At 47.2% G+C, this 274238-nt stretch overlaps 33 protein-coding genes, 5 long non-coding RNA genes and 5 pseudogenes across 48 annotated transcripts; 24 read left to right on the plus strand and 19 right to left on the minus strand.

The window, feature by feature from the left end:
• The first annotated feature begins 1198 nt into the window (after window positions 1–1198).
• On the plus strand, window positions 1199–5588 carry LOC117852972 (uncharacterized). Its single transcript, XM_034735300.2, has 6 exons — window positions 1199–1354; window positions 2573–3932; window positions 4068–4118; window positions 4202–4300; window positions 4417–4575; window positions 5042–5588. The coding sequence occupies exons 2-6, from the start codon at window positions 2631–2633 to the stop codon at window positions 5192–5194; spliced, it is 1764 nt and encodes a 587-aa protein (XP_034591191.1). The 5' UTR covers window positions 1199–1354; window positions 2573–2630; the 3' UTR covers window positions 5195–5588.
• Window positions 5589–10092: 4504 nt separating this feature from the next.
• Window positions 10093–13831, minus strand: LOC117853029 (peroxidase 16). The gene is made up of 4 exons (XM_034735374.2): window positions 13096–13831; window positions 12810–13001; window positions 11408–11573; window positions 10093–10867 (listed from the first exon to the last, which is right to left on the minus strand). Exons 1-4 carry the CDS (start codon window positions 13336–13338, stop codon window positions 10449–10451), a joined length of 1020 nt encoding a protein of 339 aa, XP_034591265.1. The 5' UTR covers window positions 13339–13831; the 3' UTR covers window positions 10093–10448.
• Window positions 13832–19791: 5960 nt separating this feature from the next.
• On the minus strand, window positions 19792–28768 carry LOC140222666 (uncharacterized; annotated as a pseudogene).
• Window positions 28769–34777: 6009 nt separating this feature from the next.
• Window positions 34778–36647, minus strand: LOC117853182 (peroxidase 45). Its single transcript, XM_034735554.2, has 4 exons — window positions 36105–36647; window positions 35797–35994; window positions 35444–35603; window positions 34778–35350 (listed from the first exon to the last, which is right to left on the minus strand). The coding sequence occupies exons 1-4, from the start codon at window positions 36324–36326 to the stop codon at window positions 34971–34973; spliced, it is 960 nt and encodes a 319-aa protein (XP_034591445.1). The 5' UTR covers window positions 36327–36647; the 3' UTR covers window positions 34778–34970.
• Window positions 36648–43540: 6893 nt separating this feature from the next.
• On the minus strand, window positions 43541–45171 carry LOC117853763 (peroxidase 45). The gene is made up of 4 exons (XM_034736050.2): window positions 44813–45171; window positions 44514–44711; window positions 44218–44377; window positions 43541–44094 (listed from the first exon to the last, which is right to left on the minus strand). The coding sequence occupies exons 1-4, from the start codon at window positions 45029–45031 to the stop codon at window positions 43715–43717; spliced, it is 957 nt and encodes a 318-aa protein (XP_034591941.1). The 5' UTR covers window positions 45032–45171; the 3' UTR covers window positions 43541–43714.
• Window positions 45172–52472: 7301 nt separating this feature from the next.
• On the plus strand, window positions 52473–54120 carry LOC117854231 (peroxidase 45). Its single transcript, XM_034736532.2, has 4 exons — window positions 52473–52697; window positions 52813–53010; window positions 53115–53274; window positions 53436–54120. The coding sequence occupies exons 1-4, from the start codon at window positions 52473–52475 to the stop codon at window positions 53810–53812; spliced, it is 960 nt and encodes a 319-aa protein (XP_034592423.1). The 3' UTR covers window positions 53813–54120.
• A 2544-nt stretch (window positions 54121–56664) lies between these two features.
• LOC117851282 (uncharacterized) lies at window positions 56665–58000 on the plus strand. Its single transcript, XM_034733073.2, has 2 exons — window positions 56665–57198; window positions 57507–58000. Exons 1-2 carry the CDS (start codon window positions 56891–56893, stop codon window positions 57751–57753), a joined length of 555 nt encoding a protein of 184 aa, XP_034588964.1. The 5' UTR covers window positions 56665–56890; the 3' UTR covers window positions 57754–58000.
• Window positions 58001–66739: 8739 nt separating this feature from the next.
• LOC117852791 (uncharacterized) lies at window positions 66740–70100 on the plus strand. Its single transcript, XM_034735051.2, has one exon. It carries the CDS (start codon window positions 66761–66763, stop codon window positions 69776–69778), a length of 3018 nt encoding a protein of 1005 aa, XP_034590942.1. The 5' UTR covers window positions 66740–66760; the 3' UTR covers window positions 69779–70100.
• A 3381-nt stretch (window positions 70101–73481) lies between these two features.
• Window positions 73482–74939, plus strand: LOC117853689 (pentatricopeptide repeat-containing protein At3g61360). The gene has a single exon (XM_034735982.1). The coding sequence runs from the start codon at window positions 73482–73484 to the stop codon at window positions 74937–74939; it is 1458 nt and encodes a 485-aa protein (XP_034591873.1).
• Window positions 74940–76378: 1439 nt separating this feature from the next.
• Window positions 76379–77520, minus strand: LOC117852588 (nifU-like protein 3, chloroplastic). The gene is made up of 4 exons (XM_034734734.2): window positions 77360–77520; window positions 77187–77274; window positions 76786–77075; window positions 76379–76629 (listed from the first exon to the last, which is right to left on the minus strand). The coding sequence occupies exons 1-4, from the start codon at window positions 77426–77428 to the stop codon at window positions 76438–76440; spliced, it is 639 nt and encodes a 212-aa protein (XP_034590625.1). The 5' UTR covers window positions 77429–77520; the 3' UTR covers window positions 76379–76437.
• A 2609-nt stretch (window positions 77521–80129) lies between these two features.
• LOC117852587 (uncharacterized) lies at window positions 80130–82260 on the plus strand. Its single transcript, XM_034734733.2, has 3 exons — window positions 80130–80780; window positions 81000–81244; window positions 81647–82260. Exons 1-3 carry the CDS (start codon window positions 80741–80743, stop codon window positions 82112–82114), a joined length of 753 nt encoding a protein of 250 aa, XP_034590624.1. The 5' UTR covers window positions 80130–80740; the 3' UTR covers window positions 82115–82260.
• Window positions 82261–82502: 242 nt separating this feature from the next.
• On the minus strand, window positions 82503–85137 carry LOC117853690 (pentatricopeptide repeat-containing protein At5g44230). Its single transcript, XM_034735983.2, has one exon. It carries the CDS (start codon window positions 84827–84829, stop codon window positions 82865–82867), a length of 1965 nt encoding a protein of 654 aa, XP_034591874.2. The 5' UTR covers window positions 84830–85137; the 3' UTR covers window positions 82503–82864.
• An 821-nt stretch (window positions 85138–85958) lies between these two features.
• Window positions 85959–88620, plus strand: LOC117852633 (acetylajmalan esterase). Its single transcript, XM_034734814.2, has 4 exons — window positions 85959–86873; window positions 87001–87213; window positions 87371–87519; window positions 87655–88620. Exons 1-4 carry the CDS (start codon window positions 86621–86623, stop codon window positions 88174–88176), a joined length of 1137 nt encoding a protein of 378 aa, XP_034590705.1. The 5' UTR covers window positions 85959–86620; the 3' UTR covers window positions 88177–88620.
• On the minus strand, window positions 88262–91946 carry LOC117852632 (uncharacterized protein At2g39910). The gene is made up of 7 exons (XM_034734813.2): window positions 91343–91946; window positions 91022–91108; window positions 90673–90863; window positions 89777–89972; window positions 89528–89592; window positions 89290–89391; window positions 88262–88636 (listed from the first exon to the last, which is right to left on the minus strand). The coding sequence occupies exons 1-7, from the start codon at window positions 91853–91855 to the stop codon at window positions 88519–88521; spliced, it is 1272 nt and encodes a 423-aa protein (XP_034590704.1). The 5' UTR covers window positions 91856–91946; the 3' UTR covers window positions 88262–88518.
• Window positions 91947–92313: 367 nt separating this feature from the next.
• On the plus strand, window positions 92314–95804 carry LOC117852631 (cysteine desulfurase, mitochondrial). 4 transcript variants are annotated; one of them, XM_034734811.2, is made up of 2 exons: window positions 92314–93873; window positions 95541–95804. In XM_034734811.2, exon 1 carries the CDS (start codon window positions 92449–92451, stop codon window positions 93802–93804), a length of 1356 nt encoding a protein of 451 aa, XP_034590702.1. In that variant the 5' UTR covers window positions 92314–92448; the 3' UTR covers window positions 93805–93873; window positions 95541–95804. The 4 variants fall into 4 exon arrangements, with proteins under 4 accessions (XP_034590702.1, XP_034590703.1, XP_034590699.1 ...); XM_034734812.2 differs by having other exon boundaries at window positions 95553–95804; XM_034734808.2 differs by having other exon boundaries at window positions 92315–93953.
• A 1289-nt stretch (window positions 95805–97093) lies between these two features.
• LOC117853691 (uncharacterized) lies at window positions 97094–100273 on the minus strand. The gene is made up of 7 exons (XM_072293490.1): window positions 100166–100273; window positions 99581–99687; window positions 98904–98984; window positions 98334–98809; window positions 98119–98229; window positions 97629–98038; window positions 97094–97482 (listed from the first exon to the last, which is right to left on the minus strand). Exons 1-7 carry the CDS (start codon window positions 100271–100273, stop codon window positions 97381–97383), a joined length of 1395 nt encoding a protein of 464 aa, XP_072149591.1. The 3' UTR covers window positions 97094–97380.
• A 33-nt stretch (window positions 100274–100306) lies between these two features.
• Window positions 100307–105208, plus strand: LOC117852630 (adagio-like protein 1). The gene is made up of 2 exons (XM_034734807.2): window positions 100307–100818; window positions 102995–105208. The coding sequence occupies exons 1-2, from the start codon at window positions 100532–100534 to the stop codon at window positions 104601–104603; spliced, it is 1896 nt and encodes a 631-aa protein (XP_034590698.1). The 5' UTR covers window positions 100307–100531; the 3' UTR covers window positions 104604–105208.
• Window positions 105209–105353: 145 nt separating this feature from the next.
• LOC140222529 (uncharacterized) lies at window positions 105354–107158 on the plus strand. Its single transcript, XM_072293306.1, has one exon. It carries the CDS (start codon window positions 106044–106046, stop codon window positions 106968–106970), a length of 927 nt encoding a protein of 308 aa, XP_072149407.1. The 5' UTR covers window positions 105354–106043; the 3' UTR covers window positions 106971–107158.
• A 1294-nt stretch (window positions 107159–108452) lies between these two features.
• On the plus strand, window positions 108453–110963 carry LOC117852756 (uncharacterized). The gene is made up of 2 exons (XR_004639912.2): window positions 108453–110294; window positions 110420–110963. It is a non-coding gene; the product is annotated as an uncharacterized lncRNA (long non-coding RNA).
• Window positions 110964–114050: 3087 nt separating this feature from the next.
• LOC117852755 (uncharacterized) lies at window positions 114051–116888 on the minus strand. The gene is made up of 3 exons (XM_034734997.2): window positions 116595–116888; window positions 114938–115924; window positions 114051–114343 (listed from the first exon to the last, which is right to left on the minus strand). The coding sequence occupies exons 2-3, from the start codon at window positions 115867–115869 to the stop codon at window positions 114322–114324; spliced, it is 954 nt and encodes a 317-aa protein (XP_034590888.1). The 5' UTR covers window positions 115870–115924; window positions 116595–116888; the 3' UTR covers window positions 114051–114321.
• Window positions 116889–117847: 959 nt separating this feature from the next.
• On the minus strand, window positions 117848–120292 carry LOC117852754 (cytoplasmic 60S subunit biogenesis factor REI1 homolog 1). The gene is made up of 5 exons (XM_034734996.2): window positions 120014–120292; window positions 119405–119926; window positions 119128–119297; window positions 118483–118701; window positions 117848–118376 (listed from the first exon to the last, which is right to left on the minus strand). Exons 1-5 carry the CDS (start codon window positions 120116–120118, stop codon window positions 118310–118312), a joined length of 1083 nt encoding a protein of 360 aa, XP_034590887.1. The 5' UTR covers window positions 120119–120292; the 3' UTR covers window positions 117848–118309.
• Window positions 120293–121407: 1115 nt separating this feature from the next.
• Window positions 121408–124480, minus strand: LOC117853344 (cytoplasmic 60S subunit biogenesis factor REI1 homolog 1). The gene is made up of 5 exons (XM_034735733.2): window positions 124176–124480; window positions 123008–123565; window positions 122747–122916; window positions 121932–122150; window positions 121408–121815 (listed from the first exon to the last, which is right to left on the minus strand). The coding sequence occupies exons 1-5, from the start codon at window positions 124278–124280 to the stop codon at window positions 121656–121658; spliced, it is 1212 nt and encodes a 403-aa protein (XP_034591624.1). The 5' UTR covers window positions 124281–124480; the 3' UTR covers window positions 121408–121655.
• Window positions 124481–140448: 15968 nt separating this feature from the next.
• On the plus strand, window positions 140449–144846 carry LOC117853810 (replication protein A 32 kDa subunit C). Its single transcript, XM_034736098.2, has 10 exons — window positions 140449–140657; window positions 140740–140880; window positions 140994–141091; window positions 141172–141213; window positions 141366–141443; window positions 142546–142624; window positions 142713–142973; window positions 143267–143349; window positions 144316–144384; window positions 144465–144846. Exons 1-10 carry the CDS (start codon window positions 140547–140549, stop codon window positions 144547–144549), a joined length of 1047 nt encoding a protein of 348 aa, XP_034591989.1. The 5' UTR covers window positions 140449–140546; the 3' UTR covers window positions 144550–144846.
• Window positions 144847–147957: 3111 nt separating this feature from the next.
• LOC117853012 (receptor-like cytosolic serine/threonine-protein kinase RBK2) lies at window positions 147958–150627 on the minus strand. The gene is made up of 5 exons (XM_034735354.2): window positions 149557–150627; window positions 149223–149460; window positions 148976–149111; window positions 148730–148879; window positions 147958–148366 (listed from the first exon to the last, which is right to left on the minus strand). Exons 1-5 carry the CDS (start codon window positions 150389–150391, stop codon window positions 148184–148186), a joined length of 1542 nt encoding a protein of 513 aa, XP_034591245.2. The 5' UTR covers window positions 150392–150627; the 3' UTR covers window positions 147958–148183.
• Window positions 150628–153420: 2793 nt separating this feature from the next.
• On the plus strand, window positions 153421–157458 carry LOC117853692 (VIN3-like protein 2; annotated as a pseudogene).
• A 603-nt stretch (window positions 157459–158061) lies between these two features.
• LOC117853013 (uncharacterized) lies at window positions 158062–161655 on the plus strand. Its single transcript, XM_034735355.2, has 6 exons — window positions 158062–158398; window positions 158943–159065; window positions 159782–159961; window positions 160034–160115; window positions 161053–161117; window positions 161206–161655. Exons 1-6 carry the CDS (start codon window positions 158105–158107, stop codon window positions 161500–161502), a joined length of 1041 nt encoding a protein of 346 aa, XP_034591246.1. The 5' UTR covers window positions 158062–158104; the 3' UTR covers window positions 161503–161655.
• Window positions 161656–161779: 124 nt separating this feature from the next.
• LOC117853014 (PRA1 family protein H) lies at window positions 161780–165337 on the plus strand. 2 transcript variants are annotated; one of them, XM_034735357.2, is made up of 4 exons: window positions 161780–162609; window positions 162705–162835; window positions 164878–164945; window positions 165033–165337. In XM_034735357.2, the coding sequence occupies exons 1-4, from the start codon at window positions 162038–162040 to the stop codon at window positions 165033–165035; spliced, it is 774 nt and encodes a 257-aa protein (XP_034591248.2). In that variant the 5' UTR covers window positions 161780–162037; the 3' UTR covers window positions 165036–165337. The 2 variants fall into 2 exon arrangements, with proteins under 2 accessions (XP_034591248.2, XP_034591247.1); XM_034735356.2 differs by having other exon boundaries at window positions 162097–162609; window positions 164878–164949.
• Window positions 165338–166979: 1642 nt separating this feature from the next.
• LOC140222667 (uncharacterized) lies at window positions 166980–175112 on the minus strand (annotated as a pseudogene).
• Window positions 175113–175948: 836 nt separating this feature from the next.
• On the plus strand, window positions 175949–180083 carry LOC117851277 (protein TIC 21, chloroplastic). 4 transcript variants are annotated; one of them, XM_072293307.1, is made up of 5 exons: window positions 175949–176090; window positions 176281–176477; window positions 178252–178509; window positions 178898–179101; window positions 179572–180083. In XM_072293307.1, exons 2-5 carry the CDS (start codon window positions 176445–176447, stop codon window positions 179671–179673), a joined length of 597 nt encoding a protein of 198 aa, XP_072149408.1. In that variant the 5' UTR covers window positions 175949–176090; window positions 176281–176444; the 3' UTR covers window positions 179674–180083. The 4 variants fall into 4 exon arrangements, with proteins under 4 accessions (XP_072149408.1, XP_034588958.1, XP_034588957.1 ...); XM_034733067.2 differs by lacking the exon at window positions 176281–176477 and adding an exon at window positions 177130–177453 and having other exon boundaries at window positions 175951–176090; XM_034733066.2 differs by lacking the exon at window positions 176281–176477 and adding an exon at window positions 177125–177453 and having other exon boundaries at window positions 175952–176090.
• Window positions 180084–183622: 3539 nt separating this feature from the next.
• Window positions 183623–187505, minus strand: LOC117854184 (cysteine-rich receptor-like protein kinase 19). The gene is made up of 8 exons (XM_034736486.2): window positions 186980–187505; window positions 186641–186693; window positions 185952–186040; window positions 185226–185407; window positions 184870–185071; window positions 184434–184671; window positions 184196–184349; window positions 183623–184060 (listed from the first exon to the last, which is right to left on the minus strand). Exons 1-8 carry the CDS (start codon window positions 187421–187423, stop codon window positions 183713–183715), a joined length of 1710 nt encoding a protein of 569 aa, XP_034592377.1. The 5' UTR covers window positions 187424–187505; the 3' UTR covers window positions 183623–183712.
• Window positions 187506–187857: 352 nt separating this feature from the next.
• Window positions 187858–195606, minus strand: LOC117854185 (cysteine-rich receptor-like protein kinase 10). 2 transcript variants are annotated; one of them, XM_034736487.2, is made up of 8 exons: window positions 195100–195606; window positions 194671–194726; window positions 190208–190293; window positions 189492–189673; window positions 189179–189380; window positions 188730–188967; window positions 188494–188647; window positions 187858–188325 (listed from the first exon to the last, which is right to left on the minus strand). In XM_034736487.2, the coding sequence occupies exons 1-8, from the start codon at window positions 195535–195537 to the stop codon at window positions 187978–187980; spliced, it is 1704 nt and encodes a 567-aa protein (XP_034592378.1). In that variant the 5' UTR covers window positions 195538–195606; the 3' UTR covers window positions 187858–187977. The 2 variants fall into 2 exon arrangements, with proteins under 2 accessions (XP_034592378.1, XP_034592379.1); XM_034736488.2 differs by having other exon boundaries at window positions 194671–194723; window positions 195100–195605.
• Window positions 190938–192304, plus strand: LOC140222469 (uncharacterized; annotated as a pseudogene).
• A 3704-nt stretch (window positions 195607–199310) lies between the features above and the next one.
• LOC117852895 (uncharacterized) lies at window positions 199311–207341 on the plus strand. 3 transcript variants are annotated; one of them, XM_034735187.2, is made up of 13 exons: window positions 199311–199935; window positions 200054–200165; window positions 200639–200722; window positions 201232–201348; window positions 201436–201630; window positions 201719–201910; window positions 202005–202489; window positions 202675–202774; window positions 202924–202983; window positions 203061–203153; window positions 203234–203353; window positions 203688–203971; window positions 205567–207341. In XM_034735187.2, exons 1-13 carry the CDS (start codon window positions 199853–199855, stop codon window positions 205652–205654), a joined length of 2013 nt encoding a protein of 670 aa, XP_034591078.2. In that variant the 5' UTR covers window positions 199311–199852; the 3' UTR covers window positions 205655–207341. The 3 variants fall into 3 exon arrangements, with proteins under 3 accessions (XP_034591078.2, XP_072149409.1, XP_034591079.2); XM_072293308.1 differs by having other exon boundaries at window positions 199921–199935; window positions 201213–201348; XM_034735188.2 differs by lacking the exons at window positions 199311–199935; window positions 200054–200165 and having other exon boundaries at window positions 200303–200722; window positions 201213–201348.
• LOC117852896 (taxane 13-alpha-hydroxylase) lies at window positions 205420–207187 on the minus strand. Its single transcript, XM_034735190.2, has 2 exons — window positions 206236–207187; window positions 205420–206122 (listed from the first exon to the last, which is right to left on the minus strand). The coding sequence occupies exons 1-2, from the start codon at window positions 207185–207187 to the stop codon at window positions 205626–205628; spliced, it is 1449 nt and encodes a 482-aa protein (XP_034591081.1). The 3' UTR covers window positions 205420–205625.
• A 1380-nt stretch (window positions 207342–208721) lies between the features above and the next one.
• LOC117852037 (uncharacterized) lies at window positions 208722–212284 on the plus strand. The gene is made up of 3 exons (XR_011897955.1): window positions 208722–210751; window positions 211256–211561; window positions 211638–212284. It is a non-coding gene; the product is annotated as an uncharacterized lncRNA (long non-coding RNA).
• Window positions 212285–215931: 3647 nt separating this feature from the next.
• On the minus strand, window positions 215932–237717 carry LOC117851231 (uncharacterized). Its single transcript, XR_004639502.2, has 4 exons — window positions 237485–237717; window positions 237217–237393; window positions 236743–237131; window positions 215932–216885 (listed from the first exon to the last, which is right to left on the minus strand). It is a non-coding gene; the product is annotated as an uncharacterized lncRNA (long non-coding RNA).
• Window positions 233746–236454, plus strand: LOC117851230 (tyrosine-sulfated glycopeptide receptor 1). The gene has a single exon (XM_034733010.2). It carries the CDS (start codon window positions 234028–234030, stop codon window positions 236221–236223), a length of 2196 nt encoding a protein of 731 aa, XP_034588901.1. The 5' UTR covers window positions 233746–234027; the 3' UTR covers window positions 236224–236454.
• Window positions 237718–238829: 1112 nt separating the features above from the next.
• Window positions 238830–240854, plus strand: LOC117853693 (uncharacterized; annotated as a pseudogene).
• A 1345-nt stretch (window positions 240855–242199) lies between these two features.
• On the plus strand, window positions 242200–246317 carry LOC117851517 (tyrosine-sulfated glycopeptide receptor 1). Its single transcript, XM_034733343.2, has one exon. It carries the CDS (start codon window positions 242365–242367, stop codon window positions 245614–245616), a length of 3252 nt encoding a protein of 1083 aa, XP_034589234.1. The 5' UTR covers window positions 242200–242364; the 3' UTR covers window positions 245617–246317.
• Window positions 246318–246425: 108 nt separating this feature from the next.
• On the minus strand, window positions 246426–247884 carry LOC117851518 (uncharacterized). The gene is made up of 2 exons (XR_004639569.2): window positions 247092–247884; window positions 246426–246839 (listed from the first exon to the last, which is right to left on the minus strand). It is a non-coding gene; the product is annotated as an uncharacterized lncRNA (long non-coding RNA).
• Window positions 247885–250357: 2473 nt separating this feature from the next.
• Window positions 250358–256810, plus strand: LOC117852597 (uncharacterized). The gene is made up of 3 exons (XR_004639886.2): window positions 250358–250565; window positions 256102–256180; window positions 256308–256810. It is a non-coding gene; the product is annotated as an uncharacterized lncRNA (long non-coding RNA).
• On the minus strand, window positions 251925–255552 carry LOC117852596 (tyrosine-sulfated glycopeptide receptor 1). Its single transcript, XM_034734748.2, has one exon. It carries the CDS (start codon window positions 255358–255360, stop codon window positions 252181–252183), a length of 3180 nt encoding a protein of 1059 aa, XP_034590639.1. The 5' UTR covers window positions 255361–255552; the 3' UTR covers window positions 251925–252180.
• Window positions 256811–260343: 3533 nt separating the features above from the next.
• LOC117851593 (probable calcium-binding protein CML29) lies at window positions 260344–261203 on the plus strand. The gene has a single exon (XM_034733433.2). The coding sequence runs from the start codon at window positions 260534–260536 to the stop codon at window positions 261008–261010; it is 477 nt and encodes a 158-aa protein (XP_034589324.1). The 5' UTR covers window positions 260344–260533; the 3' UTR covers window positions 261011–261203.
• The last annotated feature ends 13035 nt before the right edge of the window (window positions 261204–274238 follow it).

Raw genomic sequence — 274238 nt, forward strand, 5'->3', positions numbered from 1 at the left:
TCCATGTATTCAACTTTGAGCAGGAGGATCTAAGACGGACTCTATCTACTTGCCAAGCAGTAGAAGACACATCAAATTTCCAAAAAAACAAGAGATGTGATAGATTGGGGGTGCATAAAGATAATGCAAGGTTGAAACATGGACAATGAAGAAGATTGAAGCTTAGTCTTCTAGCTTTCTTTCTTTGTTTTAAGATTTTCTTTCTTGTGTTTTGTCGCTCATTTTCGAGGATTTGAGGCTAAGAACTCTTGTAACCGTTGGCTGTATATATCCACGATGTGTGGATATAGTAGGCCGTTTTTTACCATTCAACCTTAAGCTATAGCCTTGATCTGTTTTCAACCTTAAACTAGAAAAGGGTGTTCATTTTGTACCCTCGAACTACCAATTTTTTTTTCAATTTGCAACCCTTGGATGGTTTTATGAGTAGTTTTAGCATGCTCTTCTCCATGATACCTAGTTTTGGCATACAATCTAGTAGTTGCATGCTAATGAGGAAATGTTTGCAGCATCTCTGTGAGTTTGGAACAAGTTTTTTGTTAATGCAGAGCAATCTCCAAATGGCCGACATCCTTTCCCTGCTCCTGCTTTCGAATCTTTCTGATGGAGCATTGCATTCTCTATCTAAAATTTGATCCATGGCCGATGATGGATGACAGGCCCCTTCAAAAGGACGGAAAATGATGGATGGGGCCAAGAAAGCTACTCCTACCATCTTTCAAAATTCCAATTAGAACTCAATCTTTTTCTTAAACAATTAAGTTTTCCTTTCCGACTTTACTTTAAACTGAAAGAAATTTCAAACGGATAAGTCACGGAAAAACCTTGCTCTGTCATTTTTTTTTGATAAAGGATTGCTTCGTCGATTGGTTTCTTCATCAGAGATGCAGATACTAGCAGCGCCGCTGAAATTTCCAACCGGCGGCGGCGGCCGGCGTTTAACCCGTGCTCGCGCCGACGCGGACAACCGGGTCCTCGTCCCCCCCACGAATCTCAACGGCGGCTGATCTCTACCTGACCGTGCGCGTGAGCCGCCCAGGCCCCCGGGTGAGTCACGGGCACCCACCGGCGAGTCCACGACGACGACGCGTGCGCCGGTGCGGCCCAGTCAGCGCCGCCACGTGGGGGCGAGACCGAGACGGGGCTCCGCTAACCCGCCGAGGGATCATCACGCCTCACGCGCTCACTCTGCGTGACGGCGACCCGACCCGCTAAGGCCGCTAAATAAATCCGCCTCGGATCTGACCAAATCGTCCCTCCGTTTGCTCGCCGTCTTGTCCGGCTTCCATTTCCTCCCGCGAGGGGACGAAAGGAGAAAAGGGGGAGACGCCGCCGCCGCTTCCGCTTCCGCGAGGTACGGCCATGGCTGACTTTGATTTGATGGGGGAGGGAGGAGTTCTAGAATTCGGAATCCTCTGATCGTTTCCTTGTTTGGTATGTTTGAATTTGGGGGGGTTTTTGGAATTAAGAAGTCGTACAGGCCTGCTCTCTGTCTCTTTTTTTTTCAAATGATTTGTGAATATATGTCGATTTCGATTCGAAGGTTGGGCATGGATTGGTTGATGCTCTGGTGCGGCTCGTTTCGACCTTGGATTGGTGTGCTCAGTTGTGTTCTTCCCTCTTTTTTCTTCCTAGTTTGGTATACCTGTTTGGTATGTAGGGAGGTTTTCTCTCCGAAAATCAGAACTCAGAAGTAATCTACATGTGTCTGAGTTCAGTGGTAGAGCTGCGGGATGAAATTTAGTGGGCACCATCCTCTTGAAATTATTCAGAAGCCACTGCATTCAATCCGCGATGGAGGAATTTCGATAGTGCCATGCATATTTTTCTTTGAACTGTATGGAATACGCAGTGCCATATGTTAGAATTTCTTTCCGTTGGTGGATGGATGTTCATTATAGAATATATTTTTTTAAGAACCTGAAAGGAATTGCTTAGCATGGGATGCTAGATAGGTGAATGATGTTTCCACATGCTATCATGATCAATGGCCCAAGTGTTTTATTCAGCGTGTGGTCCCAAGAAATGCCTCTCATTCGGCGTATACTGTATCACACTCTAACTGTAACTTCTATGGGTCTTTTGCGTGATATTGATGCGGTAATTTCATTCCTCTGAAAGGAAGGAGCCAGACAAGATCACAAGAGTACTATAGCACACAGATAATGTCCCCTTGTCCGTTTTGCTGTGGACAAAACTTTGTAATGTCGATTAACTTTTTGCTCTTAAAGGTGAAGAACAAATATGGTAATGATCAAAGATGCTGAGCTTGCTATATTGCTACAATGCACTAAATTTGTAGGATCGCACGATCATGGTAAATATAACTATCAAGGGGCGATGATGAATTTTGTTTTTTAAAAACTGGACTGATGGTGAATATTCTTAACTAACAGTAGGCCCAAAGTTGGCTGTTGCTATTGGAGATTGGTAACATTGCCTTCTCTACTGTTACTTTGCTGAATCGCATCGTGCTTATTCTTGTTTTTTTTCCAGTATATCTTGCACGTGTGTATTCATATCATCTTGACCCTATTGTCCATTGCTAACCATTACCAAATTTGTGTTGCAGAATTCTAGCAAAAGTCTTCTGGAGAATAATACACCTCTGCATTGTGCTGCATTTTGGTATGGACGAATCTTCCAGTAGGTCCGCTGCCCCAATTGGGTTTCTTAGAAGAGGCACTGGCATTTCCTTGAGAAATCAAAACAATGAGGATAGGCCAAGCCAATACAACAATAGGCCAGGGAAGAGTACAAATCTCAATCCTGTGAAAGCCCGATTCTCTGAAAATAAGGAGAAGCCAAGGTATTTACAAGGTCCATTCCATTCATCAGGCTCCAAGGCCTCATCTGTGAGCTCTTCAAAAGCTCCTGTTAGAAAATATCATGATGAAAGGCAAAAAAGGCCCTTTTTGGCAGAGGCAGACATTGCTGAAAGCAGCAACAGAAGAACTGAAGTCAGACGTCTACAATGTGGCAAGAAAGCTGTTGCTAATGAACATAGGCATCCATACACACAGAAGAGTACATCAGGAGGTTCGTCATCCTCAACATTTACTGAATCATCCTCAACATTTACTGAAGGAGGCTTGCCAGAAGAACATGATCTTGGAGTTTTAGACTTTTCTGTTTCTTCAAGGAGTTCTGCACGTACTATTGATTCTGGAAATACTGCATTGAGTGGTATGGAAGGTAGACAAAAGGATAGAGAAGAATTGAGTTCAGGTAGACATCAAGGTGCTTCCACTTTTGTTAATCGGCGTACTGTACCTCAAAGTTTCACCACTGGTGCCAAGTTATCAAGTGCCCCTGGTACCACCAGCACTGCACTGCAGAGACGTGGTCTAAAAAGCCTTGGTTGCACTTCAATATCTGATGTTTTGCCTTCAGGTTGTTCTTCTTCTGATTCTGTTCACAATAGGAGGGTCAAAGTTACGAAGAAGAGAACTTCAGATGCAGGAAGTTCTTCAAGATCAAGGGGAATAAATGAACAATCTAATTTAGGTCAGCCACGTGCTAGTTTGCCTAGAGCTAGAGCTGCTGAACAATCAGCAAGGACCAATAGCACAAGTGTTCAGGATTCCACAGATTCAGTAAGGACTAGACGACCTTCTACTCTGCATGCCAGGGAGAGGATGCCGGGTGAAAGAGAGGACGGTGTATTTGCTCTTCGTGAGACTGCTACGAGGGTTTGTCGTCCAGAAAGAGGTCATTTTCCCACGGATGACATTTCCCCACAGAGACTAGCAAGACCCTTTTATGGAGAATTGCCTCATGCAGTTTATTCATCTAATCGTCAAGGCTCAAGTAGTCGGACAGCAAGGAGAAGGTCTCCTTCTCATCCTGAAGAAAGGCCTCAACAAATGTTCCACGGTCTTTTTGGGGAGAGAGATGGCTACAGACACATAAACATGGAAGGAATTGCAGAGGTTGGTTTATATTACTTTTTAAATACATTTTCTGAGTTGTTAATTTTCATTTGCAATGAAATTGATTCAAGCTATGTACATTTTTTTTTGTGATGTAGTAGTAATTGTGATATCTGCAATGTTTACTCTCTGTAGGTGTTGCTAGCATTGGATAGGATTGAACATGATGATGATTTGACTTACGAGGTTCGTCCTTTACCTTGATATCCATTTCTTTCTCCTTTTACTAACTTTGCACTGAGATGTGTTCTGAACAAAAAAAATGGCAGCAATTGCTGGTGTTGGAAACTAATCTTCTTCTGAGTGGCCTTGGCTTGCATGATCAGCACCAAGATATGAGATTGGATATCGACAATATGTCGTATGAGGTATTACTTGCAACTTGTTGTCTCCATTGTTTGTCTGAATTCAATATCCCTAGGAAAAATTTAAATATTTTTGGTTCGTTGATATGTAATCTGTCTCCCTTTGTTTTCTCTTTCAGGAACTACTAGCTTTGGAAGAGCATATTGGCTCAGTGAGTACTGCCCTTACTGAAGAGCAATTTGCCAAGTGTATCAACCAAAGTGTGTATGAAGCAAGAAATTCAGATGGAGATGGGAACAACATTGAAGTAGATGATGTCAAATGTAGCATATGTCAGGTATTGCTTTGCTCAAGTATTTTTAGTGTTCAATCATGGTTCTAAATTCTGATGAAAAATTGATATTGTAACTTGAGTACTTGACGGTATACTTCTTGTGTTCAACCAATTTCCTGGGGGAAGAAATGCACTGCATTAGTGCCTTGTCTGACAAATGGCAAAGCATAGGCTAACTGGAAGGGGAACTATGTACTTATGAATTGGAATTACGTAGGTTGCACACAAAGCGAAAGAACACAAGTATCATGCTCTGGAAGTTTGTGTCTAGGACTCATGTCTCCCCCCATTCTAAAGCTTCTATGTGTTCCAATTAAGAAAACGAATACATATCTATGTACTTTGCCTTTTGACATGTAATGTTCCTTAGCCATTGCTTATTTAAGATAAACAACTATCTACCTGGACCCTAGATGATTATTGTTTTCTGCATCCTGTATTTCTGAGTGACACCGACTTAATGTTCCAGGAGGAATACGTTGAAGGTGAAGAGATTGGTAGGATGCAATGTGAACATCAGTACCATGTGTGCTGCATTCACGAATGGCTAAGGCAGAAGAACTGGTGTCCAATATGCAAAGCTTCAGCAATACCATCAGAGGTGGACAAGGGAGACGCGTGAATCTTGTCTCAAACTCGTAAATAGTGCGGATTTGTTAGTAGACACTGTAGACGCTGACGCTGTTCACTCCAATTTGTGAATATGATAGATCCTCCCTCTCCTGTACATTTTGTTACTGCATCTTTCCTCTTCATAGCACATCCTTGATAGTAGTATGGTCAGAAACTAGAAAATAATGGGAGTTCTCCCTGTTCTTAAGAAATGGTTCTCCTTGATTGAAATGTTTGGCACAAAAACATTCCTGCTGAAAGGAGATGTGTTCATGACTGTATAAGTGGCTACTGTGATGGCTGTAAAACTTGTGGGGAGTAGAACAATGGCAAAGTGCATCTCAGCCCTCAAAATAATCTGTAGATACTGGTGCAGTAGTGGTGCTGAGAAATTTTCTGTGCAACACTTCTTGTTCTCCACTTTGCTTGCACTATACTGCTGACTATGACTACAGACTAGTTTCTTCAGTCCGTCACTCGTATTCCTACTCCTCTTGTGAACCTGGATACCGTTCCTTGCTGCGCTGCCTGGATATGTGGTATTCTTTCTGGTTGATCTTCATATGTCTTATCTCCCATGATGTTCTGCGCAAACTAGTATGTTAGGTTTTTCTACTAGATGAAATTGCACCTGCTGTGTTGATCTCAAAGGAATTCGAGCACAACAGGTGGAATGGGAAAAACACTTGTAACTTCTTGAAAACCATACAGTGACCCGTGAGCCACTTTATATTCCGAAAATGTCATTTCTCATTTACTACATTACTATGAATATGCCGTACATAAAGGTCATTGGAGTAACATGTACAAATTGAATTCTCCTATGTGGTCACGCTTCTCACGCCTTCATGTAATCACGCTTGTCATGCCTTCATGTAGTCACGCTTGTCACGCCTTCATGTAGTCACACTTCTCACGCCTTTATCTTCTTTTAATCTTGGGACTTCTTCTCTGCGTTGGATTAAGCTTCGGACCGCCACCCTCGAGCTGGGAAAAACCCTTAGCCTCATGCCTTCATCCTTGGTCCAGGAGAGATGCTTAACCTCGGGACGCTTGGTCTAGTTCCTGTCCTGAGTAAAAAGTAGTCAAAAACTCGGTGTTCAAGACTAGCTTCGAACACTCGAGGGTACGTTAAATTGCAGCATAGTAATAAACCAATAGTTTTTAGCTTCGAAATCTCAAATAGCAGCTTGGATGCGAGGTTAGGTAAATTTTAGTTAGTCCATAACTGGCGAGGTTAACAAGTTTCTGCCTACTGACGGTCCTCGAGGCCCAACACGCTGATCTGCTGTTTGCTTTATCATTTCTTTTCCGATCCTGACCTGCACCATAGATGGACGCCAAGGCCTCATAGAGCTTCTCGGCGTAGTTCGCCGTACCCTTGATGTCAGTTTTGACCGAGATAACCCTGACCTCCCGGCCAGCCCCGGGATCTTCAAAGTGGAGTAGACATAATGTACGGCAGTCATTTGGAGGCTTTTCATTTGTTTGAGAATTGTTTGGGATTCAAATTTGAAATAGATTTCAAATTTGAGTAGGGTTTGAATTGTAGGTTAAAGATGAAATGTTTTTGGAGGTAGGGGTAGATGATTAGCTCAACCATATGCATACGAGGTTGAGAATTGGGAGGATTGTCCATATCATATTTCCTGATATTGATATAAATATGCTCCCATATTCCCATATCATAATAAGAAAATAAATGGATACTGTTCATAGAATATTTTCTTAGGAACCCACAGCAATTTCATGACAACTTTATGGCAGATATGCTTTGCTGCCATTCAGGTTGGCCTTATCTAGACGTGTCATTATTCAAAAGAATCCTGCACCATCATTTCAAATTATCTGAGATCTTTGTAGGGTCTTTGGTACGGAATGTTGCACATTATTTTCACATTTATCCTGGCACGTGCGATGATTCATAAGGTTCTCTGGTGTAGCAGAAATTATTTGTTGACGATTTTTTTGTCCTGAAATCCCCTTTTGCAGATCTGCCTGTAGATTTCTAGTACACAAAATGCCCCCAATTAGCCACATCCACATGACATTAGCCTATTACGGTTTCATGTGACCATGCCATGGCCCTCGCCACATTGTGAGTCATGTGCTTTGGTTTGCGAGATGTGCCCCACTAGAGATTAAGGGGATGTTTGGATCCGTAGCTAAAGTCTAGTCCATGTCACATCAAATCTTCGAAGGCTAATTAGGAGGACTAAATATGAGTTAATTATAAAATTAATTACACATATGGAGGATAATTCGCTAGATGAATTTATTAAGCCTAATTAATTCATGATTAGCACATGTTTACTGTAGCATCACATTGTCAAATCACATACTAATTAGGCTTAATAGATTCGTCTCGCAAATTAACCTCCATCTGTGCAATTGATTTTGCAATTAGTCTATGTTTAATACTTCTAATTAGTATCTAAACATTTGATGTGACATGAACTTTAGTTCGGACTAAAGAACCAAACACCGATAAGAAAGCATTTTACTTCAGCACATCAGCAGATACAGCCCAGCCGAATAAGCAGAGAGACAGGTACTTGCTTGTAGCTTTCTGCAGAAAAGAGCAGGGCATGATCAGATTGATCGTCCTGGCCCTGCATGCCACCTGTTGCAGCAACATCGTCTGGGTTGGTTCTTTGGGATGCGTTAGGAGTCCATGAGTACAAAGGGAAGTGAGAAGTCGACTTTTTTGTTGCATTTAGGTGCTAGACAGGATGTGCGCTAAGATGAGTGATTTTCAGATGAATTTTGCATTGCTAGGTGGGAAGGGATAAGGCATGAATAGGTACAGGGGCACAATTTGAGCATGGAAATAGGAGTTTGGTAGCTTCAACTTTTCAGAGCTATGGTGCATGTTGTTGGTACTTTATCTATGTCAAGTTGCCAAAGTCCCATAGATGTTCTTTTTTAAAAAAGTTATTCCTGGTTTCCCAAAATTGAAAATTTTGCTATCTTAGTAGGAACTTCTCAATTCCCTGAATTTTTTTTACAACGACATGGCTATCTTTTTTGCACAGCCTGTGTAAAACCTGTGTAGGAAATTGCTAGGTTCTGTCTTTTGTAGTCCTGTTCCCAGTTTACTAGCTGATAAACCTCAAGCTATAGGTTAAAACGATCATGATGTATGCTTTGGCAGCTTGGTATTGATTTCATAATTTACCAGCCTTGGTGGTTGGATCTATCTGGACCATAGGATTCAATTTATACATGAATTGTACTAATTCTGTAAGGTATGTTGGCCTAAATAGTTATTCAAATGCTTCCTTAAATCACTTGGCATGGTAACCAGCTTAAAGTCTTTAGTTGCGACAGCTGCTTTACCTTCAGAAAGCGACTGCACATTTTCGCCAAACAAGGAATGGAATGATAGAATGCAATCCAAAGGCATGCTACTGGCTTCAATAATGTAAACCTAGAAAAGCAGTAGTGTGTGGCAGGCAAGAGGAATTATACTCTATAGCCATATATTTGGGCACTAATACTTTTCTTGTGTGCTTGACTTGTGGATTCTAATTTACGTTATTTTGCCAAGATAGGGGACCAAACTAAGAGCATGCCTACTGTCAGTGCTTATAAAATCCTCTTCTATATTCAGTTGCTTAGAGCAGGCAGATTTAGCCAAAAAAAGAAAAAAAGAAAAAGGAAAGAAAAAAAAACAGTTTCGGACAACCTAAACTGTTTAGTTTAAATGCACTTCAAGACTGAAAATGGATGGTCAAGTATTTAAGGTGATGTGAGATTTGAGGTCCGAGGCCATCTGAAATTTCTGGCCAGATTCATAGAATTTCTGGCCGTCAGGTACACATGCTTCAGCTGGTATTAAAGAGACAATATCAATATTCAATAGCGGTGCCGAATTGCTGATCACATTCATACTGCTGTGTACTTGGTATAAGGTCTCTTGGACCATTCTGAATCTTCCTGTTCAATATTACTAGTCTTGGAGACATTTGTTCATGGAGCAAAGTTTCAAATATTACTGCCATGTTCGTCAGAAAACTATTTGTTCGACAAATATTACTTCTATAAACTGTGGTGCTTACTCTTTATTACTACAGTGGGTGTGCTTCTGTCAGATATGCAGGGGCCTGAAAACAGCCTATGATGTTTGACATATTTCGTTGAGAAACATGAATAGGATTAGCATCAGAAGATGGGCGTAAAATGCAATGTGGACATGAACAGGAAGGTGACATAGACTTGACTGTGAGCCCTGTGAGACTGTGACCCACCACCGTGCCATGTGAGGCACACTTACTGCTTAGGCTTAAATTTCACTGGTCAGATATAAGGTCAAGATTACCCATGTTGCAGATTGCAACATTCAGTTAATGTGCTCCTTGATGCTAGGCTCCAGAACATCCAAAGGGAGAACCATTTCATCAGTTGGTTGGAAAACAGCAAATTTGGCGGCGGCTCCTCTGCGATTGTGCCATACCAACGCATGAAGGTATGCATTCGGAATCCATCATGCCAATGCCTTGAAACTTCTATTAATTGACCTAGAATAGAAAAGGAGTGGCTCATTGCCGCACATTTCAGCTTTGTTGTGTCACGGAATCACATTTTCCAGTCACCTTTTCCTGTTCATCACATGAAAACAGAATCACCATTTCTTTCTCATCAAAACTAAAAGCAGAAACCATCCTCTCCATCAGAGTAGGCATCAACACACCACAGATCACTGTTCCTCCTCAGCAACCACCTTAACTACTGCTCGCTCATCCTCTGAAAGCATCACATGGTTTCCTGAACTGCATTGCATACACACACAGCTCATGCCCGGCTGTATTTATGAGGAACTTGGACCATGCATGCTCTGTCATCAGCCTGGACAGCGTACAGGCGGCTCAACCCTCATTTCTGTTTCTCGTGACTGAGAGCAGCAACTGTCAAAAAGGAAGGTGGGCATATACTTTGATCAACTGGACCAAACAGTAGCATTTACATCGATGTAGTGAGTATGGTACCTTCTTTCTCCTATCACATTCACATGGTAGGCCATGAACTGAAAATATCCTAAGACATTCTGTATGGATCTCCCTCTTCTTGTTACATGTTTTTTTACTACACAATCAAGGAAAGAATCGGCGGATTAACGAATTCATACACTGTGACTGTGAATCTGTGATCGATGGACTCCGACTTGGCATGGACATGGACATTCACATTCATCTTAACCCTCTACTACCCAGGTATAATGTACGGTGAAGGCAGATCAACCTCGGGCGAAGTGACGAGTAGTGCTAGTTGACCTTGGTGCAGACCCGGCGGATCTCGCCGTCGGATCCGGTCTTGACGCCGACGCGGCCGAGCTTGGCCATGGCGGCGACGAAGGCGTCGAAGAAGGCGGTCTGGTTTGCGGCGAAGTAGTTGACGGTGGCGCGGGAGCGGCGGTCGGCGAAGAGGACCTGGTCGGAGGCGAGCAGGCCCTTCATCTGCTGCAGCGTCTGGTAGTAGCCGTTGTCGAACTTGCGCGGCGTCACGGCGTCCAGCATCGCGAACGCCGACGGGCTGTAGTTGAGCGGGCACGTCTGCCGCATCTGCCGCAGGAAGTAGAGGTTCATCGGCGGCCCCGCACCGCCGGCGCCGCCTCGGGAGCCCTTGAACGGGTACAGCCGCCGCACGAACTTGTCGCAGTGCGTCACGCCGATCGTGTGCCCACCTGCATGAGTCGCGCATCGCAAGCACAGCACGTCAGTGACACTGTGGCGGCGTCATCGCTCGATCACCAATCGTGATGGTTGCACTGCTGTGTACAAACGCTGACACAGAACAGTTCAAAGTTTTTACTACGGCCAGGCTGACACCCAGAACGTGTAGCGAGCAGCAGCAATGGACTGACTGACTCCATGGACACGGAAGAACCAAACCAACGGGACCATGCCAAGGGAAAAGCCTGCACGCCGCAGTGAGAAGCTGGGCATGCATACCCAACGCCAGGCTGGAAAGGACATGCGCTTCTACGAGCAACAAATGCTCAGTAGCCCAGTCGCCGGGATCGGAGGCGCAGACGAGACGGAGCCAACGGAGTTATGAGGCACAGCGATCCCGACCGCAGCTGCCAACCGGCCTGCTCGCCGCCGCGTTCGTGACAGGCGACTCGCTAACCACAAGATGGCAATGGCATGGCATGTCGTGAACTCGTGATGCGGACGTGAAGAGGTATATACATATATATAAATAATGCGCGGTGGCGGCGTACCTGAGAGCGCGATCATGTCGGTCTGGGTGAGGCCGTTGGCGGCGAAGAGGGTGTTGAGCTGGTCCAGGTCGAAGCCGGCGCCGGGGAGGCTGTGCTTCACCACGGCGCGCGTGCCCACCTTGCCGTCAAGCCGCCCCAGCTCCACCTGGTAGTACGGCCCGCCCGTCTGCACATCCACCAAACAAATCCTCACCGTCAGTAGTACTCAGTAGTCTTGCAGTCAAATCTTCAGTTACTACAAAAACAAAAGGAATTCACATCCAAAGCAGCTTGCAACCTACTCCAACGCAGTACACTCGCTCCCGAATAGCATATGAACATGGGCAGAAATTTCGGCAGAGTTGCTCGGCTCAATCATAACTGACGAGCCCGTATCTCTACTCTACTCTACGAGCGCCGGCGGGCTGGCCGGCCGGCCGGTCTGTCCGTCCAGGGAGGCCGGGGAAACTGCATAGCATCGCCCGGCGGATTAGGTATCGGGTGGCCGTATCTGTCGACCCCGTACAGCCTCATTTACGGCGCCAAACCGTGTCCGGGGTTCCGTCAGGGAAGGGAATTGAAGAAAGGCCCGCCGGCACCACGAGCAGAGCAGTAACGCGCTCCCCGTCGCGCCATGCCCCGTCCCGGCCGGCTCTGGACCGGCTGGCTTCCCTGCCTGCCCCGAGCGAGTGAATGAATGAGCTGGGACAGCGGAATTCCGACAGGGCGCGGTACCAGCCTACCAGGACCACTCCCAATCCCATGTCTTAGCGCCAAATCTGAATCCAATTTTTCTTTGTTTGAACTCCTCCCCTCCTCTTTGCAGCTCCTGCTTTGTGCTAATCCTGGCTTCCTAACAAAGCATTCAGTCTGCACAGACCTAATGAGCTTCGAGGTTGCTTGGGAGAATCAGGGGAAGACGACGACAGGGGGATGGACTGGACACGGATGGTTGTTGCGGCACAGCTAAGGGTCAGCAGTGCGGACTGGCGCTGCCGCTGCGGCTGCGGAATCCGTCGGCGCCGGGCACGCGCGTGCACACGCGGGCGCAGTGGCCGCCGTACATGTCAGCCTGCCCCTTCCTCATCATGGCTGTCGCCCGGCGGGCGCGCGGCAGCCGAGAACCACTCGAGAGCAGGGGAGAAATTAATTAGCGTGGCGAGGGTGTGCGGTGCGCTAATGGCGTAGGGTTTAAGCGTGAGCTCCCTTCGCTAATCCCACACCGGCCAAAGTGGCATAACCGCCTGGAAAGCAAGCAAGCTTTGTTTGCGCAAACGGCTGGCTCGCCGGTTTCCCTCCCCGTCCCGTTCAGGCGCCGAAAGCGACGGAAAGGGAGACAGCGCCAACGAAATTTCTTTCTACGGGAGTTGGGGTTGGGGTAGAGAGTGCCGGGTGTGCAGTGGGAATTGGGATCGCTGAGTACCTGGGAGACGACGTCGCGGGCGGCGAGGGCGAGGATGTCGGCGCAGGAGACCTTGTTGGCGCACTGCGCGTCGCCGTCGACGGCGGCCTTGGCGCGGGTGATGAGGTCCAGCGCGTCCGGGGACAGCGTCGTGTCGGCGCCGGCGCTGTGCTCGTCGTCGGGGCCCGACAGCAGCACCGACGCGTCGCAGCCCTGCAATCAATCAAGATCGCCGTGCGTCAATCTCGACCGACGCAACAAGTACAGAACGTAGGAATCGACGGACGTGACAGGTGATTGAAGTTACCCTGACGAAGCAGTCGTGGAAGAAGAGGCGGAGCGTGCCCGGCGCGGCGTTGAAGGTCTCCTGCAGCTTCTGGGTGACGGCGCCGCGGACAAGGGTCTCCACGTTGGGGCACGTCGACGCGTAGTAGCTCTGGCTCAGCTGCGCCGCTTGCGCCGCCGCGCACCACGCCGTCGCGGCCATCACTACGACCACCGCAACCATGCTTTGCCGCAACGGCGACGGCGACGGCCTCCACGACCTCATTGCCTCCGAGCTATACTTGTTCCAGCTGCTGCCCTCTCCCTCAATCCGTCTCTCAGCAGCTAGCTCTCGCTAGCCTTCTTCTCCCTCTCACCTCTACCTCTAACACCTATCTGTCTGGCGTTAATGGCCTGCTCGCACAGCCGCAGCCGCTGCCCCGCCTTCTCTTTCTCTCGCTCCGTGCGTGGTGCGGAGCTAACACTGGGTGTTTGCTTTAAGTGAGGAGAGAGGCGGGCGCTTATATAGATGAGCCGAGGCTGACACGAGGCCGATAAGCTGCTGAGTGCTGAGCTCGCGCGCGGCTGGATGGCCCTGTTGCTGTTGGTCTCTTCTTGCCCTTGCCGGGGGAGCGCGCGAGCTGGCTGGCGATGAGAAAAGAAAGGAGCGCCCGGCGGCGGAGAGGTTACTTGCAATGATGGGGACGGACAAGGGAGAGAAGAGAATAAGGCCTCGGCATGGGCCTCCTGGGGACGGGACACGGCACACTCGCTGCTCTTCTCAAGCTAAACAAATGAAACGCCGAGGCGCCCAACTAGCAACGGCTGGCGGCCTCTGCTCCTCACTTTCTCACTGCTTCCTCTGCCGGAAAACTCCAGAGAGGGGTGGTAATGTGCGTGGCTGTTGTCCACGATGTACAGTACAGACATCCATATGCTCGCCCTGATCACCATTAACCTCGAAACCGGAAAACTAAACTCAGTCTCGGCAGCTTGCTTGCTCTGCAGTCCCCTAGCCTCTGCTCGGTACGAGCAGCCAGTATCTGCAGCCAGCTCATTTCCTTCGTTCTCAGCCCGTCTCGGTGTTCTGCACGTTTGTTTAGAGTACCGAAACGGGAGTCCGGCGAGGACAGCGCGAGGTGGTCGCCGAATCAGAAACCCAGGACGGGCGACGTGCGCCGAATCAGCCACGCTCAACCCATAGAGGACATGGCATGTGGGTGCACCCTGCTGGCTTTGCTGCACGTATCGGCAACGCTACAGAGACGTCGCGTCGCGCGCGTGTAGATACGGCCCATGCGCGAGGTGACTCTGGTGAGGCGCCGTGAGAGATGAAGGAACTCGTGGGCGAGCGCGAGCGCGCCGGAGGATGGCGACGGGGAGCGCCCGGGCGAGCCGCGGGAGTCAAAAGCAGGGGGCGCGCGCTCTTTTTGTTTTTTGCTTGCGCATATATTCCCGAAAGATTGCCGGGGGTTTTCTTTAACATTTCCACTAACAAAAGTGGCCGTTGTGGAGCAAATGAAGATACCTTTTTTTTTCTTTTTGCCGGGTTTCGAGGGTCTCCGATGCTAACCGCCGCCCCGGGTGAAGGCATCCGTCCGTGATCCTGCCGAAAGAAGGCACGGCACAGAAATGTTTCTGAGGCTTCAGAGTTCAGAGCATGGAGATTGCTATTTTCTCGCTTCATTGCAGAATAAACGAGCTTTCCTTCCTGAGCAAAGGCCCTACCTGCAACCCTGTTGGGGAATGGAACGCTCAACGCTGCACTGGACGCACGTAGTAATCGTATGCGATCTTGCGCAGTTAGAGCGGGCAGGCGTACGATGCCGGTGCTAGATCCAGTAACTCCGGCCACTGTTCTGTACGGCGAACTGAATTTGCGTACAGGCCGCAGTTCGCCCGTGCAGACAGAGACAACAGAACGCCATGTTAGGACGGTCCGGAAGCCACCGCAAAATGTCTCCACGTTTCCAAGTCGGCTTCGCACGTCGACGACGTGAAAGGATTGCCGTGCTCCTTCGCATGCTGTGTCCTACAAAGTCAGGCGTAGTGTAAGGTAAGGTAGGCTCCCAAGTCCTACGCGTGCCTGGACTGGATTGCGTTGCCGCGTCTGAGACTGGAACCCCTCATCACAAGTGCTTAAAGAATGCTGGTGCTTTGGTAGGAACTAGGAAAGGAGAGAGCCAGAAGGTTCCAAGTGGGGAGAAAGGAAAAGCGCGGTTCTGGTGGTACTCTCTGGCGCTAAGTAACCGGGACGGACTATAAAATTCAGCTTGATCAACCTGTCTGATTTTTTTTTTATCAAAAACAAAAACTGTCTGATTCGACGTTGCGCCTGTGGTTGGCGATTAAAGAACCGCAAGCTTTCACGCTTTAGCGGCGCACGCACGAGTGGGTGCATATGTTTTATCCTCCACGATTTGTTACTGCGCGCTTGCATTCGCGAGGAGATCGAAGAGCATAATGGTCATGTCAGAGTCAGACACGAATCAGCTTGCTTCTGCATCAAAAGACTCTGCACGCATGCGTGGACTCTAATGCACAGTACTACTGTGTTCCGCTCCAAGGTATATGTGCTTCTCCAAACCGGCCAAGGAAACCAGAGTATTCCGCTCGCCGGAAAAAAAGAGAGAAAAAAATTCATTTTACTCCCCTTACTTATCCACTTTGTCCGCTTAACCCCCGAACAAAGTTTTAGCCTGAACTATTTCATTTGCTCCAATCCACCCTTAATTAAATTTCTCTTTTTTTTCTTCGTGTATGAGTTGAATTTTGAGTTCAGATTTTGTGAGCACATATAAAACATGATGTCTTATGTTAGAAAATTATACTAAGAATTTTTCATAGTTATTTTCATAGGTTAGGAATATTTAATACGAAATTGACCTTAGATATACAAAATTGTACAAAAAGTAATCATGAAAAAATTCTAATATATTTTTTTAACATGGAGCATCATGTTATAAGTGAACTGATAAAATTTGAAATTAAAATTCAATTTTTACGTGAAGAAAAAAAAAGAGAAGGGGTAGATTGGATCAAATGAAATAGTTTGTAGGAGTAAAATGAGCCTAAATTTTACTTAGGGGATTAAGTGGATAAAATAAATATGCGAGGGAGTAAAATAGACTTTTTCAAAAAAAACAAAAATTTCGAGCTCCGGGCCGTACCTAACTGGGAATGTGCCTGATCAATTATCATTCCACAGGGCAGCTGCCTTGCTTGCTGCCCTCCAAGTCGGATAGAAGTGCGTGCCAAGCTAGGGAATGATGATGGGGAAAAAGAGCAGGTGACTCATATTCCGTAGAAGAAAAAGCGTGGCAGCAGTACGTGTGAGCTTTCGAGGCCAGTCATCACTCATCAGTGGGCAAGAAAAGAAGCAGAGGCGCAAACGCTTTAACGGCACCTGCTTTGCAAAAGTTTGACAGGAACGCAGTGCATCAGGTCGCTGCTTTGCTTAGCCGTGCTCCCGGTACAGGAGAATGCGAGGGTTATCGCCGGCAGCGGGCTCACGGTGGCGCGATTATCTTATCGGTAAGCGTGTTTGTGGTAGCTGTTAGCTACGCAAAGCGCCGCGCGAGGCGATGGTAATCGGCACACTGACGTAGCTTCAACGGCAAAGTCCGGCGAGCCATGATGAGTTACAGAACCAGACGACGACAACGATGATTGCGCTCCTCCCGGCTCCGCGCCCACTCGGCGGACGGCGACTCGTCGCGCCCGGGAAGGAAATCATGCGATCAGAAATAACCGATTTGACTCCACTCTCGTTCTCACCATCAGTGCAGCAGCCTGTGCAGGGACGGCGACGCCTGATCAGAATCCGATCCAGCCATCACGCGGCCGTAGAAAAAACGCAGCGCTCCAGGTGTGTCGAAAAGACTCTCTCTATTTTTAGGGTGGGTGTCGAAGAGACTTGCGAACAGTGCCACGTACCGAGCTGACTGGGCACGTCTGGGCGCTTCGCGGTGGCAGACAATGTCGCCATGTGAGAACGAACGAACGGTGCCGTGGACGAAACAAACCCCGTCGGCGTCACCGCGAGTCCGCGACCGAATCCCTCTCGAGCGCGCATGTGAGCATTCGCGAGCCGCAAGGCCACGCGAAAACCTTGGGGGTGTCTCGGAGAATTCCCCGGCACGTGAATTTTTCCGGTAGAGGGATGGAAGGCCGCCGTGGCGGAGCACGACGCGACAGATGCCGTTGGGCGCATGTGCGCGCGCGTATCTATCTGCTGCCCTGCCCTGGCGTGCGCTCGCGGGTTGCGGCGGTCACGTCCGGATAGGGGAGGCGCGCGGCGCGCCCAATCCGCTCGCGTTTCCCCGTGACCCCGGCGATGAATTCACGATGGATCAATCTGCCGGCTGGCGCCTGGCTGCGCGTACTATGCCGCCCGGCCGGATTGACCAGTGACGCACGCGAAATTTAATTGTCCCCTAGCAAAAGCGGCCAAGGCCGGGCCAGCCGGCGCACCACTGGCACGCACGTCGCGCCCGCAGCGGGTGGAACAGCCCCATGGTTTCGGCTCCCCGGCATGGATGGGTCATCACGGCGGGAGGCGCCGCGCCATGCGCCCACGCCGATGGCTTCGATCGCAAGGTCCTAAATAGCGGTTTGGCAGCGGGTTAGTACCGGTACAGTGGATCGCGGATGGTGGGTGCTATAGCGGACACTAAGTCCAAATAACGAAATTTAAAAATAGTCACAAATTTAGAGTATATATGAATATTAACATCTAGTTTACTTTTAAAAGAGTTAAAAGTTAAAGTATTTAAGTTAGCCATTACATTTGAACGTAAGAATCACAAATAAATAGATAGAATTAAGATGTATGAATATATATTAACATTAAATTTTCATATCAATGAATAAGAAATTCATTTGTCATCTCATAATTCTTCATCATTACCTAAATAATCATTTTAAACATTATTATTACCATTTGATTCATATTCATATATCATTTGAACCATAAATGTAGCGAATAGCGGCTTTACATTAGCAATAGCGGCCGCAATAGTAGTTAATAGCGGACGCTAAATCCAAACATATTATCTTAGATCCGCTAACCTGTAGCGGTACCGCTATCGCTATAGTGACCACTGTTGCGGGCGCTACGGATGCTAGTTAGTACCTTAGGGGGCGTTTTCTTCCACTGTCTTATTTTTAGCACGTGTCACATCGAATGTTTAGATACTAATTAGGAGTATTAAACGTAGACTATTTACAAAACAAATTATATAAGTGGAGGCTAAACGGCGAGACGAATCTATTAAGCCTAATTAATCCATCATTAGCAAATATTTATTGTAGCAACACATTGTCAAATCATGGACTAATTAGGCTTAATAGATTCGTCTCGCCGTTTAGCCTCCACTTATGTAATGGGTTTTATAAATAGTCTACGTTTAATACTCCTAATTAGTATCTAAACATTCGATGTGACGGGTGCTAAAAATAAATCAGTGGAAGAAAACGGAGCCTTAATCGATCGGTCCACCATGGCGGATGGGCGGCACGAGATCTGAAGAAACGGGCGTTGTTTTCGCGGCCACGGCCGCCGCCGGACCACGCCGGCCGTCTTTGCACTGGATTCCCTCGCGCGCACGCGCGGGTGCCTGTGCCTGCCCGCAATCGGTGTGGGTGGGTGCCTTCGTGGCGTCCGGCGTGGCCGTGTCTATCTATCCGGCCCTTTTTTCTCGGATGCGCCCACGCACTCACTAAAAGGAAAAACGCTGCCATCTCTTGAGATTTGCCATTATCCACGTACTCGATCGTGTCCACGAACGCATTCGCCTGGTTGGTTGCTGCAAGCCGGCAACAGTGCAACACCAGCACGCTGTTAGACCCGTGAACTGAAGTTGGTACTGGTGCACAGCTGATCAACAGATGACTACATAACAGAGGAACAGGAGAAGCACCCTGCAGAAAACTGTGCACATCATTTTTGTGCCATCCAATCGTCGCATCCGGCATTATGCGCCACGCACGAGCATAGCTACCCGTGAGCATTCAGCAAATAGTCAAAAAGACTATGTTACTTAACGCCGACCCTGACAACTAATCCAGCCGGTTTCAATTAAGTTGGTGTCCTGATAAGACAACGATCCTGTCACCGAACGTCTTCTTCCAGCGGCGCCGCTGCCACCTTCGTTGCTTTCCTCGCGCCGCGCCGCGCACAACGCATCGCCGGACCGCGACACGCAACGGGGCACGGGCGCTTAAGCCTACATGCTGCTGCCACCATCGCCCAATCATCCCGTCTCGGTTTCGGATTCGTGTACGGCACCTCTTCCCCAAGTCATCGCTACGTACGCCTGCAGATCCAGTTCCTTGTCCCTGTCGCGGCAGCCAAACCTACGGTCGCGCTCCCTCGTGCATGCGCATCCCCGTCGCGCCCTCTCCGTCGTCCCTTGCTTGCTTCACGGGCGGCGATCGGTGCTCTCACAAACACAAAGCCGGCGCGGACCGGACATTGCGCGGCGCGCGCACGGAAAGCCAAAGCCTCGCTGACGCGTTTTAATGCTGGGCCTCGGGCGCACGATGGGCGCGTACGTAAGGTGCATATCTTCACGGATCGACAAGGATGGAGCGGAGGGGCCTTTAGCGGCGCACGTCAAAGCTAGCTATTGCAGAAACACAAGCACGCACGCAGCGGCGAATCTAGGATATTATCACAGGGTATGCTGAAAAAAAAATTCTTATGTAACTCGATAAAACCATTTGCAATTCGATAAATTTAAAGATTAAACTAGAAACAATAACAAATCATAATATAAATAGTTCGAAATATAGCATAAAAAACTTTTTGTCTGCTTTGTTTACCCGCCGCTTTTTGAATGACATGAATGTCTTGATTATATCTTCTTCATTCACTTGGAAGAAAATATCCCTCTTAATAAATGTGACTAGACAATCATCCAAAATACTATCACCTAGCTTATTCCTTGACTTTATTTTCACTTTGACCATTGCAGAAAATACCCTTTCAACACTCACTGTTGCCACTCGTAAAAGTAATATCAATTTGAGAAGTAAGTAAACACTTTGCCTCCGTGTTTGAACAAGCTTAACTGAGAGATCAACGATGCTGTCTAGACCCTTGAAGCTATCATCTCGTCGCATGTCATCAATATAATTATCAAATTGCAATTCAAGTTTTAGCAAATCATTGTTGGAGAAGTCCTTAAGATAAAATTCAGCAAATCTGCGTACCTTCTGTGCATCAAACGAAGCAAATGAATTGGAAGGACTGAAGGTTGACATACACAAAAGTAGCTCCATATTGATCTCATCAAACCGATTATCAAGCTCTTGACTAATTTGATCAATGACACCAATATATACTTCTCTTCTAAAATGGTCATCATTTGTTTGGTTTCGGGCACGGGCATACCTTGTTGATTTTCCATACGACACATAATCACCATCCATAGTAGAAATTTTAACATCACGTTTAATGCAAAAAGAAGTGACCCTATCAAGGAAGTGGTCCCAACCATCAGACCTTAATTGTTGCATTTTGTTCTTTGCCACATTAACAAGGGAGATTGCATTAAGAATATCTTGATCCCTTCTCTGCAAACACTCGGATAACTCATTTGTGTATCCAAGAATAACAAACATTAAGTGCACAAAGAAAACGAACTCAAAAGTTTCAAATGCTCCAAGTACAAAATGTATCTTTGTCCAATCATCCTTATGTGAAATATCATCACGAAGATCAATGAGCACATCATGGATTGAGGAATACATTGTAATGATGCTGCATATAGTTTTGTAATGAGTGCCCCATCAAGTTTCACCAGGCCTAGGAAAACTCATCTCTTGATTTAATCCACTCCCTGATTCAAGCTCACCACACTCAAGTGCTTTCTTGATATTCTCAAGCCTAGCAGTTCGAACCATACCATGACGCTTGCAAGAAACTCCAATAATATTCAATAAGATAGATACTTGATCAAAAAAGCTCTTACAATCAATATTTCTCTTGGCAACAGCAACAAGAACTAGTTGGAGTTGATGTGCAAAGCAATGAATATAATACACAGAAGGTGATTCTTGCATTATCAATGTTTTTAGCCCTTTAATAACTCCTTTCATATTGCTGGCCCCATCATAACCTTGACCTCTAATTTGAGTCATAGTCAATCCATGACTAACAAGTAAACCCTCAATAGCTTCCTTAAGTGACAAAGAGGTAGTATCATCTATATGAACAACTCCAATAAAGTGTTCACAAGGCCTTCCAAGTTTATCAACATAACGCAAGCAAAGAGCTAGTTGTTCTTTATGTGATATGTCACTGGACTCATCAGCTAAAATTGCATAGGGCACATCATCAAGTTCTTCAATTATTTTCTTTCTAGTTTCTATGGTACAACAATGAATAATTTGCTTTTGTATCTCTGGGCTAGTTAAGGTGCAATTACCTGGAGCATTATTCAAGACATACTTGTTCACTTCATCACTATTTCTTGCAAGAAACTTCATAAGTTCAATGAAATTTCCTCTGTTGCTAGACTCTTCATTTTCATCATGTCCACGAAATGCCAATCCTTGATGCAAAAGAAACTTGATACATCTAAGTGAATATGTCAACCTTTTCTTATAAAGATGAAGATCCTCATCAGTCCACTTCTCAATGTGATAATCAACTGCTACCTTGGGATTTATAAAACCAATGTATTTCTTTTGACCTGCATTGTGTGCCATAGAACCACTATGTTTGAGAAGTGCTTTGTTTCCTATATTCCAATTATTCCATCCTCCAACAATAAATGTATTTGACCGAGCACCCTTCTTGAACAAGTAGCATATAAAGCAAAATACAGAATCCTTCTTGATACTATATTCAAGCCACTCATGATTATACATCCATACATAATTGGATTGGCGATCCCTACCTCCAATTTTTCTTGATGGAAAATCATGATTAATAGGTTTGAATCGGCCTTTAATAATATAATATATGCTCTTCGAATTGCATCTTGATCATTAACATGATAACTTTCAATGGGCCGCCTTTCACCTGGATCATGTGGAAGATGATTGATGTCATAAACTGGCGGTTGTGATGTGGGTGGTTGCAGTGGTGGAGGCGAGGGTACAGGATCCGCGATTTCTTCAACTACCACTCTATCCTGCTCCTGATTCTGTTCTTCCACAAAAGTTTCAACTGGAGATGGGACAGTATTTGAAGCAGCAGATGCTGCTGCCTTCTTTGTTGCGTGTTTCTGAAAAAGAGATGCAATATCTCCGCCTCTCTTCATAATCCAACCGTTCTGAAAAAACAATATCTATGTAATGTAAGTACAACAACTAACTAGACATTATAGCAAAATAAACATGTAACGATAGAATCATGTTTTAAATTTTTGGGTAGAAAACTTACAAATCACAACCTCACAAGATATTAATTTAAGAATGTTGATGGATTGATGGTCCGTTCAATAAAATCACGAACTGAAATAAAAAAAGCACTCATACATAAATAAAGAAAAATATTTAAGGATATAAGTCTTTTCAAATAAGAAAAAAATAGAAGATAGATTCATCTTAAACCTGGCCGATGACTTGTGGACGATCAGAAGTTTTCACGCAACCGCACGAAGTCCCCCACGCAGTTACGCACTTGCGCAGACGCGCTGGCCCTGGTGGCCTAGTGCGGCGGCTGGCGGCGGTCCCGCGGAGGACAGGAGGAGTCCTGCGGACTGTCAGGCGGAGGAGTTGTGGCGGCACAAATCGAGACGTGGAGTCTCACGCGTCAAATCATGGGCCAATCTTGTAACCAGAGGTAGGCAGGCACTCTGCATGCAGTCGTATCCACGCAACAAGCAACCAAGGGGGCCAAAAGCTAGGCCTGGGCATCGTCTGTTGGGCCTAGGCAAAGTGGTAGAGGACCAGGGGACCACGGGAGTACAGGTAAGGTGCTGGGCCCAGGGTATGCTAGGGCCTACCCGGCATACCCTGTAGCTCCGCTTATGCACGCACGTAACAAAAGCTAGAGGGATAGGCACGCGAGCGAGCAACACATCGGCAAAGTGCTCCGGAGAGCTGTCGCACCCGTACGTGTCTTGCAAATGATGCAGCAGAGCTGGAGATACGAATGCCATCTGCTCAAGAGTGGGATTAGCAAAGTTAACCATCTCTTTGTCTCACTGGAGGACAATGGCCACCACGAGGGGGAAACCATGGTCCGTTTTACCTCTAAGACTCAGAGCCACGGTCATGTTATCTTAAGTCATATTGATCACGACTAGGAGCATGCTTGGCAAACCTGCAAGAAGGAACTAAACGCATACTACCCACACGACGAGGTGGAGGAGTTGATCTAGGCGCATGTACACCATGAGACGGGTGGTAGATGTCTCGGTTGTCCCACGCACGCTCACGCCTCAAAGCTTTCTTCGTTCGAAAGTAAAACTCCTCAAGATGACCCTCCCTTTTGCAATACTCACAGTGGAACCGAATTGGTTGCTTTGGCTATGGGTTAGCTCTCGGCTGTGGGTTAGCTTTGGGTTGAGGGTTCACTCTTGGTTGAGGATTCACTCTTGGCTGTGGTTTGGCTTTGGGTTTTGTTGGAGGATACTTCAAAGCTATATGTAGAAGTGTATCAAGCTTGTTTCTGAGATGGTTGGGTTTTTCCACCTAGATGGTTTTCTTTGGAGTTTGTTTTGGTAGTTCAGTAAACACTCCATCTTTAGGGTTTTCCTCACATTCTGGGATGGGTTGCTCTCTACTCAGTTTAGATGGCTCACATGTGGTGGAAGTTGCTTGTTTCTCTCTCTCACCACTGCACTGACCAACCTTCTTATACAACCAATCGAAATTGCAATTCTTAATCACACTCACAATCCCAAAACCATCAGCCCTCTTAAACTCCTGAATCATGATACCCAACTGAGGTTCCCTACTCGATACCCAACTGAGAACTATGCACAAGTAGGTATTTTCATCCTCAGCTGTTCGAATAGCATGTTTGAACTCTTGATTGATAATAACATGATCGGAACACTTTGTGCATTCAGGAACTTTGGATTTAGCAATTAAATCAGATTTCTCAAAAACCTTAATCTTAGCACACACATCATCAAGTTGAATTTTTAAAGCAGGGCAAGATTTGCAAGCACCAAGTAAAACAGGTCTAGTTTTAACTTCATCTAAAGCAGCCCTACTCACATCAAGTTCATCTACTAGAGAAGCATGCATAGATTGCAAAGAAGCTAAACTAGCTATGTGAACAGCACATTAATCACACTCAACAACATCAGAAACAGTAGGAGCAGATTTAAGCATATCTAACTCAATCAAAGCACTCTCCAACTTAGCCTTAAGCTCAATTCATTCACGAGCAGCCTTTTTGATTAACTTACCTTGATTGATCAAGCAATTATTGAGTTCTTCTACTTTTAAGGCAAGTTGTTCTGGAATAGGCTTTACCTCTGTTTTTGGGTCGGAGTTGCTTTCCTCACCATCCTTCTTGTCATCGGCGTTGAGGGCCATGATGCAGTTCTTGCGGTTCTTGCCGGAGTAGAAGCAAAGGCCGTTGAAATTCTTGTTGTCCTTCTTCTTCACCTTGTGGTTGTCGTCCTCCTCACTTGAGTTTGAATCAGTGTGGTCGTCGGTGTCGGAGTCGACGTCACTGAGGGAGGCGATGAAGGCGCGCGCTTTGGCCTTATTGCAGTGCTCCTTCTTCTCGCAATCGTTGTACTTCTTCTGGTTGTTGTCCTTGTCCTTGTACTTGTTGTAGTCGTACCCGTTCTTAGACTTGTTCTTGTCGGGGTAGTTGGTGGTGAAGTGACCTGGCTTGCCACACTCGAAACAGTTGTTGTTGCTCCTTCGCCGGTTCTTGGAGTTGTCGTTGAAGCGCATGAACCGCCTCATGATAAAGGCGAGCTCCTTATCCTAAAGAACCTCCAACTGCTCCTCTGAAATAAACACAAAAGAAGACAAAGCACAAGACGTGGTGGAAGAGTTAGCCAACAACGTAACTGTGCAGAGCGTGATACGAGAGCCATACTATGAGGGTCAGTAGGGTTCCCATGTTTTGCTCGGAACCTCATATCAACCTCTGTCGACTTCAGCTTGGCGAAAAGCTCAGCAGTTGTAAGAGTCTCATAGTTTGTGGACTCAATGATAGCGTCAGTCTTTGTACCCCACACATCGTGATTCAAGGCATGTAGAAGATCTAAAGCTCTATCAGGATCAATGTAGGGCAAGTCGGTGATATTTGCTTTCATCTTGTTCACAATAGCAAGAAAGCGCTAGAAAAAAGCATCAGCAAACTCACTGGGAAAATGAACAAAATTTTCGTACTCACGCCAGTAAGTCTCAAAGAGACATGCCTTCACCTGATTTCTCCCCTCATGGAAACTCTGCAGGCAGGACCATATCTTATTAGCCAAAGATTGATCCTCTACACGATCAAACTCAGCACGGAACAAACTAGCAAGCAGAATATCCACTGCCTTGTTGTTGGTGTGATATTGATCTCTTGCTTCTTAAGTTAAGCGAGTGGCAGGTATCACATAAGTATCATCCTGAGTGATTTCCCAAACCAATGCTCCTCTACTATTGAGATGGGCTCTTATGCGAGTTTTCCAATATCGATAGTCAGACCCATTAAAGTAGGAAGGCGCGGTTGAGGAAGAACGATCAGTGGTCACCATATTGAATCTCGAAACCGATTAGGGTATTGAGAACCTTAACCGGCTCTGATACTAATTGAAGAACCGGAATGGACAACCAGAGGAGGGGTGAATGAGAGCCTTTAAAATTCTCTCCAAAAACAAGGCATATGTCCCAATTACAACCCAACAAACCTCTCTTTTAATCGCCAAGGCTACGCATCTCAACTTGTGATATGCTAGCCCCAGGAACGATTAAGGAAAACAATTCAAAGCGATGTGGATGCAATACATAAGTTAACAGCCGGGCACAAACTTGCACTAAGCTACTATACTACTATGACTAATCTAAAATTAAGAACATAGTAGCACAGTCCTAGTGATCAAGCAAAAGGAATAAGTATTACTGGAGAGTAAGCAAACTGTCAGCTAGAGAAAACTGCAAGACACACCGGCTATTTTCCTGCAAACAGATAACTCAGTTAACCACTGTCAAACTTTTTTTAGCAGATGATAAAGCCACAAGAGCTACTGAATTGCACAGCTACTAATCAAAACAAGTAAGTGATCTGACAATTAAAAGGCTCATACTTTAAGTTCACTCGACATGTAGAGAATAGCTAGTTGTTCATCTAGACATACAAGCAAATAGTTAAGACAACGAGTTATGATGCAAGAAATCCGTCGAGTAGCTAAAAGAGCACAAAGCAATGATTGCTTACTGTGTAGCTTTAAAAGGACACTAGCAACTTGATGTCCAAAGCATTGTTGGCCTGCGTCATTGAAATGCATGAATTAAACAACTAAGAAGAGCACAAGCTGCAACATGAGATCAAAACAGTGAGAATTAAATTTTCTAGCTGCAGCTAAGAGCAAAAACCAACACAAGAAGTAGTGGAGCAAATGGTTGAAAAATTAGAGTCTAGCAGACCAAGAACAGAAGCCCGAGCTCCCCTTCAGTTTCTCAGAATTCGACCTGCACAACTCCGATTCAGAAAAGCTTCAAACCACAAGCTCCTCTCCCCACAAATGAACAAATCCAAAAAGAAGCCTCCTAAAAGATCAGAAACTCTGCATTGATTTGGGGAAAAATAAAGAACCCTAAGAAAAGAACCAGACTGAACAAAACATCAAATTCGAGAGATTTAAGGGAGGAATTCGCTAGGGAATTGCCACCCTCATCCTCCCACTCTTGAGTTCACATAAAGCCCCTGTCTAGTCTAGCGAGAAGGAAAAACAAAAACTCCAAGAACTGCCTCTCTCAAGCAGCCATCCTGTTGCCAATATGGTCCATGTATAAAGACTAAAATACCCCTACCACTACAACTAGGATACATACCCTCGCAGGGGCAAAACTGTCCAGATTTTTGTAGACGCATCGGACGGACACACTGCCTTCATGACTTCACTTTGCCTCGACGCAAGTTTCGTGATGGCAACACGTGCCCTCCTTCTCGAAGCTCCAGCCACACCAGGCTCGCCCCTCAGTTTTGAGGCCCAAATTAGGAAATTTGCCTGCATGGTGGTTTTGAGGCTCAAACCACCCAAACCGTCCATCTCCTCTTAGCCGTCACGCGACCTCCTCGATGTTGACACGTGTCCGACCTCCGCCAAGCCTATGATGCCTCCATCCCACTTGACTTAACCGACACCGTCTCCATCCCGTTATGTTCTGTTGCTCTTCCGTGCGCCATGTGGATCGCCCATGACTCTGCCCTGACTCCTCAGATCCCTTGGTCCAAGCCTACTCGTGTTCACTCTTCACCACCCTTGGTCCATAAGCATGAACCTTTCGCTTGACCTACACCGCACGTTGTCGGCCGCCATGTCACATCCTACACCTGCACATCACAAGCTAAGAGCAACATCATTACACACAACATTGTCAATCACTCATCATTTAAGGGTGACCATCATTGGTCCTCAATCTCCCCCTTGATGAGTGCATTGACAACACCCAACACAAATTCATAGCTGAAAACAAGAAAAGTAAGAGAGAAAAAAGAAAGCTCATTCAAGTGATCCAAAAGCTAAGAGAAAAGGCAAACACAAAATCACTCAAAATGAGAAGTCTTAGTCCCCTAAGACTAGGGCGACGGCTCGACACAACTGAGACAAAATTACATGATCCCTCAAGAAGAGGCAGAAAGGGCTCAACACCAATCATGTGAAAATCAAAAGTTCAAACCAAACCCGTCTTCTCAAGAAGAGGTAAAAGCTCAACACAACCACCCCGGGTCTGCAAGGTGGCCCCACCTCCTAGCAGAGTTCCCGGGAGGCCTTTGCAGCCTCCCGGGCCCATGTAGTGGGCCCACCCCTCTGGTAGAGGGCACCCGGGAGCCAGGCGGGCGCTCTCGACATAAGGGCAGCGCTCGCCACCTGTTGGACGGGATGGGTGAGGCCGTCAGTCCCCGAGGCATCCAGGCGCGTCCCATCAATCGCAATAATGGTGTTTTTACGGGGATGGGGCACCTACTGATAGCCTACCTCGACTGTCGCGCCTTTCTTTCGCCAGGATGTGCCATTGCTTGCTTATCTTGGAAGCAAACTTTCCCAGGCGACTTCCAGGGAGGCCTCCTTGGCTGCGTCCCGCTCCCTTTGCGTGGGCCTTCAGTGGGTCCCATTATGTGGAGGCAGTATTTCCCGAGCCCTTCCTTGGCTTTGGATTTTTAGGGTCCATCTCCTTAATTGGGCTCTGCGCGGTGGAGACCTCTTTCTGTAGGCGGGCCCCACTTGTAAGGGCCTTCTCGGGGGACCCCCGTTCCCTTGGCGCTGACAACAGCCCCCGACCCTGGGGTGGACCACCTTAGGTCAAGTGTAGGGCCTAGAAGGAGGAAAGGGGGCCGCCTCTCATCGCTTCGTCTTCTCCTCACGCGCAAAATGCTTGGGTCTCGGTTGGGATTCCCCTAGATTCCGAGCCCCCTTCCGCGCTTATTTTTCAGCGGCCGTTTCTTGAAGTCGAAGCACCACACCTATCGCCTTATAAGGCCGCATGAGCTTTAGGGATTCCTTCTCCACTTGTCATCTTCCTCGACTCCTCACCTTCTCTGTCGCAATCCTTTCACCTGCTCCTCTGCTCACCGCCATGGCCAGGAGTGATCGCTCCAGCCACTGTGAGCCTCCACCGCAGTAGCACGACCCTTAGGTCGCCCACATCAGGTGCTCCATGCTCATGACCACGGATGCCCTGGGGAAGATCCGGGCGATGCTGCCTCCGGTCGGGTCGGATGGTGGCGCACTGATCCACGGGGTGACGGAGCCGGCGACTCCTAACGAGCCAAGGGAGGTGGTCATATTCCTCCCCTTCTTCTTCTGCGGACTCATTCCCCCGTTCTCCACCTTCTTCCTCCGCATGCTGGAGGAGTACCAGGTGCATCTGGTGCACCTCACGCCCAACACCGTCCTCATACTGGCCATCTTCGCCCATCTGTGTGAGATGTCCGTCAGTGTGTGGCCTTCCATCGAGCTCTTCCGCCACTTCTTCTACCACCAATGTCCGAGCGCATCGGCCGGTAGCGCTCCTCATGTGGTGGGGGCGTGCTTCTTCAAGCTCCGGGCCACGTGCAAGGGGGAGTACATCACCATGATCCTTCGCGACAAGTGGGGTGACTGGAACTGGTGGTGGCCGCACATGAATGTCATCGCGCCCCACCAGCGCCTCTGCCTTTCGGCCTCTCCTCCGGTCACCATCGCCGACACCTGTTCTGCCCCGTCGGTCCTTGGAGAAGGATGGTAGCTGGTGCTGGACCGAATTGCCCAGCTGCCACAGGATAGGCTTACATCAACCATGGTGGTGGCGGACTTCCCCCACCGTCGTCTTGCCCCCCTGCGCCGTGGGTCCGCCCACATGGTTCTACACCGGTGTCGATGACACGACCCGCACACGGCGGGAGGGGGCGGGCAGGCACGAACCACACCGTGGCGGAGATCTCAGAGCTATTAGTGCTAATCGTGGAAGTGCAGGATCTGGTGACGGGGATCCTGCTAGGGGGCGTTGTGCCCTTGTGTCTCACCAGGCATGCCATGCTTTCCTCGCGACGCTTCCAGAGACCAACTTGTGCGGGCTCGTCGTGCACCGCGCTTGCCCTTTTGGAGGCATCCACATCTGGGAGGAGCGAGCGGGTCGTCAGGGATAGTGGCTCCTAGAGGGGAGTAAAAGTGTTGGTGGCTCCCTTCTCCATTCCTGACAGGTTCTTCCTCATCGTTGTCGCCGCCACCACTCTCTCCTCCACACGCTCCGCCTGCCCTAGGGTAGGAGACATCGTCTGTGGCGGTGGGTAGACCAACGGGTGCGTCCGCTAGCCATTCTCCCCTGCCCAAGCATCCCAGTGCAAGGCAACCGTGACGGCCTTGGCATCTCGGTGGATCTACACGGGGCCCAGATGCATGTTTGACCTTCGGGTCCTTTCCTCCCCCTCTCTCTCTTTTCTTTTTTCTTTTTGATGGTGATCTTTCTCCAGGAGCACAAGTGGTTCGCCAAGGCAGGCCCCTCTTGGTGAGGCTGGTGGTAGGGCCCCACTGTCTTCACCTCCCTCCGCCCGGCAGATCTCTCCCACGAAGGCTCTTCTTCTCGCTCGTCCACAGTCCTCTGCGGGTGGGGCCCCTGCGATCGTGTATGACCACAGTGAGCCCCACTAGCTCTCGCTTCGCCCGCTTGTCGCCAACCCGTTGGGTTTCAAGGTTCCTGCTGGCGGGGCTCTGGATGTAGTTGGGCAATCATGCGGACCTGCCTCGGCTTCCGTCCCGCCCCCCGCCTTAGGCGGAGGCGACGCCGGAGTGGAGGTGGCAGCTACGGGAGCCCCCGACGTTCCGACGGCGGTGGCCCCGACGGGTGCTAACCCGCCTGGCGGAGGCGACGTCGGAGTGGTGGCGGAGGCGACGTCGGCCCCCGATGTACCGACAGTGGTGGTCCCGGCGGGCGCTGACCCGGCTGTTGTGGCGGCAGCGGAGGAGGCCCCGACGCTAACGGAGCTGGCCGGCGTGGCTACGCCTTTGACGGGAGCACCAGCGGCAAGGAAGACGCGGCCGCTATCCTACCTAGGGTGCGGCGTGCCTTGGAGGTGGCCTTAGGGACATCCAGCAAGTAGTAGTGGGTCCCGGCGGTGCACCCTCCGAGGAGCATGTGGTGGCGCTCCAGGAACACGAGCAGGAACTGCTCTTCCTGGTGTCCGATCTCGCTCGCCGTGAGGAACACGTCATTCTCTGGGAGGTGGACCTGGCGGTGCGCGAGGAGGCAGCTGCCACGCGTGAACGGCTCCTCGACTTGTTGGAGGCGGCGGTGCTGGCCCACAAGCTCGAGCTACAGGAGCACTCTGGTCGGTTCCGACGTTGGGAGGAGGAGCATCGCCAGGCGGTGGACGCTACCCGTGTGGCCGCCCTAGAGAGGGAGGAACAGCTGGCTCATCAGGCCCACGAACGTGACGTCCTTGCGTGAAGCCTGGAGCTCCGCGTGCAATCTTTGGACCGCCATGAGTGCGAGATGACCAAGCAGGCAGCTGAAGCAACTGCCACGCTGAGCAGGTGGTAGTGGTATGGGCGGAGGCCAACGCGGCGGTCCAGGCGGAGCACTTAACGTCGGTCGCCAGGATCCGTGCCGCCAAGGACGTCGTCAACACCCAGCTTTTCGATGCCGAGCGGCAGGTCAGGGAGGCCGAGAGCGCCCGGGAGCCACGTCCGTCCCGGCCGGTTTGGCCGTGCGAGCTTTCGCCCTGCCCGTAAGGAGCTGTGCCTTGCCCACTAGTTTGGCCAGATCTTCCAACCATCACCCCTCCGGGGTCTCAACTCCAGCCTCACCGGTGGGTGCCGGAGAAGGGCCTGGGCGGCTACCAGGGCATCTCCCGGCAGCAGGTTGTTGAAATCAAGGTAGCGGCGAGCGCGGGAGCCACGCCGTCGGGCTGCTGCCTCGGCGCGCTTATTCGCCTCCTCCCGGAAGCGAGCCACCCGACCCACGGCGGAGACCGTCCCGACGGAGACCGAGTGAGGAGTGTTGCTGAAGCCGCAACGTCCGGTCGCCGCGGAGCAGGGATGTGTCGCCGACTGTGACGCTGCCGCCCGTCGGTGGGGCGTTTCCTGCCTCCCGCTGGCTTTACCATCTGACTCGCTGTGGTGATCCCGGTGATGATCAGAACGGCTCCCTATTACCTCTGCGCGGATAGGAAGCTTCAAATCTCAACACACCACTATCCTCCTACCTAGCGCGCCAGATGACGGTGGTCAAGCGAGCAGGGGCTTGTTTTCTTTTATTTTTCTTTGCGAGAGAGAGCATCTTCACTGCTTCATCAAGTTTGAAATCTGAACTGCTGGTGCTGCTGTGCAATGCTGCCACTTGACATAACTTCGCCGCACTGACACGCCCGTGCGTGCTGGGCCACCCGTCAATCTGGGCCTGTCTGTCGGCACAACAAAACTGTTTCCGGCCCACGTAATAATCTGGGCTGGGTTCTGGAAAGCCCACGCCAGCTTGTCAGATTGATCAGCCTGTGGGCCTTTTCCGCAGGGATTCACTACGGGCCGGGCTGCTGGATGCAACAACGGCCCGCGATTGCTTCTCGCGTCCAAAACGGCACCGGATGAGGACCGGGTGGGAACACGTGCGCGCGAGCGACTGGTATGAATGATCACGCTGGTCGTGCTGTTCTGTTACGTCCGGGACGGAAATGATCAGTTAGTTGCTTAACAAGGCGTCGTCTGCTCTGATATCATGCCGTGACGGATAGGTTTGTGATGTTTGCGTGATCAGTTAATCCACTGTCTATGCACAACTAACAGCAGTGAAAGGAAGAAAGCAGCAAACGGGGTCACTTCAGTAACTGCTCCTGAGGCGACCCCGACACACTGCACTAGTAATAACTGACAATTGGCCGGTCATTATACTGGTCCACATGGAGAGGTCCGAGCTGAGCAGTAGTGGAGCGCGAACGTCGCCGTCGTTGTTTTTAGAGCAAATTCCCTCAGCACTTGCCATCCAAATTCTTGAATTCCTTTCGCTGCCGCTACTTCAATTTTCCATTCCCTTAACTGCTATTTTCATCCATGACCGTTAAAGCTACACAGGGGCCTACAATCCAGGCAGTCCTTTCTCACTGTTTTCATTCCCTAAAGGGATGTTTGAATACTAGATACTAAACTTTAGCAGTGTCACATTGGATGTTCGGATGCTAATTAGAGGACTAAACATCAGTTAATTATAAAACTAATTGCAGAACCTTGTGCTAATTCGCGAGATGAATCTATTAAGCCTAATTAATCCATCATTAGCAAATGATTACTGTAACATTATCAAATCATGGACTAATTAGACTTAATAGATTCGTCTCACGAATTAGACTCCATCTGTGCAATTAGTTTTGTAATTAACCTATATTTAATACTTCTAATTAGCATCCAAATATCCGATAGCTGCTAAACTTTATTCGAACAGGGCCTAAGTTGCCCTCTTCCAATGACAGCAGGTCACCACATCTGTCCGGCTTATCTCCTGCCCGATTCAACAGGAGTAGCATCGTCTCCTTGCCTCTTGCCTCTTGCCTCTTGCCTCTTTCCCTTTCCCCTCCCCTCCCCGGTCCTTGTCCACTCGCAGCAGGCTCCAAACATTAACTCCCCAAATCCAGCCACCGGAGGGACTTGTTCGACCTAGCCGCCGGAGGGAATCAACAAGGAGCATTCGGGCACCGCGGACGAGCAGGGCGGAGCCTCGCCGTAGAGGACGAGAGGGGCCGAGCCTATGCCGGAGCGGGTGAGCGCACCTGGGTGCCGGGCGGTGAGCCGCTGGCACGCACGGGCGAGCGACTGGCCTGGGCGTCGGGCCGACCGCTCCCTGCACGCGCGCGGGACGCGGGAGGGCGAGCGTGGCCTGGCCCCGGGCGGAGCGCAGCCGGCACACGCGTGAGAGGGCAAGCACGGCCTGGGCGTCACTGGAGGCCAGCACGCACCGCTAGCCTGTTATGTAGTGCTTGGCTACTTATTTAATGTCTCCTTTTACAACTTATATACGTTGAATTTGTATGCTCAAATAATATACATACACTGCTCGGCTGCTCGGTGGTATGTTCAACTTATACATTTCTGAGTGCTTGAGCTATGCAATGGCACCCAAGGAATTGAAGCACATTTCACCCCATTGTGTTGAGAGGGGCATAATTGTCTTTTCTACTCAACATAACAGCAAGTTAACAGCAAGGTGACAGAGTGGCAGTCAAGGGAATGGAAAATTGAAGTAGTGGCGGTGAAGGGAATTGAAGAATTTGGATGGCAACGAGGGAAGTGGTATAAAATCTAGTGGCATTGAGGGAATTTGCTCTTGTTTTCAGGCACAGTGGTGGAGCGCCCATTGTGCAGGGTGCACTAGCGAGAGGCCCGGCACCGGCAGTGACCTTTGGAAGATTGGATTTGGAGCCACCAAAGTCCAAAGAAACACTACTGCAGAGGCTGATGCCGATCGATATGGACTATGGAGCCATTATGCACGTTGATGCGACACGGTGGTGGTGGTGAAGCTAGAGATGATGGTGCATGCTAGTGCTAATGGTGCGTGGTGACAGGCGACACACATGATCAGGCGGCACCGGTGGAACGGTGTGCCGCGTCCACGTTCACCGGAGGAGCGTATCGGCATCGTCCACGATCGACGAGAAGATGGGGCTGCATTGCATGCGCTTCGGCAAGTGACTGTGACTGTGACTCCAAAGATAGATTTAGTAATTTGCAACGGTTACAGAGCACGGGCGAACATACACGTGCATGCGGTAGATTATCAATTACATGCATCGTCTGGATTGAGATAATGTTTAACCTCTCATGGATGGCAGTGAAGTGAAGTAGTGAACACCTTTATACTCTGGCCACTAAGCAGCTGACATGTGCTTGTTTGAAGAATCAAGCTTGTACCTACATGTCGATATAAAAAAAAATACTGCCCTATTATGTGAAGAGAGCTGAGCATGGTACTTTGTCATGAACACTGTGTCAGTCTCCAATACTGAAAGATCTGTTGTTCGAAAAAAAAAAGTACTGAAACATCTGTGTATTGACATTATTGACGATCACGCTGGTGCTCTAGACGATCAAAACGTAAAAGATCCAAGAAGAGATAGAAACTTTAGGCACATCACAAGGAGGTAACTGTCATAGACATCATCAGGCCCCTGAATCAAAGCCATGATCAAGCTTATTGTAATTACATCCGTCAACCGTTATAGACTAATAGTACTTTAATATATGTTATTACATGGCTTAATGGCTACATGCATGTATCAATGATGTCAACTGGTCGGCGATCGAGGTGCTCTCCCTAGTTCGGGAACCGGCAGTCACGGCGTATCTCGCCGTTGACCGCCGTCTTGACCCCGACCCTCCCGAGCTTGGTGATGGCCGCCACGAAGTCGGCGAAGAAGGCGCCCTGGTTGGACGCGTAGTTGTCGACGGCGCCGCGGGACCTCGTGTCGCTGTACAGCACCTGGTCGGAGCCCAGGAGGCCCCTGCCGCCCTGCAGGTTCCGGTAGAAGGCGTTGTCGAAGGTCACCGGCGAGGGGTCCAGGAACGCGAAGCCGTTGGTGGGGTTGGAGCCGCAGGTGCCGCGCAGCTGCGACGCCAGGCCCTGGTCCATGGTCGGGTCGCTGCCGATCCGGTACTGGAAGAAGGGGCAGTCTGCCGCGCCGAGGGTGTGGGCTCCTGGATTGTAAGATTGGCGTAAGTCTTGGTGGTCAGTCGTCGGCTGGCGATTGCGAGAGGAAGTGAGACGATTGAGACGTCGTTTGATTTTACCTAGGAGGGCGACCATCTCGGTCTGGTTGAAGCCGAGGCCGGAGAAGAAGGCGTTGAGCTGGTCGAGGTTGAAGTTGACGCGCGGGAGCACGACGCTGGCCCTGGTCGACACCCGGCCGTCGTACCTGCCCAGCTCCACTGGGTAGTACGGCCCGCCACTCTGCCATCAGTGCACGCAGAGAGTTAGTTATTAGGTAGTTACATCCTGGCAAAAAAAGTTAGATACATGTATGTAATAACTGAAAAAGATTTGAACGGAGTTTCTCGAAGCTGTACATGGATCAGAGAGTTAGTTATGTGATGATGCCGCTCGTGGCTGGTGCCTATCCGAGTGGCATGGAAGCTGTGGGTACCTGGAGGACGGATTCCCTGGCGGCGAGGGCCAGGATGTCCGCGCACGACACCTTGTTGCGGCACTGCGGGTCGCTGTCCACGGCGGCCTTGGCGCTCAGGATCGTCGTGAACCCCTCCCGCTTCAGCGACTGGTTGTCGCTGTTTCGCCACTCGTCGTCGCCGTTCGAGTTCGTGATCATGATCGACGCGTCGCAGCCCTGCAGCATCCGCATCATCAGACGCTCGATTGATCATTGGACGATGGCACACACACGGCAATCGAGCTCAGTAAGCTATTTGGAGCTTGGAAACATAAGATTTTACGCACCATGACGGCGCAGTCGTGGAAGAAGAGCCTGAGCGCGGCGGGCGCCGAGATCTGGGACTGCGCCATGGACTGCCTGACGGAGTTCCGGACGATGTTCTCGAGGTTGGGGCAGACACTGGCGTAGTAGTCCGTCCTCAGCTGCGCGACGGCGGGCGGCGGCACGAACGCCACGAACACGACGGTGGCGGCGACAAACAAGACCACCACCCGAAGGCTCGCCATCGATGATAGCTAGACTACTACTCCCCGCAGCTTGCGCTTGCTAGCTAGCTGCTGGCTGCTCGGCTGTTGCGTGCGTCTTCCAAAAGCGTGGCAGCTGGCCGTGGGTAGCTCTAGCTGGTGATTTCGCTCGATCGAGGCTGGGTTTGAAAGCGATGGCGCATTGGAACGGAGGATGCATGGGATTTATAGGCTGGCGTCCTGGCGTGTGGCTCCCCTCGTCCTTTAGAACTGCCAATGCGATCAACTCGAGGCAGAAGAAATAAGGAAAAGGCTATACTATGCCCAGGAGGAAAAAAAGACTCTCCCGCACCCGATTTTTTTTCTTCTTTGACCTTTCTTATTCTAAATAGCATTAGCTCAATCTCAATGCAAAAGTTTCATAAAAATTTCATGAGCATTAAATACTATACCACATCAGCAATTTTATTGACTTAGCATGGTCATTACAAGGAGAGAGGAGTTTCACGAGATGAAAGAGAAGTTTCATCTCCATAACACTCAACAGGCACAGTTATCAAATTTTTAGTCTCAGTAACTGCCATGAAAATGTGCAATGAGATTGACCTTAGCATGCATGGAAGAAAAAGGAAAACTAAATCCGGATGACAAAACTCCCCCTCCACCCAAGTAATACAATTCTAGGACAAATTAATACCAAAAGAAAATGACGCGTGCCCCTAACCTCTACTGACCCCATGTCCTGGATGGTTTGTTTGCCGAGATAGTTAATGTTGCAAGTGGTTCTCAAAGGAAACAAACTTAACAAGATTATTCAACAGGAGTACTCTTTTCGTGCATGAAAATTGTAAATAGCATTTGAAAAAGATCCCACAAATAATAGTACAATCTTAGAAACTGGACAACAAATTAGGCCTACTTAATTACCTTGCATACGGCCAAAACAGATTTGCTAGCCTTAAAGACCTTGCATGCCGTGGTTTACGTGAGTGAAAAAGTAAAGGCAACATACCTAATTAGGTGGACTCATCTAAACAAAGTACTAATCTTTTGAATAAACTACAATTGTACTATTCATCTTTTCATGAGATGAAGGGAGTAGTTTTCACACAGTATAGACGCAGAAGCTCACATATACGCACGTACACTCGCCCATGCGAATACACACACGCAACCCTACTCCTGTGAACACCTCCGAAAGACTGAGTCGGTAAATCCTCAAGATTGACAAAATCACCACTAGCACCTCGACAAACAGACACGTGTCGCCTACCACAGCTAAACTACACTCTGTTCACGATGGAGGGAGTATTCGATATATTAAGATGGCCCTTATATTGTTAGTCCATAGGCTAACAGTGATCCTTTTAGTACGGGAGAGTAACTTATACCACAATAATTATTTTGGTTACACTCCTATAAAATATCTGAATTTTTCTCATCGAAGTTGCATACATGTTCACAAAATTCGGGTATGGAAGGGAGCATTTTTCGTCCGGATGTGAAGTAGAAGTTTTCATTTTTCTCTCCGTTCTAAAAAAAATCAGGTGTTTTAGTTTTGTACTGAGTAAAAAAAATTGTACTTTGACTAAATTTATAAAAAATTCAATATAAAATATATATACCATCTCATTAGTTTCATTATATCGCGAGCCAATCCGATGTGGATGGGCTCTTGCACCAAGTCGTTGTTGTGCGTGACTCGTCGGCCGTCATTGTCACACTCGATTTTAAAGGCAAAATCAGATGAATAAAATTATATGTGCGACAGGATCAAGTTTCATACATGCAACGACTTTAGTAAATACTATAGATAGTACCAAAATATAAAGAGAGATTATTAAATTTATTACATGATTGAAAGTCTTTAATTCGAATAGCAAAACGAGTCTTTAGTCTAGCAGCGGAACTCCAACGAAGACGACGACTCCACAGGCAGTTGATTGGTGGTACACGTATGTCTAGAACTCCTCAAAGTTGACTTGGTCTGAGCAGCAGTTTTAGCAAGGGTGAGTACACTTATGATTGGTACTCAGCAAGTGTGGGGAATGTGTAGTGTAAGGCTATGCAAGGATAGGCTATGGTTTAATAGTATTTTAACATTTTAATTGATTGGTTAAGTTTTATTAGCAATTACTAAGTATAAGTTTATACCAACCATGTTAAGCATGAACATAAATAAAGATAACAACAATAAATAACAACAATTTAATTCAACTTCTGATAGATTAATCATGTGAGGGTCCAGGCCGCTCTTGACCGTGAGCACGGCTGTTAGAATAGTTTTACACTCTGTAGAGGTTGTACACTTTCACCACAAGTTGCGTAAAAGTTCAAAAGAACTTTAGACCCTACCATGTTGTGTGGGCTAGGTACAACACCACACTTTCGAGGTGTGATTGCATAGGGATGCTACGAGGCCTTTACAAAGATTCCCTAATAAGAAGTAGCCCGCTAAGGTTTCTGGATCAGTAGCAGAGCATAAACCTCTCTCAAGACTGCGAAGCTACCATAGAGCAGATCAGTCTAAGGGCCGGGTTATACCCCATCTGCCGTCGCCCCTCTTGCCCTTTCGGTAAGACTGCTTCAAACTAGAGCCTCTAATTAATTAGCCAAGACTAGAGCCGTGTAGTTCTTATAGTTGTACTGTTTTCCTAGATGGTTCTCCATATTTTAATTAAGCATGGTGATCTTGTATTAATGGAAGGTATAGCATAAATAAAGCAAGTTTAAGCATTGGTTCATTAATACCACCATACCCAGTTAGAGCAACTAAGCAAGAATTACCCAACATTAAAGTAAACCCGGGTTGATTAAGGTGTAAGGATAAAACTAGACACACCTTAAATAGGACCCATCATGTTTATATACTTAAAGTGCATAGCATATGTGTATTGAACATGAAAGTAAAGGTTTCATAGGATCAAATTGTGATCAAGGGCATGACTTGCCTTCCTGAACTTGCTCTTGCTGCTCAAAGTCTTCAAAACCTTGTTCTTTGAATTCCTCGAACTACGATCCTTCTATCGCATCAAACAAGTACATACAAGCAAACAAAGGACTAAAGTATAAAAACATTACATCAAACAGTAGCAACAGAGCAAAACAAGACCATAAAACTAATCTATACGTCAACATGAACTTGTAGGCGCAAGAATCGCTTAAAATGGATTTAAAACGCTAAAGGTATGAGCTAAACAAGGTTCAGGAGCTTAACTACGAGAAAACTAAACTTCCAGGGACTAAACTTAAAGAAATCAAGGGCTAAAACCTAATTAAACATATAAACAGAAGGTCTAATGCGTAAAAGAGCAGATCTAGGACGGCTGGTGGGATTTTATAAAAGAGCAGGGGCCTAAACAGAAAGAAAAGGACCAAAACCTAATTACTTTTGAACTGCGTAGGACCTCGGGTGCAAAAAACTATAAAACTCAGGGGTTCTTTAGCAAAACGAACAGATGATGGCAGGGTTGAAATATTAACCCGAGTCGGATCCGATCTGGGCCTTTGGCGCTCGATCGGACGGGTGCGGCAGGCCGGGAGGAGATGGGCAGTGCGTGAGCAACGGAGATGGTGGTGCGTGGAGGTGGAGCAGGGCTTGTTCATCGAAATCAAGCGTAGCTCGAGTGGCGGTTCACGGTTTTCGATGGGGACTACCTCGAGACGAAGCTGGGTGCACGGAGAACCGATCTAGGTCTTCAGAGCGGTGGTTGGAGCGGCGACGGTGACGTGAAGCTCGAAGAGGTTCTCTGCGGTGGACCGGCAACTCCGGCGAACTCGGGGACGTGGTAGAGGGCACGGGAGCGCACGAGAAGACCTCTAGCAGGTTCTGACCACGACGCAAACCTCCGGGCGGTGATCTTGTCGATAGGAAGACGGCGGCGGCGGAGATCGAGCGCGGAACCTGGCGGCTAAGGTTGAGCTCTAGCGACGGCGCTAGGGCTCGAAGGTGATGGCGCTAGGGTTTTGGTAGGGGCGTAAGGGTGTGGCGGCTCGGTTTTATAGCCGGGAGCTTGGCCTTGGCCTGCGGGCCCAAGGCCGGAGGCAGGTGGACACGGAGCGAGGGCGGCATGGACTCGAGCTCGAGTCCGACTCGGGCGGGCAAGAGGAGAGGGATGACGGTCGGGCCCCACGCATTAGCAAGATGGGCGAAGGAGCGGGCCGGCACTGTGCTGGGCTGCGGGAGACAGGCCGGCATGGAGGAGGCGCTGCTGGGCTGGCCTGCTGCTGCGGAGCCGGGCCGAAAGGAGAAACGGGCCAAAAGAAAACGAGGAGAAAGAAAAAGAAAGATTTTCCTATTGTTTAAAAGGGATCAAACAAATGAATTCAAATACAAATTTAAATGCAAACACTCAAAATCAATGCATCAGCATAAATGTAACAATGAACTCCTACGATTTATTAACTTATTTTAGAAAAGATTTAAATGCCTAATAAAATAAATGCATCCTTAGAAAATCTTTAGGTTCTTAAATACAAGCAATTAAATTCTAGCTAACAAATTTTATTAATTTGCAAAAATTAAAAATTAGGATGTTATAGTCGTCCGCGGGGTAAGTCGCTGCAGTTTGTTTGCGTGCTGAGCGCAAGCAGATGGATGTTACTCTCTCAGTACGCGGTGATGGCAACGTGCCACATTGTCACTGAAGTTTACTGAGTCGTTGCCGACTTCGTATGAGTCGCTACCAGTGTGAGCATCTAGATGCTGTTGCTCTCCGTATGCGGCAGTGGGGACGCGCCAAGGGTCCTCCGTTTCAGTCATCGGTCGACGCGTGTGATGGTCACCACTCAAGAGCCGCGGCAGCGTCTCCTCTTGACGACCGGCACGGCAGCTCCATCAGGTGATAAAATGGTGCAAATTTGAGACAGTGCACATTTGATTTGGGTCCATGGCCCAATAAACAGACAACAGGCCCATGTGGCTGTGTCGCACTGTTTGATGACCCATATCTTTACTCTTTTCTCTCTCTCAAAATGATGATGAATAAAACTCTAAAGATTTTTCTAAAAAAAATTGATAGTAGGTGGGCCCGTGTGAGATTGGGAGTTTCAGAATTATTCCTAGTTATGATAGATTACTTAAAGGTGTATTTTTTTAAATAAATAAAGCATACATTTTGGTCGATGCACCAACTATGTATGTAATACATGTTAGATCAAAATTGGAGAACCAAAATATGAAAAATTGGCTGCGACAAGATTTGATTTTCTCTTATCTTAAGCAAAGATTTCAATTAAACACATCACGTAATGAACACACATGGAGGTGTAATGTAAAGGGAAACAATTTGTGGATGGAATTGAAAAGGCACATAGAGTATCTGGTAATTGAAGTCTATCACTGAACAAATTCTATTTTCTACCACAATATCATGTGTTTCTCAGAGGTACTTGTATGGGTACTGTGTTCATGCGTTCCTAGGGTAGTTCATGTATAGACGTGCTCTAGTCAAGAAAAAGTGAAAGAACCAGGAGGGAGGATAGACAAATGCATGTCATCTTGAGATCGTTCCAATCATCCAATGCAAAGAACACATGGGCTATCACAAGCAGGTATTATACACATCGATCAGGCTTCTGAATCAAAGCCATGAGCTTATTATTATTACAGCCTTTATGTGCTGATGATGGCACTGTAACATATGGTACATGTACGAGTGTTCAATGATGTCAACCTGTCGGCAAAGTTGGCTAGTAAACTAGTTCGGGAACAGGCAGTCGCGGCGTATCTCGCCGGTGGCCGCCGTCTTGGCTAGTAAACTAGTTCGCCAACATGGGAAGAAGAAAGAACAAAAGGAAGAAGAAAGAGGAAATGAGGAGGAAGAACGGTAGAAAGGAGCCCTTCGGTCATTGTTTTTTTTAAGGAACAGGAGGGGCATAGCCCCTACTGACTAATATATTAATAAAAAGAAAGGAAAGGGTACAAAAAATTCTTACAAGAGCTACCAAGAAAAGAAAAGAGAAGGAGGGAAGAGAGAAAATTTTTAGGCGCTCGCGAGACACATTGTCTGATTTTAGGTGGAGTGTTTTTTTTTCTCGTGACGCTTGTTGGAGTGTCCATGGAACTACATTAGAACTACAACAGGAAGTGTAGTTTCTTCTCAATTTTTTTTGTCCTCTGATAGTCTTGTTTTCAAAACATGTCTTTAAGTTATCAAGTCCATGTTTAGCGCTTTGCACCGTCTGAAATTAGAACAGCATAGAGCTACCCATCTTAAATTATATTGTTTTTTTATGGAAAGGTAATTTGAGTCAGGCTAGATTCTATGGACGAATTTTGTTACCATTGATATGATGAGATGCAAGAATTTTGCTGTTGTACAAATGCGATATTGTGGTCGTAGGAATACCCAAGGCCAAAAAAAATGGTAGGCTCTTTTGTATGCTTGACATGCTCCTTCACACTATTAATCACATGTCATGTATTGCACAGGTGTGCAGGTAATTGCATTACTACTCGAGAATTATCCATATCAAAATTTTAATTATTACCATGTAATATATAGCCTGCGCTGGCATTTTACTAGTTTAACTTAAGCAAAGATTTGAATTAAACACACATAGAGGTGCAATATAAAGGGGAACAATTATTAATGGAATTGATAATGCATATAGAGTATCTGGTAACTAAAGTAATTCTTTGCCAGCCTAAAATCACCTCCATCCACCTCTAGACATGGCTCCAACTTCTATTTGTAGCACATCTATGGATGCACCGGTTGGGGGGATAAGACCTATATCTCTTAAATAAATTACTAGCTCGGGTTGATTGGACTAATATTGTCTCATATGAGTGACAATGGTTATTTTTTATGAAACAATTGCAACTTTACTCGTTTCATCTTTTTTAATCCGAGTCTTCCATCTGCCCCTCTTTCTATACGCCGTGACCTGAATCGATTAAAGTTGAAAAAAATCAAATGAAAAAGAGAAAAAAAAAAGTGAAATGACTTAAAATGCCCTTGCCTTATATTATCTAGTGAGCAAACATGCAAAGCCGAAAAAAGAGGAGGTAAATGTGCAATTAGCGTGGTGAAAATGAGGGCAATTATACATTTGGCCCTTTTATATCTGCAAGTAGTGATATGTACCGCAATACCATGTACCGATCTAGTCTCCTGGAGGTATTATATGGTAGGAAGTGTTCATGTGTCCATAGGGTAGTTTTGGTATGGACGTGTGCTCTAGACTGTAGGAAAAAAAAAGTGAAAGAGCCAGAAGGGAGAATAGATAATGTCATCTTGAGATCGCTCCAATGCAAAGAACACACATGGACTATCACAAAGAGGTATTATACACATCGATAAGGCTTCTGAATCAACGCCATGAGCTTATTATAATTACAGCCTTTATGTACTGATGATGATGTTGTAACATACGGTACATGTATGAGTGTTCAATGATGTCAACCGTACCTGTCTGGCTAGCAACTAGTTCGGGAACCGGCAGTCGCGGCGTATCTCGCCGGTGGCCGCCGTCTTGACGCCGACCCTGCCGAGCTTGGTGATGGCCGCCACGAAGTCGCCGAAGAAGGCGCCCTGGTTGGACGCGTAGTAGTTGACGGTGCCGCGGGACCTGGTGTCGGAGTAGAGCACCTGGTCGGAGCCCAGGAGCCCCTTGCCGCCCTGCAGGTTCCGGAAGAAGGCGTTGTCGAAGGTCACCGGCGAGGGGTCCAGGAAGGCGAAGCCATTGGTGGGGTTGGAGCTGCAGGTGGCATTCAGCTGCGACGCGAAGTTGTGGTCCATGGTCGGGTCGGTGCCGATCCGGTACTGGAAGAAGGGGCAGTCCGCGGCGCCGAGGGTGTGGCCGCCTGAATTCACGCACAAGAAAGATACTTCATGGTCAGGCTGGCATGGATGGCGACGCGACGACGTGTATCGCAAGCGGAGTGAATGGAAAGTGATTGAGCTGGTGAGTATGAGCAGGCGTTTACCTGAAAGGGCGATCATTTCAGACTGGGAGAGGCCGAGGCCGGAGAAGTAGGAGTTGAGCTGGTCGAGGTTGAAGTTGGCGTGAGGCAGCACGACGCTGGCCTTGGTCGACACCCTGCCGTCGTACCGGCCCAGCTCCACCTCATAGTACGGCCCGCCGCTCTGCGACCAATACAATGCGAATCCATGCGTGTGCAGAGTTAGTAGTACGGAGTATTATTTACATGTATCTGACAACGTGTAACTGTATCCAGAAGCTGGTGGTGATGAGTGGATGTGTGCTCGGCTCGGCAGTTACCTGGGAGATGGACTCCCTGGCGGCGAGGGCCATGATGTCCGCGCAGGAGACCTTGTACTGGCACCGCGGGTCGCTGTCCACGGCGGCCTTGGCGTTGAGGATCACCTGGAACCCCTCCGGCTTCAGCGACTGGTTGTCGGGGTTGCGCCACTCGTCGTCGCCGTTCGAGTTCACGATCATGATCGACGCGTCACACCCCTGCACGCGCATCAACAGAGACAGTTGAATGGATCACTGGGTGCTACAAAGGCGCGAGCTGGTTTGATGGGCACACTGCGTGATAAGCATACGCTACGCACCCTGACGGCGCAGTCGTGGAAGAAGAGCCTGAGCGCGGCGGGTGCGGAGATCGGGGACTGCGCCATGGACTGCTGGACGGAGCTCCGGACGATGACCTCCAGGTTGGGGCAGATGCTGGAGTAGTAGTACGGCCTCAGCTGCGCGACGGCAGACGGCGGCATGAGCGCCGCGGACACGACGGCGGCGGCGACAAAGAAGCCCAACCGAAGGCTCGCCATTGATGACAGTCAGTTCTTCCCTGCAGCTTGCTTAGCGACGGCTGTTGCGTGGGTGCTCCAAAAGTGCGTGGATTCAGAGGCTGTGTCTAGCTGGTGATCTCGTGAATCGAGGCGGGTTAGGAAGCGATGGTGCATTGGAATGGAGGCTGCATGGGATTTATATAGCAGAAGCTGGCGTGCTAGCGCTTGGCTTCCTCGTCATTTTTAACGGCCAATTGGAGCAATTTGAGGTAGAACAGTAGAACAAGTAGTAATCTGCTATGGTAATTGGAGTTTGATCGAAGTGATATGTTTGTAATAGTTTAGCAGATGATACCCGTGACCAAATGACACCTCAGTTTAATTAGCCGCCAGGAATTCTGAACCAAGGCACCGATTCTTCAGCTACAGTCACACGCTTAATAGCATTTGCTTCCTTCAAACTTCAGGTTCAGAAATCAGGGTTACGTACTAATAATCGCGTCACTAAATCTTGGACAAGAATAAATGTACCTCATTATTCCCTATCAAAAATATGTGCTACTTGACTACTTGAGGCACTGTTTCTTTATAATCTTCTTGAGTGAATTTGACACATTTTGCAATAACCTTTTTCTTTCAAAATTCAAAATTCAGATTGAGAAAAGAAATTTCAGGCTTATACATACTAATTAGCCTTGTCCTTTGGATTTGAACAAATGTTGCTGTTAGTAGTGAGCAGTAGTTAACAACGGTGTAACATATTACTCCCTCCGTCCATTTATTGGAATCGTTTTAGCTATGTGCGTAGTGACAAGGGGGGGCTGGTGGAACCCGGTTTGCCATTAAATCGGTGCTTTTCTTTAACTCCGCATGCGTCTGTTGAGTTACCGAGTAAACGCTCCTTTCAGTTTCAATCGGCAGGCCGTTACCGCGCGCTAATCCCGCTCGAAATGCCGTAAGCGCGCGCGGCAGGCTTGTTTCAGTTTCAGTCGCCAGGCTCCTTTCATTTTCAGTCGCAGAAACAACGCGCGCTTATGCCTTTCATTTTCACGCGCGCTTCTTTGCCGCGCGATGCCTTTCATTTTCACTCGCCATAAATCACACGCGTGCAGTTCTCTTCAGTTTTGGCCGCTGCATCAAAGCACCAGGCTCCTTTCCTTCCATGCTGTAGCCTTTCAGTTCTCTTCTTTCTCTCTATCTCTCATTCATTCTATAGCACACCAACGATGCCCGGGATAGAGATTGACTTGAACCAAAATCCACCAGAATCAACCTTAGATAATCCTGTAGATTGGGATGACATAGGGGAGTGGGATGGCCCTGCCAATGAACTCGATTATGCCATGATCTGGAATGATGAATATCAAGGTGATTAGTTAACCATGATCCACGATGTGTTCTGTCTTCCTTCTGCGTGTGATCTGATTTTTTTTTTGCTGCTTGTGTTCCATGTCATAGGTGATCAAGATAGAGATGGATGAACTGAAGGAGTGCAAGTACCTGATGCCGATGGCCAAGTAGCATATGGAGATCAAGATGTGCAAGCAGAGGGTCTTTCAAATGGTGATTTTCAATTTCATCTCTTAATCCTTTTAGATGAACTACCTGTGTTACAAATTTTCAGTGACATGTGCTATCTGTACCTGTGTTACATTAACATGCTTCTGTCGTACAAATTTGCTATCTGTACTAATGACATTTGCTTTTAGATCAAATTTGCTATCTGTACTAATCACATTTGCTAGCAGAGATCAAGACGTGCAAGCAGAGATCACATTTGCTATCTGTGTTACATTAACATGCTTCTGTTGTATACAAATTTGCTATCAGTGACATGTGCTATCTGTACTAATCACATTAACATGCTTCTACTGTACAGGTTCCAATAATAACAAACGAAGATTCTACTCGGATGACTTAAAGATCGTCATATACCTAGAGCTATTGGCAAAAACTGATCCTCCTATTCTGCGCCATGGGGTTTCAAAGGGAGTTGCACGAAAATTTAATGTGCCTCTAAGAGTTGTGCAGTCCATTTGGAAAAATGGACAAACTGGTGGAGTAAATGGTGTTGTGAACAAATGGTCTAAGAATTGTGGTAGGAAAAGAATAGAAATAGACTTGGAATCCATAAAAGACGTTCCTCTTAGTCAGCGCACCACTTTTCAGGATCTTGCTAATGCATTGGGTGTCAAGAAGAGCACACTTCATAACCGTTTCAAGGAAGGATATTTTCGTCGACACACTAATGACATCAAGTTTAGCTTGACTGATGAAAACAAGAAGGCCCGCGTCAAGTATTGTTTATCCATGGTGAATGATCAGTCTCTGTCTTTTAAACCAATGTACAATGTCATGTACATTGATGAAAAATGGTTCTATAGGACTCGTAGGAACCAAAAATATTACCTTGCCAATTTTATTGATGAAGAAAGACCACAACGAGCAGTTAAAAGCAAAAATTTTATTGAGAAGGTGATGTTCCTAGCTGTGGTTACGAGGCCTAGATTTGCTGACAATGATCAATGCATTTTTGATGGTAAACTAGGCATTTTTCCCTTTATGAAAGTAGAGCCAGCAAAGAGATGGAGCCCAAACAGGGACGCAGGTACTAGAAATTGCAAACTTTTTTTTCCCAATTCTCCTGAATGAATTATGAGTCTTACTAACAATGTTTACATCTGTAGGTACCCTTGTAACAAAGGTCATGACGTCGGTAACAAAAGAAGTTAGCCGAGATTTTCTTGTGAACAAGGTTCTACCCGCAATCAAAGCAAAGTGGCCAACAGAAGAGAGAGGTTTGCCTATATACATACAGCAAGACAATGCTAAAACTCACATTGATGTGAATGACCCTGCATTTGTTCATGCTGCCCAAGCAGATGGTTGGGACATTAGGCTCACATGTCAACCTCCCAATTCTCCTGACCTTAATGTATTGGATCTTGGTTTTTTTGCCGCAATTCAAGCACTGTTTGAAAAGGGAACACCAAACAACATTAACGACATTGTGGCAAAGGTTGATAAGGCATATATGGACTATCCTGTGCAAAGGGCCAACCATATTTTTCTAACCCAACAGGGTTGCATGATGGAGATCATGAATCACAATGGAGGCCAGCACTGCAACATCCCTCACATGAAGAAAAAAACTCTAGAGCTACAAGGATGTCTTCCAACTTCTCTGAGTTGCCCTATGCAACTTCACAATCAAGCCATGCAGTTCATCGGTAGTTAGAATTAGAAGTCATGGAAACTGCAAGCAATATTATCCCTTGTTTCTCAAATGCAATTCATCTTGAACATGAAAAATTTTATCCATCAGCTAACAGAGACTAGTACTGCTAAATTTTCATCTTTGTGCCCACGACCAATCCAAAGCAGGGTTGCTGCAGCATCATTGGCATCCTCCTCGTGGTGTCCATACAAGAGAGGCAATAGCACAGGGAGCATCAAAGTAGAGGCTTCATGATTCACCTTGTCGGATTGAAACTTGTTAACATCAGTTGAAGAAAACTTCACTAGGGCATACACGGCATCAGGTTCGTCGACTTCGGCATCAGGTTCGTCGACTTTGGCGATATCCATCTGGGAGTCCGGCACCTCGGTCTCACCTGCAAAAGAATCCATCACGAACTGCACCTCGCTGTCGGCCATGGGGTCTTCATCTTCTTCGGTAGAATCGGGTGCCCAATTGATGACGGCCTTGCTCTTCTACCTTTCGTCGTCCTTGGTTCTTGATGGGAGCGACGGGGAGGTGCATGCAGGCAGGCTGACGACGGCCTTGCCCTTCTGCCGCTCGTCGTCCTTGGGTGCTGATGGGAGCGTCGGCGAGGTGCACGCAGGCAGGCTGATGACGGCCTTGCCGTTCTGCCGCTCGTCATCCTTGGGTGTTGATGGGAGCGATGGCGAGGTCCGTGCAGGCAGGCTGACGACGGCCTTGCCGTTCTGCCGCTCGTCGTCCTTGGGTGTTGATGGGAGCGACGGCGAGGTGCATGCAGGCAGGCGACGGCGATCCATCGCATGCAGGCAACGACGCCCTTCTGCCTGGTACCCCTTGTGTCCCGTCCGGCCATCTTGTCCCGCTGGACGTGAATCCTAACGGATAGGAACGGAGCTGCTTTTTGAAGAATGGAAAGACTGCGCCCCTTCAATTGCCGCGTACGAAACGAGGAGCCACAAACTTAAACGACGCAGATTCTTGGAAAGGATTTTTTTGCTAAAACGATTCGGATAAATGGACGGAGGGATTCAGTAATTGGATGAGCCGCTCCGCTCGTGTCGCCCCAGAGCGGCTCGAGCGGACCGCCGCCGTGCCCCTTCAGCCCCTTCCCCTCCCACCTTTCACCTCGCCGCCGCAGGAGCGCGTCGTCGGAAGCCTGCGCGGGTACAAGGATGGCGGTGGCGAGGCCTCCCTCCCTGAGTTGTCCTTACCCAACAAAACCTGGATCTAGCGGACCGCGACGGCAGCGGCAGCGGCGGTTGCGGCAGGGCGGTGGCGGCAGCCCGCGGCGGCAGCAGCCCGCAGCAGGGCGGTGGCACGCCGAAGCCAGCACCTTCGGCTTGCGGCCGCCACCGTGGGGGGGTCCTCGCCTCCGATTGCCAGGATCTGGTGGTGCGACCAGGGGGATCTGGTGGTGCGACCAGGGGGATCTGGTGGTGCGACCAGGGGTCGGCGGTTACCATGCAGTGCTTTTTTGTGTGCAGGTTCTCGGGCGAAAGGTCCTCGACTGTTTGCCGGTGACGATGGTGTCGTGGGCATAGTTTTCCTTCTCGAAGTCGTTGCCGTGAGGACCTCAAATATTCAGGGATAGATCCATGTGAAAACCAAAGAACCGACTCGCTGGTTCGAGCGACGGCAGCATCTTGACGATGCTTTCCTCTTGAGGCGTCATCTTGGAGTCCTTGATGGCGACATCATGGTCAGCTTGGAGCGATGGCGGTGGCTGATCTATTTTCGTGGTAGAAATTGACTCAGTGCGGTTTACAGAGGATAAGGATTACCAGGCAGCACATGACCGTCGACGATCCTAACATCAAAAGTTTCTAAGAAAGCTGATGTGAGGTGTTTTGTGACTGCATAAGGATCAAAGTAAAGTTGAAGGAAGGACGTAGAAGAAGTTCGAAACTTAGTCTTTCAAGCTTTCTTTCTTATCTTTTGTGTTCCTCGGTTTGAGACTTGGAATCTAAGTACTCACGTAATTTCTGGCTATATGACCAGATTTATTTTTTTTGGTTGTAGACATTCACGTGTAAATGTTCAAGATCGGATATTTTTCTTAATTAAAAAAAGCATTCAGTAATCAGCAGCAGCCGAGTTGTCAACCAATTATGTGCTAACTACGGCAGTGTTCCCATAAGCACGAGCAAATCGCGCCAACAAAATTTGCTGCAAAACATTAGATTTCTTAGGATCATCACGTACGCTAGCACACAATGCCTCCTTAGTATAGTACATATTGATACTTGTATTTTTCCCAGAAGTCTCTTCATGACTTTGTCAATTTGCCACAACTTAAGCAAAGCGTTTCTTTATGAGAACAAGAGCTGAACTGATTTCCTTGATTGGCACAACTCTGCACATGCACAGAGCTGGATTGTTCCTTGCTGCGGAATCACACGAAGACGACGGTGTGCACAAATAAGGGTCATTTCGGCGCATGCTTGCGTATTTCGACCTGCGTCTTACGCGTAATCTTGCGAGTGCTGCAAACGACAAAGTTGACTTGACAAAGATGCACTATTATTCCATTATTTATGTGAACAACGGTTGAACTGAGTTCCTTGATTTAAATAACGACATCAGCTCTATTCCGTGTTATCCTAGACACTAAACAATCAGGACCATAGAGGGGAGGAGGGGGGAGCCTGACTAAACGAACATGCATTGTGTAGCGCGTACACGACACGTAAACAGGTTAAGGGCGTGCTTGGTTCTGAGCCACCAAAAACCACGCCACAGGCTACGGTGGCTGTGCCGCTTAGAATCGGCGTCACAGGCCATGGCGTAGCGCCGCAAGGTCGGGGACCAAGCACACCATAAGTAACCGTTTATTGAGATGAAAAACTATAATTTCGGTAAGGAATCATAAATTAATCAACAACTTCAAAGTTCAAGATTAATTCCGAGGCGTGTTTTAGAATATGGAAGGGGCATTTGCGATGTTGTTGCTGGTTTTTATTTTTCTTTTTTTGAAAAAGTCCGAAATACCTCCTTGTATATGAGCAAAGTTCAAATAACCTCCTAAACTATTTTTTTCAATTTACCTCGTAACTGTGTTAATAGTTCCAATTTACCCCTCTATAAGATTTATTTTTATTTGTTTCTCCGCACATAAGTCAAATTTAAGTTTAAATTTTGCGTAGTGATTGGGGAGTTCTCCAACTAATCGAGGCTCACCTTGTTGCGCGACAATTTTGTATTTGTTCACATCATGTGCAGTGATGTAGTGCAAGTGGGAGTGGGGGTGGGGGTGGGGGGTTGCCGGTCGGGTTGGGCTGTTGGGTATGTGTTGACTTGAGGTGCAGTGGGCTACATGTTTTTTAAGAAGATATGGGCTGTTGGACTGCATGGTCCATTTAGTTTCAGATTTTCAATATTGAATTCTCCTAATTAAATTGTGGAATTCAGAGAATTCAAATTACTCTTATATTATGCACATAAAATCGAACCATAGAATTGACCACCGTGTTCATTTAAGAAACTTGACAACGGAATTTGTAAAGCATTTTTTATCATTTCTATTAAATTTAGTTATTTTTTAGTTGCATGGACTCTTTATTTAGTTATTTTACTTCCGGCTTCTAATTTCCTTTTTTATATTTCGAATTTTTTTTATATTTATTAGTTGTATATTTCAAGATGACGCGAGTTCAAGGACACCGTGTTGGTCGTGGACCGTGCCAACAAGGAGGCTATCAGAGATGGTCGGAGCTGCAGGTACGGAGTGAACATGTATGTTGATGGGAAGCTCTGGGAGGAACAAACCAATGAGATGCCTATGACTGCGGTTCTTTGGGAGAGCTGGTCACATCCTCTCCAAGGAGGAGGAAGAGGATTTCCCAGACGATCCATCTGCTTGAATCCCCATCATCTATGAATCTGGATGGCCCCTTGAATAATCAGATCAGCCACCCTGATTTGTGTGCTCATGGTGTGCTTACTTCTGTAAGATTATGCTTCTGCAGGTCATGCATATTTGTACTAAGCTGTGAGGTGTCACTTCTGGCACCTGCAGGTCATGCGTATAGTATGTTCTAAGCAATAAGCCTTCTCAAATCTCAAATATCCAATCCAAACGAAGCTAGGTTAATGGACGAGAGAGCGCGAGGCGGCCACACGCCCCCTCTGCTCTTCTATATAAACCCACGCTGTCATCGCTTGCAAACCACCCCGAGCGCATGCAGTTTAACGGCTTTGGCTAATTTAAGAGAGATTAGTAAACAAACCGCGGCCTTAAGAGCGGAGCTCATCAGTATGATGAGGCGCCTCCAGTTCTTGGCCACCGCCTCCTTCTTCCTCCTCGCAATCGATGCCTTCCCGCCGTCAATGGCCGGGGCCCAGCAGCTGTCGCCGGACCACTACGCCGACGTCTGCCCCAACCTCGAGAGCATTGTCCGCGCCGCCGTGCGGATGTCCGTGGCGCACTCGCCGGTCGCCGCGCCCGCCACGCTCCGGCTCTTCTTCCATGACTGCGCTGTCAGGGTACGTTCGTTCGGTTTCTGACGTTATGTATGCCGATGGATCAGTTGACCTACGAATCAACTGGTGAGATTATTGGCTTGTGATTGTTTGTTGATGCCGTGCGATCCTCATTAAGGGCTGCGACGCGTCGATCATGCTCATCAACCCCGATGGCGACGACGAGTGGCGGAGCCTCGACGGCATGACGCTGAAGCTTGAGGGGTTCAACACGGTGATGAGCGCCAAGGCGGCCGTGGACAGCGACCCGCGGTGCCGGAACATGGTGTCGTGCGCCGACATCCTGGCACTCGCCGCCAGGGACTCCGTGTTCCTGGTAAGCACGACACCATCCTTGCCGCTCGCGTTCGCGCTCGAGGGCGTTCATTTGTCTCGCCGGATCGTGACCGTGTCTCGCGTGAACACACGGCGGCCGCGCAGAGCGGAGGGCCGGACTACCTGGTGGAGCTGGGCCGGTACGACGGCCGGGTGTCGACTCAAGGCAGCGTCCTGATCCCTCATGGCAACTTCAACCTCGACCAGCTCAACGCCTTCTTCTCCGGCCTCGGCCTCTCCCAAGCCGACATGATCGCGCTCTCAGGTATACCTAGAATTGCACGTGTACATATCAATATGTCACAGCTATATCTGCTAGCTAGAACACGCCAAGATCATGCACACGCAGCATTTACTTGCGAGACTGGTGGTGTCGTCGTGTCCTGTTGCTAACGGCCGTTCTTGCATGTGGGCATCGCAAAGCAGGGGCTCACACGATCGGCGCGGCGTCGTGCGGCGTCTTCGGGTACCGGCTGGGCACGGACGCGGCCATGGACCCGGCGTTCGCGGAGCAGCTCCGGGGCAGCTGCCCGGGCGCCGGCGGTTTCGCGTTCCTTGACGCCGCGACGCCGCTGCGGTTCGACAACGAGTATTACCGGAACCTGCGCGGCGGGAGGGGGCTCCTGGCGTCCGACCAGGCGCTGTACGCGGACCCGAGGTCGCGCGGCGCCGTCGACCGCTACGCCGCGGACCAGGGCGCCTTCTTCGGCGACTTCGCCGCGTCCATGACCAGGCTCGGCAGGGTCGGGGTCAGGACGGCGGACGACGGCGAGATACGCCGCGACTGCAGGTTCCCCAACTGATAGGGATTCACTTGGTTGCGCGACGGTTTTGTACTCGTGTGACGTCGTGTACGGTGTGATGTTTCAGACTTTGAGCCTTAAAGAAAAAAAAAGAGGAATTTGAGCCTGAAGTGCAGCGGGCAGCGTGTTTTTTGGGAAGATGCTAGTTGGGCCGTAGGGCCCCATTTGATTTCAGCCTTTCATCCTTAGATCCTCCTCCCCCTCAAAAAAAAAAAAACTTAGATCCTCCTGATTGAACTGTGGAATTCAGAGAATTCAGCTTTGTCTTCTATCATGCACGTAGGATTGAATCATAGAATTGACCCCCAAGTTTCAAATGAATTTGGCCATAGCTACCAAGTGACTGTCACTATTTAGAGCTAACCCCTCCGATTTGAGACTGATCCCTTTTACTTTAAGCATGACTTCTTGACCAAATATCAACTAGGGATAAATACAACTATTAAACTCCACACTAAATAGATGCACACCGAGGCCCGAGATTGAATATTCCTTCATCTAAAAATGCGCCTACAGATTCCGCCACCACACCCTAGTGATGCTTTGGCTGACCTCTGAATCTCTGATCCTTAGTAGGGTCTTTGCATTTTTTTTTTGCCAGTTGTCTCCTTTGAGGCTTTGCCTTTGGCATGCATAATGCATCGAGCAATAAGTTCTGTTGACCGTCAAGACGTCATGGTCGAGTTGGATTTGGAAATTGTACAGAGGATATCGTGTTCGTTCTTTACATCCAAAGCAATAAACACAATCAGAGTATCAATATTCCTGACCTAGGCAATTATAGTACCAATATTCCTGACCTAGATCATGCATATTAATGCTAAAGGAAAATTTGTAAAAACTCACATGCAAGCTAGGACGTTTTAAATACACTCATCTGCAATCACTTCATGTAGTCTAACACCTGCAAATTTTATGTGTTTTCAATATAGCACTTAACTAAGCGATAATATATTCATGAAAGTTGGTGGTGGTTTGGCTTATCAAAGTTTTCTTCTGGGAGTTTGGTGCATTTACATTTGAGATTGACCCATCTTACTTGTTACTAGAGTTTAGGTTGTATCATCATCCTACGTGACTCTCCTATTCTGATAAGTTTTGACATAATTATTTACAGGTATCTCTAGCGCATCCTCACCGGCATGCAGGACGAGTCATGCGAAGGAAGGTCAAACAACAACTGCATCGGCAGGTCGAAATAACTTGTAAGTGGGCCATTTGAAACTACTTAATGTGCAGGTGGGTTTCTGCAAAAATTTCCAATAATAAATACTATAGACGTCATTGGGGGATATCTGTTTGTTTTATAATATCCGTAATAATAAATGCATAGCCATCTAAATAAAATATTATTCAAAACCTGTAAGGTTGTACTATATACATGTGGCGACGTACCCCTTGCCACAATGTGGTAGGTGCTTCTCGTTTCTGGAGTGAAGGGGGAAATGGTGGATCAGCATCCCGGTAGCTTCTATAGCTTTACAATATATGCTAGGGTGTAAATTAGGCAGATTAAGTCTGAGTTTAGCGTGGAGTCATCCATGGTGAATCTATTGATGGTTAAAGCAAAAAAAACATGCATGTGATTTATGACAAACCTAAATTAACTGATGCTTCCGTTGATTCATTCCTTGATAGGTTTTGCCAGCCGTGTATGGTGATTCACGCACCTATTTCTATACCAAGTGGACCGTGAGTTCTTTGAAACTTTAGAAAATCTTTGTTTATAGTAATAATATGCATCTTTGTTTTAACAAACAGCGTTTCCTCCTGTAACCTCACTTCAGAATGATGGGTTTCAAAGCACAGGCTGCCTTAACATGCAGTGTCCTGGTTTCCAGCCTGAAAAGGGTGCAGCCATAGCTCCTGGAGGCGTCATCGACCTTGTCTCAGATCCCAAGGGAGCCAAGCCAAATCTCAACCTCAAAATTATCAAGGTTAGCTTCTAGAGTGCATGCGGTGTGGTTTTTCTTTTTACACTTAGCCTGTAGAAACTAATCGAGATTGTCTTCTTTCTCACACATTAGGATGGCACATCAGGTGACTGGCTCGTGCACGCAGGGCTCAACCGGGATCCTGAGCTCATTGGTCGTTTTCCTAGATCACTCTTCACCGGCAGCTTTGCTGACAAAGCAAATGGCGTACTGTTCGGTGGCGTTGTGGCGGGACCCATCACAAACCCACCACCAATGGGTAGCGGGTACCTTCCAACAGATGACAAGAATGCCGCGTCCATAAGCAACATTCAACTCGTCGATCGGAATGGTCATGGTTGGCCTCTGACTGGGGATCTCTCCAAGTTTGAGACGAATAGAAATGCCTATGCCGTGAGTCCCATCACTAACGGGAAATTTTTCTATGGGGGGCATGAGCAGCCGAAGCCGTGATTGTAATTGCATAGTTTACACAACGGTGAGGTTTTCAAATGTGATGGTTTTCACTTTGTGTAGACAGTTTGAGGAATCCAATTCAATGACATGGTGGGCTAGATGGTTTTCACTTTCATCACCCTCAGCTTATGATCTTAGTGAAAACATCTCATAAAGTATGTGAACTTATATTCAGTCCTGGGCACGAGTGTTTAGCTTGCACTGCATGTCATAACACGCAAGCTTCATGCGGCAAAAACGCCATGAAAACATCAATTCGAATGCTACTTCGAACATTCTGAGAAGATTTGAGATCCAGTCAAATTCTTGGTCGAATTTTTATGGCCAGAAAATAATGCAAGTGAGGAAAAAGGAGGAAAAGTACCGGACGGTGCCGTGCCATGCAGGCGTGTTCAGACTTCAGAGCAACTTGAGAGAGCTAGAGAACAAACGAGTGCTCAAAAGATCTCTCCCCTCTCCAGAAGCTTTCACCATCCAGTCATCCACTCCAATTCGGCCAAGTGGCCGCTTTGCCATCTCAAGATAAGCCCCTCCTCTCCTACCACCATCTCCTCCTCTTCTTCCTACACAGCAACCGCCGCGGCAAATCAAGAAAGAATCTAGCTGGTGTTTGAGTTCGACAAAGGAAGAAGCGCACAGAGCGAGCGAGCGTGCTGACTGCTGAGAAGAGAAGAGATCGAGTACGGCCATGGCTCTGGCACCCGCATCTCTCCAGTGCTTCCTCACGGGCAGACCGGTGTGCACGGCGACGCTGCCCAAGCTCGCGAGGAGGCCGTCGAGGATCTCGTGCAAGGCGGCCGGCGATGAGAAGGTCCCGTTGGGAGGGGATGGTCTTGGGGTGAAGCTCGGGAAGCTGGCGATGGTCACGCTGGCCGCCGGCGTGCTGGCGCTCGGGCCCGTCGACGGCGCCATGGCGGCCAAGTCCGGCGGCAGGGTCGGCGGGCAGGCGTTCCGGTCAGCGCCACGGTCGTCCGGCCCTCGGATAAACAACTCCAGGTATTTAGCGCTCTTGCTCATAACCTGTCTGCATCGGACACCAAGGTTCAGTTCGAGCCGTGTTCAGGACAGAGTTCAGACTCGATGATGTCTTCTTGCCTCTGATTACAAGCACTGAATCTCTGAATTCTTCTGAAGTTTAAAGCTTTTGAATTTTAATCGTCCTTCTTGTGCAACCTCGATCATTCAGTTCTTCTCAATCATTTGCAAGAATGTACCGTAGTAAGATAGGCAACTGAAATCATCGGTGACATGCTGCGTCTGCTAATGCAAAATGTTTGTACGGTGTACGTGGTGCATGGGCGCAGGACGAACATCTACGTCAACCCGCCGGTGGCGCCGCCGCTGGGCGGGTATGGCTACGGCGGCTACGGCAGCCCGTTCTTCGGCGGCTACGGGTGGTCGCCGTTCACCTTCTTCGCGCCCGGCCCGAGCGTCGCCGTCGGTGTCGGCGGCGGCTTCGACACGCTCGTCCTCTTCTTGGTGCTGGGCGCCGTCGTCGGAGCCATCAGGCGGTTTCTCAACAGGAACAATGATGATTACGACGACTATTGATTATTACTATACTACCTACTAGTAGTAACGTAACGAATCTCGTGCTTAATCTTCATCTGTAGTATGGCGAGATCCTTTTCTTGTTGATTTCCAGGAATAGGATATGCTGCTGCACAAGGGAATTGTACGTATGATTTTGCTTAATGCAATCAGAGTAGCAAAGAATTGTAACCCCGCTCCACGACGCGGCGCCTGTAGTGGTTTTTTTATTGTAGAAAAATAGGAATCCAGTGCCATAATTGTTGCTTGTGTTGTGTCTATGTCAATGAGCTCAAATTAGAGCACCTATACTTAAAATAGATTGCTATATCTTAAAAACAACTTGTACTTTTTTTCTCCCGCGCCGTCCGCACAGCCGGCTCGGGCAGCTTCCCTGTTCGCCGCCCAACCCTCGCCTCCTTCCCGTCCTACTCCGACCCCAGGCCAACATCCCTAGAGTTGAGGACTGATCTGCACATCTCTTCATAATTATATATTTGGCTTTCTGTTCCGTCTTACTGACAATACGAGGGAGAGAATCAGTCATGGAAGTGTCGGTGTTTATATCCGGCAACTTAGCAAGAGGGTGCCCGAGGTTTTGTTTTAGTTGGTGGGGAGGGCGCCATGCTCCCGAAGGTCCCCTACGAGCGCTTCCGCATCTGGATGGGGGTGGGAGTGAGAGGGGACGGCGATGGGGATCGAGCAGGAGGGGGAGGCCGATGAGCAAGCGCGGATCTATGGAGGGAGTTAGCGAGACGCCGGTCCGATGGTCCGTGGAGGTGAGGAAGAAGTCCGAGTAAACTGCATTTGATAGAAATTTCGGGTCCAAGGAGGGATGATCCAGGCGTTCTCCACCCTTAGATGTGAGTAAGAGAGAGAAAGAGAGTCTAAGAGAAGATCTGGACGGTTCATTCTGGGCAAGAGGGATTTTTGTGTGTACAAAACGGGGTACACAAACGAAACATGATCTCTGTGAGGGCATGAGATAGGGTAGATATAGTAAAGAAAAATTTGATGAATTTATAGGGGTAGATAGGGATGAAAGCGGTCAGGAATGGTCGGGAAAATACCCTAACCACTTTCGTTTTTGTATTTTTATACGGGAACAGGAACGAAATCGGAAAAGCTCGGTCGGGAAAGCGAAATCGGAAATTCGGGATATCGGAAACGAAATAATTCGATCGAAAACACGTCTATAACAGTCGGGAATCGATAATTGAAAGCAGAAACAACCAACCACTTCAAACGTTCGACTCAACACAAAGAGTTTAATCATGGTACTACCAATGACCAAGTACATATATTAAATATCACATTACCATTAAATGCATACATGATTACAAACATCATTTGAAACAAAATTATCCTAAAATACTTGGAGAACAATTGAGAACCAAGTAAATAATAGGTAGATACCATGAATATTTCTTTAATTATTATCATGAAATAATATTTGGGAACTTACAAAATTGAAAATAAAAGAAAAAAGGGCCAAACCACCTTTTTCCCGTGGGCAAGGAGAGGAAAAGGAAAAAGGAAATGGAATAAAAGGAGCCAGAATGGCAAAAGAGAGGTTAGATTATGTCGAGAATGGCAATTTAGCGTGTTCATTTTTTTAGAGTTGCATTCAAGCGGAATCGCAATTTCCTCCCCTCACTTTTCCCCTTCCTCTGCCTCACCTCTATTCGATCCCGATCTGAGGGGTGGTGCGATGGGGGAAAAACCAAAGGAGGCAGAAGGTTTCTTCATGGCAGTCAGCATCTGGAGGTGGTGTCGTGTTGGGGAAGAAGGATCTGCCCGCCCCGACCGTCAATGAAGCACAAGACAGCTGAGGCAGCTCAAATTGGTGATGTCGGAAGAAATTTTGTCAATGCTTCCGCTCTTTCGCGCTTCTTGCAAAGGTTAGTGCATCACATGCATTGTTAGTCGCTTCCAGTTCCAGTCCGGGTATATGATGTCGTTCTAAAGCTTTGATGTGAAAATGTCGGCTTGAGCCGTCTGTTCTTGTATGCAAGTGTTTTGAAATATCCTCACACCATGCTATCTGAATCATAATAAACAATCAAACAAAGGTAATGTTTTTCCTTGTTCATCTATCCATAGCTATTCACTGTAGATCCGGATTGCAACATGTTTGTTTGTCTAGGTAACCACTCACTTTCCGTTTTGTTGAACAACTACTGTTAATTTGCAGCCTAACTCTTGCAATGCTAGTTTTCTAGCTTTGTTCTTTTGTGAGAAGTGAGAACCACACGGCTTGGGATCAGTGTGATTTGCAGAAGCATGTGATACCCTCTTAATCAGTAATGTTCATTTATCTTTGTACCATACTGATTATGTATGGTCAAGAGTGTTTATTTGTCTCTGTACTGCATAAAATAAACCTATAGATGTTTAAACCTATAGATGTTTCGTCAAGAATATTTATGTTTTATTTGTCTCGTATACATTAAACAAATATCCATCCAATCTTTTGGCTTAGTGGCATATCTTGTATGTAGCCAAGTGTTTGAAATGCCCTAGATGCCAAACAATGTTACAATGTTTTTGTTATGCCTGACCTACATAAAACAATATAAATATATTGGTCATATAAGATGGATTCATATGTTCAGGATGTTTATAGGTCATTTTGTGAGAACTTTAGCTCTATGAATCTTTAATGTAAAAATCTTCTTTTGTGCATGTACGCATTCATTTATCTGTGGAATGTTTAGAACTCCACTGATAAGTAATTGACCTTGTTGCAACTGGATGTTTACAGAGTGGTTGTAGAATTTTTTGCAATCCTTTTCTAGTTGGAATGTACCCTAAACTTACATTTGAAGCATCCTTGTGCTGAATTGTGACCTCCTTTTTATTATATGCATTTTATTAAGGCAAGAGTATTGCTGCTGGTTTGATTGTGGCTGCAGAGATAAGGGAAATCACTATGACATGTGGTGCGCTTGCTGAAAAAAGTTTGCTGTTCTTTCAAAATCTAAAAATCGTTAACCTACTAATTGTCTGTGTAGGATGTGAAGTAGCATATATGTTGAAATACCACTAAAGACTTATATTCTTGCACTTGTTAACCTATAAGATGGATAGTAGGTTACCTATGGCTGATCTTAATGAGAATTTGCACATCCTATTCAATAACATTCTTTGTCAATAGTATCCTGTTTGTTTTTTTCCCTTTCTGTGTCATTTCCAGCCATGGATTGAACATGATGTTCCATCTCTTTTGCTGTTTGTGGGCATTTGTAAAGGGCTACCTTATGAAAACTGGAAGTTTTACCATTAGTATTGTTTATGCCATCAAGAGATTGTGGACTAATTTCGAGTTTGGACGATAGGGTGTACAAGGGCTATGAGGGCTTTTGTGTGAGACATAAGCGCAGGATGCATTTTCTCCCAGCTAGCTTTGTAGTGATTTCCAAATCAGTCTACTCTTCATGACAAGTCTAGCTCTCTAGTTATCAATTGTTTCTTTAATACATTCAGATGTAATCAAATCAAATTTCATTGGAGATTATATCAACTACAGTGTTGAAGATTATCAAATGGTAATTTGGTTTCCCCGTGACCATTGTTGCACAATTCTTTACTTTTTGACATACATTTTGTCCAGAATTCTCTTAGCTAAAAGTATAATTCCCCTTAAGTTCTTTGCTGCAAATCATGACTGCCTATGCTGTATCAGGGTAGATAGAGCTCCTACTTTTAGGATTTGAAGTTCAAGATCATAACTGCGTAGATCACTGCCTATTGCCTACATCATTAAGGTGTTCTATCTAAGCTTCACATTGCCCTGTTTGCTTGCAAGGATCACTTCTTTAGTGGCTAGCAACAACTGGACTCCTTTTCCCACTAATCTTGGCCCTAGATGCAAACTGTAAGTACCATGCGGCTTTTATTGTTGTTGTTGTTTCTTCTTTAGTTCATTGCATGCCAATTGTGACAATTTTGTGTTGATGTACAAGGACCTGCCTGCTTCCCCATGTATCTCACTCTCGCGGCAGTCAGAGGCCAAAAAGGTGAAGGCAGCAGCCAGGAGCCCAGGAGAGAGATCGCCATGCTAGCGCCACATAAGCAAATGGATGATAATTACTAAGATTTGGACCTCCAGTGATGTATTAAAGAAGTTTAAGGATCTAGATCTACCATTAGCATTGTTTATCACTTTTCTGATTTTGAGACATTACTGCTAGAAAAGTGAATTTGATATTCACAAGCACTATGCATGGTGGATCTCTAAATAAAGGCAAATGGAAATTTACTGAAACAACAGTGACAATCAGTGTGCACCTTTACTAAAACCAAGGTCAAATATTGAAGATGTGAACAGAAAAAGAGCCTTTGAACAAAACAAAAATGGTGCTCCAATTTACAATATCCGTACAACAAAGTTAATTTTTTCCAAAAAAATGAACAATGTTCTCTGAAACTAAACTATCTGGGCTCAGAGCCCAAACTCTGATAGTTAACCGACGCAGATTGTGCGTCTCATCAATTTACCACAATTCTGAACGGTTTCTCTGAAAGATTGAAACTACCAGCTGGGCTCCGAGCCCAAACTCCAACAATGAATCTAACTGATCAAATCACCATCTCTGAACTAAACACAGAGCCCAACCAAACTCCAACGACGAATCTTAACTGACGCAGATTGTGCGCCTCACGACATAAGTCATGTCATCCTCCAGAGCCCTCCTCAACCTTGCTCGATAATCAATCCTGCGATCCTCGAGCTCTATGATGCCAGCAAAATCATTACCCACCTGGACTTCCAAATTGCCTGCCGCTACATCTTGGGCAAGGTGATCCACTTTGCGGCAGGTGTCAAGGGCTTTCAGCGCCAGAGATGTGGCTTCAGCGGCCACCATAGCAAAGGGGGAGGAAGGGGACCTGATAATCTGTAGGCCGTCCATGGTCACGGCGCTGGCCGCCTGCAAGAGGACTACGAACCGCATGGCGCTGACATCCGGTAGACACGAATCGACATCAGAAGCCATGCCATCAATAGAACCTTGAAGCCTGTCGTGGGGATTCTTTCCTCCCTGACAAGATCCTCGAAGGATCTGAGGAAGACCGTTCCCGGGTCCTCCATCCTTGTGGACGATCCGAGGTGGTGATCGAGGCCGACGAAGACGGGGAAGAGGCAGAGGCGCGGCCGCAATCGGCAGACCGAAGGAGCCCTGGCCGTGGAAGTTGCTGGGGCGACGCCGAGGCCGACGGCAGCGATGCGGGGGGACAGCCTACTTCACCCGAGGTACTTGAGGGCGTGGGGCGGCGGAAGTGGTTGAGGGGGCGACGTCGGGGCCGACGGCAAGGGGGGGCGGCGGGGGCGGTCTGCTGCATCTAGGCACTTGCGCGGTGTTATGACGACGGCGTTGAGGCGAAGGCGTCACAGCCCGTGGGTGCCTCAATCGGCGAGTTGTTGAGGACAAGGGCTTTAGGCCTCGAAAGAAGCAGTTCTAAATTATATATAGACGGTGTAAGGGAGGCGCATGGGATGAGGGCAGGCAGCAGGCCGGCTTCTGCTGCGGCTCCGCCTCTTCCCCGTCTTCTCGTACCTACTTTTCTGGATAATTCTACTGGATCTTTAGCTGTAAGAAATATTGTATCTTTGAAATCTTGATCGGTCCAGGCCTGAACGCACCAATGCAGATTGCAGAGAAGCAGCTAGCTGAAAAAGCCTTATCGGCACGCTACCAATTTTCTGCTTCCTCCGCTGAAGCGCGATAGATAAGAGCAGACTGCACCTCTTGTTGCATGTCCCGTTACCTCCAGGAAACATGGATAAACGTTAACTTTGACCCAACAATCAGTCAACTCCCTGGTCAAAAATCAGTCAAATCCCAATGACGGCATGCACGGTGGTTTGGTACTAGGGTGGAAAATGTTACGCAAATATCCGAATTATCTGAATTCGCAACCGCTAAAATATGATTATACGGATATTTGTAACAAATTCTTTTATGATGTGGTACTTTGAATGGATACATTCGAATTTGATTTTTCACTATCCAAATTCATATTCATATTCGAAATAAACGTGGATATGGATGGATATCTGATATTGCCGGCATTTGTATAGCATTAGCACCTCTTTAAACTATTAAATAAATATATTATTTAAAATTATTATGAAGCCTGTATATTTATTTCCGTAAATTATTCAAATAATTTATTTTGTTATTTTGAAATGTTTTATTCTTTACTTATATTATTAATTAATTGTTATTTATTAATTATACTATTTTAAAAATATTTTCAATGAATTATTAATTGTATGTCTAATACTGATTCAGTTTCGGTGCTCAATTCAGTTCTTTGCCCTATAATGGTCCCATACAGGTATTGACAAATGTACCTGGCAGTTTCTGAAACTGCAATCGTACTGAATTTCCTGATATTCTACATAAAAAATTGAACTTCCAGAAATTCTAGAGACAAAATCCGTTCGATCCCTCAAATTGGATCATAATCTGATCATGAAAACTGAAGCAAAAGAATGTTCCAAAAAGACATCATGTATTTCTTGCCACAGCCAATCACTCCCGCATCAACACACAAAAACAATATACTACAGTACTACCAACTGTTAAGTGTTAACATCCCATGTTGGCATGTGTGGCCTAAACGCACATAAACACAAAGTAAAAGAGCAGTATTAGAATCTACTGGAAAACTGAGCATTCATCCCGAGACTAAGTACCGGTTGCATTATGACCTGGAACTAATGCTCACATTAGTACCGGATCTAGCGGCTAGTTTCCCAGGGTGGCCTTGTGAGGCCCTTTAGTATTGGTCGGGGGCACCAACCGGTCCTAAAAGGTCCACGTTAGTATCAGTTGGTATCTCCAACGGATACTAATGTGCACCACATTAGTGCACCAACTGGTACACATTAGTATCCGTTGATGTCCCAATCCGGTACTAATGTGTCATCCCCCTTTAGTACCGGTTATTTTATTTCAACCGGTACTAAAGACCTCCTTGAGTACCGCACTATCAATACTGGTTGCGAAACCGATGCTAAAAGAGGTTCCAACCAGTACTGATGGAGCTTTCCCTAGTAGTGTCTGGATATACCACAAATTAATAAGATATCATTTAGAATGTCAGGGCTTCAATCCTCATGGACATTACAGTGATTATACTGTTGAGACTGTCGATCTTTCCCATCTCGTATGTATCAGCGTAGTAGTACAACTTGATTTTATTTGACAAAGACAGTCCAGATGCCAATACAAAGGAAGATTTCGCAAGTTTAAGCCTTCAAGTTCAGAAATGTCAACGACAAATGCAGTGACATCCCCAAGTAATCTAAAGATAACACAACGGACATCTTGTTGTAGATCTGGAAAATCAAAATATAGTTTCGGATTCACTTTTGCTTCTAGTAAACGGTCCTCTACAACCAGCTTGCCAGACTCCTGTAGAAAATCACGAGCACATTAAAAGAAATTTTGTGCAGACAAATAATAGGCACCGAAACAAAATGCTATTCTAACAAAAGATAATCTGAGTAAAAGGAATCGGTAGGGTGACACAAGATGTAGTTTCTGTTGGGAGGATGAAACTGTTGAACACCTTTTTTTTTTATTGCTCTATAGCTAGATACGTGTGAAGTCTGATTGCCATGATTATAAATGTGCCCTGTAGGCCAACGTCTTTTGAACAGTTTTGGGTTTGGGTCAATAGGTACTTGCCACATGTGAAAAAGATTCATATTTGGGTTTGTCTGCAGTGTGCTGGGCTCTTTGGAAGGCCAGAAAAAAAACTCTGTAGCTTTGAAAAAAAAACATATCAAATCTCCTACAGAGATTATCTGTTTAGCAACTTTCTTTATTATGTACGGGGCAGGTTTACATAAATTGGAGGACAAGGAGATCTTGGAAGCGGGAGCGGAGGCAATGAAGGAGGCGGCGCTTCGCTTCCATCCACATGAAGAATCGGCGAATGACACAGGAATAGTTCTTCTTCAATAAAAGAGGAAAAGGAGGAAGATAGCTGTTCTACCAGAGTTAGGCTTTAGGTGCTGCCTCTGGGTCTTTTGTAACCTGTGAGCGGTCTCGGGTGTGTAGTCCCTCGGTGACATAGCTAGAATGAAAAGCTAGAAACTGTTCAGCAAAAGACATTGGGTTTATTTATCCTAAACCTCCCCAAGAGCGGTGATCTGTCTAAATAACTTTTCATTCTTGTTATTGGCCCAGTTGTGTCAGGTCCCATCTCCTTCATCAAACAACTGCCGAAAACAATAATTCTTTTTGCATGGATAAATGAATTTTGTGGATTGGTTGGTTTTAATTCATAAAATGAGCTATCACCCAATGACAGAAAGATTGAACACCTCACAAAACTTGATTGAACGAGAACCAATATGGGGAAGTGCCATTTTTATTGAAATTATACGACAGTGGATAGGATTTAGGAAGTGAAATTTAATGTGTCTTGGTTCTTCACGCAAGGTACTAGATTTTTCAAGCCCACAATAATGTGGAGATGAAGACAATCTTGTGCATATATCTTATACTATGTCGATGAGTAAAATGTTCAGCGAAATGGTCTTTAGTTTAGTTATTAGAGTACTTAGTAGCATGTAGTTCCTATGGGAGTGAATTAAATAGGTCTAGAATAAAAAATTATATAATTAAATAAGTTGGTGGCTTCCCCTTTAAAAAAATGTTAAAATGCTTAGTATCCAAATAAGTCAATATATAATCACCTATATAACTTGTGTCTTGCAAACAATAAGAGTAAACAACAATCTATCATTCACAAAAAAATATTTATCATCATCAAAAGAAATTATTTATCATACATGCGTGTGCTATATCTCTTTGTGTAATTTTTTTCGCTTATTAATATGCATACATGCCCGTTTTAAGAAAATAGCTTTTAAACGAACAACGTTAAAAATCTGTGATGTTTAATAAGGGCGCGGATTTCAGCAGGATATCCGAAAAATGAAGAGAGTGGTTAGCAGATCTGGTGTTTTAAACGTCAAACAGTCCCTCACATTCTTCATCCCCCACCAATGCTCCTCCGCGCGCGCGTGCGGCGTCCAGCCGCCGGCGCCTCGCCCCTCCGCCCGAGCCGGCCATCTCCCGCGCCCTTCACCACCACCACCACCGATGCCTCTACGTCGTCTTCCCCCGATCCCGACGGCGTGGCAGCCGAGGTGGCCACCCTCCTCTCCCGCTGCTCCGGCGACTGGAAGCTCGCCATCGCCGCCTCCGACCTCCCCTCCCGCCTCTCTCCCGCTTCCGTGTCCTCCCTCCTCCTCCGCGGCGCCTCCTCCCCGCGCCTCCACCCCAAGCTCCTGCTGGATTTCTTCTACTGGTCCCGCCCCCGCCTCGGGCCCTCAGCGCCCGCCCCCGACGCATTTGCCCACCTCGCCGTCTCCCTCTGCGCCGCCGGCCTCTTCCCCCAGGCCAACGGGCTCCTCGACCACATGATCCGCGCCTACCCCACCCCTCCCCTCGTCCTCAGCTCCGTCCACCGCGCGGTCTCCGGCTCCGGCCACGACCGCCGGCCGGTCGTCCTCGACGTCCTCGTCGACACCTACAAGAAGACCGGGAGGGTCCGGGACGGCGCCGAGGTTGTCCTGCTGATGAAGGATCTCGGCTTGGCGCCCAGCCTTCGCTGCTGCAACGCGCTGCTCAAGGACCTGCTGCGCGCGGACGCCCTGGATCTGCTCTGGAAGGTGCGCGGCTTCATGGAGGACGCCGGCGTTTCGCCGGATGTGTACACGTACTCGACATTGATCGAGGCGTATTGCAAGGTCCGGGACTTGGATGCTGCGAAGAAGGTGCTTGAGGAAATGCGTGAGACGGGATGCAGCGTGAACACAGTGACCTACAATATATTGATTGGTGGTCTGTGCAGAGCTGGAGCTGTCGAAGAGGCGTTTGGGTTCAAGAAGGAGATGGAGGATTATGGGTTGGTTCCGGATGGATTTACTTATGGTGCAATCATTAATGGACTGTGCAAGCGTGGCAGGCCGAGTCAGGCGAAGTGCTTGCTGGATGAGATGTCTTGTGCTGGGTTAAAGCCTAATGTTGTTGTTTATGCAACTCTGGTTGATGGGTTCATGAGGGAGGGCAATTCGGACGAGGCGTTTAAGATAATCAAGGACATGTCTGCTGCTGGTGTGCAGCCGAACAAGATCACCTATGACAATCTCATCCGGGGTCTATGTAAATTGGGGCAGCTGGGGAGGGCTACCGAAGTTTTGAAGGAAATGGTCAAAATTGGTCATATCGCTGACACCATCACTTTTAATCATCTCATCGAAGGGCATCTCCGACAGCATAACAAAGAAGAAGCCTTTTGGCTGCTTAATGAAATGAGAAAGGATGGTATTTCGCCTAATGTATACACTTACAGCATAATCATCAATGGACTATGCCAAATTGGTGAATCGGAAACAGCAGGTGGTCTCCTTGAGCAAATGGTTGCAGAAGGTATAAAGCCCAATGCATTTGTTTATGCGCCTCTTATCTCAGGGTATTGCAGGGAAGGCAAATTCTCATTGGCTTGTGAAGCTTTCAAAAAGATGACCAGTTCCAATGTAGTGCCTGATTTGTACTGCTACAATTCTCTTATAATTGGACTATCTAAGGTGGGAAAGATGGAGGAAGCCATAGAGTACTATGATCAGATGCTGGAGAAAGGAGTGCACCCTAATGAGTTCACGTATGATGGTCTGATTCATGGCTATAGTATGACTGGGAATGTAGAAAAGGCTGAACAGTTACTCCATCAGATGCTTAATAGACTAAAACCAAAGGACTTTATCTACGCTCACCTCCTAGAAGTTTACTTCAAGTCAGATAATCTTGAAAAGGTTTCCTCTATTCTTCAATCCATGTTAGACAGGGGAGTCATGCCAGACAACCGTTTGTATGGAATTGTGATTCACAATCTGTCAAGATCTGGACATATGGAAGCAGCTTTTAGGGTTCTCTCGGTGATGGAGAAGAATGGGTTAGTTCCTGATTTGCATATATACAGTTCGTTGATATCTGGTCTTTGCAAGACAGCTGATGTGGAGAAAGCTGTTGGCCTTCTTGATGAGATGGGTAAAAAAGGAGTGGAGCCTGGTATTGTATGCTATAATGCCCTAATCGATGGGCTTTGCAAGTCTGATAATATTTCTCATGCTCGTAATGTCTTCAGTAGCATATTAATTAAGGGATTAGTGCCAAATTGTGTGACATATACATGTTTGATAGATGGATACTGCAAAGCTGGTGATATCCATGATGCTATTGGTCTTTATAACGAAATGCTAGCAAGAGGGGTAACCCCAGATGCTTTTGTCTATAGTGTGCTTACCTCTGGCTGCTCAAATTCCGGGGACCTTCAACAGGCTCTGTTTATAACTGAAGAGATGGTTCTTAGGGGATATGCAAGTATTTCTTCTTTCAACGCCTTGGTCCATGGCTTCTGCAAACGTGGAAAATTGCAGGAAACTGTGAAGTTTCTCCACATGATGATGGACAAAGACATAGTGCCTAACATGCTGACTGTTGAAAATATCGTAAAAGGACTTGATGAGGCTGGGAAACTCAGTGAAGCACACACAATTTTTGTTGAGCTGCAACGGAAGAAAGCTTCGCAACATGATACAGATCACTTGTCCTCATTGTTTACAGGCATGATCAATCAAGGACTAGCTCCTCTAGATGTGACACATAACATGATCCAGTCTCATTGTAAAGGAGGAGATTTGGATAAGGCTTTGATGCTACATGATGCTCTTGTGGCAAAAGGTGCTCCCATGAGCTGCACATCTTATCTTGCTTTATTGGATGGCCTTTGCCGGAAGAGCAAACTGACCGAAGCTTTTAATTTGCTAAAAGAAATGGAAGAGATGGGTATTTGTCCTTCCAAGGATCAGTGCATGATACTGTTAAATGATCTTCACTCGTCAGGATTCATCCAGGAATACAATAAAGTATTTGATACTATGTTGTGTTACAAGTGGTTACAAAAGGAAAGCAAATGTAATTCGGTTGGTAATAGTCAGGAAGCTGCGAATGCAGAATAACCATATAATCCTGATGCCATTGTACTGCAAATTTATGAACTTCTTTTTGATAGATGAGAGTTTGAGTGGATTAATTTACTCCATAGAATCTGCCTGATTTCTTCTTGTTGCAAATCAGAAAACTATAAGCCTCTGCAGCTTTAGGTTAATCTGTTTGGCGGTCCAGCATTTTTTCTGGTTCAGGTATGGCAGGTTGAAGATGCAAAAAGGTTGTGTTTTAGTAATGTAAAGAGTGCAACTGCATAACAATGCTTAGCTCTGTAGAATAACATTTTTTTATTGCTTTGACTTAGCTGTGCAACTACTAAGTGGTTTGTGATTACTCCTATTTCTTATCTTCATCCTGGTCTATTCATTTCCAGGCACATCAGTAACATTGAAATGGTAGATATTCAATTTGGTTTCTGTTAACTGAGTGCACTTTCCATTCAGTTGTGGGTGCGCTTGTATTTTCTTCAAATCGATAAATTTATCCAACTTGCCTAGAGGAAATATGCTGGGGGAAACTGGAAACACTACAGATTGAAATCCAAATATTCAAGTTTGCAGGTTGGAATGAATCTGTGAATTCTTTTTGTTGATCCATCATGTCCAGGTAATATGTTAATGCCAGATTGTGATGAAGCTGGTGTTTTATCATGGATCATGATACTTCATTTTCTTTGCATTCATACTGATGTCAGTAGAGGGGAGCAGTTGGGCATTGATTCTTTACGCTTTCCACGGGATGCGCTTAAATTTGACGAACTGGCATATTTCTATAATCAAACAGTGTACCTAGCATTTAAATTTGGATTCCTCACGGCTTGTTTACAGGGCACCTAGTTTTGTTCTTGTTTATCAAATCCTCCCGGCTGATGCTTTGTTCTTCCTCGACCTTGCAAAATATAGTCATACAGCATCGTTCCCACACCCAATTTTGACAAAAATCGGTTTCTGTACTTTCTTTTTCACTCGAGGCTTGTCCGCATGATCATCGGCTTCCATTTTGAATGAAAACATGGAAACCCATGTACAACTAGGAAGGCTGGCGCGCTACGCCGCGCCCATATAACTTGCGCACTTGTTGCTGGCTTGCTGCCGTCTGGCCCGTCGGTGCTTTCATTGGTTCATTATTCTTTGGAGATCACTTGCTACTGCTAATCACAAAACGTGAGAGAAGACTGCAAGGTGCAAGCATATACTACAAAAGAGCCACAAATATACACATGTACGACTCAGAAGCATCTACTTTAGAAATAATGACCATTATTTTGAAAAAGGATATGTATTACTGACAGAATTGAAAGCAGACTATTCAGCATATGAACCATTTAAAAAGAAAACAGGAGTGCAAAGATATAGCCGTGTTGATATGGGTATCACGGAATGGCAGCACACATATCACAGTATAGTAAACCAGTTAGCTAGTTTTTTATTCCTGATTTTGCTTGGATCGGAAAAAGATTAAGTACAACCAATAAATTATTTGCAAAGCTGAGATGCTAATGCAAATAGGCAAAAAGGAAAAAAAATGGTACGAGTATACATATTGAACGCATACAAAAGGTAGACCTGATTGCATGGTGATGCATTATTTGTTCTAGCAGTTGGAGAAACCACAAAGATATGAGTCCTTTGTAGGCGTTGTGATCCATAATCCCACAAATGTAGAAAAATAGAAAACCGTATTACCAAAACAAAGCATGGCATTTCAGTATAAAAATTGCAGGTGCATGGATGTAAGGGGAACTTTTCAATTTTGAAACAAAGAAGCAACCTGATGTGGTAGAACCTAGTGTGCATAAATCCATACAATAAGATAATAACTAATCATAGTAACTTTAGAACGTCTACAGTTGTCATCCTCATCCTGGAGAATCAGAAACCCTTCATAACACAACTAAGAATATGAAAAATAGAATTCCATGATTTTAAACAATATACGCCTCATATTCTGATTTGTACAAACATTAAGAATAAAAATTACTAAAATTTGTTCTTATGTATAGATCGATCACCTACAGCAGTGACTACCAGTAAAGCAAGAAGCAATGATATCTACCAGTCCATTGAAATGTGCAAGCATAGTAACCATGGCTCTTCACTTCCTGACGAAGAGAGCAAAATGAAAGCATGAGATCTGCAGGAATACAAAGCCAGAAATATTGCCCGGTGGGAAAAGCTCATGGAAAAAATAAACCTACACATCAGCAACAAAACAGGTTCAACCTGTTTTCCTTTTATCTCTTTTTATTTATAGTCTTCTGAAGACATCAATCGATACATACCGCATCTCTGCAGTAGGTATATGATCCAACCTTGCAGAGCTCCCAAGTTTTTCAGGCGCATGAGTGCGCCTTCACTGCAGAGAAATAAGCAGAGCAGGCCAAATGCTAGTAAGCAATGCACCATTGGCTTCAGTAAGTTTCATTCACCTTGCATGTCAGCCTAGCCTCTGTGTAGAACAAGCTACAGATTCAATCACATTAGATTAACACAGTGGAGTAAGGCCAACCCAACAAAAGGGCACATCAATTGTACACGTACAATGTTTCTGTTAGAAGTACTCATGGAGTAACGGTAAGCATTACCAGTTGCAAGCTGTACACTCAAGTATTTAGTTTCACGCAATCAAGATCAGTTGCAAACTTGGAATGTGCATCAAGTATGATTTCGGAAGAATTACCGGAATTCTAAACCAAGGATCACAAGATAACTAAATCTCATACTTTTGTCACGCTTGAAATTTAGATAACCTCAACCAGTTTGCAACTTGTCAGGAGGCAGCAGATGCTTGTAAGAAAATAAACACTTTCAGATAGCAAATTAAGCATAGGCAAATTAAAAGAAAGGACGATACGTAGGTCTCTTGTCTGGGCCACCTTCCACGGCGCGTAGGATGGATGTGACCGACGAACGGCCGCCGCGCGGTGATACGCAGCACGTCGTGCTCCTGTGAGGTGCGGTAGAGGTATTGACACCAACGAAGACCGCAGACGGAGCGGCCGAGATGCACTAGCGCCCCCAAGGAGGATTTGGTGTTGGGGGCTCGCCGTGGTCGAGGTCAGTGGACGGCGAAGGACGACAGGCGCGGGTTTGAGATGGAGCGGTGCATGTCTCGGAGGAGCCCGACAACAACGTAGAACACGAGCGCGAGGAGGTGACGACCGCGGGGAGGGCGGTGCGACCGTGCGAGGCGAACCAGGATACACGTACGCCTTGTTGACGTGCTGCGTAGAGCCGACGCGACGCGTCCAGGACATCCGTTTTCTTTAGCGATAAGTAAAAAAGAAATCGGCAGTAACAGTAAAACGTAGTAGTTTAGTTATAACTGTGCAGTAACTTGAGGCATCGGTTGAGCTGGGAATTCTTCCGCTCTATGAAGTTATACGTATAAGAAAAGAATTTGAACATTTTTGTAAAAATATGCAGTAACGTTAAAAAAATGAGTAATCAGACCTTAATCTAGATCTTAGACTAGTACGGTGACGTTTCTAAGTGCTGAAATATGTGGAAGTCTACTGTCTACCACTGGGCAGTGACAGACAGATGGGTCCCACAATCGGCTCTACGGACCGGCCCACTGATACCTCTTTGTGGGCTCGTAGCCCAACCTCAACGTTATCAACCAGCCCACTCCACAGCTCAGACTCAAAAAGAAAAACGGCCCACTCTCCTCGAGCTCTCTCGTCCCTCTCCGCACCGGCGGCGCCACGCCCCCATGCCCCTTCGCCTCCTCCCGCCGCCTCGCCGCGCCGCCGCGCCGCTCCTTACCCCGACCGTCCCCCACCTCGCGCGGCTTCTCCTCTCCCACGCGCCGGCCACCCCGCCGCTCCTCCTCGCGCTCCTCCCGGCCTGCCCCTCCCTCCTCACGCCGCTCCTCTCCCATCTCCTCCTCTCGCACTCGCCGCCGCTCCCCGCGCTCTCCCTGTACCGCTGCCTCCTCGCGCTCCCGCACTTCCCCGTGCCGGGCAGCTCCCTACCCGTCCTGCTCCGCCTCCTCGCGCGCTCCCGCCGCCACGCCCACCTCTCGTTCCCGCTGCTCGAGTCCCTCCCGTCCACGCACCCCCACCTCCTCTCCACGCCCGCGCTCGCCGTCCTACTCTCCACCGCGCTCTCCGAGTCCGCGCCCGGCGCGTCCTTCGACGCCGCCGTCACCTGCTTCGACTCAGCCGCCCGCGTCTGGGCGCGCGCGGGCCGGGCCTTCGGCGCCGCCGAGCTCAACGCGCTGCTCCGCGCCTTCTGCGCCCGCGGCCGCGTCGCCGAGGCGCGCGCGCTCTTCCACCGCTACTGCGACGCCTACCCGCCCGACACGCGCACCTTCAACACGCTGCTGCTCGGGTTCAAGGAGGCCGGCCACGCCCAGGCGCTGGATCTCTTCTACCATGACGCCGTGCTGCGCGGCTTCGTCCCGGACGCCGTGTCGTACTGTGTGAGGATGGATGCCTACTGCAAGAAAGGCAGGTTTGCGGACGCCCTCGAGCTGCTCGATGAAATGCGCAGGAGAGAGAACTGCAAGCCGACGCTGCAGGTGTTCACCACATTGATATATGGAGCTGGAATTGTGAGGAACGCAGCGCGGGCACAGCTGCTGTTTGATGAAATGGAGAAGTGGGGAGTGACCCCTGACCGCGGTGCTCACAATGCGCTAATGGGCGCGTATGTGAGGGCTAGGGATTTGAAGTCTGCGATGGCGGTGATGGACAAGATGGAGAGGAAGGGGGTTGGCTTGGATGATGTTAGCTACAACACAATGTTTTGTGGGTTCCAGAGAGTTGGCAACTTGGAGGGGATCTGGAAGGTGTACAGCAAGATAGTTGCTTCAGGGTTTATGCCGAGGACCAGGACGACTATGCTGCTCATGAAGGTCTTCTGCGAGAATGGCCGACCTGACCTTGGGCTGGAGCTGTGGGATTATATAATGGGAAAAGGATGTGTACCTCACCGGCATGCACTGGATATTCTGGTTACTGGTTTATGCTGTAGGGGTGTGGTTTCTGAGGCATACAGGTGTTTTAGGGAGATCATCGAGATGGGAATGGCACCTACAGAGCGAGCATTTAGGGTTTTGGAAGGGTTTTTAAGGCGTACACGGGAATACGGGAAGGTTGAGGAGATTAGGCAAATGATGAAGGTTGTCCAGCTGGAGGGGCATCAGATTGAAGAAGAGCCAATGTGAGCATGAGCACCACTGTAGTTGTTTTTCCTTGAGAAAATCGTAGGATCGTCACCACCATTGTTTGATGGGCTGTGATGTCAAGGGTGAAATGTTGCAGTGACCAAGCTTTCTACATCTGTGGATAACAGGGAATAAATGGATATCCTAAAGCTGGCAATTTGAGAGCACCAGCCTAACAGATATGGAAAACCTTCCATTTGTTAAGAGTTTCAGACCCAGCTAAGAGTTTCTTGAAGGAAAATGTTCAGCTCTAGAAGCTGAAGTTTGAAGTTTCAGTTTTGTGAAAAAAAAAAGCTTGGCCTTTGCCAAGAAAAGGCACTTGAAATATGGAATTGATGCATTGATATGATCCTGTGCAAAATGTAATGATTATACATTTAATTAGCACAGTTGGAGCTTGGAAGCTTTGTTTGATTATCTTTCAGACTTAGGCCAATCTCAGCGAACAGTTTTATTGCACAGTTACCAAGACTGAAAACTTGGTAATTGTGCCAGTTGAGTTTCATGAGAATGAAACTCCTCTCTTCTGATGAACCCCCCCCCCCCCCCCCCTCTAATGACCTTGCCAAGTCAGAATTTTACTTATGTGGTAACAAATTTAATACTCATGAAACTCTTGTGAAACTCCCATTGAGACTGGCCTTAGGATTGTGAGTTTGTTCCTGTTGGACTCAACTGCTGTTTTGTCGAGTCAAAGAATTCTTGTGCATACGAGTCATGTAGCATTTAGAAACTAGAACCGTAAGATTCAAACAAGAAAGGTCACCAGAAATATGCATCTTGTGGTCTCTGGATTAAAGCATAAAAGCATTTACTTAAATAGCTGAGAATTTCTTTAGGGTTTTCGAAGGGTTTCCAAGGTGGACGTGGGAGCTTCGGAAGGTTGAGGAGATCTGCCAAATCATAGAAGGCGATCAAATTGGAGGGGCATCAAACTGAAGCCGCTGTTTAAGCACCCCTATGGTTGTGATCAACGACGGGTTGTGATGTCAAGGATGAAATATATCAATGGCCAAGCTTAAGCTATATAGAACTGTGGAGGACATGGAATGAATGGGTATCATGAAGCTGTCAACTGATATAATAGGATTTAGTGTGGCTTAGGTTCAACTGCAGAAGCTGCTGTTTTCAGTTTTTTGGGAAAAGATTTGCCTTTGCCAAGGGAATGCACGCAAAAATTGAAACTGATACATTGACGTGATCCAATGTAAAATGTAACTATTATTCATTGAAATAATAACATTGGGAGGCTGTATTGAATAATGTTGTTCATCAGAGTTATAAAAAAAAAGGCTGTAAGCATTGTTTTGTCCAAATCAGCAATATATTTTCTTGTGCCAAAGATTTCTTGGTACATGTCAATCGTATTAATCGGTTCTGTATTTCAGTGTAATGACTAATGACTCAAAAATATAAGATTGAACATCAAACATTCACCAGAGTCCAGAAAGCTGCGTTTCGTTCTGTTGATTGATGCACAAGTGTGCTCGTGTGTTCTCTACTCTGTGAGCTGAACAGCCAAGATGGAAGGTATCTTTTCCCTCAGTTTTTGTGTCACAGCTACTCGTACTGTCATTACACCAGCTGCAGGTCCACCGATTCTAATCTTGACGACATATCCATCGATCTGGAGGAGCTCGATGCTTCCACCTCCGGTACCGGAGAGGTATGGTCTGATCTCATCAAGTACCTGCAAAACATCAAACGATCCTCAGAATTACAGTTTGATCACTATCATCTGCAGCAGAGCACACTATTGCAGGTTCGCGAAATGATCAGAGTCGATGGCATGCCGCATGTGTACTGAACAATGGCCGGTGAGCATCTGTGGAGGACTGGGACTGACCTTCTCCACGTTGTCGGTGTTGAGCTCGAGGCCGGTCTCGGTGTCGACGATCTGCTCGACCTCGAGGATGTCGGGGATCTTGTCACGGAGGCGCGTCTCGATGCCCATCTTGAGCGTCATGGTGGAGCTGGGGCAGGAGCCGCAGGCCCCCTGCAGCTTGAGCACGACGACGAGGCCGTCGATCTCGTGCAGCGCCACGTTGCCGCCGTCCGCCATCAGGCTCGGCCGCACCTCGTCCAGCACCATCTCCACGTTCTCCTCCGTCAGCGGAAGCACGCGCACCGCCCACCCTGATCGAACAAGGGCACCGCACTTGTTCATACTTGCAGTTCTACCAGGTGTCTGACAGACACAATTGTCACATGCTGTGACTATGATTTTGCAGGAGAACTGTGACGGACCTGCTCGGTTTCCGCGGTGGTTCGGCGTCGCCTGCAGCGACGTGTGGCTGAAGCTGAGGCGGCCATGGGTGAGGGAGCTTGGAGAATTCTGTGGAAAGAATCAAGGGCAGGTCAGTGGACGGAGCCAAGAGGGAGAACGGTTGAGGCGGCGGCGGAGACGCCGGAGAGGTTACCTTGCGGATGGTGGCTGCGAGGGGGGAGCTTGTGGCCGCGGCCGCCGCTTGCCGGAGACAGAGCCTCATCTGATTCTGTGCTGATTTTTTTTCTCCCCGCTCGTCACGAGGCAAAGAGACGGTAAGATGAGGCCGGAGTTGGTTGTCGACCGCCAGCAGGCAAGAAGATCAGCCGTTTGCTGATTCGTTTCCTGGATGTGGTTCGCCGGAGCCGTGGAGGCTTTGTTGGGCCTAATTTAACTACCTTCGAGCGTGCAGGTCCACGGTCCAGAACTTAGGGCCCATTAGTTTTTCGTTCGAAAGGGGCCTTCAAACTAACCATGCAGTCAGATTACAAGCCCACCATTAACATATGCAAACTTGATTTTCGGAAAAGGCTATCTGTACTCACGAACAGTCAATCTTTTAACCTTGGATCTGCTTTAAGATTGCACCATACTATTAGTACACTTGAAGTATTACTTTTATCTCTAAACCTAGGCTCCAAAACGCAAAGGTGAATTACTCGCGGATGATTGGCTATAATGGAGCTTCCTGCATGTTCTAACAAAGAGAAGCAGATCACCATCCATATACAAACTACAATTAGTACAGGGTCCTGTCGCAAAATACACGCTCCCTAGGATTATTTTCCAAGCACCATATTTGAAATGCAAGTCCATCTCAGCTCCTCAGAGTCTGTCCAGATCACTGACGTGCCCACAGATATCTCCCAACTGATCCTGGCCACAGAAACACCACCCAGAGGGATGCGCCTTGCGTTGCGTCCCCCACAAAAGGAATCGCTTACCATGCCACTACTTGTAATCCACATCCACTTGAGAATTGGAAAAAAAAAAAAGACTTGAGCCAAGAAAGCGCACGAAAACTGCTCTCCCCTGACAAGCAAACCTGATCTGCATCTGCCAGTAGATGCAGATCTGACCGGAGTGGAGTTTGCAAATGGATCCCGTGGTCCGGCCGGTGCTAGCAGCCAGCCAGCAGCTGATGGGTGTGTGTGTGTGTGTGCATCCAAAAATGTTTTTATGAACCGTGGACTGCTTGCTTGCCACAGCGCTGGGTGGGTGTGGTCCATGTGAGCTAGAGCCAGCCAGCCAGTTTGATGGAGCTCGTGCTGGCCATGGCTTGATGACCAGTGCGGATGCTGAGATGCAAACATGGCGGCATCACCTGCGCAGATCACGACGCCGATGAAAAGGATTAACGGCAGGTAGCCTGTCGGCCTTTGGAGGGGAGCGCGGCGGTGACAGATGGTTGCTTACATTATTTGGCGCCTGCTGATGGCTGGTCCTCCTGATTTGGGATCCCTGCGTTTGATTCCATCCCGGTGCAGCAGCAGCATCAGACATCAGAGCCTGCAATAGCGCACCTGCACATGGTCATTTCATTTCCATGTGTAATTTTTTTTCAGAATATACAAGTGAGATGCAAATCTTTCCCATGTGCAACAGGATTTCCAAACAGTGCTGAGGAACCAACAAGGAAATTTGAACGTAACATGTTTCTAACTCTTTATGAACAAGCTGTCTGCTCTGTGTACGATAAACAGTCCACGAGCACACAGTACAGACAGCAACAACCATCTGATCGCTGTCAAACTTATCCGCGTATATGAGGTGATGCTACTGGTTTTGCTTTTGCGTGGTACGTGGATGGACATGACGCTGCAAAGTTCCTTTCCAACTTTCCTGAGCTAGATATTTAGTTTTCGGATATATTCTTTTTTCATAACTCAGGGGAAAAAAAGGTAATTTAGGGATCAGTACAAAGAAGAACAGCACTGGTGTCAGTGTCACACTACTTCCACAAGGAGGGGTGGATATAGGCTACTCTCACCTAGGAGTTATACTAGTATTGGTTGTGGCTCAACCAAAAACACAAGTTGTGTTTTTTTCCAAATGAAAAATAAAACAAAACAGAAATGAGAGCGTCAACGGTTTAAAGATGCTATATCCAAGTGCTCGTCCTTTTCAGGAAACAGTGACTGTGATTTCAGGATCCCTTATTTCGCGGAGAAGCTAGGGAACCCAACATGAAGTGAATGCATATTGGAGTTGGAATACATGACATGCAGCATATATAGGCCTATCATTGGTCCCGGCATTATATCTTTAGTTGTTGACAAAGGAATCTTGGAAAGCCAAGTGATGGGCACCATAATCTTATCCTATGTTGTACTCCTACTGTCCTATGTGTGTACCATAGCACGGAGGAAATCGCGTTAAGCTCTTGCAGCAATCTTGCATCTAGCTCTAGATAATGTTCATGTGGTGAGACTGAGATCAAGGCAGGGAAAGATTCAAGAGCATCCTCCGGGTACTCAAACAAAGTCAACCCGATTAATGTTTATAATATTATGCAGATCAGGAGTTTCATAGGTACTGAACATACTACACCAAATCATTAACGGATCAACAGCCTGGTGCGCAGCAAGTCAACTGATCAACTCAAATGTGATTTATATCAGCAAGAGGCGTTAGTTTAGTACCTGTGTCGGTGGGATGAATGAATTAACAAGATCCTTGCTTTGAGATCCAGCCGTCCAAGAACACTGGGAAGGCAGGGACAGAACATGCTGAAACAGTACAGCAACAACCTGTCCAGGTTAAAGAAACACAAACAAAGGGACTTGCAACTCACATGGAAGCTTAAACGGCAATTTACTTTTCTGAGGCTGTGGGCAGATCCCAGAGTTGGGATTGTAACGAGGATGGACAGCCTAGGATAAATCCTGGCTGTGGGCCCCTGGTATCTTCAGATCTCTACTGCAAACTACCAGCATGTGAAGATATGTATGGCCTAGCTTATCTATCACACAAAGAGAGAGCTTGCCAAGTCCAAAACCTTGATATCTTCAATCCCGGCAAAACCTGCGTGGAATATCTGCTTCACATGTTATTAGGCTGGCTTCTTGTTTCATTAACCCAGCCAGATTTGGCTCTCCGATTGCTTGCTGGCTGCACTTCCCTGATCTTTCCTTGAGTTTGTTAAACAAATAGCGACGCAGCGTACGTCCTGCCAACGATCTCCAACTTCGCAACTTTTGTACTGCTACCCCTGCATCCTGCTTACCCTTCAGCTTCACACAGCCTGTCAGCCATTGCACTACTACCTTTTCTTTCCTTTTGGTTGGTCTAGCTTGTTTCTACTACAAAAGTATGAAGTTTGCTTCATAAGCGCGAGGAGAGAACCTGGAAGCTACTCACAAAGTTTCTCCCTCGGAGCTTATGTGTAGTTAAGGCTCTGAAATGAGTAATGAGTGCTGAGGATAGACTTGAGCGAGCTTCCTCCCATTCTCATGCTCTGCTAGCTTATGGAGATTGCCAGTGGTCATGACCTGTAACCAAAGAAGAGGAAAAATGCGAGATAAGCAGCTGGAACATGAGAACCAGCAGCTGGAACATGAGAACCAGGGCACCAGGTGAGTAATCTACATGCAAGTCCCTCTTTACTTAATTCTTGATTCAGTGCTCAATATTGATCGTTACTTGCCTTCAGACTCTGCAGTCAACCATATAATTGGCTCGCAACCATAGTGCAACTGGCACAGGCTACAGTTTTAAATTTCTATGACAATTTTCTCCAGTCCTTTGTGATGGCTAGCACTGAAGGTACTGACCTTCCAAACTGATTGTTTCAGGAATGGCTGCTGATCTGCTTGGTACTCATAGAATCCTCCTCGCCTTGTTGGAGATAAAGGAAACCATCACAAGGGATATAGAGAGTAGAGATTCTTTCAAGAAGACAGCCAAATTATTGCTGAAAGCTAGTGGGCAAAAGCTTTTGCACTCCTTGGAGGAGCCAATGGATGAGCATTCCAAGCATGATAGTAAGGAATCTGTTAGGAGAACAATCATGGAGCATGATAAGGTCTTCAGACAACAGGTACATAACAAGTAGCCATGTACTCTTTGAAAGCCATCTCGTAAATGATAAGATTCACCAGATATCTCTAGAATATTGGAAACACGTAGATCAGACACGGTAACAGGTCTTGACTTCCAAGCATATTTTTTCCTCGAAAACGCCAGAGAGCTACGTTACATTTCATTAAGAAGTGAGACTCCCGAAACTTTTGATTTTGCAAAGTATATTTGCATGTGTAGATGAGAAAGTTAATAGATCGTTATAGGTTCTTGTTATAATGTAGTGCATACTACTGCTTATTATGCATAAACTTTCATCTTTCCAGAGATAAGTTGACAGTCAACTGTTAATAGGATCTAAGTTATATTGTAATTCCAGCAACACAGAACCTTTGCATTTTATACTGTCTTTTTGCATCAGGTGCACGAACTGCATCGGCTATATCATGTACAGAAATCACTGATGACTGAAGTTGGTTGTGGGAAGCATTTCCAATCTAGAACAGAAGAAAGTCAACAAATAGTGCAGAGATCAAGATCAAACCATAACAGAAGTCCTTCCACCTCTGAGACTAATCAATCTGCTTGCCTTGGTAATGCACAACACTCTGCTACCCCGCAAGTACCTCAACATTTGGGTCTTCAAGAATGCAAACCAAGAACATGCTTAAGCCTCTTCAGTGAAGAAAACTCAGCAACCAAAGAAGGAAATCGCACAGAAAACCCAGTAGGCAGCCATAAAGCAGTCGAAGATGGAAATTGTAGTGCCTCTGTGGAGAGTGATCTTGACCTCAAACTAAGCATCGGCCCCAGTTCACCTGCAACAAAAGGACCACATTGGCTATTCTCGGGCAGCAGGGAAAGAAACCCTTCTGGTCAGCATCGATGAGACAAGTTGGTTATCTAATTAGTTAGTTAGATGGTGTAATGGCACAGCGCCAGAGTTTCATTCTGTGCAAGACAAAGCCCCCGTAAAAAGGGCATATGCATTTGTGGAAATACAAGTCTGAAGAACAATGCAGTTTTAACACCTAAGACACCTCACAAAAAAAACTCCTACAGCCTTTAATGCTTCCATCAAATTTTGCTCAGAATTATTTCTTAGTCACTCAAAATCTGTATGCTAAAATCTAGGGCCTGTCAGGCATGACTACTGGCTAGAGCTGCATTAATGCAATGCCAAGCAAAGAATTCGTGGAAGGTCAGTTCTTGTTTTGTCTTGCCCATAATGTAGAGTTTTAGAACAAAGATGAAACCGCATCAAGCAAGTTTGGAAGAGATAAAAGATTCTGATTTCAGCTCTCCCATAGAAATAGTTACATACTTATATCCATTGCTATCACAAAAGGAGTTTCTCCTATAGCATGTGTGTTTTACATATTATATGCTTTAAGTATCATTTTCTAAAAATCAATGACCACTTTCCCAATCAAACACCCAAACTTCTCTATTATGAAACATTGCCAACTATGCCTGCGTCATGACTCATGTATCTCTTCGTATTCTGAAGTTAGCTTGTTCTTGCATTCAAAGCTGAGTGTTCTATGTTCCGAAACAAGCCAGATGAATAAGTTTGACAACTTATAATTTGAGAGATATCCTGCCACTTATTAACTTATTTAAAAATCATATTCTGCATTCACCAGAATCCACTGCAGGAGCATTCTCCATCTTTGAAGTGATGGAATCTCATATTGTCCCTGACAATAATGTTGATGGGCTCAACTTTTGATACCAATCGCATAAACAAATGGCAGTCCTCACAGATCCTTAGATTCTTTACAATCCTAATTGTAGATCTAGACCCAAGTGTGAGCAATCCAAATGACAGAGCAAGCTTCTCGCTGTGACCCATTAACAGTCTTTCTTTCTCTTTCTCACTTACATTATAAACAATTGAACTCAGATTTGGCACATAACCTGCAAGCTTCAATTTTTCTACTAACTCCAGCAATGCCTTCTTTATTTCATTTGTCCTTGGGTGAGTATTATCACCAGCAAAGAACTGATGCACCAAACCATCCTGGCCTTCAAACCAGCTAACTGCAGGGTCCTTTTTCAGCCTCCGATTTCGCATCAGTTTCCTAACCTTCGACACTTCATCCCACTCTCCTGCCGACGCAAGTGTATTTGATAACAAGACATAGTTCCCCATGCCCTCTGGCTCGAGCTTAAAAAGATGTTCAGCGGCAACCTTAGCAACTGCAGTATTTCCATGGATTCGGCAAGCGCCTAGCAGTGCCCCCCAGACAGCACTATGAGGCTCTACGGTCATAGACTTCACTAGATCAAGGGCTTCAATCACCGATCCAGATCGCCCAAGCAAATCAACCATACAAGCATAGTGATCTGCAGAAGGCAATACCCCATACCTGTCCTTCATCTGCGCAAAGTAGTAGCGCCCTTCTTTAACCATCCCAGCATGGCTGCAAGCTGTCAATACTCCAATGAAGGTAACATGGTTCGGTTCCACATATGCCCTGCTAACCATGTTGTTGAACAAAGCAATTGCATCGTTAGCCCTCCCGTGTGATGCTAGGCCAACAATCATTGAGCTATAAGTGTACACGTTCTTCTCTTGCATCTCTTCAAAAACCTCACACGCCTTGTCAATGAGACCACACTTGGCATACATGTCCACCAACCCCGACCCAACAACCACATTCCTCCCAAAACCATTCCGTTCTGCAATCTCCTGTACCCAGGCGGCACGCCTCTCCGCACCAAGCTGAGCACAAGCTGAGATGGCACCGGTCAGTGAAACTTCATCAATGGCAATGCCGGTCGCCGCCATCTGCTCAAATGCCTCCAATGCCTTCACTGGCATGGCATTCTGCGCATACCCGGTCACCATAGCTGTCCACGCCACCATATCCTTCACCGGACACCGCGCAAACACCTCCTCCGCTGACCCCATATCCCCACTTTTAGAATACGCCACCACAATGTTTGTCCAAGAAATTGCATCCTTCACCATCATATCATCAAACACCTTACGTGCAGCGCTGACGTCGCCACATGCAACGTACGCGCCGATCAGCGAGTTCTCAACAAAGCGATGCTTATCGAACCCTCCGAGAAGGATCGAGACCGCGTGGGACGCGGCTGCAGCAGGTAGGGAGCGCGCGGCCGCCGCAGACTTGGCCAGCGGGGAGAACGCGAACGGGAGGAACGGGAGCTCGCCGCCGCGCTCGCGGCGGAGCCAGGATAAGAGTCGGAAGGTCTCCAGGGGCGGCTGCGTGAGGTGCGCGAAGCGGAGGAGCGCGGTGGCGAGGAAGGGGTCGGGCGGCGAGAGGGAGGAGAAGACGGCGGCCGCGTAGCGGAGCGGCGCGCGCGCGGGCGGGAGCGGGAGCGCGGCGAGGCGGCGGAGCAGGCGGGAGAGGAGGAGCGGGACGGTGGGCGGCGGGACAGGCAGGCGGACGATGAGCGAGTGGACATGGCGGAGGTGCCGGAGGGAGGGCGAGGAGGCGACGGCGGCGAGCAGCAGCGATGTGAGCGACGGCGGCGGGAGGAGCGGGAGCGGCAGGTCGGTCGGCGGGCGCGGCGGCGGTTGCGGTGGAGCCTGAAGCCGCGCGGAGAGCTGACGCGGGGCGAGGTGCACCATGCCGGCGTCGCGGTGTCATGGGCGTGCGGCGCCGCGGTGCAGGTGCGAAGCGAGGTGCGGCCCGTGCGGGTGCGGCACCATGGAGGGCGGCGGCGGGGTCGGTTTCGAAACGGGAGGTGGTTTGCCGCCGCGGGAGTGACAACCAACCCCATGGGCCATGGCAGATTGTCAGCTGGTTTGGGCCGCGCAGGTCGTTGCGTCCTAGAGGGTGAAACGTGGGGCACAGCCCACAACAGCATAAATTGGGCTTGAACCGTCTCGCCGGCTCCCCCTCAGTTGCAGGCCCACGTGCAGCCTGCACTTTCCAATTTCCATTAAAAGGAAAGTTCCCAGCCACTTATTTCAGTAGTGTTGAGTGTTGTATACTACTTTTTCCTTGCGAAAGCATTGTATACCATTACTTTTTTTTTTTGCAAGGAAAAGCATCGTGTACTACTCCTACTTTGTGTGTGCATGCACTGTGCGCCCACCTATGGCGCAGGTGAGAGTCACATAAGTGCGTGGCTCATCCTGCACGTTGCAATAGTACAGAATCAGGCAAAGCTTCCGAGTCTAGCGATACATTCTTCCGGCGTTCCCCTTCACAACTCCTGGTTCGTTACTCAAAAAAAAAAAGAAAAGAAAAGAAAACTCCTGGTTCATTTTCCCTTCCCGTTCTTCACACCGCCGCCTCATCACAGCACACACAACAAAAGCACACGACCCAGCCGATACTTCCTCCCCTGATCACACAATCTCCTTTACATGCCGATCACACTTTGTCACCCGACCACCCCCAAGGCGCAGAGGCTAGCTAAGCTAGCACACAGCCAGCCACTAGCCCTCGCCTCTCGGCCTCCCAAGCAGCCGCCAAAACCAGGCGTGGCTCTCGGCCTCCAGAGCACGGGATTGCTGAGAGATTCGGATTCCGCCACCCCAATCGCACTCCGCGCACAGCACCATCGCATTCGCATCCACCGCCATATCACCCGGTCGAAAAAGCTGGACGAAAAGCAGCGCACCGGGAGGGGAGGCCGGTCGCCCACTTCGCACCCTCGAGCGTGCGCGCGAGGCCGTTTTCCGTTACTTTTAAAGTTCAGGCCTTTTTTACCCCCATCGGCAGCAATAATGCTCCCAATTGGGCCAATGGGGTGCATTATTCAGGTGCAGACTTCTCTCCTTCTCTGAAAGCCTGAATGCGCCACATTGGTAGCCTCCCATGCTGTTGCAAGTACATCACTTGCAGTTCCTGTTCCATGGCATCAAAGCTAGTCAGTTATTCAAGTTCAGAGTTCTCTGAATCCTGCGTTTCTGTGGCATAAAAGTAGTACCAGGATCCAGGAATGCCTGCATGTTTTCTTTTGATCTTTTGCTAATGTGGAAACCTGATGTATACTGATGAGAGGCTTGGCCTCTCCCTTGAACTGACTTTTACCTCACGGTCGAGACTGTCAGGATGGCTGTGGTCAAAAGGAGCTCCCCCGTAATCTCGGACGCGATCCGATCTCATGACGCATTCTTTTCGGTAACAAGGTGAAGAAAGCATGGTCCTCGATCAAAAAGACATCTCTATCTCCATCTACACGCGCGGCCGACCGAGTCTTCTGGGCGGCGAAATCGCCACCCATCCATGCTCTCGTTCTAGAACATGCGGTGGCCGATCATGGTGCGCGCCCAAGTGCATCCTCCTACTCCTCTCCCCCATCCATCCATCCATCCATTCTGCTTATAAAAAGGCTGGGGCCGGCACGTACCTCCTCGTCAGTCGATTCGATCTCTTTCACGAGCCATTTACTAGTGTTTGGTTTCTGCATGGCTTCCTCCGCAGCTTTCCTCCTGCCTCTCTCCCTCCTTGCTCTGTTCTTGCGCTGCTGTCTTGGCCAGGGAGAAGGCAATGGCGTCACTGCCATCTACAGCCTCGGCGACTCCATCACTGACACGGGGAACCTAGTCAAGGAGGCGCCTCCCGGCATGTTCGAGACCATCAAGCACCTCCCCTACGGCGTCACGCTGGGAACCCCGACGGGACGCTGCTCTGACGGCCTCCTCATGATCGACTTCCTGGGTAATGTAATCATGTTAACAGTTGTTCCAGAACCTGAACACATTAGACGTGTTTCACTGGAGCAAAAAAAAGAAAGTAGATTGTGAGTAGTGACACGCATTAACCTTTCGTCTGTACATGAGTGCAGCTCAGGACATGGGCCTCCCGTTCCTGAACCCGTACCTCGGCAAGAACAAGAGCTTCGACCACGGCGTGAACTTCGCCGTCGCCGGAGCCACTGCCGTGGACCCCGCAGACCAGTTCAACCTCACCGTGCCCATGCCCTTCGCCTCCAACTCCCTCAAGGTGCAGCTGCGGTGGTTCAAGGACTTCATGAAGTCCAGCTTCGGCACCGACGAAGGCAATTCCTCTCGTTCCTTTTCTCCTTTCAGTTGCCCACATTCATCGCGCTGATCAGTCAGTGCACCACCACACTCTGCTCTTGGCACAAGTGATGTCTGAACCTGCTAGATCTCTGCGTGAAATTCAAGTTCAAGTCATTTTTCGTGTGATTGCAGAGATACGCAAGAAGCTTCAGAGTTCTCTGGTTTTGGTCGGGGAGATCGGTGGAAACGATTACAACTACGAGTTCTTCGCGAACAAGCCCATGGCCGAGGTGGAGAAACTGATCCCAGGGGTCATAAAGACCATCATCGACGCAGCCAAGGTAAACATCTCACCTCACGCATACAAATTGCACCGATGGACTTGTTACATTGGTAGCAGTAAAATTTTTAAGATGACTGAGGAAATTAAAAGTTGTGGTAATTAATTCCTTATTGAATCACGATCACGCATGCAGGAAGTGCTTGACATGGGAGCAGGCAGGGTGATCATCCCGGGCAACTTCCCCATCGGGTGCGTGCCGGGTTACCTGGCCATGAACGCCGGCACGTCGGAGCAGGCGGACTACGACGCGTACGGGTGCCTCCGGGAGCTGAACCGCTTCGCCGCCAAGCACAACTCGCGGCTGCAGCGCGCGGTGGCGGAGCTGCAGGCGTCGCGCCCGGGCGCGTCCGTGGCCTACGCCGACTACTTCAACTCCTTCCTCGCGCTCCTCCACAACGCCTCCTCGCTGGGCTTCGACGCGGCGAGCACGCGCAAGGCCTGCTGCGGCGCCGGCGGCGGCGAGTACAACTTCGACTGGCGGCGGATGTGCGGGTTCGCGGGGGCGACGGCGTGCGCGGAGCCGGCGGCGTACCTGAGCTGGGACGGGATCCACATGACGCAGGCCGCGTACAGGGCCATGTCCAGGCTCATCTACCATGGAAAGTACCTGGAGCCGCAGATACTCAGCTTCCCGGAGAAATATGGCCAGACATAGACACGATCTTCATACAGGATGGATAGGAATATGCTATAAGCTAGAGGCACGTACGTAATGAATCAAGCTATGAGCAAAGTACACGTTGCAGCAGCAATGGTGCCATCATGATTTCATCTAAGCTAAACACAGAATACAAACGTGTGTAGCAGAATAGAGGATAGGAAGAGATACCGACAAGGAATGAATTGTTCATGCCTTGACCCAGTTGCCCCTAAGGATACTTCGAAATTTTGGATGGGAGTTGCCACAAGAATCAGAGTCAGAGCTGATTTCGTTCCCAGACCAGAATGGCAGAATAGGCAATGGTTAAGTATTTACAGTAAGAATTCCTAGTGAAACTCAACATCCTGGGGAACTATTTTTTATACAAAGCTGGTTGAAACTTGACAGAAGCATCGTCAAGTCTGGATCACGTTCATGCTTCTTCCAAGCCTCCTCAAACTGTTGTCCCTTGCACCTGCATCAGCACACACCACTGATATAAGAAACAGAGATGTCCAAGGCAAAAATATTGGTCGAATGCAGTTCCAAGTGGCAAAAATATTGTTAGCATTTTCATATGAGATCGCTTTTTCCTGTTTGTATTTAATTGTGGTATGCTAAAAGTTGGTACTTAAACCTAACCTACAGCGACCTGTCCCCAGTTCCAAAGTGCCATAACCAATGCATAAGGCAATGAATTACTTCCTTGTTAACAAAACAACATGGCATATGTGAATAGTACACCCTACTCTAATCTCAGCTGTCTATAAAGATAACAAGAATACATGTGTATTCAGATGAGATCCATCCCTCAAAATGAAATAGCATAGCCCCTGTCCCATTCTGATCAATAATCCCATTGCCGAGGTGGATAAATTATATTCAAATGGTCAGCTATAAGCTACTGCAAAGTAGCATAAGTCAATCTCAAACATGATTCCAAATAGGCCAACTAAAATGAAGAACAATATCAACTCTGCAAGCTAGGAACACCTAGGCAGCAGAGTAGAAGCCAGTGACACAGAATGCGCTGGTTTAAAAAATTCTTCTCGTCAGCTAATGTGCTTCACTATGCATGTGATCTAGAAACTATAACTGCTAGTGAAGGAGATTATGAGAGTTTCTTACTTCTGAAGCAGTACAAGCATTTCCAGGATATGACTTCGTATGACCTCGCGGCTGCTCCTTGTCGCTGACTCTTTATACAAGAGAGCAAGTTCATCCACCAATCTAAGCACAATGGAAGTGGGTTGGAAGCCACTTGTTAGTCAATTGAACATTTTCATGCCTTTGGAACAACCAGATACAGTGAGCACAGCAAGCAGAATGAGGTAAGTAAGAAGACATAAATCACAAGTCCTAATACCTTGAAGTATGAGGTGATTTCCGAATCCAAGTAAGCTTGATGATGGCATGCATTTGCTCCAAAACCTGAAAAGAATTCACTGTCAAAATATCAAAATTCCATAATCAACTACATTAAGAAAATTCCATATGGTAAAAAAACTTGGCGTAGTTGACCAAAATATGGACACCTGAAGGGCCGGCACACACAATTTCTCGCAATGCTAATTTAACTGTATTGCATGCACATGATAAGGAACTTTTTCCTTACCAGCAGAACTGTCTTATCATCGTCAGTATGCATCCACTGGAAAAAGAGTAAGAAAAGGCGGCGAAAATGAGCCAGTAAGAAGAGGCCCATAGCATCAAAAACTGGCCCAACAAGGGTCAGCCATGCAACACGGCGCTCTTTATTTAGTGGTTGCCGTTCCAGGTGGCCCAACATCTCACTAAGCATTCGATCATACCTGCAACCAATTAAAAAATGAAATTAAATAAAAAAGATTAGATAGTTTAAGAAAATATACAAGACATTTTGTGGATATTTATATTAGAGTCAACAGATTATGCAACTATGCAATCCAAGCATGGAACTCTGAAACATATATTAGCATGAAAATATCAGCCAATAGTTATCCAGCTACTTAAATTTATTATCAATGATCCATCTAAGAAAACTTCAAACATCTCTTTTTACTAGCTTGACTTCTTCACAGTAAACACTAATCTTTTTACTTAGGTTCTTCAGCAATGATTTTGCATCTCAATATGAGTACAAATATGTTGTATTTCCCATTACTATGTTGAAGTTTTCACTCCCAAACCATTCAATTGGTAAATGTTTGTTTCCCGCAAGATGGAAGTAGTGGTGCCTCATTTAAATTTTATTAAAATAAAAGGCAATCATTTCCCCCAGTCAGCTCTCTCTATTTTTCAGTTGTAAAATTTAAAAGGTGTACCATAGTTCACAGTTCATAAACTGAAAGAGAACAATGGAAATCACATATTATCATATACATTTCTGAATATGCATACTCCAATAAAAACTTGAAGCAAGATAGGTTTCTCATCTTGGAACTTATAAGCTAGGAAGAGCACTAGAACAGACTTGATCACAACTGAACTGAAAAAAAAGGGCAAAAGATTTGAACTAGAAAGAGATTTTACCAAGAGCTGCGGGGATTACTTCGCTGAGTGATTGTTAACAATAGCACAGATACCTCAACAACACGATACCATAACTCATCGTCGGCAGGAATGTTATGGCAGCATGCATCAAGTATGGCATCTTCATACAAACTTAATTCCGTTACTTTCACATTCTTTGCTATGTGTATGAAACTGACCATTCCCTGTTCCTGTCAATTATATGGAACAATGTTCGTCAACAGGACCAAAGGTTGAACTGTGCTTATAGCAACCAAATGTAAGCAAATGCTACTAAGACAAGGTTGGCAGTAATATACAGCCCATATTATCCCCAGTAGAGAAACCAAACAATAAACAGCAACCATACCTTAACCTCTGGTGACCAATGATCTAATGTCGTCAGAGCACAAGGGATGACTAACCAACACAAATCCCCAAGCTTAGGGTAACAAACCTGAAACACAAAAATAGATACTGAAGTGAACATCTCCAGTGCCATAATATTACTACTTCACTTACTGATACAGTTCTGCTGCCACAGACACTAATACAGTTTCCAGTGCAAAACATTTTCAGAGCATGGCATTTTATTCAGAGCGTCAAATTTTCTCCTACTTGCAAACTTGTAATCCCATCTATTGACAAGAACAATGCTCAAGATCTCAAGTACTATTCACAGAGCACAAACCTGAGACACCAGCCACCGGAACTGGTGCGCGGCGACTACAGCCTGCTCCTTGGGCGGCTTCACAGTCCCAATCTCGTCGTTGTCAGCGTCAACGCACGAGTCCTTCACCACGGCCTTGAGTGGAGGCACCACCTCCGGCATCACGGCCACCACCATCTCCCCGACGCTGCCCCACCCGCCCACCGCCGCCATCTCCCCCACCGCGGTGGCGGCCGCCCCCGAGAGGCCCGCTGGGACCCAGTGCAGCGCGGGGTACTCCGGGGAGGCCGCGAGGACGGCGGCGCAGAAGAGGAGGAGGTCCGCTGCCTCCTTGCCCGCCAGGGACTGGGGCTGGGACGGGGAAGTGGAAGGGAGGAGAGAGGCGAGGAGGGACTTGACGGAAGCGGATGAGCCCGCGGGAGGCTCGTAGGGCGCAGCAACGAGGGGCTCGCGGAGCGGCGCCGCGATGCGGAGGAGGGCATCGCGGGGGAGCTTCGCCGCTGCTGCGGCGGCGGCCGCGGTGGCTTGGGGCATGGCGGACTGGAAGGTTCGAGCACCTGCCTGCTCTGCTGCGAGTTCACGCCTCGTCGCCGGTCGCCGCCGCCGTCGTGGTGCCACCTCTCATTTAACCGTCCTTGTCAGTGAAGGGTCCTTTTTGGAAAACTGCACCGGCCATTTCTGCTCGGCTGCGACCGGAGCCGCGGATGGACGATCGGACGGTTCCAAATGATCCGAAAATTGGATCGCGACCATTAATCGCGATCCAATTTGGGGCCTGTTTGACAGCATATGTAAACAATGGGGAGTATTCTGTGAAATAGCCGCTGCCAGTTTGCTCCGCCTCGTTTCGGAGCCGCACTTTTTCGATCTGACGGTTGACAGAGGTCCCAAATTGGACGCGATTAATAATCGCGATCCAATTTTGCAGCATGTTTGAACGAAAACTTAAATACTAGGGTCTTTCCTAGAAAACAGTCGCTGCCAGTTTGCCCCCAGCTCGTGCTCGCTCCTCCGTCCTCCCGCCGCCACACCACCTCCCCGCAATTCCCAAATCGCCCCTCCGTCGAAACGGGAGCCCCGCGGCGCCCCCTAACTCCAACCCTCCCCAGCCCACTCCACCCCACGACATGGCCCTTTCCCGCCGCCTCCTCCCGCTCTTCCTTCGCCGCGGCGCCCCCGCGGTCCGCGCCCTCTCCACGGCTGCCGCGCCCGCGGCGGCGGTGGCCTCGGAGGAGGAGGAGGAATCCATCACCGTCAAGGGCGTGCGCATCTCGGGCCGCCCGCTGTACATGGACATGCAGGCGACGACCCCCGTGGACCCGCGCGTGCTCGACGCCATGCTCCCCTTCTACCTCTCCCGCTACGGGAACCCGCACTCCCGCACGCACCTCTACGGCTGGGAGTCCGACGCTGCCGTCGAGGCCGCGCGCGCCAGCGTCGCCTCCCTCGTCGGCGCCGACCCGCGCGAGATCTTCTTCACCTCCGGCGCCACCGAGTGCAACAACATCGCAGTCAAGGGCGTCATGCGCTTCTACCGCGACCGCCGCCGCCACGTCATCACCACGCAGACCGAGCACAAGTGCGTCCTCGACTCCTGCCGCTACCTGCAGCAGGAGGGGTTCGAGGTCACCTACCTCCCCGTGCGCAGCGACGGGCTCGTCGACCTCGCGCAGCTCGAGGACGCCATCCGCCCCGACACCGGGCTCGTCTCCGTCATGGCCGTCAACAACGAGATCGGCGTCGTGCAGCCGCTCGAGGAGATTGGGCGCATCTGCAAAGAGAAGGGCGTGCCGTTCCACACTGATGCCGCGCAGGCGCTGGGGAAGATCCCGATTGATGTGAACAGGATGGGGATTGGCCTCATGTCCCTCTCCGGGCACAAGATTTATGGCCCCAAGGGCGTTGGGGCGCTCTACCTTCGCCGGCGTCCGCGTATCAGGGTGGAGCCGCAGATGAGTGGTGGTGGGCAGGAGCGTGGCATCCGCAGTGGCACAGTGCCCACGCCGCTTGTTGTTGGATTTGGTGCCGCCTGTGAGATTGCAGCTCAAGAGATGGATTATGACCATAGGAGAGTCAGTGCTCTGCAGCAGAGGCTGCTGGATGGCATTCGTGCGCAGGTCGATGAGGTTGTCATCAATGGAAGCATGGAGCACCGTTACCCAGGCAACCTGAACTTGTCATTTGCATATGTGGAGGGGGAGAGCTTGCTGATGGGGCTGAAGGAGGTGGCTGTGTCGAGCGGCAGTGCATGCACTAGTGCCAGCTTGGAGCCCTCATATGTTCTGCGTGCACTCGGGGTGGAGGAGGATATGGCGCACACCTCTATTCGCTTTGGTATTGGCCGCTTTACTACTGAGGAAGAGGTTGACAGAGCAATTGAGCTCACTGTGCGTCAGGTGAAGAAACTCCGTGACATGAGCCCACTCTATGAGATGGCCAAGGCTGGCATTGACCTTAAGAGCATCGAGTGGTCTCAGCACTGAGGCAGTTTTCATGACAAACAGGCACTCCTAAGTTCTCTAGATGTACACAGAATGCATACATAGCCATAGGTATGTGGCTCTTAGTTGCCTGCCCTCTGTTATGTGCTGTTTTGTTTCAAAAGAGAGGCTGCCATGGTTCCAATCACCAGGTAGAGTAATCTTACTCCTGTTCAGGATACCCTATGATGGAATTTTTAGCGTATGACAGCAAGGGCAATATTTTCGTAGTGATTTGTTATGAGCAAGCATTGTGTGTAATAATTTCCGTGATGATATGACTTGATCAGTTTGAAGAAGACCTATTAAGGTTTTGTCCTGTAGTCTAGCAGGGGATTTTTTTTTCCAATGAGATTTCGCAAGTGTCTGCTGAACTGTTGATCAAGAAATATACAAGGCACTTTCTTGCTTTCAGGATGCAATACAAGAAATTCACCAAAATGGACCCTGGTTAAGAAGATTACATTTTCATAATACCTTTGAAACTGTTTATTTGGAGTTGTGCTATGTGCTTTTTGGTGTTTTATTCAAATCGGTTCAAAATCATTAGGATTTAAAACCAAACCTCCATAGCCAGTTGAGCCAATTTTATTCCTTGTGGAATTGCGAGGCCAGGTTAAACAAGCCCAAGCATGCCAACCATGATGAGCTAAACTGGCAAAATCTAGCCACGTTACCAGACCTGGCCTTTGTTTGCTTCCCACTGAAATTGCAGTGCTTAAATGTGCTGCGTGATACCAGACCCAGTTGTGACCATTAGGCTAGACTTGAATATTTCATATCTCATTTGTTATGTTTGGCCTGTATATTTTTGGGGGACTAGATGAAGGGAGGGTAAGTATTAGTATATTGTGATTAAAAATTACTTGGTTGTGCCATATTAATCTTGTTTCTATCATCAGCGTTTTCATATAAATAGCACTGAGTTGCAAGGCTTTACATGAATATACTATGTTAGTTCCACTGTAGGTATATACTAACCAGTCTAGTGTATCCTATTCTTGTACTGAGCCTACTGGTATATTGGCGAATTTAAGGCTCCCCTTGCATTTGTTCTATTACTATTTTTTCTACCTCTTCCTTTGAATGCAGTTGTTCATTAATCTTATTGTATGATTGTGTTTTGATGTCATTCTCCTTAATCTTCTTTTGGTCTTGCTTCATTGATGCATTTTGTTGGTAATTACATCATCCAATCACAAAAATAGTGATTATGGAAACCAACACAGTTGATCTCCGAAACAGAACTCTGTTTTTGTGCAAACTAAAATTTATTATTGGAGTTCCTTTTTTGACAAATCTAACAGACATTGTTTTCACATGTCCAATCTAAATATTTGCAGAAATATGGTAGTTGATACCAATTGTTTCAAATAGTTAGCAGGACATGTCATAAAGTTACTCATTTGTGCCTGGTGAGATCATATTTCTAGGTTCATTAAAAAAATTTCTGCCATAATCATCACTAGATCAGCTCTCTGTTTTTTTTTTTTGAAGTAAAGATGAGCTCTCTGTGAATGTTCCATTTGCAGTAGTGTCTGGTTCTTGTTCTACTCGTGAATGTTTCTTGGTGCCTACTGGTCTCTAAATGACTTGTTTTGCGATTAGTAAATCTTGCTTTGGCCATTTGCTCTAGTCATTGGGGCAGATCTTCTCGTATCATTGAGGTTATTTTCAAATTTCAATAAATCTTAAATTACAAGGAGTAATCACAATTCTAATTTGGTGTCTCATGTTAGGATCTCTTTCAGACTGGTGAAGACATTCCTATGGGTGCAATCATCTCGAGGTTCTGTTATACAGGAATGGATTCTTCAGCGGTAGGAAGGGCTGAGATGTATTCCACGAGGGTTAGCTATGCCTTTTCTTTAATGTAGATAGAGTATGTTGAAACAAAATAAGGATACTTCAAATACTTGGTATTGTCTGAAATACAATTTGAAGGCGCAGTGTCAGTGCTGTGAATATATTTTGGTCTGATAAATGTTGTTATTTGCTCCTGAGTCCTGACAGATAAACTTACCTCAATTTGGATTTGTCAGCTAACATCCATGCCATATGGCCATATGTTCTCTGTTCAACTTCCAAGTATATTTCACAAAATTGTTCATCTCAAAATAGAATTTCCACACATTTGGTTGCCGATCTCAGTGAGGCCTTTCTCTTTCTTGAATATTTCACGTGCAACCTTGGAAATGCAATACAAACCGTGGCTAATTTGTATGTGGTTGCCATCTAACTATCTAACTGTATGTGTTTTTCTTACATAGTGCGGGAGTGTATTATGCTAAATTATTTTCCAGTTTTGGGGAATTACAGGTTTTGGATCAAATTTGACCCTAAATTCTAATACTTCAGGCCTCAACATTACCTACCTTGCCTTAGAGGGCACAATGTAATTTTCATTTTCTTTATTTCCCTTTTTCGTTTACAAACAGGACTGGCAAATTCTAATGATAGTCCAAATCCAATCTCAGGTCTAAGAGCAACTCCAAGTCTAAGAGCAACTCCAAGAGTCTTCTAAAAAAATCCTTCTCCAAAACTATCTATTGGGGACTTTACTAAAAGTTTCTTTCCCCAAAATCATGTCACCCCACAGCAGATTCTCAATAATAAACTCGTCAATACTTCAAAACTGACCACATCAGCACGTGTGAACCCCACAATTAATAGAAAAATAAAAAACAGTCCGTCTATTCTTATCCTCAACCGCATCTCCTTCTCATCCTGCCCATGATTCCACGCGCACGAAGCAGTAGGGCTCTGCCTACCACGCGAGATAGCAGCATGGACCTATCACCACGCGGCGACTGCTCCGGCCCCACGCGAGGCCACGGTGACGCCTCACACCCGCTCCGGTCACCACGCAAGGCAGCAGCAGCTCGGGCCACGAGGAAGAAGAAGCAAGCAAGTGGCGTGCGAGCGAGCAAGCAATCACAACATGCCCCAGTCGTAGCGGTACTTGCGGGTGCCGCAGGTCTTGGCGTCCCCCTTGAGGTCGGTCTGGACAACGTAGCGCTTGCCGCAGCTCGGGCAATGGTACTCACGAGCGGGGCGGAGGCATTCGCGCACGAAGGAGCAGCTCGGGGCGATTGGGGAGGAGAGGGATCCGCGGAAATATGCGCAGCGAGACGTACGCGGGATACGAGTCTGCGGAATTTCTTGGGGAGCGGTTGGAGGCCGAATTTTTTCTTTTTATCCTTAATTAAGGTATTAGGGTAATTAAGGGAGTTCTACTTTTCTTTTCGTTTCTTTTTAGCAGTTCTGACTGCTACTTTATGTACTTGATGAGGAGGGCAATCACACCGATACCGATTCCCACGAAGTTGTTGAGGACAAGCCTACCAAAACCGACTCAGATTCCCAGGGCGATAGTGATGGGGTTGGCGATGAAGAGTGCGAAGCAGTACATGGAAAATCGCAACAAGAACGGCTCCAATGAAGGTGGTGACGGCGATTCCGAAGATGGCCGCGAGGATCGCCGGAGCCACCAAAGAAGTCCAGCAGGCTGCGGTCGGGCCGCCGACGCCACCAGCAGCAGCTTTCGGTCGAGCCCGAGCAGCGTCCCCACGCCAAGAGTTACCAGGAGATGCACCGCGACCTGCACGAACGCGAACGCGAACGCGAATATGCTGGGCGCTGTGCTGATGGCATTGCCGATGCTTCCGTTAGCTCCCACAACTGCAAAGATAATACCTGCCATCAATTTCAGGGAAATTCACAAGCATCAGCTGCGAAGAGTATCTCCGTAGCAACGTGCGGGAAATTCACGTGTGTCAGTGTGTGCGTTCTGATCTCAAAAAGGAAGGAAGAAAGAAAAAGTTTGCCTGCATCATAATCGCAGCCAGGGCGTCGTCTGAGGGCGCAAGCTTCCTGATTTGAGATGGGAAGAAGGTTGCCAAAGCCAGAACCACTGTTGCTGCTGCGCAGGGAAGGCTTGCCCCTTCTATGCCAAACTGCCCCAACCTGCTCGTCGCGAGCTTTGCTGCCCTGCATATGGCAAACGCCGCCGCTACGGCAATGGCGCTTTGCGCAGCAGGTAACATTTCGTCGTCAGCGGTTAACGGTGGTTCGGAGCCCTCTCCCATTGACCGCGAGTCTTCCGCCGGAATCTTGGCGGCTAATGCAAAGAGGCCTGTGAAGTAGAGTGCGCGGATGGTGTTGGCAGCAGCTAGCCCGGCTTCCATGGTTGATGGAGAGACTCCAAGACCTTCACAAACAGCAACGTAGCTGAAAGCTGACGGCGAGGGAAACCATCAGTGCAGAGTTTCAGGCATGTCGCAGTGGGTGAAGATTGAAGAGCGAGATGTACCTTACCTCCACCGATGTGGCGGCTCATCAGGGCTACCGCGATCTTCCAGCTGTCCGGCCCCAGCGACCGCATCGGGACGATCCGGAACGCCACCGCCGTGCCCATCGCCGTCGCCGCTGCGAAAGCAAGCACCGCATCGATCGGAAGATCTTCAGAGATGCAATGCAATACGGCGCAGGAAGATTCAAGATAGTCGTCGAGGACAGATAGAGATAGGTACCGGATCCGAGCAGGAAGGCCCGCAGCGGCGCGCCGGTGGAGCGGAGCGCGCGGCGGAGGTCGGCGCGGAAGAGCAGGAGCGGGACGGCCAGCGGCAGCAGGTAGTCGAGCGCCGCGCGGTAGGCCGGGGCGTCCGCCGCCACCACGCCGGCGCTGCTGGCCGCCAGCCCCAGCAGCACGCTCACCAGCGCTCCGGCGAGCGCCTTCTTCCCCGCCGGGGCCCGCTTCTCCGACCAGAGGCCCAGCGCGGCGGTGCTCAGGAGGAAGGTCCAGTTGCCCCAGTGGTCAGACGCCGGAACAAGGGGGGCGCGTCCGTAGCCGCAGGACGTCGACAATATCGTCGGGCGCCGGCGGATCACGCCGACGACGAGCGTGCGATCGCGAGGCCGCACGAGTAGTTGTGGCGGCAGCGGCCGCGGCGGTGGTGGTGAAGGAGCGGAGCGGCGGCGCTGGATGGGGCGAAGACGGCCGTGGCAGCTGCCATCAGGTCATCCGGAGGAGATCACGGCCAGAGCCAACGACAGGACAGTGGAACTGGTGAAGTGAGCTGACAAACTGAATATTAGCATACTGATACTGACAGACTGAACTGGCTGCCCGGTACAACAACCCCATGTACACGCTGCCAATGGCATTGGCGAAGACAAAGTACCTGCACAATCCAACAACCCCATGACCTTTCAGCCTGCAGCAATGCGGTGCAGCGATCGGCTTTGCAGGAGGTTGCTGCCAGCGGTTTCATTTTGGGCCATAGGCCGAACACACGATTTCGACGCTGTAGATAGATACAGGCCCACCAAATCGATGGACCGGCACCAACAAAGCCCACATGACATAGGGGTGATCAGCGGCCGGCCAGGCCGAATGTCACACGGACACAGCAAACACGAAAAGCAGGTGGCACAGGACAAACCCAGCAGCCAGACGAAGCCCCCCGATAGCTCCATTCCTTTTTTTCGAGCTCTCCGTCTTCAAGCCTTCCACCAACTTTGAGTTGCTTTTCTTATAAAAAAACTTTGAGTTGCTTTCTCGCTACAAGGAGTTACGTAAAATATCAACTTATAAGAAGCTAGCCTAGTCAAATAGAAGAGGGAAAAGAATATGAAGCTTGATAAAAAAACAAAAATCACATAAGCAGGAAACACAACAGAAAATTGGTTTTCAATGACATTACAATTTATGACAAAAAAAAATTCACATCAACCATTCCTCATTTTGCTGAAAACAATGGCTGATTTTTGCATCTACCTCACTGCAGCACTCAGCAGAGAGTACAAGCAGAGGGCGGGAGACACCGAGACAAGACGAACAAACCACGACGCTCCGGGTCGTTTCAGGGCCTGCTTGGCAACCAACTGTTAAAGTTTAACACCCATCACATCGGATGTTTGATGCTAATTAGGAGTATTAAACATAGGCTAATTACAAAACTAATTGCACAGATGGAGTATAATTCGCGAGACGAATCTATTAAGCCTAATTAGTCCATGATTTGACAATTGTGGTGCTACAGTAACCATTTGCTAATGATGGATTAATTAGGCTTAATAGATTCGTCTCGCGAATTAACACAGGGTTCTGCAATTAGTTTTATAATTAGCTCATATTCAGTTCTCCTAATTAGCATCCGAACATCCGATGTGACACTGTTAAAGTTTAACACCTCGTATCCAAACACCCCCTCAGCTGGTGCGCACGAGCGAATGCTACGGGCAGCAGCAGCAGCAGCAGCAGCAAGCCAGCAAGCAACACCAGACCCAGACCAACTTGATCCGTGCCTCGCGGCACTCGCCTTGTCCTCTTCCCAACCGCCAATCCCAGCCGTCCACGTACCCCCACCGGCTCACCCAACGGCGCAGATCCCCCGGACCGGACGCTTCCCGTGCACGGGGTGAGGCGGTTGACGGCCACTGTGCCCCTGTCCCGTCCACTCGTTGGCATCTCCCCCGGGACAGCGAGGCTGTCTTGGCTTCCTTCCTTCCAACCCGAGCCCGCCCGAACCCACCACCTCCGCCCATTCCGCCCGCGCCTCCCCTTCGCCTCTCTCCCCCCGGCAAAACCCAATCCCGAGCCAGCCAGGTCTGGCCACCAAACCCTAATCCCCCGCGCGACGCCCCGCGCGCGTGGCCTCCCATGGGCTGAGCCCGCGGTGGGGAGCCCCCGGATCCGGAGCTAGGGTTCCGTCCCGCCCCCTCGGCCATGGAGTGGGACAGCGAGTCCGACGGCGCCGGCAGCGTCGGCGCCGGCGAGGAGGAGGAGCAGGAGAAGGAAGAGGCGGAGGCGGAGGTGGGAGTCTCGGGCGGCGGGGGAGATGGAGGCGCCGGCGGGATGTTCACGTTCGCGATCGAGGGCATGCTGCGGGCGTCCGGGCCGTGCGGGCTGGTCGTCACCGACGCGCTCGAGCCCGACTGCCCCATCATCTACGTCAACCGCGGCTTCGAGGACGCCACCGGATACCGCGCCGAGGAGGTGCTCGGCAGGAACTGGTCGGTGCTTCATCAGCCTTAACCCCCACATGCTTTCATTTCCTTTTAATTCCGTTTCAGACCAATCTGATTAGTTTGTGCCGCTTAGAATCGAGAAAACTTACTGTTATTTTTCTAGATACATCGTAAGCATCTGTTGGTGCTTTTGAGTATAAGAATTTAGAAGTGAACTTAATACTGAGCGGTGCTCAGTTTTGCTGTTAGGAGGCTCTCCCTCTTAGCGAAGTAGGAAGGGACAGGCATCCTTGAGCTAATCTTAGGTGCAAGGACTGGGTCACTGGGTGCTTAGAATCAAGCAAAACTTAGTATTGCTTTTCTGTCTGTTTCATTGTGGGCTCCTGTTTTGGTGATTTTGGGTATTAGAATGCGACGTGCTTGATTTCACTGTTAGAAGACACACCATTTGAGCAAAATGGAAAGTAGTGACATCTTTTGCTATATTAGGATTCCTCTTGACCATTCTTCTTCATTCAGCTGCTAGAAAAGTCTTTCCCAGTGCTCATGTTATGTTTATCGCTGGTTTATGGTCAATATAGTGTACAACAGATAGTATAGAAGACTTTAAGTTAAAACCATGTAGTACTGTGGTGTTTTATCTTTTATGTCCTGCTAGTATGGGGTTTGCCTAACAGATTTTATGGGGGTGATTCCATTTACTGTAGATTAGAGTTACTTGATCGTATTTGTATCTTGTATGTAATACCACCCTGCAAGTTTGTGACTTAACTTTGATGGTTCTCCATTATTATGATTATTTGATTCTAGGTTTTTTTGGTATGATACCATGCTAAATTCCAAACAGAATAATATGTGAGGCTTTGACTTGCATGATATTGATATTTTGAAGTCATATCTTTTTTTACTTTGGAGACAAAAAAACCTCTAATGTAAGTTAGCACCTTCAGACGGAAGTTGATAGAATGTTTGATTTCTGGAGGATGAAAATAATGGACATGATCAGTTCAGGGCGTATCTTTAATGGGTCCTTTATCTGTCCTGTCTACTTAAATAATTTGGCATTTGATAATTGAACAGTTGATACTTGATAGTGATAAATGCTTAAGAGGACTGGTATTTTGCAGTTTGCTTCTGTGAATTGAAACTAGATGGTACAAGCTCTATGGTAGGTACATATGGTTTAAAGGGATTTCCAAGATAGTTAGCCTAGACGAGAAGATCCCCCACATGCCCACATGCTGTAACTCAACGAGGGAACAACGAAGAGTAGTGTATGGGAATTATTTATTGCAAATCAGACAATCAGTAATATGTCTAAAAAAGTAGTATATAAAAGTGAATAGGAAACAATAATCGCACATTTAGGTTCTAAACTTGGTCTGTAAGGTGATTGGCTAATTGTGTATCAATTTCCTTCAAGCTTTTTATTTGAGTCAAGATTTGCAGAAACATGATTCATGTATGTAACTACTCCTTTCACCCCTTAATACTTGATGTTGGTTTGTTTGATTTTGAACTAACCAATGTCAAATATTCCAAGTGCACTTTCACGTTATATATATTAAATTACAGTTCAAAGATATGCAAAGTTTGGGGTAGTTGCAAATTTGCCACTGCTTTGAACATTGCAAGCTGCCACTGGAGAATTGCAAAAATGCTACTGAAACTAACATCCGAGTGGCCTTCTTGTGAAAATAAAAACCAGTGGCAAATCTGAAAATTCCCCAATACTTAAATTACTTGTTGATTTGAACAGTTGTTCTAGTTAGCAGTTCATTAGTGTGTGTAGACAGCTGTACTGACATACAATAGGGACTCTGTGCAATTTCTAACTTCTAGGATCCACGTGGTGCGGTTTAATTGATTCTTACCCTGTGGATCTATGTATATTTTCTCTCACATTCATGCCACAAAAAGCACAAGGGTTATGTGGATTGTCAGTGGACACCTGGGAAGATGGCCTTAGTTCCTCGGGAGAGTGCTTAATACCTTGGTTTTCGGGGGAGGCAGAAATTCTGCTTTGCTAAAATGTGGTTTGAACTGATATTTCCCAGGTTCAGTGGAAACTGAAAATACAGTCTGTCTGCATGCATCTCTCCTCTTTGCTTGTTTCATTACTGTCCTTGAATTATGTCATGATATAGCCTGTGCAATTTGTTTATTATCTAATTTAATATTCATTAAATATTTTTAAACTACCATTTCTTCTGTCTTTCAGCCGGTTCCTGCAATGTAGGGGACCATTTGCTCAAAGGAGGCACCCCCTAGTCGATGCAGCAATGGTTTCAAATATTCGAAGATGCATAGACAACGGTACTGAGTTCCGCGGTGATTTACTAAATTTCAGGAAGGATGGCTCTCCATTGATGAACAGGTTGCATCTGACCCCTATATATGGAGATGATGCAACCATAACCCACTATATGGGCATTCAGTTCTTCACTAATGCTAATGTTGATCTGGGACCATTGCCTGGCTCTATAACAAAGGAACCCGTGAGATCAACACGGTTTGCTCCAGATAACTCATTTCGACCCATATCCACGGGACCAGGGGAGAGCAATTTCTGTCGGGAATATTCTAGCATCTTCCAATTGACGGATGAAGTGCTTTGCCAAAGTATACTGTCAAGGTTGTCACCAAGAGATATAGCATCTGTGAGCTCTGTGTGCAGGCGCATGTATCACTTAACAAGAAATGAAGATCTTTGGAGAATGGTTTGCCAGAATGCTTGGGGCAGTGAGACTACTCAAGCTCTTGAGACAGTGCCTGCTGCAAGAAGATTGGGCTGGGGTCGGCTGGCAAGAGAACTGACCACTCTGGAAGCTGTTGCCTGGAGGAAATTGACAGTTGGGGGTGCAGTGGAGCCATCTCGATGCAATTTCAGTGCCTGTGCTGTAGGGAACCGTGTTGTTCTCTTTGGTGGGGAAGGTGTAAACATGCAACCAATGAATGATACATTTGTATTGGATTTAAATGCCAGCAATCCAGAGTGGAGGCATATCAATGTAAGCGCAGCTCCTCCAGGTCGCTGGGGCCATACACTGTCATGTTTAAATGGATCTTGGTTGGTTGTTTTCGGTGGATGTGGAAGGCAGGGTCTGCTTAACGATGTATTCATGCTGGATTTGGATGCAAAACAACCAACCTGGCGTGAGATACCTGGAGTTGCACCCCCTGTTCCACGCTCTTGGCACAGTTCCTGCACTTTGGATGGGACAAAGTTGGTAGTTTCTGGTGGCTGTGCTGATTCAGGTGTACTGCTCAGTGACACATATCTTCTCGATGTAACCATGGACAGGCCAGTTTGGAGAGAGGTACCTGCATCTTGGAAGCCACCTTCCAGACTGGGGCACTCAATGTCTGTCTATGGTGGCAGGAAAATCCTGATGTTTGGCGGTCTTGCAAAGAGTGGCCCTCTGCGACTCCGGTCTAGTGATGTGTACACAATGGACTTAAGTGAAGAAGAGCCTTGCTGGCGATGCCTCACTGGGAGTGGAATGCCTGGGGCTGGAAATCCAGCTGGGGCAGGTCCACCTCCTCGCCTTGATCATGTTGCGGTTAGCCTGCCTGGTGGAAGGATTTTGATATTTGGTGGCTCAGTTGCAGGTCTTCACTCAGCGTCACAGCTGTATCTGTTGGATCCTACTGAAGAAAAGCCTACTTGGAGAATACTGAATGTTCCAGGGCGTCCTCCCAGGTTTGCCTGGGGCCACAGCACTTGTGTCGTTGGAGGAACAAAAGCGATAGTGCTTGGTGGACAAACTGGAGAAGAGTGGATGCTTACAGAAATACATGAGCTTTCTCTGGCAAGCAACACCGTTTGAGTTCCAAAAGGGTTCTAGTCATTTTCGTTGCAAATTAATGCGAGTTCTTATGCAACCTGAAGCTTGATTGTCTTCACCTACAGAACTGGAAGAATGAATGAGCATCTTGCAGTTACTTGGCTTGGCTTGGAAGATAATAAGCTTACTCCGGATCGCTCGCTTTCTGTAGACAAAGGATAGCGATATGTTCATTTTTATTGCTGTTTGTTTTGGCCTTTTTACCAGATAATTACAATTTATAAGCTACTGTTGTGGGACAAGTACCAAACTTTATATGTATTCTCAGATGTTTCTGACTTGCAATATGGTAGGGAAAAAGGGCTACTCTGTATAGTTTAATCTTTTGATGTACGGTACTTGTTGGACAACTTGATGCTGCTGTCTGTCTTGGGGCACAGTTAGATGTACCGGTGATGACTGTTAAACCCTCTTTTTGTAAAACTTGTAATATGTCGTAGCAAGTTTCAGTCAGGTGAGCTTAGCTCAGTATGTATTTTTATTGACATTTTCCTATTGTCTGACATGTTGCACCATTGTGGATACGTCATGTACTATTGTTGATCATGAGAAGGTTTTGAAGTTCATGTTTGATCATGAAGAGCTTACTTTGTTTTGTTCTAGTACTTTGCAATGTGTAAACTACGGCATATGCTGGTGGTGTTCTGAAGTCCCGGTGTAATTTGTTAATCTGTGCGTTAGCAGTTCCAGAAGTTCAGACACTGGCTGCTTTTAGCTGACGACTGGCTGATGCGAAGTGTGTAAGCCTTGTATGATGCGCAGCACTATAGAGGTTCAGCAAGCTACGGTCAGATGCTTCCACTCGTTACGCCGATGGGTTGACGAGAGGAAGACGAAGCCATTGCTGGGTTGCTCTTAGGCATCTATTTTTTCTCTCATTCTGAGCACCGGCAGGCGTCTCTCTGCGCTTTAGTTGCTTCATTCAGAGTTTAGAATCATGGCGCCACCGGTGCGCGCATACTGCACGGGCTAGCTGCCGCTGCTTGATCTCTGTTGCCTCACCACCAGCTGCCAGCGTCGTCGTGTTCGGCTCGGCCCTTGCTCCAGTTCCTGTACCAGTAGTCTGCAGCTTCCATTCCACTGCGTGCTAGTCCAGATCTTCAGAAACACGCGTGCAACCTGAGTCTGGCCGCCGGATCCACACGGCGTGAACGACGAGGTCCAATCCGAATCCGACTCCGAGTCCGCTCCGATCGGCGGGCACCAGCGCTCTTCGCTTCCGATTCGAGTCGCTCGCGCGGTCGCGCCAGACTCGCGCCGCCTCCGGCAGTCGGACTCGACGACTCCTTAAGAGCAACCAAGCCCTCCCTCCATGCCTCGTCACCGCTACCCGCCAGCTCTCTCTTCCCCTCTTCGATCCACTCGTCCACGCCTCGCCCGGCTTCGCTGCTAGTCTTTGCACGCGCCCCCGCCGCCATCGCCATGGCCGCCGCGCGGAGCCCTCTCCGCCGGTGGGAGCGGTTCTTCCCCGCGTTCGCCGCGATCGACGACGCCATCGAGGCCGCCTCCGGCCACCCGCGCGGCGAGTTCCGGTCCGTGAGGGCCCGGATCGTCGGCCTGCTGCGCGCCGCTGGGGACGACGACGGCGTGGCGGAGAAGCTATGCGCCGCGCTCGACGCCGCGATGGAGGAGGCCCTGGCCACGCTGCGGGTGGCGGCGCCGAGCCCGCCGGAGTCCACCGGTCTCGCCGGGGCGGTCGTCGTCCTGTCGGATGACCACGAGTCGGCGCGGGTGCGCGGCCTCGCGGACGACGTCGTGCGCCGGTGGATGGCCGCCACCGAGGCCGTTCTCGTCGGAGCCATACGATTTATTGAGGTGGTCAACAACAGCAAGCGCGCGAACGAGCCGCTGATCCTGCGCGAGAGCGCCTCTTCCATAGTTGCCGAACGCACGCGCGGATGCGATGCTCACTTCGCCGCCGACGAAGACAAGGAGAGGCACGCGCCGCCGACGAAGACGAAGGTGGCCTCCCTCCGCAGCAACCCTATCAAGCCGGCCAATAGCAGTGCATCGGTGAAGGTCGCAGCACCGTCGCAGAACGAGAGGGCTCAGGGCAAGATGGAAGAGAACACCGAAGCAAGACGGAAGACACCCGCCGGTGGCAACGGCGGCGGCAACCGTGTCCAGAGCGAGGAGATGATGGAGGCCACCAAGCGCAAGCTTCGAGAGGGCTACCAACAGGTGGAGGATGTGAAGCGTCAACGGAAGATTCAGGTCATCGAGGCGCCGAAGATGTTGGAGCAGAGGCAGAAGAAGATGCATCCAAACTTGCGGGAGAGAAGCCGAGCGAGATGTGGGAGTTCCTCGGCCGTGAGACGTTCTCTGATCCCCTCTCTTCACAGGATTTAGGGCTCTGTTTTGTAGGGGTTTAGATCGTTGCCCATTGGTGTATCAACGTGTTTCGCTGTCCATGTGTAATGCGATCATCAATAGATTGCTGGAAAGAACTATTATTGTTCTGTTCTATATGTGTTAACGAAATTGTTTTTCATGTTGCTAATGAAGTAATGTAATTATTCTGTCCTTACAATGTGTCATGTTGGGAACATTTTGCTTTCTAAACTTGATTTAGAAAATTTCTAAGATTAGTCTTAGTGGGAGTTTTATGGATAGTTCTATGAGCGTTAAATTACATACTACATCAACAATTCTGCTGACTTGATAAGGTCTTTATAAGGAGAGAGAAGGACGAGTTTCATCATACTCCCTCCGTTTTTATTTATAAGGCGCACACGCATATCAAAATTCAAACTTTGCAATATTTGACCAATAATTTAACTATTAATTTTTTTTTATTTTTATAATGTAGTTGGATTCATAATCAAATATACTCTAAATGATCATAAGTTTATAACCATAAATAATAGAATATAAGATAAATAAATGGTCAAAGTATTATTTAGCAGACCGTGTCAAGTTCTACCATATCTTATAAACATAGATGGAGGAAGTATGTGAGAGGAGTTTCATTCTCATGTCACTCAACAGCCACAATTACATAGTTCATAGTATTAATAATAGTATAATAAAATTATACACTAAGACTCCTAAACGCCACGTTCGACACGAGGAGAAATATCGGACGCTCCCTTCTTGCATGCATCGTGCGCCCCCCGAAACGCACTTAGCGCTGGAAATTAATGGAGGATTGAACTAGTGTTGCAACGATTTTAAAGTTTTGTCTCATTATTTATTTATTGATTTGTTGTACAATATTCTCACTCCTTGTCCTTGATGGTAAGCATGTTGTAGGGTATTTGGACGGATGTGGCATGGGTTCTAATTGAATGTTGCAATGTTTGTTTCAGTAATTATTTATTTTACTAATATCACTTTAAAAAATTAATATATTTTTGTTGCAACTGCAATTTAAAATGTTACAATTATAATTTTTCAATGCGTCGATGTTGCAAACTTTGCTTTTACATGCTGTCGCTCTCCATAAATGTTGCATGAAACATTGGATAATGTCGCGGTGGAAATTTTCTATCCTAAAATCAGATGACATCGTTATTTTTATACATATTTTTTTTTGTGTTGCGAGCGGCAATTTCTAATATTTCAGAAGTCATTTTCAATGTTGCGATGAAGCGTCCGATGAAAATTTTTCCATCGAACGTCCGAATGCTAGCAGCTCCAAATTTCTAACTCAGACTTGGGCTACAGATCGTCTTCATCAACAAATGCAAAACCAGAATAATGAACACCATGATAATCAGAAAGCACAAACGGTTCCGCAAGTACACTGTACACACCATCGTCAAGAATCTTGTGTCCACTGATCCACTGAATTGGTTTAGATTCTGAATGTCAAGAACCAAATTGTACTTGTATAACAGAACGAAGAGCACATAATTGATGATCACAACCAAATTGAGAGAGTCTGAATGTCTAATCACAAGTTGGCAGCTAAGTTTCCCCTACACAGGAGGACTGTAAATAGCACGGCAAACTCTGAGGCGCTCTCATTACGCGCTCTAGCAAACATTTCATAAGTGCAGAGAGGGAGAGATAGTAGGATTTCAATTTGACTACAGCTGCCCTTGAGCGTCCCTCCCCTCCCAACATTCTTTTTGCTCAAAAATCGGAAGAAATCAGAGAGAAGTTATCCATTTCCCGAGGAATCTCTAAAGAACGAATCCTGGCAGGAAATCGCTAATCTCGTTAATCCACGTCATGCTGACGTCGTCACCGTCCGTTTGGACCTCCCGTCGATTCACAGCCGTTGGATGTTGTATGAACGGCATCGCTCCTTCCAGACTTGGCCCGACGTCACATGGTGGCATGGTGCCTCCCGAACTCTCCAGACTAGGCACCGCCGGCGCCGGGGTACACGACGGAGAGGATCCCATCGCCTCCCTGCTCGCATCCGCCAGTCGCCGCCTCCTCGCGCATCGGACAGCGCCACCAATCTTCTTCCCCACAGTCCGTGAAGCTATCCTTCAAGAAGAGCCCGCGCTGGATTGAGGAACTCCAAGACAATGGCAGCCGTGGTGCACGGGTGGGCGAGCAGCGAGCCGGAGAGGCAGTGGCGCATGACGGCGGAGCACCCACTCGTGGCCTCCCTCTGCGCGCTTCGCCGGCTCTCCATCTCGCCTCGACCTCGCTCCCCGCCGCTACTCCGTGGCCCTTCCTATGGCTCCAAAGAGGGGCTGAGGGCGGGGAGGGGAGACGGGGAGGAAGCCAACAATGGCGGCTTTAGAGGAGAACAACAGGGCTCCCCTGTCCCCAGGCATCTCACAATCGAAGCTGTCCAGGCCGTGGCCTTCTTCGCCGTCACCACCCAAGTCCAAGTGTATTCCAAGAAGTAAATTGCCGTCTCTACAAGTCGCCAAGTCCCAGTCCGCCGCCGCAGCGGCGCATGCCCAGCACCCGCTCGAGGGAATGCCATATCGCACCACCGTGGAGGCGTGGATCCCTGCCCCCTGCTCGTTCTCCTACGGGAACGCCCTGGCCGCCTCAGGCTTAGTCACGCTGCCTGCATCTGAAGCGCCGTGGTCCACCTGCTTGCCGAGGATGGCCGCCTGCGCGATGCGTTGCAGGGTGCCCCTATAGGCCTCCACCACCAAGAAGGACGACCGCCGTGCGCTGCCAAGGCGAACGGCAGGGCAAACGCGGTGCCTCGTATGCAGGCGCAACGTTCTCCTCTCTGCACGAAGACTGTCTTCTCCGCCGGCACTGTTCCCCGAAGCACCTCATCCGGCATCGCTGATTCCAACCCGTCCGCTGCAGCTCCTCGTCCCATCACTCTGCTGGCCGCTGACGAGCTAAGCTTCTTGGCTCCTTTCTTTCTCTCGTGCGCTCTGGCTGGCCGAACTCACCATGGATGCTTCCTATGTGTTCAGCGAAATTCCTCTATGCTGTTGCACTAGTAGTAGAAAGCTCCAGGATCCAGATACAAGTTGGGTATAATTGGCCTCTTTTCTCTCCATCAATTAATATTGTGGTTCGCTCAATTTGTTGATGCTATCCTTGCATCAGCTAAAATTATCCAGCTTCAAGTTACATGCTCAAAGTAAAAATCAAATCGTCATAAACAGGATCATTAGCCTGAATTATTTCCTCCTTATGCAGTTCTAATCTTTTCTCATCACGTTTCAGGGTAATGACATTATCAGGAGCACTAAATGGAGCCACCATCATCAACAGCAGTGACAGCGATTCTTAACCCAAGTAAGAAACAGAGCGATGCCTATGTTGGAAATCTCAACAAATAGATAAATTTCAGCAATGTCTAATCAGGCGGTTGATCAAATTTAACCTCCGTTGCTCAGACCTTTTTGATTTTGCAAATGCAGCAAGTCCCAGCACTACAACTGTATTCTGGTCACAAGAAAAATAATGTTCAGTGAAATGCATCATACAGATTTCTAATATGTATGAATTCTCTCCAGCATGTTTTCAAATCCTCAGCATATCATTACCTACAAGATGTGTTCTAGCTCACAGCAACTGAAGATAATCAATGCAGTAGAATATTCAAGTGACAGACAAGAAAGGAATAAGAGAACCCAAAAGGAGGAGGAAGAACTAAGAGCAAATGGATATATGTTACTTTAGAACCAAGCAATTCACCTCAGCTATTACCATTTAGTTACTGTCCAATAAGAGAGACGTGTGGCAGGAATGTTGTAATGCTCTCTATGTGTTATGCAGTTGACATTGTACTGCATAACTTGGAAGCAGACTCTTGGAACCAGATGAACGGAACTACATCTCTTTTCCTTTCCATAACCAAAAGATAATAAACTCTCTCATTCATGTGCCTACAGCCTACACATGGACAATGTTGTTCGTCATTTGGCTCCACACCAAATAGATCCATCCCTGGCTATTGATTTTTACTGTTGTGACAATAGTAGCCTTCGAGCAAAATTCAGCTGTGCTGTTTTTTCACCAACTTGGAAAATCTTGAACGAAGTTCCCAGGGAAGGTAAGAGATATATGACTTCGCTATTCTGATCTATCAGAAGTTTACCCGTGCAACGAAAAATAAGGCGATTCCTGATGAAGTGATGGGGCCTTCTAAATTATTAATGTAGAGTTCCTTGTAATGATCAAATATTCATATGCAACCGTACGTCACAGAATATATAGGGGTTTTACACATATTTTTCGGTGGTTTTCAAGCTTGAGCACCATATGGATCCTTCGCATTGACAGTTTGACATCATATAAAGGAGAGATGCAGATCGATTGCATATAATGATGATAGTCTTACCTTATATCGTATATATAAAACAGTCACACTAACTATATAACTTCAAGCAGAAAGTAATATTTAGCTGTTCTTTTGAGACACCGCCTATCAAGATAAGGAATGAAATAGACCATTCTGAAAAAGATAAGAGTTTTCTCTCGCTATTCTCTCCAGGTTATTCTCTCGCTGGCGCTCTAAGATGGCGCGGCAACGCCGTGCCCAGGGTTTTCTAGTCACAGCTCGAAACTTCTGGGACGAACTTTCAGTGTCGGGAAGCCCGGAACTGCTTGCCACACTGTTCTGCCGCTGGGTGGGTTAAGGTTGTGATTGGTAGGTGCATAGCCGCTGTCCATGCTCCCATAATGCAGCTTCACTGCGATTGGTAGCATGCACAGGACCTTTAGCCAGACTTAGCTAATACGGGGAAGGAAACAAGAATGAGATCCGCTTCCAGAATGCAGATTTGGCTTAACTATGGCTCTGCTTTCTCATCACCTCTCGTAGCTTTTCCGTCTCCTTAGCTCACCTCCCCCTTTTCCATCTCCGACCATTGAGCAGGTCGACGCGCTGCGGAGCCGCGCGCGGGAGCGGCGCTGCGGCCGGCGCGGCAGCGGAACCCTGTGTGGCGGCGGCGCTGCAGCCCGCGGGAGCGGCGCTTGGGCCGGCGTAGGAGCAGAAACACGCGCGGGAGCATGGTGCTGCGGCCGGCGCGGGAGCGGCGCTGCAGCCGGCACGGGAGTGGAGCTGTGGGAGCGCGGCGCTCCGGCCGGCGAGGGAGCAGCGCTTCGGTTGGTGAGACAAGCACCCGTGAACGAAGGGGGAGCCTCGTTGGAGCTCGATTGGTTCGTGCCCAGCTCGATTGGCCGTTCTCGAACTCGATTGAGCCTCGCCGGAGCTCGATTGGGCCGTGCTCGAACTCGATTGAGCCTCGCCGAAGCTCCTCAAGTCCTCCACATGAAGGCCTCGCCGCAGCCTCCGCCACCGCATGAGTGAGAGCGAGCTCTGGTGGAGGAGAAGCGGGAAGGAAGCGATGATGGAGGTAGGGGATGGGGATGCCGAGGAGCCTATCAGCGACGGCGGGGCACGTCTAGGTGGAAGCGAGGACGGGGCGGCGGAGAGAAGAGGGAAAAACATGGGCGGTAAATTCACCTCTAGTAAATACAGGGTCATCCAATCGTATTGTGTGCAGCCAACCAAACGTTAGCGTAATAAATTATGTTATTTTTAGCTACCCAACCAAACACGAGCACTTTACATTAATTTAGCCTGATCAAAATTGATCTGATTTAGAGTTAGCAAACCAGTGCAGCCAGTCGATCACTAACTAAATGAGTAGAATGCCCAACACCAAAGGGCAACCCACTTTTCTTTTTTATTGACTCTGGAGGATGGACCCGATGGGCTGGTGTGACGTGGAACGCCGGGCCTACGTGGCTTTTTAAAAAAAAACCACTGCTGCCTCACATGTGTATTTGATCCAAACAAACAAGAGAGATGTTCTAGGCGGCGAGCTTGGCGCAGTATTTTGGTAATGCAATTTTGACATGTTGTACCCTACCTACTGATAGTGCGGCCCATTCTTTTTTTTTTTTGGCAAAAGGAGGGAATTGTATTAAAGAAGAAGCACAGTACATTTCCACCCTTTACCAGAAAAGCACCTGGAAAAAGTAAAATTACAGCGCACACACACAGCTTCCAGCAGCTTCTCATCGTCATCCTCACGCGCGAGCTCCACTGACAGACGCCGGAGCTCGAGCAGATCTTCTTCCTCCCTGAACGAAGGACTCCAAGCCTTGGTTAAGCCGCAAGAGCCCACGCCCGGGACTCGCCTGAACGAGGGGGAACCGGAAGGAGTGGCGCCGGAGCGGCTGTCACCTCCGATTCGCCTTTCGAGTGCCGAAGCTGGAGAAAGGAGAACAGGAGAGACAAAGCTGATAGTGCGGCCCATTCTGATACCCGTATCACAGAAGAATATAAGTACTTCGATTTGGTTCTCCAGAGATTAGTATAAGATCAATCGATCAAATATGTTAATGTCAGCGACGTGGTCAAACGACAGGCAAACCGACAAAAAACGAAAAGCTAATCAAAAGAACTTGCAAAGGTCCCTGTCACCGGCATCACCAGCCAGATCACCTAAAAAATTTGGAAACGCAAAAGGAAGGCAAGCCGAAAGCTCAATTATAAGGACCACGACGGAGCATGTACCAGACATGCATTCAGACCGTACTCAAATCCCAGTTTAGAATCACACAGGTGGTAGGGTCAAACTGGCTCTCCAACAACACGTACCTTCCCCTGCTCATCCCAATCCCTCAACACGTCTCTGACTGATAGCATCTTTAAAAAATGTGTACAGCATCGCCATGGATCCAAATGGATGGCACGGAAGAAATCAGAGCCTGCTGGTAACAATTCTCAGAGCCTTCAACACGGAAGCTCATCAGGAGGAAGAGAAACCTACCACCAGCACAAGCGAAGAGCAACTTGGCGACCTGTAGCTTTCCAGGCACCTGTCTGGGGAAAGCTTCCACTTGTGAACACAAAACTGACACACGATTAAGCCCAAGATGGTGTGTCTTATCCCAATGTCTTCTCAGGAAAAACACATACCACATCTACATTATCTGCACTAGCCAGATAGACAAAAGTCTCCAAACAGATAATTCCATGAACTGAAGTTTGTTTCGGGGATTTACGTAAAGCTGCGCTACATCGAAGAAGAAGCATTGCGAAAAAAGAACTGTCACCAACATCCTGTAGAGATGGGTGCTAAATATATATACAAAAATAAAAACTAGGATGATGAGGCCTGTCGCAAACGAACAGCGGGGTTCTGTTGCTACTTTTTATGCACAGATAAGTTTAAACTGGGGCAGAGCCTACCGAGGACAAGAGGTGGGAAAAAAATTCAAATGAGCGGAGGTACAATGGTTATGATGATCGATACATCACATAACAGCTATTCTTTCTTTTCTTTTTAACCATGGATTCTATGCATCAGCGTCCATATCTTGTATCTCTGCATCCACAGAAGCATCATATGAATAGAGTCAGAATTGAAAAACTAATTGGATTTGATCAAAGATCCTTTAAAAGATGTAGGTACTATCACCAATCAACAGCTTAGGCTGATTTTAGAGAGCAGCTCAACCAAGGATGCAAGTAAAATTCCAGTATCTCAAGATTTCATGCACATGTTACAAAACTAAATAACATACCCAAAACTACCTCCCCATAAACATGCAACAGACAGAAAATAAATAAAGTGACACAGATGATGCATCCATAGTGCATCTCGACATCAGCAGGGGAGATAGAAAACATGCCAGAGTACAATATGATAAAAAAAATCTATTAGCTGAATAGCTCATCAGCTCAGGTAGCCATTATAGAAGTACAACAGGACGAACCTAAAAGAGCAATATGTTTGTCACCCATGTTTTGTACGTCTATGTGAAGGATTTTATTTGATTTGTTTGGAATAGCATGGTTTGTGTAATTGTGTATGTTTATCATTTTTATGAAGGGCATATGGTTCTTAGTACTAGCACATTTGCAATAGCATTCTCCAACAACAGTGATGAAAATTGAAAACAGGATTACTTATACATACCTGTAATGGAAACTAGCCATTCTTCCAGGTGCTGCAATACTAGGAATAGCCCCTGTTACTATGTATTCATCATCAATTTCATCAAATCTGATTTCCCTTAATTCAACAGATTGTGTTGGAACCTCCAGATTGAAATTTTCCAGATTTGCCTGATTGCCATTCCTTCTTCCATTGCCTCTTCTTTCCCTTGCTCTTGCTCTTCTACGGCTTCTTGAAGATCTCGAAAATGCCTTGCAAAATATACATGACCACCAGTTCGTCCTGACCCTGCGGAAAACTTCATAGTCCTCTCCAGTGTCATCATCCCCATACTCAATTACATAATCTCCCAGAACAATTCCATTGGGAACTTGTGCGTGTATTGTGCTCAACACATCTACGATATCAGAAGATTGCTGGAAGTTGTCCCAATCAACTTGCCTAGCAGGATCAATCTCTGAAGGGCGTGAATCTGGATGCTTTTGTTGTGTGTGCTTCTGAAGCTCATTGAAGTTACCAACAAAGGAACAGCAATCCTCTTCGCAGCACCTTTTCTTCTGGTTAAGATGCATCCGAGCCTCACCGATAACAATCCATCCGATAACATCACCTCTACACAAAGGGCAGCTTGGGCGGTTGTTTGCATTAGATGGCACAATATGAATAATGCTATCAAGAGGAGGCACGGCTAACGAAGAAACTTTCACGTTGGCAGGCAACTCATATGCACCCTTAAATCTCTCGAGACAGTTTGAGCGGGTCTGGTCTGTGTCACAGACAAACGGCCTGCAGCCTTTCTCATAAGATGTGCACCTCAGTAGGACTGCATTGTGAGGGTAATCAAGGCAGATCGGGCAGGTAACATCCTCCATCCAACTCTTATCAAGCTGTATGTCCAGGTCAAAAGAGCTGTGCCTTACCACCTTCTTCATGAGCAGGTTTCCTGAACCCATGTCGGACTTCCAACCAAAACTCGTGAACCTAGCAAGCACAGCTTTTCATTACAACCTGCATGACATCAAGAGGCTGTCGGATCAATTCCAAGTCGTTCCGTGCACAAATTCAGTAGTGTACAACAACAGGTTGAACAGCATGACATAATTAGCATTTCCATCAAAGGACAACATGGCAGGTACAAACATCCTAATACCTCCAATCAATCCATGTAATGATTCCCCCATAAACCCACATGACTACTTGACACTGGAAAAGGACTAATGAGAACTCATCAGCATAATGGTATGATTTCCTACAGTTCAGCAGTTCTGCAGAAACTCTACCAATCCTACAAATCCAACAGAAATCAACAAGTGCGCATGAACTGAATCCGATTTGGATCCCAAAATATCGTTGCCCAGGGGCGGAGTTGCCGTGAGGTGACGGGGGTTCAGTTGAACCCCCAAAAATTTCGGAAAAAATAAACCGCATCAACACCTGCACCAACAACCAACTTTTTACGGCGCGGTGTCATCTGAGATCGATCGATTCTGCGCGCTGATGGGCATCGGCGGGGATGGATTGGATTAACTGGGTGGCACCATGCAGCGCGCGCGCGCACAAATCCACAACTTGAGTGAATCGAGTCGACTCCGGAACTATTCAGAATTTTGGAACCGATTGCGAACAAAACCATCGTAAAGGGAGCCTATCCGCGCAAACAAGAAGGGGGATTACTCACCAACAACAGAAGACGAGACCGGGCACGGATCTCCGCTCCGCTCGACCGGTAGAGGGTTGGCACCGCCGCGGGTGGAGGATCCGGCGGACGGAGGGAGGGAGGGAGGGGCCGTCCGGCGCGGCGCGGCACGGGAGGGGACGGGAGGAGGGGAAGGGGGACGGCGGCGTCGCGCTCGGCTGCGGCGTCGCCTCGGGGAGAGTCTAGTCTAGGTTTGGAGTTGGACTTTTTGAGCCATTTGCGCTTGCGTTGCGTGCGTCGAGTGGAGAGAGAGAGGGAGAGAGGAGAGGAGAGGAGAGAGAGTGGGAGGGGCCGGGCCGGCGATTGCAGCCACTCTTGTTTTTGTTTGACATTTTCCGCCGCTTGCCTCCGCAGCTTTCCTTTTCTTTTTTCTTTTCTTTATTTTTTCCAGATGTTTGGTCAAGTGTTGAACACCTTTTTATCTTTCCCACAATATAGTGGTCTCTGAACCATGATGGTCCCATTTAGATAGCAAAAAAAATTCTTTTCATAACTATTACATGATTCGAATTATTCACATGAAATTCATGCATTCTAAGTATGGTACATGTAAATGGTAACTTTATTTTTTTCGAAAAAAATGGTAGCTTTATTATGGATTTGTTGGTCAAAATCTTATGTGGGAACAGTCGTCTTAGTTTTGGAAGGTTGAAATTTCAAAAGAGGTGTGTTTTCAACCACGTGGAAATCCACCATGTTATAAATCGGAAAACCGTGTACGTACAATGTACCGTCTCCTGTCTCTTTGACATTGGTGACGTGACGAGTAGGTCAGTGTGAATGACGCGTGCAGGGCAGAAGAAGAGAATGTGGTACCAAATGGAGAAGATTCCTTGAGCCTTCTACCTGCGCATCACATCGGTTGAGCTAGAAGATAAAGACAAGTTCTCTTACGTTTCCATACAAAGGAAATGAGCAGATGAAACTCATGGCTGCTCCACCGTGCAGCCTGATGAGGCGATCGGCATCTAAATATTAGAAGTTTACAACAGGGGTTCAAGTAAACTAATGCACAAATCGACTTTTGAGTTTGGAACTTCTTTTACAATCTGCAACTCTCCTGCCGGATTCGTTAAAAAAAAAAAGACATACAAATGGACTCTGCTGATGTAATTCTTGCCCAGGCAAGTTCAAAAAAAACAAAGCAAAGGGACTGCGTAAACAATTTGGCCACGAGGAAGTTGTACCAGCGAATGCAAATGCCTTGCGGCAGGATTAGCACACGACACGGCAAAGAACAGAGAAGAAAAACACACGATTCAACAAAAAGATTTACATGGAAAGGTATGTTCCTTTTGGACAAATGTTAAGCACACAAATAAATGTCAGTGATGGACAAGGATAGCATCAGACACCATAAGCATGTCATGGTGAAGCTCCTGCCAGGGCTTCATCATAGTGAGGCCCCCTGCCAGAGCTTGACACCTGCACTCGATTTTGGTTTGAGTCACACTGATGTGTTCGGTTAGTTGTATCATTTGATTCATGTTAAAATAATAACGATCTTTTTATTTGGTTGGGTAAATTGTCCTAACTCATTGACCATCCCACTTAATATATTATTATACTAATTAGAATGAACCATATGTTACAAGTTCCATTCAGAATCATCGATGCATGCATCATCACCCTTACTGATTTTGGTTCGTCGGCCTCACTTGTGTTCGTTGCTCACATTAAAAAAAAACTGAAATTGCTCAGGCAACTTTCATCCTTAGACTTTGCTCTTTAGACTGAACTGCCACCAAATCCATGCTCTTGTAGCTGAAGGGGAAAACACGGATAGTAAGGCCTTGCCAAATGCGAACTATGTGCTATGATGCACTGACACGACAGAGTCAAATGGACAAGTTACAGGTACATGGCATACCTGGATGGCAGGGAGAGTGCAAGAGCACAGTTTGTCACAGCCGATGGCCGTGGCTTCTGGCGGTAATAGCGGGTAAATTCCCGAGAACCAAGAGTTCTGACACGAGTTCCTTTACCACTCTTGGTTGTGATTACCAGCTCTGACCCGCCAATTCCAAGCTCGATGTTGTTGTTAACACCATCAGCGGCAACCAACTGCTTACCTTCGACATCAACATAACTGCAGCGAGAGTAACACTGTTAGACTGGATGCATACGAATTTTATTATTTTACCACAAATAATATGTTTATAACTAACAAATATCCAATTAGTTCCAATCCAAGTAACTTTATGGAATATACGAGGGTCACAGCTCAACAAAACAAACCAGGCATGTATCTCTGAAAATTGCTGAACATATCCATGCCAACAACCCTGATACGTTAAGTCAGTAGGTTTTTATTATTTCAAAAAAAAGTCAGTAGATTTTAGTAATAGGAATCCATCCATGCAACAGTTCACGTGACATTCATATGAATATGGTAGTACCCCACATGATCTTCCCCTGACTAAATAAACCTTTCAAATTTCCTTGTTCATGGAAGCAGGAAGTGACCTTGACCTTTTGTTAGAAGGAACTTGGTAAAATTAGGCTAGATAAAAACCTGCTGCTGTAATCGTAGAAATCCTGCAGGTCAGCATCTTCATCATCATCACCATCTCCATACCGCAATTTGCAATGGCCCTTTGCGTTCATGTGTTTCCTGACAGCCTCTAGGCTCTGAAAGGGCTGGCGCCTGTCATTGCAGTAGAGGCAGATGAAATCCCGCTTCACCTGCAGGTGGAATAACCAATGCACATGAAGATTTAAAACCACATGAATAGAACGTTAGCTATGCTACACAAAACACACACACAAAAAAAAGAAGAACAAATGCCTACCTTCAGTCCAACATGGGTAAGAAGGCCATTGGGATCCTTCAAGTATTCACTGTCAGGTATGAAGAACCCATGCTTCTTGTGCATATGAACCATGCAGTCTTCTGCTGACTCATGCTTGAGGTCACACATGAAACAGAGCAAGGTGTCAAACTCTTCAGCTTCTCCATCACATCCGAAGGAATCCTCATCCACTTGCATGTCTGAAGTAGATTCATCATCCAACTCTTCAACCCACTCTTCCTCCTCTTCCACCGCAGCCGGGCCGCCTCTGCGCTCAGCAGGTGGCTTGAGCTTGACGACTGCGATTCCAGCAGCAATGGAGGAATCGGGCCCCTCATCAGAGGCTCTCATAAGATGCGATCGCGAGCTGAGATGCTGCGCGTGAGCTCTCGAGCTCCTGTACTCCTTCCCGCACAGAGCGCAGCCGTATTGGATCGGAGTGCCCGTGAGGGTGCTCCCCTCCCCTAATGCGGCTTGCCAGGCCAAGAACAGAGCCTCGGTCACGCCAGGAACTCCGGCAACCTGAACAAAGCATTATAAACATCAGAAGTTCAGAACGCAGCAGCACGTACGAAACGTCGGGGTCGCGGCGGAGGGGACGATCGGTACCTTGCGCTTGAGGTTGAAGCAGTGCCAGTCGGAGCGGTAGTGGAGCCGCTTCTGCTCGTCGTCGACGAACCTCACGTTGCACGCGTTGCAGGTCGCCGTCGCCATGCTGATGACTCCCTCTCTCTCCTCTTCGCTCGCTTCGGTCTGCTTGGGTTGGCAGGGACGAGCTACAACTTCTGCAAGGGAGCCTTGCTTTCCTGTTCCCTCCTCTTCTAGGACTCGCGAGTTATAGGCTCCTAGACGCTAGAACTGAGGTCCGTTCGGACCCGGCAGCAATACTCCTTGCCTTCTTGGTTTCCAAGGAACCGAAGCGGCGCACGTGGAATTTATGGATTTAAACAATTGTGCACGGTCATTGGAAAGAGAATCGAATCATTTCTTTTTGAAGCGGCCTATAGTCAACTGCCCGGCGCGTATTGATAAAGAAAGGAGTAGCATCGAATCATAACCTTATGGGTTTATTTTCGAAATTTTGTTTGCAAGAACTTCGTTTTTGTTATATTGGAATTTGACGCATTTTGGTATGGATATCGAACAAAATATGACAATTCCATACTATATAAATGGAAAAAAAATTAGTGCTTGATTTTAAGTAAATTAACAAGTTTGACTTTTTGATGCCTGTGCTTTGACCACTGATGTTCAACAAACAAATACGAGTAGTCGAGTATGCAAGTAGTATGCACAGCAAAAGCGTTGCCTGTCAAAGCGTGAATGCAAAAGTCGAAATTGGCAATCTTGTCGTGACAAATAGGCAAGTCAGCGGCCACTGCAGAGAGGACCTGAGTCAAGAATGTACCACGTGGAAACTCCTTGCTCAAGGAACCTCTACGGAGTTTTCAAAAGGAGGACTTCTCCTGCTGAACTGAATTAACTGGGACACAGGTAATGAGCAAAGCAAAGCATGCTGATAGATCTACACCATAGTTTAAAGTTTAAACTTTCCCTGCAAAATTCAGTCTCTTTTGGGGGGGGGGGGGGGGGGGGGGGGGGGGGGGGGTTGGAGCGTAAAGCCTTCGTCCTAAAGCACACATGCCACACCAAATTGAATCACTCCACGGCACCTTCCTCTTCAGCGTCCAACGCGAGTGCTTGCGTTTTATACAGTTAGAACTAAGCCAATAACACCAATGACGATATTTGTTACACATTGTCCTATTCAAGATACGAGTAAATCCCGTAACTGGGACAAACAACATGGGCAGCCGGCCGATCACTTGGCCAACATGGGCAGCCGTCCTCACGATCACTTGGCGCTGAAACGAGAGACAGGTCAAACCCTCACGGTGAGCTCGTCATCGTAGGTATCTGCTGCTGTCCTCCTGACAGATGATGCAACAGGCGGCCACACTACTTAACCACGGACGGGCCTCAGCAGCGAACACATGGCAGGATTAGCACATGGCACAAAGAGCAAGGATAGATGTCATAGCTGTCCAACACAGCTCAACAAATTACATAACAGTAAGAACATAACATCTGACTCCCCGAAAATAAACATTTGTATGGAAGGTATACTGCTACTGCGAATATCTTAAGCATCACGATGGTTAGTGATGGACAAAAAACACAAGACGCCATAGACATCTCGAGATAAGCCCCCAGATGGGTTTGAACCCCACACATGATGAGGCGTTATCATCTAATATGGGCAGTTCTTTGGGAGGTTCCTGATCACATTGCTCTTCATACCAATCTTGGTTCGCATCGTCTCGACCCCGCTCTTGTTCATTGCTCGGAGAACCTTCAGTCTCACCATTTGCTCCTTAGACTGAACTGTCACCAAGCCCATGCTCTTGTAGCTGCAGCAAAAACAGAAATCATGTCCGGTGTGAAACCAAAGGTTTAGACATTTCATGAGTGAAATAACATTTAGACAGCATTGAAATGGACAAGTGGACAGCAGAAAGGTTCATACCTGGAAGCCAGTGAAAGTGCAAGAGCACGATCTGTAGCAACAGAAGGCCGCGGCTTCTGGCGGTAGTAGCGGATAAATTCCCTAGAACCAAGAGTTGTCACACGAGTTCCTTTCTCACTCTTGTTTGTTATTACTAGCTCAGACCCACCGCTTCCAAGCTCAAAGTTGCTGTTAGCGTCATCAGCAGCAATCAACTGCTTGCCTTCCACATCAACATAACTGCAGTGAGAGTAAATTGTTAGATGCGTCCAAACTTAATTGTCTCACCAAAACTAAGAAATTCAAAACTGACCATGACACAAAAAAAACTGTCTGAACCATGCCTGTATAAAACTTCAAGTGTTTTCCATTATCTTTCTATTTCTTAAGAAAATATTTTGTAAACATTGACAAATTCTCAAGATTATTCTTTACCAATGACTATGTGCATCAGTCTAGGCAACTTAATGGAATATCAGGGGGTCACAACTCAACAGCACGAACTTAGTAGTAATAGCATAACATGACTAGGACAACAGCATAACATGATACAAATTTCTAGAATTTGCAACAAACATCCATCAACACCAATATGCTGTTCAAGTATAATTTATTATTACTAAAATCCATCTATAGTACAGTTCCTTGCGACCTTCAAATGAAAATGGTACTCAACATGACCATCCCCTAAGTAACTGCCAAGGGATGGTCACCTACTAGATTCCCAAATTAAAACCCTTTTCTTTCAAAAATCTTTCAATGCTGCTCACAGGAACAGGAAGAAACATTTTTCAAACAAACAAACTTAGTAATATAGAGTTGAGCTTAATAAAAACCTGCTGCTGTAATCATAGAAATCCTCGAGGTCAGCATCTTCATCATCTCCACCATCTCCATACCGCAATTTGCAATGACCCTTTGCATCCATGTGTTTCCTGACAGCCTCTAGACTTATGAAGGGCTGGCATCTGTCATTACAGTAGAGGCAGATAAAATCACGCTTCACCTGCAGGTAGGATAACAAATTCAGCCTGAAGATTAAAACTGCATGTTTGCACACATAAACCATCAGATGTTACACTGGTGAAAATTTTCACCTTCAGTCCGACATAAGTAAGAAGACCACTGGGATCCTTCAAGTATTCACTGTCAGGTATGAAAAACCCGTGCTTCTTGTGCATATGGACCATGCAGTCTTCTATGGTGTCATGCTTGAGATCACACATGAAACACAACGAGATATCCAACTCTTCAAGATCATCCATGTCATCATATGATTTGGATGACCGCTCATCTATTTGCATGCTTGAAGTAGAATCATCAGCCAACTCCATCTCATTTGGGTCAACTTCAACCCACTCTTCCTCCTCATCTTCATCTTCATCCTCTACTGCAGATGGAGCTCTACGTGGAACTCGCTCAGGAAGAGGTTTGACTATCGTGATTCCAGCAATGGAGGCATTGGGCTCCTGAGAGGCTCTCATAAGATGTGATCTTGAGTTAAGATGCTGTTCATGAGCTTTTGAGCTCCTGTACTCCTTTCCACAGAGAGCACAACTGTAAAGCATTGGGGTGCTTGCAGGCTTGCTCCCCTCTGCTAAAGCAGCTTGTCTAGCCAAAAACAGAGCCTCAGTCACACCAGGAACTCCAGCCACCTGAAGCCATTTAACATATCAAGACAAAGCAAGGCATGCGGGGAAGTTCAAACTGAAGGAAGCAACAAGGTAACATAATCAAAAGGCCAAGCAGAAGTTAAATAGTTGTCCAAAAGTAACCTCCATGATATCCAGGTGAGACAATTACCTATATATAAGATCGTTATCCTATCCAAGTCCATAAAAATATCAAAAATATCTAGAATTTCTAAGTTCTAATCACTTTTCATGGATGAACTGGATTACTGGAACTCTAAAGCATCTAGAAGGAAACAAATTCTAATAGACTAACTACCAATCCTCAGTGACATTTCCGTCTCTAAATTATTAACATACATCATACAACCAACACGCAACCATTAAAAATCGACAAAACTTAGGTTCAGAGGTTGGGGTCAAACATTCCTATGCCTTATTGGTAAACAAGCTCGAAATTCCGATACCGAAGGGTAAAGCTTTTGCACAGAACCCCTAGGCATAATTATCGTTCTCTCCCCCAAAGAACTCAACACGTCATGTCGCCTGCAGAAAGGCAGCGCCCGCCGCATGAACCCTAATCCCTAGAACCCGCTAGCGAGAGACGGACGGCTGCGGCGAAGGACGGCCATACCTTGCGCTTGAGGTTGTAGCGGTGCCACTCGGAGCGGTAGTGGAGCCGCTGCTGCTCCTCGTCGTCGAACCCCGCGTTGCACGCGTTGCAGGTCACCGTCGGCATCCTCGCGCCGCTCTCTCTTCCCTTCCCTCGCTTCCGGGGTTCGGCTTGGCACGGGCGGGGAAGGGGCTCGCTTCGCTTCTTCTTCTCCTTCCGGTGCCGCTTCGCCTTCTTCGCGGCGGCGGCGGCGCGTTGGTGAAGAGTTGTGGGAGAAGTGGCGGCGGGGCGGGGAAGAGGGGGAGGAGAAGTATGCGAGGGCGAGGAGGCCGCGTGACCGCGTCTGCTGCTGACGTTGGCGCTTGGGTCAGTCAGGCCTCCACCGCCTTTCGGAGTTGGGCCTTTTTCAGGCCTACAGGCTATAGGCAGCCTTGGCTACGGCAGGTAATGGGCTAAGGCCCAAAACTATTGCCAACAACATTTCTACACGAGTTCCACAGTACCCATCATCATCCGAGTGGGTGATTTTAAATTTAGTTATCAATCATTTTTTTTTGCCAATAGTGTTGGGGGAAAATATTAACGATCTCCTCGAGCCCATGGAAATAACAAAACGTAAAGGCCCAGGCCCACCTAAAGTGACAAGATTGCCGTCGGCCCAATATGGGAGGGAGAGGCCACGTTCCGCCTCGCCCGACCCGGCGTCCCGGGGACGGACATTCCCGACCCCTTGAAGACTAAACTCCGCCTCGCCCGACTCGGCATCCCGAGGTCGGACATTCCCGACCCCTTGAAGACTAAACTCCGCCTCGCCCGACCCAGGGGACCGGAGTCGGGAGCGCCCGACCCCGCCGCAAAACTCCGCCTCGCCCGACCCTGGGCGCGGGGTCGGACTCGTTCGGGCCCACAAGACAAATATCCGCCTCGAGCGCAGATTGGAGGATCAGGGTGTTGATCTCGTGGGTCCCCCTATCGACCTCACCATAAATGCACCGCAGCCTTAGCATGCAGAAAGGGGCTGGCGCTCCCAACGCAACCTGTCACGAGTACCCATGCGCGACCGCGCGGCGCGAGCTGCAGTGGCCGCGGCTTCCTCTGCTTCGCCACAGGGTACTCATGGCCCGCGCCGTCCGGCACAGGAGGGCGTTCCGCTCGTTCTCGCGCCCCGCGCTCCCGATGACAGGGACGCGACGTCCGCATCTCACGGGCGATCAGCAAGATAACAAGATCGGCCATCCTCCCCGGCGGGCACAAATGCCAAGACTGAACATCATCATCGTGTCCGGCGGCAACGGCCACCGGGGAGATCATCGACAGGATCTGGAGGAAACCGCCTTCCCTCGACGGACGTGCTGACAGGAGCCGGGGGCCGGAGCGAGGGGTGGCGGCCCTGGAACTTGGTCCCTCTCCTTATGTTGTATTTTACTTAGCTTATCTCTCTTACTCCCCCTGACACCCGGTCTCACCTGTAACCCCGGTGGCTCCCTTGCGCTATAAAAGGAGAACTGGGGGCCTGAGACGAGGGGACTCTCAAAAGCGAACAGAGCACACTCACACCCACTTAGAGCATCAGTGCACACCCAAGAGACCTGGGATCAGCTCCCTCTCTCGCACTCCTGTAACCCCTACTACAGAACCCCGCGTGGGCAACACGAGCAGCTCCCGATACTGGACGTAGGGCGTTCCTTTGCCCGAACCAGTCTAACCCCGTGTCTCCCACGCCACCATCCGAAGCCTTACGCGCATAAAAAAAATTTACTAGTCTAAGTCTTGATCCGCTAATCTTGACAACAACAAATAGGATGCTGACACATCACTAACAGAACAATTAAGAAAAAAATACAAATAGAATCAACCCCCCTCCCTTGAAGAACTGAACACTGAACTCTAAATTGAACAAGCGAACTGAACACCGAATGCTAATTGATTAGGATTTAAGTTTTTAACTGAACCTGCTAACTGAAACCTAAATTGAACAAGCCAACTGAACACTGAATGCTAATTGATTAGAATTTTAACTGAGCATGCTAACTGAAATCTAAATTGAACAAGCCAATTGAACACTGAATGCTAATTGATTGTAATTTTAACTGAACACTGATTGTTAATTGGACACTGAATGCTAACTGAACATTGAATGCAAATTGAACATGTCAACTGAATACTGAATTTTTACAAGTAAGCAGCAGGCTCACGTGCCGCTCCAAGAAGCTCCCACAGCCACGCGGGCGCATCTCTGCTCGCCGGAGCCATCTGGATATGCCGCCGCCTCCTCCTCCTTGGGCAGGAGGTTGAGCATGCGCATGAGTCACTCACCTTGCACCGGTGGGAAGCTAGCACCGCAGGACAAACGGAGCGGGTGGGGTGGGGCTCAGCTTGCGGTGGGAGGAGCGCAGCGACAGTGGCAGTCAAGCGCAGCTTCGCCACGTTCCTCGGCAGGTTCCACCTTCCCGAGGACGCCGCCGGCCGCCGTGGACGGCTTCAGGGCCGCCATGGACGCCGGCGTGCTCACGGTAACCGTGCCCAATGTCGGGGCCATCGCCGCCGCCGCTGCCGAGGAGACGGCCGAGGCGCCGCGCTCGATCACGGGCGCGGCTCTGTTCCTGGACGCTCCTGGTGAATGAACAGCAGCGCACCACGTCGTGTGTGAGGGTGAGAGGTGTGTCTCGCTCGTGCGTGCTGCCTGAAGCCTCGGTGATCACTGGGCAAATCCGAAGCTGAAATGTGTGCATGGCGCAAGCTTGGGCGGCTTCAAGGCGGCTAGGAGAGAGGGAGACGGCCGGAACTCGGCGGCACTCCGACGAGTCGTGGCGTGAGGCGGAGGCAGCGTCCCTCGCGTCCACTGTCAAACGAGAAAGTCCAGGATCTCGGCGTTCGCGCTGATCATCTCCCTTCCGGGCTGATCGCCATCTTGCTGGCTGGCAAGCTTCGCTGCCTCACCCAGATGGGGCGCCCGGTACTGGCAGATTATGTCCTTGCATTGGCAGCCTTTTGGCCTACGCGATGTGTGCAGCATAATGCAGCTTCTCCAGGGCGGCATTGATGCGCTCGACAGACAGCCGGCGCCACGCGTTCATCTGGAACTGGCGAGGAAACGGCGAGTGGCGCGCGCGCTGCCTCGTCGCCTGACCGCCTGAGAACGGGTTCGCCTCTCCGAAGTCCAAGGCGCCTGAGAACCGGTGGTCCTGCTACTGAATCTCCTGCGTCACCTATATAACACGTACGGGAGATTCGTCGTGGGCTCGCGAGCATACTCGTTCACTCTGACCGGGCAACGTCGAAGTCGAGCACTGGGCGTCGCGGCGCGCTCTGCTCCCTGCGTTAGACCATTGTGGATGTCCACGACGGGTGCGTTCTGGGCGAATCGTGGCAGCCGGAGGGGGGCCCTTGTCAGAGATTCCGCCGGCTCTCCCTCCAGGCATCGAACTCGAACTCACCCGTGCTGCCGCGACGGAGTTGGAGGCTCTGCACCGCCTCGCCGCCTGGTTCGATCGAGCTGCGGGATGGCCAATGCTGCACCGACCACCAAGAGGCAAGAGCAAGCACAGCCTGCTGGGCAGAATCAGAACGTTGTCCCACGCGAGACTTGACGTGCCATCTCTGCCACGCGGCGTTCTGGTTCGCGAGTTGGCGACTATCGCGGCTCGCCACCGTCCCAAGATCTGGGAACACCGTAACTCGTGAGCCGAGGTGCCGCTTTTGCCCAGGGATGAGGGCGTCGTGCCAAACCTTTCGATCAATCTAATAAGCAACAGCATGTCAACAAATGATGCATAACTAAAAGAAGACTCACACAACTGAAACCGGGCCGGCGGCCGTCATTGTTCTGCAATGAAAAATCAGGTTGGGGCCCCGACCCCGTCGTTCACCCTCATTCATCATCCAAAAAAAGGAGAAGGAATGCACAGAAAAAAAGGAGTAGATGCATACTAACTGCATTACACGATTTACTACTGCATCTAACTAAGCACAATGTACGACATCGCGATTCCAGAACAAAGCCAGGAAGAAAGGCTTTTGGAGGGCAGACTAATTACAGACTCGAACGTTTCCAATCTTCAGGACGGGAGGGGAACCGCCCTCTCCATCAGAGCTCTAATGTCCAGAATCAGGGTACCTAACCTGCTAAGCAGCTCTGACCTCTTGCGCTCCAGATCATCGAGGGACCCTCGAACTGCAGTCTGGTCGTCACCGAGCACATCGGCCTCCCTTGCGATGTCCAGCGAGCTGAGCGCCATCTCCATCGCGTCTCTGGCTTCTGTCTCTATCGGAGTACTAGATTCCTCGCGGAAGATGGCAAGGCAATCAAGGGTGATTTCGCTCGCTGTCTTGAAATTCTGGTTGAGGCGGGACAACGTGACCGGCAGCCGCCCGAAGACGTCCATCTGGATCTTCTCAATGCAGTGTGCAGCAGAGCGACCGCCGCCTCAGGCACTAGCCTCCACCACAAGCGGGCCTGATTGTTGCGGCTGAGGATCTTTGTCATCGGCAGCACGTCCCGTAGACGGAAGCCCGAGACCTTCAAGCACAGATGATCCGCGCGAGCACGCTCCGCCTTCTCAAGGTCCCCCAGGCACCTGACCACCATATTCCTCTCGATGCGGGAAGCCATCTTCGCGGCCCCGCGGCGGACGATGTGGCACGTGGAAGAAGAAGGCGAGTGCCGCCGGGAGGACGTCGCACCGCCGCTGTACGGAGGACGGGTGCCGCCGCTGGCGCTCGATGTCGACGCCAAGGGGCCGGAGGAACGAAGACCGGCGGGGGAGACGGCGGCGGACGGGTTTGACGTCGCGCCTCCGCTGTTGATGTTCTTCGGCACCGAGGACGGGCGCCGCCGCTGGTGCGCTAGGGACCGCGGCGGGGGAGGCGTGTCCTCGTATGGGAGATTGGGAGTCGGTTGTGGCGGTTGGGGGCGGTTCAAGAACAGGGGAGCGAAGAGAAAAGGAACATGACCGTTTGCATCTCCTATCTGTCCTTTTATACAGGTCTCAACCGACTTAACCCCCTGACTAGCTAGCTAGTTATCCCTGTTCACCAAGTCAGATTCAGCATCTAATCGGTTGTCAAGCAGAGTCCTTCGCTGCGAGCCTGCGAAGGCAGCATCTTCAGTAGATCAGGCAACTGCGAGCGAATATGTGTACCGTGAAGTCGTGAACAACCTAATGTAATGCCAACCAGTAGATCGTTCCCTATTTGAATCGAAGGCCAAAAGCCTCAAATGAGCATGAAATTGTACTAAAAACATATAATACCTCCAAATATCTTCAAATTCCATGAAAAATATGGCATGATGTCAGATTAAGGTAATCACGGAAACAAAACAGTTTGATGAAATACTGGAGAATCGATTCCAAGAAATTGGTGTTCTCGATCTTCTACAATTGCAATTGATAGGTGGTTTCATTTCAACTTTTCTTTTGCAGATTGCCATTGCACACCTAGCTAAAATTCAGTCATTCAGGATGCAGCCATCCCAAAAACACAACCACCTTTCAGCAGGAGGACAGCAGTAGTATCATGCTTGCACAAGATTTTATATAAGAACTGAAGTCACTAGAACATTAGGCGTGCTTCGCGCCCTATCCACAGCTAAGGTAAAAAATAGCATTACCATGTAAAACAGTCACAAAACAATGTATTGGAAACCATGTAGATATAACTTTCCTAAGCATACCCATTAAATTTCATATTATGAAATTGAAAGTGTGGGTACCCATTGTCCAGTCAGCATTTCATGACATCAGGTGCATTGTTGGCTTGGTACGTTCCATAGTAGTAAATAGTAATCGAGATATTGAAGAACAAAAGCCACCATGGCTCTCTAATCTTATGCAGCACAACCATACGCAAATCACTACAGTACCACCTGACCTGACAAAAATATTAAGAAGACAAATGCACTAACTGTTGTTCCTACACGCAAGAACGTTCAGCTTACTAAACAATCTGAAGAGACTGCCAGCAAAGCTAAATCCATTCCTAATTCTTCAAGAACCATCAGAATAGGCGAAAAGCGATGCTAATGCAGTCAGCACCGTCTCATATAACATTTCAGTCACCCAGTACCCTACATCGAACCCCTCAAGCCACTGGCAGTCCTCTCTCTTGATGCCAGGATAAAGAAAGTCTCAGACGAACAGAGCCTCTGAGTCAGCAGAGCTGAAGAGAAATAGATTTCATGGACCTCCCATCTTCAACCCTGAAAGCAACAGAATAGCATAGAACTGTAAGGAGCCAGACACCAAGATGGAAGTACCCTGATCAGTAAAGTTTCGGCAACACTTACAACATGCTATCATAGTAAGCTCTCAAGGTTTCATTATGTGCTCGATAAGGAAGCAAGACTCAGAACCCAGTCTTCAGAAGTAAGTATCGTGACCAAGAAAAGCCTAACCCTGACACTTGTGTATCAGAGTAAGTGTTAGAATCATATATCCACAAAGTACTCAGATTCACATGTTTCGTAACACTACAGCATGCCATTTGGGTCAGAATACAGGATTGTAAAGGCTCATGTTATCCTGTCAATTGACCAAGGACAATGCTCTGATAAATGGCACTGCCTCTTCGGAAGTATATAACCATGGCAAAAAAAGAAGGTTGTACCAAGCAGGGAAATTGAACATACCTCTGCAACAACTTGAAGCCCCACTCAGCAGCAGCAAACACCTTCCTATGAAGCTGTGAGACAGCAAGCTTGGAGGCTTGGAGCAGTAGACAGCAACGACATATCATCTATTTAACTGCTCTCCACCAATGACATAAGCAAAAAGAATTATCCACTTTTAACAGACTATAAACTCAGTAGCTAGTAAAAGCATATCCATGACTAAAGATTTCATATGAATGTTTCATAGCCTAGATGCTAAGACCACAATTAATACTCCTTGTCTATGAACTCACACCGTCACAATAATCATGCATATTGTTTTATCACAGAAAAAAGGGGAAGCTGAAATATATGTTCAGTGATGACAGAAATTTATGAATCTTAACTAACTTCACTACCATTGATATTGATATTTAATAGTGATAAGAAAACCTGATCACAAGCCTAACTGTCTGGTCAAAAAGATTTGACTTAACTGATTGACACCATCCCCAAATGTGACTGAAAAACAATACTTGACCCTAAGCATCCTTATATTTTTAAAGACGCATGTCCATATATATTGACTATTGATTAAGAAAAAAAGATATTAGTGTATCTGATCCAGTCCACTACTTAAAGTTCAGAAAAATACTGAAAAATAAAGTAAAGGACAAAGAATATCATGCCTATCATAGAACGTACAAAAATGCACCACAAGAGTATTAAGATGTTATGGAGATCTTAATACCTCGAGTTATATCTATTGCCATTAATCTGACCATATTATAAGAAGTACGCCACTGATAAAATTAAATAAATGAAAATAATACAGAGTCCTGTAAGGAGGCCATACCCAATAAACTGAGGGGCATCAGCACCAACCACCAAGTCCCAGCTTTGAGAAATGGAGGGAGGCCAAAATGAATGTACTGCTCAAAAACAGACTCCATAGAAGTTCTAAGGAGCCCTGATGTGGCCTACAGTAACCACATGTGACTCCCTTATTACTTCCATATAACCAATTTCATTCAAGAGGAACAGTAAGAGAATTTAGTATCAAAAGGGTGGAATACTGAAAGATCCCATAAAAGTTATTACCTCATTGACATTAAATGGACAGACCTTTGCCAACTCTTAACTCAGCCATCTAAGCTGTGCAGATTAAAATCCAGAGTATCAGTACTAACAGTATGATACAGCATAAGGGTCAGTTGCAAGAATGGGCAAAAACTCAACTTCTGCTTTTGTGTGAATCAAACCCATGATTGCAGGTGAACTCACATGTGCGGTGACCGACTGGTGGTCGATTGTTGGATGATCTTTTTGATGTACATGTAGGAATGGAAGTTGAAGCTGGCAAATTTTATGATCTCCACAGCCTTGGCCCTATCAGGACTGTGAAACTGACAGAAACAAATCAACCTTGATAGCAACCAAGTACCAAGAGTAGCTTAATGATGAGTCGAGACAAGCGCCTCCCATTGACCCAAGACAGCAAATTTTAGATGCAAATACCACCAAAGCTAGCGATTGTCAGATTTTACAGTCTCACCCTCTTTCTGGAACTTCATACCATATATGTTTCGCCAATAGAAAAATAACAATCGACTGTAATTACAGTCTTCTTTTGGTTCTAACATGCCATGAGAACACAACAGCAATAGAAAAGTAAGCTGACATGACAAAAGAAAATTATGCCTACACTTCCATTTTAGCCCTCCATATTCCATGCAAATGAAGAGAAACAGAATGTGGAAAATATATGGAAACATACAGCAATCTGGAAATTCGTGTCCATGTTTACACTACCAGTAATATATTCAAATATATAACTAATCCAATCACTCAATTTAATCTGCATAGGGGGGATCTGACATTTTCTGCTAGCTTTGCATAACCAAAACAAAGAGAGTGAAAATACAGCAATGGTAGCAGTCTAACTATCTGCTTTTATTGAATTTGGATTAAGAAATTAGTTCGATACTATGAGTTTAGGCAAAGCAGTCTTAATGGCCACTATCTTATTAGGGAATTGTACAGCTGATTTATGCTTATCATGTATTTGATTGTATTCCTTGTATATCAAGCCGACTGTATATTAAATGTCACCCTCTCGTTAGGGTGTGTGGTGTCTCCTCAAATCATATCTCTCTACATGGTATCACGAGACCGGGATCAATCTGTCCAACCCTTTCCTTCCGCTCCTCTCCACCCTAACCCTCCCTGGCGCGCCGTACCCGGCGCCCCTCCCTTCCTCTCTTTTGCAGGAGAGTGTTTCGAAATTTCTATCCGTCGCTCGGGTAGTCAAGGCTCCTCCAGCACCTCTTCCCGCAGCTCGTGGAGGCGCCGCTACTCTTCCTGCGCGTGCTGGAGCGACCGTCGTCGAACACCCTCATCTGCTTGTGGAGACGCCACGGCATCCTTGCCGGCACCGAGCAAGGCGCACATGTCGAAGAAGGCCAGCGCTGTGCAGTGTCCCCGTGCCGCTGTACGATGTCCCGTGGCGCCGAGCGCTCCGGCAAGCACCCAGCAGCTACGATCGATGGCGTCATGAACGGCGCCCAACAGATGCCTGAGGAATTGCCTGCAAGTTTTCTTGTCCAGGCCTTGTTCCATCGCGTTAGTTAACTAGTTTCTGCATACATGAATTACTGCTCTAAATGAGCAAATCCGGTTGGTCTTGCTTAAACTTGGTGTGCCATTGGAAGCTGGTAGCACGGGGTGCTCAAATGGTTGGAGATTTCTGAACAATTTTGATAGCCAATTAGTTGACTACATCTCTGAAACATTTTGTAGAAACTTCTAACATTGATAATGAAAAGCTTAATGTTTAAGCACTAGTCTGAAGAAAAAAGAAAGGCAAAACGGTGGATCAAAATATATTTGGGATTTTATTGTTCAATGAAGTAGTAACTCACAGCAAAAGACATAGACATGTTCAGTACGTGCGTATGTGCTCTGTATGTCTGAGAATTCACAAATCAAACACTTCACCATTTTCATGCGACGGCCAAATGTTTGTGCATATGCAGCACTTAATTGCATAACTTGGTATGGTAACTTGGCTAGTCACACAGAATTACAAAGTAACACTAGATATGCGAACCAAAAGGATCGGAGGAAAATATCTTTAAATTTTAAGTCATCACAATGTATCGATTATCGAACAGCCCAAATTTGAATTAGATAACTGAGCATTGCATAAATTATGCCCAAAATAACTTCAGGAAACACCTAAAGGTAATTAGTATACGCACGTGCTGCAGGACTCGACGACCTTCAGGCTAACAGTAGAGGGTACATGCTCCTCTAGATGTCGTCCAATAGCCAAGCGAGCTCTTCTAGCTTCAACGAGTTCCTCTTGTAACATTTGTGCACAATTCCCCGACTTGTCATCGCGGCCACGACTAGTGTCTAATGTGATGTGCTCTAGTGAAGGTGCTCTCTCAAGAATATGTTTTGCAAGCTCAATCATGCTCTTTGCAGAGCAAAAGCCAGTGATCTTCACATTTTTCAGGCTGTCATGGCTGTGTTCTGAAAGGCGCCTCGGATGCAATGAATTGCTATCAGAACATTCAAGAATCGAATCGTGCCTTATGGCTGGCAGCTTGTATCTGCAAATGGTTAATAAATCAATTATTTAATTAAACTATGGATAATAGTTTTGGCATAATATATATTTTACTAATACATAAACAATTCAGCAATAACACATAGAGGAACGGAGCAATGACCTCGATAACAAGTGTTTACTTCAACTGTTGAACCTACTAATCACTAATTTGCCTTGTTAATTAACTTACTATGTACAATTTGCCTTGTTACAAAATCACTAATCAGTATTCCTGTTCTTTTTAGGACGTTTAAAACAAGTCACAAAGATAATACATGTGTCTGATCATTAGTTTTCTTAAACATATATATTAGTGAAAGATATTGAAAGTATTTTTTGTGAAAAAAAACTACTAACATCATTTTTTATGTGATATAGTACTTTTGTATTTATGAGTGATCAACCATTATACAATTTGGTTGTAAATATTTTAAAATGGCATCATTTTGTGAGTTACTACATTATTAGAAAATGAAACCACTACAGTTCAAGCAAATTATGAGCAAAATTACTAATTTCCCAAGCATCACAGTGTTTCTGTTGACAATAGTTTTGATAAGATAAAGGACTTACACGCAAGGTAAAAGTGTCCAAGGCAGGTGAACCATCAAGAAAAGAGTCTAGAGAATAGAAGTCATAGTCTGGGGAAGAGCTTGGTTTGATTAGTGCTATCTCCAGGTACTTGAGATGGATGAACTTTCCATGCACCATAGGTGTATTAGCTATCTGAAGAAAAAGGGTCCATAGAATATTTAAGTGAGTTCGTACAAGGTGCGAGTGAAGAGTAAAAGATTAGTATACAAAGCAGACACTAACCTCAGAATTGGATGTCAGGAAAAGAGTTTGCAAATTCGGCGCAATGGATGAAGCTTGGCACTGGCAGAATAAAGCATGTTAGAGTCATGTAAACTGAGCATCTCTATATGCCTCAGCTGTGTCGGATGTCCAAGTGAGATATGTATTGGGCGGCCTACATAGTTGAACAGAAAGAGATTTGGAGCACTGCTTTCAATTATCTCCAGCATACCACAATCTTGCACCTGTAGGAGCTTAAGCTGAGACAACATACATGGTATCTTCAAACGAACTATATCATAGCAGCTTAGCAGGTCCTCCCCAGTAATGTGGACTGAATAAAGTCGCACTTCCCTCAAGTTACTCAAGCAACCAACTCCAGCTGCAGAATGGAAAGTGCAGTCAGAGAGTGCAAATGACTTCATTGAGCTTCCCCTCTCGGTAGATAAAAGTGAAGATGGGAAATTGTACTCAAGCTTGTTGAGCCAGGGCATCAGCAGTTCAAAGTCTTCAATACCAGGTGTTATAGCGCATTGAAGCCAGCGGTCAACATAACTAGGTTGCACATTGTAACAATCCACGGCCCGAAGCCTAAATGTCTTCACCCCAATGCCTGAATGATTCTGCATAATGTGGTCAATTATTCTAATGAAATCACTTGTTACTTCGTCAACGGGTCCGTCTTCATTTATACCGAGTGCCTCGATATCGAATATGAGCCTGCGATAGAACTTCCAGGACTGACGAAATTGACGGGATATACCAGCAGCACGGGCAGCATCCCTCATTGACATGAGAGTGTGTATGTGATAAAGTGTATCCTGCATAAACAAGCATACATGGGAATTGAAGTCAACACTGTCAATCGCGAATAGTTGCAATGATTATCTTTCTTGGAGCGAACAAAAGGGCCAAAGTACAATCTGACCGGTCGGCATCAGCAGTTAAAATGAGGAATTTCATCACTAAAAGCATTCCATACCTCCGATAGTATCGTTTCTGATCCTCCCCCTTCAACAGCATCTTGAACAGTATATCCTTGTTGGCAAGGGGAGCCTTTTGTTTCTGATGCTGAGGTGGTCGCTCCATCATCTGCAGTCCAATCAAGTTAGGCCATGACAGCGAAAGGAGAATGCCAAAAGAAATAACACACATTGGAGCAGCCCCCACACAAGTTATTGAACTTTCTGTTGCACAGGAAACAGTTAAGGTTCCCTCTAGAAAATCAGATTTTATTAGGTAAAGGAACAACTTTTTTGGACTCGCAGAACGCCACCTCTGCATGTGATCCGTGGCGATATAACCACTGTACCACTCGGATGGACCTAGCCGCCCTCCAAAGGGGTGCCACAGCCTATATGAAGGGGACTTAGGATAGGCGTACGGATCAAGATGAAGGATTGGCATAAGAGATATAGTCGCATATATGCATGTTTAAATATGTAAATAGATAATTTATAGGTTTCCTTGTAAATAGCTAGGATTAGGTCGAATCAGATCTGTAAACCTGCCCCCATCAAAAACCCAAGCCATATTCGATATCCTATATACTGAAAGTACAATTCCGAGCACATGACGTAGGGTATTACACCAATATGATAGCCGAACCTGGTAAAGTCACCTGTACCCTTGTGTTCATCCATCTAGCTCTAGGTGCGGTGATCCTCTTCACACAATCTACCACCTTGATCTACACCATGGTGGACTGCCGGACCCCGACATGATCAGTCACAACAAACAGAGATCAGTGATGGCATTGTGCCATCGGCCTTCAATTTTGATTTTGTTTTGGATTGCCAACTAAAGAGCTACACTTATCTATATACCTATTATTAAAGTAAGGAACGTTTCTTCCCACTTTTTTGATTTGGTCCAACTTCTATCAATGAGAGGTGGGCCTGATGTTTAATAATAGATAGGACTAATGTCCGTCATTGGTCTCACCTGTCATAGGCTCCGTCTCCTCCCGTCCGCCACCTGCGCGCCTCCCTCCCGTCCCTTCCTTTCTCTCCCTTCCGACACCCACCTGCTAGCAGGCGCCTCTGCTCTAGCCGGCATGCCTGGCCTATCGTGGTGGCGCGGCCACGGCTTTCTGCCTCCCGCTACGCTCTGTCTCCTCCCATCCGCCGCCTGCGCTCCTCTGCGAGAACCGTCCGTCTCCCTCTCCACGACTCTACCCATCCACCTCCTCTTCTGGGCCGCCCACCCGGGCACGCCCGAGCTACCTCCCCGGCCTCGGCCCTGGCTGCCCGCGCCGCGTAGCCTGCGCCCGCCGCCTGCCTCGGCAGGGGAGAGGGAGGAGGAGCTGGGAGAGAGGGAGTGGGGGCCGGCCGAATCTGGCGGAGGAGAAGGAGAGGGAGAAGAGGAGGTGGGGGGCGGAGGGCCGCCCGCGCCACCTGCCACGGCCGCCCCACCCGGCCGCGCCCGAGCTACCTCCCCAGCCCCGGCCGCGCCGCCCGGCCTCGACCCAGTGGGCGGCGTTGACTCAGCAGCACCTGGAACTGAGGGAGCGTCGAGACTGGCAGCAGTAGGGAGCAGACGTTGAAGGGCTGCTGCGGCTCACGGAGAGGTAGCTACCGATAGTGCTTAGGGTCGACGCCGCCAGCGGCAGTAGGGGTGGCAAACACCTCAACTCACCATGGCCACAACCAAGGCGTGGAGGCCTCTCCGGTTAGGAAATTGGATAAATCAACGACCAAGAATGTGGGGGTGCTGGATCTATAGGTTGATTGGATTTTGGGAGTGATTTTGAGGGGGTTGCGGTGGATTCGGCGGACGAGTGGCCGGCGGCGAGCTGTCGCGAGAGACTCGACAAAGGTTTAAAATACGGGCAAATTTTTGGATTCTGCTATCCGTCACGGTAAAGCAGTAGAAAACCGAAGAAAAACCAGCTTTTCCCACTTGAACCGGCGCATAGGATGCAAAACTATGGAAAAGCTAACCAGGAAACAGGGCATCCACCAACCCCTGCCATACGTGGTAATGGTCGTAGCCATAGTATCCCTTTTGGTATCATGGTAAAAAAATATTCTTAGTTTGCAAGGAACATACATGTAAATATTTTTTAAATTTTTTTTTTTCAAACTATCTATTTAGTTTCCAAACTTTAGGAACCGTTTGTCGCCTGAAAAAACATGGCATTTATTAGGAGTCCAATATATACTAGAGTAGAAAAAATACACATGAAGATAAAAATTATCGCATATTGAGTAGCATCGGTGCAGGCTGGCTATACGCTATGCTACTTGCACTTAGACATGGATCCGTGTCTACCAACATATATACGCAATGTTCAGACAACAACGATGTTTGCTAAGCCAGAACATATGTGAAATGTGGTCGCTTTGTATGGTACAACATAGTTACATATTTTTTCTGTAGCAACTCTCTTGCTTAATAAAAAAAGGTTTTAATTTAATGGGTATTTGAGTTGAAGGAAATAATTAAGTCAAAATCTTTTGGTTTTTTATTAAATGTGTAGACATCCGATAAGTGCAATAAAAATTTAGTCATGAAAATAAAAAATATCATAAATTTAAAAAACACAATTGAGCTTTTACCGTAGCAACGCACGGACATTTTACTAGTAATCCTTATGCGGTTTTCGAGATGAGGGAGTAAAGACGAAGGCGTCAACCCCAGTATTAAGCCCTATAATTGCTTTGAGCCAGCACTAAGTTAATTCGACCAATTTGCTAACAAAAACGCATGGCATCGAAAGGGAAAAAAATGAGACGAAGCAAGATTTCATGGTCAATGACAACTCAACGAGTCATACGAATCAGCCGACGGGGGAATGAAGAGGAGACATACCCATTGTCCGGGCTAGCTGCCTAGAACGGCTGCGCAGCCGCCGGCAATTCAAGTAGATCGGCGCACAGGCCTCTCTTTCCTTCTCTCACTGTGCGCGCGTCCCGTGCTGCTTGCCTGCTTTGCAATGGGTTGTTGCCTTGTTGGCGAGGTGGCTGCCGGCAGTTTACTCTTACCGTGTGTTTGGTTATGGGTCGCAGTGGGTTGAGTTGGAACCGACCCATTTCTATCCATGTTTGGTTGAAGAGGGTGAAGGTTGGGTCCAACCCAATAGAAGAATATTCCTTGTAGATTCGGGTTGAGATGGTCCCTCAAAATTGAGCGGACCATCTCAACCCCAGTAGCACGATGTCGGTCTCTGTCACGTGCGCACTGGACGTCGCCGCTCAAGCTCGGTGGGGGAGGAGGAGGCACGGGGGCGTGCAGGGCTCGCCGGCGGCCGGTCCGGGGAGGAGGCGGCATGGGGGCGCCCGGGGCGGGGAGGTGGGGGCCGGTGGTGTGGGGCTCGCAAGTGGCCGTGGAGGAGCCAGGGGAGGGGGGCGTGCGGGGCTCGCCTGCGGTTGGGGAGGAACCGGGGGCCGGGGCAGTGGGGAGGAGCCGGCGGCGGTTGAAGAGGACTTGCTGGCGGTCGGGGAAGAGAGGAGGATGAAAGAAGATGGAGGAGCCGGGGTGGGAGGTGCCGCGGGGAGGAGCCGGGATGAGGAGGTGCCGAGACCGGGCAGGGAGGAGCGCCGCCGGGTGGGAGCAGGCGGCCAGTGGCGTCGGGGAGAGAGGGGGCACGGGGGAGGAGCCAGCGGCGCCGAGTAGAAGAGGGGAACAGGAAAAAAAATGTAGAGAATGATAGGTAGGCCCCACAGCTGATAAGTGGGCCCCACAACTAACGGTGTTAAAATGACATCCATCCTAATCCTCTTAACCTCCTCAACCCTACACAGGACTAGGTCCAACCTATCCCTCTCCATTCCTCCCATCCAAACACGAGATGGGTCGGCTCCAATCCATAAAAGTGGATTGGCTCCAACCCGACTCATATCGTCCTAAAACGAAACACATATGCTATAGGGCGGATAGGCTGCCTCTGACGAGTATGAGTCGGTGAAGATTACCCGCCCGGACGTGCCCCGGAATTCCGATCCCGATTCCTTTTCCTCGTCCCCGCCTGAAGCGGCGGCGGCGGTTGCTCGTGCTCGCCTGCTCGGCGTCCGAGGGCCGAGGCCACGTCGCTGAAGAGCGGGCCCACATAGGGGCTCGGGCATGTGGTGCGGGCTTGGGCCGTGGTCGGTGGAGTGTTTTGGATTCCGGCCTTTTTACTCAGCCGGTCCGGCCCAGTCTCTCTCACATTCTCGCCTCCGAGTCTCCGACAAGCGGGTCCCTCGTTGCAGTTCACGCTCCACCAACGACTCCGTGACAACTGTCCAACTTGGACCCTTTTGTCCCCGTCCGGCGCATGCTGGCCGCGGCGGCGAACCCATTTTTTTATTTTCCCGCTCAAACAACCTCCGCTCCGCTCGATCAAATCCCCTCCTCGTCGTCATCGTTCCCACCGACACCGCAGTACCGCACCCGCGCCGCCGCGAGCGCGATGGCCGCCGCGGCTTCCTCCTACTTCGCGGGCCCGGCCATCATGCCGTCGCAGCGCGCCGCCGCGGCGCCCGACAACTCCGCCGCCGCCTCCACCCCTTCCGCGGCCAAGGTCTGTGACCCTCGTCCTCGTGACCCCTCTTCCACCTCCCCACTCCGCCGAACCCTAACCCCTTCCTCGTCCCCATCCTCAGTCGCGCGACCCCCGCTTCGCCGGATGCGCGCCCGCCACCGTCCGCCACATCGCCCGCTCCTTCGCCGCCGCGGCAGCCGTCGCCGGTGCCGCCGCCGGCGGCGACCCCGTCGTCTCCATTGACGGCGTCGACGCCACCAACGTAAGCGCCCCCCCCCCCCCCCGTGCGCCTCGAAATTCCCCCACTAGCGTTGCATCCGCGCGGCTTCGCTGAACTCTTTGTTCCTCTGGAAAATCCCCAACTCGTGCGTGTAGGTTTGGGTTGTGGGGAGGGTGGTGAACATGGCGAGCATGGAGGCTGGCGTGTCGTTCACGCTCGACGACGGCACTGGGAAGATCGCGCTCGTGCGGTGGTGAGTCGTGTTTACTATTTCATGCCTTTTCTAGATGCAGTGCTGATGTTATACATTATCTGACAATTTTTCCTGTGCAGGATCGCTGACCAGATGGATGCTAAGGAGGCGGCTTTTGTCCAGTATGTCTATGTGATGTTGATAGTCTCTGAGATGTGTTTAGTTTTAATAGTAGCTTTTGAGAAGTTATATGATATGTTGACATTTAGCTTTTTGCTATCGAGAAACTGATTTGATATATTTATTGTTTACTTATTGGATGGTGTGTATGAAGGAATGGAATGTACCTCAAGGTTCAAGTGACACTTGTTGGGTTTCAAGCTAAGCAGCAGGGTTTTGCTCGTTCTATCAGGTGAAGGATCTAAGTATCTTTGGTATTTCTACTTCTATTTCCATAAGCACAAAATTTTGCTTAGATTTATATTTCAGGTGAAATGCTTGTCTTGTTCGTAAAGATTTATCAGTATGATTTGTTTCCATAAAATGGAGCTTAAATGTTTGTAGAACGTGTTCGGGCTGTGCACTTTGTCTCAAGGTTTACTAATCCAAAATTGTTTGCACACAAAGCTTGGAATGCTGTTTGCACAGTAAACTCTTTTTATTACCTGTTCAGTGATATAAGGTTTATCATTTGAATGGAATGGTAGCCTAGTTATTGCACTAGCCTTCCCCCACTGGTCAAGTTTTTTTTTATTAGGATATTCTGGTCAGAAACAGAGTGGAAAATTGCAACAATCATTCTTTTTGAGGAAGATGTGAGGGCAAGTGTGCATAAATTTTTTCAGGCTTTGCCTCACTCGTCCCTTTTATTGTGGTTTGCCACCGGACACCTTCTTAATTTGACTTAGGAGACCATGACCTCGCGCATACTAAGTATTTCTGGGCTGTAACCAGTTATCTTACATATGATTGTTAATTTGCCATTATTGGATGAAACTGCCATTAGAACTTAGAAGGTTGCATTAATTTCATTTATAAATTGTATGGGAAATAAGGCTCTGTCTTTTGACATTATGCTTGTTCCTATATTTCTCAGTTTATCTAGTTTATTCACACTCTTCTTTATGCTTAAAGCTTTGTTGGTTACATTTTGTAGTGAATGGTAAGCACTGTTGACAATATATCCTTAGTCTTCACTAAAGAACCATACTGTGATTGCAGTCCTTGTGCACCTCCTTCCTTTGGGTTGATTCTCTGAAGCCTAGTGCCAGTTGAAATACAGTATCATCCAAGCTGGAAATTGATTTGTTAATATTCTCTGCATTCTTATTACATTCAAAGTGAGGAGTGTGACAAGTAACTGCTCTTTAGAAGTCTAGCTTATCATTGTAGTGTTTGTTTATGAATACTTGAGGAAAGCAAATCATTTCTTGCCATGCCTATTCTGTAAGGACCAATACTTCCACACCAGATATTTACAACTAGTACTTAGATCATTGCAATTTGTTTTACAGGCCTGTTACCAATTTCAATGAAGTGGTGCTGCATTTCATCGAGTGTATACATGTGCATTTGGAAAATGTCCGGCCAAAGGTAATTAGAGCAAATGACTCATCTTTGTAACAGTTCTATTTTCATAATGTGAGAAATCACAAACTGTTGTTTCCTTTCGGTTCTGAAGATGCAAGGTCAACTCCCTCGCTCTGTTCAACCAAATGCATCTACTCATGAGATGCAAGGTCATGTCCCTCATGGAGTTCAAACAAATGCACCTGCTTATACGCCCTTTTCTGGTGGAGTTAGAGAGCATCAAGTTCATTTTTCTCCTGAAGTAAACCAAGGGCTATTTCCTCCGTCTACTCAAACAAACACATCTACTCATGTACCTTTTTCTGGTGGAGTGAGAGGACAGCAAGTTCATTCTACTTCTCGACCCAACCAAGTAAGAAATCATTTTATTCTTTCACTTTTGAGAGTTCCTCGTTAAAGGAGAATGTGCGAATCTATGAGTTAGTCATGGCATTTGGGATCTGAATCTGATTGTGTTGATCTTGATCTGCAAATTTTACACTTGAGCATTATGATATTCTGAATTTAATTCATTGCCCATCCTAACATTTTTCATCAGTCTTTTTTTATCCACCAATTTATATCCTTAACTGCCCTTTTTTCTTGGTTAAATATGTTTACCGCTTATCTTGTACCTGATTATTTGAGAAAATTTTTATTTTTCAGTTTTCAGCTTACCCAGGTACTGGTGGACAACAGCGAGATCTGCAGAGAATGGTTATGGAAGTAATGCAACAACCAGATATACTGTAAGTTCAGCTTCTTTTCTGAAAACCTGTGAGTAAATGATAAAGATATTTAAATAAATGCTAAACTTTGGCTGTAAGATTTGCTTAGTTGTGCTCACAAGCTTCAAAATTGACAAACAGTAAGATTTGCTAAGTTGCATTCTTTTTCTTTGGAGCGTAAGGAGTAGTCAAGTAACATTTCGGTTTAGTCCAATGACCTCTTGGCCCAGCTTTATTAAAGCTTAAAACAATGTCTTGCTGGGTTATATCTTTTGAGATTTAAATGAATATGCTATGATGTTTTGCTGTTTCAGCTCGAGTAAAATCTTGTCTAGTCTGGGTATTCTGCACTGATGCTGAGCGATGTAGCTAGTTCCTGGTGTGGTTACATAAACAGTAAAAATAACCCTGAAATAACACAGAAAGGATTTAATCATAAAGTACGATAAAAGTGGTATATTGCCTACATCTTGTGTTTTCATGCAAGCAATGTGTCGTGAAGTAAGCTGTAACTGTATTATGGAGCTCCACAAAGGACCTAGTAGTCTAATGCTTGCTTGATCCTTTTGTTCGAAGTCTTTTTATAAATAACCCAGGTGACTTTTGGTCTATTTCAAGGGATGCGTTAAAGATATAGCATGCTACTTGTCGTAGATCTTCTGAGTTCTGACTTTTCAAGTATCCAGGCTTTTTTGATTTGTCTCCTACTTTTCACTTTCAGTCACAACCAAATGCCATGTTTTTCCAGTTTGCATTGGACATCTGTTTCAAATGTATTGGATATCTTGCCGAGCAGAATTCTTGTTTTGGGACGGACTGGTTATCTGACTGACTCTGATTTATTCTGTTCTTGCCCTGTAGCAGCTACTTGACTTAATGCTGCTTTGTCCAACTAAGATGCCTAGTGTTTTAATAGTCACACTGATTTCTGTGCAAGTATTCCTGTTTTGGAGAACTGAATTAACCTTTGTCTTCACTGTTACTCAGTGCACATGAAAATGGAGTACATGTTGATGAAGTGGCAAGGAGACTTGGAATGCCAAGAGCACAAATTTTGTATATATCTTTCCTCTCTCTCTCTGGTGTATTTCATCACATGCATACGCATAATGCTGAGTCTTACCTTAAATATGCAGGGCCACCGCCCTGCAGCTGGTCGATTTGGCCTGCCTTTATTCCACTATCGACGACTATCATTTCAGGTCTACTTTAAATGGCTGATCGATGCAGTCATCTTCAAGATTAGTTAACGACATATGAGATTTGCTCCAGTTTTTAGGTACTGAACAGCATTCATGTATATGCTTCAAGTATCCATATCTAGTAGTACACGAGATTTCCCTTTGTACAGATCGCACTAATATTTTAGTTGCCAAGCAAATTACTCACACATGCAGATTGGTTAGAATGTCAGGTCTTTAGCATGTCGCAGTTGCTGGCTGGATGGATCTGCTTAGTACTATTTACTTGTTTTTATTTTAATTTTTACTGAATACTGGATATACAGTGCGATCTTCTCATCCATTTCCCATTCTTCCTTGCGGTTACCATACTTGGATCTTATCTGGCCCCCTTTTTATGCTTATGAGTTATGCACTTATGATGGGATTTTACCTTTTCTGTTTTTTATATGCTTACTCCGTTGTAGATAAACTTGGTGCTCATCATGGATTTCACTCCTTTTCTTCCGTTTGGTCAGTAAACTTTTTCCTGGTGTTTCCAGTTGAACTCCATTTTAAATATAGTATTTCTATTTTTTTTTCCAACTGAGGGTGCCATCGGGGATCGAATATGGAACAGTGAGATTGTGACAATGAATGAAAGAAAGGGTTTGGTTTTGGTCTGAAAAGTTCACTCTTCAACTTGTCAGGTCAACCACTTCGGTTGGTCTTGCTACCCATATTTTTAACACATTCTCTTCTTTTAGGCCGCCTTGTCAAAACAAGTCTTCCATCTGCTTTGGACAATAATTGTGCACAATAGCTTCCTGAGTATGCTCACCTAAGCTAGGATTTTCAGAATCCATCTACTGATCAGAACTGTACACGTGCTATCCTAAAGTAAATGCATCAAGGGTTGTTAATTGTCCTATCTAACCAACACCAGTCTGCAAATACATTCACTAACCTTGGAACCCTCTACATGTTATACTAGATCCTTCTGCATTATATTTACTTTGAAGATAACATATAATAACTCGTCATGAATTGAATACTACAGAGCATGCGCAGAAACAAGTCTTGTGGGTGACGTCTTAAAACATGTCTTGCATCGGTTATACTGTACTATGTTCTGGTGTGGTTTGATGTTGGATATTTAATACCATGTCCGATGTTTGTTCTTATATCTCATTCACACCAGTAAATAAATATTTTCGGAGTCATAGATATGATACATCTGCATCAGGTCCAGATGTTCCTGTTGTTTTTATTTTTTGTCTTCTGATTATCCAAAATGTTCTGTAGCTGTACACTCGTGAATATATTTTCCTTGTTCAACATTCTTAAAACCCATTATATAGGTGAAATAACATATTGAAGGCAATTCAAACCTAATGGCTAAACATTATGATCATAGTCAAAGAAATATAGCAGGGTGTCCTTTTCCAGACTCCCAGCACATTTGGCTTTCTTGAACCATGCCAACATATATCTGGTTTGATGGCCCCATAATTACTGTTCATACCATTAAGAAAATTACAATCAGTAGGCACATGGTGTACACGTTTCTGGAAATTTTTGTTGATCGACCACTAGCTCATATTTTAACGCCTGTTAAACATTTGTACATCCATTCATGTACCACCATTATTGATCTGTGATCCTTACCTATACCTCTGAAATCCAGCATTTCAAAACTACCTATCAGGAAATGAATGCCATAAATAAAGAGCTTGTTGATATTCACATTATCCTTCAGTACTATCCTTTTTTTTGTTGGCTTATTACATCATGATGCATCAGCATGGAAATTAAGCCAATCGGGAAAAAGAAATCCTTTTTGTTGTTTGAGGTTGTAATCCAAACAGTTAAGCTGCATTTAAGGGAAAAGCATGGTACCCTTGTTGAACATCACCTTTCATTCCTGTGCTGTTCGACATTAGCTGCTGGTCCGGTGGACTGTCAACAGCAGTTAAGCATCAGGCAGCCCTTATCTAGCATTTAGTTGGTGCAGCTGTGCAAGTGATGACCCTGGGAATTGTTCGTCTTTAACTTGTTAATGAGATAGAGATGCCTAATTTGATTACTCTTGGATGAGGTCATGCCAAGTTTCTTCTTAGAAAATATGGATTCATTTTTCTTAGACCCAATATCCTTTTTTCTGTGCTCATTGGAAATGTTGCTTGTGATTTCCCTAGCCCACGTCATTTCCAATCTTCCATGTTGTTCAGGCGTTGGGAACAATTTCAGTTTGGTTTGAACTTTGCCAACCATAAGTACTGTGCTGTGCATACCAGGACACGGTAGGTTTGACTGTGCTCCAGCACTGAACACCTCACATGTCGTTTGCAAAGAAGCAAGAGGTCTTGTTTCTCTCCCAATAGGTCAGAGTAGGTCAGACTCTGCACGCTTGGACCTGCATTAGCCATGTGTTGGCCCTTATCTGGGGTTTGGGTACCTAAACCGCCTACTAAAACAGTGAAGATATTATTCCCTTCTGGACGCTGGTGACACCGGTGACACGTAAAAAGGGTCACGAAATCCTGCTCCCTCTCATCACCGGTTACATGATTCTTTTCTTGGCTCACTCACTTCCCCCGACTGAACTCCAGATTCTAGAAACCACTGTACTCTGCCAGATAACTGTACGAGCGCAGACCAAATCATTTGGCAGAACGTCCAAGCAAGCAGGCTTCCCCAGAAAAAGGCTTCGAGATCGAGTGCCAGCGCCACTGTTCATGTTACTGTACTTGCACTACAATTATACTTGAAGAACACGCACTAAAGACTAAACTGTTCTAAAACCAATACACACTCGATTGGATCATTACACGCATCTAGTCCGTTCTAGTACCCCACTCCGTAGACGTTTTCTAGAATAAAACCCCTCTCTTTATTGCCCTTCTTCAGAGGGAGTTGCTTGCCGAGCTCCAGACACGCTCAACAACTTCCGTAGCCTTCCATTTTTCGTAGACATCTTCAGCTGCTACTCCCTCCAACCTGCATAGGCCAGCCAGGCATCCATAGCCCATACTGTAGGATCCTTGACCCCGTCGCCTTTCCCCATAGCACAGCGCAGGAGCAAGCGTCAAACCCTGGCCGGTCAGGCTGGGTGTCCAGGGGACCGTGTCCCTGGGGCGCTGGCCGCGCACACGTCTCCCCTGCTTTACCGGGCACAGCGCGACCTGTCCCAAACTGCCACCGCGCCACGGCAACTGCTTGCCCCTCGCGTCACAGCCAGGCGAGGTCGCGACCACTTGGCAGGCAGCTAACCACCCGGAGGCCGGAGCAGCAGCGGCGGCGGCGGCGGCACACCCCCAACTGCCCACTAAATTAGTGTCACGCTTGGTCACCTTCGTCCAACTGTCACCCAACTGAGACGCCGCTGCAACCTGGCAAGTCGGCCTGTCGCCGCCGGCCGACGAAATCTCAGAGTTGATACTTTTTATCATGCTCGTGATCGCCCGTATTATGCGCGGCAAGTACAGTCCTTTTGATGTGTGTGTATCCTGTCATGATCAATGGATGACTAGGACTGGTACAGCATACTTGCTCTTCGTATTGGTACACTGATAGCTGAGGTCCGAAGATAACATTCGTATTTACATGTGGGCCCGCCCCACGGGTAGGGCGGCTAGCAAAACTTCTTCTATCACAGGCACCTGAATTTGTTTAGATTATGATGTACTCCTACGCTAATTGCTCGTAGTTGATGAAGATGAAGAAGGGGACGGGGTGTTGAACTCCTCGTCCTCGTCTTCCTCTTCCTCGTCGTCGTCAAGGTCGTCTAACCACCAGGGCTCCTCGTCGTCGGCCGCCACCTCGGGCATCGCCCACCGGTCTTGCCGGATCTCGCCGCCTTCCAACAGCTCCAGCACCTGCCATACCACCATCAGTGTTAATCCACGAACGAACCACCCCCATTTCGTTACTATAGTAACGCTACAACCGTTACAGGCAAATTAAGCAACAGAGGAGTGGTTTGCGAGTCACTAGCTAGCTACACTACACGCATGGAGACATGTGCCTCGGGCGTCCTGCCACGGACGCCGGGCCTAAACTACGACTGAATTCACCTCGAGACGCTAACAGAAAATACTGCAAGTTGACAGTAATGTAAGCGCTGAATTCCAGCCTAAGCACAGTGCTTCGGAAGGAGACAAGCACTGTTGCGTTGTTAAGGAGCATACGGTGTGACCTGCCACTCCAGATCGACCTGATCACCTGAACCCCGAACGCACCTCGGTCATGGACGGCCGCCACGTCGCCGGCGCCCGGATGCACAGCGCCGCCACGAACGCCACCCGCTTAGCCTCCTCGCCGTCGTAGTCGCCGCCGAGCCTCGGGTCCACCAGGGCGTCGATCTTGCCGTCGGCAAGCAGCGGCCGGGCCTGCACGAATTCACGAGCAGTTTCTTCTCTCAGTGAGCGGTAGTGTCATGGTTGGGGGAAAAAAACGTGCGCTGGGGATAGTGACGTTTCGTTTACCCAGCTGAGGAGGCTCCGGTGGCTGCCGTCCACCGGCTTCCGGCCGGTGACGAGCTCGAGGAGGAAGACGCCGAACGCGAACACGTCCGTCTTCTCGTCCACGATGCCGTGCGTGTAGTACTCCGGCGCCAGGCACCTGATAGCAACAAGAAACCACGCCGTCATTTCATTTCTTTCATTCCCATCGCCGATTCGCCTTCGTTTCATCCTTCGATTCGATCACGAGTTCATGACCACAATCACTTACCCGAAGGTTCCTTCGATGGGCGCGATCGCCCGGTGCGTCCACTCCGACGGCAGCCACTTGGCGAGCCCGAAATCAGAAATCTGCGGATGGAGGTCGTCGGTGAGCAGGACGTTGGAGGCCTTGATGTCCCGGTGGATGATCCGCCGCTGGCACCCCTTGTGCAGGTACTCGAGCCCCCTCGCCGTGCCCACCGCAATGCCGCGCCGCGCCGCCCACCCCATCGCCGGCGACGCCTCGTCTGCTCATCATGCAATTCAAGAAACGTCAGGCGCCACGCACGCATTCACTCGCCAAATCGCCGCCGGCGGTTGTTGTGCACTTGTGTGTGCCGTACCGTGGAGGTTGGCGGCGACGGAGCCGCGGTTTGAGAACTCGAAGACGAGGTAGAGGTCGCGGTCGACGCAGCAGCCGAGGAGCGCGCACACGTTGGGGTGGCGCGCGTGGCCCACCGTGCCGAGCTCCGCCAAAAAGTCCCGCTCCCGCCGCTCGCACGCCGAGGATCCCATCAGCCGCTTCACCGCCACGGCGCGCCCGTCGCCGGGGAGCTCTCCGCGGTACACCTCCGAGGACCCGCCCCGGCCCACGAGGTTGCCCTCGTGGAAGCCGTTCGTGGCGCGGTTGATCTCGTCGTAGGAGAAGCAGCGCCACGCGGGCCTGCTGCTGCGCGGGGACGGCTCCGGCTCTTCGTTTGCAGCGGCGGCGTCGTGGGCCGGCGACGCGGGCGGCTTGGACGGTGACCGGTGGCCGATGGAGAGGAGCAGCCTCTTGAAGCTCCGGCCACCGCTCCGCAGGTACAGCGGCTTCATCTCTCTCTCGGCAATGCCGCCGGGGACGCGGAGGGAGGTAGCAAGGTGATCGATCACAGCAGAGGAGGAGGAGCACGGGAGGAGGAGGGAGGGAGACGGGACGGGACGAGGTGGCGGAGGAGGGAAATGGAAGCGGAGGGCATTGATGTGGGGAGTAACGGCGAGGCGGGGTCGCGAGTGTCGCGGGAGGCCCGAGGCGAGTGAAGGCGACGGGCGTTTTGTGGAGACGGAGGCCGGAAGCGGCGGTCCCGTCCCCGCCCCCGCCCCCGCCCCCGGGTTGGGTGGGCGCGGCGCTCCGTGGACTGGACCAAGGCGGTAGCAAGCAGATGCCGCGCCAACACCAGAGCCAGAGCTCAAGATCATGGTTCAGGCAACCAGTTCAGCACACCTCAGCCAGCTGAAGTATACTCGAGAGTTCATCGTCGAGTTTAACTAGAACTGAACTGTGAAATTCGTCCTTGTAAAATCATGATCGCTGCAAACTCGCCGCGTTTCGAGCGGAGCCGCCTCGCTGTCGCGTGCATGTGCATCCGGCGATGTTTTGAGACAGAGATCGATCTGACTGTGCGTTTGAGCATGATTGGAACTGGACTGTCAAATTGGAGGCTTTGTTTCAACCATTCGCCTTAAACTCGGCTGACGTGCGGCTGTACAAGGCATTGACAAACCCACGCGTTTCCGTGCAAGTTCTATTTCTTTTTTCTTTGAAAAAAAGATTAGTTTTATTTCTTTTTTGGTGCTCATTTTCTCAAGTCACACCGGTGCGTGCGGCTGTGGAACAGGTCCAGATGGGTGTGACTGGCTTGGCTGGGCTGGTGAGACTGAGCAGGGAGGTGTGGGACGGCGGCGGTTGCTTATGAACAAGGGAAGGAAGCGAGCGTCCTCTGGACTCTGCAGGTGCAGGGGATCGAAGCTAGAGAAGGGCAGCCAGCCTTTCTGCTGGCTTCCGCCACCGGTTCCACTGTCCAAAGCAAAAAGGGAGCTCCGATCCTCCCGTGCAGGCCGCCCTGTTGACAGTTGACACCAACGGCCGACGGTGAGCAGGACCGCCCAGGCACCAAGCTCTCTTGGTCCACAGAGCAGAGAAAAAGGGAGCCTTTGATGGACCAGAGTTGTCTTATTATCAGTGTCACGTCTCCGGAAATGAAAAAAAGTCTGTGTTACAACTTACAATGTCAAGCGTGTCCTTGCCACTGCCCGTAGCCAAGCCTCGTAGTACCACAGTGACGAAACGAAAAATGCACCCTCCGTTTTGCTTTAGGTCATGAGTTGTGCCAAGTTTGTTAGGGGAAGAATTGGATCAGTGTCCAGTCGTCTTTTTATTTGGAGGGAAGAATCGGTGTCCGAGCAAACACGTCGTCAGGTATCAGCGGTGAACGTGAATCCTTTTTCGGGGGGGGGGGGGGGGGGGGGGGGGGGGGGGGGGGGGGGGGAGGAAGTATCAGCGCTGGACCCGCTGGTGAATCGGTTCTTTTCTGGGGCTGTTTCTGGGCCGCATTTCTTTGTGGGCTATATGTTCTGGGATGCTCAATGGTTATCTCGTTTTTTCCCCTACTCTCCTTACCAATTCCATACCTTTAGGTTACGGGTTTCTTTGGTTGGTACATAAGGTTTTCTTTGGCTTTGGCTGGTACATCACGGTTATCTAGTGAATTGAGCTTACATTAGAAGTATACGAGTATACGTGGAATATGTCTACTCCATCCATCCGTTCTAAATTGTAGATCGTTTTGGCTTTTCTAGCTTCCAAGATATTATTAGAGTATCTAAGTAAGTCCTTGACTCGAGCACTTGGCACATGTGTTCATATTTTTATAATTTTTTTGCATGGATTAACCGATACTATTTCTTAATGGTAGGCATTATATTCATCGATAAACAAGAGATATGTGATCACTTCATTAATTTAAAATTTATTGACTTAGTTCGGTTTCGTGGTTTGGGCTGTGGGATTTTCACCCTTGTGATGCTATGCTGCCTAGCAGCCCGTCGTCTTACTGTGGTGTGGAGTGAAAAGGGGAACATGAAAGGAAAATGTTGCCCTTCTTGTAGGCTAATGGTCACTTGCATGATTGCGTTGGGTCTTATTTAATTTTCAGTGAGGTGTGAGTTAGATGGCATGTGGCTTTATGCCGTTTTCATCGCTTGCATGCATAGACAGTGAACGGATTTTGCTGTTTTTACCCTGTTTTGGCACATTAGATGATTAGAAGTTGCATGGATTTGGGTATCATCATATTACTGGAATGGATAATCAATAGATGATTATGACATAGATTCATGTTCGCTATGACTTAAAAACAATAGTTGATCAACCTTTGTTGTAAATTATGTTGTATTGGGTTGCTTGTCGTCAAAACATTTCTTCATGTTGATTTTGCCTGTAATGAAAATTGTTTGCATATGTTCTAACAGCAAGAGTAGAAAATTTAAGCAAACACAGGTTTTCTTAAGATTCCATCGCACCAATGGTAGTTGCACATCAAGTTTTTCTAGATTTGCTGCTGTATATATGATTGAACACCACAAAATTAGATATACAATAGCTCATTTGCACCAGTGCTTACCTTGAGTACCTTCCATATCTAATGTCATATGATAAAAGAGGAGCACATGCTGCCAATCATGTGCCAATTTATCTGTTTGCCCCCTTTTAAAACGAGAATCTTTATATAGCCTGCGGTATACGTATACCAACTATTAAATGCACCATTATTATAGGGCCTTTTACTACTATGTTTTGGAAGGTGTCATGTGGTTCTGTGACGAAGGAACAATGCACTCAGAATATCTTGGATAACTTGTATTACTTTTCTTTACCACTTGTTGTAGTCATCTTTTTTGTTTTAGAATTGTTGTAAAATATCTTGTCATTTACATTCTTGTCTGTCACCGGTACCTCAAGAGTTTTCATAAGCCTATCATCTACATACTTTTCTGGTGCTGTAGGAGCTGTTCCTGATTTGGCCATATGTCGATCGATGAGTGTCAATGAAAAGAGAGAGCTTGTCCGTGAATTGTCAAAGTGTCAGTTCAATGTACCTGAACAGCTGCAAGAATGGTCTCGCCGTGAAATATCAGAGGTTCTGTGTGCTGAGTTAGGAAGAAAGGCAAAAGAGAAAACATTTTCTTTGATACCAAAACACAAAATGCTAGATTTACTCTTTAAAGTTGTGAATGGAGAATCATCTTATCCGAGGAAATATAAGAAAAGGAAGTCAAACCCTGAGCTGAACGCATTTAACCATCCGCTCCCTTTCAAAAGATAGAGAAAGAATGGCAGTTCATCCTTGCTTCCAGTCATGGCAATGGCAAGGACCCCAGCATTAACTGCTGTAAGTTCACTGACAAACAATGCTCACCTTTGCCAAAATTCAGCTTGTAGTGCTACAATGAACCCAGGAGATAAATTTTGCAAACGTTGCTCATGCTGTATTTGTTTCAAGTATGATGACAATAAGGACCCTACTCTATGGTTTTTCTGCAATTCAGATCATCCATCGCAGGAAGATTCATGTGGCTTTTCCTGCCACCTTGAATGTGCTATTGAAGATGAAAGATCTGGCATTCAGCAGAGTGGACAGTCCAAGAAACTTGACGGTGGTCATCGTTGCACTCAGTGTGGTAAACACAATGATTTGCTTGGGTATTTTTCTTAAACACTGTTTTTACTTATGCCTGTCTTGAAAATTGCATTTGGTGGCACCCGTATGTTTTGGTACTTTTGTTTTCAGTCCTACTCGGTAGCTTTCATATTAAATCAGTTCTATTTTATTAAGCCATCACCACAATTCAGTAATTTAGTACAGCTCTTAGCTTCTTTTTTTTTCTGGAGGGCTATCTTCCATTCTTCCAACCTTCAGTAGAAGGCGAAATTTGTAAGATCACCCTTCTAACTCTCCAATACAACCAAAGGTTAGCAGTTATTTCACTAGGTTTAATAGATCTGTAACATATCTTGCATGTTAGGTGGGTACAGGATGTAAATGTTCCTTCATTGCTGCTTGTCATATTTGCTTCAATAATGTGCAAACTGACTAGAGTTTCAATCATTTCTGTATTCAGAAGATAGAAGTATGAAACATTAGAACTAGAGCTGCGATCAGTCTGCATTTTACTTGAGTTCCTATTGATCTGCACTAATCTCTTACATGCATAAAATTAGCTCAGTATTTGTAAAGCCTTTGATGCAGTTGAGACAAATAACAATGTAATAATCAAAATGTATCTGGATAGCCGTGTACTATACATGGGTACATGAAGTACTGTTCTATGATAGAGGCTTTGTTTCTTAGTTCAGTTATGTTTATATCAGATTTTTTACTTCCTTTCCTTCATCTATATTCCTTTCTCTTTTGCCTACTCCACCTTTGCTGAGCTTGCCAGTGCTTCCCTTTTGTAACAAAATAAATTGAAGGTATGGGTGTGTCTCCCCCTATTTCCCTTCAAGAAAATAAAACTGTAGCTCACTATTACCAGAAAGATGTATACTCCCTCCGTCCCAAATTACTATTCGTTTTGGCTTTTCTAGGTACATAGTTTTTGATATGCACCTAGGTATACACTATGTCTAGATATATAGCAAAAGTTATGTATCTAGAAAAGCCAAAATGAATAGTATTTTGGGATGGGGTGAGTAGATTAGAAAAATACTATCAATTGTGAGGCTTAATAGTGGGCTAGGGCCACATACCAGTGTATGTTAAGGTGATCTTTGTGATGGCATTATGAAATAAAAATACATCCTGGTGGAAGACCTGTGTCGTTTCCTGTAGTAAAATGACCCTATCAACGAGAAGGTATTTTCCATATATATGTAGAGCATATGACCTAGTATATTGACTAGCAATTTGTTTTCCTCAGGTGCTTGGAGAAACAACTATTGGTAGCAAAAAAATGCTCGGCGGTTGGATGTGTTGTGTCATCGGATTTTTCTGAGTCATAAGATCCTCATATCCACCAAAAAGTACTTGGTTCTACATGATATTGTGGATACAACAATGAAGAAGCTAGAGGCTGAGGTTGGTCCTATTACTGCTATTCGAGGTATGGGCCATGGACTTGTTGGTCGTCTTGCTGTAGGTGCTGAAGTTCAGAAGCTTTGCATATGTGCTATAGAGGCTGTCCAGTCATTGTTCTCTGGTTCTTTAACTGCTGATTTGCAAATTTAGAGTAAGTTTCTATGCCTTCTATTTTATACCCCGCATCTGTAATTGGAATTAATGATTGTGTCACTTGTAATCTCCTGGGGTCTCAGCAGCAGCTCTTGATGAAGAACAAGAAATACCCAGGTCAAATGCTCAGGCAGATTTATTGAGGAATTCCTCAAGCTTAATGGTGTATGGTCGAGGAACTTTGAAGCAAAATCTGGATATGATTTTAACTGAATCAGAGATTGCAACATGTGTGCACTCTAGAAATATGCTTGTTGACCCACCTGAAAACTCTTGGTCATTGCCTAAACAGACTAAAAACCACAAGGGCGATTCAGGGAAGAGATTTGATGAGGCAAAATCTATTGAAGAGGCACTTCGGACCGAGTCTGAGCGGTTTAAGAGAACTGAGACTGGGTTGGTCAAAGAAAATAAAGCCATTAGATCATATTTATCTAAAAAATGTGAGGACCTTGCTTCTATAACAAGTTTACGTGCTATTTGTGAGGGACAAATAAAAGGTGAACCCTCTGCCTTGCATATACTAAAATGATTTTTTTTTCAAACGAAAAACTAAAAGGAATTGACTTGTGTTATGTTTTACTTCTTATTTTTTTATAGATCTAGATAAAGAAGTAGAGGAATTGAATAAAGAAAACGAGCTAGTGAATCAAATGATTGATCAAGTGATCAAGTCTTCTGAGGAAGAGAACAAAGGTAATGCTTCTCACTTGCATACATCTGAACTCAGGTAATGAGGCTCCTTTATGTTTTTCTTATTATTTTTGTAGCCCTAAAAGATCAAGTTGAGCAACTGAATAAAGAAATCGAGCATGTAAATCAAACACTCGAACAAGTGAAGAAGTCTTCCGAGGGAGAGAAGAAAGGTAAATCCCTTGCACAGTTGCACACATCTAATTCAGGTAAAAGAATTATCTCCTTACTGAATGTTTTATTTGTCTTGTTTATAGCTCTAGAAGATCAAGTGGATCAACTGAACCAAAGAATCGAGGAAGCATCTCGAGCATTTGAACTGGAAAAAACAATAGCTGAGAAGGCTACCCAAGAGAGGGACATGCTTACAAAAGAATTGAAGATCAGAGAAGTGCCGGCACCTAATTTTAGTCTGTCAATTTTTACCAAGTTACAATCGTTTGCACACCAAATTCAGGCTGAGGTGATTAAGATGGAAAAAGACAATCCTTCTGTTGATGATATATTGGGGGGTATGGATGCTCAAATAAGAGTGCTGCAGGATCGGATCCTTATGATTGAGAATTATTTGGAGAATTCTGCCAGGGATGCCACTGAATGTTCTCTCGGAGATTTCCTTGTGAAGATTTGTGTACTCTGTCATGACTTTGATGTGCAAAGTCTTGTTCCTGAACTGAAAGATGGGGACTACAGAAAAGTTCGTGATGAAATCTGGCCTATAGCCGTTGAACTTAGTAAGAAAGTGAGATTGGCCACTATAAAATGTGAGGGGGATCCAGGGAATATCTTTGAAGAGGTGAAATCTGGCGATCATGTTCTTCAAAATGGCTGTTTGAAGGCTGAAACAGATACAAGGAGTTCATCATGAAAAAAACTTCCAGAAGATTTGAGGATGGAGGACACGATAGTGGACCTGCAGATCCAAATACACCTGTCCAGACAACTTTACATAGAGAGTCCTCACACTTGATGCTTAACAGTAGGGAAACATTTCAGCAAAACCTGAATGCAGATGCTGCTAGGTTGGAGGATGCATCGGATGTGCCTAGTGAATATGAGCTGGCTGGTTCACAGCCATATAATGGCGCACCAGTACCCATAACTAACAAGGGAATCAGTGCAATGGGCAGTGAATTAAAAGCAGATCATCATACTGCTCAAACCAGCCTTTCGAAGCCTGAAACTGAACCTGAGAGTTCATCAAAGAAAAGCCTCTCAGGTAAACCAGAGGAGGTCAAACGCCAGGATGGACAATCAGAAGCATCTTACAAGTACTGTGTTAAGGTGATCAGAAGACTGGAGTGCGAGGGATACATTGAGGCCAGCTTCAGGGTGAAGTTCTTGACATGGTTTTGCTTACAAGCTACGCCTCATGAAAGGAGGAGAGTAACTGTGTATCTGGATACTCTTATGGATGATCCTGTAAGCCTTGCTGCTAAGTTGGCTGACACCTACAACGAAAGGCCGCATCGGGTGCCATCTGGTTTCTGCTGGGAACTCAGGCATTGAATCAATCATTCTAATGTTAGAGTATATGTCTAGCCCAATTCTTTTGGTAGCTAACCTCGCATTCTCTTTTGTCCACAGGAACCTTGTTCAGTGTAATAGTTAGTTAACTTATCACTTAACCATTTTCCCTTTCCATCCGAAGGTAGACAACCTAATCAACACGGGAGCATCAAGAGTTTGCAACTCAAAGCAGGATGTATTTTGAAATCCGTAGGTGATTCAAGAGTGTATAATTTGAAATCTACTACGGACAAGGCCTAAGGGCTGAGAATTTATCCGTATATTTGAAATCTTTGAGTTCTGCTACTATTAGTTTCTTTCAGAGTTGAAGGCTCTGGTCGCCAAGCTGAATGTTGGCCAGAAACGCCAGTTTAACATGAAGCATGTTTGCTCTGGTCGTTTCAGACTTTCAGTTGTAAATCGGTGTTCTCCTACTCATCGTTGTCGAGATGACCAGTTTGCCTGCGGCAGGCGGCATGAAAAACAGCACTGCGAAATGCCAAAGTCCTCGCATTTCAGGGAAGAGAAGAACACCTCCCTGATTTTGGTGCCCTGCTTTCGCAATCAAAGAAACGGAGGAACTCGCTCTCACTGACGTGTGGGCCATGTCACGGTAGGACCCATACTTCGGTGGGACGAGTCCCTGTGCTGCAGAGGACTGCCAAACGTGCTCATGTTCAGATCCTGACAAGAGGCCTCCATGGCGGGCATCCTGGCATGGGCAGCCGACGTGGTCGGCGGCGCCGGCGCCAGCGACGATGAGGCCGACGGCGCGCGCGCCGCAGCCTCGGCCGCGATGACCCCGGAGCAGCGGCTCCGCGCCGCCGACCTTGACGCGAGGGCGGCATCGATGCGGCGCGCGATCCAGGATCTGCGCCTCCGGGTGCCCCCGCCGCACGTCGCGCAGCGGCTGCCGCACCTCCACGCGCACTCACTCGCCTCCTCCGCGGCCCTCGCCCTCCAGCTCAACGCGCACTCCTCCACCAAGGAGCAGGTAGGGAACCCTTTAGCTCCTTTCCTTTGTATTATTGTTCTTGACGTTCTTGACCTTTATAAGTACAAGTCGTCCTGATAATCGTTAATTGTAGCATAGCAGTACTAAAACTAAGTTTGTACAGCCCATTTGATCTGGTTAAGAAGTGCAATTGTTGGATCTGGATCTAGTAGGTGCTTGAAAGATTCGGAACGGGTCTTACTTTGAAACATGTTCAGGAACTATTGTGCGCATATTGATGTTTGTGTATGTTCATTCTGTTATGAACGGGAGACGATACTATTTTTTAAGCTGTGAGTTTCTCTAGGGGACATTACTTGCTTATCTACATTTGTACTTGTTTGTGGTCTGCAAAGTTGGAAAGTTTCTAAATGGGTCAGCTGATACAACAATAGTGTTATTGGTGCATTTACCACCTGTTTAAGTATCAGTCCAGTTTAACAATATTGCTCATTTGATTACTTACAGTTGGTTGCTACTCACACTGGGATAGTTGGGCATTCCTATGCAGATATCTATAATGGATCCTTTAAACTTTCTGTAGGCCCAGCAGAGAGAAATAACTCTCCAAGAAGAAAATGCAGCCTATGAGAAAGCTCTATCAGACTGTAGGCAGAAAATTCAGGAAAGGCAGATGGAGATCAGTCAGCTTCAAAGTAATTTGAAGGTACACCGCCATGCCATTTTTAAGTACCCTGTTTTACCCTCACGCCGTTTTGTATTTTTTACGCGTCTTATATTCAACGACCTGATACTCTTCTATATTAGGTGTTCCTAAGCACACGATGCATATTACATGTTTTTTTTTTCATGTGTATTCAGTTTAATCAGTTTTTCCCATTGTTAGATTACTACTCCTTAAGCATATACTGTGGACAAGTAAACTGAATTCTGAAAGAACTAGACAGTGGTGACAAAGGTTCAGGTTGAACATTGATCAATTCTGATAGCTAAACCATCGTGGTATTGTTATCATTGTTGTTTGCAAAACTGCTTCATAGATCACTTGATTATGTCTTAAGCAAACAAGTGCTTACCACCCTGCTACATCATTCGTTTGTTTCTACCCCTTTCTGTCGTAGGCAAATGTAGATAAGAAATTAAGAATGTTAAGTTTATTTAAACATTAAGTCAGAGCTCAGGAATACCCTACTTAAACGAAAGTGTGAGTTCGTCTCTGCATCAGCAAGGAATTATTTTCTGAACAAACCATGTTGTCCTGTTCTATGATTATTATCATGAAGTCTTTAATCAGCTTATTTGGAGCATTTTCTTGCTTGAGCCATGTGTGATGCTCATCAACTTGTACTCTTCACTTGAACGACAAGATCTCCTAAATGATTTTTATGTTTTTCCTTTTAATAGAGTATGTTATTTTTCTAGGAAATGGAAGTAGCGGAGCATAATTTAAAGGCACAGCTTGAAGATGCTCTGAAGGAGCAAGAGGCTACTCAGCATAAAGTATCAACTACAGCTTCTGAAACAACTGAAAATGCTCTACTGGAAGCTGAATCATCGCTCAATCTTAAGTCTAAAGACTTGGAGGAGAAGAAAAGAGAGTTGGTAGGCCATTCTTTGGATTTTTTTATCTGCTGTTTTTTGAATGCATTGTTTGATTTTTGTCCCTCATCACAGGAACTATTGAATAACAAGGTGCAAACAATAGAGAAAGAGTGGTCTGTGGTTGAAGAAGAATCTTTAAAGAATCCCACTCCTGGTATTTTTTTATTTTTCCACATGTCCACCCTTTCAATGACTTCATGTTGGATTTTCTCATACTTATTCTTCTTTAAAAGATGTCATTATGATAATGAACCTGTTGACTTGTGCTACTTTGTAACTTGCAAACCATCCCTGGATTGGAAATACTTGATTAAAAGGGCCTAGCGTGTCTATACAAAATAATCTCATTTACATTTGTGTTATATTTGAACGAATTAAGAGCACGAAACCATAGATAGCATAAATAATTCCAGTGTTTGCATCATACTTTCTATTTACAGCTTTGGTTTTCAATGAGTTGGTAGCAGATAATTTCTTTAATGGATAGATCTGTAGTTGCTAGAGCCTTTTCCAAAAGCCAACTGCTAAAGACTAAGAGATATATTCTGAATCTGGGAAGAACACAAAATGGGTTATGTTCGTTTACCCCTTGCTTCTATGTGTACCAGTAGACCATTGCTTACGCACAGCACTCAGCATCCAATTTCTACTGATTGACTTGGTAGGGAAGTTTCCTTATCAATTTACAGTCTTAATGCATACGGGAACTAGATTTTTTTCTTGAAATTACACTGTCAGAAATCATATTGTTTCAAGGAAACCATATGATCACATTAATCTGGCATCCAGGAAGTTAAGTTCTACATCATAGAATTAAGGCATATTGCCTTTGTGGCATTGTTTTATAACTGTTTATCCGAGGTGCATGATCCATGGTCCAAAGTCTCGAGTGGGTTCCTTGTTAAGGAAGGGGCAATGAGTAGATGATGTGATGGTAGCAAACAGTTGTCATTTTGGAAGCTCAACAAAGTTAGTTCTATACTTCTATATATTTTATGTGGCTTCTAAAGTATAACTAGGGAAGTGACCATTGATACACCCTAGCTTAATATTTATAGCAATCTTACTGGTCCTTTCTGATAAATATGCAGAGCAAAGGGAGAAGGTCCTGGAGAGACAACTACACAGCCTAATTGAGCAGTTGACTTCCAAGCAAGTCAGTTCTACATTCTCCTACTTTACATCTTCCGAATGGTATTGGCTCCTGCTATCTCAAACTTAATTTTCGTTTTCAAATTTTGTAGGCTCAAGCAGAAATCCTAATCACGGATGTACGTGCCAAAGAAAAGGAGCTGGAACGGCTGAACCATTTGCATAGAAATCTTCACAGCAGTGCCAATGAAACAAGCGCACCACGGAACCGATTCAGCAGAGGTCTTTTGAGTGCCCCTGAAGATTATTATGGTGCCAAAGCGGGTCGGAGACTGTATCAACCTGACCTTAGAACAGAAGGCCAGAAACGGATGATGGTTCTTAGGTCCGCAATTGTACTGTATGTTTTGCTGCTTCATATCGTCGTTTTCATAAAGATATCAGTTTGAAAGCTGTTACATTTGGTAGGGAAGAAAATACTTTTTAACTGTACCAAACATGCAAATATTTGCCATGTAAATAATATGTGTAATTTGTAGAATAATAATGTTTCTGTAGAAATTTATTTATGGGAAAGTCGGCTATGTAGCATCGAAAGGCAACCACGTTTTTCCAAAAATACCATTGAAAGTAAAATCTATACTGTAAAGATGACACTGTAACTGATCTAGTGATCTTTCACACAGATCTGCATTCCCTGAAAAAGAGGGCAGTTCCATGAGGCATTGACGATTAATGTTTTAAACTAATCGAAAAAAATCATTAGCTACGCTAGAGTATTCTCCAACAGATTTATACGCTGAAGATTACTTTGCCTTTGCACCTGGCGCTCTTGCGTCTTGCCTCGGCATCTTCTGGCCATTTCAGTAGCCTCAGCTTTTCCAGTTGGCTCAGCCAAAATAGGAGCCAAAATATGGTTGTGGAGCCGGACCAGCAGCCCACCAAATTGGCCCAGCCAAGCATAAACATACCACGGCCCAGCCCATGCTCAAAGACCCTAGCAAGCTCGTCCAGCCCAGGCCCCGCTCGGCGGCCCACACGCTCGCCATTCTTCTTTATCCTCTTCCTCTCGTCACACGACGCCAATCCATTTCCATGGCGTCCTCGTCGTCGTTCAAGCCGAACCCGCTGTCACTGAGCGTGCCGGACCCCGCGCTCGACCGCTGGCTCCGCGACTCCGGCTACCTCGACCTCCTCGATTCCACCGCCACGGCCCCCTCCTCCTCATCCGCCTCGTCGGCCCCCTCCTCCACCGCCGCCGCCGCCAGCCCCACCGCCGGCCCCGCCTCGCCCTCCTCCGGCGTCGCCGCCGACGTCCTCGCCTTCGCCCGCACCCTCGCCTCGCTCCTCGCGCTCAACCCCTTCGCGCGCCTCTCCTCCGCGGACCTCGCCGCGCCCACCCCGTCCTGGTCCCTCGCCTTCGTCGGGCCCCCCGGCTCTGTCTCCTACTCCTGGCCGCCCACCCCGACCCAGGCCAGGCTCCGCGTCCAGGAGAACGTCCGCCGCTACGCGCGCAACTACGCCGCGCTCGCCATCCTCGTCTTCGCGTGCTGCCTGTATGTTTATTGTATCCCATTCCCCCTCCTCCTTCACCCTCTTCAATTCTCAGAGCAGCTAGCTTGATGAATGAAATTGTGTGAACACCGGGCAGGTACCGGATGCCGATGGCGCTGCTGGGGATGCTGGCCAGCCTCGCCGTCTGGGAGGGTGTGCGCTACTGCCGGGACCACTGGACCCTCTCTCCAGGGATTGCCCAGGCTCTGCTGCACTGCGCACAGATTGGTGAGTAAGCTATTCCTGCTCACACTTGGTTTGATATCTTCTCTTTTCGAAGTAACAATTGGGATTCTGGCGCTAGCAAGATTAAATTGATGATTAGATGCACGGTGTTAGGTTGCAAAGTGGAATGAGTAAAATCAACAGCCTGTGAATTTCAATACCTGAAAGATCGCAAATATATGTTGTTAAAGCATTGGCACCATTTGCTTGTGTGGCATTAGGACAGGATAGATGCATCTGTAAGATCAGATGACATGTAATCTATCATATACAAATGAGAAATGACCATTTGCCCTCCACTCAGCACAGCCAAGTAGTTCATTGAAAAGCTCTGAACAAAACAATATATATGTTGTGAAAGCATTGGTATTATTATGTTTTCTGTACCAACTAGTAAATGTATTTACCATTTTACCAAACTGTTCAGACTTTAGTCATGGCTTGTTATACATTGCTTAAAATGCACAAAGCCTTTTGAAATGCTTAGCTCTAGTAATACATTAGAAGCAATATAAATAAGAATGGTAAACATGGAAAACTTTACTTTTTTCACTTAATAATTTGACAGGGATTAACCTGTATTATCCCATTATCCAGTCAATTTGTGGGTAATACCCATACCCTATCCTTCCTCTGATGGGTAGATGATTTCTGCCCATAGCCTACCCAAAGTTCTCAGGTGTGGATTTGGGCTATGTGTAAGGATGCCCAATGATAGGTATAACTGGCAATTTGGCATCTTGTATTTCGGCTCGTACAAAATAATTTGGGGGAAATCTCCTATTTGCCATCCGTGAGATAGCTTTTCTTGTATATGCCATCGCAATATGCCAAAACATTTTCTTTTCATGCCAAGCATAGAGAGGGCAAACAGCATCACTGATTGATGAGAATGATGTGGATGCTCCTCTCTATAATTTTGGCTTGTGGGAAATGAGGTCCACCGAGATCTGACAGCATATTGCATTGCAGCCTAATGTTGCATAATATATTTAGTCATGAAAATGGGATCGATTGAATAAACTAGAAGCAATAAATAGTGTTCAAATGGGCAGCGATATGAGTGAGGCCTGACATATTTGTGGTCAACATCTAGGCTTTGGTGCTTCTTTGTTAGCTTCCCCCTGCCATTAGTTCCACTACAATCTAGCAGTTTTGAGTTATTTAAAGATCTCGAAATATTGCACTATTTTGAAATATCAGCAGATTGAACTGGCACCTGATTCTTCTTCCTCATGAATTTTGTGTCTTTTGGTGGGGTGGGTGAGAGAGCGCTGAGGGGGTGTTGCTCTGCTAACTCTGCCCAACCTGGGGCAGCTACTCAGCAGGATAGCTGTAGTCTTTTCAGGGTTCACACACACACTAAACAGCTGTTAGACCTAAAACTGGAATAATCCTGCTCACATATATTCTGAAGCTGTGGAGCGTGTGCTGTACTGCTCTTTATTCTGAAATCTGAATGGACTCAAACTGAACTAGAAGCCTTCAATCTTCATACATACATGAGAACCAATTGCTTTTGCATCCGTTAAGAACCAATTCAGACACACTAAGCTCATTATACTGCAGTCAAATGGCACAATATACAGTTTGAGAAACCATTGCTTTTGCATCCATAAGAACCAATTTTCATAATCTAGAAAAATATTACAAATAATTCTCAAAGGTCAATAATCTTGAGGTGTTAACCCCTTCATTTTCACATGCTGCATAGTGCAGACCAATACCACCTTGAAAATAGCATTGAAACACATCCAACTGAGCAAGCCAAAACTAGTAACATAACATACAACTTTCTGTACTCGTATGCTTGTGACCATGCATTCCACTAATGCCGCGTAACTATCCTATGTTAATGCACACTTTTGGGAGACTTCAAACTTTGATTGGAAACAGTGCTAGCTTTTTCCATTTGGTTTTTCACCTTGGCATTGCACATGTCGAGCTTAAAGTATTTTTATTCACATGAATGATGTCATCATTGTTTTCATTTTAAATACCGTTCCTGCTGCTTTGTATTGACTAGTTGTTCTGTTTCTTAACAGCTACTGCTATACTACTGTACATCTGCAACCTGCAGTTTGCTCTTGTGTATGCCATCGGATTGAGTTATGTAGGTGAGCAGTCGGTCTCCAGGCTTTCTCCCATTCTTTATTTCCTATGACTCTCAGAGTAACACAGTGCGCGCTTTGTGCTGCAGTGATGATGTTGCACGCCTCTCTTCGGAAGTTGACTCCCTCAAAGCTACCAGATCCTGGTAACAAGAACAGGAGGGCACAACCAAGACGGAGCTAAGTTACACGTCAGACAGCAGTACAGGTGATGTTGAAGGCTAGAGAGACGCCGTTCAAACATGAGAGATGGATTGCTTTCTTTGGATTTCTGACCAGTTGGTTACCTTTGTTAACACGCACATATCTGCTTACAAAGACAGAACAAGATTTCATGATTTTGTTTGTTTTTCTAATACAAGACAGTATGCAAGCAAAAGCATGGTGCAAGACATACTCATTGCAAGTTGATGGCACCCTGGAATCTGAAGATGCTCTGTTGCTACTATTTCTTAATTGATTGGCAGCAACAGTTGCAGGGTATTGATCTGAAAAAAAAAAAGGGAATCATGAACCATCAGTGAAAACAGCACAAATATAGTGAGCAAATTAACGAACAGATATGAGATGAGGCAGATACTGACAGCTTTAAGAAAGGTAGTTCAAAGTAAAGTATTCCAACATGGAAAGGATATTGATCAAAAGTAATTACTAATCAACCATGAATCTCATTAAATTTCAAGGCAGAGAAGCATAATTTATATGAAAGGACCAGTTGCATTGAACAGAATTATATAGTTACGTATCATGAATATAATACAACCATCGCAAGACAGTTGCAATAGACGATCAAACCATATATGGTAGACAAGCAAAACTAGTGCAACGTAGCAGGACCTAGTTGTTGAATAATGTCCTCGTTGTTGAAAGGCATATAAATCACGCAATTCTACCAATTCTATATAAGTTTGACAAATGAAACCAGGAGACAAGCTAACCGTGTAGCTGTTCTGATGATTCTCCTGATAGTCTAATAATGTCAACTCTTGAAACCAGGGAATCATTTAAGGATAATCAGTTACATTTGCGATCAGACTATTCCGTTAGAAGCTTCTAGAGCAAAAAAGGAAGGTCCAGTTATATTCAGTGAATCTATTCTCACAGATTTCTATTGGGGTCTGCATCTGAATAAAATGCTATGATGATTTCCTTACTACACCCAATTCACATAGATTATTGAATATGAACGATCAGGAAGAGTTGAATTCAGTACCTCATTAACCTTTTGAGAATGTTTCTCAAGGGACCTTGACCATTTCAAACTCAATCCGCCTATGCTTAACGCTCCAGATTTCCGAAGAGAGAATCCATCAGTCGCCACAGTATAAATGGTACTTCCCTTCCTTGTTTGCAATAGTTTTCTGACAAATGGTAGAAAAGCATGACTTGCCATTAACAAATTGAATGCAATGCTTCTAGAGAATAGGGTAAAGATCAGAGACCAGACTGCTATGATTACCTCACTATCCCTAACGAGCTTGTATTCAACAACGAAGGGTAACTGCTTCTGAAGTTCTGGCAGAATATTTTTCTTTTCCATGGAAGTATACGAGGGAAGACCTTCATATGACTAGTTCCCACAAAAGATATCCTCCGTGGATGTTGTCCACTAAGTGTCCACACATGAGAGAAACTTCCCACAGTATTTGTTGTCTGAAGAGCTGCATTTAGAAAAGATTACACAAAGTGATATTTCAAAATCAATTAGCATCGCTTCATTTTCCACTAGCAAAGCTGCCCTCAGAATGTTGGTCAAGAGAAAACAAAGAAAGGCCCACAGCAAAGTAGTTTAAGACAGCTTGTAGGCAAAGGAATGTGAGGTCATCATAGAAAAAGCAGGAGAAAGGTGTTCACATCTCAGGCTTCAGAAAGTGAAGAGTGGGATACTATGTGGAACGGTCATCTGTAAGACTATAACTAGATATGCATAGTTTGCCAATAATTTCAGATTTTAGTTAGGGTCCTTGAATCTTTCAATTCAGTTAATGTTCATGAAATTAAAAAAAAGACAAGTAGAACCATTATATGCAATTTTCAATCAAGTTCCAGCATACTAGAGAATTTTGGCATGTTAACTAAATAGCAACAAATCGGTTAAAGGTACCAGAAGTAAGTGTTTTACATAATATGCTACCTCTGTGAGGTCTGTCCTTGGCCACAGTGTTGGAGGATGCAAACAATAGAGATTTACTCTCACCTGACTTTATATTCTCAGCCTGAGTCATATCTTTTGCACTTGAAACATCAGAAGTAGAGGAGCCCAAAACAATCTGATTTTTCCTTTTCTTAAAATAGGGATCAGATGTTGTGGATGGCTGCATCAACTTATCCGTGGAACTGTTACTTGAGTCACCAGGATGTTGCCTCTGTGAAGCAACTAGTTGATTTAACTTCGGTCTTACATAAACTGCTTTACCAGCATCCAGGGGTTCAGACCTATGCAATGGATTATCAACTCCTGAGTTAACCTGCCCATTCGAATCTTCCTTTTCAGTTTCAAGAAGCTGCTGGTTCTGCAAAGTCTGAGACAAAAGCTCCAAAAGATTCACAGCACAACTGATGGATTTGGTGTGAAGTGGCAAAGGGGGAGTCTTGGGTCTTTCAACTGAAAGATTAGAATGTGCAACGGCGTCACTTGAATCAACTTTCCTGACAAAGTTCAAGCTCCTCCTCATAACAGGCTTACTCAACTTATTTTGAGCATCTAGATTAGAAGAACGAGGGTAATTTCCAGTGGCTGGATTTCTAATGAGGGCATTACCCTTGCGGTTATAAGAGTTTTAACTTTGGCCATTCTTCTTTATTGGCAGTTTGGGGGGCAATCCTGAAGGCTGAAAAACGTGCAAAGATGAAATAGAAGATGAAACATTGTCACGACGCCATGTCCTGTGCCTTGCATTCTGGTTTAAGCGAGGGGGGCTCTCGCGATGAATTGGGCAAAGCGACCTGCTTAGCAGGTACCTTCGAAACTGTGGAGCTCGCAATATTAATTCTGGGAGGAGATTTTACTACAGAGTTGACTACTGAATCTGACACTGCCTTCCTGCTATCCTCCTTTGGTGCTAATAGCTTGTATGGAGAACTGATAGAATGCTGAGTGGATTTGCATGATTGATGTTCCTTTCTAGCTTCTGAGACAATGGCTTCGATCCAGGAAGATAACGGACCAGGCTTTGTGCTTGGAACAGCCACATGATCCTCAGTATTATTGTGATAGGTGTGATCTGGACCATCATATACCTGAGAAGCAGCTAACTCTCCACCTGGAACTGTTAGATTGATCTCTTTCCTGATGGGCCCAAAGGCCAATCAGGATCTTGATCTGCGCCCTGATCGGGGGCGCTCACCCTAGCAATGGGTGGTGGGCCCCTGTCGCGCTGCGCTATATAAACAGGGTGGGGGACCCGGCTCGGCTCACGAGGTTCGCCGCAGCCAGCCGCCCCCACCGACACACCTACCGATCTAGGTTGCGCAGTAGCGGCGGGAAGTACCACCGCCACCTCGCCGGCGACCGAGCTCGGCACTGCGCGTCGCTGCCTTGCGCAGACTTCACCGACTGAACCCGCGATGGCCAGCAGCTCTGCTGCTCCCACCTCTAGGGGTGAAGGTAACCCCATTTCCCTCTCACTCACACTCGGCACTCACCAGGAACACCTTGACCCTCATCTCTCTCACGATCCCGACTAGATGTGCATCTAGAGATCCTAGCCCAGGCCCTAACAATGGTATCAGACACCTCCTAGAAGCCCTTCTAGATCGGGAAAAGAAGTGAACCGAGAAAAAGAAGAAGATAGAAAAGAAACAGAAACTTGAAACCCTAACCCTAACCCTAGATCTAAAGAAAAGAGGGACGCGGGGAGACTTACCTGCTGTCGCCTTCACCGCCGCACGTCCACCGACGACGAGCGGCAAAGGCCGGCCGAGCCTTGGGCTCGCCGGGGAAAAGGTTCACCCGAGCCGCCGGAGCATCCGCTCGGGGCTCGGGGGGGCCCAACAGCACCACCAAGGACCGCTCGACGGCGGCGCGCCCAACCCTCGGGGTGGACGCGCGCGCCGGCGAGGGGACCCGCGGTGGCGCCGGCCCTTCTCCATGTTCGCCATGGCCCTCTGGATCTCGACCTTTCGGAGTTCTGGAGGGAGGAAGGGGGAGGCTAGAAAAGAGGGGGAGGAGGGGGCTGCCGCGGCCGTGCGCCGGCGGGGCCATCCCTCCACCGCCGCCGCCGGCCATCGCCGGGCGCGGGAGAGACGGCCCTGCCGCCGCCGCCACGGCGGGCGCTCGCGGGGGAAAGAGGAAATGAACTAGGGTTTTTCCGGGGGCAGGCGTCGGCTGGTTTTGATCCGTCGTGATTGACGCCTGGCCGTCGGATTTGGACGGGCGGTCATGATCGTCCGGGCCACTTTCGGCCCAGGCGGAAGGAAGCGCTGGCCCAGGCCCAGGTTGCGGCCTGCACAACGACGCCGCGCGGGAGGCCAGCGCAAGCCGCTGTTGACGGGCCGTTTTCGTGGGCTGCTTTAGCGGGCCGACGGCGTCGCGTGAGCGGGCCGCACGCGGAAACGGGCTGTGGGCCGTTTTCGCGGCTGGGCCGATTTTCGCGTTTGCACAGTAACGTCTGATATTTTGTTTTTTCTATTTCCAGAAGCATTTAATTGATGTTTTTGCATAGTTTTAGTCTCTAATCTAATTTGAACCAACGGGAGAATTTGTATTAGAGATTAATAAAGTTTGTACAGTGTTTTGCTTCTGAAAATAGATTTATTTCACAGTTTCCGCTGCAAAAGTCATATTTATTGCTCCATTTAAATTTAATTTGAACCAACGAGACAATTAAATTTTGTGAGAGCATGATAAAGTTAATTAGATCATGGTGCTGTTATTTTTTGACCAACATTGTTAATAACTGTATCATGATTTAAAAAGTTCTTTTGATGCTTTTATTTCTATTTCTGCCCAACGGTGATATAGTTTTAAATTGCATCAATAGTTGTATGTTTTATTTTTTGACCAACGTTGGAAATAAATCATGCAATTGTCGTTATGATCTCACTTATGAATTGTAAATTTCAGGATCATTCAACTTAATGGCGTGTCTCAAAGAGATACCCATTCTGAAAGGCAACAACTATACAGAATGGAGGAAGAAGATTGAGTTCTCCTTCGTTTGTGGAGAAGTTGACTGGGTGCTGACCACACCGCAGCCACAAGCTCCACAGAAGCCAGTGAGGGCTGATGGTGATGATGATGCTGCATGGTAGCAAAAGGAAAGGGACTATGCTCCACTGGAGTTGGCATACACCCTTGAAAACAAACAGTGGACCACTGCCAACAAGAAATGTATGGCTTTGGTAAAGAATACGATTGAGCCTGCCATTTTGGGCTTGATCGCAGAGTGTGACTCCGTTTCAGAGTACCTCGACAAGATAAGGAATCAGTTCACTGGTTCCTCAAAGATATATGCTACCTAGCTGTTCAAGCAGCTGGCCACAGAGAGGTACAATGGCGGAGGGACTGGCATAAGACATCACATCATGAGGATGTATAACTTGGCAGCACAGCTGAAGCCTATGGATCTTGAGCTCAAGCCTGGGCACATTATGCATTTGGTTTTTGCTTCTCTGCCTAAAGAGTTTGACACTTTTGTTGTCAATTATAACATGCAGCCAGAACAGTGGGACATGGAAAAAATGATAGCCATGTGCGTGCAGGAAGAGGACAGACTTAGATCCTCACATGGTGGCTCATTGCACTATGTGAAGGATAACAGGAAAAAGATTGCTAACCCCTCTTTCAAGGCACGTGCAAAAGCTCCTATGCAGCAGAATCACCAAAAGCCTCTCACAGTAGACAAAGATCAATGTCTACACTGCAAGAAAAAGGGGCACTTCAAGAAAGACTGCCCCGACTGGTTAAAGTCAATAATGGCAAAAAGAGGTGAGAATACTATTTCTTTTGTAAATGAATCCTTGTATACACAGTATTCGAAATCTACTTGGTGGATTGACTCAGGTGCAACTGTTCATGTTGCAAATTCTTTACAGGGATTCCATTCGACGAGGACTATGCAAAGAAGTGAAAGATGCATTGAAGTCGCAAATGGAGTCCAAGCAGAAGTTGAAGCTGTTGGCGATGTCTCTCTAGAGCTAGTTGATGGTTTCATGCTTGTACTTAGAGATGTGCTTTATGTTCCTTCATTACACAGAAACTTAATAAGTATTTCACGTTTGGACCATGATGGTTATGAATGTCATTTTGGAAATGGAAAGTGTGCCATTTGGTTCGATAATGCATGTGTTGGTGTTGCCATCCTTCACAATGAGTTGTATTTATTATCATTGCGTGAAAAAGTTAATTCTGTGTGTGATGTGAATATGAATGTATCCTCGTCAGAGAAAGAAACAAAGAAAAGAAAGAGAACTCATGAAATATCGTCGAAATTATGGCACTGTCGTTTAGGCCATATTTCGAGGGGGAGAATAGAAAGACTAGTTAAGAATGAAATTCTTCCTCAATTAGAGTTCTCAGACTTAGAACAATGCGTTGATTGCATTAAAGGAAAATTTGTAAAGCAAATTAAAAAAGGCGCTAAACGTAGCACAGGAGTTTTAGAGATAATCCACACTGATATTTGTGGACCTTTTCCTGTGAAAAGCGTGGATGGTTATGACTTGTTCATAACATTCACAGATGATTACTCCCGTTATGGTTACATTTATCCAATCAAAGAAAGATCAGAAGCGTTGGATAAATTTAAGATATTTAAAGCTGAAGTTGAAAATCAGCATAACAAAAGAATCAAAATAGTAAGATCCGACCATGGGGGAGAGTACTATGGTCGACATACCCCATTTGGCCAAGTTCCTGGACCTTTTGCAAGGTTTTTGCAGGAAAATGGCATAGTAGCCCAGTATTCGATGTCGGGCGAGCCTCAGCAAAATGGAGTAGCTGAAAGGCGTAATCGTACACTGATGGACATGGTGCGCAGCATGATGAGCTATTCCACCTTACCATTGGGACTGTGGATGGAGGCGTTGAAGACCGCCATTCACATTCTAAATAGAGTGCCAAGTAAGTCGGTGCCCAAAACACCGTACGAACTATGGATAGGAAGAGTACCCTCACTAAACCACCTGCGTGTGTGGGGGAGCCCAGCTGAGGCCAAAGTGTTTAACTCAAACATCGGGAAACTAGATCCCAAAACAGTAAGTTGCCACTTCATTGGCTATCCGGAAAAATCAAAGGATTTTCGTTTCTACTGTCCAGACAGATTCACAAAGTTTGTAGAAACGAGACAGGCGATTTTCTTAGAGGATGAGATGGTGAGGGGGAGCATGGTAGCTCAAGAGATTGATCTTGAGGAGAAGCGGGTGTGTGGACCTAATCCGATGATTCAGGAACCATACTTCTCACTACCTATTATTCCCGCACCAATAGTTCCTGAGGTCGTGGTGCAAGCACCCGCTACAATCCCTAATATTGTGGTGCAGGCACCTGCTGTGATTCCACCCGTGGAAACGATGAGTGAAGTTTTGGAACCTGTCCTTCAGGAGCCAATTGAACCCATCATTACACACGAGGAAGAGTTGCAGCAGCCACCTCTGAACAGTGTGCCACAAGCAGAGGCACAGAATGTGCCCGAAAGTGAGGGGCCTAGAAGGTCTCAAAGGGTCAGAAAATCAGCTATCCCTGATTGTTATAAAGTTTATAATACAGAAGAAGTTCATATAGAAGGTGATCCCACTTCATATGAAGAAGCCATGAAAAGTGTTCACTCATCGAAGTGGCTAGAGGCCATGGAAGATGAGATGAAATCGATGAGTTCCAACAATGTTTGGGAACTTGAGGAGATTCCTAAAGGAGCCAAAACAGTAGGCTGTAAATGGGTCTACAAGACTAAACGTGACTCCAAAGGGAATATAGAAAGGTATAAGGCGAGACTTGTGGCAAAAGGTTTTACACAAAGAGAAGGAATAGATTATAATGAGACTTTTTCTCCTGTCTCATGTAAAGACTCCTTCAGAATCATAATGGCACTAGTTGCACATTTTGATTTAGAGTTACATCAGATGGATGTAAAGACGGCATTTCTAAATGGGGATTTAGGAGAAAATGTCTACATGAAACAACCAAAGGGTTTTGTCATGGAAGACAAAGAGAATATGGGATGTCGTCTAAAGAAATCCATTTACGGATTAAAGCAAGCCTCTAGACAGTGGTATCTAAAGTTTAATGATATAATAAAGAAATTTGGGTTTCAAGAGAATATAGAGGACAATTGTGTCTATGCAAAGTTCAAAAATGGAAAATACATTTTCCTAATTCTGTATGTGGATGATATCTTACTTGCAAGCAGTGATATCAGTCTACTGCAAGAGACAAAGAAGTTCTTGTCCTCAAACTTCGATATGAAGGATCTTGGTGAAGCATCATATGTTTTGGGCATAGAAATTCACCGAGATAGATTGAATGGGGTTCTAGGGTTATCGCAAAAGGCATATTTAGAAAAGGTTCTAAAGAAGTACAATATGCATGCGAGTAAGGCCACACCTGCTCCTATAGTCAAGGGCGATAGTTTTGGGAATTTTCAATGTCCCAGGAACCAGTACGAGATCGATCAAATGAAAGCGGTTCCATATGCTTCAGCTGTCGGAAGCTTACAGTATGCCCAAGTGTGCACTCGCCCTGACTTAGCTTTTGTCACCGGGGTTCTTGGTAGATATCAAAGTAATCCAGGTATAGAACACTGGAAGATGGTAAAGAAGGCGTTGCGCTACGCGCAAGGCACAAAAGAACTCATGCTTACATATAAGAGATCTGATTCCCTAGAGATAAAAGGGTATTCAGATGCAGACTTTGCGGGAGACAAAGATGATAGAAAATCCACGTCTGGATACGTATTCACTCTCGCAGGAGGAGCTATCTCATGGAGAAGCTCAAAACAGAAAGTAACTGCGTCATCAACGATGCATGCAGAATTCATAGCATGTCATGAGGCCACGGGGCAGGCAATGTGGCTAAAGAAATTTATACCCGGATTGAGAGTGGTCGACTGTATTCACAGACCACTAAAGATGTACTGCGACAATGAACCAGCAGTATTCTATGCTCACAACAACAAATCAAGCAATGCTTCCAAAGCTATTGAGATAAAGTTTTATGTTGTGAAAGACAGAATCCAGGATCACACTATAAGTCTCGAGCATATAAGAACAAAAGATATGCTTGCGGATCCGCTCACGAAAGGCTTACCTCCCAATGTGTTCAGAGAACACTTAGCCGGCATGGGTTTAAGGGAAAGCCTATGATTCCTGGATTGGATAAGGCCCAAAAAGAAAAACAATTGTTTCAAAATAGAGAGGTGTGTTGTAGCTGTTTATTCTATCGGCAATTAAGCTGTGACGATGAAACATGCTCTACATATTAATCTACGATGAAACGAATAAAAGTGAAAAGTGTAAAGCTAAAAGTAAATGATGAGATCAAGGGGGAGAATGTTAGATTGATCTCTTTCCTGATGGGCCCAAAGGCCAATCAGGACCTTGATCTGCGCCCTGATCGGGGGCGCTCACCCTAGCAATGGGTGGTGGGCCCCTGTCGCGCTGCGCTATATAAACAGGGTGGGGGACCCGGCTCGGCTCACGAGGTTCGCCGCAGCCAGCCGCCCCCACCGACACACCTACCGATCTAGGTTGCGCAGTAGCGGCGGGAAGTACCACCGCCACCTCGCCGGCGACCGAGCTCGGCACTGCGCGTCGCTGCCTTGCGCATACTTCACCGACTGAACCCGCGATGGCCAGCAGCTCTGCTGCTCCTACCTCTAGGGGTGAAGGTAACCCCATTTCCCTCTCACTCACACTCGGCACTCACCAGGAACACCTTGACCCTCATCTCTCTCACGATCCCGACTAGATGTGCATCTAGAGATCCTAGCCCAGGCCCTAACAAGAATAGAGATCCTAGCCCAGGCCCTAACAGGAACATCAAGGAAATGTGAAGACAAGAGAACAGGTTTATCTATAGGTTTATCCATTGTGTGAAAGCTGTATTGATCTAAAACATTTACAGAACTAACATAACCTGGGAGGATGGCCTCACTCTCATCATCAATATCCTTGTTTCTCTCTTTAGTTGCCAACAGGTCAGATTGAGGAGTGTTGTTACCACAGTCCACCATTAAGGGAAAATAATTTGCTAAGAAACTTAGCCATAATGAAACAACATTATCAACATGATTTGCAGTCACTTACTTAAGGATATACTTCTTCATTATTTATGAAGCTAACAAGATCAAGAATGCTCCAAGTCTTCTTATTAGCATTGCAGCTAGTCTTGACGGGAGCATAATGAGCAAGCAAAGATGACATAATACTTTTCACGAGGAGACCATCAGAGATGTCCACTCCAAGTGATTCTAACTCCATTTCCATGCCAAATATGCTCAAAATGTGTCTCACGACACCACCTTGCCTATCATAACGTGAGGACATTTTCATAATCAGGACTTTGGAATATATCTGAAAGGAACTCTTATAGTTTTCTTCAACTGACTTTAGCAGTTCCTTAGCATCCAACTCCCTTCCATCTTTCTTATAGAGAATTCCTCCCCTTATGCCTAATAGGATAGATTCCTTAATGATCCTTTTGGCAATTCTGTTGGATTTCTCGCACTTATCAATATCAACAGTGTAATTCTCAAACTTATGAGCATATTCCAAACTGTCGGATATAGTGGGAGCAACAAGCTTATCCTCACGTAATGCATAATCAAGGTCAAGAATCATGAGGATCTCTTGCACATCTTTCTTCTAGGCATGAAAATTACTTCATTGAGAGGAATGATGGCTCTTAGTGGGACTGCAATATCCTCAGCTGAAAATTATCCGTTAGCTTCCGTCGGTGGGATCGCTCGTTTTTCCTTTTGTTGCATATTAAACATCTGCAATATTCCATTTTTACCCTCCGGCCAAAACTACAGGTGCGCTCCTTGGCCGTTGGCCCAGGAGCCGATGCCACCCACTCGCTCGCGGAAGGAGGAACAAGTCCACGCGAAAGGAGCAGCGACCGGCGGCGCGTCTTGCCTGCAGCCTTCCCGGCGGCGCGACCTCTGCGCGACTCCCAGTCGGCAGCGGCGGCCTCCTCCACCCCCTTCACAGTATGTGTCTCATCTTTCCTCCTCTTCCTCTCTTATTTTCACGGTTCTAGACCCTAGTCTTTTCTTCACTCTTATAGTGCTCACGAATCGATCTAGAATTGAAGTGTATGGGTCATTCAGAGATTCAGAAGCGTAATAACTTTGTTTCTCTGTGTTGAATCTCTGTAACTTCTTGCAATTTTGTACCTAGTTCGCTGGTTTGAGATTGGAAGGGGGAGGTGGGCGAACATATGGCTTTGAGAAAGGATTAAATGAGTAGATTAGGCCCTGATATTATTGATTGGTCCTTACATTTGTTCTCTCTTCCTGAGAGATGGACTGGAGCCATACAATCTTTGTCTCAGTAAGGGTAGAATGGTCACATATAGCATGGATATGACAGAAGTGGTAAGTTTCTAGCAAATGTGATATTTTAATGGTATATATCTAAAGTTGAATCTTTTGATGATATTTTAATGATAGCAAATTTGTATATATATAAAGATGAGTTCTTTTTATGGTATGGATCCAATTTTACCTTTTTTATGTGGGCGTGAGTTTGGGTTGTATGTTCGAGAATTAAATTTCGATTTATTATTACAAATTCTTATGTGGTTTTATATTCTTATAAAAATTCCTTTGTTCATAACAGATTAACAGCAATTGATGTTAGGACAAAACAAATAAGTTAGCTGTAGTAACTTTTTGTTTGCTGATGTGAGGGAATATCATATTATGATTCATGAAGTTAAACTACAGTATGTCATGAAATCCATATATTGATCAGTAACGAGTCTTTTTTTTTAAATTTTGATTAATAAATAGTCAAATTGTATACATGTTTGGTATAAAAGCTTTATAAAAATATTTGTATTTAAAATGTCTTCAAAATATGTGTATTTACAATGCCTTTTTAAGTAACATTGGTAATATTGTTAAAGAAATTAAAATACAGAATAAGTACCACATCGATAACTCTGAACTTGTTACGCTCTCAACCAAATTTTGTACCTCTTTTGTAAAGCGTCCTGAGACGAGCTTTTTGTATCTCCAAGCAAAGAATCAGTGAGAAACTCCGTGACCATCATACCTCCCGAACGCCCAGGCACAAATGCGGTCACTCCTGCTCTCCCTAGCACCGCCGAGGCCGCCCCTCCTGACGCTGAGATGGTCGTTGGTTTCGTCTCTTGTCGCTCCGGCACCGAAGCCCCATTTCTCCGCTCCTAGCCGCGGCGCCGCCATCATTGGTACCGGTACCTTATCTTATGCTGCCAGCCAAGGCTCTTTGCCGCGCCACCTCTCCGTGGCAGCAGCGGCGTCCGGCCCTTCTGATCCCACTCCTGTCTATGCGCAGGATGAGGCTGAGCGCACCAAGCTCGCTCAGGTGCCATTCACTCGCTCACTTCGTTGATCTGTTAGGCTCCAGTAGGATTTGTGCTGTCTGGTTAAGGACAGTAGGTACTTAGTCTAATGTCCCCTCAGTTGTTGTTTCTGATTCCTGTAATAAATCAATCAATTAGGTGCTCATGTTTGAGATCCATGCGCCTAAGTAACCCACAAGGAAAATATAGGCAATGCCGTGGTAGTTTCTTGTTCTGCTTCTGCATTGAAGGATCCCAGTAGCAACCAAATGCATTATGCAGGCTGCTGTTAAGGAATGAAGTAGTACTCAGGCCTGGCATGTCAAAGAGTGGCAGAGGACATATTTTCTCACATTTTTAACTTCCTGTTAAAAACACTTCTGCCCAGCATTCGATCAGAATTGTAGAAGGTTCAACTTTGACGTTACATTGCCTTGTAGACCATTATAAGTTTCCATAGTGTGGCATTGTTTAGTTGTTCCATATTTAGCTTCACCAAAATCTCAAGTAAAATGTGATATCGTTTGTTCATGATTCCTGAAGTTGTGAGTCACTATAATCCGTCCCAAATCCATATGTTAGCTATTAGGCACCATCTTTTGTTATCATGCTGTTATGCAACTTGGTCAAATCTTTACACTTTTAATAGAGTTGTGTCCTAAACAAACTTTAATTTTATGGCTTTTCTAGATTGTCAAGCTATTTTTCTCCATCATATGGTTACGTGATCTACCGACACTCATGTTCACTGACATGTTAATTACTCTGTATATTATGACTCTCAAGTTTAGCTAATCGGTATTTACCTTTTCTTTCTGCAGGTTAGCAAAAAACTAAAGAAAACAGCACGGTATTTTAAGAATCTGGGTACCCTGGGATTTTGGTCTCAACTGGTGTGCACAACTATTTCGGCTGGAATTCTGTCATTCTCTGCAGTTGCTACAGGGGATGCAACAGCTCCCTTTACATTCATAGCAACTTCAGTTGGTATCATTGCGGCCTTTATCTCAGTATTCCGGTCATTTGGTTATATCCGCCTTTCGGAAAGGCTTAGAAGAGCAGCAAATGAACCTGCTAAGGTACTCCCATTTCCTAAAATAAACAGCCGCCATATCTTTTTTTTTTCATGTTAAATAAAGCATTGCTCCTATGTCTTATAAACCACTTGCGTTAGCCTATGATAGTGGCACATCATCTTGTACATGTCTACACCCACCTCATGTCCGCATCTGGAGCATAAACCATTCACACATTATTTGTAGCTATTGGACTTACTTTTCACTAAATCTGCTGGAAATTAAATTGACTGGACAGATTCTGATTGAAGCTAAATAAGAATTGGGAGCCAAATGGGGCCCAATAATATTTGGTGTGTTCTTTTTAGTTGCTTTTTTCTTTGCATTCTTGGTAAACTGTTTTAGACATACTTATGAGCCAAAACTAAACTGGCTTTTTCGTTTATTCCAGGCTCCTCCTCGTGCTGACGTGGTTAAGAATCTGAGAAATAGTATCATGTTTAATGTTGTTGGAATGGGTGCTGCAGTTCTTGGCCTGCAGGCAACTGTAGGTGCTTTGGTAGCCAAAGCCCTCGCTACCTCATCAGTGCCCTACTACCAGGGAATACCCCCTGGCCAAAGTCCTGTTCTCGCTTTAGATATTTTTCTTGTTCAGGTATGCCACTGTTCATTTTCAATTTGATAGTTTGCTTCACTTCAGTGTGAATAGCTATGTGGCTATTTCATGCTTCAAAATTTCCAATGATCTGCTTTATTTATAATGAGAGAGTTTGTTCCATGTATTTCAAAATGACATGCACTATATTCACAAACATTGGAACATGCAAGGTCCAGCCGTCCAAGGAACTGAAAATCATGAATCGAATCAATAGTACGATTATTTCCAATAGTAACTCTTGTCCTTATCCCGAAGGAAGTGTAGTATCAATGTATCATCCCAAACCTCACCGGAAGAAAAGAACCACTACATGTTCTAAGATTTATGTTTGGTCATATTGATCTTACCACGGATGGTTATTTGATTTGACATTGTGGATAGCCTGATTTTTTTAATTACTGGTAATCTTCAACATTGATACTGGTGCACTGATCATTTAATGCAATTTTTTCTATCATCATGTGCAGGCTTCAGCCAACACAATTCTCTCGCATTTCCTTGGGCTATCGAGCTCACTGGAGCTGCTGCGGTCTGTAACACAAGCTGCCCCGGTTCCGAAACCAGCATGAGCTATGCGTGCAGTTCTCAAGACCTGAAGAGTTTATACTTCATATGCTCCAGCTTTTTGTTGTTTGTATATTAAGTTCGAGTGCATCCTTTTTTGTATTTGTTGGTCTCCGTTCTTTTTTGAATTATGAGCCAAATCGATCTAGTTGCATTAGCTTTTCATATTTGAATGGCAAGACTCCAAACATATGAGAATGGCTCTTTTTCTCAGAAGTCAGGACTGAATACCCCATTGATGTGAGTTACAAACTCAGATAGAAGCTCCGGTGTAAATTATTCTTTTACTGAAGTACTACTTTGCTTAAGCTCAACATCCGAATGTATCTTTGGGGGAAAAAAGAAGACGGAAATGTAAAGCATACTAGATGTGCAAGGCAATGTAAAATATGAAATTTCCATTTCCTCTTTGCAACTGTAATTTTGTAAATGACTGTTTGTTACAAACTCTGGGAAATGTTGAAAAAACACAGGTACTACAGCAAGCAACTCTCACAGCTCTACCACTGGATATGAACCCTATATATTTCCTCAGTGATTTACATGACGAACAAAATCAAACCTTCAACCATGCAAAAACTGACCGCCCTGTCCAAGCCAGTCTTCAAGAGATACAAACTCCAGTCAGCGCCTCAGCCTCTTCAAGTCTTCATGTACAGTGTAACATTACCGCCTTGACTCAGTAATAACACTGCAGCTCTATCTAGTCTAATAAAATAACCTGTCAAACTCTTGCGGTTCTCATAATCCGAAGTGGCTTGATTAGTGCTTCAAGATTGTCAGCCTTCATCTTGACATCCCGTGAATCAATTCCATCAGCTGTATGTCATCTGATGATCTGAAGCATCCACATCTCCAGTGACTTCAATATCGGCACCAAGGTCAATGAAGTCAGCTAAGTCATCGCCAGAGACTTGCTCCCGTTTCTGCCTCTCTTCTTCCTCTGAAGAAACTACCCTTGCCCCTCTTCCATGGCCAATACTTGTGTCAAAATTCCTGCCCCAACTGTTGTTTTGGAGTGTGTCTGCTCTGCTTCTCTTGGATTTGTTTTTCTTCTTGGGATGATGAAGCTTGCATCCTGATTCTTGCGGGCACTCTCCTGTTGCCTCAAAGACGGGGCATACATAGCTGTGCTTTTTATGACACTGCTTGTAACAGAGATTGTTTCAAGTCCATGAAAAGATTAGTGGTCGTGATTCAGAACATGTAAAAGTAAAGTCTAAGGACCCCAAAGTTTAAAAGGTGAACAGACTCTGTTTTAAAGCAGAGTCATGCTTGTACTTCAGTGGTAGACAACATGCTTTTCCAGCTTAGGTCCCCAAAAGAAGGGTTACTCTATTCACAATCTTTCTGATCTATTTAGCTACGAAGAATCGACACTAAACTAAATTAGATGATCCAAACTGAAGGAACTAAAACGGCGTGGATTGACATTTTTTTTCTCCCAAAAACATGTCATGCCAGAAAAATATACATAAAAAACATTAGTTACTTTTTTTCTTGAGATATTGTCAACACTAACAACTAAGTGGAAGCAATGGCTTTATGATACATCCATCCGGAAAAACCATGCACCTACCTACCTTACATGGTTTTCCCTGACCTCAAAGCAGAAATATTTGCTGAAAGATGGGTTTTGCGGTTGGTCTTCCTTGACATTTCTACAGTTAAGCTACTGTCCTAGGTTAACGTCTTTAACAAATGGATTCGGCAGCCTCACTGCCCTTCTAGAGTTACGGATATCCAATTGTCCAGAGCTGGCTTCTCTTCCCTCTACCACAAGGCATCTATCTAATCTCCAGAAGTTATCGATTAACAATTGTGCAGTGTTGGATTTAATGGAACCAGGGGAGGCATTGACTGGGCTGAGGAGTATTCGTTGGCTCCAACTTGCTGGGCTTCCAAAGTTGATGGGTTTTCCAGAGAGCTTCAAAGCAGCTGCATCCTCTCTTCAATATCTTGCAATTGTAAACTGCAAAGGAATGGAGAAGTTACCGAGTTTCATCCAAGATTTTAGTTCCCTTAGGAAAATTGTGCTTCATAGCTGCCCTTCATTGAGCAGCAGATGCGCTGTGGGAACTGGTGAGGATTATCATCTCATCCGGCATGTCCCTTCCATATTATGTTGATTGAGACTCTTACAAACTAGTCTTTCAGAGGTAATGCTTATCTGCTCTAGAATGTTCTCCAGTGAATTGAATTCATTGATAATTTTCTTCTCTACCAACATAAATAGCCCACAGGCCCGTGATTATTACAGTTCATGCTATATGCTTTGTCTCACTCCGCATCATCATGCACATGAGACTTTAAGTTTTTGGCAAGCTCCTTTTTTATTTTAAACATTGATCTAGTTTGATCAAGTACCCATACCAAAAATGGTGACCTACTATCTCCCATGAATACTAGGTAATAAGGCCTTTGTTGGAGACTTCATCATCGGAGGAGTCCAATGTCAATATCGGATATAGCCCAGTTAATTGCCTATTCAGTTCATTAGTCTAATTAGAGGTATAATTTGAATGACTTCTGAATCAAATATCACATTGTTTGCTTTAGAAACTCAAAAAGTATTTGCTAATATGAGCTTGGGTATAAGTAGAGATTTCTCCCCTTCAGATTATGCATGTCCATATCAATCTTTTTTTTTGTTTGGTTAGATTAATGTATGGGCACAAAAGTTGACGCAGAACCCAAATCTGGGACTTACAAGCATTTGTGGTCATTCAGTAACTTAGAGAAACTTGTGATCTCAAGACACGGCCACCTGTTATCCCGTTGCAAGCGTTTTAGGCAAAATAAGAGCGAAAAGTTTCTAATTACGTTCTCAATTTGTTTCAGAGACAGTTACAAAACTTGTTAAGGTGATCAGAAGGCCGGAGTGTGAGGGCTCTTCCCACTACGATGAAGCAGGTCTCTGGGCTCCAAAAGTTGGTTATTAATAATTGCAAAGAGCTTGACCTGATTGAACCAGAGGAAGCCTTGAGCTATAGGCAAACCTGTGTCACATAGGCAAAATCAAGTGGAGATCCCGCTTAAGGTCTAAATTGGTCCAGTATGAATAGAAGGAGGGAGTAAATTGAGCCATAGTTTTGGTAAGGGTGTGGAATGAACAAAGTAAATAGGTGAGGGAAGTAAAACGGACTTCTTCTTCTTTTTTTCTTTAATAAAGTTGGGCTCTGGACTTGACGTCGCCATTGACCGGCGCGTAGGAAAGTGTAGAGAATGACTTTGACCAAGTCGTAGCTTTTTGTGTGGTTCTGATTTTTATTCTTTTTCTTATAACTATATCTAATTTTTACTTTGGAAGAGTTTTTGCATGGTTGATACGAGTATGGGTTTCCAAGATCTTTTTCTCCTGTGCTTGTTTGTAAAGGCCCTCTGTTTTTCAAGCAAACGACAAATTATATCTCGGGCCATGAAAAACAAAAAAAATATTGGAATCCTGTCAAGGTCCACTGAGCCACTTTATGACCGTCGTATTCAATTGACCAGGGAAAATGTTAAGTGCAAACCACCTTATCAGCAAAGACATAAAAATCCATCAAAAAAGCATACTTGCAAGTATTTAAAAAAATTGAAAAGATACACATCCATAGTGCATATAAGATGGACTATGTTGCAAAACTTTGGATGCAAAATCATTTTGTAAAAAATCATATGAAAATGACATGGTTTATACTCCTCCTTTTATTTCTCCTTTTTCTACAAGGTGTATTTCATTTTGTTAGGGCAAGACTTTGACCAATAATTACTCTAATGGTATTTATTTATTTGATACAAGATTACAATCATAATAAAGTATTTTTTTCATAAAACCTACTAGCATCATGGTTTGTGTCATAAAAATTATATATTAATAGAATAATTATTAGTTAAAAGTTTGTCCTAATGAAACAAAATAAGTCTTGTGAAAAAAAATGAAAGGAGTATATGCAACTCAATGCATGCATGTAAAAGATGCAAAGTAGAAAGTGAATATTTATCAAGGGTATATAGGGAACAACACACTTATAGTGTACTAGTATGTGAAATAAAATCATATTATGTCTCTGGTTCTACAATGATGCGAACTCTAGATGACACAGGAGCTGAACTCGTGATGGTTATAGCTATTGTCCTATTTAGTTGACCCACGCATGTCGATAAGTTGAAACCGGTAGCACCTCTGTTAATCAGCTCAGACGGCGGTTTAGGATCAGGTAACGAACTTGTGCTTTCAAAGTTCAGAAATGCAATAACATCTGACATAGTGGGACGGTCTACTGGATCCTCCTGAGCACATAGAAGTGCCACCTGAACAAATCTCACCATCTCGTCAATTTCATATCCGTCACCCAACAATGTGTCAACAAGCTCATGTAGCCTTCCATCATTCCATAGCTGCCATGCCTGGAACAATTTTCCAATTCGTTAACCATAAAAATTGATTTTTTTAGTGTAAACTTAAGCTTTATAGTTGAGTACTAATAACATTTGGGGTGTAACATATATATAGCAACTATGCTTGAATGAATGTTTACTCACATCTCGCACAAGGTTGCCAACAGTGTCTCCTTGCTCCTCTAGTATGATATTCTTTCGCCCACTAATGATTACAAGAGCTAACACCCCAAAGCCAAACACGTCTATCTTGACTGAGTAAAGACCACGAGATGCATACTCCGGAGCTATGTAACCACTGAAATAATTATCAGACTGGCATTAGAACATTGAATAAAAACCGTTATGTAGTACTATGTTTGGTGTTTAGTGTAGATCTTACCTAGTTCCCACAATTCTAATTGTGCGCCCTTCTGCTATTTCTGAGCTCAATGTTCTAGCAGATCCAAAATCAGCGATCTTTGGATTCATGTCTCGATCTAAGAGGACGTTATTTGGTTTCAAGTCCCCATGTATGATCCATAAAAGTGAGTGCTTGTGCATGTAAACAAGCCCCTCAGCTAACCCTTTAATTATCTGCAGTCTCTTATACCAGTTTAGCAATGCCCCCTTTGTTTTCTCTGCAAAATGATTAAACAAGAAATGTGTTTATGACGAGATATTATTGTTTCCATACTGTTTATAATCAAACAAGCATAGTTTCAAATGAGCCAACCTTCACATCAAAGCAGTAATCAAGAGAAATGGGGGTTGTTCTGATCTTTATTTTGATAAGAGAAATGTGGTGCTGAAAAACTAGGGTCTTTGGGAAAACATACCGAAAATGATACGGTCTAAGCTGCCATTGTGCATGAACTCATACACTAGAAGCCTTTCTTTTCCATGTACGCACCATCCCAGTAGCCTAACTAGATTGGTATGTTGAAGACTTGCGAGTTGCAATTCACTGTTGAAATCAAATACTGTTGCATTTTCATCCAATCTTTTGATGGCAACCATGACTCCACTGGTCAACTGGCCCTGCAGTTGTTACTAACAGAGTTAAGACATAAGATGCCATTCTTAAATCAATGTTTTAGTTTGTTGCTGGGGGAGCCAATGAGTACTGACTACCATCAATTAGGCACTCATTGTTCATTATTGTACATCTCACAATGTTTATGTTGATGATTACCTTGTAAACTGTACCAAATCCACCCCTTCCAACAATTCTTTTCGTCGAAAAATTGTCTGTGCCATCCACAATCTCAAAGAAATCAAACTTTTTGAATCCTGGGCAGCTCACTTCAGTACGAGTACAAAGCTTCACCAACTCATCCGTATCCATGACTTTCTCCTCTTGCAATTCCATTATCCCTGATTTATTGGGTAATCTCCTCATGTCACAAAAACAGTTTACATGAAAGTATGGAGCAATTCTATCACTAGATTAATAAAGACAGTAGAACAATGGCATTTTTTTTGCTGATCTTGTCTACTTTGTCAAGCGTAAAGAATGCATAAAACCATAAGGGTGCTGCCAATCCAAACTAGGTCTAGCAATTTATTAAGGGTCTAAAACTGGAACAAGGTCCAAACATCCATTTCTATTTTTCCTTGCAATCGTCTGTGGAACTTTTGTTATATGTCAGACTAATGCCATCTAATAGTTGTACTCTTCTATGTACTGTGTTCTGATTTTTCCATTGAGCTAGAATTATTGTAAGCAAAATATGATCAAAATTAGTCGTACATATACAATCTTTGCTTCCCCAGTAGAAGTATAGTTATGTTATTACTTCGACAAATGAAAGGGAAGATTTTTTAAGTTTCTGAAAGTGGATAGGGATAGACATGGTTTAGTTGTCCTATTTTGTTAGTCCACAAATGAGAGCGGTAGGAAATTTGTACAAGTAACTACCTCCTAACATTGCCTCCCCAACTTTACAAGGTACAGTGGTGGCTCCTCGTGAAACTATTTCATTGAGCTCCGCATCTCTTCTTGGAATCCTAAGAACAAGTAGATCTTATCACTATATAGTATATACCAAAAATTTCAATTGTTCTGATTCCAATGCTAGCAAAATTATTATATGCTCCACAACAATTCCACTTTCAAGATATGAGTTATACTGATTTCCAAGCAACCATTTTCACCTTGGTCTAAAATAAACTAGATAGGTATGATATGACACAATTACATACATATATAGGTTTTTTGTGGGTGCATACACATATAGTTAGGTCCATTGGTAACAGGAACTCCACCAACTCATTTTATATGGATATTGTTACAAAGATCTCCTGAAAAAATAAGAATTTAATTTATTACTGTTGAAAAGAAATACTACAGTTACAAAGTTTTCTTAAAAACTCGACTCGATCGCAAGCTGATTAATATGTGATGGTGTATCCACAGTTCAATGTTTAATATAAAATATGCTAAGCAATTCCCCTTTTCAAATAAAATCAATTGAAAATCAACAAGATATGGTCAACAATTCTCCACTTTTCCGGATCAGCAACGAGCCGATGATTCAGTCTAAGACAATGGTAACCTGTCAAACATCCAACATTTCTTCAAGAAACGTACTGAAGAAGGCATCCAACCTTGTTTGAGGGTTTGAACAGCTCGCGACCACACTTGGCACACCCTCTGCACTCTGCCAGACAAGGATAACGACAATTATAAAAATTATTGATGGTGCACAATTGAACAGCATACGTCATAAAGGGTTTTTGTAACGGCCTATGAATTTCCAGAAGCATTACATTCATACAAATCTGTCTAATCTGAAGCTGCAAATGCTATTGGACCCCAATTGAGACTCAATCATTCAGAGTGTCAAATGAAAGGATCAGTTCAGTCGGATTTTAAGAAACAAAAAGAACAAGCTGTGGGGATCACCAAAATTTATAGTGGTGATCAACAAGCCGAAACACGCGTACCTTGACACGGCGATCATGCGTAGCCTCGACGAGAGAGATGAGCGGGACGAGGCGGATGAACATGTCGATCTCCTGCTCCGCGGCGCGGAGCTCCTCGGCCATCCGGGCACCGGCGAGCAGGCTGCGGAGGTACCCGCAGTCCTGGCACGCCGTGACGAGCGCGTAGCACCGCCGCAGCGCGCCGCTCAGCTGCTCGAGCGGCCGCCGCGTGGCCTCCCAGCGCATCAGCTCGGCGAGCTCCAGCTCCCGGAGCAGGCCGCCGACGATCTCCACGTGCTGCGCCAGCCGGCGGCACGCGTCCCGGTGGCGGCGCGCCGCCAGCGCGGCCTGCACGACCATGGACGCGAGTCCGAGCGCGTCCACGCCGACCAGCTGCGCCACGTTCGAGGCCTGCCCCAGCACGGTCCACAGGCCGCTCGAGCTGCCCGCCAACGGGCTCGCCATCGCCGGCGCCGCTTCCTGCCTCCTCCCTCTTGCACCGCGGCTCCTCCGGCTGCGGACCTCGTCTCCGGACGCGGCTCCACCGTTGGCGGGAGAAATATATGGGTAGGTGAGGTGGGCTGATGGTAAACGACGACGACCTTGACTAGCGCGGGCGCGTGGCGTTTTCTGTGGACTGCCTGACTAATTTTTTCATCAGTTGAGAAAAGGATTTGATGGCCAAAATTAGCTCAGACAGCGTTGTTGTTTATTAATATTTTGCTAAGCATCTTTGCATTGTCAATATTGTGAACACGAACAAGCGTTAGTGCGGCAACAAGCTCTAACACCTTGATCAGCAGTCAAGAACTCAAGATACAGCTTTACAGCTACATTTTTCTGATAATTGCATAGGCTGTTACCGATTAGACGGTGTGCTAGAGATGAAATCCAGAAAATGAAAAGAATGACATAACGTATAATATTAAAGACAAAATGTTTTTAATACGTGACATTTCTACATGAACAGACTGAAAAGCCTTTCAAGTTTTCAGCTTTCTGTTAAATAAATGGTTTTTTCAGGTCTCTGGCTCTACAATGATGCGGACTCTAGTTGACACAGGAGCTGAACTTGTGATGGTTATGTCTATGGTCCTGCTTGATTGGCTAACACATGTTGATAACTTGTCACCAGCAGCACCTCCCTTGACCAGCTCAGATGGCTGTTTAGGATCTGGTAATAAACTTATGCTTTCAAAGTTCAAGAGTGCCACAACATCCGACATGGTGGGGCGATCTTTTGGGTCTTCCTGAGCACAAAGCAGTGCCACTTGAGCATACCGCAGTACCTCTGCATGTTCGAATCCATCACCCAAAATTGGATCTACAAGCTCATGTAGCCTTCCATCATTCCACAGTTGCCATGCCTGAAATATTTTTCCCAATCTATTTAGCATCAACAATGATTTTGTAGCGTAAATAAAAATTCATAAATGCGGGGCAAGTTTTGGCACAAATATGTAGAGGACAAAACAACAATAAATTTTCAACATTTTAAAATGTGAGCACCCTTTTGAAATATCGTATTTACTCACATCTCGTACAAGGGTACCAACAGAATCTCCTTGCTGCTCCAGTATGGTATTCTTTCGCCCACTGATGATGACTAAAGCCATCACTCCAAAACTAAACACATCTGTCTTGAGTGAATAAATGCCTCGAGATGTGTACTCCGGAGCTTTGTAGCCACTGTAAACATCAGAAGAGAGAAATCAGTATATTGGAACACGGTTATTGCACAGCCCTGTAATTGAAATTGTGTATATCTCACCTAGTTCCCACAACCCTGCTTGTACGCTCTTCCGCGGTATCTGAACTCAGAGTTCTAGCTGATCCGAAATCAGTAATCTTTGGGTTCATGTCATGATCTAAGAGGATGTTTTGGGGTTTCAAATCCCTATGGACAATCCATAGCATGGACTGCTTGTGAAGGTAAACAAGTCCAGCAGCTAACCCTTTAATTATATTGAGTCGCTTAGACCAGTCTAGCAATGACCCGTTTCTTTTGTCTGAAAAATGTCCAAAGCACAAATTGTGTTTTAGTTTAAAATAGAATACAGTTTTAAGAAGGTGCAGATAAAAAAATGAGAATAGCTTCAGATCAACTACGATATCAAACCAAGAATATAGTGAAACGAGTTGCTCTGGTCATTCATATAAAAAAAGAATTTACATACAAAAAATTAAGTCAAATGTAATGGGGTCATAGGGAAAACATACCGAAGATGAACCGGTGCAGGTTACCCTTGGGCATGAAGTCATACACTAAAATCCTTTCTTTCTCATGGATACACCAACCCAATAATCTAACAAGATTACTATGCTGAAGCCTCGCAAGCAGAAATTCACTGCTGAAATCAAACACAGTAGCATATTCATCCATCCTTTTGACGGCAATCATGAATCCATCAGGCAATTGACCCTGCAATGGTTACAACAGTTTAAGCAACATTCTATTAAAATAAACATAGCAGTTTATAAGGAGGATAAGCATTCATTCCTTTAGTTCCTTTCTGTTTTGGGTTATAAGTACCTTGTAAACTGTAGCAAAACCACCCCACCCGACGTTTCTATTTTCTGAGAAATTCTCTGTAGCATCAACAATCTGAAAGAATTCGAATCTTTTGAATCCAGAGCAACACTCTTCAGTACGTATACAAAGCTCCAACAATTCTTCAATGTCCAGAATTTTCTGTTCTTGCAAGTCTAGTGCTCCTGAATCATGGATAATTTATTCTTGTGAACAACCGGATCTCAACATTTACTGATATGACTAAACAAATACAGAGATACCATGAAAATGTTCAAGTTTCTTTGATAGATCATCATTTCATCATATTGAAAACTTTTAAAGTGTGGTAACCGAACGGACATTTTTCTTTGAAAAAGGAACTAATAGTGTAGAACTTTATGCAAGAGTTTGTAATTTCGTGTCTTAAAGATATGTTGTACCACTAGCTAGTAGCTTAGTACTCTTCCATGAATAATGTTTATTCATTTTTATTTGACAGTATGAACTTCTATGTGGTATACATTAGTATTATCAAAATTATTAAATCAATCACATGTGCACTTTGTTATTATCCATGTTGCAGTAAGCATGAGCGACAGAGTATTAACAATGGAGCCAAAAAAGATTTGGTGATTCTTGGAGCAAAAATATTGTCATTAGGTTTTAGTCTTTGAGTTTTGAGAAAAAAATAATATACAGGTAAGAGAATTTGGAAAATTACAGTGGCAACTGCTTACCTTCTAATTGTTGTTTTGAAACATCACAAACTTCATTAGCTCCTTGAATGTGTATCTCGATGGAATCTGAAACACTTCTTGGGAACCTAAGGGTAGATAAATCGCATCATTATTATGCCAAAACTATCAACAATTCAACAGTCTGAAATAGATGGAAATTCCATACTATTAGGAGTCCATAATACGAGCTGATGGTTGCTTACATAATTATCGGTTCAAACTAAATAATTTTGAAGTAAAAAGGGATAATTGTTGCTATATGGACAAAGATGTTATAAATTTGTCAAAAAATCAAGGTTTTTAGCCAAATGAATTCATGGTCTGATTGAAGTTGACTGATCTGCTATACAGCATCCCCAAAACAGAACTGCTTCAAGGAACTCTACGATCTAAAATCAGTTAGCAGCCATTAATGAGCCAAATTATTAGGAAGTATTTATTCTTTCCATGAACACTTGATTGTATTGCTGTACTCCAAGCCATACCATATTGGCTATATAATAGAGATCACCTCTTCATTAGGGTGTGTGGTGTTTCCCCATCTACTTCTCTACATGGTATCACGAGATTAGATCGTGGGCCTTCCTTCTTTCGCGCCTCCCTCGCGACCCCCCTGGCGGCACCCCTTCTACCATGCCGCCGCCACCCCCTCCCCCTCCACTGCACCTGATCGTCGTGCGATCCCCGCACGTGCGCCCACCTCCTGTCGCACCTCCTCTAGCGCTGCGCCATGACCCCCTCCTCCCGCAACGCCGATTCTGGCGTCGACAACGCCAGCGGCTCCTTGCAGGCCCTGCCGGTCCCACCCACGCCGCCTCCTGTCGGTAGTGCCCCTCCTGCAGGCCCTCCTCCTGCAGGTCCTCCTCCTGTCGGTGGCGCTTCCACAGCGCCCAGCGCTCCTCCTGTCGGCGACGTGCCCGACCACGGCAGCGGCTTCATCCTGTACCTAGCACCGCCGCCCGTTGTCCACCCCAATGCCACCGTCTCCGTGAAGTCTCACGTCCCCATGACGTTGACGATGAAATCCTCCGCCTACTCCAAGTGGGCATCCTTCTTCAAGTCTATGTGCGGCAAGTTCAGCCTCAAGTTGCACATCGATGGCACGATGGCGCCTCGTCCTCAGGACCCTGACTGGGATCAAGCGGATTGCTGCGTCTGCTCCTGGTTCTTCGGCTCCATCGATGACTCCACCCTCGACCTCGCCATGACCAACGATGACCAGACCGCTCGGGATCTCTGGCTCGCCATCTAGGGACTCTTCCGCACCAACAAGCAGTCCCGGGCGATCTTCCTCAGCCATGACTTCCACTCCATGACGCAGGATGACTCCTCCATCTCCGAGTACTGCCAGCGCAAGAAGACCCTTGTCGACACCCTCCGCGACGTCGGCCATCCCATTCAAGACTCCCAACTTGTCTTGAATCTCCTCCGCTGCTTCAACCCACGCTACTCCAACACCGCCGACGACATTGCCAATTCCACCGCTGGCTTCCCCAGCTTCGCCCAGGCCCGCGACATGCTGGCCTTGAAGGAGCTTCACCTCGCCAATGAGAAGAAGGTCTCCAACTCCACCGCCCTGCTCGCCGCGACCGGCTTGACATCTTCCTCCTCTACCTATCCGGGTGGGTGCCGCTCCTCCACTGGCTCGGTCCAGGGCAGTAGTGGCGGCGGCGCCTTCAACCAGAAGAAGGGCGGCGGCGGTGACAACGGCGGCCGCGGCAAGAAGAAGTGGAACGGAAAGGGTGGTGGTGGCCGGTTCCAGCAACATGCTTCTAGTGGACAGCAGTCCATCCAGCCACGCCCCTCCGGTCCGTGGTTCTACTTCAGTCCAGGGACTGGACCCTACGACGCACAACAGCAAGCCGGTGGCTATGGATCTAGTGGCGGGGACGGCTGGCGCGCCTCTGCCCCCGGACTCCTAGGCCCGCCACCCCAGGTACACACGGCGTACACTCCTCTCCAGGCGCCTGTCCAGGCGCCCCCGGCGGCTCCGATGTGGGATCAGGCTGGTCTGGTTGCTGCCCTTAACCAGGTGGCCTTGCAGAATGGTGGTTGGGTGGTCGACTCCGGTGCCTCCGGTCACGTGGCATCGTCTGATGGTATACTCCACTCTCACCTACCTCCCTCTCATTCTTTCATCACCGCAGGCAACGGTCAGACTCTCCCTATTACGTGCCGTGGCAACTCCACCCTATCCACCCCCACTTCACAATTCCACCTAAATAATGTCTTCATTGCTCCTTCTTCAGTCCGTAACATGATTTATGTTTGTTAGTTTACTAGGGACAATAACTACACTATAGAATTTGACGCTCTTGGTTTTTCTGTCAAGGACATCCAAACCAAACGCGTGATTCTTCGGTGCAATAGTACCGGCGATCTTTACACCATCCCACCCGCCACCAGCCTAGCAGCTCCCCACGCCAACCTCGCCACCTCCTCCAGCTTGTGGCATCTTCGTGTTCGTCATCCGGGTCCCACTGCCATCGACACTCTTAGACTTAATTCCTCCATAGCTTGTAATAAAGGGACTCGTACTTTATGTTATTCGTGTCAGTTGGGCAAACATGTGCGGTTACCTTTTTCTAGTTCCCATTCTCGCAGCACTACTCCTTTTCATATTATTCATTGTGATGTCTGGACATCTCCTGTTGCTAGCATTTCTAGTTACCGCTACTATCTCGCGCGTTCTAGATGACTACTCTCATTTTTGCTGGACCTTTCCCCTAGTCCACAATCTGACGTGTCCACACACATTCTTAATTTCTATGCATATATCACTACACAATTCGGTCTGCCTGTTCGGAGTCTCCAAGCTAATAATGGCACCGAGTTCATCAATAGGACCCTCACGTCCTTCTTGGCTTCACGGGGCATTCACTTGCGCCTTTCGTGTCCATATACATCTCCACAGAACGGGAAAGCCGAACGTGTCCTCTGCACTCTTAATAATGTGACTCGCACCTTGCTAATTCACTCTTCTATGGACGCCTCATATTAGGCTAACCTCATATTAGGCTAAGGCGCTCGCCATCGCCACCTATCTTCTGAACAGGTGCCTGTGCTCCGTCATCCAGAATGATATTTCCTACTGCCTCCTATATTCTCAGCCTCCCGAGTACTCTCACTTGCGTGTATTCGGTTGTCTTTGCTATCCTAACCTTTCATCCACGGCATGCCACAAACTTGCTCCTCGCTCCACAGCCTGTGTCTTCTTTGGTTATCCCTCCTCTCACAAGGGGTACCGCTACCTTGACTTGTCCACTCGTCGAGTCATTATTTCTCGCCTGTTGTCTTCGACGAGTCTGTTTTTTCCTTCTCCTCCCACCCCACCCCCTTGTCACAGCTCGACTTCCTCTTGTCGAGTCCCTTAGGTGCTCCTGCTCCCACCTCGATCGCTCCATCCTCGAACGTAGAGCAGCCACGGCCCTCACCGGTTGTTTGGTAGGAGACCACTGACGACGACCCTGCCATACTAGTGCACGGACGGGCCATGTACTAGACTCCTTCGGTAGGCGGGACGCCGCCCTCCTCCTCACCTCCTGGATCCACAAGTAGGTCCGCAGGTGCGGCCTCCTCAAGCGCCGCCCCTACTCCCTCCTCCACCAACCCAGTGCTCGCCGGCCTGCTAGTGGCGCCCCTGCCCCTTCACTTCACCCAGCGACACCGTGCACCTCTAGCGCCCCCGTCGCCCGCTGTGCCCGCGGCCCCGGCGCCTCCTGTGCCCTCTGCACCCCTGGCGCCGCCTTCTGCTCCACCTCCGGCTTCTACGTCTCCTCGGTGACAATCTGATGTCTTGGTCCTCCAAGCGCCAGACCACGGTGTCTCATTCCAGTGCTGAGGTGGAGTACAGGGTTGTGGCCCATGTTGTGGCGGAGTGTTGCTGGCTTCGCCAACTTCTTCAGGAGCTTCATATCCCGCTTGCCTCGGCCACTATTATCTACTGTGACAACATGAGTGCTGTCTACATGGTAGCTAACCCGGTGCATCATCGGCACGAAGCACATCGAGATTGACATCCACTTCGTCCGTGATAAGGTGGCCTTGGGTGAGGTCTGGGTCCTCCATGTGCTGTCCTCTCACCAATTCGTGGACATCATGACGAAAGGCCTACCGACTCCATTGTTCACTGAGTTTAGGTCCAATCTTTGCGTCCGTGATCCTCCCGCTACGACTGCGGGTGGGTATTAGGAAGTATATATGTGTATTAAGAAGTATTTATTCTTTCCATGTACACTTAATTGTATTCCTTATACTCCAAGCCATATTGGCTATATAATAGAGGTCAACCCCCCTCATTAAGGTGTGTGATATTTTCCCATCTACTTCTCTACCCAAATGCTATTGAGTTTCACATTAAATGTTCCAATTTTCATAGAAGAAATGAATACATGATACAGTTCGGATTTGACCCCTGAGGAATCACTTGCTGAGTAATCATCTACATCCGAAAATATTCTTACCTGACGTGATGGTTTGAACTATTCGTGATTGTGCCTGGCACTCCCTTAGCAGCCTGCTGGACAACGACAGAAAATTAACATATGTTTTTTCCCTGAACTAGCAAAACTAACAAGTGTTGTGGATTTAAAATTGAGTAACTGATCGGTACACACCTATTTTTAGCATAATTTTTTTCGAAAGAACTAAAAGCTTCATAAAAATTTGTTCAGTTTGCAGATGCAATTATTGCTAGACTCCAATTCGCACACAACTTGTATGAATTGAAAGGACAATTTCAAACGGTTTACAGGTCAGATGAATCGCCCTGAAACCAGCTTCCCTTCTTGACTTCATACATCGAAAAAGCTTCAATCATGATATGAAATGTACTGAACTACCAAATCAATAATCACAATTCGACAGTGTTAATCAGCAAGGTGCACGCGTACCTTGGCCCCGCGATCATGCGTAGCGTCGACGAGAGAGATGAGCGGGACGAGGCGGATGAACATGTCGATCTCCTGCTCCGCGGCGCGGAGCTCCTCGGCCATCCGGGCGCCGGCGAGCAGGCTGCGGAGGTACCCGCAGTCCTGGCACGCCGTGACGAGCGCGTAGCACCGCCTCAGCGCGCCGCTCAGCTGCTCGAGCGGCCGCCGCGTGGCCTCCCAGCGCATCAGCTCGGAGAGCTCCAGCTCCCGCAGCAGGCCGCCGACGATCTCCACGTGCTGTGCCAGCCGCCGGCACGCGTCCCGGTGGCGGCGCGCCGCCAGCGACGCCTGGACGACCATGGACACGAGCCCGAGCGCGTCGACGCCGACCAGCTGCGCAACGTTCGAGGCCTGCCCGAGCACGGTCCACAGGCCGCTCGAGCTGTCCAACAGCGCCATGGCCGGTTCCTGCCGTGCACGCCACGGCCTCTCCTGCTCCGCAGTCGTCCTCACCTTGTCGCCGCCATTGATGAGTCACCAGCGCGGTTATATGGGTGAAGTGACCGGTGAGTCGGTGAGTCTGAACGGCGACTTTGACTAAGCGTTGATCCTGTGTTGTGTTCTTTTTTTCTTTTTTAATTAAAGGTCAGATTTTTTTTAGCCAGGTTAATGCGCGACCCTAATCCTGTGCTGACATGTATCTCCCATTCAGCATTTCCTCCTGTTCGGCGTAAATCGAAAGGGCATAGATGCAAAGCGCGGCAGGTGCATGCAGAAGACGTCACTTTCAAATGATAACATCGCTTTAGAAAAAAAATTGTTGCATTGTTAAGTATTTATTTTTAAAACCGTTTGCACCATTGTGTTTCTTATGCTGAAATCTACAAAATAAGATCCATATTCGATTGTCAACTTATATTATATTAAGTAGCAACTTATGTACAAGTATTTAGCAACTTATATTGTACTTTGGAGATATAATATAAATTTATACATGTACATGCAACAACTTATGTTAATATTATTATACAGTGTCGTAATTTGCGAGGCTAGTAGTATCTTGTGCATATATCTATCTCTCTCATGCATAGAAGTGTTGTCATCCTATGGTGTAGTAGTATTGTCAAATACATAGTTGATGGTGGTCAAGCACCGAGAGCAGGGATCCGGAGGGACCCCCTTTATAGATCCGGAGGGTTAGTTCGTGCATATGGATTCGAGAGGCGTTTAGGGGAGTTAGTGTATGATTTTGCTAAGAGAGTTTTTACAGACCGCTCGGAAGCATAACACCTTACGTCATGTGTGTTGTGTTGCTAGAGTTGTATGTCTTGTTTGTACAAGAGCCAGCCTTTAGGCCAGGCCTAAGAGAGGACCGGTTGGGGACTGGTTGGGACGAGTCTTGCATCCCAATCCATCCCTTTACATTGTGCGTGTGAACGTGGTGGCTCAATGGCCACCCACCTTGCTGCAGTTCTTCTGATGCGCCATCCACTTGCCCTGATGCCTTCTTGGCTTGGTACACACAGCGCCGGAGCACCCCGTCCAAGTCCTCTGTATGGCAATCACCACATTTTACCATCTTACTTTGGTAATTCTTGCTCCTCTTAGTCCAGGCTCACCGTGCCGGGACAGGGGGCGATGAACCTAGCTCCCGAGATTCCTCAAGGGAGGCCTTCACCCCTTAACCTTTTCCCGGGTCTGCGAGGTAGCCCCACCTTCTAGCAGAGTACCCGGGAGGCTTTCGCAGCCTCCCGAGTCCGCGTAGTGGGCCAACCCTTCTGGCAGAGGGCAGCTGGGAGCTAGGCGGGCGCTCTTAACACAAGGGCAGCGCCCGCCACTTGTTGAACGGGATGGGTGAGGCCGTCAGTCCCCGAGGCATCCAGGCGCGTTCCATCAACCGTAATGACGGTGTTTTTATGGGGACGGGACGCCTGCTGACGGCCTACCTCGAGTGCTGCACCTTTCTTTCGCCAGAATGTGCCATTGCTTACTTAGCTTGGAAGCAAATTTTCCAGGGAAGCCTCGTCGGCTGCGTCCCGCTCCCTTTGCGTGGGCCTTCAGTGGGTCCTATAATGTGGAGGCGGTATTTCCCGGGCCCTTCCTGAGCTTCGGATTCGCAGGGTCCATCTTCTTAATTGGGCTCTGCGTGGTGGAAACCTCTTTCCGCAGGCGGATCCTACTTGTAAGTGCCTTTTCAAGGGGCCATTCCCTTGTCACTGACAACAGTAATAATATCAACTTATTATATGTCACAGTACTATCAAGTCATGTAAATATTACGTACTTCGATTATGTATCAACTTGTACAGAGACTATGTAATATAGCTTTTCTAGGTACAACTGGTAAATCTACTATCAACTTATATATAACCAAGTATATTTGTGTCTCGTATCAAAGCGGAGGCTCCCATATAAACTCATGAGATGAAAAATGTATTCATATAATAAAGTGTCAATTTATATAGAAAATGAGTAATAACTTATTTCAAAAATAATGTGTAAAATGGTATAACGTGTTTAGTCACGTGAATAAAATCTACGGCATCTATCCCAATAATAGGCATGGCCACACTAAAATAGAGTTTGCATGCTCGGTAAAACTAAGGAGTGTCACTTGAAAATGTCATAGTTCTCGTCAATTAAAATGTTTGAATATAGTCTAGTTCACCGTAACTCGTTATGTAGCCCGTGAGCTCAGATAATCTTTGCTCAGATTTCCACGGTTCCACCCGTGGTCCATAGGTCCATGTAACGCGCAGCCCACCTCCCAAGAAAAAGAAATTAGCAGGTCAGCCCACATGCATGCGGGTCCATGCAGCATCATACACGGGCCGCGAGGTGTTGCGCGCTTCGGCGCAAGCGCGACCCCGCACTACTTAGCTTTTTCCCTTTTTTTTTTACGGCAGATTTTGTAGCTGAACGGGCGTGGGCTTTCTGATTTTTTTTCTCTGTTGACTGATGATCAAAATGGGCCGGCCTGCTCAGCGTTGTTACCAGGCTTAAATTGTCAGCTTTCTGGTTTCCTCTGTAGTGTGGTGGATTGGATCACTCGAAGCTGCCAAACAGGCCTGCTTGCTCTTGCCAGAGCTTAACAACAGGCCTGACAAAGTGACATGTGTAAGAAGAAATGGCGAGACACATGCGGATTAGCTTTCACTTGGTTTCACGATACATCCTCTCAAAAAACTCGGTTTTATGCTTAAAGCCTAAAACATTACTGCTAGTTGAAATTGGCCCCTCCTTTGTGCCAGCTTTTTGGCAAAACATGGACGGTGGATTTGACGGCCAAAAAAAGTTGATGTCTGCTTGTCTCTGCTAAAATCCAAACATCCTTACATTGTTCAGTACCGTGACCATGATCAAATTTTTGCAAGCTTCGGTCCTTTTTACTTTTTTTTTCTCTTAAGATGACTACTGTCCAGTGAGTGAGCTTCGAACAGTGAAGGTACAGCTAACGTTTCGTTGGAAAATAAACTGAACACTGCTAATCGTTCTAAGCTCAGCTTCGTTTATGGACCACAATTAAGATTATGGATTTATGGAGGTAAATAAATGAGCATATGCAGTGGAAGTGGAGGCAGACTGGCAGAGTAACAAACTGACGACCACTGTCACTCACTCACTGACTGTCACAAAGCACGAACACGCTGGCCTTGACCTAGGAGAGCTAGAGTGGATATGGCAAAATAACAGACGGCTCAGCTTTTGATGCAGGAGACCAACGGGAGGAAGACGCAGGCGAAAGCCTGCAGCTGTCGCTGCCCACTCTGCGCAAGCTCAGCTCCGCTCCGCTCCCGGCGGAGATCCCGATCCTGGAGTGACGAGCGAGCCACCCCGGATGGCGTGGCACGGACGTCACTTACCTCGGAAGTTTCATGCGCACGACACGAGATCCGGAATCAGAGAGCCATCACGAATCACGATCTACTACTCACTTATCCTCCGATGATCTGCCGCAGCTCAGAGAGAAAGAAAAGAAAGGATCCATGGCGGTTACAGAAACTGAAAGTGAAAGCTGGAGCGGAAAGTTTCACGCGGATGCAGCATGCCGCAGCAATTCTTTTTCTTTTCTTCTAGCAAAAAGAAAAAAAAACATGGCGTCCTCTCCTCCTGACGACGTCTTCCCGGCCCACCTGGAGAGTTGAAGCGCAAGCCGCCGAAGCCTCCGGTACGGTGCTCCGGTGCTCCCCTGGCTCACCAACTCCACCCAACCCACCCGCGCCCTCTTCACTCCCCGTCCCCGGCCGGCCACTCCCCCTCTCGCTGCGCTGGGGGCCCCGCCGCCCACGCGCGAACAAGAACCGACCAACCTGAGCTACCACTCCGGGACTCCGCTGCCCCCTTTTCACGGCACGCCGTCCTGCGTCGCCAGGTCCCGGGGGCCGGCACCGCAATTATTGCCGCAGCGAAGCGACAGGTGTGGCGTCAATGGCGTGGGTCTGACCGCCACGGCCCATCGCCCCTAGCTGCTCGGTGTGGATGGAGCTAGTCATGGCGGCCATCATAGCGTAGCCACCCTTCTCCCTCGCTTGCCATCACGAGCTGCTTCTCTTCTACACTGGTTGCGGTAGCACACTGCGGAAGAAGCTCCTCCTCCTCCGCCCACGCGCGCAGTGGTGTCGTGCTGTGCTGCGCGTGCCGCGCGTACGCGCTGCGGCTCCGGCGGCGGCGGCGGAGGCCTTGTCGTTTGCGGTGTCTCCGGCCGCCTGGGCGGGCGGGTTTGTTTAGTGGCGGAGGTGTACGGCGCCGGAGTAAAGAATTGGGGGCGGGTTGGATGCTGTGCGTGCGCGCGGAGGACGCGCTGGCCGCCGCAGCAGCCGCGGCCGCGGCGTCCGACAAGATGCGCTCCGTGACCCTGTCAGCCTCTCCTCTCTCTCCGGCTCTGCTCTGTCTCTTGCAATTTGCGAGTGTGCTTCATCAGGTCTTGGAGTCTTGCTCAAAGTTGGCTCTTTTCTCTTGGTCTGCTCGTGTGCAGGGGGGGCTCGATCCAGAGGGCGGTGCGGAGGATGGCCGGCGGTGGTGGCGGGAGGAAGTCCGGCGGTTCGGCGCGCGCGGCGAGCGGCGACGCGACGGCGAGCTGCTCTGGGGTTGGTTCTTTTCTCCTTTCCTTGATGATCATTACTCTCTTCCTCAAGAATCTCTTTCGACTCCAGTACCACAATTTCTGTGCCATTTCGGTTCATCGTTCGAGGATTTTTCGCTCCAAAAATTCTGAATTCGACAGGAATGCGCCGTGTGCCCGTGTAGTCTTGTGCATCCTGTCCTGCATCGGGCAGGGTAGTAAGGCGGCATCAGCTTCAGACAAGCTGCCCTCTCGCGTTCCGTGTTCGAGGGGCCCAGATGATGAAATGTCACTTTCCCCTTCTCTATTTGCCTACTTCTTCGCTGCCCTTGTCGCATGCAGTGCAGGGGCAATGGGGCATGGATGGTTTCCCCCTGTCTCGGCTGTATCCTTAGGCTATGCTCCAATGGCGTGCTTGTTTCTTGGTTCCAAGACTGTTTCAGGTGGTGTCTGAACCCTGATGGCAGCTCTGATCTGGTGTTTGTGTTCCCTTTGCAGGATGATACCAGCACTGGCAGTGGCAAGAGGGAAGGGGCGAGAAGGTGCAGCATGCGGCAGTACCGGTCTCAGCTGGAGCAGGAAGTGAGTGCCTTTCTACTTTCTTGGTTCATAAACTCTACAATTTTGAATTTTGTAGATTGTGGTTTTAAGTTGAATGAATTTCGCTTGTTTCGAGTAGCTCTGTTCGACTGTTCCTGTTAGATGGAAGCAGTTACCGATGCCACTGGCTGCTATTGGCCGTGGGCATATCCAGTGGTTCACTGAAAAGAAAATTGCTCATGAACCTCTGATGAAATCCAGTATCTAAAATTTGTTCCCTGTAAATTTATATTAATTCAAGTTTGGTAAACTTATGTGCATTTTCTTTTGTTTTTTCATGACATGCATGTTAGACACGTCACAGGGAATGTGTACAATTTGTTCCAAGTATACTATGTTTATGCCGAAACTGATTTCGAGCAGTTCTCCGTGAATAATTTGTAGCTTCTGAGACAGGAGAAAAACTGTGCAGATTAAAAGAACAAAAGCAAATATTCCCAGATGTGATCGAGTACTAAGTGTAATACTCTAGTCCTGACATACCTGTACAGGTTAAGAAATTGCAAAGGCAACTACAAGAAGAGGTTGACTTGCATCTGGCATTGGCAGATGCCATTACTTATAACGCCGCACTGATACTAAAGTCTTCTATAAAGCTTCCAGACAAGGTGCACACTGTAGATGTTAATGTATCTATTTGTTCCTGACATTCATTATGGACCCCGTAATCTCATGATATCCTCTCCTTTTTAAAGGCACATGAGCTATTAATTAGCATAGCCTCTTTGGAGATCGCTATCACAAAGCTTGAAGAGGATCTAAATCACCTGCATTACCAGTTATGTCACGCAAGGAATGAAAGGCTACTTGCAGAGAATAACCCAGGATGCTTGCTACCTTCACCATCAGATTGCCAACCCTCCACAGCTTGCGATTTCACAGAGGAAGAAGTAAGTTATCTTCATAGTTTTAATCTAATTTTGAAGGTGCGCTTTTTTATTATGCAATTAGTCACTGTTTCCTTGTTACTTTTCTAAGCACGTATCAATGTTAAGAGATTTGGGATTCAGTGATTATCACTCAGTGGAAGAAGATGTTTCTACTGAACCTGAAGATAAACAGGATGGTGAAAAAGACACTGAAGATAGAGAGCGGGTATCTCTAAATAGGCTGCTAGAAAAGCACCAAGATGTTTCTTTAACTGGACTGTTGGAACACCGTAATGAAGAGGTCTGCAGTTACATTCTCAGTTTTACACATCTTGGTAGTTGGTACCTATGAAAATTAAGCTTTCAGTGAAGCAAAATCTTATTGTGTTCTGCAGATGCAAGAGGCATGCTCTATTGAAAAAGAAAGCAAAGAAGATCAGAAGATAGATGCACTACCATTTAGCCAATCCAATTTGAAGAAAAACAGCATGAGAGAAAATGTATGGAATAATCCAAATCAGCTATCTGAAGAGATGGTGCGCTCCATGAAAGATATCTTCCTTCATTTATCTGCATCTTCCAAGATATCACCAGAGGCGACTTTTGCTAATTCATCTTCATCAGCAGAACGTCTATCTGGTTCAACATTGACGTCTTTGTCGGATTCATCTGTAATAGCCTCAGTGTTGCGCAGTCCTTCAGTTGACTTGCACCACGATGATGGTATTACTGATGAAGTTAGAAACTTCGACCCATACAACGTTAATGGAAAGGAAGCCCGGAGAGACATTGGAAGCTATTGTTCAGTAGCTGAAGTGTCTTGGATGTATATTGGCAATGAACAACTTGAATATGCATCTGGAGCTCTGAAAAAGTTCAGGTTTCCATTTAAGCACTTGCCTTCAGCTATTAATTATTGACACAATGCATATTTGCAAAATGATCTGGTAAAAATTAGAACAACCAGAGCAACAATGAAGCAATATGATGTAAGGCATTATTACATAAGTGAGAAAAAATTACAATTAAGTGCTCGTAACTGTTTCTGGCATTCACCTTTTGCAGATTTCTTGTGGATCAACTATCCAAGGTTGACCCAACTTGTATGGACTGTGATGAACGATTAGCATTTTGGATTAACCTGTACAATGCACTGATAATGCATGTAAGTATGATAATTTTTATGCTCATTTTTAAGGATTGTCCCTAATTTATTTGTTTAGACATAGAAGATGATAATTTCTTTTGTTCCTTTTTGGCAAAAAAAAAGTATGCATCCTGTATGTTGTTCTTTGCTTACTTGAACTTTACCAGGCATATTTGGCATATGGTGTACCTGAAAATGACATCAAGCTTTTCACACTGATGCAGAAGGTTTGATTAATATCTCTTTGATTTAGTTTGCACTGGAGTTTGGGCTTATGTTTAACCAACTAGAGATAATGTTGCAGGCCTGTTACACAGTCGGTGGGCAGTCTGTCAGTGCAGCTGAAATAGAGTTTGTGATTCTGAAGATGAAAACTCCAGTGCATCGACCACAACTAGTATAACTCAGTTCCTCATTTACAGGTCCATCTATTTATTATACATATCAAATGTATCTTACTATTTTCCTCCTTTTCAGTCCTTGATGTTGGCCCTTCACAAATTTAAAACTTCAGAGAAGCTCAAAAGATATTCAATCGATAATACTGAACCCCTTATACTCTTTGCACTCTGTTGTGGGATGTTCTCTTCACCTGCGGTAAGTGAAGGAGTTATAATGAAACTCTGTTGCAGAAACAAAATTTAGTAGCATAATTTGCCATACTATGTGTTTACCATGCTAGAAGAACGGTTTTTATTTTTTTGAGACCATGCTAGAAGAAATGCTTCGCTTTAGTTTCAACTTTTCTTAGCTTTTAGTATTATATGCTTTAAAAATAACTGAGCATGGATCTATGAAGTATCATCTACTTTCAAGAAACACGAAATTCAAGTTACAGTTCTCATATTAAATTTATCATGATATTTAAACTGTATTCTTGACTTCTTGCTATGAGTTTTGGAAATAACAAGTTGATAGTTACTATCACCAGGTACGTATTTTCTCTGCTGCGAATATTCGACAGGAGCTTCAAGAATCAATAAGAGACTACATCCGAGCATCAGTTGGTATAAATGACAAAGGAGAGCTTATAGTCCCAAAGCTACTGCAGAGCTATGCCAAAGGCATTGTAGAGGACTCTCTGCTTGCCGATTGGATCTGTCGTCATCTAACACTAGAACAAGTCGCTGCAATCCAAGATACTTCATCTTCACACAAGCAGCGCCTCCTTGGAGTGCGCAGTTTTAGCGTTATCCCATTCGATTCAAGATTCCGGTACCTATTCTTGTCCGATAACATTAGATGCCAGAAATGAAACAGGCTGCATTGCTTATATGCAGAAATTAACTAGAGTGAGCATTTTGACATAGTGAAGAATGAAAAGATTAACAGTTGTACATTTTGTAAATTTTGGGGGTGATTATGATTTTTCTCTGTATGTATAGTACTAAAGTTCAGTTAAGTGCTAGTACAAAGTACAAAGTACAGATTAGCCAACTGCTATTGCATTTGTGCGACTAGTTTTAAATATAATGTTATTCGGTATATAACTGTAACATTGATTATATATACACTAGTCTATCAACTCGTGCTCCCGCACGGGCTAGGGCTAATAAATTTAAGAGCTATTGCATTAGAAAGTTATTTTAAAATTAGACTCCTAGCTACTAATTAAAATTATTTACCTAGGTCTCTCATTTATTTAATATACTACAGAATATGTGTACTTATCTTTGTTCGCTTGTGATTGATTTTTAATTAGTAGTTATTCTACACATTTTTCACTCACATTCATATCATTTTTCACTTTTTTACCATATATTGTGTTCAACATCTATCACTTCCTCTCATGCATGTATAAATGATCTACATGATGACACCCATCATGCATATATACCTTAACTTATTATTATTATATTAATAATGTCATAAATAGGTTTTTAGATATTTATGTATAATGAACATGCAAGATATACATTTGTAATCTATATACCAACAATATAAGAAATAGATAATTTAAAATCATATATTTGTGTACCTTGGGTATACTTTTAGTGATAGTTTTTTGGATTCAAATTTAAGGTACCTCATATTACTTTTAATAATGGCATATGTGGGTAATTCGTAACACACACATGTGTATATTCTTCATTCTTATTTTCTATACAAAGTGTATAAGAAATAAACAATTTAGAATTATATATTTATGTAACTTTGGGTATATTTTTAGTGAATATGATTTGGATTCAAATTTAGGGTTATCTCATGTTATTTTTAATAATGGTATATGTGGGTAATTTAGTTGCAAATTTAAGAGGTGACTTAATATTACTTTTTCATAATGTTAGTGATGCACAATTTTAGACGCAAATCTAAGATATTATTTTAATTTTTTTTAGAATAAGCATAAGTTGGTAATTTAGGTGAAGATTAGGGGTTACTTTAATTTGTTTGTATAATGGAAGAGGTGGGTAATTTAGATGAAGATGAGGGGTTAATTTAGTTTATTTTGTATAGTGGTAGAGGTGGGTAATTTAGATATAAATTTTGGGGTTACTTTAGGTTATTTTTATAATGGTATAGGTGGGTAATTTTGTTAAAAAAATATAATAAATCCAGATGCTTGGATGATTAGCCTACCGCAAGATGTTTTTTTAGATAATTTCTAGGATTTAGTGTCCGTTTTTATGTGGCTTCACGTGGAGGCTTCAAAAGAGCAATGGTAAGATAAGACGGTGCAGGTTACCGACTTAATTAGTTAATTACTGCCAAGCAACACAAAATTATGCTAGAAATTCACAGCCAGTAATCCTGCATGTACATCAATCCAACTGAACTACAGCTGCTACTGAATACTGAACTTTCTCAAGGTGTGTGGTGCTTCTGCGCGCACGGATTTCTCGAGCTGAAACTGGATGCAATCTAGCATTCATTTCTGAATCGGCTCGATGTCGATGAGCAGGCCCTGAGACGGGTACGGCAGCGGGAACCTGGAGAAGTTGCGGTCGCAGCCGGCGGCGAGCTTCCACCTGAAGCGCGTCACGATGTAGTGCACGGTCACCAGCGTCTCCACCCTGGCGAACTCGTTCCCGGGGCAGACGCGCGCGCCGCCGCCGAACGGCACGAAGGCGAAGGGCGGCACCGCCGCCGCTGGGCTCTCGAACCGCGCCGGCTCGAACCTGCCGGGCTCCGGGAAGATGGCCGGGTCCCACTGCGTCATGTTGGCCGCGTGGATCACCTGCCAGCCTTTGGGTATGAGGTAGCCGCCGTACTCGACGTCGGCGACCGTCTTCCTCATCATGCTGAACACCGGAGGGACCATCCGCAGCGTCTCCATCGCCGCCGCCCAGGTGTACCTCATCCTGGTCAGGTCCTCCCACGACAGAGCCTCACCGGGCGCCTTGCTCCGCGCGATCTCTTCTTGCTCTGATCAAATAAGTTCCAAATTTCCACCGTCCATGGATTAGGAAAAGCCACCAGGATGAATGTTATTGATGGAGGCTAGCTTATGATCAAAGGCTGCGAGAATAATCATATACCCTGGACAACTTTTTCATAGGTGTCTTTGTCGAACTCGAGCTGCCGGATGAGGAAGGTGAGGAGGGCGGCGGTGGTGTCGTGCGCGGCGACCATGAGGAACATGACGTTGTCGATGATCTCCTCGTCGTGCAGGCCCTCCGCGAGCATGAGCGTGACCACGTCGTCGGACGGCGAGCTCTCCCCGCGATCCAGCCTGGCCCTCCTCTCCTGGATGACCCCGGCGACGGCGCGCCGCCCGCGCCGGCTCGCGGCGAGGCAGCGGCTGTAGCTGGTGAAGGGCAGGTTGACCGGGACCGCCCAGATGCCCCTCAGCAGCTGCTGGAACTCCGTCCACAGCTCCCGCCGGACGGCGGCGTCCCTCCCCAGGCCGAAGATGGTGGTGCTCATGACGTCGAAGGTCAGCAGCTTCATCGACGGCATCACGGCCACGGCGCCGCGGCCACGCCACTCCGCGTCGAGGTGGCGCCGGACCTCGCCGTCCATGCCGGCGACGTACCTCTTGACGGCGTCCACCCTGAGGAACTGCACCATCATGGCCCTGACGCGGCGGTGCTCGTCGCCGACCACGTCCCGGATCGTCCTGCGGCCGACCATCCGGGCGAGGGACTCGGGGGTCTTGGCGGTCACCGCGGCACTGGAGAAGATGAACTTGTTGGCGGCGGAGCCGACGAGGAAGGCCGTCGGGAAGCCGAAGAGGGACAGACGCGACACGGGGCCGTACGCGGCCACGCAGCGCCGGAGCCAGTCGTCGGCGGTGTTGGCGCGGAGGGCGCGAACCAGGCTTAGCGTCTGCCCGATGAAAGGTAGACTGAACGAACCGGGAGGCAGCGGGGGCTGTGTCTTCTTGCCGCCGGCGCTGGCAGAGAGGAGGCGGAGCAGTACTAGTGGGAGCGATGCAACAACGGCGAGGATGGCGACTGCAGCCGCCAACATCGCCGGAGTAGCATCCATTGCTTCGATCAAGATATTTGCACTAGTTTTTCCTTACTGTCTGTGCTGCAAAGGTCCAGATTTTCAGTAGTGGCTGCAAAAGTCCACCCCAACTTTTCATCATTTGATTGTTGGAATTGATGGAGGAATAATTTAAGATTGTTTCTGGGTGATACCTTGTTGCTGAAAGTTGGAAACCATTGGAGTACGGACAAGATGAATCAGTCAGCAACTAGACAATTTTCCCTAATTCATGTATTGGCAGTCGTCTGACTGAGAACGACATAAAGGTCAACAAGAATACACGACGATCTAAACTTTAGGAGGGTCACATCGGATGTTCGGACGGTAATTAGAAGGACTAAACATGAGCTATTATAAAACTAACTGCAGAACCCCTATACTAATTCGTGAGACGAATCTATTAAGGCTAATTAATCCATCATTAGCAAATAGTTACTGTAGCACCACATTGTCAAATCATGGACTAATTAGGCTTAATAGATTCGTCTTGCGAATTAGACTCCATCTGTGCAATTAGTTTTGTAATTAGATTATATTTAATACTTCTAATTAGTATCTAAACATCCGATGTGACATGTCCTAAACTTTAGGACACCACATCCAAACATGCCCGAAAAATAGTCAAGACAACCTCTAGATAGGCAAGCTGCTGGAAATGGCAGTGAAGTGTTCCTTTCACTAGACTGTTGCTAGATGGGAGTATGGGACACCGAAATGGAGGGGCGCCTATTACAGACTTCTTGGAAAAAAAAACAATAGAGCATAATCTAATATCAGCATGATGCGTGCTCTATTTAAGAAAGATGTGTGCTCTATTTTAAAAAAAACAAATGCAGATGCAAAATATGTGCTCTATTTAAGAAAAAGAAAAGGTGAAGGGTCGGAAAATCAGTAGACAAGCACTACTGTTATCCAATATAGTTTGAAGAAAGCAGCATGGGTGCGAATGAGATATGCACTCTCGGAAGGTTTCGAATTTCGATGAAACTTCAACAAAATTTCATGAATTTTGGTAATTTTGATGGTGATCAAAAGAAAAGCCTGAAATTACTATTACACCTATGCATGTGTTTTATTGTGAATATATTACTCTAGACTCATATTTTTATTGTTTGTGTTGCATATTCTCCAACGTAATAGATGTATAGCCATGATACATGCTAATCATTTGTTTACATATAAAGACTTTAAAAAATCATATGTTTTGGTCAAGACTCAAAAAAAAATTCGCCGAAATTTCGTGAAATTCGGTGGTGAATGAAAAAAGTCCACTACATATTTTACATGCGGCTTATGCTTCATCTGTAGTCTGCACCTTGCAGCTCACGAGGTGACGCATTTGTCAAACAACATTTTGCTGAAGTAGATGATCAGATGATGGCACACATTACTAGCCATGATAAGAATAGCACCCACAAACCATGCACAACCACTTCACAAACATATACTGATTCATGATCATGAACCATGCAACATGTGTTTCCTACTTTCGTTAGTTCCAATTGCAAGTACAGCAGGTGACCAGGCACATCTGAAAAAAAAAACCTTTACAACTAACAACTCAAACCATGTTTGCTTACTTATATGGAACCAAGGCACTAATATAGTATCCTTCCTGTATGTTCCTATGTTTTTCCTTCCAACCAAATGTGATGGACCTGTTTAACTATGATACAGAGGGACGTTTAACTACGTTCCTGTATGTTCTTGATGGTGTGTGAGCTCCCTGACGGCTTGCTGTAAGTGAACTTCACCCAAGAGTGAGCGTCGCCCCTCGAGTGCAGCGCTGGTGGAAGATGCTGATGGGCCTTGCCAAGCATGACTCCCACAGTCCCACCACAACCGAGTAGCCGAAAGTTTCTCGACAGAAAATGGTGCCAAGCTCCCCCACCAGGCCACCACCGCCGACTCCTCGGTTCTCACTGTCACAGCAGTCCTCTCCGGTGCCCAGCCATTACCAGTCACCGCCACGGCACCACCACCTCCCGGAGTCCGAAGCCCCATCCGTTCGCTGCCTCCGCGCCGCCCCATCTGCCGCCTGCCTGCGGCCTCCAATTCCAATCCGTCCTCACCACCGGTGGTCCGGTCATCTCCTCTGCTCCCACTACGCTCCCTCCCTGCTGTTCCCCTACCCGATCTTCCAGATTTGGCCTGCAGAAGTATGTAGATGATTCTGCTAGCAAGGCATGTGGATTCTTGCCGTCTTTTTCTTTCATTTCCTTCCAGTTGCAGGTGGAAAATATGGTTATATATTTCTAAAAGGTTCGTTAGTCCTTTTACTGCTTTTTTTAATCAGATTTGGATCTATTGCTAGGCTATAAGTCAGATTTCCCCCCTATTCTTCCCTCTGAGTTTCTAGCTATATTTGTTCTTGGGCATAACATTTTAGTCAGAATTTAGCCCTTCTCATCCAAACACCTAAGCTAAAATGGAGGGGCTAAATTTTAGCTCCCATAATCCATTAGCCCCTCAAGGGGTGGTAAAATGGACTAGAGGGGCTAAAAGTGATCCCCTCGTCCATTTTTCCACCCGGTACCTCTCGCACCCCTTCTCTCTCCTCCCACTCCCGCACGCGCGCCGCCATCTTCTTCTCCCACTCCCGTTCCTCATCCACTCCCGTCTGGATCTCGCACCTCCGCCGCTCCCTTCCCTCACCGCGCCCCCTCCGCTAACGCGCCTCTGCCGCTCCCTTCCCTCACCGCGCCCCCTCCGCCGACGGGCCTCCGCCGTCCTCTCCCTTCCACTAACCGTCGCCCTCCTTTTCTTCCCCACCCCGCCGCCTTCCTTGCGTCGCCACCCCGCCTCCGTCCATCCCTCCCCACCACGCGCGGCGGCGGCGTCCCCACCCCACGCCGCTCCAGATCTAGAGACCCCACTCGCGCGTGGTCATGGACGGCCACAGCGACGACCCCTTCTCGCAGCCGGATCCGCCCTTCCCCTCCGGCGCCTTCGACCTTTTCTCGCAGGCGGATTCGTACCAAGGGCCACGATCCGGGATGCAGACCTTGGATCTGAACTCGCAGGTCGACGAGTTCCCCGCCTTCACCTCGTACGCCGACATCCTCCGGGGTGACGACGGCGGAGTTGCTCGAGGGGGCGGTGCTCACACCCTCAGGCTTCGCGTGCCCCGCAATGGCGGCGGAGGCAGCAGAGGAGGAGGCGGCACGAGAGGTGGCGGCGCAGGGGGGAGCAAGGTTCGTGGCACGGGGGGGGAGCAGAGGATGCGGCGCTTCTTTATCTTTCGTATACTTATAATAATTGTTATTATTGTAGTTTACTTTTTTATTTGGAGAGTTTCTGCAGGGGAGAAGCAAAGGTGGCGGCGCAATCCGTGGCGGCGGCAGTGGTTGTAGCAGAGGTGGTGGGCACGCGACTAGGAACCTGTTCATTGGATCCGCGTCTGATGGTGGTGCCGGTGGCGGTGGACGCGGCGGTGGACGTGCCGGTGGGCGTCGTCGACGTGGAGCCAGTGTTGATGAGGAAGGTTTCTTGTACGCTGACGAAGGAAATGCTCCAGATGTTGCTGATGGCGTCGAAGTGATCTTTCCTAGCTCTTCTAAGGTACTGCTCTAAACTTGAACTGCAGCTTATATGTGTACGCAATTATGCTGTGTTGATACTTGAATTGATGGTAGTCAATGTCCTGATTGCTGTGTTGATGCTTCAAATGATGGTAGGCAATGTTCTGATTGGTGATTGTTGTAGTAATCTAGACATGTTGATTGCTGTGTTGATGCTTCAAATGATGATACTCATGCTTCATTTGATTGCTGATTCTTCTAGTAATTCAGCAGTACCATCATTTGTATGAGTAGCTAAGCTATGTAAGAGTAGCTAGATTAATATGTATGAGTACCATCATTGGCAGCAGTGCTTCATTGGCATATGAATATGTTCATGTGCTTCATTGGCACAAGGATATGTATGAGTAATCCAGCAGTGCTTCATTGGCAGCAGTACCATCATTTGTATGAGTACCATATGAATATGTTCATGTCCTGATGCTAGTAAGAGTAGCTAAGCTATTTTGTATGACATTTTTATATCCTTGTGTGTATGCACTAGATTAAAGGTGACAAGGCATCTTGGTCAGAACCAAATACACTTTTGTTCTGTAATTTGTGCGTTGAGCAAATTAGAGAAGGGAATTGTCACAAAGCTACCATGTCCGCAAGAGGTTACAAAACAGTTGCAGAAAAATATTTCTTAGCAACTGGATTGAAACATGAAAGGAGGCAGTTCAGGAATAGGCTACATGGATTGAAAACATTGTACACTTTCTGGAGAGGCTTGCAGACAGAAAGTGTCTTGGGCAGGGCTTCAAATGGTACTGTCGCAACTCCAGATTGGTAGTGGTATAAAAATATAAAGGTAAGTACCATTTCAGTGTTATGTAACCTCCTGTCTTATGAAGTTTTGTAACCTCAACATTGTATTTGTTTTGCAGGGTTCCAAATCAGAATGTAAAAAATTCAAATATGGTGTTCCAGAGTATATTGATCAGCTAGAGGAGATATTCCATGAGGTTGTAGTAGATGGGTCTACCTCCTTCATACCTGGAGCAGAAGATGAAGAAGAGGAAGAAGGAGATGAAGAACCTGGAGAAGAAAATGAAGAACTTCCTGGAGAACAGGGGTTCCCTTTTGATTGTGATGACAACCCAATTAGTCCTAATAGCAGGAAGAGGGTTAGTAGTACTAGCACTAGGTCCACTGCCACAAGTCTTGGAAAGAAGTCCAAGAGTCCTATGATTCAGGTTATGGACAAGATGTTGACTAAATGGGTTGAATCTAGGCATCACAAGATGTTGAAGAAGAAGGTGAACGAGAAAGCTACCAAGGAGATGAAGGAAAGAGCAGAGTTGAAGAAGTGTCAAGAATTGGCCTTAGAATGTGGTGCTGCTCCTGATAGTGTTGAGTACTATGCTTGTCTGACCATTTTTAAAGATGGACTGCACAGAGAGTTCTTCTACAATATCCCAAGTCCTGAAGCTAGGCTGGTTTTCTTAAAGAGATGGTGCGAGGAACACAAGATGTATTAGTTTAGGGCCTGTTGATCATTATTGGAGATGTCATAATGTTAGCTTTATAATGAACTGAGTTGTTTGCTACTTTGCTACTAAGAACTGTTTGAATAAAATGAATAGTGTGTTGCTGTCTTAGTGATTGATATGTGCTAACCTGATGCTCTAACAGTACTAACCTTTGCATTGTTTATGATTTAGGATGCTAATTCTTCAACTAAGTTTTCAAGTGATGATGAGGATAATCATACTATGGAAGATTTATCTAGTGAAGATGAAACTATGGAGTTCATAATGCACTGTCGTAAGAGGAATCGGGAGTTCGCCAATATGATGTTAATGGTCGGTATGTACTATGAATCTTACATACACAAAGCTCCAAGGAGGGTTGCAACTATGACGAGTATTGAATGGGTAAATGAAACACTGTCAAATACGACCTCTTGTTATAACATGTTTAGGATGAGTTGCCCATTATTTCATTAACTTCATGATTTATTGGTTGACTCCTATGGTTTGAGAGGGACTCGAGATATGTCAACAGTGGAGGCTTTAGGAATGTTCCTATGGATACTTGGTGCACCGCAGTCACTTAGGCAAGTTGAGGATCGATTTGTGAGGTCAGTGGAGACAATAAGTCGTACGTTCGACAAAGTGTTATGCACTGTTCTTAAGCTAGCAGTAGATAATATTAGGCCACTCGACCCTCAATTTAAGACGGTGCACAAAAGATTACTAAACCCTCGGTTTGCTCCATATTTCAACAACTGTATAGGAGCTATAGATGGCACACATGTACCAGTTGTGGTGCCAAGTGATAAGGTGATGCAATATACAGGGAGACATGGGTATACCACACAGAATGTGCTAGCTATTTGTGACTTCGACATGAGGTTTACATTTGTTGTTAGTGGATGGCCTAGATCGGTTCATGATATGAGAGTGTTCAGTGATGCCATAGAAAAATACGGTGACAAGTTTCCACATCCTCCTACAGGTACACTAGTTTCTATACGATAGTCTCTACATTTGTGCATATATGTTGTCTAGTTCTTTTACCTAACAAGTTTGTCTTCATTTGTAGGCAAGTTTTACCTAGTTGACTCGGGGTATCCTAACCGTCCCGGTTACCTAGCACCTTACAAGGGTACGAAGTACCATCTACCGGAGTTTTGTAATGGTCCAATGCCTAAAGGTATGCAAGAGACCTTTAATTATGCACATTCATCCCTTAGAAATGTTATCGAGAGGTCCTTTGGAGTTTTGAAGATGAAGTGGAGGATACTGTTGGGTATACCAAGTTTTCCAATGCACAAGCAAAGCAAAATTATTGTGGCATGCATGGCAATTCACAATTTTATTTGAGAGAATGGTATTGCCGATAGGGAATTTGATTTGTGCGATTGTGATGAAAATTTTATTCCAATGCCCGGAACTTCAAACCGTGGAGGAGATAGGACAAGTACCCAAGGAGGAGATGAAGATAGCAACATGAATGCATTTCGAGATGAAATAGCTTATGCCTTGTACAATAGGTCATAAAAAATTGATTTCAATGTTGTAATGATAATGTATTTTTAGTTTCATTTTGGGGTTATTGGATATTGTAATAAACATAATATTTCCTTCTCAGAGTGAAAGAGAAAAAGAAGAAGAGAGAGGAGAAGAATCGAGAGGCAAAATGAATCGAGAGGCAACAAGTAGTGCGTAAAAGAAAGGGAGGAAGTGCTTGCGTGCATGCATGCAAGGAGGCGCGGCTGCATGCAATGCGGGCCACGGGTGCATGCAGCGTTGAGCAAAAAAGGCAGCAGTGCATGCATGCATGCATGCGAGTTCAGGCAGCGAGGGCAGCGCGGGAGGAGGAAAGGAGGGGTATGGGAGTCATTTTGCTTATTAGGTGTTAAATTTTAGCCTCTCATCCAAACACCTTAGATGCTAAACTTTAGCCTCTTCATTTGAGTGGGCTAAACTTTAGCCCCTCCTCCCAAACATGCCCTTGGTCCATGAACCCAAATCACCACATTAAAGGTGCTTTCACCATGCTAATTATATCAGTATAATTACGTCAAAAGTAACCTCAATCAGTTATTCAAACTGCAAAGGTTTTATTTTGCTTCATATAAAAGAAATAAACTTACTTTAACCTTTTAGAGAGCAAGGAATCTACTACATATATCCATAAAGTTTTACTAGTTGTTTTTCTCATTTATTCTGATCATGGCCAGGTACTGATAACTTAAGAAACCAACCGGCGGAATTATTTGATCATGTCTGGCATGCAAGTTCCTGCAGGAGCCAGTGATTCGCCGGTAGTTGTTCTGGCGCCGCCCCAGCAGCAGCAGGAGCAAGAAGTCACCGTCACCCAGTTTTCTCCTGAAGCAGTCGATGGAATCATAACTAGTGAAGTTGTTCTGGCGCCGCCTAGATCAGCAGCAGAAGCAGGGGCAAGAGGTCACCGTCACCCAGTTTTCTCCTGAAGCAGTGAATGAAATCATAAGAAGATACAAGGCATTCCCAAAGTCGGAGACCGACGAGTTGGACGAGATGCGGGGCTGGCTACGCTGACGGCCTTCATCACTTACAGCATTTTTAGCTTCCCAAGGTTTCATACCTGCCACATTTTGTAAGAATTGTATTCTTTGCATGTAAAATTGAAGCCCTGTGTTTGGTGTTGGTCCACTGCCATTGGATCATTCGTTCATACCTGCCACAAAATAGGCTATGTGCATCCACTACCATTGGATCGTTTGTTCAAGGTTGTCTTCCACATATTTTGTCCATGGCCGCAGCTAGTAGTGCGCAATCCGTCATGATGCAGATCCGATCCGCTGCCCAGAATCTAGATGCAGGAGTTAGTTGTTCATCATGAGAACATTAGACTGCCAGATGCTGCAGTCACATGAATCTGAGATTGATTTTGGCACCAACCTTCTTCTGTGATCTCCTTTTTGGCCTGACGAATCCATCGTTCGGGGCTGCCGATCGGTGATAGGTCTCAGCCTCTCAGGTTACCTACAGCGCCGTGATGTACTTGCCTGATGAAGATCCCAATAGGTTACTTCTACACATCCCCGATTGACCTTTGTTTCGTACCTCCTCCTGATCACCAGGACACTTCATTGTTTATGCTTGCTTGCGTGAACTCCCCACTCTTGAACATCTCAAGTCGACTATTTGAAGGAGATGAGTTGCGATTTTAATGCTATCATAGGTGAGGCGAGGCCGCAACAGAGGCATGGGCACATGGCATCTGCGAGCAATGGACCCAATCGCCTATCGGTGACTATAGGGTTTGCCGCTGAGGTGCTACATAACCATGTAGATTAACAGAGCTCTCACGTTCATGCATGGAGATATATAATTAATATTTGAGCTAACTTTATGGCATAGGTGGGTAATTCCAACACAATAATTGGGGATTACTTTAATCTATTTTTCATAATGGTAAATGTGAGTAATTTGTTAAAAAGTATAATAGATCCAAGGACTATTATTGTCAGGGATGAATAGACTCCACCAAATTGATGGCTAGATGTTTTTGATTTTTTTTTTTTGAGAATTTTTAGGATTTCTCTCTTTTTCTATAATGTCCACCTAGGATACTAAGTGGCTTCACGTAGAATTTTCAATTAGTAATAGTAAGATGTTGACCGGCTCTAACTGACCATACTTGCCCAGCAACTCCTCTTCAGTGTTATAACATTCCAGTGTAGCTATGATCGCGGCTCTGGCCAAATCCTAGTGGTAGCTCTCCTGATTTTGTTATTTGCAGTCCAGGTAACAACCAGTTTATATAAATAGAACTCTACAGTAGTAGACTTAAGACTACGAAGCATAGTTTTTTTTCTTCTCCTTTCCGTTGAGATCTTTTGAAGCGAAATTTTATTTTTTGAAGCGACCGTTGAGATCTTTAGATCTACACAACCACTGAACTACTCAGTCCAGATACATGAGATATTGGGAACCATGTCACCTCTCAATTTTGTGTGCAGCAGGACTAACAAAAATTCACCACAACGTGCTGTGCCTGTGGCCTTGCTGTTCTGCCTCTGCTCACCTTCCCCTGGTCCACCAGTTCCTGCACAGAGCAGGAGCAAAGTTCCCCCTCCTAGAGCTCTGCATATTTCACTGGGACAGAAACTCAGCCTCTCCCACATTTCTGTGATTCTGTCCATGGCAATCCACCAGTGAAATTGGTGTTTCACAGTACCAGTGCCGTCCTCAAGACGGAAATTTCTTTGTAAATTAAATCATGAAAGACTATGAGTAGTCTGGTACTCTGGTTAGTACTCGGTAGAAACGAAGTGCCGTGAATTGCATGATGCTGATAATCATCAGGTGAAACCTTAATTTAATTGGGATGGTTCGACGACTTTTCTCTAGTCCCCAGAGGTAGAGATGAACACGGGATGAATCTAATTGGACCACAATATGCAAGTGGTGCTAGATTGTTGTGCAACTGCTACTAGTAGTCAATAAAGTATGAAGCAAACACAGTAGCCATATACCTCCAGAAGTGCGTAGTGCTCCTCGATGAGGCCAGAAAGATTAGGTACGTAGATCAAGATAAGTGCGTAGAGCTCCTCGATGCACCTGCCACTTCCTCCAGAAGTGCCCCGAGGAGACGCGAATCTTCAGAGTGATCGGCCGTTGCTTTCGCCTTTTTCCTGTTCTGCGAAATCGTTCCGGAAAAGGGTTTACAACTGTCAGGGGAACAATGAAATGGATGTGGAAAGAAATTGAGCAGTTTCTTTTTTGAAAAGAAATTCTGAGTTTAAACTGTCCTAGGTCGGGGGTTTTGACGGTCAATTGATTTCTTCTCAAGGTTTTCTTGTTCTACTATATAGTGAAACAATATGCAGCAAAAACTTTCAAGTGAGAATAGGTCGCTGAAACCATGATTTGGTTTCTTGTCGAGTGTTAGACAGTTGTGTATAGGCCGGCCCTAAGGATCTTGGGTGGTGGCCGCACCAGCTCATTACTGGGCGTGCGCCACCCCTAGGTTAGATAGGTGATCATATTAGGCTAGGATCTCCTGATTGGTGGTGTTTCCATAAACCTTGGAGACCCTAGCCTATATATGTAACCCCGGTGCTTTGCATCAATACATCTATTATTTCCCGAGCCATATTACTTTCATGGTATCATGAGTCCGGGCTACCGCCCCGATTCACCTTCCGCTGCCCTAAACCCCGCGCGCCACCCTTGGCTGCGCCACCCATGGTCGGGTCTTTATCCGCCGCCGCCGCCGCTAACCAGGAGGGTGCCGACGCCGTCGCTGACCAGGAGGGTGCTGACGCTGCTGCTGCCCAACTGCGCGCCCAACGACTGGCTGAGTGTGAGGAGGCCCTGGCGCGCGCCCTCCAGGCCGAACAGGAGGTGGCTGCCGCGGCAGCTGAGCGCGACGCCCACGCTCGCGCCACTGCGGCGCGCCAGGCTGCTACCGCCATCCTTCCCGACCCGGACGCCGACGCCGCCACCCCGGAGGATGACAATGACGCCAAGTCCCACGTCTCCAACCATCCCCTCGATGACATCCTGCAGTTCCATGAAGCCGCCGCCATCATCAACCTCCACGCCCAAGCTGTCACTGTCCAGAACATCCGGAGCTTCGTACCCATCGTCCTCAATGTCACCTCGAGTAACTACACTCACTAGCATGATCAGTTCCTTCTCACTATCGGCAAGTATTCCCTCCAAGACCATGTTCTTCGTGACGCTCCAGCGACGATTCTCCCGGACTGGACGCGCATGGACTGCATCGTCAAGTCCTGGATTTACGGCACGGTCTCCCCCGACCTTTCCGAGATCATGATGGAACGTGACAAGCCTGCCCGTGCCTCCTGGCTTGCCATTGAAACTCAATTCCTTGGCAACCGAGAGACCCGCGCCCTTTATGCCGACGTGCAGTTCCGCAACTTCGTCCAGGGTGACTTCTCCATCGCCGACTACTGTCGTTGCTTCAAGAGCATGGCAGATGCGCTCGACGACTTGGGCAAGCCAGTCTCCGACCGCACTCTCATCCTCAATGTCATCCGCGGCCTCAATGACCGCTTCCTCGACATCGGGAAGCACATTCGACGCGAGCGGCCCTTCCCCACCTTCCTGGCCGCCCGCTCCGAACTGCTCATAGAGGAGCTCATCATGGCCCACTGATCCTCTACGCCGTCCCACCGCCCTCTTCGCCGGGACCAAGCCAAGCACACTAAGTGAGCAGCGCCCGCCCATCCCGCCTTCCTCTAGCGGCCCATTCTCCGAGGGTGCCTCCAGCAAGCCCCCCAAGTCCAAGAGCCGCCGCAGCAAGCGGGGCGGCAATGGCTCCACCGGTGGCTCTCAGGCGCCCTCTAGCGACACCTCACCCGCCGGCCCTTCCAACGGCGCCAGAGGGGCAGGACAGGGGGCGGCACCCTGGCCATCTCCACGCAACCCGTGGAAGGGGTCCATCCAGATGTGGCCTAGACCCCCGCCTCCTCTTGTGCCCCTACCCCAGCTCGGCCAGCAGCAGCATGCCCTCCTAGCCCAGGCACAGGCCCAGGCCCAGGCCCAGGCCTAGGCCTTCGCCCTCCAACAGGCTCAGTACGTCCAGGTGGTGCAGGCGCAGCGGGCCATGTTGCCATGGTCCAACCCGGCTGTCTACAACTCTGCCGCTCCGTTCGGGGATCAATAGTCCCTGGCCTCATCCTTCAGCACCACGAGTCTGCAACAGCCTCAGCAGAATGAGTGGTACTTCGACACAGGTGCTACCTCTCACATGACCTCCAGCCCTAGGTATCCTTCTCCATCTTCCATTGTTGTCAGTAATGGCTAGTTACTTCCAGTCACTGCCACGGGCACTGCGCACCTTCCTAGTCATTTTTTTCTTAGTAATGTGCTTGTCTCACCCCAACTTATTAAGAATCTTATTTCTGTGTGCCAATTCACTTCCAACAACAACTTTATCAGTTGAGTTTGACCCTTCTGGTTGTTCGGCAAAGGATCTGGAGTCTCGGAGAGTTCTCGCCAGGTGCAATAGCTCCAGCCCCCTTTACCCGCTTTGTCAGCCTGCTGCCTCTGCGCTCGTCGCCGATCCCTCCTTGTCGCTGTGGCACCGGCGCCTCGGTCATCCCGGTCATGAGGCCCTATCCAAGCTTGCCTCCATGGTTCCCTTTTGTAATAAAGATGTTAGCCCCTCTTTGGGTCATGCGTGTTAGTTAGGCCATCATGTTCGGCTTCCTTTTCATGCCTCCACTTCGCGTGATGTTCACAACTTTGATCTTATACATTGTGACATGTGGACGTCTCCAGCTGTCAGTATTTCTGGGTTTAAATATTACTTGGTTAGTCTGGATGATTGTTCCCATCACTTGTGGACTTTTCCCTTGCGGTTGAAATTCGACACGTTCTCTACTTTGGCTAATTTCTTTGCTCATGTAGCCACTCAATTTGATGCTAAGATTAAGGCAGTCCAGTGCGACAACGGGCGCGAGTTCGACAACTCCATCACTCGCACATTCTTCCCCACACATGGCATGCACCTACGCATTAACTGTCCCTACACCTCCTCCCAGAACGGTAAAGCTGAGCGCATCATTAGAACCACTAACAATGTTATCTGCTCCCTGCTGTTCCAGGCCAGCATGCTGCCATCCTACTGGGCTGAGACCCTCGCCACTGCCACATGCCTCCTCAACATCCTCCCTACGAAGACAACAGTTCGTGACACCGCACTTTGCACTTTGTTGGGAAACAAATCTAAGGGAGACTTAGACACAACAAAGTTGGGAAGCACTCATGGTTCAACTCGAGAAAATAAGCATCCGTTTACATCGGGGTAGGGCTCCCCTTTTATAGTGTCTCGGAGCACACTTTACATTCCACAATTACCCTTACTCAACCACTACATTCCTAGAATATGCTATACACGAAGGTCTTTTGGAGATTACTTGTACGACTTGGTCTCCTCCGGCGAGTCACGCTTCTCACACCTTCAATTAGCCCCGTGAATCACGCTCTCAGACACTTCCACAAATCACGCTTTCACGTTTCCAACGCCTTCGCGCTTCTGACCTCGCACCCGAAGCCATTTTAGCCTTGATCCTCAAGACCATCCTAGCTTCGCACCAGAGAGGCGCTAACCTCGCGCCTTGATCCTTAACTTGTTTCAACAACCCTACATAAGACAGTAAACAACTTGGTGCTCGGGGTTAGCTTCAAGCGCTTGAGGTCAAGCTTAGTTATTGTCTAGCGATCAGTGATTGCCTCTTTGCTTCGAGACAAGACTCTTAGCAGCATCACGAGGCTAGAACTACTTTTCATGCCAGATTGATCCCCCGAGGTTAGGGACCCTAGCCCAAAGCTGCTTCTTTTGTGGGGCTAAGTTGAACACGCTAAACGTAACGACCTCGAGGGTGACCATCTTTTTAGGCAATCCCTAACAGTAGCCCCTCGTGGGCGAGGCTCGACACCGATGACCGAACCCGCGACTTAAGGATCTTCTCCCAAAAAACATCACCCTCGAGCGTTGGTTAGAAACGAGCCAACGGTTACCTTTTTAGTCTTACATGTCGATTTCCTATTGGATGACCCTTCGTATTCGGCTCGAGGTTTCAGGCGCCGTTTCGCACCTCTTACCACGCCTATAAAAGGGGGGGTGCAGATCGCTTTCGTTTTTACCCTCACGGCTTAGACCTTTGCGCTCTTGCTTTGCTCGCTACTTTTGTGCTTTGAGATTCGTGCGTTGTATGATGTTATTCACATCTTTCTTTTAGTGTGAGCTTTTGCTTTGTTTTTATTTCTAAGATGATGCTTTGCTGCCTTACAGCTGGCTCGTATTATGCAAATTGCGAGGCCCATGACAGTAGAGGAGTTTGCTGAGCAATATGGGCTTCGCAACGAGGCTGAGAAAGACCTAGATCTAGATAAGGCCGTTAAGGATGCCGCGAACTTGGCCTACAGGGATGAGGGTACCGCGGGTAGTGGTGATTCCGAGGCTGGTGCTGACAGTGAGGAGGATCTTTTTGGCGTCGAGGCCGATCCGTTAGAGCTGATGCCAGGCAAGGAAGTATACATTCCCACCATGCGGTTCAGGAAGTCCTTAGTTTCCAACAACATGATAAAGTTTTACGTCGACAAGGGTTACTTCCTCGAGAGTGTTGCTAGGGCACCTGGTGGCGAAATCGTGTCGATGCCTAGGGTAGGCAAGGCTATTGTGTTTAAGGATTTTTTCAATGCCAGATTGAGATTCCCGTGCGACAAGGATTTGCATAAGATCTTGGACCGATACAGGGCAAGGCTTCACCATCTCACTCCAAACGCTTTTATTGCTCTTTCCAAGTTCTACTGGGTCCAGTGTACATTCGGTGGTCATATCGATGCTGATGGGTTCGCGAGGTTGTTTGAACTCCACATCCAACGGAAAAGAGTTACATTTGAGGATGAAGAAGGTACCTTCGAGACGCAGGTTGGGTGTTGTACCTTCGCGACTCGAAGGAAAAATGAGAAGCAAAAAATCACAAGGGTTGAGCTTTCTTATGCACAAAAGAATAGATGGGACGACGATTGGCTAAGCTACTGGTTCTATATTAAGGTTGACATGGCCGATGCGTCTGGTATCAGCCGATCTTTCTATCCTTTCTATGCTCCCTTGGGACCTATGGACATCTCTACTACCCCTGCATTTAAGAGGTCCAAGGTTGTCAAGGAGTGCGAGAACGCTTTCTTCCTAGCCTCGAAGTCAATCTCCGGGTGGGATCTTGTTGAAGAGTTCTTAGCAGCTAACATCTGGCCCCTTTCCAATGGGTGAGGTCCATTGGAGATTGTGCCGAAGAAGGTCTTGTGGAGCACTAGCCCGCTCCTTTACCCTCGTTTCGGAGTAGAGCTGCCTGAGGGTGCCAACCCTGGTCTCTTTGCAAAGGATGTTGAGAGACACGCCATAGATATTATTGGTCCATGTACTGAGAGTGAGCTTTCGTCCGCTCAGAGCATCGTTGGGCACGAGCTCCAGGTTAACCGTGTTTTTGAGGAACTTGGACTCGAGGTTGCGCCTCGCCTGAAACCTTGTAAGGTTTTGAAGCGGATGCGAGAGGCCGGCACGACAGGCTCGGAGCAGATTGGCAGCGGTGGCAGAGGGAAAAAGAAGAAAGCCGAGGGCACAGCTCCTAAGGCCGCGGCAGCGGTTTCAAAGAAGGACGATACCCAAGCGAGCGTCATGCTTGAGGCTGCGAAAGCGAAGCTAAAGACTTCTAGCCTCGAGGCTCAGAAAAAGAAAGAAAAACCTGGCCAAAGTTCTTCGAGCGGAGCTGCAAAATCCTTTGCACCTCCTGCGCCCAAAGTTGACCTGGTCATGACCAAGTCCGAGCTCAAGGCTGCCGGCGCTCTTGCCGGCATGAAAGTTAAGAAGTTTGCCAAGAAGTCCCGTGTTGCCAAGGCTTTTAGCGAGGATGATGACGCTCTACTGGATGTTGACTTATCCTTGGTCCCTGTCGTGGACCCCAAAACCAGTGTTCCCCCAAAGGATGCTCAGACTAAGGTTGTCGCACCTCCTCCACACCCTGAGGCTACTTCTAGAGTGGAGGTGCCCCCCGAGGCTTCCGTGGAAAAGAAAAGTGAGGTCTCCGCCCCGGAGCCGGCGAAGTCAAGTAAAAATGTTGTTGTACGTTTGCCTAGACTGAGCTTTTTTTATTTTAGTGGTGCCTCTGCTAGATTCTTGATGGAGTTGCAAAAAAATTATTGGTGCTACTGGAAAGGGATACAACGAACCTCCTCTTATTCTCAAGGTGAAACCTTATGCGGCAGATTCTCAGCTACCTCTGTCCCTGGAAAGTTACAACGAGGCCTTCGGTACCAACCTTAGAGAGGAGCTAATGGCTATTCACGTGCCTAGGTCAGGTGAGGATGACATCCCCTACAACTTTCCTTTGTTGTGGGGCACTAAGGGTAGGATGCGTGCTGTAGATAAAGCGGCCAGGGAGGTTTTTAAGAGGTCTGAGGGGGATGGCGGCGAGGTTGATGGAAAGAAGGCTAGAGAGGTTCTGGGAAGTCCAAGGCTCCTGCTGAGGACGATTATGAGGACAAAGCTTTTAATCCCGAGAGTAAGTGCTCGGTCCTTAGCTCAGTTTTGTTCGTACTTAATTTTTGCTTTGCTATTTTCTGACATGCCCATTTTTTTGACAGAGTATGAAAAATTACTTATGCGTTTTGAGCCCAACGACTTAGCTAGGTGTTAGCCACCCACGGGTATAAGGTACTTTTTTCAACGCTTGCTATTTTGTTTCTTATCATTTTTGTTGTTATCTTAATTTTTCATTTTGGTGTTTCATTTTGCAGTCTGTTATTCTAGGCAAAGTCGCTATGAACAAGCTGGCGGTGAAGGAGAAGAACATGCTTGCCGAGAGCACAAAGATGATGCAACTCGAGGCTAGAGTTGCGAGGCTTGAAGAAGAAAATAAGATTTTATGTGGTTTAAAGGATGCGCTTTCGGAGTCTAACTCTGATCTTAAAAGAAACAATGTGTTGCTCACGAACACTTGCAGCGAGCTCGTCCAGCAAGTTGAGAAGCTAGAAAAGAGCACTGAGGAAAATCATGGTGTTTTGGAGAAATTCTGAAACACCATAGAAAAAGACGAACAAGCCATTCATATCCTCAGCAAAAAGCTCCGGGAGCAGAAGACCTCATGGAGGAAGCAGAGCGGAATCTTAAGAAAAGATTTGCCGAGATTTATGAAGGATACAAAGCTGCTCTTGCGGAGTTTGGTGCAGAGCCTCTTCCATTTCCAAGTGGTGAAGGTGCTAAGGAAATGTTCGATTGGATGGATGAGGAGTACAAATGCCTGCCCGAGGTTATAAACGGCATCAGCGACTTTGCTGCTTCGTTCTGCCTTGATAGCGTGTTCCAACTTCTTGAAGAGAATAGCTGCTCTCATTTCTTGATGCTTGCGGCTCGCTCCCACAAGTTCCCCTCGGCCTCCGAACTTGGCGCAAGGGAGAAGTCAAAAAACATGAGGGCCACAAAGATGAATTTTTACAAACAGCTTTGGGATACCTCCGAGCGGGAATACACGAGGCTAGTTGCCCAAGAGCGGCTTGCATAGGTCAGAGTTCACATAATTTTGTATTTCTTTGGCTTGTGTTTTTTTCCTTAATTATCACCTGATGTTGTTCTTCATATGTCTGCAGACCAAGGCGAAGGAAGCAAAAGGCAAAGGTGGGAGCGGGAACGATGGTGCTGATCAAGGAGGGCAGTGACTGTCGAGGCTAGCTAGGAATTTGTGTATGTGGTTTGGGACGTTGTGATACATTCGATACTTGGTGGGCTGCTTTTGCGGGCCAGATTGTAAATATTTGTTGCTCGGCTAGAACTTAAGTGCTCGAGGTTGGGTACCTTTAGCGTTTGTACCCTCGCGGATTTTTTTTGTCTCAACGTTTTTATGTTTGAGTGATTTCACTCGCCTAGCAATGAAACCGTAGCATAAAGGAGCGAGTGTTGTTCTTTCTTTTTGAAAAACGTCAACCGCCCTAGTTTCTTTATGCGTAGGCTTTGGTTGACTTTATGCGTTCATTTTTTGAGCTTAATCGATGAAGAAGAAGTTCCGAGAACAAAGGAATGACAAGTGCTTTTTTGAAAAATGTCACCCTGCTTGCCCAATGCTCGCAGGTCTTACTCGAGGTTGTTTTCTCACGGAAAGAGGATGAAAACGATTTTTGTTCACCAAAAAACATCAAACCCCCCCCCCCCTCATTCTTTTTTGCGAAAGAGACTGAGTTTAGATATTGCTGCCGGAAGTCTTGTTTTCGAGAATAGATAGCGAAAGACAAGAGTAGCAAGCTTTACTTTTTTTTGAAAAAATGTCACCCTCACCCTTCTCATCTTTTTGTGTGAACGAGGTTAGGTGAATCTTGATAATCTACAAGATAAGTCAACGGAAAACTTGTTTTTGAGTTTTGTTGACTTAAAAATGCAACGATGGTTTGTTTGATATCGCAACCCTTAGTTGCTTCAACCATGAAATTTTACGAGGTTACAAATTTGGGTCGGTTTTACTGACTTCGTGGCTTACACTACGAGGTTTATTTGTGGCTTAGCATGTGCTTTTGGAAAGTTAGAAGTGAGCTACCATCTTTTTCTTTGGATGGCTGCGCGATGGCAAATCATAGTTGGGACCGAGGCTAGGATCTAAGAAATTAGGGAGCGAGGATGCCTTTTCAAAAAAATGTCACCCTTCCAACCCTGCTGTGAGAGTTTTGGCCGAGGCTAAAGCCTTTGTGCAAAAGGACAAAATGAATTTTTCCAGTCGAAAAACGTCAACCCCCCCTCTTTTGTCCTTTTGCATGGAGGGGGTTTAGATTGAGCATAGCTTAGTCTGAGTGTTATCACAGTCTTTTGGCTGCTTATTGCCGCCTCTCTATTTTCTAACTTGCAAGTTCGGGCCTAATCATCGTGATCCTTGAGTGAAAATATAAGTTTCTGCGCATATAGTGCGCATTCAATGCTAGGCTATGCAGCTTATTGCTGCTTTAACATATCTTGCGCAGAAACGCAAGTTTTCATCGCGCAGAAACGCGAGGTTATGCAACTTGTTGTTGCTTCGAGACTTGCGCAGATACATAAGTTTTTTCATCATGCGAAAACGCAAGGTGAGGCAACTTATTGTTGCATCTGAGACTCTTGCACAGAAACGCAAGTTTTCATCACGCAAAAACGCGAGGTTAGGCAACTTGTTGTTGCATCTGAGACTCTTGCGCAGAAATGCAAGTTTTCATCGCGCAGAAACACGAGGTTAGGCAACTTGTTGTTGCATCTGAGACAAAGATCATAGGGGGGAACTTGATTTAATTGAATAATGGAAATTTTACAAGGATCTGCCTCGTTAAAAACCTTGCCTCCAGAAAGGAGCCCCCCTAGCAAGTAAACTCATTACCCTCGACATTGTTTATAACTTCACAAGCCGAGGGTAGCGTTGAACAAAATGTGAAGGGTAGTACTTATGCAAGCTATCGACATTCCATGAGTGTGGCAGCTCCGTGCCAAACTGGTCCGCAAGATGAAAAGACCCTGGCCTATTACTTCGTGTGACAATGTATGGCCCTTTCCAAGCTTCCTGTAGTTTCCCTTCCCACTTTGATTTCCTTGTGCACCACTTTTTTGTTTCTCCACTTCCTCGTTTCTTACTGGTACTTATCGATGTTTTCTGCAGGTTGCAATATCTCAAGCTCTATCGTATCTTTTTCAATTTTTATATCATTTGGGTTAACCTCGGTCTGCAACACTCTCGAACTATTTTTTTTATTTCCTCTGGTGTCATTGCCTCGGAGCCAAATAGCAGTCGAAAGGGTGTGAAGCCTATTGCTCGAGATGCTATGGTGTTGTGGGACCAGATTACCTTCGGGAGCTCATCCACCCACTTTTCTTTCTTTTGATCAAAGAGACATTTCTTGATGGCTGAGAAGATCAATCCATTTGCTCTTTCCACTGCCCCGTTTGATTGGGGATGATATACTAAGGCAACCTTCACCTTTGTACCGATGCTGGTCCAAAACTCCTTGAAATCATAGCAGTCAAATTGCTTGTCGTTGCCCACAGTTAGTTCCCTAGGTACTCCGAATCTGCAGATGATGTTCTGTCAAAAGAATTTTTGGACTGAGCTCGAGGTTATATTCGCCAACGGCTTAGCCTTGATCCATTTCGTAAAGTAGTCAACTGCTACTACAACAAACTTGCAATTGCCTTGAGCTGTTAGGAGCGGGCCTACTAGGTCCATACCCCATCTTTGTAGAGGCCAGGTTGGTGGGATGAGTTGTATTGGCAGCGAGGGTGCATTCTGTTGGTTTGCTGTCTTTTGACAGGCTTCGCAGCGTCGTACGAGGCTTTGTGCGTCATGAATTGCACTGGGCTAATAGAATCCCTGCCTTAGTGCTTTACTTACCAAGGCTTTGGATCCGATGTGCGACCCGCAAAAACCTTTGTGAATTCCAGTTGGTAGCTCATTCCCGCTTTTTGTGTCTATGCACCGAAGCCAAGAGGTTGATATCCCTAACTTGTATAATTCTCCATCAATTATCGTGTAGCCCCTGGCCTTTTATTTTAGTCTACCTAGCTCAACCTCGTCGTAAGGCTTGAAGTAACCTCTCATGTAAGCCATAATTTGGGCTCTCCAATCAAAGCTTTCAATTGCGTTTATTGTCTTTGAGGCTGGCACTTTTGTCGATGGTGTGTGAATGATTTCATAGAACACGTCGGGGGGGGGGCATGGGCTGACTTTGTGCTACTACTTTTGCAAGTGCGCCTGCCTCATCATTCTCCGCCCTCGGGATGTGTTGTACAATGAAACCCTTGAAATGCTTTTCCATTGCTTTTACTGCTGCAAGATACTTGACTAGCTCCGGCTCTCTAGCCTCGCTATCCTTTTCTATGTACTCTTTAATTACTTTAGAGTCTGTCTTTATTATGAACACTTGTTGACCTAGGGCCTCCATTTTCCTTAGCCCCATGAGCAGTGCTTCGTATTCTGTGGTGTTGTTTGTAGACTTCGCATCATTTGTGAAGCTGAGCCTCATAGCATATCTCATCTTGACGCCCGATGCCAAAGTTACAATAGCCGAGACTTCAGCCCCTCTGTCACACCAAGCATCGTCACAGTGTATAACCTATGGAGTCTCAACCTCGTCTTGGCTAGCACATGGAGACGTCCAGTCTGCATGAAATCCGCCAGGACTTATGATTTTATGGCACTTCTTCTCTCGAAGTCCACAACATATTCTGACAACTCTGATGCCCATTTAGTGATCCTCCCCGAAGCTTCTCTATTTGTAAAGAGATCTTGTAGAGGTTGGCTTGTGACTGCCACGATTCTGTGGCCCTCAAAATAATGTCGCAGCTTGCACGCTGCCATAACCACTGCATATGCGATTTTCTCTAGCTCCGAATAGAACAGCCTTGAACCTGATAGTGCTTCCAATGCGAAATAGACTGGGATCTGTTTCAGCTTGCCATCGATTTTTTTCTTGAATCAGGGCGGCGCTGACAGCTGAGTTCGAAGCTGACACATATAGCAAGAGAGGTGATTTGGTTCTGGTGGGCACACTTGGTCATGTTTGTCAAGTAGTCTTTGAGCTGTTGGAAGGCCTCACTTTGCTGCTCCCCCCACTCAAACTTTTTAGAGTTTCTTAGGAGTTGGAAGAATGGTAAGCTTCATTTCGCGGCTCTTGGAATAAACCTGTTAAGGGCAGCAATTCTTCCCATCAGCCTCTGGACATCCTTCACCGAGACTGGCTCCCTCATATCAATTAGTGCCTGGATGCCCTTCATTGAGACTAGGCACCCTAGAACCTTGCCTCGTTGAACCCCAAACACACATTTCTCTAGGTTGAGCTTTAGTTTTGCTGCTCTTAAGTTAGCAAAAGTTTCCGCGAGGTTGAGAATGTGATCTTTCCTCTTATCACTTTTCACGATTATATTGACGACATAAGCTAGGATATTTCTGCGAAGCTGTTTGGATAGGAAGATTGCTATCATTCTTGAGAAGGTTTGCCCTGCATTTTTTAGACCCTTTGGCATCTTTACGAAGCAAAAGGTTCCGAAAGGTGTTAAGGATCGCATTTTTCCCTCATCTTCTTTTTTTATTCTAATCTGGTGGTAACCCGAGAATAAATCCAACAACGATAACATTTTGTTACTTGCAGTGTCGTCCACCACCTTATCTGCTCTTTCCAACGGGTAGTCATCTTTCAGGCAAGCCTTGTTTAGGTCAGTGAAGTCTATGCACATTCTGCACCTGCCATTCTTCTTTTTGATTGGTACAATGTTGGCCAGCCATTCTGGGTAGATGATCAGTCATATGACATTAGCCTCGAGGACCTTTCAACCTCGACCTTCACTGCTTGAGCTTTTTCATCTAACATTTTTCCGAGCTTTTGCTTTTTTGGCTTCGCACCAGGCTTTATGTCGAGGCCATGCTTGATTATCTCTCTGTCAACCCCTTGGAGGTCACTTGCGGACCAGGCGAAAATATCTTTGGTTTTTTTAGGAAATCAATTAACTCCTTCTCTTCCTCGAGCTCGAGGTTAGCCCCTATCGTGACATATCTGTCCACGACATAGTCATCTAAGAGGACTCTTTTTGCTTCGCCATTTGCGCTTATTTTTATCTTCCCTTTGTCCCTCTTGGGCTCAACATATGGTTTTTTCTTTTCCTGCTCTTCATCCTCGTTAGGGGTTGTTAGGTGGTGGACATTCTTTTCTCCTGGGGTTACACCCTTTTCTATATTCCTGGCGGTTTGTTGGTCGCCATAGACTGTGATGACTCCTTTCAAGGCCGGAATTTTCATACATAAAAACAGCTGCCTGATTGCTGCATCGAACTTGATGAACCCTCTCCCGAGGATGGCAAAGTAGGGGTTGTACATTTCAACAACATCGAATGTTATGCGATCTGTTCTTGCATTATCGAGGTTTTCAAATAAAACTGGTAGTGCTATTGCTTTAACTAGCCTCCCTCCGAAGCCAAGTAGTGGGACTTCTACTAGCTCGAGCAAGTGTGGGTCAATTTTCATCTCCCTAAAGGTGTTTGCGAAGATGATATCTGCCATTGTCCACTAGGACCTTCCGTATCTTCCAGCCAGCAATGATGGCCTCAATCACTATCGCATCATTATGCGAGGTTGTTTTCAATTTGAAGTCTTCTTCTGTGAAAGAAATTGGCATGTGTGCCCACTCTGGCTTAGCTAGGGGGCCATCAAGTATGATTGTGTTCACCTGCCTAAAATAATCTCTTTTTTGCCTTTTATTTTCAAACTCGAGAGAAGACCCTCCGGCGATTGGCATTATCATGCCATAGGTTGGTAGAGCATTTGAGCTGTCCTCGTGACGTTAGAATTGCAAGGACCCCCCCTGAGATTGGCATTATCATGTCGTATGTAGGTAAAGCTTTGGCATTGTTGTTTTGTGGGTTAGGCTCAGCTTTTGGAGTTTCATTGGGTAGATTTGGTGGTGGTAAGGGTATCTCTTGGAGAGGTTGGGAAGGCGCGAAGTTTGGAGCTTGCGAGGTTAATTAGGTTTGAGGGCGAAATTGCGGTGAATGTTGCCACGCCATGGCGGGCTAGAAAGTTGCGAGGCTGGGATTTGGGTAGTACGGTGGTTGTGACCAGAAGGTGGTATGGTGGATGGTTTTGGGTGCACAGGCTGCCTTCTTTTCTTCGGCCATTCAAGAGTCTTTAGCGCCTCAAGGTAAAAATCAGTTGCATGGTCAAGCTGTTTGCCATGAAACGTGCAGTAAAAGGGGCTTTGTTGATTATTTTGGTTACTTGGCCTCAGAGGCCCTCTGCCTTGGTCTCTTCCTCTTCCAGCATGGTCGCCCCTCTGGCCGTTGCCAAAGTTTGGTTGATATTGGTGGTTTCGATTTCGGTTTCGGTTTTTGTTTTGGTGCAAGGGTTGGTTACCCTCGATCGCCAGCACTTGTTGGGTTGGGTGCAAGTGGTGGTGTTGCTGGTGGTTGTAGGGAGAGGCTTGCCAGTTTCGGTCTTTCTCGGTTTACATCTAGCGGTTTCTCTTCACCACCCTCCTTCTATGGTCTTCATCCGATCTACAATATTTGTCCAGCTCTGCGAACAAGGCTTCCATTATTTTTGGCTTTTTTCCTTGATAGCTTCGAGGCTGTTGGCCCTGGATTGAGCCCCTTGATGCAGGCTGCTATGGCCACGCTATCCTCCACATCTAGAGTTTGCGATTTAAGTTGGATAAATTTTCTTACATAGCTTGCTAAAGGCTCTTTACCTTTTTGCACACAATTGAACAAGCCCCCCTCATCAGTCACGGCTCTATGAAAGCCTTGAAAATTTTGTATCAGCTTAGCTTTAAGATCGACCCAACTGCATATAGACTGCGGTGGGAGGAGTACCAATTTAGTGCTGCACTCTCGCACGCTATGATGAATGACTTTGCCAATACCACATCATCTCCCCCTGCCAAGGCTATGGCTGTTTCATAACTCATGAGGAACTGGCGAGGATCTATTTGGCCATTGAACTTTGGTAGTGCGACTACTTTGTAGGTTGCGGGCCATGTGGTTGTTTGCAAGCCTAAGGACAGTTGGGAACTTTTGTCGATAGTTGTGTATGCGCTCGTTGCCACTGGGGTGTTGTGTCCAATGAGGCTAGGATTTGGGTATATGATGGGTGTATCATTGGTGCTGAAGGTTTGAAGTGGTGGCTGCGGTGGCTGTTGTGGTGTGTTGTGCAAGTATTGCAACTCGTTCAACTCTTGTTGCAACTTCACTAGTTGCCTTTTGGCCTTGTTTAGTTTTGCCAGCTTGTTGCCTGCTAGTCTTTGTACCTGGAGCTCTTCAGCAAATTTCACTTTTCCTTTCTTTAACGCCTCTAGCTATTTGAGTGCCGAGGCTAGCTCTTCTTCTGTTTCACTAAGGGGCTCATCGTGCGTGTTTGTTTGCTGCGGTGTTTGGCTCGAGGTCCCCGCCTCAACTCTCCCTTTATGTGATCTTGTTCTTAGATTAGCCTCAATTCTTTTTAGCTTTTCTACCTTATTAGTGTTAACTTGCTCGACCGAGACAAGCTGACTTTCTTGCCCTACCTCGTCTTTGGTGGTTCTCTTCTTCTTCTGAGGTGGCATCATGGGTTACTTAGTGGCTCAGAACACGGTGGGCGCCAATGTTAGGAAACAAATCTCAGGGAGACTTAGACGCAACAAAGTTGGGAAGCACTCGTGGTTCAACTCGAGAAAATAAGCATTCGTTTACATCGGGGTAGGGCTCCTCTTTTATAGTGTCTCGGAGGACACTTTACATTCCACAATTACCCTTACTCAACCACTACATTCCTAGAATATGCTATACACGAAGATCTTTTGGAGACTACTTGTACGACTTGGTCTCCTCCAGCGAGTCACGATTCTCACGCCTTCAATCAGCCCCGTGAATCGCGCTCTCAGACAATTCCGAGAATCACGCCTTCATGTTTCCAACACCTTTGTGCTTCTGACCTTGCACCCGAAGCTGTTTTAGCCTCGATCCTCGAGACCGTCCTAGCTTCACACCAGAGAGGCGCTAACCTCGCACCCTGATCCTTAACTTGTTTCAACGACCCTGCATAAGACAGTAAACAACTTGGTGCTCGGGGTTAGCTTCGAGCGCTCGAGGTCAAACTTAGTTATTGTCTAGCGATCAGTGATTACCTCTTGGCTTCGAGACAAGACTCTTAGTAGTGTCACGAGGCTAGAACTACTTTTCACGCCAGATTGATCCCCCGAGGTTAGGGACCCTCGCCCGAAGCTGCTTATTTTGTGGGGCTAAGTTGAACATGCTAAATGTAACGACTTCGAGGGTGACCATCTTTTTGGACGATCCCCAACACACTTCACGGAAACTGCCATCCTACGAGCACTTGCGCGTCTTTGGGTGCTCCTGCTACCCGAACCTGTCTGCCACGGCTAGCCACAAACTCGCCCCTAGGTCCACCCTCTGTGTCTTCCTTGGTTACTCTCCCCACCACAAAGGATACCGCAGCCTTGACCTCATGTCCAACCGTGTCATCATCTCTCGTCATGTCATCTTTGATGAGACAGCTTTTTCTTTTGCGGGGCAATCGCCTTCTCCATCGGCGGCTGATTTTAGTTTTATGGATGAGTTCACTAATCCTATGTTGGCCCCCATAGGACCACCATAGTGTCTTCTACCTGCTGGACCTCCCGATGCCCCCCCCCCCCACACACACACAGCACAGCCACGTGCGGCCTGTGCCTCACCGGCTGCTAGCCATCCGCCGGCCCTTGCTGGCCCTCTGGTGGTGCTGGAGCCCTCTGGATGCCTACCGGCCATAGCCGACCAGGAGGTGGCGCCGCCGGTCCTGCTGCCGACCCCTCACCGGCCTCCGTCGGCCAACTGGCGGCCTGGTCACCAGCCGCCAGCCCTCTAGCACCTGCCGACCCACTGGTGGCGCCCCTGCCCTGCCACTACACTCGCCGCCGTCCTGAGCCCGTGGCGCCGCCTCCTGCGCCCACATCTCCAGCGCCTGCCCCGGTGCCCCTTGTGCCCGCGCCTGCGCCCGTGGCCCAGGCTCCTCCTGTGTCCGTGCCTCCGCCCCTGCTGCCTCGAGGCGCCGTGCCGGTTTCTCCTATGCGGAACCAGCATGGCATGAAGACCAGTGGTTGGTGGTGTTTCTATAAACCCTGGAGACCCTAGCCTATATATGTAACCCCGGTGCTTTGCATCAATACATCTATTATTCCCGAGCCATATTACTTTCAAAGAGTCCTATCATCTATTCAGAAGATATGCATGAATATATGCAGCTATAAATTATCTCAGCATGGTGCGATATTCAACACCAACCTGGGCTTAGAAAAGATATTCAGTGGCAACTTCCAAAGTTTGATGACGACCTGGGGACGGATAACCAACTAAGGCTTTGTACACGAAAGTTGGACTTTTGCACGTAGAGTTGTAGCTACCGAAGCAAAACGTCAAACATGTGAAGTGGGCAAGAAAAGTATTTCCTTTTATTTTTTTTTCCACTCTGGAGCCTATTGAAAAAAAATGCTGGTGGCAAACGTGTATTTTCCTCAGAGGGGACAAGACGAGGAAAGATCAACAGCACAGAAAGAACAAACAGCTTCTTCTTCCCCCATGCTGTCGTAGAAAGAACCTCTGTTCTTTAGCTAGTCAGACCCCAAATTGAGCCAGTCTGTTCGCTTCAACTTATCAGTCAGCTTATCAGCCACCGAACAGTATTTTTTTCTCACTACAAATCAGCCGTTTCAGCTTTTCAGCCGGCTTATAAGTCCAGCCGAACACTCCCAGCGTCTCTGCATCAGGGAGTTTCATGAGAGAATCATGCGGCCACTGAATTTGCCATGCTGCAGCAGCAGCTCCTCAAAACTACCCGTGCCTTCCTTTGGCCTTGCCTTCGTCCTCCTGCTCTCCACGGCCTCCTTCGTCAGCTCCTGCACAGAGCAAGAGAAGAGCTCCCTCATTGACTTCCGAGATGGACTCTCGTTGGAGGGCAATGGCGGCCTCAACAACTCATGGATTAATGGCACAGACTGCTGCCAGTGGGATGGAATCACGTGCACCAACAGCGTTGTCACGGAGATCATGCTTGCTTCTAAAGGCCTCCAAGGGAAGATCTCACCGTCTCTTGGCAATCTCACCGGACTGCTGCACCTCAACCTCTCCCGCAATTCACTCTACGGCAGTCTACCAGCAACTTTGTTGTTCTCCAGCAGTATAATCATCCTGGATGTCAGCTTCAACCACCTATCTGGTCCTCTGCTAGAGCAGAGATCCTCAAATCCTGGCCTTCCTCTCCAGGTACTGAATATCTCGAGCAACTTCTTTACAGGGCAGTTGCCATCCACAACACTGGAAGTGATGAAGAATCTGGTTGCTCTTAATGCAAGCAACAATAGTCTTATGGGACCGATGCCATCTTCTATTTGCAACAACGCCCCATCATTTGCCATGCTTGACATTTGTTTAAATGAATTCAGTGGTACTATTTCCTCAGAGTTTGGCAATTGCTCCATGTTAAAAGTACTCAAGGCTGGTCAAAACACCCTTACAGGGGTTCTACCTCATGAACTTTTCAATGCTACCTCATTGGAGCAGCTCTCTTTTCCAAACAATGACTTGCAAGGGATTCTTGATGCATCCAACCTAGTCAAGCTCGCCAATCTGATCATCCTTGATCTTGGATCAAATGGGCTCCGTGGCAATATGCCAGATTCTATTGGGCAGCTGAGAAGATTGGAAGAGCTCCACTTAGACAACAACCTGATGTCTGGAGAGCTACCATTGGCCCTAGGTAACTGCACAAGGCTCAAGTACATCACCCTCAGAAATAACAGTTTTAGGGGAGATCTTAGCACAGTTAACTTTGCCCAGTTGGATCTGAGAATTGCAGATTTTTCAATCAACAAATTCACTGGTACAATTCCAGAAAGCATCTATGCATGTAGCAATCTAATTGCATTGCGGCTGGCCTACAATAATTTTTTTGGGCAATTCTCACCAAGAATAGGCAATCTCAGGTCGCTGTCCTTCCTTTCAATTGCCAATAACTCATTTACAAATATCACAGATGCACTTCAGAAGCTCAAGAGCTGCAAGAATCTCACCTCCCTGCTCATTGGAACCAACTTCAAAGGTGAAATCATACCGCAAGATGAAGCAATTGATGGTTTTGAGAATCTTCAGGTTCTGACCATAGATGCATGCCCATTAGTAGGGAAAATCCCTGTTTGGCTATCAAAGCTCACAAAGTTGGAGATACTAGACCTATCAATTAATCAACTTACTGGATCAATACCATCCTGGATTAATGGACTGAAATTTCTCTTCTTCCTGGACATATCAAGCAACAAGCTAACAGGGGATATCCCAACCACATTGATGGAGATGCCAATGCTACAATCAGAGAAGAATGCTGCCAAGTTGGACCCAAAGCTCCTTGAGTTACCTGTATATTGGACACAATCACGTCAATACCGTGTGCTCAATGCTTTCCCCAGTGCATTAAATCTATGCAACAATAGATTCACAGGCATCATTCCCCGAGAGATTGGTCATCTGAAAATGCTCCTTGTCCTCAATTTCAGCTCCAACAGCTTATCTGGAAAAATACCATGGCAAATCAGCAACCTCACAAGCCTGCAAGCGCTAGACCTGTCAAACAACCAGCTCACAGGTGAACTCCCATCCGCATTGAGTGACCTACACTTCCTTTCTTGGTTCATTGTGTCTAATAATGAACTGGAAGGGCCAATTCCAACTGGAGCACAGTTCGATACATTTACCAATTCTAGCTACGGTGGGAATCCTAATCTGTGTGGCACTGTACTCAGCGTCCACTGCATCTCCGCATCAAGACACCAATACTCCATCTCACGAGAACACAAGTTGCATCGTGCAATTATCTTTGGATTTGTTTCCGGAGGACTTGCTGCTCTTGCATTGCTGGCATGCTTCCTGATTGCAAAATTGGTATATGATGATCACACTGAGAACCTAGTTCTCCTTCAGAGGCGGTAGCTTTACTGACTGTATGATGCTTTGAGCATTGTGATCTTATTAACCCTAGTAGTTTCATTCAATTGAATCCTATAGTCCCATGTGCAATTATTAAACCTTTTTCTAGAAACTAGTACTTTTTAATCATTGTCTGTACATTGTGCTTATTGCCGCCAATTTTGATAGTTGATATACTGACCAGAAATATCTTGTATTATATACTTATAAAGTAAACTGAGGTTCTCAAATCAACTCAGAGTGCATAAAGGGACACCTAAAACAATTCTCTAGACTAGATGCCGCAGTGCCGAGCTGCTACTGCAGTAAAGCTAGCATTATTAGCACATAACCTAGCTAGAAATGTACATGTACCTATAAAGATTTGGTGGTTCTTAAGCACTATTATTTGTTAAAGAGTACTCTTTGTTAAATCTTCAGTTTGCGAATCCACCACATTATCACAATCTCCAAAAAAAAATCATACAGCAACAAGGGGATTCAAAATGCACTCTAGAATTTAAAAAAAAGACGCAGTTCTACCTCGCAGGCTCGAAGCTTTTGACGTTGCGCACGCGCCGGCGTCGGCAGCAGGACTGCAGGAGCAGCGAACGCCCAGTCGCCGCCATCGACTGTACCCCGTGGCATTGAGGGGAACCGCCGCTTCATTCCATTCCGCGATCCTTCGGCACTGCGCGTCGCCGAGTGGAGCCAGTGCACGTGCCGTGCGTCTCCATCCCGGAGCGCAGGCGAGTTGCGGCCCCGCCGGCGGCCGCTGGTGGAGCGGGAGCGGCGGGCCGGCGGCGAATCTGGTTTGGACGGGACGGGCGATTGAGTAGCTGTCATAGTGTGGGACCAACAAATCTGGCCGCTCGATTTGGATCCGATGCTCTGGCGATTGCCGTATGCGAGCCGCTGGATGCATTCAGAAACTGGAACGATGATTCGGACTTCAGTATGCACCGGTACTTTGCAAAATTTGCAGGAACTTTATAAACAAAAAAAATCGATTCTCACAATGAAAGAAAAACTCCCTTCATCAATGTCCAAAAACATGTGAATTTCCTTATGAGAACCATGCAATCTTGCTTCCTCGTACAGTCGTACTACAATTGTTGTCGGCTCGATCGGTTTGCCTACTCTTCCCCTTCTTTATAATAGCCGATTAGTACACATCAATGCCTATGCATCATCCTAGAAAACATCCAAAGAGGCATTTCATTATTTCTTGAGAAGAAAAGGGCACGCCTGAGTTCTCTACAATATCCACTTGTTAGCAACTCACTTGACCACCACCATGAACATGCACAGGGAAGCACTGATAACTTGATCCAACGCAATCATAGAGGGACAGAGTTCGGGATAGGCAGCAAGCAGGGGGATAGAAGATAGAAGGGAGATGCTAGAAGGTTCTAGAAGATACTAGAAGCTTAGTTCTGGGTACAAGAGAGAGAGTGGTAGAGGAGGAAGAACAGAAGAATGAGAAGATAAGCCCGTCGGCGTTTCTGAATAATCATCGATGCCTTCTTCTGTGCTATCATTTCCTTCTTGTAGATGTTGTCTAGGCAAGTCCAAACTCGCCACGGCCCATAGCCCATGCGTTGGCCCACTCTGATGTATAGGTTCCCTAACACCACTCTTATTGCAAACCCATAATCCTTGTCCCAAATAGACAAGAACCCCATTGTATACTTCACTTTTCATTTGTCTGTCTACCTCACATCGGAGGTATTTTTCTCTACTCCTAGCAAAAAAAGACCAGCCGAGATCAAATCTCTCTTCATTATCCGATCCCCTTCCCACCTAATCGTGGACCGTTGGCCTTGCCATCGAGCTCAAAGTAAATGTCAGCTCGCACCAGTGCGCCATCCCCTCCCTTCCTCCTGCCTCATAGGTCAATTAGCCATCCAGCATACCTATATACTCCCTCTAGGTCCATAACTTTTGGTATGCATCTAGATATACAGCATGTCTAGATACATAGCAAATGCTATGCACCTAGAAAAGTTAAAACAATAGTAATTTGGAACGAAGGGAGTAAGTGACACACCTACCCTGCCATCCCAGAAATTATTATTATCCTCTGTTTAAACTCACTAGACATAAAGTACACCCTCTCTCCCGTAACTATAACTCCTAAGTCATAACCCCTAAAGCTCATTGAATCTAGAGGAGAAGGTGATGATGGGAAGAAAAAAAGTGTGAGGAAAAAGATAAAAGAATTGAGTGTGATATAGCATTTTCTTATTAAAAATATGTTCATTGAGCTCATGTGGAGTGCCACTTTGTTCCAATATAGACACAAATTATATTTGGCCTATCTTTAGGTTGTGCCATGACCTATTATCTTAGTAATTGGAGAACAAAAAGGACCCTCCACATTATCCCTCAAGGTCTAGAATTTAATCACCACATTAATCAATGAAATAAATTAAAGTATCTACATAGATGTCAATGTTGATAAATTACCCATCCTTTGCTATTACACAAAAGTTTACCCCAAGCAAACTGAGTTGGTTCTTTATGGTTGAACTTACCCCACACATATTCTAATTCTTGACTTAACACGAGTCCTCGTTTTTTTCTCGATTTATTAAGAACAAACAGCGTTACTTTTTTCCATGGTAGCCATGCGCAGTGTTCACATTCCATGGCAAACAGGCCGTCACAGGAGTGGAACTTCGTATTATGTGTCTCACAAAATAAACAAAATCATCACCAAATAGAATGAAAATTACTACTGCTCGTTGCAAACACACAATGTAGCGCTCGATTTGATAACAAAGAAATATCAAGTACGTCACGTTTTTACCTTGTAACATTTTTTTGAACGGCCAACAAGAATTTTGCCGAAGTTTTACTAGAAGAAGAAAATTTTTAAAATTTAAAGGAAATAACAACTAAACAAACAAAACAACAAACTAGAAAAAGAGACCAGCACTGCACAATTACAACTAACAACAACCCTGCGCCAGAGCTAAAGGTATAGGTCCTAGTTGCTACACTGTATTGATGACACTGCTAGGCATCTTCCTTAATAAGGAACGTCACATCTTAAAAAGACTTGCTACTTGATTAAAAGCTCTCATGTTTCATTCTTTCCGGACATTCCAAGAAAAATAGATAACAAGTCCATCGGTCGGTTCTTCATCTCTACTAGCCTTTTGCCTCGCTTCCACAGTTGTGAATTGAGGATATTTCATTCGCTGCCGGCAAGTGATGTAGATCAAACAATATAGCTAAACGGTTCCACACCGCCGTGGGCGGACCCACAAGGTATGCCGGGCCCAGCTATACGCCCGAGTGCCTGGTATACGATTCGGCCAGCGACGAGTCGACGACTCCTCCGCCGCCGCACCAGGGCCAGCGCGTGGGACTGCAGAAGAAGGCCTTCTTCGAGGAGCACTACGCCAGGAAGAAGAAGCGAAAGAGCGAGGACCACGGCGCCGCCGCCTCCGCCGATGACGGCGACCTCGAGGCGGCCGAGGAGGAGGATGGTGGTTCCGCCGCCTCGTGGCTGTCTTCTTCGTCGGCGGAGTCCTCCTGCATGACGGACCAGGCACCGGCGCCGGGGGATGAGGAGACGTGCGGCGGTGAGGAAACCGGCGTGGTGAACTGCTGTGGTCCCCGTGCCAGTGATGAGCCGGTGGGAGTGGCCGAGGAGCTCGCGGCCGTCACAGATGCGGTTAGTCCTTCTTGCAGGATGGATGCATCCGTGGATGCGTTGTGCCACGGGGAGGGCGGCAATGAGCAAGTTGCTGGAGCTGTTTTGGAATTGCTGGAGAAGAAAGATCTGTGCTCGAGTAATTTGGTGTCTGTTGATGGCGTAGACAAGCAACCGCTGAAGGTGATACATTGTCTTATCAAATTCTTCTTGTGTCAATGAACAGTAACATTAAATTACTGACTAACATGGCCTATGTGTTGTTCGCAGGAGAGCTCTATTATTAATCAGGATATCACGGATTCAGCCAAGAAAAGGAGGCTCCAGATGTCATCCCTGCTTCAGAAGCCAACCAAATTCAGATCTCCCCCTTCAGGAAAGAAAGGGCAGTCTTCATCAGTGAAAAGACGGTCGCCTCTGCATTCTGCCAAGGAGAACACCTCCCCTCCTGGTACGGACAGTAACATGCAAGTAGCCACTTCAGTCCCCCAAAAAGGTCCACATTAGCGGCATTGCAAATGCTAAGAGTTTCACGAGATGTGAAACGGGAAATGCTGCCTCAGGCTCAAGCAATCTTGGTATTACAATTGCTGAAAGGATTAGCCAATTGGAGTCTGCAAGTAGGCCTGTGGCAACCACTCAGCTTGAGGAATTCGGGCCACCAAGAAAAGTATATAAAGATTTCTAAGCATGGATTGAGTTCATCTTTTCATTTCTTAAGAATGATTCTCAGTCTGACATTTGTAATTGTTTGCTGTTGTGAATATTTCAGACATTTTCCCCAATTTTGCCAGAAATAGCTCTAGGGACATCTCAAGTGGATGGACAAAGGTACCATTTGAAAGCCAAAAGCTATATGAATATCATCGACTGCTGTAGGACTTGATCAGAAGGAAATGAATTTATATTATGATTTGTTATTGTTTCTAGCTAAATCTTTGAATTTAAGACTTATCATGTTATTTAGTGCATGTGGTATTCCGAATTAGAATATGATTTTACCAAATTGTAAATGGTTTTATCGAATTGCATAAGATTTTTTTTCGGCATACCCTGTGGTAAAATTCTAGCTCCACCACTGCACACCGCGGCGGTGTACGTGCAGTCATTGCATAAATGTGTCGGCGGCGTCTCTGGTTCCACGTTGTATAGCTTGTAAATCGGATTGTTTGGCCAACCCCTTCTTGCCAAATTATCTGCTGTTACAATTTTTCTATGTAGTAGGATCCAGGCAAAGATCCTGCATTTAGGTTCTGCTTTTGCCTTCCATATCGAAGTGATGTTGATTTTCTTTGTCCGACCTTGGAACTGGATGAGGTATGCACTTTTAGTTAAGTATTCTTCATTTTCTGTCCAACTCCACTTGATCTCATCCTCAGTGTCCGGATTGCGATGTTGCATATAGATTTCCTCCCAAAGATTTACGTATTCTCTAATTTCGTCATTGGTAATAAGAGGGTAAATTTGGTCCATCCAGTAGTTGTCCCGGAATACTTTGTGCATTGTGAAGTTTTTTCGCCTAGACTTTTGGGAAAGTAGTGGTGCTAGGTTTTTCGATGCTGTCCCATTGATCCAGGAAGAGTGCTAGAAGAATGCTTTCTTGCTATTACCCACCGTAATTACTGTTGAAGCGTTGAAGAGATCCTTATCACTTTTATTACAGGGGATATCAAGCCCTATACATGGAGCTATCCTCATTTTTCCACTGAAACCAGCACCAGCGTAGTCGAAGGGCTCTTGCTAGCCTCTCAATGTCAAGAATTCCTAATCCTCCCAACTCCTTTGGCATGCACGTTGTTGTCTATCTGCCGTACCAACTATTTCTGTACCGGAAAGACCGTGAGACCGTGGGATGAGATGGTACCTTGTAACATTTTCAGTTACCAACTTTCATCCCCTAGATTACAGAAACTGCACGCCCATTCGCCATGGACCGGGACGGCAACAAAAAAGAACAATATCGTCCCTACAAAAAACCCATCCTGCAATTGCCATCACGACACGTAAGGCTAGCTGGTGACATCGATGAACCCAAGGCATTACTACTCCAACATGCACTTCTAAATATTCTCCCTGATCAACTAACCATTAACCTATCAGTTGCAGATAATTACAACTTGGTACTTAGACAGCTAGACTAATGGACCGTCCTTTCCATGCCCAATCACAGTTCAGAGTTCCCTCACGAGGGGGCAATCTCAAAAGTCAACTCTGCCCCTACGAGATGACTTGCAGCGCACTAGCATCATCGTCTCAGTTGCCTGCAGTTGACCTGCGTCTTAATAAGCATTTTAATTTGGGGGGCACCAGTAATAATTCTATTTTTATTCTCAGGATGAGGGCACCAGCTAGCAATTGTCAGTTATTGTTTTCGAGATTGACCAAGAGAGCTGCGAATCATTGCATTTATAGTCGAAGGACGCGCCTTTCTCGACTAGGCTTGAGGGCTCTGTAACCCCATTGGCCACAACCATGCGTAGCACCCGGAACTCAGCGAGTTCATGGCGGTTTGGCAGCGGCCGATGCAACTGAGCCGCCAGATCATCGTCTCGGGGGTGATAGTACTATTCTTGCTGCTGTGTGTTTATGATCGCGCCGGCGCGTGCACGGCGGAGGAGAGGGAGGCGTTGCTGTCCTTCCTCGCCGAGCTCTCGCCGCCGCCCGGCGACGGGATCGCCGCCTCGTGGCGAGGGTCGGTGGACTGTTGCACGTGGGACGGCGTGAGCTGCGGCGGCGATGGCGCGGTCGCGCGCCTCTGGCTGCCGCGCCGTGGGCTCGGCGGGACGATCTCGCCGTCCGTCGCCAACCTCACCGCGCTCACGCACCTCAACCTCTCCGGCAACAGCCTCGACGGCGTGTTCCCGTCGGCGTTGCTGTCGCTGCCGAGCGCCGCCGTCGTCGACGTCAGCTACAACCGCCTCTCCGGCTCGTTGCCGGACCTGTCGCCGTCGCCGCCCGCGGGGGCCGCCGGCCGTTCGCTTCCGCTGCAGGTGCTCGACGTGTCGAGCAATATCTTGGCAGGGCAGTTCCCGTCGGTGTTCTGGGACAACACGCCGAGCCTCGTCTCCCTCAACGCCAGCAACAACAGCCTGGAAGGTTCGATCCCATCCTTATGCGTGAGCTGCCCGTTGCTCGCCGTCCTTGACCTCTCCGTGAACGCGTTCGGCGGAGGCATCCCGCCGGGGTTCGCCAACTGTTCGCAGCTGCGCGTCCTCAACGTCGGCCGCAACAACCTCACCGGCGAGCTCCCCGACGACATCTTCGACGTGAAGCCGCTGCAGCGGCTGCTGCTCCCGTCGAACAAGATTCAAGGCACGCTCGATCCCGAGCGCATCGCCAAGCTGAGCAACCTCGTCGCTCTCGACCTCGGCTACAACAGGTTCACCGGACAGTTGCCGGAGTCCATCAGCCAGCTGCCGAAGCTGGAGGAGCTCCGGCTCGGGAAAAACAACCTGACCGGAACGCTCCCGCCGGCGCTCAGCAACTGGACCAGCCTCCGGTGCCTGGACCTCCGGTCGAACAGCTTCGTCGGCGACCTCGATGACGTCGATTTCTCCGGCCTGGGCAACCTCACCATCTTTGATATGGCCTCCAACAACTTCACCGGCACCATGCCGCCGAGCATCTACTCCTGCAAGTCGCTGAAGGCGCTCCGCGTCGGCAACAACCAGATGGGCGGGCAGGTCGCGCCGGAGATCGGCGGCCTGCGCCAGCTCCAGTTCCTGTCGCTGACCATCAACTCCTTCACCAACATCAGCGGCATGTTCTGGAACCTCCGGGGATGCGACAACCTCACCGCGCTGCTCGTGTCGTACAACTTCTACGGCGAGGCCCTGCCGGACGCCGGCTGGGTCGGCGACCATGTCAGGAACCTCCGGCTGCTGGTGATGAAGAACTGCGAGCTGACGGGGCAGATACCGACGTGGCTGTCGAAGCTGCAGGACCTCAACATCCTGAACCTCGCCGAGAACCGCCTCACCGGCCCGATCCCGAGCTGGATCGGCGGCTTCAAGAAGCTCTACTACGTGGACCTGTCAGGCAACCAGCTCTCCGGCGAGGTCCCGCCGTCGCTGACGGAGCTGCCGCTGCTGACGTCGGAGCAGGCCATGGCGGATTTCAAGCCGGGCCACATGCCGCTCACGTTCACCCTGACGCCGAACAACGGCGCGGCGAGCCGGCAAGGCCGCGGGTACTACCAGATGTCCGGCGTCGCCACGACGCTGAACTTCAGCAACAACCTCCTCACCGGCACGATCCCCCGCGAGATCGGGCGGCTGGTGACGCTCCAGGTGCTCGATCTTAGCAGAAACAACCTCTCCGGCGGGATCCCGCCGGAGCTCAGCAATCTCGCCAGGCTGCAGGTCCTGATCCTGCGCCGGAACCGCCTGACGGGGCCCATCCCGCCGGCGCTCAACCAGCTCAACTTCCTGGCCGTGTTCAGCGTCTCGTACAACGACCTCGAGGGGGCCATCCCGACGGGCGGGCAGTTCGACGCGTTCCCGCCGGGGAGCTTCAGGAACAACCCCAAGCTCTGCGGCCCGGCGATCGGCGTCCCGTGTGCCGGACTCATCGCCGCCGGCAAGTCCTCGTCGTCCAAACTAGTCAGCAAGAGGATCCTCGTGGCCATCGTTCTTGCAGTTTGCTTCGGCGTGGTCGCGCTCGTCTTCTTCATGGGATGCGTGGTGATCGCAGTCAGGAGGGCCAGGTCGAAGGGATCGGTCGGCGACGGCGGGAAGTTCGCGGAGGCGTCCCTGTTCGACTCCATGACGGAGCTCGACGGCGACTCCAAGGACACGATCCTGTTCATGTCGGAGGATGCCGGCGGCGGCGACACGGCGAGGCGCGTCACGTTCCTGGACATCCTCAAGGCGACCAACAACTTCAGCCAGGCGAGCATCATCGGGACCGGCGGCTACGGGCTCGTGTACCTCGCCGAGCTCGTCGACGGCACGAGGCTCGCCGTGAAGAGGCTCAACGGCGACCTGTGCCTGGTGGAGCGCGAGTTCCGGGCGGAGGTGGAGGCGCTCTCCTCCGCGGCGGCGCACCACGAGAACCTCGTCCCGCTCCGTGGCTTCTGCATCCGCGGCGCGCTCCGCCTCCTGCTCTACCCGTACATGGCGAACGGCAGCCTCCACGACTGGCTCCACGACCGTCCCGGCGGCGGCGAGCAGCTCCGGTGGTGCGACCGGCTCCGGATCGCGCGCGGAGCTAGCCGCGGCGTGCTCCACATCCACGAGCACTGCACGCCGCGGATCGTGCACCGGGACATCAAGTCCAGCAACATCCTCCTGGACGCGGACCACGAGGCCCGCGTGGCGGACTTTGGGCTCGCCAGGCTCATCCTCCCCGGCGCCACCCACGTGACGACGGAGTTGGTGGGGACGCCGGGGTACATCCCGCCGGAGTACGGGCAGGAGTGGGTGGCGACGCGGCGGGGGGACGTGTACAGCTTCGGCGTCGTGCTGCTGGAGCTGCTCACGGGGAGGCGGCCGGTGGAGGTGCTGCCGGCGCGGCGGCAGCGGTGGGAGCTCGTCGGGTGGGTGGCGCAGATGAGGGCGATGGGGAGGCGGGAGGAGGTGCTGGACCACAGGCTGAGGGGGAACGGCGACGAGGCGCAGATGCTCTACGTGCTCGATTTGGCCTGCCTGTGCGTCGACGCCGCGCCGTTCAGCCGGCCGGCGATCCAGGAGGTGGTCAGCTGGCTCGAGAACGTGGACACCATCGTCAAAACATCCGAGGATGTAAAAGACTAGGGAGAGGAGCGCGCTACGCCGCGCCAGTCAACGTCCGGGCCAGCTGCGGCAGCGAAGCCCACAGAGGGGAACGAAGGAACCCAGAAACAGGCCGAGCAAGCAGACGAATGCACGCCGGCAGGCCCATTTGCAGGAAGAAGGACGGCCGACGTTGGCAGACTCGCACATGGTTGGAGGAGGCCACGTGGCTGTGCGCGACAGGGCGAAGCCTGAGAAGCTCTCGTAGCTCAGCAAACCTTACACTTCTGTCTCAAATTTGACAGATTCTTAGAGACTTCTGCATCACTTTGCAAAAAAGATACTGATGGGTGCAATCTTGCGCGAGTTGATCGGGGAAATAAATTGTCTGCAACATTGCAATGAGCGCCAAGCCAGAGAGGACACCTGTGCGAATGAAGAGGAAAGCCCAGTTGCCCAATTGTTTTGGATCTGAGGAAAGCCCACCTGTTCGTTAAGTCTGGGCCCATTATACAGTAGGCCGAGAGTATACTTGGGCCTGGGCCTGCACCGTTTTTCAGTCGGGGTGGATCTGACTCCTGAATTCCTTTTATACCCTCATTTTCTACTCTTTTTTCAGAGTTCTTCTGTTCGATTTGAAGACTTTTTCCCCCTCGAGGTTTCTACTTGAATACTTGTAAAATTTCCCACGAGTTTGCTTCTGCATCGGCAACAATATGCAACATGTAATCAGTAACACGTCACCTCTGAGTGTACATTGCCTACTCAAGCACTCAACCAGTCAGCGTTTCTGAGCTGGGGCTTCCAGAATATTCGGCGCACACATGCATGATGGATGCTCATGCTCAAAGTTCACAAGAGTCTAGCAAGTTTCTTCCATGTACCGAGAGCTTTATATTACAGCTGCATACTAAACCAACAAATAAAAGAACATCTGGACGAGAAAGAACAGGAAGGGAAAAGAGCTGGCAACCTTGACATAACCTGCTAGCTATTAACCACATCTGACTGGCTAATTAACATACACTAACAGTAACTATCTAAACCAACAAAAAGAAAAGGAAAAAAACCTACTGAACTACTAGTAGCACTACAAAATTGCAAAAGCTAGGAAGCAGCTAGTACAAGCAGACGCGACGACCCTAAAGCTCGATCGGACGGTGTGCGATTTCCTAGCTCCTCGACCGTGCGCGCTTCCAAACGAACCATCCGATGGTCAGGTTCGTCCATGGCTTCATTCAGGACCTCACATCGCTGCTGATTCCCTGAAACAGGAAACAACATGCAGAAATCAGTGGAAGTTTCAGGCTGCAGAGCTTGGTCCTGCTCTACCATTCCCACAAACGAGCACTGCGGATCATGTGTAAGCGAGTGAAAAGGAGTGAGGGAGAGATGCTGCTAACTGCCTTTAGTTTTGAATTTCGAACAATTTAGCTTATAGATCGCACGCTAATTTTGTTCATTCCATCATCTGAAAAAGAATGGTAGCTTTGCATCAATGTGCTTGCATACCGTACCTCATCTGTTCTGGATGGGGTTCCAGCCGGATCTGGGTATCCTCCGGCCGAAGCTCGCCGCGGGCTGCTTGAACGGCGTCTTCCGGCCGTCGACCCGCATTTGCTGCTGCGCCTGCTCCGCCTTCTGCCGGCTCGTCGACGGCCGCGACACCAGCAGCCGCCGCGCCGCCGGTCGGCGGCTGGCACCCGCATCGGCACCGCCCATCATCATCAGCTCCGTGCACCACGCAGCTGGACACGAGCTCAGCAGGAGCAGCGCCACTAGCAGCGCCACTCGACAAACCCTTCTGCAACTGGAAGAACTCGACATCGTCTGCAGAATGCAGAGAGGCTGCAGGCCCCTGGTGGAGTGGTGTGGTGTGTTCCTCCTGGGACAGTGTGCGAGCGCCCTGCGAGGGAGGTAGTGGGTGGTGTGTGGATTAGAGCAAGGATCGAGGAGAGGTGGTGGGAGTTAACATGGGCTTTGGGCGGGTTTTATTTCAGTGCCAGATACTATAATCACTACCAAACCACTAGCATGTAGTAGTAGCAAGCGGCGCAATTTGGTAACCGGGTCTGATCTGGCACCGGGTGGCAAATTCGAAGCGCAAGGCGCATGATTTCAAAATTCAAATTCAACTAGACGCAAGTGGTGGCAGTACAGTGTTTCTGAAAAAGAAAAGTTCTTTCTCCAAATGGATTCGGATGCTACACGACGCGACAACCCGAACCCGCTATATAGAGTGACCAAGATATTAATCACCATCACCCCAGAGCATCCTGTGGGAATTCATGTGCTGATTGTTTTCCTGCATCTTCCCCACTGGGTGGCATGTGCTGCATCTTTGACTGCACTGCTATACCCCTTGGCTTAATTCGGTCTAAGGCTAGGGTTAGTTGGTCTCAAGGACTAATGCGCCAATTTTTAACTGCTCGTCACGTTCCTTTCTGCAGGGGGAGGTGGATGGATCACGTGATGTAGGCACGTGATCTGTGGAAGATGTTCGTGGTTCCTGTTGTTCCATCTCACTTTTACCGGTCGAAGTTTCTTCTCCTAAACAGTCCACAGAAGCATAGCAACCTCCTGTTCTTCCAGTTGTTAATTACTACACCGTTATGCTGAAGTAGATTAACTAGAGACTAGAGAAATCCAGTCAGTTGTCACCCATCAGACTCAACAATGGCTGCATGAAACCAGGAAGCCACAAGAGAGCTAACTGCATGCCATTTTTTCAGACAACAGTTCATACATGCTTTGGCAGGTCAGAAGTTCAAACTGAATCGAAAGAACAGAAAGTCAGGATCGCACGATTCAGATTTCTGAACTTGGAGCATTAAAGCTTGCCCTGATACGATAACCAGGGACTGTTTGAATTTGCTGGGAAAACTATCCTGAAGTCCAGTCAGTGTCAATGGTAGGAGTAGTCTTCACACTCGCGGCACTTTTGGAACAGCAATAGACTATTGCAAAGCAACGTGCCCCCCGGCGTGCCCTCTGAAAGTCTGAATAAACAAGGAGGGGGAGACGATCTGCAGGATCGCCCGGCCACGTCAGATGAACCGCAGGACTGGTGGAGGTTGGTTAACCGCAGCGCCCCAAATTCGTCGGGCGCATGCAAGTTGATCGCGGTTAAAAATTTCCAAACCTGTCTGATTAACACTGACTGACTGACTGACAGGAGAGGAACCTGCAGGTTCAGTGACAACCTGCCACTCTGCCGGTGCCGTCGTGAATTCGCATAGGGATCGGCGTCGCGGTCAGTGGCAGCAGGAATGGATCCTAGGAAGGAAGAAGAATCTCGACGGGCGCGACGCCTCAGTTACCTTTTGATGGTCGGTAATTAGTTTAATCAGGCTGCGTGATGACGCACTTATTTGTTCTGCGGAGACTGAAGCAAAGCCGGCAACATCCTCTGAATTTGGGGGCATTCCGGTTCAGACAGTCTGAAAGTCTCAACTCTGAAACCACTGTACCTCGCAGTTTCTAAAATTACATTCTGCAGTGTTCTTAAGCCTGCAACGCGGTAATAAGATGACGAGAGCATCTGCATCTGGAAGCAGAGATGAGCAGGGAGAGACTTTGTGATGATGAGAGCGCGGCGTGGTGCTGATGCTGATCCATCCATGGCCTGATGGCCGAGCGAAGTCAAGCGACCGCCACACCCACACAGCTGTTGCCGCGCGTGGAGGGCGCCGTGCGTGCAGGCCTGATAAAAAAAAATATAGGCGCCAGAGCTAGCTGGTGATCGGCCATGGCTGGAACGTGAAGCTCCTTTCCTGGCGCCCCGATATGTACGGCGGCGTGCCGCCGCCACGTGCCCCCCTCCAGCCGGCGACCACCAGCTTCGCCTGCCGTGCCTTTTCACCTCTCGCCTTTTGAGCACGGTACAGCGAGTACGCGTGTGTGTACAAGGTGCACGCGGCGGCGGCGGCGACGGCGACGGTGAACTTTTCGCGGTGGACGGCCTGCCGCGTACGAGGGATGGGACCCGGGTTCCCAATGATGTACGGCACCGACAGATTTACTGATACCAGACTACCAGTTACCGATGGTGATTAATTTACTGGTGATTCTTCCTTCCGCTGATTAAGCTCGTAACTGTGTCTGCTCTGCTGAAGATGAAGCTGTTCCAGGTCCAGGGAGTGTTCAGAGGACTTGCACATGAGCCTGCCACGGCTGTAAAGGGAGCTACCCTTTCTTCTCGAAACGAATAGGGATGGTCCAAGTCCGACGCCGTTGCGTGATTAGGAGTACCTGATCATGAGGTGTCTGAATTGTTTTATGTGGTGTATGGTTGGATCGCTGGACAGGACACATACGATGCCTCTGCTGCTCTGCCTGCGCGCACAGATGCTGATGCTGCAACTGGAAGCTGCAGCATGGATGGATTGGAAGCTGAAGCGGGGAGCAGAGCAAATTTTAAAACCGATGGTGCAGGCCTGTAGCAGGGATCCAAGAAAGGGATGCACATCTGAAGTCTGTTAAAGCCTAATTTGTACTGAGGTTCACCATATTATAAAAATTAATCACCTTGATCTGCCGATGCTAACGGAGGATATAAGTGTCTCTTCATTTGCAGATTTGTTCAGGGCCTCGAATCAAAATAAAAGAAAAGGAAATATTCAGTCCTATGCACATTATAATTACTCTGGGCCTAGTACAAAAAAGGCTTCGTTCTTAGGATCCATCAGTCAGGGCCCTGCGCCCCTGCCCTATTAGCTCATCACATCTGGGCCAGATGAAACCCCTCGGTCATTTGCATGACGGCCCACTGATGACCAAGAAGGCTCAGGCCCAGCTCGTCCATGTTGCCTTCTCCATTCCATTCCGTCCTCCCCCGCGGCCCCGCCGGCCGCCGCAGCCACCGTCTGGGTCTGGCTTCCCTCCCGCACGGCCACGGCCGTCCCGAAGCGGCCGGTCCCGTTCCGCCATGGATTCGTTCGCGCGCTGCTGGGAAACCTCCGGCAGCAAACTACTGCCTCCAGTCCCCGTTGGTCAGTATATATCACTTGATGCCCCTGCCATTTGTTTTGTTTGGATGTCGGTGCAGTCCTTTCCCGTGCTTGCTCGTCGATCTCTGCCTTGTATAGACTTTACAGGTGATTGTTCGCAGAATTCTTCATGCGAAATTGTCGGACTATTAGGATACTATGGCCTGTGGAAGTGTAGATTGTTTTCATTTTTGCTCTGAATCAACTGGATGCTTTTACACTCCTGCCATTGTGTTGTATGGTTGCTCTGAATCTAGTAGGACTCCATCGGATCCTCTAGCAGAAGATGTATACTACCTGGATAATTTTGAATCCCAAGCGACTGAATGACTGGCATCTTCTAGCAGAAGTACGTGGATCCATACTGGTTTCTGTTTTCATGAGGGTTCACCACACCGTTTTCGCGGCTTTGCCGCGCCCTTGTTGGAGTAAACAGTTCTTATGTATCTACCCTTGTCCTCTAAGATCATTAATATCTCAATCTGGGAGCAAATTTTGGGCTGGTTCAATATCACAAACAAGTAGTCTTGTAATTTGTTCAGAGGCTGATTAAACACACAAGTTCAATGAAGATGGTATGCACGGAAAGCTATTGAAATGGTTTAGTTTATAAAGAAATCACAAAGAAAGTTGGAATTCTCAAAAGCAACCAATTGATTTGTGCAGATCCAAAAAATATCTTAGTTGCAAATAAATTGAAGAATCAAATTTGGTTTATGGCTAGAATTTAAGATACTGATGCTATGGTTCCGTATATTTTTCTACTGTTGTGTACTCATGATCCATGAACATCACAACTTGAAATACTATATGAACCATATGGATTAACAGCTTAATTGCCAGAACTGCAATAAGCACTACGCAGTAAGAAAATGTACTGCGCAGCAAGAAAATGACATCAGACTCGTCTGGATGTCCGTGTTTATCAGTGGCTAAATTATCTTTGCAAGTGCTGCTCGCCTACAATTTGTAGAACACAACTACAGTAGTTTCCGGTCTTGCCTTGGTGGCATTTAATCGAGCAGCTGCTGGGCGTTGTCCATGTCAATCGCTGTTCTGGCTGCTGGGGTGCTGACCTGCGCGCTCAGCGGCGTGGGAGGTTGCATAGGGGAGTGGGGGAGCTCTCAGCTCTGTGCAGCAGTGACGCTGCTCGTCTTCTTCATCTTGCGCGCCTTGTGCAGCACTGGCGCGTCTTCTTCATGCTTTTGATGCACTTTCAGTTTCAATGTTCATGCAATTAAGTTTCGAAATGCACAATGTCCACAAAAGAGCAAGAAATTTGAGTACATAATCTCATAACTGTGAGCCTTTTCTTTCACAGAAGTACAATGCATAACTGTACAATTTGTTAGAAAACCAATGTAGGTGAATTAAGCTAGAGCTCAATACTCTTTTCATGCACTTTCCATGTTCATGCAATTTAGCTTGGATGTACAGGATTTTCCCAAAAAAAGAAGTAAAATTGTATAAAAGGGCTCATGACCGTGAGCCTGTTCTTTTCAGAGATGTACACACGGCACACACTACTGTACGATTTGTTAGAAAATCATTCTTCTACTGAAGTTACAACTAATTAGGTGAGGTACAAGATTACCAGCTAGAGTCTGTTGTCCTTTAGCTACGTCTGCACCTGCAGGTTCACATCTACACTGTCCAGGCAGGACACAACCTCTTGGATGGTTGGCCTCAGGCAAGGATTGTGATTGATACACTTGCATGCTACTTCAAGCACATTCAGCATTTGGTCATCATGTCCTCTTCCTCTAAGTGCAGGATCCAAGACCTCAACATCCTTTCCCTGAGACCGTATCTCCCTTACCCATTGGACAAGTTCCTTTGACTTGGTCAAGACCTGGACAGGCCTCTTCCCTGTGAGCAGCTCAAGCAAGACCACTCCAAAACTGTATATATCACCTCTCAGCGTGGCCACCCATGCCTGCCCATACTCAGGTGGAATGTAACCAAGAGTGCCTACGAGCTCAGTCGTGACATGTGTGTCATAAGGAAGGATCAATCTGGCGAGGCCAAAATCAGCAACATAAGCATTGAATTCTCTGTCAAGTAAGATGTTGCTGGATTTGACGTCACGGTGAATAATGTGAGGCTTGCAGGTGTTGTGGATATAAGAAAGGCCGCGGCCTGCTCCCTGTGCAATCTTGAGTCTTGTTGGCCAATCGAGAAATGAGTTGGGGTCATCCTTGTTGTGAAGCCAATCATCTAGGCTCCCATTCTCCATGAAAGAATATATGAGGAGCCTTGAGCTTCCCTGGATGCAGTAACCCCATAGTGGCACAAGATTCTCATGCTGTGCCATGGAGAGTGCTTCAACCTCTGCTTTGAATTCTCTTTCCATCAGACACATTTCACCATTGAGTTTCTTGATCGCAAGCTTGGATCCACAGGGCAGCTCAGCCCTATAGACTAGACCATTACCTCCACAGCCGATAATGTTCTGCTGATCAAAATTATTTGTGGCATTTAAGATATCACTGAATGTGAGCTTGTTTGATTCTCCCTTGCCTCGAGGTACCATCACCAAAATGCTTCCCTTTATCCCGTCACACAGGTGATCTGAAACAGAGTTGAATGAAGTTGCTTCAATGTCCCTGCTGTTGCTACCCTTGTTCCTGTCAGCAGATTTTGTTCTTCTGATGGACAAAATAAGACGTCCCAGCAGGAAAAGGATGGCAAGCCCTCCAAAGAACACGCATAAGGCAAGCGCAACAATGCCCTTATTGTGCTTCCTTCTCATGGAGGCTGGAGGCGCTTGAACTGAGTTACAATGGGTGCTGAGCATAGAGCCGCATAGCTTGGAATTCCCACTGTAGCTAGAATTTGTAAATGTGTTAAACTGTCCACCAGTTGGAACTGGACCTTCTAATTCGTTGTTAGACACATTGAACCAAGAAAGGAAGTGCAGATTACTCAACGCAGATGGGATTGGACCTGTGAACTGGTTATTTGACAAGTCTAGCGTTTGCAAGTTTGTGAGGTTGCAAATTTCTTGTGGTATTTCTCCAGAAAAGCTGTTGGTGCTGAAATTGAGGACATCGAGCATTTTCAGATGACCAATCTCTCGGGGAATGATGCCTGTGAATCTATTGTTGCATAGGTTTAATACACTGGGGAAAGCATTGAGCACACGGTATTGACGTGATTGTGTCCAATATACAGGTAACTCAAGGAGCTTTGGGTCCAACTTGGCAGCATTCTTCTCTGATTGTAGCATTGGCATCTCCATCAATGTGGTTGGGATATCCCCTGTTAGCTTGTTGCTTGATATGTCCAGGAAGAAGAGAAATTTCAGTCCATTAATCCAGGATGGTATTGATCCAGTAAGTTGATTAATTGATAGGTCTAGTATCTCCAACTTTGTGAGCTTTGATAGCCAAACAGGGATTTTCCCTACTAATGGGCATGCATCTATGGTCAGAACCTGAAGATTCTCAAAACCATCAATTGCTTCATCTTGCGGTATGGTTTCACCTTTGAAGTTGGTTCCAATGAGCAGGGAGGTGAGATTCTTGCAGCTCTTGAGCTTCTGAAGTGCATCTGTGATATTTGTAAATGAGTTATTCGTAATAGAAAGGAAGGAGAGGGACCTGAGATTGCCTATTCTTGGTGAGAATTGCCCAATAAAATTATTGTAGGCCAACCGCAGTGCAATTAGGTTGCTACATGCATAGATGCTTTCTGGAATTGTACCAGTGAATTTGTTGATCGAAAAATCTGCAATTCTCAGATCCAACTGGGCAAAGTTAACTGTGCTAAGATCTCCCCTAAAACTGTTATTTCTGAGGGTGATGTACTTGAGCCTTGTGCAGTTACCTAGGGCCAATGGTAGCTCTCCAGACATCAGGTTGTTGTCTAAGTGGAGCTCTTCCAATCTTCTCAGCTGCCCAATAGAATCTGGTATATTGCCACGGAGCCCATTTGATCCAAGATCAAGGATGATCAGATTGGCGAGCTTGACTAGGTTGGATGCATCAAGAATCCCTTGTAAGTCATTGTTTGGAAAAGAGAGCTGCTCCAATGAGGTAGCATTAAAAAGTTCATGAGGTAGAACCCCTGTAAGGTTGTTGTGACCAGCCTTGAGTACTTTTAACATAGAGCAATTGCCAAACTCTGAGGAAATAGTACCACTGAATTCATTTAAACAAATGTCAAGCATGGCAAGTGATGGGGCGTTGTTGCAAATAGATGATGGCATTGGTCCCATAAGACTATTGTTGCTTGCATTAAGAGCAACCAAATTCTTCATCACTTCCAGTGTTGTGGATGGCAACTGCCCTGTAAAGAAGTTGCTCGAGATATTCAGTACCTGGAGAGGAAGGCCAGGATTTGAGGATCTCTGCTCTAGCAGAGGACCAGATAGGTGGTTGAAGCTGACATCCAGGATGATTATACTGCTGGAGAACAACAAATTCGCTGGTAGACTGCCGTAGAGTGAATTGCGGGAGAGGTTGAGGTGCAGCAGTCCGGTGAGATTGCCAAGGGACGGTGAGATCTTCCCTTGGAGGCCCTTAGAAGCAAGCATGATCTCCGTGACCACGCTGTTGGTGCAGGTGATTCCATCCCACTGGCAGCAGTCTGTGCCGTTGATCCATGAGTTGTTGAGGCCGCCATTGCCCTCCAACGAGAGCCCATCTCGGAAGTCAATGAGGGAGCTCCTCTCTTGCTCCGTGCAGGAGCTGACGAAGGAGGCTGTGGAGAGCAGGAGGACGAAGGCAAGGCCAAAGGAAGGCACGGGTAGTTTTGAGGAGCTACTGCTGCAGCATGGCAAATTCAGTGGCCGCATGATTCTCTCATGAAACTCCCTGATGCAGAGACGCTCAATTTGGGGTCTGACTAGCTAAAGAACAGAGGTTCTTTCTACGACAGCATGGGGGAAGAAGAAGCTGTTTGTTCTTTCTGTGCTGTTGATCTTTCCTCGTCTTGTTCCCTCGAGGAAAAATGGCTAAGGTATATGTTGCAGACACATCCAAATCAGTTTCTTACACGTTTGCCACCAGCATATTTTTTTTCAATAGGCTCCAGAGTGGGAAAAAAAAATAAAAGGAAATACTTTTCTTGCCCACTTCACATGTTTGACGTTTTGCTTCGGTAGCTACAATTCTACGTGCAAAAGTCCAACTTTCCTGTACAAAGCCTTAGTTGGTTATCCTTCCCCGGGTCGTCATCAAACTTTGGAAGTTGCCACTGAATATCTTTTCTGAGCCCAGGTTGGTATTGAATATTGCACCATGCTGAGATAATTTATAGCTGCATATATTCATGCATATCTTCTGAATCAATGATAGGACTCTTAATGGACAAGAAACCAAACCATTTCAGCAACCTAATCTCACTTGAAAGTTTTTGCTGCATATTGTTTCACTATATGGTAGAACAAGAAAACCTTGAGAAGAAATCAATTGACCGTCAAAACCCCCGACCTAGGACAGTTTAAACTCAGCAAAAGAAACTGCTCAATTTCTTTCCATATCCATTTCATTGTTCTCCTGACAGTTGTAAACCCTTTTCCGGAACGATTTCGCAGAACAGGAAAAAGGTGAAAGCAACGGCCGATCACTCTGAAGATTCGCGTCTCCTCGGGGCACTTCTGGAGGAAGTGGCAGGTGCATCGAGGAGCACTACACACTTATCTTGATCTACATATCTAATCTTTCTGGCCTCATCTCGCACATAATCGATGCTATAATTTTTAAAAGGCAATCATTAACGTCGTGCTCAATGTGTGCGCAGTCTGTGGCTGATGGAGGAGCAAGTGGATGGAGGTGAGGGCTGAGGATAATGGCGCGGCCGGGCGGGGGGAGCGGGGCCGGCCGAGGTGGGTGGCTGTGTTGCTGCGGCGACGCCCGGCCGGGCCGTTTACTTTTGGAGCGTCGGGTGATGTGTACGTCTGCGAGAAAGAAAGGAAGCGTCTCCGTTTGCCTTGGCCCTACGGCGTGTGACTCTGCGACGATGACCTATGCGTCTATGGGCTATGGATCCATGGATCGTGACCAAAAAAATATGGGAGGAGGTAACGTGGGACAGGGAGATGGTCATATGGGCAAGTCAGGTCGCCGTGAGATGTGCATAGATTTTTATCATTTTCGTTTTTTTTCCCGAAGGATAATATGTGCATAGAGTACTTGGAGCTGCTGGGGATTGAAGGATTGCGAACCAATTTGTGTGATTTTTATCTGGAGAAATGATGGAAATAAAATGGTTTAATCCAAGTAATACGAAAATTGTTCAACCAATTACCTTTACCTTTAGCTCCAGCTCCGATAATTTCTTGAGCTTGTGCTAAACAGACCTGCATCTTTTTTAGTGACATGCAAAACACATGTACTAGACTGACTCGCAGAAAAGGGAAAGGCACCTGTAAATGAGACTGGCCTTATTCTTCTGCTCCCGTCTTTGTATTCATACAGTATAGTTACAAAAGTGCATTCTTTCTTTCTTCCTTTCTGGACAGCGATGGTTTATTGGCTTTTGAATTGCTAGCGGCAGTTTTACTACCACAACTTGCTGGCACGGCCCGTTGGATTCATCCAAGCCGGACACTCGTGCGGTCGTCGTTTCGAAATCAAAGTCCCGAGCAAAGTCACTCGTTTCGAAATCAAAGCATTTCAAAATTCAAATGTTTCACTCTTGATACGTCTGTAAAAAATTCACTCTTCACTTATTGCTATCAGCATCATTCGATTTATTTATTTATTTATTTATTTATTTTGCGAAGAAGCATCATTCAGTTCACATCACTCGTTGCACACAAACGCATTGCGGTTGCAGACGTCACTTCATACAGCAGGAAGATCACCGGCGTATAGACCCGGTCTTCGGACAGAGACCGCCAGTATCTCGCGCTACTCCCCTGCGTTCACACTACGCTACGACACCGGCGAACGTGGACAGGAAACTTTAATCAGGTGAGCCGCATCAGACGCGACGACTAGCCGGTTAACCGCCGGTTTAGCTGATGCATGCAGCCACGAACGCGTCCAGATGCTGACGCCCTCTGCAGCTCTTGTCGTTAATTGCCTCGCCGGCGATGTCAAACAACTACCGTATTGTACTGGCGTCTCCCTCTCGCGTTGCGTACGCCGAGAGCGTAGAAAATACTAGATGGGTTTTTTTACCCCCTGAGATGGATGAAGACGACGAGAAGGGTTGACGTGACGTCATGATCGCCGGTGGTTTGGTTGGGATTTGAGAAGGCGGTGGAGTTGTAAGCGTCTGGACACTAGAGGTGGTTGAGTTGGAAGGATCACATCAGCAGCCGTCCCTGTCCTGATGGACGGCTGTGCGTGCGTGCGTGCGTGCGTTCGTGCGTGGGTGGATTGGGAGATGAGTGTGATCCGCATCCTGGAAGCACCAAGAGTTGCCGGGGAAATGGTTTGCCCACACTTACACGACTTATTCGATGGACATGTGTTGTGATGCTTTGGTATATATTCGACTTGTCTTGTCTCCACTAAAATTATACAAACCACTTAGAATCAGAAGCAGGGTCATATAAGTCAAGATCTTTCATAATGCCTGCTAAGCACTTTAGTAATATCACTTGCATTTTGCTAAAATAAATTTTTTCCCTCTTTTGCTCCAAAGAAAAGCATGGGCAAAAATTATTCTGGAGTGTCTTTCGATTTAGGCAGTATATGTTCCACAATCTCATGCGAAGATTTTATTCTCATCTCTCGCACGCACGCAGAGCATTGCGTAATAGTGATTTTTCAATGATTTTGTAGAATAATTGTCGGGGTCAGACGATCCCGACAAAAGGGCCTGGCTCAGCCGTCAGGCCCTTAGCAACTAATTGGTCAACTAATTGTACTTCCAGTAAAAAAAACAAAATGCTTAAGACGGTTCATGCACCACAGACAGAACGAAACCAAACACGCCGTGCGTTCTACAGTACTGATTTTAATTTCACATGTCCAGTCCAGGTCTCGATCTTGTGTGCAAAGTCAGAAACGTGCCCGATCGCTTTCAAAAAAAAAAAAAAGAAACGTGCCCGATCGGTCCCCATGCTCGCATGGTCAACATCTTTGGGTGAACGGTTTGGTTAGGTGAGGTGGTTTTGACAACGGCTGAATTGATTACATAGTCCGTACTGATCCAGTAATCTAACTTCTAACCCCGTCATTTTCCTTGACTTGCATCATGGTAAATCGATCGCATGCAGATGTAATCTAGCGCAAACCCTTCTTTCACACACAATCGTAAGCTTGGGGTCGATCTCCTTTTGTAGAAAAAAAAAATGTCCCGGCCTCTGACACATCGAGCTGCGGTCAATACTCAATAGGCCGGCGGTTGTAATGTACTGTCACCACTTGTACCTCATCGAAAATGACCAAACAAGTAACTAGGCGTTCACGTAATCGAAAAACTTCCCCCCAAAAAAATTACAGTGATGTATTCACACACGCATTAGAAAAAATAAACTCCAAACTCACCGGTTGGTGGCGCATCGCCGGCCGGAGCAGTTGACCTCCGTATGCTGATCCAATGACCTACCAACTCCTTGAAAACAGTTGCCTGGTCTCTACGACCTCAGCGCTCATCAGAGTGTGCGTAATAACCTGTTGTTAGTGGTTCAGAGCTGGTTGCCATTTTTCTGAATGCAAAACTGATCCTGATTGAGACTCGATTGCCATTTTTTCTGAATGCAAATCTGATCCTGAACATCTCGATTCAGACTTCAGAGAGTCCTCGATCGAGTCCAACGGCATGGCGGCGAGTCAGACAGGGGCAAGTAAGCCGGCCACATTATCTCTGAAAATCCAGGACCAGTTCTTCTTGGGGCCCCTGCTTGTTGCCCTTGTACGTGGAAGGTTCAGGTTCAGGTTGTTCAGGTCAGAAAACTTTAGGGTACAATACAATGCCTGCCTGAAATTTCTCCATGGTGACTCTCTTATTCTCGCGAACATGCCGGAGAGGGAGATCGGCTTGGCTTTTGACGAGTTCGTTGGGTGCCGGCCGGATCAAGCTCCGGACCGTGACCGGTCAATATAGAGGGCTCTGCGTGTAGGTGAGTGTTGATTTTGCCCGGCGTTTTGCGGCAGCCGTAGCGATGGAGAGCATGGATGCAGCAAAGCAGATCAGCCAAGTCGTACGGCCGTGTTGAATAATTGCAAGGGGGCAATGTTCTTTTTTTTTGTGAAAATGAAAATGAACGGACCATGTCTTTTTAGGTGCGAAAAAGTGCGGTGTGATGGGTACCTATTTTGTCACATGGAGAAGACATAAATTTAAATGTCAACATTGAAAAATGGCAGAAAAATCAGCATTAGATATGGTGATGTGAAAGCCTTTCTCAAGGATTTGATTGGTGGACTATTCGAGGAATGCTTGACGAACGCCGTTGACTGACGGACGAGCGTGATGAGCTTTTCTTGCTTTTTCCTCTCTTCGAGGCCAGCCAAGATTTTTTTTTTTAGAGAGAGAAAAAGGCAGGAGTTGGAGGTCTGCAACATCTTCAGGCCCAATTTTTGGGTACCGGAAAAGCTGAAGAAATCACGCACGCAACTCACCAAAGAGTTTAGGCCCACTTAAGAAAGCCCACTAAAAGTTAGGCCTTTTCAGTTGAATTGTTTGTCACGCCCATAACAAGAAGCCCAATTCGGCCCAGTTACCCGTCGTATATCTCCAACTCCATCCCCACAACAACACGCTACACGCCACCATCGCGTGAGAATCCAGCCGGCTCATGGCTTATCCAAACCCATGGCATCGCGGCGAGCGAACACGATGCTCAAGCTCAATTATATGTCCCGTTCCATGTCGACACAAAGCAACCAAAGATTCAGATTCTCCAGTCCAGTCCCTGTCGTGCACAATGCTCACTGCAATCCTGCTCCGGCATACCGTCGACCGAGCACCGAGGATCGAGATCACTGCTCACCTGCTCTTTTTAAGGCCGTGTGCTTCTCAGCCATAGCAGTCAACTAAAGGACTCGCTCACCACATCAAGATCGAAAATGGCGGCGGCGCCGGGGCGGCCGGTGACGGTGGACTTCGAGGCGCTGAGCTACATCAGCAGCCTGGTGGAGGCGTTCCAGGCGTTCGACTCCGACAACGACGGTCTCGTGACCGCCCCGGAGCTCCGTGGCCTGCTGGCCTCGCTGGGCCTGGACAAGTCCGAGGCCGAGGCGCGCGACATGCTGGCGCGCGCCGACGCCGACCGCGACGGCCGGCTCAGCGTCGAGGAGCTCCTGGACGTGATGAACGCCGGGGAGCTCGGGCTGGGCGCGCTCGGGGAGCTGCTGCAGTCGGCGCTTCCCGCGCTCGAGGCAGCGGGCGGGGCGCTCGTGGGGGCGGACGAGCTCGCCAGGGCGATCGGAGCCGTGGGCGGCGCCAGCGCCGAGGACTGCGCCGCCATCGTCGAGTGCCTGGACGGAGACGGAGACGGCGCCATCACCATCGAGGAGTTCAGGTTCATGGCCGACCTGCTCTAGATCGAGCCTAGGCTGCTACACCTGCGCGTGGAAGCGGAACGGTGTCTAGTTTGCTGTGTGTGCACGTCGTGTTCGTCTGTGTATTGAGATCGAAAATAATCAAGCAGGAGGTATCTATGCGATGCGAGTTGTGGGTGTATGTTTATGCGATGTATCTCACTATCTTTATCAAGTAACTGTTCATGTTCCTCCATGCCCGTGGCCTGTGCAACTTGCAAGACGAACACGCGACGCTTGCAACTTGTGAATCCTCGTCGTTTCGTTTTCCTGACCACGCCATGGCCAGGCCCGCGTATCACCACCACGCGCGCGCGCCGCTACTGGAGTCCGCCGTGGTTGCTCATCCTCGCTCAGATCCTCACCGGCGGCCGATCAGCGCGCTGGACACGATGGACGCCGGGAGTGGAGCTCGGGGCGGGCTCGCTGCTGCTGCTGTGAGCCGCGCCCGAAATCGAGGCCGGACGGCGGCCGGCGCTCGTCGTTGCAACTCGGCCTCATAGGCGCCGCCAGCGTTGAGGACTGCCCGGCCAGCGAATGCGACGGCGCCACCTTGTGCACGCGCTCGCTGAACGAATCGTCGAGGACTGCATCCCTGCCACTGGGAGGATCCAGGCAAATGTTCACACCAAAATCCATATAATTATTATTCACTTCTTGCCCTTCCTAATTCACCTATATCTAATGAATAATTAACTCCTACCCTACTTATTTCTAATGGGTATATAATTTTCTATCCATACCTTCCCCATTTGAAGTGGGTGTCGACTCAGAGAGGGTATGGATATCCAATAGTAGGCCTAAGACTACGCGACGAATGCGTCGGTGCTTACGTTCTGTTCATCTACTCCCTCCGTACCTTAATACAGTTACGTTTAGATTTTTTTCAAATCAAACATTTTCAACTTTAACGATGAATAAAGAGATAATCAAATAGACTAATAGCATAAATTATATTATAATATGTAATATTTTTATTTGAAATAACTTATTTTGAGGTATTATTGGTTGATTTTTGAAAAAAACTAAACGTAGTAGTTTAAGACGGAGGGAGTACGAATCATGGTCGGAATAAGGGCATGTACAACGTCAATTAATACGTTATCTATATGGTGCCATGTAGATCAATTTTACTGAGGTGGACGAGAGAGAGGTGGACGAGAGAGACAGAGGAGAGAGAGCCATCGTCCGGTTAGACGACGACCGGTGCCTCGTGCTCCCATGGCGTCATCGTCGGTACGAGTCATGGGTGTGAGGCGACGGACCCCCCGGATCGAGCGTGAAATAGGGGCACCTGTGTTCCTCGGTGCCGCTCGCCCGGTTGCCGTGCGCGTCCCCTTCTGGTCGTCGTGCCGTGCGACGGCGCCGCCGCTAGCCTTCCACCATGCCATCCGCAGCTGCGCTGCTGGCCCTCGGCCACGCCGTCCGGCAGCTGCACCGCTCGCCTGCACGCCCGCCGCCGCGCCGTTCGTCCACTAATCCGCCCGACGCCCGCCAGCCACCACACCACGTGCACTTCCCCTCCAAGATCTGCCGGTCACAGGCCAGCAGAGATAGACAAGAAAGACCGAGAGAAAGAGGATTCAAGAGGAGATAGACAAGAAAGACCGAGAGAAAGAGGATTCAAGAGGGACAGTCACGAGATATTTGAGCAGCTATTTTTGCATTTGGGTCCTTGCACTTTTACAATATATCACTAGTGAAAGATTGTAATATCAGCAAAGTCTTTTAGGCAGGTTAGAATGACATGAAATAAAATTAACAGTTAAGTAACAGTCCTAAGAAGGTAAACATCGTATATGTATCATTTCAAACAAACAAAATAGCACACAAGAATCAAGCTATACTTAATCACCATGTATGATGTGTCCATACATAAATTAAATCATACATAGATAATATAATAGACACGCTATTATATATGTTGTCTATTTTACTGTCTGTGTACGAGTATTTACAGACCACATGCCCAAGTCGTACCAGGTGCCAGATGATGGGCTGATGGGTCATGCAACACTCGATCAAGTACACTGGGCTTCCGTGGGCCTCACGGAAGCTAGTTTGCTAACGGCCCATGAGTTCCAGCACTGAGGAGCGGCTCATGAGGTCCACTGGGTGACCCGCGAAACTTATCCACCGCTCCATCCATCTTCGATCTATAGGTGTCCTCCTCTTTTCTTCTCTGTTGGCTGTTGCCCTGGATTTGTCGAATTGAGCTGCAGTGGGAGGATAGGGCCTGATTGATTTCTATTTTAAAATCGATTCTTCTTCGAATTCAAATCGCAGGGATCAGGTCCACGGGTAATAAGAAGGCGGCGATCAAGGAATGAGGATGCCAAAGCGGCGGCGTTGCGGTGAACGTGATGGCGGCAGCACGGCGGAGCCTCGGCGGCCACACCTTTACCTTGTCTGTGATGACTGGGACTCTGGATACAGCATCCGCAAGTTCCCGTTGCCGGCCGACTCAGGCGAAGGCGCTGAGCAGGGCTTGCCGAAACTTTTCCGGCGCGTGACGGCGCCGCGTGAGTTTCCCCAGCACTTCACGTCCGCCTTTGGCACCAAGATCATGGGGATGCATCACAATGATTCCGGCGCCGTCCAGATCATCGACGTCCGCACGCGGAGCGTCCTCTTTGGCCCTGAGCCGAACTATCCGGCTTACCCCATCTACTTCCCCGTCGGTGGCGATAGGCTATTCGCTCTGGATTCCGGCTGCTTTGATCTCTGCCGTTTTCCGCCGGAACAACCTGATTCCGAATCTGATGGTGATGGCTCATCGCTTGATGAATCTGATGCTGGATCTGATTTTGATAGCAATGGCAAGTGGTCGTGGCACCAGCTACCAGTGCCGCCATTCGCTAGGATGGATGTCACCTCCTACGCCATGCACCCCGATGGCGATGGACATACCATACTCGTCAGCACCAAGAGTGGAGAAGAAGAAGCTACGGCCACATTCAGCTTCGAAACGGGAGTGTTTGTGTGGAAAAATCTCGGTGAGTGGACGCTGCCTTTCACTGGCCGTGGACACTATGAATCCGAACTGAGAGCCTTGGTCGGGCTCTCCAAGGACCCGGAGACCTTTGGGTACCTCTACGCCTGCGACGTGCCCAGCACTGGCAACAGACATTGCCCTGCCCCTGCTTGGAAGCGCAGCAAGGAGAAGGTGTTCAGCAAGAACCCAGCTGATAGGCGTGTAAGCGCTAGCCTCATCTACTTGGGATACAGGCGCAAATTCTGCCTTGTGGAGTGCGTCTTGGTTGAGGAAGGCAACTCTTGTCAGGTAAAGGTCAAGGAAGACAAAGCTGATCAAGTGCTGCTCGAGAAGCCAGAAGGCGCAGGTGTGCCCCAACGCAGTGCTACATACCGTTTGATGACCTTCTCCCTCAAGTATGACAAGATGGATGACATAAGGGTTCGACAGCGTCGGGTTCGATACTACAAGTTGCTTTAGAGCATCTCCAACAGCATATGTATATTTGAATATCTAAAACGAGTTTTAGTATAAGAAAGAGAAGGTTTTTAGGAAAATTTTAAGCTCATCTCCAACAACATTCCTAAACTGGGATACCTATATTTCCTTCGGGGACAAATTTGTGAACAGAATCTTTGTTAAGGACCAATCTGCAAAACTGGCTTATCTTCTCCCCTCACCTCTCTTCTTCCCCTCCCCGCGTAGCTCCTCCGGCCGCAGTCGAATCGACGAGATGCTCCGCCTGAATCGATGCCGACCATACCCCTTCACCGCCCTCCGCTGGAATCTACACCACCTCTTGCTCCTCCGCGGCGAATCGAGGGCCGCGACGGGTCTCGGCTGAGACGGCAAGACTGCCGCAAGGGGGCCGCGCTGTGGGCGGATGCGCGCAGGCGGTGGCTGTGCGGGGCCGCGGTGGCCGTCACGACGTTGCGCGGCATGGCCGGCGGCGTGCAGTGCGTGCGCAGCCAACGCGGCGCCCGGCGCGGCGCGGAGCGGCGCCCGACAGCTCAATGCGCGGGGCGGCGCAGTGAGCGGCGCTGCATGGGGCCACGGCCCGCAGCTCGATTCACGAGGCAGCGCGGCGGATGCAGAGGTGAGGGCAGGCGGTGGCGAGCTCGGACTCTCGGAGGTGAGGTCCGGCGGCCGAAGATGGCGCGGCGGCGGGATGAGCGCGGGGCCTCGGGAAGGGTGGCGCACGGCCAGGCGATGCGGAGGCTACTCCGGTGCGACGGCGAGGCGGAGCAAGGGGGAGGGGCTGCATGGCGGGATGGGGCGGCGTACGGCCGAGCAGGGCGCAGGCCGCGGAGGAGCGCTGAAACATCCGTACGGTGGCAGTTGGGCTCTCGCGTGTGACAACAAAATATAGCAATCCACTCTCTTTGTATTATATTTAGGTCAATGATCTATATAGATAATCTGTTGGAGTATTTAGATATTCTGATGGATTTTAGGTACAGCAATCCGATTTAGATTTAGGTAAGCCGTTGGAGATGCTCTAATAAAGTATCAACCGATTGCATCCGCGAGGATCCTGCGGTATTTTGGCTGTAAAATGCTAAAATCATGTCATTATTTCCTATGTTTTCAATTAGGTGAATGTTGTTTTTCTATGTTTTATTTAATTTATTGTAAGCTGTACGACAGGAGTTAAAGTAATTTAGATAGACACAACTCCATATAGTAAGTAAAAAAAGGGTACCTGTACCACGGTACCTCAGGAACTCAGGAAAGGGGCTAAGACAACCAGACGTCAAAAGACTAAAGGCCCAACATCTAGAAGCATCTTGGAAGCGGTCCAGATGATGTTGCAGCCCACCACCCAACCTCCCTTGGTCGGAAGACAAGAGCCACGACTCGCCGACTCAGCCAGCTCGGGGGTAGGGCCTGCAAGGGTCCCACGACGCCTCACCCACTCCTTGACTCAGTAAGACCTGCGCTGTACGAGAGGCATTAAATGCACGGCGTGGCCTCCCTGACCGCCCCACGCCGGAGACATAACCGAACGAGGGGAGCCAACCTTTAACGCATACACTTACATATCAGACGAACGCTTGCTTGCAAGCACCCTGTTGTAAGCTCAGTGCATTTAATCCTAGGAACACGACTCCTGCCGAAACTGGATTTTCTCGAACCAGTATAACTACTTGTCTCTTGTGTGCTAGCCATCGGAAGTAAGGAGAGCGCGGTGTAGAATCAGGCGGTCCGAAATACCGACAATTTAAGGATAAGTTATAAGCCTATGGTGTCATTTTATTAATATATTGAGCTTCATAGTTCGTATGTACGTATGTACGTATATGTTTATAAGAAAAGTACTACTCATTATTATTGTCATGACTACATGCAAAACAAAATATTTTTTTATGCAGCTCTATATGTATTGTGAGCTTAGCATTTTGTTTACTTGTTGGTACTAGTGCTACTGCATGGTCATCATCACATGCATAAACTTGGTAATTGGCACTGCCTTTTTGCCTTGGAAGCCAGTGTCGGTACTACTGACACTATAACTAGAGTACTAGACAGAGCAAGCGGCTAACGCGTCGCGGTGCATGGATGCAATCACGCCTTGTTTCATGTTTGTATCCGTTCTAGCATGGCATTCAGTCACGTCAAACTAGATGGCGCGACTTAACTAGATGGTGCGATTTAAGTATTTGTCATGCCAGAATATTTAGCGCGACAAAAAAAACTAGTTCCTGAAAATTTAGTTTGGTACGAGTTATTATTAAAAATTTAAATTTAAAAGGGTTAAAAAAATCTCGTTTGGGTGCTGCCCAGATAATTAGATTCCACAACCTTTGGTTTTAAATTATAACCTGTTTTATGGTTTAGAAAATGAAATACACAGCAAGCCTTTTTGGTAAAAGAAAGAAAAGGGCTAACCACGATTAACAGAACACCAAGGATATTGTACCGAACATTCCAAACTTATCTGATCTTGCACCAAGAAAACAAGGATATTGTACCGACGAGCTCGCCAGGGCGCTCGGCGCCGTACGCGGTGCCAGCGCCGAGGACTGCGGGGCCATCGTCGAGAGCCAGGACGGCGACGGCGACGGTGCCATCACCATCGAGGAGTTCAGGCTCATGGCCGACCTGCTCTAGTTTGTTGTCTGCGCGTGGCGTTCGTCTGTGTATTGAGATGTAAAATAATCGAGCTGGAGCTACTATGCGGGTTGTGCAACGTGCAAGACGAACACGCGACGCCTGCAACTCGTGAAAACGTGCAGCCATGGATCAGAGCACTGGCCGGTGGCCGCCTCTCACTGGCGGTGATGGGAAACTCAAGGTATGGCGAGGCAGGGGGACGGCTCCAGTGGAACTAACCGCGGCGGCTGGCTCGCGATGGAGGAGCTCCTGGACGTGATAAACTCCGGGGAGCTTGCGCGCGGCCGCGCTCGGCGCGCTGCTCCAGTCCGCCGTGCCGGCAATCCACGGCTCGACTGACGTAGCCGCCGGTCCTTCACCTTTCCGATCCAACCGTCAGGCTCTTGCTCGCCTGAGAGTTGACTGCGGTAAATAACTGCAAATCATCCCCTTGAAGAATATGAAAATCTGGGCCGGACAATTCCGATCGAACGGCCGCGAGGAGCCCCCAGGGGTGGACGGTATTTCATTTACCGTCCACCCCCGGTCGTTATTTCGTTTCCTAACCCCCACCATGGCCAGGTCCGTGTCTCGCCACGCGCGCCGCTACTGCAGTTCGCCGTTGCCGTGCTCGTGGCCACCCTTCCCGTCCGGCGTAGCGCCTCCTTCTGGTGAACGGACTTGTGTTCATCCTCATCTCCTCCCTGTCCGATCAGCGCGCAGGAACTCCTGGACACGATGAACGCCGGGAGTGGAGTTCGGCCTGGGCTCGCTGCCGCTGCTGCGAGCCGCGCCCGAAACCGAAGCCCGACGGCGGCGCTGGGAGCCGAATAGCTCACCATTTCAGCTCGGCGGCCTCATGGGCATCGCCAGCGTCGAGGCCTGCTCGGAGAATGCGACGGCGCTTGCTGTTCATCTACGAATCATAATCGGAATTAGCGAGTCGCAGCATGCTATAGTTTTGAAGGGACAGAAACTTGTTTGTGCGTGCAGATTGAATTTGTTGCACAGTATTTGTTTTTCTTTGCAATCCTATGAAAACATGCTCGGCATGCTCAAGATCTGGATGCTCCCGTGCCCCGTGCGGCATGTGGAGAAGTACAACAACACCTGGGCAGTGCAACTGGAAGCATTGGCAAGGAGGCCGGAAAGAATCCAATGTGGGACTGGTGAATCGTGCCGGCCGGGATGAATATGAACTGATGAATATCTTCAGTGAGGTTGGGAGGAACACATGAGACTATGAGAGTGGTGCCTCCTAGTGCCCAAGCCATCATATGGAAGAAAAAAAAAGTGAGGGTGGAGCAACACTTTAGCTCCGAGTGCAGGTAGAGGTGCTTCGCCTGAGGGCATCTCCCATGTATAGGAGCAACCCCGCTTCTACATGAAGAAAATTGGGTGCAGACCGGATGCAAAACGCATCCGGTGCATACCTAGTCTCCCCGCGCGACACGTGGGCACCCCTCCCATCCGACGGACTGCGCTCGCTCGGCTCCGGTTCCTTCCCCGCGTTGATTTTCCACGGCTCATCACTGGTAGAGAATTGGCCTTTAGTCCCGGTTGGTAGGGTGCATATCTCTCGGATATCCATCCGGGATAAACCAACCGGGATAAGGGGGGGGTCTTTAGTCCCGGGTCTTTTAACCGGGAGTAAAGGACCCCCTTTAGTCCCGGTTGGTGACACCAACCGGGACTAAAGGGGGTCCCTTTAGTCCCGGTTGGATTTCCCAACCGGGACTAAAGGGGTCCCCTTTAGTCCCGGCTCGATTCCAACCGGGACTAAATGGCGTTTGCATGGCACTGCCGTGACGCCTGAATTTTTCATGCATGCATCACGTATACGTATAGTAGTACCGCGGCCCTTTTAATTTGTTAACCTTGTAGTTGAGATTTTTTAGAACGAAATCAACTAGTATTTAAACGAATGGGATTTGTAATAATACAATTACTATATATATACACAATCCTTATACACAATTCATATACACAATTCAACTAGCTTAGTACAAATCGATCATAATTAGCGCGTATTATATATACAAATAAATCAAAGTATCTTCCTACGATCTTCCCGTCGTGGTGGTGCTGATCGGAGTGTCTAATTGTCGTCCATCGTAATAAAATTCTCCTCTTGGATTTACCACCTCGTCCATTATGAATCCAATGAGACCTTCACATATTGCCGCTACTCTTTCTTCCTTCAAGAGTCCTTGTTGAATATTTAACATCTATAATTTGGAAATTTGTGAATGTTACATGAACAAATACATATAAGGAGCTAGAAAATAATTAACTAGTAATATATTTATTTTACGTACTTTAAAGTTGTGCGGCGTCATCTTCGGTCCCTTGGGTCCCAAAAAACTGTGCATGTGCTCACAGATGTAGTAGCCACATAGATTATTCCTGGGTTCCTGTCTTAAGCACTTCAGTGCGGAAAAAAATAAGTTATGAAATATTCGTGTTATACAATGTAATAAATGTGCAGACTTCATACGTACCGGGAAGTCTGTGTTCCATGTAAGATTTTCTTTGAATGGACCTTTGTGTGTCCTTATGAATTGTTTCCATGCGCTGCGGATTAGAATAATGAATGACATAGTGTAATAGGGATAAAATTTAGGAAATAAATTTTTGCATAGAGATAAAGGTCCAGAATTATTACAAGCCTAGCATGTCTTGCAATTCTTGGTAGTCCACCGGATCTTTCCTTAACGAATCAAAGACAGTGACGTGGCTTCTTTCAGGCTCAATTATAATAAGGATCCAGTGGAAGCTGCGTGCGTAAAATGTTCATGCATATTAGAGCTAACTAACATGTAGAGATAAGGAAAAAGACATCGAAAGTAGACGGTATACATACACTTACTTGAAGTTGTATGGAAGTAGTATGAAATCCTTGAATGTTTGTTTGTGTAGGAAATTGTATATTTCCGCAAAGGTTTTTTCCGGCGCTAATTGTATCTGTTGTTGGTTAACTACAGATGGATCCATGAAGCCTACATGTAGGTACGCCTATCGGCGGCATGTCTGAATTAGCATCCTACATGAAATGGAAGATAAAGTTAGTACGGTGACGCACGCCAAAATTTACATGTAGAGATAATAAACGGACACTTACAGAATCCAAGCGCTGATCAGAGAGACGTCCAGGGCATCATGATGGTACACTTCGTATATATCCTTGAAGTCTAGCCACAGCACTTTCTCCCCTTCACCGTGAAAATCTATCGGTTTTACCTTCATGCCGATCATCTCCCTCGAGTTGGCGGATGCCATCATGTACCATTGATGGAATTCGTACATCTTTGTTGATAGCTTCCGTACCATTGAAGGCTTTACTAGAGGTTTGCCTAGCTCATAAGTCCACTTCGGCTCAGGGGGCGGTGCAGTTGGCGTCTCGACTTGCCCTATGCATTCATCAAGTCCCAGATCTGTTTCTTCCATGAACTTCAATATATTTGCTTGTTGATCCAAGGGCATTGCTTTTACCCGTTGAGCATCTTTTTTTGATAAATGGCTGAGGTCGGGGACTGGACCGCTGGAGGATGATTTTCCTTTCCTTTTATCCTTTTCATCAGCCTTTACTAGAGCCCGTTCATAGTTTGACAAGAGTGGTATCCTTTTCTTGGCTCCTTCCTCCATCCTGATAAAAAAGTTTAAATCTCGCCAACTTACTAGCGGTGGCTCCATCTCCCTTGCCTTTTTTAATTCGGCTTGTTTCTTGAACCACTCACTGGCCTCTCGTTGGATTTCTGCCCACTGTTCTTCATGAGACATTGCCTCAAAGCGTTCCTTGCGAGCCACTTCAGGGTCGACCTTTGTTTTCTTCTTTCTCTGTCTTTGCTTGGGAGGCGGTGCTCGTGACTTCTTGAGTGGTGCTGCAGGTTTCTTCGAGGGGGCCGCTCTTGGTGCCGGCGACGGTGATCGGGGAGGGGTGTTGTTATTGTCGTCGTCGCTCCCAGCACCAGGATGTGGTGGAGATGGAGACCTTGATATAGATGGAAGAGACGGTCCTGGAGCAGGAGATGCCGGTCTTGAGGTATGAGGAGAAGGTCGCTGCTGGGGATCTACGGGGAGCGGTCTTGAGGTCTGAGGAGATGGCTCCGTGCGGGGAATAATGATGTAGCGTTTCTTCCATAGAATGATCCCATGAAGCGCATCTGCCAATGTATTTTCCCCGTCGCCTCCCGGGAAGTCGAGCTCTAGACCTTCATACTGGGGATCAACTATTTGCTCGACGCAGACGCTGGCGTAGCCTGTTGGAATGTCCATGCCATGACTGCTCTACCCTGCCAGGGTTGGTAACGCACTCCCGTACGCTACCTGTACATATAGCAGAAGTAAACAAGTTGAACTCCGATCTCGAGGCCTGGATCAATTGACAAGATTGCATAAATATTATGTATAAGTATACCTTAATAGTGAGGTTGCCGACCGGTGCATGCAGCTCACATGAGGTCCGTTGCGTGATGGCATCCACGGGGAACCGTTGCTCCTCCACGGGTAACCTGGGCGTCTGCGCATCGGGGACCCCTGTAGAAGCACAACTGCTCCCGAGGCGTTGAGAAGGGCTTGCGGTGTGAGGATTCGGCATTGCTCCAGATTGCACCAACTCCACAACTGCGTCGGCCACCCGCCGATTGATTTCATCCATCATTCTTTGTTCTAGCATCTGCCGCCAGCTCTCCTCCATCTGTTCCTTTCTTCACTTCCGGCTTCTGTAAGAGGCGTTGTCGCCTCGGAAAGCGAACTTCCACGGAACCACCCCGAACCCCCGGCAACGTCCTGGGTGCTCTGGATTACCGAGGGCCAATGTGAGCTCATCATTTTCTCGATCCACCCTCAACCTCCCAGCCTTGGAATCTTCAATGTTCTTCATGAGATGTTCGGCCTTCTCACGTATTGTGTCATTGAAAATCAGCGTCCCATCCTCTTGGCTTAGGGAGCCTCCATGAGCGTAGTACCAGTTCTTTGATCGTTCGGGCCATTCAATAGTTGCAGGTACGATTCCCCGTTCGATCAGATCTTCTTCCATCTTCCTCCACTTGGGAATTGCTGAGCCATACCCACCTCGCCCCAAATGATGGTGGTAGCCCTTCTGACTAGCATTTGCTGTGTTGGTCGTGATCTTTTTCACACCTTCTTCACTCCTCTTGTATTCAACAAATGCATCCCAGTGGTCCCTCAACTTTGGCCACGCGTTGAAGTCTGGAGTTTTGCCCTTCTTGATGTAGTGGGTGTCCAGCATCTTCTTGAATGTCTGGAATTGAGTAGCCATCTTCTTAAGCGTCCACGCTTTGACATCCTTCTCGCTATATCCTTCGGGGAATGTGAAATGTCTCTTCACGTCTTCCCACAGCATATTCTTTTCTGTCTCTGGAAGGGCGTACGGATTATCGCTTCTGCCCTTCCATTCTCTGATGCTGATAGGCACGTTGTCCCGGACGATTGCCCCGATTTGACTCATGTACTTCTTTGCTACTTTCTCGGGAGCAACCGGCCTGCCCTCTTCTGTAACTTCGGTGATGACAAGCCTCCCTTCCATCACCTTTGTACGACCTCGGGTCTTCTGCCCTTGTGTCGATCCGGAGGGCTAATAGTTCAAGATTCGTTAATTAGTACGTAGTAGTAGCGGTGGCGTGAAACAATACAAGAATGGTTGTATATACCTCGCCGGAACCTTCCGCCACGGCAAGTTGTTGCTGCGGCTGTTGCTCTTCATTCCCATCGGCGGACATGTTGAGGAACATGTCTGCCTGGGTGCCCTCTTCATCCGTGTATGATAGTGGAACGTTGTCGCCACTACCATCACCAGCGATTATCTGCTCCATGATATACCTTGCGGTCTCATCGTCTGCCATTTCAACTATTGATGGAAACATACATGGAATCATACATGACAGTCATAGAAATCGTCTTAATACAAATTTGTACAAAATCCTACAAAGTCCGGAATCATACATGTATATAATGAAATCATAAAATAACATGAATCGTACAAAGTCCAGAATATTTATACAAATTTCTATGAATTTTGACGAATTTCTATGAATTTCTACGAATTTCTACGAATTTCTACGAATTTCTACGAATTTCTACGAATTTTGATGAATTTCTACGAATTTTGACGAATTTCTACGAATTTGTAACAATATCCACGTGCGGTGCCTAGGTTGTGACGGCGGCGATCAGGGCGGCGGAGGCGGGACGGCGGCGGTACGGCGGAGGCGGGGACGGTTCACCGGAACCACGGGCGGTGCCTAGTAGGTTGTGATGGGCGGCGGGACGGAGGCGATCATGGCGGCTAGTCGGCGGCGATCACGGCGGCTACAAGGCGGCGATCACGGCGGCTACTCGGCGGGACGGCAGCGATCACGGCGGCGATCACGGCGGCTACTCGGCGATCTCTGTCTAACTTAACAAACTAACTAGAAATCTAAAAATCTAACTTAACAAAATTAGAAATCTAAAAATCTAACTTAACAAAATTACAAATCTATCTAAAAATAAAACATAATTTTCTAATTAACTTAAAAAGAAAACCCTCCCGGCGCTGCCGGCCGGCGCGGCAGCGGACCTCTCGCGCGCGGGGCGGCGGCCGGGGTGGCGGGACGGCGGAGGCCGGGGCGGCGGGACGGCGGCGGCCGGGGCGGCGACGAGGACGAAGACGACGACGGCGGGACGATGGCGGCCGAGGCGAAGACGATGACGGTGGCGTAGGCGGGACAGCGACGAGACGGCGACGAGGGGCGACGAGGGGCGACGAGGATGGAGCCGGCGACGAGGATGTGGAGCCGGTGGTCGGGGGCCGGGTGCGTCGACGGACGAGGAGGGGATCGAGGAGGGCCGGCCGGGGGACGACGACGGCGCAATGGGGGACGTCGACGGCGCAATGGGGGACGACGGCGGCGGTGGCCGGCGAGGGAGGCGGACGGGCGGCGACGGCGGAGAACGCGCGGGACTTGCGAAATTTTGGCTAAGTGTGTAACTGGCGGGGGGTAGAAGGGAGTACAGTGCCTTTTAACCCCCCCCCCTTTTATCCCGGTTCGTAATGGGACCCGGGACAAATGTGCCCCCGCCAGGTGGGGCTGGGAGCGCACCCTTTTATCCCGGGTCCCGTCACCAACCGGGATAAAATGCCCCCCCTTTTATCCCGGTTGG

The sequence above is a fragment of the Setaria viridis genome, chromosome 4 (assembly GCF_005286985.2).
Source record: "Setaria viridis chromosome 4, Setaria_viridis_v4.0, whole genome shotgun sequence".
Lineage (NCBI taxonomy): Eukaryota > Viridiplantae > Streptophyta > Magnoliopsida > Poales > Poaceae > Setaria > Setaria viridis.

Excerpts from the sequence above, each read along its gene's own strand:
- LOC117852895 (XM_034735187.2), top strand. The coding sequence starts at position 199,853 with ATGCTGTGCGTGCGCGCGGAGGACGCGCTGGCCGCCGCAGCAGCCGCG. Across the intron at positions 200,723-201,231 it reads GGTCTCAGCTGGAGCAGGAA|GTTAAGAAATTGCAAAGGCA; the intron begins GTGAGTGCCTTT and ends ATACCTGTACAG. Across the intron at positions 201,349-201,435 it reads CTATAAAGCTTCCAGACAAG|GCACATGAGCTATTAATTAG; the intron begins GTGCACACTGTA and ends TCCTTTTTAAAG.
- LOC117852791 (XM_034735051.2), top strand. The coding sequence starts at position 66,761 with ATGCTCCTCCGCGCGCGCGTGCGGCGTCCAGCCGCCGGCGCCTCGCCC.
- LOC117851282 (XM_034733073.2), top strand. The coding sequence starts at position 56,891 with ATGGCTCTGGCACCCGCATCTCTCCAGTGCTTCCTCACGGGCAGACCG. Across the intron at positions 57,199-57,506 it reads CCTCGGATAAACAACTCCAG|GACGAACATCTACGTCAACC; the intron begins GTATTTAGCGCT and ends GCATGGGCGCAG.
- LOC140222529 (XM_072293306.1), top strand. The coding sequence starts at position 106,044 with ATGGCCGCCGCGCGGAGCCCTCTCCGCCGGTGGGAGCGGTTCTTCCCC.
- LOC117853690 (XM_034735983.2), bottom strand. The coding sequence starts at position 84,829 with ATGGTGCACCTCGCCCCGCGTCAGCTCTCCGCGCGGCTTCAGGCTCCA.
- LOC117851230 (XM_034733010.2), top strand. The coding sequence starts at position 234,028 with ATGCGGCCACTGAATTTGCCATGCTGCAGCAGCAGCTCCTCAAAACTA.
- LOC117853014 (XM_034735357.2), top strand. The coding sequence starts at position 162,038 with ATGCTCAAAGACCCTAGCAAGCTCGTCCAGCCCAGGCCCCGCTCGGCG. Across the intron at positions 162,610-162,704 it reads CTCGTCTTCGCGTGCTGCCT|GTACCGGATGCCGATGGCGC; the intron begins GTATGTTTATTG and ends AACACCGGGCAG. Across the intron at positions 162,836-164,877 it reads GCTGCACTGCGCACAGATTG|CTACTGCTATACTACTGTAC; the intron begins GTGAGTAAGCTA and ends GTTTCTTAACAG.
- LOC117852596 (XM_034734748.2), bottom strand. The coding sequence starts at position 255,360 with ATGCGGCCACTGAATTTGCCATGCTGCAGCAGTAGCTCCTCAAAACTA.
- LOC117853182 (XM_034735554.2), bottom strand. The coding sequence starts at position 36,326 with ATGGCGAGCCTTCGGGTGGTGGTCTTGTTTGTCGCCGCCACCGTCGTG. Across the intron at positions 35,995-36,104 it reads TCCACGACTGCGCCGTCATG|GGCTGCGACGCGTCGATCAT; the intron begins GTGCGTAAAATC and ends CGGATGCTGCAG. Across the intron at positions 35,604-35,796 it reads CCAGGGAATCCGTCCTCCAG|AGTGGCGGGCCGTACTACCC; the intron begins GTACCCACAGCT and ends CACTGATGGCAG.
- LOC117852630 (XM_034734807.2), top strand. The coding sequence starts at position 100,532 with ATGGAGTGGGACAGCGAGTCCGACGGCGCCGGCAGCGTCGGCGCCGGC. Across the intron at positions 100,819-102,994 it reads GAGGTGCTCGGCAGGAACTG|CCGGTTCCTGCAATGTAGGG; the intron begins GTCGGTGCTTCA and ends TCTGTCTTTCAG.
- LOC117854185 (XM_034736487.2), bottom strand. The coding sequence starts at position 195,537 with ATGGCGCTGTTGGACAGCTCGAGCGGCCTGTGGACCGTGCTCGGGCAG. Across the intron at positions 194,727-195,099 it reads CGCATGATCGCGGGGCCAAG|CAGGCTGCTAAGGGAGTGCC; the intron begins GTACGCGTGCAC and ends GTCGTTGTCCAG. Across the intron at positions 188,648-188,729 it reads AGCAGGGTTGTGGGAACTAG|TGGCTACAAAGCTCCGGAGT; the intron begins GTGAGATATACA and ends TGATGTTTACAG.
- LOC117851517 (XM_034733343.2), top strand. The coding sequence starts at position 242,365 with ATGGCGGTTTGGCAGCGGCCGATGCAACTGAGCCGCCAGATCATCGTC.
- LOC117854184 (XM_034736486.2), bottom strand. The coding sequence starts at position 187,423 with ATGGCGAGCCCGTTGGCGGGCAGCTCGAGCGGCCTGTGGACCGTGCTG. Across the intron at positions 186,694-186,979 it reads CGCATGATCGCCGTGTCAAG|AGTGCAGAGGGTGTGCCAAG; the intron begins GTACGCGTGTTT and ends CTTGTCTGGCAG. Across the intron at positions 185,408-185,951 it reads TGGGGAGGCAATGTTAGGAG|GGATAATGGAATTGCAAGAG; the intron begins GTAGTTACTTGT and ends CCAATAAATCAG.
- LOC117853689 (XM_034735982.1), top strand. The coding sequence starts at position 73,482 with ATGCCCCTTCGCCTCCTCCCGCCGCCTCGCCGCGCCGCCGCGCCGCTC.
- LOC117852755 (XM_034734997.2), bottom strand. The coding sequence starts at position 115,869 with ATGGGTTCAGGAAACCTGCTCATGAAGAAGGTGGTAAGGCACAGCTCT. Across the intron at positions 114,344-114,937 it reads ATGGCTAGTTTCCATTACAG|AGATACAAGATATGGACGCT; the intron begins GTATGTATAAGT and ends CTGTGGATGCAG.
- LOC117852587 (XM_034734733.2), top strand. The coding sequence starts at position 80,741 with ATGAGAACCAGCAGCTGGAACATGAGAACCAGGGCACCAG. Across the intron at positions 80,781-80,999 it reads CATGAGAACCAGGGCACCAG|GAATGGCTGCTGATCTGCTT; the intron begins GTGAGTAATCTA and ends TGATTGTTTCAG. Across the intron at positions 81,245-81,646 it reads ATAAGGTCTTCAGACAACAG|GTGCACGAACTGCATCGGCT; the intron begins GTACATAACAAG and ends TTTTTGCATCAG.
- LOC117852633 (XM_034734814.2), top strand. The coding sequence starts at position 86,621 with ATGGCTTCCTCCGCAGCTTTCCTCCTGCCTCTCTCCCTCCTTGCTCTG. Across the intron at positions 86,874-87,000 it reads CCTCATGATCGACTTCCTGG|CTCAGGACATGGGCCTCCCG; the intron begins GTAATGTAATCA and ends ACATGAGTGCAG. Across the intron at positions 87,520-87,654 it reads CCATCATCGACGCAGCCAAG|GAAGTGCTTGACATGGGAGC; the intron begins GTAAACATCTCA and ends TCACGCATGCAG.
- LOC117852631 (XM_034734811.2), top strand. The coding sequence starts at position 92,449 with ATGGCCCTTTCCCGCCGCCTCCTCCCGCTCTTCCTTCGCCGCGGCGCC.
- LOC117852632 (XM_034734813.2), bottom strand. The coding sequence starts at position 91,855 with ATGCCCCAAGCCACCGCGGCCGCCGCCGCAGCAGCGGCGAAGCTCCCC. Across the intron at positions 89,392-89,527 it reads AAATCACCTCATACTTCAAG|ATTGGTGGATGAACTTGCTC; the intron begins GTATTAGGACTT and ends CATTGTGCTTAG. Across the intron at positions 88,637-89,289 it reads ATGCTTGTACTGCTTCAGAA|GTGCAAGGGACAACAGTTTG; the intron begins GTAAGAAACTCT and ends GTGCTGATGCAG.
- LOC117853763 (XM_034736050.2), bottom strand. The coding sequence starts at position 45,031 with ATGGCGAGCCTTCGGTTGGGCTTCTTTGTCGCCGCCGCCGTCGTGTCC. Across the intron at positions 44,712-44,812 it reads TCCACGACTGCGCCGTCAGG|GGGTGTGACGCGTCGATCAT; the intron begins GTGCGTAGCGTA and ends ATGCGCGTGCAG. Across the intron at positions 44,378-44,513 it reads CCAGGGAGTCCATCTCCCAG|AGCGGCGGGCCGTACTATGA; the intron begins GTAACTGCCGAG and ends TATTGGTCGCAG.
- LOC117852754 (XM_034734996.2), bottom strand. The coding sequence starts at position 120,118 with ATGGCGACGGCGACCTGCAACGCGTGCAACGTGAGGTTCGTCGACGAC. Across the intron at positions 118,702-119,127 it reads TTCTACGATTACAGCAGCAG|TTATGTTGATGTCGAAGGTA; the intron begins GTTTTTATCTAG and ends CTCTCGCTGCAG. Across the intron at positions 118,377-118,482 it reads GCACTCTCCCTGCCATCCAG|CTACAAGAGCATGGATTTGG; the intron begins GTATGCCATGTA and ends TTTCCCCTTCAG.
- LOC117851593 (XM_034733433.2), top strand. The coding sequence starts at position 260,534 with ATGGCGGCGGCGCCGGGGCGGCCGGTGACGGTGGACTTCGAGGCGCTG.
- LOC117852972 (XM_034735300.2), top strand. The coding sequence starts at position 2,631 with ATGGACGAATCTTCCAGTAGGTCCGCTGCCCCAATTGGGTTTCTTAGA. Across the intron at positions 4,119-4,201 it reads ATGATGATTTGACTTACGAG|CAATTGCTGGTGTTGGAAAC; the intron begins GTTCGTCCTTTA and ends AAAAAATGGCAG. Across the intron at positions 4,301-4,416 it reads TCGACAATATGTCGTATGAG|GAACTACTAGCTTTGGAAGA; the intron begins GTATTACTTGCA and ends TTTCTCTTTCAG.
- LOC117853810 (XM_034736098.2), top strand. The coding sequence starts at position 140,547 with ATGGCCGCCGCGGCTTCCTCCTACTTCGCGGGCCCGGCCATCATGCCG. Across the intron at positions 141,444-142,545 it reads GGTTTTGCTCGTTCTATCAG|GCCTGTTACCAATTTCAATG; the intron begins GTGAAGGATCTA and ends TTTGTTTTACAG. Across the intron at positions 142,625-142,712 it reads TGGAAAATGTCCGGCCAAAG|ATGCAAGGTCAACTCCCTCG; the intron begins GTAATTAGAGCA and ends TCGGTTCTGAAG.
- LOC117852896 (XM_034735190.2), bottom strand. The coding sequence starts at position 207,187 with ATGGATGCTACTCCGGCGATGTTGGCGGCTGCAGTCGCCATCCTCGCC. Across the intron at positions 206,123-206,235 it reads CTATGAAAAAGTTGTCCAGG|AGCAAGAAGAGATCGCGCGG; the intron begins GTATATGATTAT and ends TTATTTGATCAG.
- LOC117853344 (XM_034735733.2), bottom strand. The coding sequence starts at position 124,280 with ATGCCGACGGTGACCTGCAACGCGTGCAACGCGGGGTTCGACGACGAG. Across the intron at positions 123,566-124,175 it reads GCTACAACCTCAAGCGCAAG|GTGGCTGGAGTTCCTGGTGT; the intron begins GTATGGCCGTCC and ends AAATGGCTTCAG. Across the intron at positions 122,151-122,746 it reads TTCTATGATTACAGCAGCAG|TTATGTTGATGTGGAAGGCA; the intron begins GTTTTTATTAAG and ends CTCTCACTGCAG.
- LOC117853012 (XM_034735354.2), bottom strand. The coding sequence starts at position 150,391 with ATGATCTTGAGCTCTGGCTCTGGTGTTGGCGCGGCATCTGCTTGCTAC. Across the intron at positions 148,880-148,975 it reads ACCGGAGCCTCCTCAGCTGG|GCCCGGCCGCTGCTTGCCGA; the intron begins GTAAACGAAACG and ends GAATTCGTGCAG. Across the intron at positions 148,367-148,729 it reads GGCGGCCGTCCATGACCGAG|GTGCTGGAGCTGTTGGAAGG; the intron begins GTGCGTTCGGGG and ends GTGGTATGGCAG.
- LOC117853691 (XM_072293490.1), bottom strand. The coding sequence starts at position 100,273 with ATGCCAACGAGTGGACGGGACAGGGGCACAGTGGCCGTCAACCGCCTC. Across the intron at positions 99,688-100,165 it reads CGTTGGGTGAGCCGGTGGGG|TTGGTTGCCAAGCAGGCCCT; the intron begins GTACGTGGACGG and ends AAACTTTAACAG. Across the intron at positions 98,039-98,118 it reads GAGCCGCCACATCGGTGGAG|CTTTCAGCTACGTTGCTGTT; the intron begins GTAAGGTACATC and ends CCTCGCCGTCAG.
- LOC117854231 (XM_034736532.2), top strand. The coding sequence starts at position 52,473 with ATGAGGCGCCTCCAGTTCTTGGCCACCGCCTCCTTCTTCCTCCTCGCA. Across the intron at positions 53,011-53,114 it reads CCAGGGACTCCGTGTTCCTG|AGCGGAGGGCCGGACTACCT; the intron begins GTAAGCACGACA and ends GCGGCCGCGCAG. Across the intron at positions 53,275-53,435 it reads CGACATGATCGCGCTCTCAG|GGGCTCACACGATCGGCGCG; the intron begins GTATACCTAGAA and ends ATCGCAAAGCAG.
- LOC117853029 (XM_034735374.2), bottom strand. The coding sequence starts at position 13,338 with ATGAGGTCGTGGAGGCCGTCGCCGTCGCCGTTGCGGCAAAGCATGGTT. Across the intron at positions 11,574-12,809 it reads CCCGCGACGTCGTCTCCCAG|ACGGGCGGGCCGTACTACCA; the intron begins GTACTCAGCGAT and ends GTGGATGTGCAG. Across the intron at positions 10,868-11,407 it reads CGACATGATCGCGCTCTCAG|GTGGGCACACGATCGGCGTG; the intron begins GTACGCCGCCAC and ends CGACTCATGCAG.
- LOC117853013 (XM_034735355.2), top strand. The coding sequence starts at position 158,105 with ATGGCGGGCATCCTGGCATGGGCAGCCGACGTGGTCGGCGGCGCCGGC. Across the intron at positions 160,116-161,052 it reads TTTAAAGAATCCCACTCCTG|AGCAAAGGGAGAAGGTCCTG; the intron begins GTATTTTTTTAT and ends ATAAATATGCAG. Across the intron at positions 161,118-161,205 it reads AGCAGTTGACTTCCAAGCAA|GCTCAAGCAGAAATCCTAAT; the intron begins GTCAGTTCTACA and ends CAAATTTTGTAG.
- LOC117851277 (XM_034733067.2), top strand. The coding sequence starts at position 177,181 with ATGCGGTCACTCCTGCTCTCCCTAGCACCGCCGAGGCCGCCCCTCCTG. Across the intron at positions 177,454-178,251 it reads AGCGCACCAAGCTCGCTCAG|GTTAGCAAAAAACTAAAGAA; the intron begins GTGCCATTCACT and ends TTCTTTCTGCAG. Across the intron at positions 178,510-178,897 it reads CAGCAAATGAACCTGCTAAG|GCTCCTCCTCGTGCTGACGT; the intron begins GTACTCCCATTT and ends CGTTTATTCCAG.
- LOC117852588 (XM_034734734.2), bottom strand. The coding sequence starts at position 77,428 with ATGAGGCTCTGTCTCCGGCAAGCGGCGGCCGCGGCCACAAGCTCCCCC. Across the intron at positions 77,275-77,359 it reads TCGCAGCCACCATCCGCAAG|AATTCTCCAAGCTCCCTCAC; the intron begins GTAACCTCTCCG and ends TTCTTTCCACAG. Across the intron at positions 77,076-77,186 it reads CCACCGCGGAAACCGAGCAG|GGTGGGCGGTGCGCGTGCTT; the intron begins GTCCGTCACAGT and ends TTGTTCGATCAG.